This window comes from Astatotilapia calliptera, chromosome 5 (assembly GCF_900246225.1).
Source record: "Astatotilapia calliptera chromosome 5, fAstCal1.2, whole genome shotgun sequence".
Classification (NCBI taxonomy): Eukaryota; Metazoa; Chordata; class Actinopteri; order Cichliformes; family Cichlidae; genus Astatotilapia; species Astatotilapia calliptera.
Genome location: NC_039306.1, coordinates 13,641,903 through 13,930,260, shown reverse-complemented (window position 1 = coordinate 13,930,260; position 288,358 = coordinate 13,641,903). Strand labels below are relative to the sequence as shown.

The 288,358-nt window shown below is 39.2% G+C and overlaps 2 protein-coding genes across 6 annotated transcripts; one reads left to right on the top strand and one right to left on the bottom strand.

Annotated features, from left to right (window-relative positions):
* The first annotated feature begins 110,118 nt into the window (after positions 1–110,118).
* On the top strand, positions 110,119–240,394 carry raly (RALY heterogeneous nuclear ribonucleoprotein). Of its 5 annotated transcripts, none has more exons than XM_026167343.1 (9): positions 159,474–159,508; positions 189,045–189,129; positions 189,209–189,373; positions 194,436–194,505; positions 195,607–195,654; positions 206,920–207,083; positions 212,296–212,412; positions 215,054–215,229; positions 236,099–240,394. In XM_026167343.1, exons 1-9 carry the CDS (start codon positions 159,491–159,493, stop codon positions 236,225–236,227), a joined length of 972 nt encoding a protein of 323 aa, XP_026023128.1. In that variant the 5' UTR covers positions 159,474–159,490; the 3' UTR covers positions 236,228–240,394. The 5 variants fall into 5 exon arrangements, with proteins under 5 accessions (XP_026023129.1, XP_026023128.1, XP_026023126.1 ...); XM_026167341.1 differs by having other exon boundaries at positions 212,293–212,412; XM_026167344.1 differs by lacking the exon at positions 159,474–159,508 and adding an exon at positions 110,119–110,245 and having other exon boundaries at positions 189,045–189,373; positions 212,293–212,412.
* A 16,134-nt stretch (positions 240,395–256,528) lies between these two features.
* Positions 256,529–274,481, bottom strand: asip1 (agouti signaling protein 1). Its single transcript, XM_026167327.1, has 4 exons — positions 274,106–274,481; positions 258,632–258,801; positions 258,484–258,533; positions 256,529–257,392 (listed from the first exon to the last, which is right to left on the bottom strand). The coding sequence occupies exons 2-4, from the start codon at positions 258,795–258,797 to the stop codon at positions 257,228–257,230; spliced, it is 381 nt and encodes a 126-aa protein (XP_026023112.1). The 5' UTR covers positions 258,798–258,801; positions 274,106–274,481; the 3' UTR covers positions 256,529–257,227.
* Positions 274,482–288,358: the final 13,877 nt, after the last annotated feature.

The window sequence follows — 288,358 nt, the reverse complement described above, 5'->3', positions numbered from 1 at the left end:
TCTATCAATCACGCTCATTGATTCCACTTTCACTTGACAATCAGATGATTTCAGTTTGTGTGCGGGAGGAAGACTTTTATTTAATTTTACTTTTATTTCTATACCATCGCACTCTCGTCCTTTTAAAGCGCAAACTGTGTCCAGGACAGAAACAATTATGCTGCTCACACAACTTTGGAGCTTTACAAGAATGCTAACGCTACGTTAGCCAAGAGCCCAGAGTGAAAGGTGAATGAATGTCGTCCCTGACCCAACAACCAGACCCTGAACTTTGTAAGAATATATTTTTATCGTTAAAGCTATATACCTCATAATTTTCACCACACATCTGTTTTATCCTTTACTTCACACAAATAAGTATTGTTAATAGTTTTGGATGTAGACTGTGTAGATTGGTCTGATACTAACAGACACAAGACCATGACCACCTCTCAGGAATGTGGGTGGTGGTTGTGATGCCTACAAGAACACAGGGCCATAAATTGTGGTGTTAGGGAATGCTCTTTTGCCCCTTCTCTAACTCTACAGGCCTGAACGGAGGACAAGAGGTGGTTGTCATGGTGATGGAAGTGTTGCCTGCAAAAGTGTCATCTACACATAAGGAGATGCCCAGAAAGGTTCAGAATAAGAAACGTTAAATAAGGGAAATTGTCGCTTCCCTCCAACTTTTGACCAATCATGTTATCATGTCTGTTTCTGTGACCCACAGTAAAAGTGTTTACTGCCTGGGTGTGGCAGTGTTACGGCCGAGAGGGCCAGGCTGTTTGTGTGGACTCAAATGCAGACACAGAGGGAGGCAAAACGGGCGTGAACACGGTGCTTTATTTACAGTGCCTAGTTAAATTACAAAGCAGGAAACTGTGAAAGCTATGAACTGAGAACTATGAGGCCAGACTATGAACATGAAACTCAGACTGCGTGCTTTCAGATGACCAGATGCAAGATTTCATAGACGGGTCCTGGGGAGGGAAAAAGGGGCAGCGGCTTCGAGGTACACGGAGTCAGCGTTGCAGGTGAAAGTGTCATGCGAGGAGGGGGGTGTCCAGGGGGTCCGGGTGAGGAGTGTCCAGAGAGGGGCCAGAATATACTGGGAGCAACAGACAGGGAGGCAGGCAGGTGAAGTCTTACGATGAAAAAGGAGCAACATGATAACAGAGAACCAGCGTCCAGACAGAGATGCGTGTAGTCCAGCTTGTGATGCGTGACGGCCAGGGGTTCCTATGACAAAGAGAAAACACGGTGAGGAGAAATGCAATTGTTAAGGGGCTCTCACAAGAGCTTGGCGGCCTAGCACTAATGTGAGTTAGCAGTAGATCTGGCAGAGGTCTTCTTCTTCTTCTTCTTCTTCTTTATAGGGTTTATTGGCGGTTTGCAAACAGCAAAATGGTGCATAACCGCCACCAACTGATGTGGAGTGTGGACCGAAATGACAAAAAAAAAAAAAAAAAAAATTCAAATCCTCCCGAACAAATGGGTCTGCCTTAAAAACCAAAATACAGCCTGATAACTTTCACTTATAGAGTTCATGCGAAATAAATCAAGAAAGTCCAACTTCACTCTCATATTGTCCAGCTTTTTGATCAGTTGTTTCCTTTCAATATCATACTTCTGACAAAGCAATAAACGTGTTCTATTGTTTCCTGTCCCCTACTGCAGTCACACTCCCCTGTATAGTGTTTTCCTATTAAAAATAATGTGCTATTCAAACCAGTGTGTCCGAATCTAAGTCGAGATATAACCATCTCCTCTCTCCTGTTTCGTCCTGTACTTCTCATTTTCCCCACTTTCCTTTGGATTTTGTAAAACCATCGCCCTTTCCTCTCTTCCTCCCATTGCTTTTGCCACCTTTCCTTCATTTTCTATCGTATTCTACTCTTGAGCTCCGTCCTACTAACACTAATAACCATATCTACCATCGGTCTCCTTGTTGCTTCTTTTGCTGTCCTATCTGCCGTTTCATTTCCTTTAACTCCATGATGCGCTGGTACCCATAAGAATGTGACCATAAGCCCCATCATAATAATTCTGAATAATGTTTGCTGGATCTCTATCAGAATGTCAGGTCTGCATTCTGAGTGACTGTCTTGCAGACTGGCCAGTGATGAGCTCGAGTCTGAACATATCACAGATCTTAGTGGCTTTATTTCTTCAATCCACTGGACTGCTAACAATATTGAAACCATTTCTCCTGTGTACACTGATAAATCGGCACTGATCCTTTTCCCTACCGTGATATTAAACTCAGGAACAATAAATTCTATCCCACTTTGGTTGGCTGTATTCTTTGTATCTGTGTAGATTTTGACATAACTATAATACTGATTAATATATTCCTGCGCTGTATGTGAATTTTAGATAAAACCCCTCTCCTTGTTCTTTTTGTTTAACAATGTGAAATCTACTACTGCATCAGGGAGCATCCATGGTGGTATTGTACGCAATGGTACTATTTGACTTATGTTGATCTTGTCCAGATTAAGTTCAGCTGCTTTCTGTCCCACTGTCCACCCAAAGCTCTTCAGTTCACCTTTCTCTTTATCCCAGCACGGTTGGAAAACAGTTTTTGTCGGATGATCTTGACCATGTCCTTGTAAACTTGCCCAGTAATTCAATGCCAGTTGCTCTATTCTTATTTGTAATGGCATTTCCCCCATTTCTACCTGTACTGCTGCTGCAGATGTTGTTTTGAATGCACCTGAGCAAAGTCTTAACGCTTGATATTGGATACTATCTAACTTACGAAGACTTGTTCCGGCAGCAGAATTATATACTATACACTTCGATCAACCCGCTGGTGGGCAGCTCTGAACACCACATCCAGAACACCCTGGATTTTGTTGAGAAGGTGAGAGATGTCATTATGGAGGCAGATGAAACCATGGTCTCATACGACGTTACATCTCTCTTCACTTGCATCCCAGTCACGGAAGCGTTGGAGGTAAAAGAGATTACTGGATGACAACAGCCTCAGCAACAGGACCACTCTCAGCATTGACCAAGTGTGTTTGCTTTTGGAACTGTGTCTTCTTTCCACCTACTTCACATACAAGGGTCAGTTCTACAGGCAGAAACATGGGTGTGCCATGGGCTCCCCAGTTTCACCCATCGTGGCCAATTTGTACATGGAAGAAGTGGAAAAGAGGGCTTTGCTATCCTACTCTGGAACACCACCAAGCCATTGGTTCAGATTTGTGGATGATGCCTGGGAGAAAATCAAATCTCAGGACGTACCACAATTCATGGATCACATTAACTCGGTGGACCGACACATCAAATTTACCAGGGAGGATATGAAAAGTGGCAGGTTAGCCTTCTTAGACTGTGAGATTTCCATCAGTAATGGGAGACATCTAAAAGCTGACGTGTACCGTAAACCTTCACATACGGATCAGTATTTAAGGTTTGACTCTCATCATCCACTGGAGCACAAACTGGGTGTCATCAGGATGCTGCAACACAGAGCGAACACCATCCCCACTGACACAGCGGCCAGGGAGGCAGAAGAACAGCACATCAAGAAGGCCCTGAGTAAATGTGGTTATCCCACCTGGACTTTTGTCAAAGCTGGAAAGGCACTTAAAGAAAGCTCCAGCCGATCCAGGAGAGAAGGACAACCGCTGCCCAAGTGAAAACCTGTAGTGATCCCATATGTGTCAGGAGTATCGGAGCAGTTGAGACGGATCGGGTCCCCTGACACAAACAGAGTAACATAGTGTATGCTGTTAAGTGCCAGGAGGATTGCCAGGATTTATACATCGGGGAAACCAAACAACCTCTGCCGAAGCGGATGGCACAACACAGAAGAGTTACCTCGTCAGGCCAGGACTTTGCAGTCTATTTACACCTACAGGCCAGTGGACACTCTTTCAAGGATGAGGATGTACACATCCTGGATAGGGAAGAACGCTGGTTTGAGCACGGAGTCAAGGAGGCCATTTACGTGAAAAGGGAAAGACCATCTCTGAATCGAGGAGGGGGCCTAAGGGTAGGGATGGGTATTGATAAGATTTTCACGATTCAGATTCCATTTTACGATTAGATTCTTTATCGATTAGATTCTTTATCGATTAGATTCTTTATCAATTCTCTTATTGATTCTTTTTAAAAAAGGAGAACACTAAGGTCGATTAGCTTAGAACTTTGTTTTATATCTTCTCTTTGAACAAGATAGAAATTTAGGAGTAACATGGCCTTACAAACCCAACAGTGAGATCTTTAAGAGATCCAGCCTACGGCTCTTCAATGGGGTGTCACAGGGTCCCCAGGAAAAAAATTGTAAATGTAAAATAATAAAATATATTCTTCTGTAGCAATAACAAAGTTTAACATAAATTATTCTGTAGCAATTACACAAGAATATCCAGTAATGTCCCTGCCTACAATTAAACACATTCACTTACCGAAAATCGGGGGCATCTGCTGTGGCAAATGGGTTCAAGCCTTTTACCACAAACTTAGTCACTGCTCGGTGACATTCATCTATCCTGGCCTGAAAGGAGACGCTACCGGACTGCAGCGAGAACTGCCAGCATCTGAGCCAGCCAGACTCTGTCTGTCTCTCTCATCATGGTCACCTAAATGCACAGTAATGGCAGGTTTTGTAATAAGGCAGATCGTGCTAGCATAATATGCACTGTTAGTTGATTATTTACCTGCCACATTAACGGGAGAGGACGTGCAAATGTTATTGCTGCTGATGGGTTGATATTCACTAGTCCGGAGCGGAATTAAAACACGACATTCATTTAAGGTTATTGCGTGTTTTGTGAGCAAATGCTTTTGCATATTCGTAGTGTTTCCTCCCTTAAATGAAATATCTACTTTGCAAGTATTGCAAGTTGCCCTGTTGTCATCCGTTCTCGTAAAGTATAATCAAACTTTTGAGCATTTAAGCCGCCATGTTTCCTGCCATGATGCTCCGCAACGTGGTGACGTCATTCGGGGCGACTGGAATCGATAAGGGAATCGTTTGCAAAAATGGCAAACAATTCCAAGGAATTGAAACAGTGGGAACCGGTTCTCAGCAAGAACCGGGTTTCGATACCCATCCCTACCTAAGGGTACATCTGTCGCCATCTTACAATGCTGTGATTGCAGCCATTCTCCAACTACCTGTGAATGGTACTCATGGCCATTGATCAGTGGTCTTTGATCAGTGGTCTTTGATCAGTGGTTGTTGATCAGTGGTCATGAGAATTTGCATAATTAAGATTAAGGAACTGACCTCCCAGCCCATTGTTCCTTCAGTCTGCTGGTTTCAGTCATTATGCAAATGTACTGTTTATAAGATTGGGGAAACCTGCAGTCACTTGGATGAGTGACGAAAGGTTTCTCCCACAAAACGCTACGTCCAGATGAACAGAATCAACTTTTGGGGATTATTATGCAGTTCTAATAAAATGTCTTTAGCTGAGTCTCTCAAGTGACTTATCATTGTGTAACATGGCAGAGGGCTGTTGTGAGCGCTGGTCTTATATGCTGGTGACTTGATTGGAATCAGGTGTGAAGGCTGATTGGAGTCCCCGCCTGAAGGTGGAGCCCAGCAGAGTGGAAAAACCCAGCACTCACCCGGCCCATGACAGGCAGCCTTTGTCTCTGAGCCAGAGAGATGGAGGTCCATGGCGTCATGTAAAACTAATGTGAAATGCTAACCATTTGATAATAAATTGTGAAAATGTATAATTTGAGCATATTTGTCTTCTCTCTCGTTAAAAAAAACCAAAAAACTGAAAACTTCAACATGTTTCTACAGGATAATTACTGTAGCGATCGCTTTGAAGTCTCTCTGTGCTGGTTTTCATCTTTGCTTTTTGCTGTCGGCTTTGTGTTCATACCTAAATAATAGGAGAAAGATAATATGTGTGTCCTCATTTAGATATGGATTTGTGTTGACGTGTGGGAGTGTACATTTTAGGTTTATACTGTTAACTGGTAATCAATGACAATGGCTTTCAGGTAATTTTACACAGAAACGCAAAAATAATATAGTGATTAGTAAAATGAATTACTTTTCTTCTTGAAGTAATTAAGTAACATTTTACATTACTTGTTCTGTTCTGTGTAATACATTACTTTTTTGGGGGTAATGACCCCAATACTAATCACAATAAAGAGGGTAAATACCTCCAGTATAAACATATGACCACCCAGCATGCAATAACTTTGTATGAATGTAAAGTCTCTAAAATGCTGCTTAGCAACAGTGGCTATCTTCTCTCCTCGTGTCCCTCGTCTTTGTCTCGTTCTTTTGTCCCTGTTGTGTATGCGTGTGTGTTAGCAGCTCCTCCTGGTTCCTACACTTTCCTGCTGGCTGTTTACCTGTCGCAGATCAGCTGACCAGACTCACCTGCAGATCGTTGGATAATAAGGCTGCCGACTTACCTGTAAGGCTGGATCAGCCACTCAGCCATAAGTAGGTAACATACTTGGCCTCAGTCTTGTTGTGCTTTTCAGTCCGTCCTTGCCTTGGAATAATCTGTTTCTATTCAGACCTTTCTGTGTTTTCTGAGCTCCGTGAGCAATTACGATAGGGTGTGTGTATGTGTGGCCTCGGACAAACCTGAAATACCTTTGCCATCTCACCTGGATCTCAATGCATCACTGCATTATTTCTGTATCCTCTAACTACCCTGCAAATAAACTTGTTAAACTTCCTCCTGTGCTCTTTTTGTCAGTTCATGACAAAATCTCTGTCGTGTTTTTTTTTCCCAAAGAACTTTCCTTTTTCTGTATGTAAAAATCCCAACAATACATGCAAAACCATGCATGTAAGGTAAGTTCTTACTATTCTGCATCAACAATCTACAATTATTGATTTTAACTATAAAGGTAGTTGGATAAGGTAGTTATTAGAAACTAGCTAATTCAGCTGGACTGCTAAATGTTGAATAAAAGTTTTCAAAGGCCTTTTTGAAGTTGAAAAGTGCAACTCAACAGGAACAACAGTTCCTCTCTGGTTTAATCAAAAGGCATTACTCAGCAGGTGGCTGCTCCCTTTGTGAGTGTCCTTTCACGAAATGTTACTCCGACTCTCTCCTCCCTAGTAAGGAATTTTTTTTTTCTTCCTGCAGAGCTTTACAGCCAGACTGGAGTGAAGCCACCAAATCCTTCCTCCAACAATTCTTCCACCTGCCACCTTCCTGACTCCCCAGCAGCTTTCTCTGCATGAAGAGGAGGGGGTGGATTTGGATCAATATGACTCATTCTCTTGTTTCCTTTATCTAAGGCATTTCTCCTTTTTAAATTTCTTACCTTGTTCCAACTTCCCATCATCCTGTCCTCCCTTTATTATCTACTGTTTCTGTTCTTCACTTTTTTCTACTCTGTACTCTGTATTTAACAGCTTGTCATTCGACCCTCTATTTTTCAGACCATTCTTTCACTTTTCACCTTACCTTTCACCCTTCTCAACTCTAACTTTTCCTTGAATATTTTTATCATCGTATTTTCTCACTTGCACTGCCTTTTTTCACCTTCTACTTTTCCTTCTATAAATTAATGATTTCTAGTCATTACTTTTCTGCTCAAACTATCCACTCATTTATACATTTCTTTTACATATTTCTTCTTTAAAGATAGCCACAATATTTCCTGTGTAATTTTTTGTCTCATTGTAATTATACCATCAATTTTACCTGTACATGTCACATAAAATTTTACAAGACATGTAAAAATAACATGCAAAAACCCAATTCTTTTCAAATATAAACATTCACAGAAATTTTAATGGTTTTAAAAAAAAAACAAAAAGTAAAGATGATAGTGGTATGATGTTATCATTACTCTAGTAATGCAAGAACTAATGCTTTATCCTGTTACAGACAATACATTTTGAATATGTATTGTGACTCACTGTGGCACTCAGAGTTATTGCATTGCTGTGATGTGTAGTTACATTTCTGGGGAGAAGCACAGGTTGTGAATTTGGCTATATAATAACTGTCTGTTTCTATTACCAGATATGGTTAAAATTTACATTAACTTTGAAAAATATGTCTCATGTTGTTAAAATTTTCAATACTTTTCCCTTAATATCAGGAACACTGAAGATACAAATTCTATGATTGTATTATTTGTAATTGAACTCATAATTAGGGGGAAAAGAAGTGAGACAATACTAACCAGGACAAAATGGATCATTGCAAAATAACCACACGGCATGTTTATACTTGCCACATCAATATTATAGCAACACAGTCATTTCTTGGTATATGTATGATATGATTTGGATCATACATATATCAAGAAATATCACATATATGGCTACATCAGGATGTTTTCAAGCAATAATTTCTGAAGATTATAGACTGCTTGACAAAAAAGCCTCATGTAAATATTAATAGATTAATGAAAACATATTTTACAATGTCTGCAAGTTCACGTAAAGATGGATGTTATACAGCCTCCAACATTTTCCCAGTATCTTCAGAGACTTTGGGGGAACAGATTAAGGATGCAGGAAACATTGACTTTACAGGAAATATCAAAGGCTAGTGTGAACAAAGTTCATGCAAATGCCAAAAACAAGTCAAAGCTGTTAATTTTTAGACAGCCAAACATCACTTTCTCCGTTTCCTGACACACACAGTAGATGTTTAAATTAATTCAGGGCATCTCCACATTCCTCTCAACTTCTCTATCCCCTAGATTTCAGTGGGGAGATTTAGTTCCCTGTCTACTAGAATAGGATAGAATAGCTTTTTATTGTCACTGTTACAAGAACAATGAAAGGCAGTTTGGCATCTCCCCATGTGTGTGAAGTACACAATAGCATACAGTGGGGCAAAAAAGTATTTAGTCAGCCACCGATTGTGCAAGTTCCCCCACTTAAAATGATGACAGAGGTCAGTAATTTGCACCAGAGGTACACTTCAACTGTGAGAGACAGAATGTGAAAAAAAATCCATGAATCCACATGGTAGGATTTGTAAAGAATTTATTCGTAAATCAGGGTGGAAAATAAGTATTTGGTCAATAACAAAAATACAACTCAATACTTTGTAACATAACCTTTGTTGGCAATAACAGAGGTCAAACGTTTACTATAGGTCTTTACCAGGTTTGCACACACAGTAGCTGGTATTTTGGCCCATTCCTCCATGCAGATCTTCTCCAGAGCAGTGATGTTTTGGGGCTGTCGCCGAGCAACACGGACTTTCAACTCCCGCCACAGATTTTCTATGGGGTTGAGGTCTGGAGACTGGCTAGGCCACTCCAGGACTTTTAAATGCTTCTTACGGAGCCACTCCTTTGTTGCCCGGGCGGTGTGTTTTGGATCATTGTCATGTTGGAAGACCCAGCCTCGTTTCATCTTCAAAGTTCTCACTGCTGGAAGGAGGTTTTGGCTCAAAATCTCACGATACATGGCCCCATTCATTCTGTCCTTAACACGGATCAGTCGTCCTGTCCCCTTGGCAGAAAAACAGCCCCATAGCATGATGTTTCCACCCCCATGCTTCACAGTAGGTATGGTGTTCTTGGGATGCAACTCAGTATTCTTCTTCCTCCAAACACGACGAGTTGAGTTTATACCAAAAAGTTCTACTTTGGTTTCATCTGACCACATGACATTCTCCCAATCCTCTGCTGTATCATCCACGTGCTCTCTGGCAAACTTCAGACGGGCCTGGACATGCACTGGCTTCAGCAGCGGAACACGTCTGGCACTGCGGGATTTGATTCCCTGCCGTTGTAGTGTGTTACTGATGGTGACCTTTGTTACTTTGGTCCCAGCTCTCTGCAGGTCATTCACCAGGTCCCCCCGTGTGGTTCTGGGATCTTTGCTCACCGTTCTCATGATCATTTTGACCCCACGGGATGAGATCTTGCGTGGAGCCCCAGATCGAGGGAGATTATCAGTGGTCTTGTATGTCTTCCATTTTCTGATGATTGCTCCCACAGTTGATTTTTTCACACCAAGCTGCTTGCCTATTGTAGATTCACTCTTCCCAGTCTGGTGCAGGTCTACAATACTTTTCCTGGTGTCCTTCGAAAGCTCTTTGGTCTTGGCCATGGCAGAGTTTGGAGTCTGACTGTTTGAGGCTGTGGACAGGTGTCTTTTATACAGATGATGAGTTCAAACAGGTGCCATTCATACAGGTAAAGAGTGGGGGACAGAAAAGCTTCTTACAGAGGACGTCACAGGTCTGTGAGAGCCAGAGATTTTCCTTGTTTGAGGTGACCAAATACTTATTTTCCACCCTAATTTACAAATAAATTCTTTACAAATCCTACCATGTGAATTCATGGATTTTTTTTTCACATTCTGTCTCTCACAGTTGAAGTGTACCTCTGGTGCAAATTACTGACCTCTGTCATCATTTTAAGTGGGGGAACTTGCACAATCGGTGGCTGACTAAATACTTTTTTGCCCCAATGTAGGTGTTACTACTGTCCAGGTGTGTGAGGACTGTGTGAAGAGCTGTTATTATGGCATCCTCTGTCGACCTGTTTGCCCTGTATGTAAACTGGTGTGGATCGAGGTCTGCAGGGATGGCAGCTTTAATGTGTGGCATGATGAGCTGTTCAAAACATTTGGCAATTATGGGTGTTAAAGCAACTAGACGATAGTCATTCAAGCAGCTCACTGTCTTCTTCTTGGGCACTGGAACGATGGTGGCTGACTTAAGGCAGGATGGTACTACAGACTGTAGCAGTGAGAGGTTGAAGATGGTGGTGAAAGCCTCTGCTAGTTGGTCTGCACATGCTTTAAGCACTCTACCGGCTACACCATCAGGACCAGCTGCTTTCCTCGCGTTGACTCTGCACAGTGTGGCTCTGACCTGATGTTTCTCAAGCTGGATGGGAGCGTCGTCCCTCTCTGTAACGGCAGGATGGGTGATGGTGTCCCTGTTTTCTTGGTCAAAGCGGGCGAAGAAATGGTTTAGGGTGTCAGGTACTATCATTGTGGCATGTTGGTTTATATTCTCTTATCAGGTTCTGACACTTTTCCTCTCTGAACTTTTCACCTCAGGTGTTTAATAACACTTAGCTAAACCTTTCTGCTCACTTTTCATCTGTTTTCATCTGTAGAACCTCACCTATTGTCCTTTTGGACCACATAAATTCATAATGAGCACAGATTGCAACATTTTGGGGAAAAATCAAAATGGCACCAAATGCTAAAACTGACAAATTGATTGTTTTTGTTATTTATTTAAGAAACAAACTAAGATAAAGAAACACTGTTAGCTTCTCTGAGCCAACATTTGTGATATATGGGGGTACATGGGTAGCCTGCACATCTGGGAAGACCTAATTAATACTGAACAATACCTACGGATTTTGCTGCCATCCTGACAATGTTTGTTTTGTTTATTTATTTATTTTATCAGAAATATGTCAACAAGACAGTGCCAAGTCACTTCATGTGTATATGTCAAAAGCTTGCCTCTCTAATAAGAGTGTGGATGCCTACTTGCAAGTCTGGAAAATATTCAAATTGAGAAGAGTAGGCCGTAAACTCTAAGCAGCAACAATGGGAACAAGTTTGGCTTCTAAAAGTGTTGTTAAAGAGAAGAGTTTACCCAATTTTCTAAAATGTTTTTGCAAAAAACAAATTTAAAATGAACATATTAAAAAATAAAAAATAAATCGTTTGTTGTCGTTTGTTTGTTAAGCGAAGGGTTTACATGAATTGCCATGTGTTTTTTTTACACTTTACATAGTCAGCCAACATTTTATTTTGAGTCGTGATTCTCAGAGTTTTAAAAAGTCCACACTTTATTTTATGTCTTCATCGCTCATATTCTTCATTTTTCTCACTTTAGCTCCAATTTTGTAAAATATTAAGTTGTCACTTCTTTGGAATTCCTTTCTTTGCTTCCAGGTTTTAAAAGAAGCATCATTTTAACAAATCACATTCTTTACAAACAGCACCAACATACATATATATGAATAAACATCACGGTGATCACCACATACACACAACCTTGGAAGCCTCTGGGTGCCATGGCTACCTTCCAGTGAGCAGATTAAACTGAATAGACAGTAAGCCAGGGTTTTAATTAGTGCGTGAGTGTGTGTGAGACTGCTAAAGAGACACACCTGTCGCCTGGCGGGAACACATTGTACCAACCAGATGCCTGACAAATGCCAGCTTCTCATAGACAAACACACACACGTACTCATGCTTGATTCGTACCCATATCCAGAGCCTGGGGATCAATTTGGGTGTAGTCCCATAAAACAAACACCATGAAAGTGCCCCTTTAATTTATTTCCATTTTTTTGCATTTTCCTAATATGATTTCTTCAAACCCTTGTAGGACATTTAATTAGTATAAGAAAACAGCAGATCCAAAATACACCTTTAAGTCAGTTTATACAAGGAGACATGTATAAAAAAAATGAAATGTCAAAAATGCTGTTGAAATGATGTCCAAACAGTTGTTTTTTGTCACATGTAGCTCACAGCAGGATGCTGTAGACTATAAGTTTACGGGACACATGCCCTGTCTATTTTCACTTTGTAGCAGGGAGGTAAAAGAAATGTTAATATATGAGGAGGTGTTGAAAAGTTCAGGTCTGCAAAACAATTTTAGCTTAAAACTATTGAGGAGTGTTAGATGAGTATTGAGGAGCTGTTGACAGTATGGTGGAGCTTGTCTATGTCAGAAAGAATAAATGATTTAACTACTGATAAACCAGCCTTTTATGAACTAACCAAGTTTAGGTATTTATTGGGCAAGCAAATAATTCACCAGCCTACCTTTGTAACCTAGGTGGCCTTGCTAGTCATTAAAGTCACAATTCTAGCAGTAATATCCTTTACATAGTCATTAGCATCTCCAGGTTAGTGATTAGCATTCTTAGACTAGTCAGTATTCTAGCCAGTAACTCTTTTCAGCTCCTCATTTTGTATGTCTGTGTAAGATTATTTTATTGTATTCATTCAATTGCACAATGTACACTGTGTGCTCATTTTATCAATGAAACATCATCATGTATTGCTGTATGAATTTATGACATGATGAAAAATAGGTTACGAGGTTACATGCAAAATACTACTCAGTAGGATCAATACATACTGGGATTTCTGTCCATTTTTTATAGTGAGTTAGATCCTGTAAACTGTTTTCAATTTTCTGTGTTCAGTATCAATTTGTTTCAATTTAAAGCTAGCACCTCTGTGACTCAAGATGGAAGTTTAAACAGGGCGCTAACATGGTTCTCTTGTGCAATAATTAAGTGGAAAAAAAATTGGCCCTTGCTTTTCAGAGAGGAATTCGAAGGCACACATCCTGATTAGTTGGCATCTTCCAGCTGCTATTGTCATCTGTGTTGCCTGTTATTTCCACAAACATGAGCAGATGAGACCAACAAATTGTATTTGTGAACATAACATGCAAATTAGCCTCATATTCCCTAAATTCCCCCACCAGAGACCACCTCCAGACCTGGATGCTGCCCCAGTCTCTGTCCAATTTAGTCTAGAATAGGATTTTCACCTTGCCAGAGTGCCTGTTAATGTGGGTATGTATCCTAAGAACAGTGAGTATAACATGGTAAACAAATACGTAAACGACATAGTAGCTGTTGCTCAAGGACTATAGAAAAAATGGCAGTGCCATTTGTTATGTTATTCAAAGTTCTCAGATTTTTAAAAGCCAGCTTTGTTGAGCAAAAAAAATGAAGCTGTAGTTGAGATAAACAGAAGTGAGGTAAAGGATTTTCCATTCAACAGCCTAAAAAGAAAATTAAAAAATATCTTTAAGCTACTTTAAAAAAGTTATTTTATTTAATTTTAATCTAAGATTGTGACAAATGTCTGTCTTCATATACTATCAGTGAATGTTTATGTCAGATATCTCCCACTATGTGTTATTATGAAAGAAAAGTCTGGACTAAAAGAATCAGTTGAATGTTTATTTACATGTCTGGTACTTTGAAATAAAGCAAAAGAAATTCCCAATGAGTTTGAAATGAAGGGTTGGTAATAAAATAATGTTGAATGTACTGGAATGTAATCTTAAAATAACGGCTGGTTTTTATGTCAATCCAATCTTAAAGGACCAGTAAACCATGTATGTTGTTATGACAACATTAGGTAGGGAAAGGATTTAAGTTTTCCAAACCAATCACTGAAGACCACCACGTTTTGTTTTCACAATTGTTCATGTGTCCTGATATTCACAGGTTACACAAACATGACTTAAACTCCCTGAAAAAATAGGTTGGTTACTGTAATTTCTCATTTGACTCAAAGGTAATGTACTACTTCATGTTGTATTGTCCTATATGTGAAGTTGAAAATAAAAAACACTGAAATTTCTAGAAGCTCTCTGTGAAGTTACTTATAACAGGGTGAAGTTGGTGAAAGGTGATTCTCAGTCTTGTAACCCTTGGATGACCCACAATTTTCCCTGCTGGGTGTAACGTTTGCACTGAGGGACGACAAAAGTGAAAGGTTAACCTGCAGGTTTCCCCCTGATGACACCTCTCCAGCTTTCTTTACAAAGTTAGAATTTTGAAAAGTGCCCTTCCAGCAGTGAAAACTAGAATCAATACAAATGAGTGATGGTGTCTCAATATGTGGGATGAAGGACAAGGCTTAAAAATTCAGCCATGCTTAAAGTGGGACCCCTGGTCACCCAAGATGGAAGGTATTATAGGTACCAACTAGTTTCAAATAACACTGATTTATACTGATTTAATACACATTCAAGGAACATGTCAGCTGCTGTCTTTGTTTTAAGGTTAAGGTTCAACTAGTCGCAATAGGTCGTGTATATCTTTAGTCGTTTTGCCTTGTCTAAACAGAGACATCTGCAACAAATTACCTAAGAAACACAGCAGACATTCTGCATAGCTCTCTCCCATATCTTCTGGTCTACATATTTGTAGGTATGAGTCACTCTGCAGTGGAATGATACATAGATCAAAGGTTTTCTTAATGTTATTTGACAACCAAAGAAGTCTGACAGTCGAGGACTTTCATCCACAATTACCTGGTTCCCTGAACCTTTACAGACGACTTTGGAACATTGACAGATCAAAACATGGGTCATCAGGTTTGAATAAAGTGAATACAGACTCATACTGGTTTTATTAAATCAAAAGTGGGAAAATAAGTACTGAGATATTCTGACATCCATGACCATTTTCATATGTTTAACTTGACTCAAACTGTTAAGTTGAATCATCATCAAAAAGAAATAAAGTTGTTGTTTTATTGTGTTTTTTTTCTTGAGGGAAAAGAACAGGGACTCTTGATTGTAGTTTCTCAGACTCTACTTTGCCCCTCTAATTGCTGCATAAAATCCATATGATGTTTCTTTTTGCATTCCTTTATGTCAAATTATTTGATGGCATTGAACTAACTGCCACCTCCTGCTCCACATTCTTTTTTATGCAGTGAATATCTCTGTCACTATGCTGCCCTCACAAGCTGCAGTTCTCTGCCCGACTGTTTCTTCGAGCTCACTTCAAAAGAAAGGCTGCGGTGCTAATTACTCCCACAAGTGGAACCCTGCTGTTGAGTACAAAGCATGAAGCATAGATTTTCAGCTCTCTTTTCATCTGAAACTCAGAATGGCTCCTCACTCCTTCAACTCACTTGACCTTCTCCCTTGAAGTCATACATCCCTGTACTCCACTTTCACATTGCACCATGTACACCTCTGCAGGAATTAGGCAGTGATCTGCCTCCAACAGTCTCAGCCCAGAAGATCCGCTGTCTCCTTCAGACTCTTTACCAGCTCTGTGATCAGACAAAAAGGAGGGAACTTCTTCAAAGAGAAAGACGAGCATGGTTGTTGTGTTTATACAGTGTTACCCTCAGCAGGTTTCCCTTAATGAGCTTATCCTTCATCTGTTGTACTGCATAGAACAGAGGATCAAGCATTCCTATATTAGCACTCTATACTCTTTAGTGAACTTTGTTTTTACCCCATTGTGAAGCGCAATACCTAAACAATCTCACTAATATTCTTGATATTCACAAAATGCTTTGCAGAAGTTTGGACAAACAAATTAGCCACAACAAATCTACAGTAACATCTTTGTAAAGTTTGAAAAACCGCAGCTGCCATGTCTCACAATTTTGGAGCCCTTTCTTAGTTTACTTGCCAGGTCAGTTTACTTACCAGAAGGGGTAGAGTGACATTTGATGTAGACATTTATCATACAGTCCCAATTGAAAATACACTGAGGATTGCTTGATATATATTTTTTTGAGCTTGATCCCATTACTTTGTACTTTTTTTCTTCTGCCCCTCTCAAATCTTTCACTTATTTTAAAAGGTGGAGCTGTCAGTTTTATGGAACAGTTAGAGGAGTGGAAGTTAACTTCAAGAACAGCAGCACAAACTGTCTGATTTATTAAGATGTGCTGTAGAAGCACAATCAAGAGAAAGATTTAGTATATTTTAGTAAAAGTCACCCTATAGTCCATTATTAGCTGTTCACGCCTGTGACAAAGTGGTTAGGCATGAACTCATTTACCATTTGTCCCTTAACCATTGCATCACTGGGTGTAACCAAATGAAGGGTTTTTCATTTTGTATAGCATTGTTTATTTTCTTTAAAGTAGCCTTTTGAGTTGTACTGTATGCAGTGTTTTACTTTTCAAAGCATTTAGCTGAGTAAATGAGTTTGTCAATTTCATGCATAAGCTTATTCCTGTTCTTTGTTTAGAATTGCATTGTTTGGTCTGACCTATTTGTTTCAATGGTAGAGACTAACGAGGTGAGGGTGAGGGTAAAGTCCTGTATAAAGCAAGTGGGATTTTTGCCAACCAGGTGGATTGTTTTATGGTAGAATGGAGATGCCAGAAATAAAGTATACGCAAAAGAAACTTAAATAGTCTGCTGATGCTGTTTACTTATCACCTTCCTTGCTGCTTACGTTATGCTACCTCACAACGCACTACCTTTGTCCACCCATCAAAGACGGCCTCTCAAAGTATGTTAACAACAAAACTATGGGAAAATTCTAACAAAGATGCCAAACATTTCCCTCACCTAGCCAATAAGGACAGATTTCAACTGTATGTTGGCAGATATGTCCACACACATATGGTAGAAGGTAAAGATGTAGGTAAGTATACTTTGAACTTTCTTGACTTACTCAAGCAATAATCTAAATTTTTGCATGCAATTTGTTAAAATGCTCTGGTGGGAAGAGCCAAGTGTGCTGGTGAAGTAGCCATTCTAGACTGACTCAGTGATGCGTAATGTTGTTGTAACTTTAAGCATGTGGTAGGAGGTAATGTGCAGGAGAAAGGATTAAGTTCGGGCAAAGTCATCCAACATCTGAAGTTTTTATTTTTTTAATCAGCGGTAACTATTGAAAATAAAGTTATGTCTTTCTATTTAAATATGTCCTTTGATCCTTTCCTAGTACATTAGTCAAAAATCACAGCTTTAAGGTGTCACCAACATGGCTGCCGACTGGAGAGTCCAGCAGTGCAATACCAAATCACTGCAATGCCACTTACAGCATTTTTTTTTGCACTGTCTCCTTGACTAAACTTCCAGTCTAAAACTTTCCACTTCTAAAACTTCAAAATGCTTCCTAAAACGTGTCATTATTGTTAAAGAAAACTATTTGGTTGGGTAACTGTATTGGATTCTTTTACATAATGTAAAATGTTGAAATTAACTATGACTTACCTGATGAACTGGACTCTGTCCTATACATTTTACAATAAGTCTGAGCTTCTATCTCTATACTGCTGGATTTAAATCGCCAATATTTTATATATAATTGCAATTCCTTTTTTTTTTTTTTATAGCCATCAATGATTTAGATGTAGGTTAATGAAACATTTACATTTCCTCTTGCCACTCACTCCTCCTATTCTCTCTCTCTGTGTGTCGTCCTCAGTGCCAACAGTCTTATAATTTGGTCACCAAAATGCATCAACAGGTGGTTATCTGCTCTGACATTTGACTATCTTCAAGAAGCTGTGGTGTAACTCTGTGAGGCAGTTACAGGGCTTTATCTGTATGTTGTGAGTTGGAGTAGAGTGTCCGGCTCTGCTTGGCATTTTATTTCAGTCAGACACCAAAACGTTGGTGGATGCAAGTTCAGCAGTGGAACCTGTTCCTCTGGGCAGAGAGCCACACTTATCACACAGAGGCTTATTAAGTCCCAGAGGGGGAGCACACAGATGCACAGACACATGCGCACACACACAGACACACACACTCAGTGGGACAGAGAAATGCAGATACATGGACCGACATAAGAAATACACACAGACATGCAGAGATTAAAGGACATACTTGCACAAGTGTGTACACCATAGGCACATGTGCTCTGACATCAGGAAAGGACACACACCTGCACAAATTAGAGGTCAATGCAAAGTGAATTCTGTCAGTATCTTGCTCAGGGGAAGTGTTGAACTTTAACATTTATTCATTCTGAGTCATTTTCACTTCTGCTGCTCTGCACTTTAGCTCTCACTGTGTCTAATTCGCTCTTTGTTCACTGTCACCTTACTATCCTACCCTCCTCACAAGGGCACTGGGTTAGACTCAAATGAAGAGGGACACAACGAACTAATAGAGTACATAAACACAACCAATGTTATTCTAATATACTGTTGTGAGAAACTATTTCTGGTGTATTTGGTTTGTAATTAGTTAATATGAATTTTAGCTGTTGATGCTTAGATTCCTTCAATAAATTCCACCTTCATACCAATAGTGACAGTATTAACCAGGGCTGTCAAACATCGGGCTCAAAATCAGCCCTGCAGACGCCAACACTAATCCAGCCCACTGGGTGGCTTTGGAAAATGTGAAGGAAACAGAAAGTTTGGATTTTTTAATTGTTTTTTCATAAGTTTTACAGCTTTTCTTACTTATGACTTCCCATGTGGTCATTCATACTACACCAAAGTAATTAGTTTATAGATTTATGTAATTTTACACATTTACTTACTATAATTTTACATTTACTAGGAAAGTGAGACATACTGTTGAATTAGCACTTTTACATATTTAGCTATCACAGGGATTACATTAAACATCCGCACATTGACCATAATGGCAGTTTCACTGGTCTGGCTCATATGAGATCAAAAATGGGCCCACAATGTAAAATGTGTTTGATATCTCTGACATAAGTAGTATACTGTCAGTGAAGTGGATGGAAATCGGCCAGCAGAGCTCATAAAAGTGAGATCAGTTTTGTAAATCTACAAAGAGCAAAAAAACCCAGAGCAGCAGCATCACTGCCTGCACACAAACAAAACCTAAAGGGTCTCACAATAGAAACTATATTAAGTTGTGATTCTTTTTCTGAAGCTAAGACTCTACAACCAATATTAGGGCTTCCTCCACCTGCTCACTGCCACTTTAACCCCTGACTGTGGTCATTTTCCCGTTTAGATGTGTGGGCAAAGTCTCCCTCTATGTAGGCAACAATGTAATGTAGGTTTTTCTTAGTGGCAACGTGTTCTTAATTTACAGTATTTACAGTCTCCCCTTTGGTGCCACAAACCACACCCCTGAATCACACAGACATCATGGGTTGAAATTTTAGACTACACAGGGTGGCCAAAGCCCTGACACACACACACACACACACACACACACACACACACACACACACACACACACACACACACACACACACACACACACACACACACACACACACACACACAGGTAGCAGCTGGCATCATCTGGGATAGGATGAAGCATGTGATCAAAGCTGTTTGTTGCCAATCAGGTCTGTCTTTGATGTGAGCTCCTTCAGGTTAAGACTGAGTCCTCTGAGGGTCCTTCAGCAAGATCCCCCAGCCAGAGAGAGGTAGAGTATGATAATATTTATATTCCTAGAATCCCTCTAGAAGCATGTTTTGTCACTCCAGCCCTCTCAGCTATGCCCTCCTGACATTTCTTGCAGTTATTTTTACAATCTAGTTATAAATAAAAGTGAGTTTTCCATAATTTTAATTTCAGTGGGCACGGGGATGTAAAATTGCAAATAAGTAAACCAAACAAAACAACAGAAAGTGTTTAATAAATTTACCCCAAAATGAGGTTTATAAAAGCTTTCCTCAGAAAATTACATTTCTACTGGGCTTGAATTCTTTAGAACTGGAACTGTAGAGCCTCATTAACAATGTGTGATCAATATCTGTGGTCATACAATGAACATCGGAACACTGAACATCTACAAATGCGCACTTTGTACCTCTGACCACATTGCAAGAGTCTCTTGAATCTATATCATGCTGGTGAGATTTCTATGAATGACCTCACATATAAGCTGTCTTCCTACAGATACTTTTTCAAATTCCACCTGAAGACAAAAAAACAAAACAAAACAAAAAACTTAGTCTACTGTGAATACCAAAATAGCAAGTATGCATTCTGGGCATATCTTGGTACTCATGGCCATTGATCAGTGGTCTTTGATCAGTGGGTTTTGGTCAGTGGTTGTTGGTCAATGGTCATGAGAATTTGCATAATTAAGATTAAGGAACTGACCTCCCAGCCAATTGTTCCTTCAGTGGGCTGGTTTCAGTCATTATGCAAATGTACTGCTTATAAGATTGGGGAAACCTGCAGTCAGTGAGACTGAAGAAGCCACTTGGATGAGTGACAAAACGTTTCTCCCACAAAATGCTACGTCCAGATGAACAGAATCAACTTTTTGGAGACATGCTGGGCATAATTTATGCAATAGTGTATGGTAAACTGGCATAATGTAGAGTCAGCTGAGGACATAGAGACATGAGATTTACGGTGTCATTTTGGTAAAGTGTACTTTTGGGTTGCTTTATTTACAAACCCACTAGATTTAAAAAAAAATCAAGAAAAATGAAAAAAATTGAAATACACACTCTTGGGTAAGAGAAAGTCCTTACGGGCAAAAATATCTCTGCACAGAAGAATGGAGGAAAATAAGTCTACAAAGACAAAAGAGAATTGGAAAAAAGGACCCACATGACATCAAAACACAGCTCAGATTGAGTCTGGTACACAAGTAAATAATGAATGAAGGAGATAAAGTAGCTTTGATGCAGATACTGACAACCAGAGAAGGATAGCAGATATGACCTGCAGAAAAATGTGTTGCACATTCCACATAAGGTTTCTGTGGATGAGGTTTTTCAGATAACTTACCATTCCCCAGTACCAGTTACTCTGCCCACGTCTGCCAAAGCAGGGCCCAGCCATAGCCTGCTTTTACATCTGTATCTATCCAGGGCCTGCTATCGGGTCCCCACCAGTGACTGCTGCTCTGCCTGAGCCGCCAGATTCTTCAGTAGATTCTGTTTCTGAGTGTCCTGCCACAGTCACCTGATTCCATCCCATCCAAGAGTGCCTCGTCTCCTCTGGCAGCCTAGCACCCTGAAGGCTCTTGTCTTCTATTAAAATACCGGCCGCCAGCAAAGCCTCTGGAAAAATTCGGTCTCCTTGTTGGTTAAGTCCTTGTCGACACTGGCTTCCTGCTAATCCTTCGCCAGGAGCTCCATCTCCTCCACAAGAAACAAAGCCAGCCACCTGAACTGCTCCGTTTCCACTCCCAGTCCTCTGGCTGGCCCGCTGATCTGTTTTGCCTCTTCTGCTGTTTTTCCAGGCTGTTCTCCTGAATCAGTCTAGGTTTTGACACTGGCCTCCAGCCTGGTTCCCAGAACTGCTCCATTGCCTTATACTTTTCCCCGTTTTGACTTAATCTGGTGTTTAACTTTTGCTTCATTATTTTTCCAATTTTTTTTATTGGATAAAAAAATGCATTAACTCAAGATAAAGCATACACCGACTAATTATATTGCATGGTTAGGGCTGGATCCTCCAGATCCTGAATCTTCCCTTAGTTACACTGCAATAGGTCTAGGCTGTTAAGGGTTTCCCATGATGCACCAAGTGCTTCTTCTTCACTTGCCTGCTTCACTCACTATGTGTTTATACACTACTCTGCATGTATTCATTAGTTATTATTCATCTCTGGCTCTCTTTCACAGTGTGTTTTTGTTCTGTCTTCCTCTCCTCACCCCAACCAGTCATGGCAAATGGTGCCTCTCCTTGAGCCTGGTTCTGCTGGAGGTTTCTTCCTGTTAAAAGGGAGTTTTTCCTTCCCACTGTTTCCAAATTGGTTGGACGTAATAATGTGATTATTTCTAAGTTATTATCATCACTTAATTACCAAACTAGAGTAATATTAATTACTATTACTTACAATATTAATTAGTAATATTCACATATTAGAATTTCAATTGTAATAACCTCATAATAATAAAGTAATACTGGCTGATGTTTTAGCATATTTGGATAGTATTCTATATTATAATGCTTGAATGAATCATACCTTAGTTTCTCAGCTTTCTCTTTTGCTTAAAAGCAATGATGTAAATATAATGTTGAGTGCTCATTATGTTTTTCACAACTGTAAGGAAAATGTATTACAATTGCCCTAATATAAATTAATTTAATCTATTTTCATAATAAACCAAAATAACTGGTGCACTTTTTTTTACTGCTGTGAAAGCAGAGTGAATTGTGGGACTACTGACTGAAAGACCTTTAATCTTCCCATTTAACGTTAGGCAATGCTGGAAAGAGCCGCCTGCCAGTAGGTGGCAGACTGCTGGCTGGTTTACTATAATATCTATAATAAAATATCCCTCACTGTTATTGCTGTTGGATGTTATTGTTGACTCAGTATGTTCATATTCTGCACTAACATTTCTTGGATGGTTGTGACTGAAGCTTCTGCTATACCTGTGTGCTCTAACTAGGGATGGGTACCGGTGTCCGGTGCCATGATGGCACCGGTTCTGACATAAACGGTAGTAACCAGACCGAAAAGCAGCGCACATTTCAGTGCTTTATTTCGGTGCTTTTTTTTCCTGAGCTGTGATACACTTCTAGCCAATCATTTTACGTTTCCGAGGATAGTGTGTGAGTGTGTGTGAATGGGTGGATGACTGGATATGTAAAGCGCTTTGGGGTCCTTAGGGACTAGTAAAGCGCTATATAAATACAGGCCATTTACCATTTAGTAGGCGGGCCCAGGTACGTACGTTCTTTTAGAGCAGAGCTACAGATTAAAAATGTCCAAGGCGAAGCGGTCAAAAGTCTGGCTGTACTTCACAGCAAAATATGCAAACTCAGCAGCCTGCAACAAGTGCTTTAAGCTGATACTGTGATACTGTCAAAGGAGGTAACACCTCAAATCCGATGAAACACCTGGCGACGCATAGCGTTTTTTTTAAAAGCCCAGAAATGCGCCGTATTTGATAGCTTGCTGTGAGACCTCACACCGAGCACATCTACTGCGGGTGGGTTGCCTGTTATGCAACATCCCACAAAAACAAGAAGAGGAGAGTCCTGGCCCCTAGCCCTGCCAGTGTAGCAGAAATGATAACTGATGATGATGCAGCAGCAGCCGTTCTTTTCTGCGTGAGTAGCTTAATGTTGTTCGTGTGTAATTTACGTTGAGTAGGCTAACCACGTTATTACATTAATGCATGTAAGGTGAACTAGCAAACATCATCATAGCTACATGCTGCTGTCTTCTTGTTTGATGGCAGATACTCCCTTCACCCTGGCCAAAAAGGCTAAAATGACCAAAGAAAAAGTGGAAAACAGTTAAACATGAGAGGTTTAGGACAAAGTTTGTGTTTCTTCCATTGTTTAAGCACTGCTTCCAGCCAAGAGTGATACCATATATGCCCCATAGCTGCAGAAAAGGCTAACATTGTTATCTTTTTACAAAAAACAGCTGAACATGAGAGGTTTTTGGACCAATTTTGTGTTCTCCATTCTTTAAGCACCGGTTTGAGCACCGTTTGAGCACCGGCACCGTTTCAAAAGTACCGATTTGGCACCGGTATCGGATAAAACCTAAACGATACCCATCCCTAGCTCTAACGATCTTCAAAGTCACTTCCCTTTTGCAAATTGGCCACAAAATACAAATTAGTAGTCACTATTCAGAATTTCTGTACATGTTAAAGTGCCTACTTTCAGTTCAGTATGAATACAGTATAGATGCTGCAAACAGTTTATTGTAAACTGACCAATGAATGACCAATAAAACCTAAAAAAGTGCATTATAAATATGGAAAAATGAAATATAATCGTTGTTTCCTGACATAAACCTAATGCATATACAAATCCCCTCATGTACAGCTCTGCTTAAAAACACAGTCTCAGCCGTCAGTCCATTACATGCCATAAAACTTTTAAAAGCACAGTCTGCCTCATGTGTGTATATGACACTAAATAACATTAGCACACACCCAATTCATTGATAATTTATTGGAAATGTTAAAACCACCAATCCACTCACTGCAAGTGATTTTCCCGTTCAACTCTCTTTTCCTCCTTTTTCTTCTTTGTCCATCAGCCCTGCACAGGGATAGAGGGATGTTAGATTCCACGGAGAAGATGTGTTGGGATGAACAAAAGCTCTGCTCCTGGGAGAAGCAGAGCAAACATGGTTGGACTGGACCTACTGGGATAGCTGATAGAGAGGCAAAGCAGCGGTGAAGTGTTTTGATGCTGGGAAACCTACCTGGATAAAAGGAGTATATGCTCTTACTGTATATGCAAGAGTATATACATCTGCTGTTGTGGTTGGAGGACTGGGCTGATGTAAAATTACACAGTACAATAATAGTCAAAGTCAAATTTATTTATATAGCACATTTAAAACAACCACTGTTGACCAAGGTGCTGTACATTTAATCCGCTGGACGGATCAATCGGTGGCCGCGTTACAGGACGCACTCGATGACGCAGACTGGGGCATGTTCAGAAACAGCTCCGATGATGATGTCAACGTGTTTACGGAAGCGGTTGTGGGATTCATCGGGAAACTAGCGGATGATACCGTGGAGACAAAGACTATCACAACGTTTCCCAACCAGAAGCCGTGGGTGGATAAAACCATCTGCGACGCTCTGAGATCCCGCACCGCTGCCTACAACACGGGACTCATGACGGGGGACATGGACCCGTACAAAGCCGCGTCATATAACGTGCAGAGGGCGGTGAAAGAGGCGAAGCAGCGCTACGGGAGGAAACTAGAGTCACAACTCCAACAGAGTGACTCTAGGAGCCTGTGGCGGGGACTAAGGACAATAACGGACTATAAAGCACCAACAACCGGTATGACGAACGCGGCCGTGACTCTGGCAGACGAGCTGAACACTTTCTATGCTCGCTTCGAGGCTGCAGCTAAGGACTCCAACAATGCTAGTGTTAGCGGCGCTAACGGCTGCAGACAGGAAGATACTGCCAGCACCGGAAACGTGCTCGTCATCTCCGAGCATGAAGTAAGGAGAGCCTTCAAGAGAGTGAACACCAGGAAAGCAGCAGGACCAGACTGCATCCCAGGTCGTATCCTCAGAGACTGCGCATACCAGCTAGCTCCTGTGTTCACTGAGATATTCAACATCTCTCTATCTCAGTCGGTGATCCCCACATGCTTCAAAGAGTCCATCATTGTTCCTGTCCCGAAGAAACCCCACCCTGCTTCTCTCAATGACTATCGCCCTGTAGCCCTCACCTCAGTAGTGATGAAGTGCTTTGAACGCCTGGTCAGAGACTTCATCATTTCTTCACTACCAGACACACTGGACCCACTACAGTTCGCTTACCGTCCAAATCGTTCCACAGACGATGCCATCTCTCATCTCCTCCACACATCACTCACTCACTTGGACACTAGAAGGGGGAATTATGTTAAAATGCTCTTCATAGACTACAGCTCTGCATTTAACACCATAATTCCCTCCACACTCACCACCAAGCTGGAGCATCTGGGACTCAGCTCATCTATGTGTCAGTGGATCTCCAACTTCCTAACTGGCAGACCACAGGCAGTAAGGATGGGCGGACATGTCTCAGCCTCCACCACTCTCAGCACTGGAGCCCCCCAGGGGTGTGTTCTGAGCCCCCTGCTGTACTCTTTGTACACATATGACTGCGTGGCCACTACCAGCTCCACCACCATCATCAAGTTTGCTGACGACACCGTCGTGGTGGGCCTGATCTCTGATAACAACGAGACGGCCTACCTGAAGGAGATTAAGAATCTGGAGAACTGGTGCCAGAGGAACAACCTCCTTCTAAACGTCAGTAAGACAAAGGAGCTGATAGTGGACTTCAGCACTAAGCAGGAGAGGAACTACCAGACCCCTGTCATCAACGAGTGCCCAGTGGAGAGAGTGGACAGCTTCAAATACCTCGGAGTTCACATCACGCAGGACCTGTCATGGTCCTGTCACATCAACACTGTGGTGAAAAAGGCCCGACAGCGTCTCTACCACCTCAGAAGCTTGAGAGACTTCCAACTGCCCTCCAAGGTGCTCAGGAACTTTTACTCCTGCACCATAGAGAGCATCCTGACGGGAAACATCTTAACCTGGTTCGGGAACAGCACCATGCAGGACAGACGAGCTCTACAGAGGGTTGTGCGGTCAGCTGAGCGCACCATCCGCTCCGAGCTCCCTGACCTGCACTCAATCTACAGCAGGCGGTGCTGGACCAAGGCCAGGAAGATCGTGAAGGACCTCAGCCATCCCAACAACAGACTGTTCTCTCTGTTGAGGTCAGGAAAGCGATTCCGCTCCCTGAAGACCAACACAGAGAGACTGAGGAGGAGCTTCTTCCCGCAGGCGATACGGTCTCTCAATCACACCACCACACAGTACTGACCCACACATATGGTTCTTACACACACACTGGACTTTCTGGACTTTGTTTTCACTTCATTACTTAAATCACGCTGCTGTTATTGTGTATATGCTGCTGTTATTGTGTATATATTTATTTATATTTCTTCATACATTCTTATATAGTTCTATATTGTGTATTTTGTTGTACAGTTATTTTATTTTCAACTTTAATTTATATATTTATCTTTATCTTATTCTCCCAGTTAAATTTACCCTTCATTCTAATTTGTGTTGTACAGTTATTTCATTTTTAACCTTAATTTATATTTTATTCCTTCCTAGTTACATTTACCCTTTTTAATTTTTCATATTTATTTCCTATCTTATTCATAGCCTTTCCTTTTTTGTTTTCTTTAGGTCACGAGCAGTTGTCCAAGCATTTCACTACATATCGTACTGTGTATGACTGTGTACGTGACAAATAAAATTTGAATTTGAATTTGAATTATTAAAAGTAATCATTGTTTTTATTTTTTGTTGTTGAAGTTACATTTATATGCTGGGTTATTAGGAAGTGTTGGGGTGAATAGTTGAGAAACTACAAAGGGAAAAACTGTCAGACCGCAGCTCACATACTGAGTCTTTTGTTTGAGTTTAGTCAACTATTAAACCAGCCAATTAAATAAGATAAGATAAGATAACCTTTATTAGTCCCACACGTGGGAAATTTGTTTTGTCACAGCAGGAAGTGGACAGTGCAAAAGTTATGAGGCAAAAATTAGAATACAATAAGAATAAATACAGTACACAACTGTACAGAATAGAATAAAATACTATATACAGTAGAATACAATAAAATAAATATACAATAAGATAAAAATAGAATACAAATACAAATACTATATACAACTGAGTAAAAATACAACGATGACAGAAAGGATTATTGCACTTAGTATTATTGCATATGTATGGATGTGTGTGCTTGATCAGTTAAAGTCTTTATTATGGAGTCTGACAGCAGTGGGGAGGAAAGACCTGCGAAATCTCTCCGTCCCACACCGTGGGTGCCGCAGTCTCCCACTGAAGGAGCTGCTCAGTGCTGTCACAGTCTGCTGCATGGGGTGGGAGATGTTGTCCAACAGGGATGACAGCTTAGCCGCCGTTCTCCTGTCACTCACCACCTCCACTGGGTCCAGAGGGCATCCTAGAACAGAGCTGGCCCTTCGGATCACCCTGTTCAGTCTCTTCCTGTCCCCAGCAGAGATGCTGCCGCCCCAGCAGACCACACCATAAAAGATAGCAGAAGCCACAACAGAGTCATAGAAGGTCTTCAGGAGTGGGCCCTCCACTCCAAACGACCTGAGTCTCCGCAGCAGGTACAGCCTGCTCTGCCCTTTCCTGTAGAGGGCGTCTGAGTTATGAGTCCAGTCCAGTCTATTGTTCAGATGAACACCAAGGTACCTGTAGCTGTCCACAGCCTCAATGTCCATACCCTGGATGTTCAGTGGTTGCAGTGGAGAATGCTTGTGCCTGCGGAAGTCTACCACCAGTTCCTTGGTTTTACTGGCGTTGATCTGGAGGTAGTTCAGCTGGCACCAGTCCACAAAGTCTTGGGTCAGACCTCTGTACTCCTTGTCGTTCCCATCAGTGATGAGGCCGACTATTGCAGAGTCATCAGAGAACTTCTGCAGGAAGCACTGGGTGGAATTGTGGGAGAACTCTGCAGTGTAGATGGTGAAGAGGAACGGAGCCAGAACCGTTCCCTGTGGGGCCCCCGTACTGCAGACGACCCTGTCCGACACACAGCCCTGAGTCCTCACATACTGTGGTCTGTCGGTGAGGTAGTCCAGGATCCAGGTAGTGAGGTGATGGTCCACTCCAGAGTTCACCAGCTTGTCCTTTAGAACCGAGGGAAGAATAGTGTTGAAGGCACTGGAGAAATCAAAGAACATGATTCTCACAGTGCTTCCAGCGGTCTCCAGGTGAGCGAGGGAACGATGTAGGAGGTGAATGACGGCATCATCCGCTCCAATGCCAGGCTGGTAGGCAAACTGAAGTGGGTCCAGTGATGAGCTTATTAGGCGCCGAAGCTGAGCCAGGACCAACCGCTCCAGGGTCTTCATCAGGTGGGATGTCAGAGCCACCGGCCTGTAGCTGTTGAGGTCCTTGGGGCGTGAAGTCTTTGGCACTGGTACAACACAGGAGGTTTTCCAGAGCTGTGGGACTCTTCCCAACCTCAGGCTCAGGTTGAAGAGGTGCTCCATCACCCCACACAGTTGGTCCGCGCAGGACCTGACGACCCTCGAGCTGATGCCATCTGGACCCGCTGCCTTCTTGCCATTAATCCTCCTCAGTTCCCTCCTAACCTGGGTGGTTGAGAGAGACAGGCTGGAGCCTTGTGTTGAGTGTGTATTGGATGCTGCAGTTGGGGGTGGGGGGGAGTGAGCAGGGTGAATAGAGGAGGTGTGAAGTGTCTGAGGTGGAACAGCAGCAGTGGGGGTGGGTGAGTCTGCAGCCGATGTTGTAGACTGCCTCATGGCTGAATCAAATCTGTTGAAGAAATGATTCAGTTCATTTGCCCACCTCACATCCCTCCCAGGCAGAGAGTTCTGCTGTTTGTGGCCCGAGATGGTTCTGAGGCCTCTCCAGACTTCACCAACGTTGTTTTGTTGAAGCTGGTTCTCCATCTTCTGCCTGTAGCTCTCCTTCCCATTCCTTATCAGTCCCCTCAGCTCTCTCTGCACCCTTTTCAACTCCTCTTTGTCTCTGGATTTGAAGGCCCTCCTCTTCTGCTTGAGGACGATTTTAATTTCTGGGGTAATCCAAGGTTTGTTGTTGGAGAAACACCGTACAGTCCTAGTAGGTACAGTGTTATCCACACAGAAGTTTATATAGTCAGTAATGCATGTAGTAAGGCTGTCGATGTCCTCTCCGTGGTCATCACAAATCACCTCCCACACAGTCGACTCAAAACAATCCTTAAGAGCCTCCTCGCTCTCCTCTGACCATCTCTGTACTGTGCGGGTGGCTGGTGGCTCCCTGCGCACTAAGGGCTCATACACAGGGACAAGGTGCACCAGGTTGTGATCAGATCTGCCCAGGGGAGGGAGAGGTGATGAACTGTATGCCTCTTCTGCATTGGCATACAGTAAGTCCAGTGTTTTATTGACTCTGGTTGGGCAGGTCACATACTGGGTGAAGGTGGGCAGTGTGGAGTCCAGTGTATGATTGAAGTCAATGGTGTTTTGTTAACCTCAGTCAAGTGCTATGAATAGCCAATTATAACCATATAAAACAACAAGACAACAAGACAACAACAAGACAACATTTTTAGTAATGGCCTTTTACAGATTGTTTTACTAACAATAATTTTGATTTTGTTAAAACCTCAATTTCAAATGTTTTTAAGAACAACACTTTAAAAGTGCTTAAAACAAAGAAACCCCTCCCAGCAACTAATCAATTACTAAACTTTGGTTAAACATTAGTTTCAGTAAACAATATTTCATTAGTGAAATACTGAACAAAAACAGGAACCACTAGAGTTCAATATAAGGAGATAGTTCTGGGCGATGGCATGGGGCTAGACGGAGGAGGTGCAGCAGTTCGAGAGAGCACCTCGGTCACAGCGGAAGGTCTAGTGCCAGAGGCCAGGCCAGAAACAGATAATTATCTCACTCTTGAAGCAAGGAAACTGCTCCTCCAAGATGATGTCTGCTGGGTAGCAAGCAGGTTGTAGGTCCAAATACAGAACTCAGGATTGGAAGTGGAACACACTGGAAATCTTGTGAAACATGGAGCATGGAGCACAGGAGGAGGATGTGACATTGAACAAAGAGTGATGCAGACAATAAATACTCCGAAGATAATGAGGGGAGTGGAAACAGGTGAGCTAAGACTCATAGGGGAAAACTAAACAAGGGAAGATATGTCTGTGTAGGTTCTCAATCATCCAGGTTATGGTATTCTAAGGAGCTTTGAAAGAAAGTGAGTAAACTTCTTTCAGTTTTGTGAAAATGTTTCACTTCTTATCCAAGAGGATTCTTCAGTTCTAAAACCAAATGTTGGAGAACCCCGGGTATTCCAGGTTTCAGAAGCCACTCAGATGAAAGGTGAAATATCTTCACAAAACTTTAAGAAGTCCAGTCACTTTCATTGCAAGCTCCTTAGAAAACAAGGGAAGCAAAACTAAGAGCGCACAAGTTGAAGGAATAAAGAAAATAAAACAGAAGGTAACTAAACACAAAACCACAGAAAGACAAAAACTTGACAGGACATGGGAACACAAACAAAGGATGATGGATGATTGGGATAGAATACAAAACAGACCTAACCTTAATAAAAGGAAAACTAAGGACATCAGGAACAAAGGACAAAACAACAGAGGAATTACACCCAATGTGACATAAAAGGAGAGCATAGCTCCCCCCGAAGGGCAAGAGCTTTGGTTGTAGGGTGTCATATTGAAAAAAAAGTGTGCTGCACCACTATCTCCATGTCCTTTCATATGATACATATTTCAGTGGTATGGTCCTCGTCTGTGGAACAACCTGCCGGAGGAGCTCAGGGCTGCAGAGAACGTACATGTTTTTAAGAACAGGCTCAATACCCACCTTTTTAATTTAGCTTTTACCTAACGTTTATTTATTTTATGCTTATTTATTATATCCTGTTATTCTATTTACATTATTAATTTAGGTTTTACCTAATATTTATTGATTTTATTCTTATTCTTCTTTTTTTTAACTTCTTACACTATTTATATTTATATTGTATCCCATTCTTATTTATTTTATCTTTTTATCCTGTATATATTCTTATTGGGTCATATCTCCAGTGTTTCCTCGGAAGGGGCTCTCTGCACCGGGGCTGTGATCAACCGTGGCTGCTGGGGCTCTGCCGGTCTTCTCAGCCTGGCTGGGGGGCTTCTTTGCTTCCCTCCTGCTGTGTGCCCAGCCTGGTGGCTGCGGTCTGTGACCGGCTCCCGGTGCAGACGGCTCCCTGTGATAGTGTTTCCTTACCTGGCTCATGTGTGCCCAGCCCAATATACTCTTTAGGTGTGTGTGTGTGTGTGTGTGTGGGGGGGGGGGGGGGTATGTATTCACGATCATTTATGCTGATGAGAGTGTGGGGAGTGAGTTGGAGGGCGGAGTGGGGTGGGCTGCTTTTAACCATGCAAAGCACTTTGTGCTACATTTTTGTATGAAAAGTGCCTTATGAATAAAGATTGATCGATTGATTGATATGTACATACATATATTTGATGCAATTTCTTGAAATTTTTTTAAGGTCAGCTTTGACTTTGGGCACTAATAATAAAGGTAAAGGACAAATGTTTACCCAACCTAGGTACTCGTTTTCCCCAAGGCCTAGCATATTCTTATGAAGGTTGAGAAGATCCATCAAAATGTGGAATATATAAATTTTGGAGTGACTTTTTCACCAAAAATAAATCATCTCGAACTATTGTCAGTATCTAGCATCACACAAAATTTGAAAATGATATCTTAAAAACGGTATACTAGACTGCTAGCAAACAGATAGGCAGGCAGACAAACAAACAGAAACATTTACTTACTTACTCTCTTCAGGGGCAGAAAAATACCTGTGTGTGTGCGCAGCCATAGATTATTATATCCAAACTAATCGGTTTATTAATTCGGAACTCTATTTTGTGAAGTATCTACATGGTGTATTAATGTGTATGAATGTAAATCAAAGCACAACTGCTTGAAATTAAACTTCAACAAGTCTAACCAAAACTATGGGACAGGTGAAATGTGTTTTCACTTTGGTGAACTGAGAAAATTTTAACTACAAAAAACTGAAAGTTAAACAAAGAAAGTCAGTGAGGGAATTAGCAAAATGGAGGAAGAAAAGATTTATGAAGGGAAAAGACAGAAACATAAAATACTGACAGGCAAGAGGGACTGATACACAGCATCAGACCAAGCAAAACAACAGATGGATGATTGAATAATAGATAGGACCAAGTCAGACAGACAGATGAAAGACACAAACAGCAGGCCATTGCAATTGACAAAAAGGTCAGATGATTTAAGAGCCATGAACCAATAAATCAAACTGAAATACATTCACTGAGAGACAGGAAGCAAACAGAAGTAATATATAACGGATGATGGAGAGACATTTGTTAGAGGAGATGATGGAGAAAGTAGATGATTAATGTGTGTTTTTTTTCTCTAAGCCAGCTCATCCCGGCACTCAGTAGATACCAGTGATGGGAATTCCAGCTGTTTTTACAGAACCGGCTCTTTAGGCTCGGCTCACCAAAAAGAGTTGTCTCTTTCTTCAGGTTGTTTTGTTTCTTTAATTAATTCATTATCAACAACAATATAAAATTATGCACAAAATGAATTACTAATGTAAAAAAAAACAGTGTTTCTTATTTACATATGTTTATTATATAAATCTGCTTTTATTTATTCACTCCACATAAAATGTAAAATAAAATAAAATAAAACAACTACAATTCATCTTCCCGCAAAAACTGTCTCATAGAGCTCTGGGTTGGGTTTAGGTGGTTGTGGTGGTATACTGCATGATGCTGTAGATACTGCAGCAGCAACACGTGCAGTAGACACACTGGCACCTTCATTAATATCACACTCAACTGTGTTTAATCTTCCCATTGCACTGATGGGTGGACAGTTCTCAGGTGCCTGTGCAGGTTGTCTGTATTCTTTTCTGGCAGACTCTACACTCTGCCTTTGTATTGTGAATAAAATTGAAATGGTTCCAGATTTTGCTTATTGGTGTCACTCATTTTCTTTACTATAGCTTTCTAATGTGTCAATGTTGTCTCTTGTTGTTGCTCTATTTCTCTCTCTACCTCCTGCGCTGTTCGTGTGCTACTGCTGCTGTAAGTGTAACTACCGCCCCTCCCCTCGCTGCTCAGCGTAAAAAAAGTGAGAGCAAGAGAGTGAGGGTGAAAGAAAGAAGAGGAAGAAACAACAAACAAACCACGGCTCCCAATAAGGAGCTATTACAGTTAGGTCTGTAAGTTCAATTTGCCTCTGAATGTCACCACAGTCAATTTAAAAACAAACAAGATTTAATTCAGAGGGATTGACATAAATATTGTATTAACTGTTATTGTTGAAAAAGTTATTGACATTTTGATCCATAGACTCAAATTTTCAGAAAAAACAAAACCTAATTCAAGATCCTAAGAATTATCTTAATATTTAGTAATAATACTAATTCTAATCTGGCCTTCCTGTACTAAACCAGTGGTTTGCACCTTGTTGCAAATGCTCTGTATTTACACTGGATAACATATTGTGAATGCTAATGAACAGCTATCAAGTAATTTATTTCAAGTTCATTTTATCTACCTAGCCATGGAATAATGCGGGGATATGTCTTACTTAGCTATACAAATCCTTGTCAGTCAATTATACTGAAGTCTGGACTTCGTTCAAAACTTGACTGTTTGATTTTTGATTTGATTCTTACACACACAAAATTGTTACTGAAGTTTCTTTTTAATTTCCTAAAGTGTTTTCCATTTCACTAAGGTCACTACAATTATGGCTACAACCGAGACTTAACTTAGCCATTTTGGAAAATGTTTCCTGAAGAATTTCACCATCTAAAATGAGACCTTGAACAGCTGGAGCAGGGGACACTGACTGCAGGATGTTAGATGGTAGGTTAGGAAATCCTTTCATGCTTAATTTCATGATGTAGAGTCAGATTCTGGTATAATACTAAATGTTGACTGAGCAGTAAAATCAGAACAAATTCTTGTTTATCTGAGTCTAGATATGTCTTTCAAATGTTCTTATTCTAAGTAAATCTCATATAAAGAATATAGTGGTTGAAATTATATTCCTCCACCATAGAACTGCCTTTTAAAAACATATTGTGGATTACTTTGACTCAGTCTTACATAAAGTTTCTGGAAACAAATTCATCTTTATCTATTTTGACCACACCGAAAAGTGCACGTAGATTAGAAATAGACAGAATACATGTCAGGAACTTCAGAAGCAGATCCCTGTGCAGAAACCCACAGACTTAATGATTCAAAAGTATGTGAGGTGCACATAAAGTCACACAGTCACATGAAGCAATGTTTAACAGAAAGTATGGCTGGGCAGCAGTAGATGAACATAAACCAGCCATCTGACAAATCAGGAAAGGAAAGTAAATAACAACAAGTATAAACAATTGAGATAATCAGATTGAAGGAAAAAGTAAAACAAGACACCAAAGGAAACTAGCAAAGTAAAACAGGAAACAACAAGAAAAGAAACAGTGAACAGAGACAATGGAACATAGACCAGGAAACACTGAGGTGGCTAAAATAAAGAAACAGAATTTAAACAAAAACTAAAGACATGAACTAAATCTGTTCATAAAACAAGATTCTAAAACTTGGAAACCTAACTAAACCTTGTGACCATGGCACAAAATAGTGAGAGATGGTTTGGGAGAATGCTTCTTTTTTCAGGTGATTTACTGACTGCAGAAAATACAGAATAATGGTACCAAGCAACAGTTCTTACAGGCTGAGATGCTGTTTTCTAAAAGCATCTCCAGGGTAAGATACATGCAAATTCCATCTAAGCACTGTCATTAGTTTTCATAAGGGGAGCTTAGGTAGCTTTCACTGAACGTGAAAAAAAAAAAAGAACAATCACTTGTGCAATTACTGATTGAGGGAACTAATAGCACTGCATATAAAGGCTGCAAAAAGCGTCATAGACAGAATCTCATATTAAAACAGTTCCCCATCAGACCGATGCATTATTTTTTATCTGAAGGCCGAATTAGAAAAAATTCTGCTAACATGGAGAAATATGATCTGAGGGAATCTTGTTGTTTTTACCGGTTTTGAGTTAGCATGGTATTTTGAAGATGCTAACGGTGATCAGTAAGACAGATACCAGTTTGATGTAGCACATGAAACTCATTTTCAGCCTCCATGCAGTTGTTTACCCATGACTGAAGAGGAACAACATTCACTTTCCTGTAGACAACTAATCATAACTAGCACTTGTCTAATCTGCGCCCAAAACCTTACATTACCATTAACTAAAATGTTATTCTTACTATAAAGTGTTTCTTCACGTTTCTTTTTGTCCCTATAAGAAAGATAAGTCCCTTCAAGTCCCCACAACATTAGTAGTATCTAGTCCACACACGCACACACACACACACACACGCACACACACACACACACACACACACACACACACGGAGTCAAAAGTTAGCCAGCAGGCATGCATGTATTACGAGACTTTCACACCCACTATTTGATCACACACAGTGCACAGAGATATACACACACACTCTCCTCCCTTGACCAGAGGGAGAGGGAAGCAGCACCGATTAGCAGAACAGAGGTTTTTACTCTGCGGGGGAAGCAAAACTCGTTTAGCAATCATATTACTCTGCATAATGCTCCATTAATGACATGCTAATCATATGTAAATTAGATGCTAATTGAGCAAGATTCAATTCCAAACCAACAGATGGTTCCCATACTGCTGTAATGGAGCCTCTGGTGGCTGTTAGAGTGAGTGTTTGTGTGTGTGTGTATGTGTAGGCAGGTATATCTGTTGGATGGTTGTGAACATCTACAGAAAAGAAAGAAAGAAGGCTGGGGAATGCTGGGTGAAAGTGGCTGCCGCTGAGCGCTGCACCACTTGTTATTGCTTTGGTCGCTAGCACATGCTACTGTGGCCTGTACTTTTCATGGAAGAAGACAACTTGTCTGTAAACACTTGTCATCAGTGGTAGTGAAATTTGAGAAAGTGAGACTTAAATAGTTGCAAAAGGCTGCAAACGTTCACCATCAAGGTAACAGTTATGCCTTGGTCCAATCAGTGTGCTTCAAGAGGTGAAATTTTCACTTTGAACGCAAATGGCATCTAATTCCAGTATTCCTTTGCCTGTATCTTAATGTGAGTATCTTAATGAGTCGTCTTGTATCCATGTTTGATCTTCACTTGTGTCTTGTTCACTCATCCCTACATATTCTACAATATGCTCCAGTCTTCCTTGTGTCCTTTGTCATGGCGTTTAGTCAGTGTGCCTCTATATTTCCTGGTATCATACTGGTCTTTTAAATTTGGTTCTGAACTTTTTGTATTTAGTTCAGGACTTTGATGACCTGCAATAAAGGCTTATCTTTATTTAGAATTTAGTCTGCAGTATTGTGAAATATTAAAAAATAAAAAAAATTAGTGAATTGATAAGCTGAAGAGAAAACAAAACAAAGCAAATAAGTCACATTTTTAGAAATATATATTTGATGATTCTAATGTATACAACATACATTTTATGATTACAACGTTCTTGGGTTTTTCCAGTGTCAATTTATCATGAGATGAATTTAAGAAAAAATATGAACAATTATTCAGACAGAGCAGCTGTCCAAGTCCATGAGTATACACAGATATACTGGAAATATACAGGGGAAAGGCAAGTTGGAACACAACATGACACCACACTGAACACCAGCAAAATGAAAGTTTAAATACACACATGCGGTCATTAGGAAGACGGTGGTGATGAGACACAGCTGAAATGAATTAACTCAATGAGAGAGGAGAAGTAAAAACTAGAGACAATGCACAAGAGATGAGTTAAAGACAAGGTAAAACAGGAAGTAGCTAAGTGCAGACGGCAGACACACATGGCAGATTAACTCAGGAATACTGGTGGAGGCTAAGGAAATAAAACAAAACTATGAACTTCCGATGAAGAAACAACATAAGCCAGGGACCAGGGCCCTGTGCTTCGTACGTCGCTTACTACATCCAAGATCAAATGAAACATCCAAGACCAAACCATCGCGCTAACCGTGAGCGCGCTAATCCGGTTCCCCGAACACACCTGCTGTTGACGATTAGTACAGCTGGACGCAGTAATGTGACATCACTGGGTGTCGTAAAAGGGGCTACGCATCGATAGTAGAAACATTGATCGGCAACCCTCTGATTGGTCGGCGAAAATGTCGACGGAGCGCGTTCGGCTCGGTATTTTTCGGCAGCAGAGCAAGAACTCTTGAGTGAGGGATTTCAGGAGTTTCAGAGTTTAATCAGAACGCAAGGGAACACTGCAAAGGCTGCAAAAGCAAGGAGCGAGGGCTGGCAGGAAGTTGCTGACAAATTAAACTCGTAAGTAATTTAATAATAACAATAATAATGGAGTGGATTGATATAGCGCTTTTCAAGGCACCCAAAGCGCTTTACAATGCCACTATTCAGTCACTCTCACATTCACACACTGGTGGAGGCAGCTACAGTTGTAGCCACAGCTGCCCTGGGGCAGACTGACAGAAGCCAGGCTGCCATATCGCGCCATCGGCCCCTCTGGCCAACACCAGTAGGCGGTAGGGTAGATTTATTATATTACACTATATTATCCAATATTATATTACATTATATTATAATATGTTATATTTTATCCTCTTTCACATTAGAGCCACAACAGGACCCACTAGAACATGGGAACAGGTAAAAGTGAAATATAAGAATATTCTACAGAATGGTAATATTTATCACTTATATTGCTTTTAGTCTCTTGGAAAGAGACCCTGGAATAATCTGTTTGTTTATAACAGCAACCAAGAAAAGGGCAGAGCAACAAAAGACAGGTGGTGGTCCTGCACCCCCTCGTCAACAAGTTGGTTAAGTAAATAATACCCTCACGGGAAAATCGATATCTCTCTATGAGCACACTGTCGCGCTGAGCTAAAGGATCCTGTCTGTCCCGCAATATACGCTGAATTCTGAGGACTCTCCTTATCAATCTTGCACCTTCCGCAATGGGTTGCTCGCGTATACGGACAGGACATGGCTGCGACAGGCTTCCCAAATCCACCTTCGCTTTTATAGCCGTGGTCTCTCAACTTGATTACACGAAGTAATTTACAATTGCTACTCTGAAATATGAATTAAATCTGTAATAATCACATACATGTAATAGAATGTTAATAGTACATTTCCCTTTTTTAGGAAATGACCTGTGTGAAATCAATAAATGGATCAGGTGCTGCATTGTCTTTAGTTACATTGATGTTATTTATTTATGGTGAAACAGTGGTGGAATATCGCTGTTGCTTTCGTATGAATGACGCGGGCATACCTGCGTGGCCGCGATCTAATCCTGTTTACATAAAGTAAACCTGCTCCCCAGCAGGTTTACGCTTACGGCTCTGTTGCTATGACAGCAAGTCCCGGATGGGCTTCGGGGAACCGAACGATCCAGGATCACGCGAAATCGTCAACAATCTAATCCGGCTAACTCACTTAGCGAGGTACGAAGAACAGGCCCCAGGATGGGGTGTATAATTGCTTACATGTGTTTCAAAATAAACACATGTAAGCAATATATGTGTATGTATGTATATATTTTTTTTTTTCTAGATTTTGGCCAAATATACCAGTGAAAAAGTAATTGAAATAACACTAGAACATGTCCATTTGCATTGTAATTTATAATGAGTAGTGTGACCCGCACACCTACAGTAAAGTCATAGTGTACGTTAAATGTTTTCCATTTTTATATAAATCAAACCCACCATACACATTCATTCTGTCCATTGATGTGTTGCTTGTGTCTAGGATCTGTTCACTGCTACAGGATGTAAAAATTATATTCATTCATATTAAAGATAAATATTAATGATATTAATATTCTTCTATAGTTAGTTATCATTAAGTCTACTATAAAATTAAAAGACATATGAAAACTTTATTCTTGGCTGCTGCTCTTCATGACACCTAGTTATAAGAACAAGGTCCAGAGGACTGAAACAGGCGAGCTCTGTCAAGAGATCAAAGCACAAATAAGTGAGGAAATAAATCCGCTGTTATGTATTCATGAATTTGTTTCATAATATCTACAGCTGCTGTTTTGCACTGTTACAATTATTAATGTATGTTCCAGTCGGGAGTTGAACCCTCCCTCCCTCTACAATCCATCATCCAAAGAGATCGCAGCCCTCTTCAAAGCCCTCTTTAATTACTTTTATTTTTTAAAGCTTGTTGTGGAAAATCAGAAATATAACACTTGTCTATTGGATTGAAAGTTTTACAAAGGTCCATATGTGCTGAGTTGGCAGTGACATGCCTGTCTTAGTAATAGCATTGGATCCCCTTGGAATGAGCAGACAGGAAGACTTCTATGGTCAAAACAATACTAGGCATGCTTCCATGGTTGTAAGAGATGTCAGTAAAAATAATATGATTTCAAGTACAGTTAATAAGCTCAAGGCAGGGTGCTACTTAACTGCAGGAAAGCAGTTTTTTTTAACACATGCAACCTGCAAAAATTCTGGCTTTAAAAATCCTTGTCAGGTCATTTGACTTTGTGGGTTAGATGAGAGACTTTTTTTCTCCCTGATGTGTGCAAGAGAAGTGTGGCTGGAAAATAATGGGACCAACCAGAAAGACTGTCAGTTCTCACTAGCTGCCTGGGGGAGGCAAATCACCCAGTACAGTGAGACTAGCACCATTCTGAGATCGGGTTTAATCATTAATTAGCTACACGATGAGGAAAATGGCTCCAAGAAAAGCGGAAAGACTGGCAGTCTGACATCTAGCTATTTTCTGTTTTGTGCAGATTCACCAAGGTGCCAATCTCACACATATTCACTATTAAATTTAAGCTTGAGTCTGTTTTCTGCTTCTTAGTAAGCACCCAAAGCAGGAATTTGTGAGTCAGTAAATTTAGTTTTAAAACATGGAGTACAGCTCTGAACTTTACTGGACAATATCTGAAGGAGATACATGTAAGGATGCAACTAATAAAGTGATTGTACTGAATTGTACTGTTGTGAGTGTAGCACAGATAATAGCCTGTTGGATTCACAGCAAGGGAGAGATTGTCCTGCATCCCACTACTTAAGCAGCAGCTCTGCCAAACCAGAGAATCTCCATTAATGCTGAACATGGCCAACGAAAACTCACACATATTGTGTGCATGTGAGAAAAGATCACGTTGGACAATATCCAGGCCTTATTTTTGCAACATTTTCCACAGATGTATGAAAAGAAAGAGTTTTTCAAATTTGAGCAATTTAAAGAAAACAAGTATTTTGATATCTTGTTATAAATACACTATTCAGCTCCTCGCTGAAATTACAGGGAGTGCAGAATTATTAGGTAAATGAGTATTTTGTCCACATCATCCTCTTCATGCATGTTGTCTTACTCCAAGCTGTATAGGCTCGAAAGCCTACTACCAATTAAGCATATTAGGTTATGTGCATCTCTGGCTCAGGCTCAGAAAAGTCAAAAATAGTGAGATATCTTGCAGAGGGATGCAGCAGTCTCAAAATTGCAAGGCTTCTGAAGCGTGATCATCGAACAATCAAGCGTTTCATTCAAAATAGTCAACAGGGTCGCAAGAAGCGTGTGGAAAAACCAAGGCGCAAAATAACTGCCCATGAACTGAGAAAAGTCAAGCGTGCAGCTGCCAAGATGCCACTTGCCACCAGTTTGGCCATATTTCAGAGCTGCAACATCACTGGAGTGCCCAAAAGCACAAGGTGTGCAATACTCAGAGACATGGCCAAGGTAAGAAAGGCTGAAAGACGACCACCACTGAACAAGACACACAAGCTGAAATGTCAAGACTGGGCCAAGAAATATCTCAAGACTGATTTTTCTAAGGTTTTATGGACTGATGAAATGAGAGTGAGTCTTGGTGGGCCAGATGGATGGGCCCGTGGCTGGATTGGTAAAGGGCAGAGAGCTCCAGTCCGACTCAGACGCCAGCAAGGTGGAGGTGGAGTACTGGTTTGGGCTGGTATCATCAAAGATGAGCTTGTGGGGCCTTTTCGGGTTGAGGATGGAGTCAAGCTCAACTCCCAGTCCTACTGCCAGTTTCTGGAAGACACCTTCTTCAAGCAGTGGTACAGGAAGAAGTCTGCATCCTTCAAGAAAAACATGATTTTCATGCAGGACAATGCTCCATCACACACGTCCAAGTACTCCACAGCGTGGCTGGCAAGAAAGGGTATAAAAGAAGAAAAACTAATGACATGGCCTCCTTGTTCACCTGATTTGAACCCCATTGAGAACCTGTGGTCCATCATCAAATGTGAGATTTACAAGGAGGGAAAACAGTACACCTCTCTGAACAGTGTCTGGGAGGCTGTGGTTGCTGCTGCAAGCAATGTTGATGGTGAACAGATCAAAACACTGACAGAATCCATGGATGGCAGGCTTTTGAGTGTCCTTGCAAAGAAAGGTGGCTATATTGGTCGCTGATTTGTTTTTGTTTTGTTTTGAATGTCAGAAATGTATATTTGTGAATGTGGAGATGTTATATTGGTTTCACTGGTAAAAATAAATAATTGAAATGGGTATATATTTGTTTTTTGTTAAGTTGCCTAATAATTATGCACAGTAATAGTCACCTGCACACACAGATATCCCCCTAAAATAGCTAAAACTAAAAACAAACTAAAAACTACTTCCAAAAACATTCAGCTTTGATATTAATGAGTTTTTTGGGTTCATTGAGAACATGGTTGTTGTTCAATAATAAAATTATTCCTCAAAAATACAACTTGCCTAATAATTCTGCACTCCCTGTAAGCTCAGTCAACAATCAAAAAACGTCTTTCATGCTCATTCACGTTGCTTTTTCTTAGCCCCCTTTGTGTGTTGTATGTAGCTGGTAATGTGAATGCTTTGCAATACATTCAGCCTTGGAACCCAGAGGAAGAGTTAAAATGTCAGTAGGTCTCGATTTGACAACCTGACAGAGCGACTTTTAGAGGGGAAAAACAACTCAAGGTTCTTTCTTCAATGCAACACTGACATGTAAAATTGCCAGAGAATTTCCAGTGAAATGCATTTATTTGTGATGGATGTTTGCGTGTTTGTGAGTCTGCAGCAACATGAAACGCAACATGCCCACAAAAATAAAAGGTGCAAAGCCTAGTTTCAACAGAAACTGACTGATTGAAAGAAAATGGTTTCCTGAGTTTTGCGTTTTTCTGTGTTTCTCTTTCTCACTTCACACCCACATGTAACAGCAAACAGATTAGCAAGGAACAAAAGGGCAAGGAAGAGGTTCACTGTGGTGAAGAGACCGTGTGAGTAATATGGGGGCGACTGAGAGAGAACCACCACAAAACCCTTTCTGATGCAACTTTTAAAAAAGATCACATAAGATAGCATTTTTTTCCTTTATAAAAGTGCATTACTACTTTAAAACATATTTAATTACACAATGAAAAAGTACTTCAGAGGGCATATTTTATTATTCAAACGCCAGTAATTATTTTTTGTTTGTTTTATGTAGATGAAGAAAACCTTACTTTTTCAAACACACTGTCCTTTGCAAAATGCCAACTTTTCTAACTTCCTAAGTGCCCATTTACCCATTTTCATGCCATTTTTCACCTAAGTATTTTGCCTTTATTTTCGATAATTATGTTTAAAAACAGTAATCTATTTTCAAACCCACTGCTCCCCACCGATCTGGTTTCATTCATATCAGTAATTGTGTAATGTTAGGTTAAGAAAATGTAGATGAGATGGAAACATTGTTAAAGGTTTATATATTAGATTGGATCTGTTTTAGTTTTCTTCCCTAAAAAATGTTAGACCTCTTTAGAATTTTTGTTGTTGTTGTTTTGTTTATTTTTTGGCAGGAAAAAAAATGTTAAAGCCACTTTACTGTATTTCCTACTTGTAAGGAAACATGATATAAAAGAGACTTGTTCTGTAAAACCCAGGTTTCGAGTATAAGTGTAAATATTTGTCATGACTGAAATACGAGCAGTTTAGGTTATGAAATGATCAGAGTTAACTTCCTCGGTGTCTACATTGATGGTTCTTTTAAATTGAATAAGCAGGTGAGTGCAGTAGTTCAGTCCTGCTTCCTTCAGTTAAGACAGCTAGCCAAGGTAAAGCCATACCTCCTGGCTAACGTCTTTGAACGTGTTATTCACCTTTTCCTTACTTGCAGATTGGACTACTGCAATTCATTGTATTATGGTCTAGACCAGGCCACCATCCATCGTCTTCAGATGGTCCAAAATACAGCTGCCCGCCTGCTAACTGGTACCAGACGGAGAGAGCATATAACCCCAGTTTTAGCTTCTTTACACTGACTTCCTGTCTTCTACAGGATCCAATTTAAACTTTTACTTTTTGTTTTTAAGTCACTTAATGCCCGAGCCCCTCCTTACCTGTCTGAGCTCCTCTCTGCTTATGCTCCAGGAAAAACCATGAGGTCTAGCTCAAAATTAATGCTGCCCATCCCATGGACTTATCTCAAATCTCGTGGTGCTAGAGCCTTCTCTGTCGCAGGTCCCAGACTTTGGAATAGTCTCCCCCTAAATATTAGATCTGCACAAACACTTGAGCAATTTAAATCACTACTAAAGACACATTTTTATGCCCTGGCTTTTAACACACTATGACCCAAGCATTCTGGTCTTATTTTAAATAATTTTAGTTATTGTTTTAATTCTTTTATTATCCTATTATTGTTTTATATTGTTATTACTGTATTACATTGTTGCTTTTTAATGCCATTTTTATATTGTTAAGCACTTTGTGCAGCATCGGCTGTTTGAAATGTGCTATATAAATGAACTTGACCTTGACTTGACCTTATAGCTGCGTAAAATGGGCAGAAAAACACACTCTGCAGTTACATTACCCTGTAGATCCTGTGTTACTTTTCACACAGAAGTAGTAGATGCATTATATTCCCTCTCAGCTTTTAACTGTTTCATGTTAAATGACTGCAACATATGCAATGCATGAATAAACTGTCAGGTATAGAGATGCAGCATTTATACAGTAGATCTCTCAGATTTATTTAAAAAAAAGAAAACTTCAGTTATATATTGTGCTTTCTCCTTATCTTTTGTGCATTTAAGAAAATGAAAGATCCTTCAAAACAATTTCCAGGTGATAAGAGAAGGAAGGAACAAGTATAATGAAAAGCACTCAATGTCACTTCAATATGTCCTTTGCTCTAGTAAGTGTTACTATGGCAACTAAAAGATGCTATCACAATAAAAATGGTAGTCTGAGGGTCATTTACGCAATCAGCTTATTAAGACCCAGTCTTGCCCTACAGTGGTTGTAGTAGTAAATTATGCTGTTGAAGATCACGTTTGCATGCATGGGTGTGAAAAGACCAGTGTTGGGTAAGTTACTTTAAATTAGTAACTTAGTTACATTACTAGTTACTTCTATCAAAAATAACTCAGGTACTTTAAGTTACTCATTACTTTCAAAGTAACTAGTTACTAGGGAAAGTAACTTTCGTTTTACTCAGAATTCTCTTGTTAATGTGTTGCTTCCCTAACTGGATGCCCAGCAAGATTGCCAGTCTTCTAGCTTACTTACATGTTAGCACTGAGCTACTGCCACCCACGCCTGGACCGTCGTCAACTGCTGCCATGATTCTAGCCTACATCACAGCGTCACGTGGGCTTTTTTAAACCCAGTGGGAGTATCCCCCCAAAGGACCTCGGGTCTCTTCTCCTCCTCCTGCCTCCCCTTTCCCTCATCCACCTGCTGGCCTCCACCACTTGATAATGTTACTGAATCTGTGGAAGCTCCGCGATGCCACCACCAAACAATTGAGCTATTTTTTACACATCTGCCAGCATCTGGCCAATCCACCACCTTTCATTGTTTATACCGTTACGGAAAAAACCAAAACCAAAAAAACATCGGCACATCAAGTGCCGAGTCCAGCTGTGGCTGCATATGTTTTAGTAGTAATTTCTTTTTGAGGGCATTGCCATATTGGAATCCCAACTTCTCTGACAAGGCTAACCAGAACGCCGTTTACTCGAGTGTGACATCCTTCTTAGGTCCATGTACCGATTTCCGAGGTAAGTCGAACGCAACAGACGAAGTAATGAATAACGACCCTATCTAAATCCCAGTAATGATTAATGTGTTACTGATTTTGGCATAATAACTAGTTACCGTGCTCATTACCACAATAATAACGTGGTTACTTAATAACGCGTTAGTCCCTACACTGGAAAAGACAGACTGCTGGTTTGCATGATTCTCCCTACAGTTGTTCTGGTTTGGTCCTGAATAATTGCTGATGTCTGCTTCTCATTAATACCAAAGCTCAGTGGTTCTCATGAAATATGTCAGCATGAACACACTCACTGACATAACACATGCCCTTGCCCATCATTAAGAGCTTCATGTCTAACCCAATCGTTATACTCACTTTAACTTAAACATACTTCTAATATTAACATTTAAGCCATGTGTTTCAGCCAGCCTCTTGAGGAAAAAAACTCTCCTTATGGAGAAAACCTTTGAAAAGTATATATGTTTTCAAGTGAAAATGTGACTGTTTCCCAGAAGGTTATTTCTCCAAAAAGTGCCCATTTTCCAAAAAGGTATGAAAACCCACTTTTCATTAACCTATAAATAAAACAGCACGTGTATGAAATCATCCATATTAAAAATATGCGTTCTTTCTTACATGCTGTAACATTTTATCATAAGTATAGAAGAAGCACACGCGTGATGTTATGAGGAGCATTCCACCTCTCCCTGCTTGGTAAGATTATTGATGGCAAGCTGAGCAATTTGTCTTTTAAACGAGACGCAAAAATATCTTTTTACTCTGAGGACGCTCACATTGCAATTACGGGCAGCTTATTAATTAATGATGCTCAGATGTGGAGAGAGAATTTCTGCTTTCGTTTATTCATCACACATGACTTTTTCTCCCACAGAGGAATCACTGCTGGCACAAATGGACCAGTCACAGTTTATTCATTCACAGAGCACACATTTTTTTCACTTTAAAAGCCAGAGTCAGTGAAAAAGGATGAGTGGTTAAAAGGTTCTGATAACAAAGGAACCCATTTGCTTCGGTTACCTACAAATTTTCACAAACAACATGTAAGCTCAGCTGTTATTTTACTGTAAAACACACTAATAGGATCAAGTTGGGATTTTTTGTGCCACATATTTTTGTTGTCTACATTATCGATCCACTCATTGTAGATCAGATCAATTAATTTGCACTTAACTAATTTTATATCAGACAAATAAATATTTTAGTCACTATTTTTTTCTTTCAATTTGATAATAAACCTTCGGACAGTCTAAATTAAGGTTTTATACTGTAAAAGTATACAGCTGTCGCTTTATTCACAAAATGTTTGCTAAACAAAACCACAAACTTATCAACATACTTGGGGAAAATTAATTTGTATTACATAAGCACAGCTTCTGCGAGGGGGGTCCTCTTGTGGCCTCCAAATCGAGGCAAACGAAGGCTACATTTAGATGAGCTTTAGAACTGGGACTGGCCCCGCCGGCCTGTAATGATGCATTCAGCCTTGAAATGCAGACTTCAGCCTTGAAATGCAGACTTTGGCTTCGGCTCTGAATTGTGATGAAGCATGTGTATGCATGCACACCTGGAAAGTTTGATGCTCTTACTTGAGAAATAGGCAGCAGCAAAAACAGTGAGATAATCTGGATATTCTGTCCACATGTATACACCATCGGGCAGGCTGAACTGTGATTGATTGGCTAATAGCAGCTGGCTTTTGCAGGATCCTTGTCTGAGTAATAGGCGTTTCTACTGTTATGAACTCTATATGTCCAATAGCTTAATAAACTGTCACTTGATACAGTATGCCATTGCACGTTTCCATTTATTTATATCAATAACTAAAATTTTACTCAAATCATTTTAAACAATAGGTCATATTGTTTGATTCACATTTTAATGTGCACTCTGTAGAAATGTAGTTGAAACTTTCAGATCAAATAATTTATTATTCATATTAAAAGATTTTTACTATTTTGCATTAGTATGTCTTACTTTGATCCTGGTATATATTGCACTTGGCTGGTTTATCAGGTGCAACTGTTCAACTGCACATTAACACAAATATTTAATTACCCAATCATAGCAGCGGCTCAATTTATTGAGGCATCTAGGTGTGGTCTAGACAACTTACTGAGGATTAAAATGGATGAAGGACGGTAATTTAAATGACTATCAATTTGGCATCTTTGTTGGTGCCACACAAGCTGGTCTGAGTACTTCATGAACTGATGATGTTTGGACTTTCACAACCAGCCACCTTTATGGTGCAAAAAAGAGAAAAGATTCAGTGAGCAGCAACAAAATACCTTGTTGATGCCAGACATCAGAAGAGAATGGCCAGACTTTGGGGAAGAAAAAAATTAAGGTTAATTACAACCAATTTATGCAAGAAGAACATCTCTGAATGCACAATATGCAGCAGATGAGGTGCAGCACCAGAAAACCCCATCTGGTGTTTTTCGTGGACTCGTCAAAATTAAGCAATAGAAGATTGGAAAAATGCATCCTGATCTGATGAGTTTGCATTTCTGCTGTGCCAGTCATGTGGCAGAGAGAGAATTTGGCCTAAAAAACATGGAAGCATGGACCCATTCCACCTTGCTGGTGGTGATGGTGTACTGGGGAACAGTGTTGGGAAGGTTACTTTTAAAATGTATTACAGAATACATGCCCCAAAATGTATTTTGTAACGTATTCCGTTACATTACTCAATGAGAGTAACGTATTCTGAATACTTTGGATTTCTTAAGAAATGCAGCATATCAGAGTATTGTGGGCGCCATGTCCATCCCTGTATGACCACAGCATACCCACCATCTGATGGCTGCTTCTATGAATAACATGCCACAACATAAAACTCAAATGTTTCCTAATATAAAATAAACAAATCCTTCCAAAAAAATGTTTGGATCCAGATCTTGATCTTGCTATGTTTGGTTCCAGGATTTTTACCTTAGAGTTTTTGGTTGCTTTCTGTATGTTTTATTGTTTGTTTGTTTGTTTGTTTGTTTGTTTGTTTTTTTTAAAGAAATCTTATTTTTTGGTTATTGCTAGGTTGTGGTTTGATTCCTGTTTTTTCCATTATTCCAGTAATGGGATGGGTAAAGTTATTTGTGAAATAGAAATACAAGAGGCCTGCACTACAAAGCAGGATTTGGCCTTATTCAGGTAACTTCAGGGTTAATCCTGGGTTATCTGTAGAGAAGGCAGATCACTGTTTACCAGGGTATGCTATGGTAATTAATACTGCAGACCTCTATTGGAGGAGGTTTTGTTAGAGATAAGATATCAACAGTTAGTACCTTCCAGATAACTGATCAGTAAATGGTGATTTCCTGTCACCATTTCTCGAAGAGCCCTTTGACCTCTGTGCACTAATAGCAGGAGGGTGTAAAAGTTTATCAACAGCATCTAAAGTCTGTATTTCCTTTTGAGCATCAGTAATAAATATGGATTGTTAGACACAACTTTCTTTCTTTCTCCTGTTGGCTTCAAACAATTTTACAACTGTTTTATTCAATAAGCATTATGAGGCCACTGGGGCTCCAGTTGAAAGAATAAAACCTAAAAGTGTCTTACACACATTTAAAGGTTTATTTAATGGAATACTCAAGTTATAATCTGTCAGATTTTCCTGTGTCTTAATGAGAGAAATGTGATATTTATAAGTCAACTTATACACTGAGCATTTTTGTCAGCTTTCTTTCCTGGCATCACATCACTGCTTTGTCTGCAGCAGCTGTTTGTATTATTTATTTAACCTCCTAATATTTTATACCTCTTCAAATCAGCCGCTCTGCTGCCAGTACACTTTCATATTTCCATATTTGTGATTGATGATATGCTGCCAATACCACATCTTTCATGTGAACACACGCATGGCTAGACCAGGAAACCCTGGGTTTAATAATTGAGATGATAACCACGTTTGTGTGACCTCGAAGCCTGACTGGTGATGTTATGACATGTGAAGCAAAATAACTCCTTGGTTATGCTGAACTACAGGGTTGGTTTATTTATGTTTAGTTCCTTTGGTTTTTATGTATTTTTAAAAGATTATTCTCACTCCTCAGTATCCCTAGTCTTGTGTTCAGTGTGATTTAGCTTGTTTCTGTGTTTATTTTAGTTCTCCTGTTATGTTTAAAGATGACGCCAGTGTACATGGCTTGCCATCCTTGGCTGTACCTGGTATGCTGCTTTTTACCCCCTCTACCTTTTTTTATGGACCTTGGCATTGTATTTTTTTTATCCTTTTAGTTGTATGCTCATCTAGTGGCTGTGCACTGATTACGTAAGACAGGCAAACACTTAAATCTTCGACTCTCCCATTCGTCTCGGGCTGATCCTTGCTGGAATCTGGGCAACGCCACCCCGCCACAACTGGACCCTCCAACCAGCTTCTTCCACCTACCCCTTCCTTGGGGTAGGTGTCTTGGGGTGACTGTGCGTTTGCTCTGGCTGCCCCGGGACTGTGGAATAACCTCCCTCTCACTATCCGCGCCTCTGATTCTGTTGCATTGTTTAAATCACGACTAAAGACCCACTTGTTCAATCTTTCCTTTCCTTCTAGTTAACATTTGACTTAGGATTTTACATTATGTACTTTTATGCTTATTTTAATTCTTTGTTTGATATGTATCTGCTGCTTCTCCTATGTATCAGTGACAGTGATCTGCTTGCATACCTAGTACTTGCTTTGGTCCCATTTCTTTTACCTTTCTTTTATTCTATACATTTACTTGTTAAGCACCTTGGTATACCCTTGGTTTTTAAGTGTGCTTTATAAAAAAAGATTATTATCATTATTATTAGATTACTTTTTACAAACTTTTGGATTTTTTTGTTGATGAAGTTTTGTGATTGGTTTGGACTTTGTGCCTTGGACTGCAGAGATGGGCAGTAACGCGTTACTTGTACTGACCTTACTTTGAGTTTGATTCCATAAAAAGTGACAAAAACATTAGCGTCCATCGTGCGTGGGAAGAAAACTTCTTTTTACAGCGAAAAAAACCCCCTAAACTTCCAAGCAAGCACCGAGTGCGCAATGACGTAATGGGAAACTCACAGAGAAACTCGCGGATTCTTCAACTGACCGTGGCACACCTGCACCAGGGTAAACCTCCGCCTACCGCATTTCTGCTTTACAGGTGAAAATAGAGCAACAGGACCGCTGAGTCTTTGACTTTATTTATTTTCTGCTGTGTTTTACTTGCATCTATTTGAAAGTCAGAGAATGTTGCATATAATTAAATTTTTGCTTGATGCATAAAGTTAAAAGATTAAAACTGATAAAACAAGTTTTAAAAAGGGACCTCTCCATTTGATTACATTTTGTATGATGGATTATGTAGAAAAAGTAGAATTGGGCTGAAAGATCTATCGCTTTATCACCTCTTCAGGTTGTAAATCGTGTTTTTAAAAAGTAACTAAGTAACTAAGTAATTAATTACTTTTGAAAATAAGTAATCAGTAAAGTAACGGGATTACTTTTTGGGGAAGTAATCAGTAATTAGTTACTGATTACTTTTTTCAAGTAACTTGACCAACACTGTTGGACTGTGCAACTCAATCTAATAAAAGTTTCTTTGGCTACGTTCACACTGCAGGCGAAAGCGCATCAAATCAGATTTTTTTTTTGACCCTATGCGACCCATATCCGATCATGCTATGACAGTGTGAACAGCACAAATCCGATATTTTCAAATCCGATCTGGGTCACTTTTGTATGTGGTACTGAATCCGATACATATCCGATGTTTCAGAAAGCGACTGCTGTTTGAATGGTCTAGTCGCATTAAATCCGTCTTTTACGTCACTGACACAAGACAGACGCCAATTATCAGCACTGGAGAAGACATCACGAACGCTTCCTGGCCATCCCGTGTAGATGTCAGTGAAACTGTTGGGAAGACAACGTTGGAGAAACGTGAACATTTTATTTGTACTGTATAATCTGCAGATTGTGACAGAAATCTGCAACTATCCTTTGAAGCACCGCTCATCTCTAAAACAGCAATAAGGATAATTATTAGTTTATCTACATTATTATGTAAATAACAAAATAACTTAAAGCAAAAATTGGGAAACGTGAAGTCCGAAGTCTTTATATTAAGGGCCATCAGTCAAACAATACTGTTTGCTCTGGGTCTAAACAGAGCGCGTTGTGTGACATCTTCTTTTGCGCATGCGGGCCGCTTTGAGCGTTCACACTAGAGCGCGTTTGCTGTCGCATTTTATTTGTAGTGTGAACGAGCAGACAAAAAAATCGGATTTGATCAAAAAATCGGAATTGAGCATCAAGACCTGCAGTGTGAACGTAGCCTTTGTTTGTTACTATCTTCTGCTTTGGGTCTTGCACTCTTAAACCATCATCAACAAATCTATCACCTTTAAGTTGGTCCAGACATATCGTAGTGTAAAAGTTGGATTCAAATATGTCCCTAACTTTTTCAACAATACTTCTACAGTGCAAAAAGACAAACCGAGCGCATTACTTGATCGCCTAAACTGAAGTGATAGATGTACATATTTGAAATTACGATAATAGATAGATAGATATCCTGATTCCATTCAGGCAATAATGTCATCAGGGTGTGGCTCGTCGAAAAGTTTATTTCAAAAGACTCAATTAAAATGTGTTATACCCTGAATAGCAGCGGGTTTTATGAGAGCACAGACAGCAGAAGCACCAAGCAATGAGGCGTTAATTTGAGGTTGGGGCACAGAACGTATTGGCCAAGTTAAATTCAAGACATTGTTTGTATCAGTACTGCAAGGTCGTGTTTCAACACTTAATTAAAATGGTGTAAAGATAAAAATAATATTTGATATAATACCAGTAAATGATTGTGTTCACATGTGATGTATCTAATATCTAAATATTTTAAACAATATAAACCAATTTGCCAGGAAACTGTCCCACTGGTGAGGTAGCAATACCTGTGAGGCACAAGCAAAATTTTCACTACACAATTATTTGTTCAGCAGCAGGATATCTTCAGAACACCATATTGTCGGTCTGTTTGACCTGTCTGCTGTATCTCAACTGTCTGTCTCGATGAGAGCATGAGATACTGGCCACTGTCAAGACATTAAGAAGTTTGATTTCAATGTTTAAATAAATTAGACACGAACACCATGACACTGGAAAAATAAATCAGCATAAGGGAACAGGAAAGTGACACTACTAAAAGAAACAAGAGCAAGAGCCCATATGGATAAATGTTTTCTGATAGATTTGCATTTTATTTTACTCGATTCACCTTACAGTTCTAAGCACAAGTTCATGCAAGTTCTTTTTTCCCCCCTGCAGCTATTCCTGTATTAATTTTTAGCATTCCTTTTTCGATGTGTACCAGCTGCCTTTCAATTTATTAGGAAAGTGGGACCTGCAGCTCAGCCTGGAGTGACAAGAAGATTAGATTTGTGGAATTTGTTTCACTTCACTGCTGTTGTTGTGGCTTTATTTTTCAGCTCCATTAGTAATGGTATTGTCTTAACAAGCAGTCCATTGTCATACTGATTATCTTATTGTTTGCAGCTGCTGGGATGAACTCAGGGTGTATATACAGAGAGACATCACTGCTGATATTTCATGGAGACGGAACGATTAAGGGGGTTTCCAGGTTGTGCTAGAGGCTGTTGTACATATCCCTTTTTTTTCTTAATGATAAGTCCAGTTGTTTACGGTGGTATGCTATTGCTATTCCTGTGGTGTTTTTTAACAAAGCCCTGCTTCTGAAATAGTGTGCTCCCTTCAAATGCTTTTTTCTTAATAACTTGTCTCGGTTATACTTTAATCCATACAGTGATAGTAACCACAGTATTCACCAAATCACTCCCACTTTTGCACACACTGGGGGCTCTGCCACGTGCCGGGTGGTTGTTGGGCACCTGGGACACTGGGTCCTTTGTCTGTGGTTTCTCTGGGGGTTCCTGCCCTTTGACTTTAGGTGCTCTACCTGGGCCTCCCTCTTCCTTCTGCTGGGGTGTGCACGTGGTTAACACCAAAATGTGTGACCCTAGGTCTTCAGTACTCTTGGGAGGCTGTGAGGATGAGCTGCAACTCCTGGACCTTTCTCTTTCTGCCTCTGGTTTCTGGGGGGCATTGCTTCAGTCCCTCATCCTCATTACAAGGAAGAGTTTTTCTAATATTATAGCTGATTAATTTTTTGTAAAATCAGCTGCTGGTACAAGAAATCAGTGTGATTGGTCTGCTATTGCCAACCTCAACCCTTTTCTTTGAATGTGCTCGTATCTAGATCAGGAAACCATGGGTTACCTTAGAGGGTTACCACTTGTTCCGGTCGCCTGTGTTAGGGTAAGTGAATCCAGATAACAGAAAGACACTCTGGTGATGTTGAACTGACGTCATAGTACGGCGCCCAGATTGCATTCCCAGGTGTGTGGCTGCACTGAGCAGGGGTTTTCATCTCATAGCTGAGAGGTTTGCTAGGATGAAAACTGGAAAGTCTGGTTGCTCTTAACTGCATCCTTATTTGGCTGTTTCGGGGACTGACTTCTTCCCAGACAAGTGGGAAGAAGTCAGTCAGATGAGGTCCAGCATTTGTTGCTGACCAAAATACCTTAACCAAAGCCACTCATTGTCTGAAGACATGGTGAGGGCCTCTTCACCTTTTTAATGCAGCTGCTTATGCTCTTCCAACACATTTCAATAGAAAATGTAATGACAGTATGATACAGAACTCATTTCTGCTGATAGAAAAGCTCCCCAGAGTCATATTAACTGCATGAGAAATAATCTGTGATCCTCTCAAACCACTGGGGAATGTCTTTAGCTGTTCTGACACCTCATTAGCTTAATCTAGTGCGTTCAACTTTTCAAGAACTGGAAGGCATCAACTCTTCATCACCTCCAAACCTTTGCTTTTTCTAATAAGATGTGTGCACAGCTGGTGGAGAATAAACTGTAGAATATAAGGGTGACTGTGGATCCAAGAAAAGTATCTTGGCAACCACTGGTTTCTTTGGAGTGCCTGGCTCTGCTCTCCCAGTTCACTTTAGTTCATTTTAGTGGCTCTTTAGATGTGTATAGATTAGAGATGGACCGATCCGATATTACGTATCGGTATCGGTCCGATACTGACCTAAATTACTGGATCGGATATCGGAGAAAAATAAAAAATGTAATCCGATCCATTAAATATCAGGAAAGCACCTCACAAAACTTGCAACACGCCGTAACTCACCTCAGAACGTTAGCACGTTGGAGCAGTATGCATCACGTGATAGAGCGGCTGTGGCATGCGGGACCTGTCGGTGGTCTAGATAGCATGTGGAGCTTCGCTAGCAACCCGGCATTTCATCTCCGACAAAGTTATCCCCGAGAGAAGTAAAGCAAGTGTGAGTCCATCTCTGGATGTTTGTAAAGCATTCCTGCGTTAAGCTTAACGAGCGACTGCCTCTTGCTCTCCTGCTGCTACTTCAATCATGAAACTGCTTAACGATCAGCTGATCGGCTTTTCTGTCGTGAGTCCGTGTCTCTAGTTTGTTTTTGGCCCACTTTGCACCAGACAGAGGAAACCAGCGGCTGAACAACAGCAGCACGTTTAAGCTTGATCAGCTGTTGTTAGAATGTCTTTAATATTACTTTCTACTCGAGGATCTTTTTCTACGTAGCTGACGCTGGTAACTGTGCAGGGGCGGATCTAGCAAAGTTTAGCCAGGGGGGCCGATAGGGCATGAACAGGGAAAAGGGGGCACAAAGACATACTTTTCTTTCTTATTCTCATTTAAAATGTCTAGCTTTTAATTATTTAATATTTATCCGAATCTTACACCCAAAGTTTTAATCTGATGTAAAATGTATAGAAGTCCATTATTGTATATACCCTAGTAAGCTATAGTACTTTTTCCTTTGGGAAGGTACCATCTGTGCAGTCTGCAATTTTGTTGAAGATGTTGAATCTATTTAATATTTCTTGAAAAATAATTGATTTCTGTGCATTTATTTTTTCACACTGCATCAAATTAAGGTTGATTACGTCGATTAAGCATCATGAGGTGGAGCGTGAGGGGTGGTTCCCTATTTTTTATTTATTTATTTTTGTTGTTGCTGGGAGTTGGAACCCTGTTAGTTAGGTTGCTTAATATTTACGCTAAGTACTCTTTAAAATACCAGAATAGGGAGGATGGTGTAGGTCTAAGTTTATTAGATTGATCAGTATTGCTGAACTATGAAATTTTTTTTGCATATAGGTATAACAGAATAGCTTTAGTGTAGTTGTTGTTTTAAACTTGAGTATGAACATATACAAAATGCAGCAAGATATTGAAAAAAAAACAGTTTTGTTGATTAAAAAACACTATATCGGATTCATATCGGTATCGGCAGATATCCAAATTTATGATATCGGTATCGGTATCGGACATAAAAAAGTGGTATCGTATCATCTCTAGTATAGATGAAGGAGTTGATCAAACCAGTCCTGTAATTGGATGCAGTTTATACTCACAACATGCCCTGCTTTCGGAAAAGGATTTTACGCAATTGAGGATGTATTCCACCTTCAGGAACCAATCTTAAAATTCAACATTATGATCCAGGGGACCAGTCCTCTTGGCTTCCAATTGATAAATGATATGCTCTGCCACCAGGGCCATAGCTGCCCAGTCCTAATGGTTACTGTTCAACTTACTGTTCAACAGTAAGAAGTAGTGTTCTACATTTAGGATTGCATTTAAAAATGTGCATGTAAGTACATTTCCAGATGCTATGTATAATTATTAAAGAAAGAAATCTAACTTGTTGGGACTCTGTAAATTGATGATTTGGGCATTGAATTGAGTAACTCATTATGGATGGAAAATTTCTTAATATGTTATATAATTATTCATTATAAGACATTATTTCTTGCTTAATTTGATTAACAGGCTGTCATTTTTCTGGAAGTATTTCAGATGTTTAATGTAAAAACACAACAGAAACATACTTTTTACATTAGCGCCATGAATGTGAACTATTTCCAAAAACGTAGTGGCAGGCATGCGAATCTGATCTAACAAAATGACACATGCATACCTACTTTCACTCTGTGTATGGAGAGAAGACAGACAGACTGAGTCAGCCAGGCTGGAGGTGACTGGATTGAGAATGAGCAGACTTGTATTGCGCTCTGGTGATTCTTCCCCTCTTCAAGGCTGAGTGAAGGAGTCAACACCACTGCCAGCTGCTGAATAGCCTTTCTTTGTATGAAGAGATGTTTTTGGTTTGTCTTCAAGGACAACTGTGAACAGAGTCATAAACAAGCCAAGAAAACTTTTCTTCTTGCTCCAAAATGTAAAGGGGTAGGTTAACACAAAGATAAAACTTAATGGCAGCGAGAGAAATGAGGCTTGCAATGAATCACAATACCGACCTTACGATCATTACATCATACCTCATATGCGTCAAACTTCAATAGAAAGAATGCATGATATGCTGAACTTTTATCATCCTTACACACAGTACACTTTCTGTTGATGTTATGCCTCCCTGTCAATGCAATTCTATCCTGCCAATGCATACATCAGGGCAAGGATGCAATTTTCATTTCAAATTCAGGAAAAGCCACCACAGAAAATTGACAGAGCTAACACTAAGAACCCAGCTAACATGACATCCAGGCCTGAATAGTGTTTGAAAAGTTTCATCAGAGATGTAATTCTGATGTACACAAAGTGGGGGGAAAAGTTAGATGCATCAGTATATTTATATATAAATGTTAAAATAAGCTGAAATTTAATGGCAACTTGAGATGTTAAAATGGTTGCAAAAAGTGAGCCGCCAAGTTTGGTAATGTGCCCACTGAAAAAGGAAACGTCACTCTGGAAAACCCCTTTCAAACGCAGCAGTGAACAACCTGTAATTGCCTTTTACTGCACTGATGTAGCAGAGTGGCAAAATGTTTTGATACACTGAAAAGTGGCCGTAGGTAAAAGCAAAACAGACAATTATGTTGGCCTTTGGTAAACAAAATAATGATTATTTTTAACCTTATATAACAGCATGATGTGGCAAAGAGGGAGGTGGCAAAGGCAACAAAGGGCACATAATGAGTTTCAAGTGAGATGCTGAGAAATGAGAGAAAGACTTGTAAGGCAAGACAATGGATGTGATGAAAACTAAAAAGTAAGGCAAGTGTGTAAAGATGGACGGAGTACTTTGAGGAGCTGATGACTGACGAAAATGAGATAGATGGAGGAAAGTCATTGAATGGAATTTTTTGGCTGTCCATGCTGCCAACTGCCTGCCAGCTCGGCAGGGTGACAACTATACGCCATCAGCGTGTTACAGCTGAGGGCTACAAAGTATTAAGCTAAATAAATGTCCTCCTATGGTGGATTACTATATATCAACTTAGAAAATGATGGACTTTTTTTCCTGCAAGATGTCACAGACAGTATCACGATGCAAAGCTGTAATTCAGCAAAATGAAAGAAAAAGCTGCACAACTAACCTCTGTAGGGAATTGTGATGTCAGCTATCAGGGAGTCTCCCAATACTTTGAATTGGTTCACTGCTTTTTATTCTGTAACATAACACAATGCTGTTTGGATTAATGAAAAACTGGAACAGAATGGATTACTGTCACATGGAGAGTTGTGAGTACTGTAATAGGATGAGTGTCAGGAGTGCTGAACATCAGTATCAGATTTAAATGATGTTCATGCTGTGGGCTGTTTCAAGATGCAACGGTAAATATCAAAGGGAGAGAAATTTTTTTTATCCCTACCAGAGATGATTTTTTTTTTTTTTTTACCAGGGGCAGGCATGTGTAGACAAAATGGGGGGATTTTTCCCTGGGTGAATAGCGCCCTGGTTGCAAGTGTTAGACAATGTCAGAGTCTAGTGCCTTCAAGTCCACATGCAACTCTAACCACACCACAATAACAATTCCTAGGTGCGTATGTGTCAGTGTGTTTAAGACCTATCCATCATGTGTCCCACTAGATGTGGTTATCTATCATGTAATATGGTGTTAAAGAGAGAAAAATGTTCACCCTTTTGCTACATTCTTCTTTCCCCCAAGGCAGCCAAAACACACACACACACACACACACACACACACACACACACACACACACACACACACACACACACACACACACACACACACACACTTTTACTCTCACTCACTAAATCGCCTCCTGAAATGAATCATGGGATGTCAAATGAGACCCACCACAATCAGTCAACCTGCTTAACAACCCAGAGGGAGCACAGGGAAGGTGGGCTTCTAGTAACAGAAATGCACACAAACTGACACACTTTCATGATACACATAATATTGACAATGTTGCCACACACTTTAAAACACGCCCACATGCAGACAAGCAGTATCATTTACATAGTCACTATGTTCCCTTTAACACACAATTATTCACTTTCATCTCATTGTCTTGGTCTCTTTTCTATTTTCTCTTGATCTCTCTTCCAGCACACACACAGTTTGTGTATCTGACGGCAGTAGAGGTTTCAGCAAGTTTTCTCTGCTGCAGATGCTGAGATGAGTTCCCTGCTCTAATTGAATAATAAGGAAGCAGCTCAGGAGGGAAATCATAGCAAACAACAGGAAGTGCAGACAGAAGTATGGTGTGTGTTTATGAATATCTACAGAGCATCCTCTTTTATTTTGCATTTAAACAAAATGCAGTCCATGTTATAGCCTATAAATTATATTATTAGAGAGGACACCTGGAATTTTTTACTTGCATTTGCTTTTTGGAACACCATGACACGCTCAACATAACAGGCTTTACCATTAGTTATGTTGCCCTTGTAGGTATTTGTGCCCAGTCTGAGACTTGCATATTAAGTAAATGCTGGGATGGTTTGATCTGATTCTTACATTTTTGTTTTTTTTTACATTTATTCCTTTTTTTCCTGGAAAACACTGAAAAATCCCTGATAACATGAAATGATCATAGAATATCTGAACTTATAACCTGTAGTAGCTGAAAACCTCAATAGCAATAATAACTCAAATTTCTCAGATATTCAGATTTTTCTTGAAGGTAGAAGTTAAAACTTTATTAATTCCCTAAAAGAAATCTATTTTTTACACTTTACCTATCCTAAGTATTATGAGGGGTGGACAGCCTTGCATGGCACCTGGGAACCAACTCTAGTTCTAAGCCTTTGCTTTGGTCAAAGACGCTTTGAAGGATAATTAACCTATCATATTTTTGATGGTGGGAGAAACCATAGCTCCCAGCAGAGCCTGTGAGGCAACAGTATAATCTATTGAACCACTGTGCGGTTTCTGCCACTCTGATATAACAATCAAGGCTTAAAGGGGAGACTGTGCTTCTAGAGCACTGGTTATCTGGGAAGGTTCTCAGTCATCCAGGTCATCGTAGTCTAAGGAGCTTGAAAAGAAAAGCGTCTGGACTTCTTTAAGTTGCTTGAAGATGTTTCACCTCTCATCCGAGAAGCTTCTTCAGTTCTAGGGTCAAATGGTGGAGAGTCCCAGATTTAAACCCTGTGGGAGTATCCCCCCAAATAGGGACAAAGGACCAGGTAAAGGGTCATCAGGGGGTTCTTTGTTTATTTCCTTTACAGTGGCCACTTCAATCACTGAAAAGCACTTTGGAATGAAAGTTTGGAGCACTGTATTATCACAATTTTCTTTTGTGTTTAGAAAATAGCTGACCTGACTGGATACCTCCCTGGACTTTTTAGGGGGAGGTAACAATGTTTAAAACGATAACAATAATATTTATATTTATAACAAGGTGCAATAATAATTAATGTGCAATAATAACAGTGTGCAATACACATACACTTATTCTTCTTTTTTATACTAAGTTAATATACTGTGTTGTGTTGTTTGTTACGTTGTGATGTGTCATATCGTGTCGTGTTGTGTTATATGTAGTGCCGACGTAGGACAGTTTTTCCAATTTCATTGTACTACTGTACTATGTATGACTGTGCAATGACAATAAAGAGTTATCTTATCTTATCTTATCTTAAAAGTATATGAAGCTTTCATTATATTTACTGTGTTTTCTCTAAAATCAATACATTTTTTTTCTCATGCCTACCTCATCTTTGCATTTTCCTTTTCTCTTACTTATTCTTTTTCTTCTTCTGTTCTCTCTCCTTCACTGTACTTCATATAGTCTGCTCAAATAAATTACAGGAACTCTTTTTAATCAGAGTATAGGATCAAGTCAATTAAACTCCTGTGCTATTGATCTAGTCAAGTAAATAGTGTAAGGGGTTGTTAAATCAGTTTCTGCTTGGTGTTAATGAAATCAGCAACAGGGTCACTAGAGGAGCAACAATGAGATAACCCCGGAAACAGGAATGATTTTGCAGGTGGAGGATATTGACAATTTTTATTTCCGGGGTTGCCAGTTCACAATTTTGCATTTGGCTAAGGTCAGAGTCTCTGCTGGTAACTTAAGGTAATACATGGACCCAACAGAGGAAGCCCAACTCTACTAGGATGGCACATCAATATGTGCCATTGCCAGAAGGTTTGCTGTGCCTCCCAGCACAGCCTCAAAAGCATGGAGGAGATTCCATGAGACAGTTACTCTAGGACAGAGCTGGACAGGGCTGTAGAAGTGGAGGCCCTTAGCCCATGAGCAGGACTAGTATCTGATCCTTTGTGAAAGGAGGAACAGGAACACTGCCAGAGCTTAAAAAAAAAAAGACCTCCAGTAGGCCACTGCTGTAAATGTCTCTGACCAAGCAATCAGAAAATCAGACTTCTTGGTGACCTGAGGGCCCAACATCCTCTATTGCCCCCTGTACTCACTGCCTGGCACCATGGAGCCCAACAGTATCATAGGGTACTAACATTGGCAGGTCCACCCCTGGTGCCCTGTACGTTTCATAGGTGACATCAGGTTCACTTGAGAACATGTGACAGACATGAAAGGGTCTGCAGAAGCCTTCAAGAATGTTATACTGCCATAACATTGTTCAGCATGACTGGTTTGGTGGTGGGTCAGTGCTGGTCTGGGGAGGCATATCCAAGTCCGGATGCAGAGACCTCTACAGGCTACAGCACAATGACTGTCATTAAGTATTGGGATTAAATCTTTGGACCCAACGTCAGACTGGCACAGTGGGTTCTGGGTTTCTCCTGGTCCACAACAATGCCTGGCCTCATGTAGCCCGAGTATGCATCAGTTCTGGAGGATGAAGGAATTGATACCATTGACTGGCCCTACACTCGCCTGACCCTAAAGCCAATAGAACTCCTCTGATACATTATGTTTTGGTCCATTTGACGCCATCAGGTTGGACCTCTGACTGTCGAGAAGTCCAGTGATGCCCTGATGTTCTTAGGCATGTGTACACATGAGGGCCAAACACGCTACTGAGTACCATTTTGAGTTGCTGCAATGAAATTTCAGCAATTTCACCTTGATTTTTGTGGTATATATTGTATATATTGTATATATATATATTGTATATATTGTGGTATATTGTACATATATTTATTAGTTTCAGATGTAGCCATTCTTGTATTTTGCTTGTTTACATTATTGTATTTTGCACAACTCTGTTGCTTGTGAAGCTCGCACACAAGAATTCCACTCACATGTGCTGTACCAATGTACCTGCACATGTGATGTGACAATAAAAGTGATTTGATTTGATTTGGTTTCTGAATAGGGCTGGGCGATATGGCCTAAAATTTATATCGCGATATAATTTGAAGCACATGCGGTAACGATATATATCGCGATATATTAAAACTGACTCGCATGCCAGATACATTCCCGAATAATACACGCATTTCAAAAAAGTACAGAATGCCATTTTAAAGAACATTTATTGTCAAAACTTTTATAAAATATTTTATAAATTACAAAACTTTTCAACTTTACAAAATTCTTAAATAACAAATAAAAATGACACTAAATGTGCAAACATTTTTGAATAATAAATGGAAGTAAAATATCAGTAAAACACAAAATTCTAAATTGTGCAAAATGTTAATAAATAAACATTAAATTTCTCCCTGCTGTCCTGATCACGTATTTATATTGCACAAAAAACAAAGATGCACATATCTGAACTGAAAACCCTTCAAGTTTTTTTTTTTTGTTTGTTTGTTTTTTTAACTTTTATTGCCAAAAATAACAAGGCAATTCACATCGACAACATGACCTGAGACCAAATCTGCTGCATATAATGGTGGGGGTTATTCAAAAACTTAATTTAAAAGAAAAAAAAACATATATACACATACAGTGGGGCAAAAAAGTATTTAGTCAGCCACCGATAGGATTTGTAAAGAATTTATTCGTAAATCAGGGTGGAAAATAAGTATTTGGTCAATAACAAAAATACGACTCAATACTTTGTAACATAACCTTTGTTGGCAATAACAGAGGTCAAACGTTTACTATAGGTCTTTACCAGGTTTGCACACACAGTAGCTGGTATTTTGGCCCATTCCTCCATGCAGATCTTCTCGAGAGCAGTGATGTTTTGGGGCTGTCGCCGAGCAACACGGACTTTCAACTCCCGCCACAGATTCTCTATGGGGTTGAGGTCTGGAGACTGGCTAGGCCACTCCAGGACTTTCAAATGCTTCTTATGGAGCCACTCCTTTGTTGCCCGGGCGGTGTGTTTTGGATCATTGTCATGTTGGAAGACCCAGCCTCGTTTCATCTTCAAAGTTCTCACTGCTGGAAGGAGGTTTTGGCTCAAAATCTCACGATACATGGCCCCATTCATTCTGTCCTTAACACGGATCAGTCGTCCTGTCCCCTTGGCAGACAAACAGCCCCATAGCATGATGTTTCCACCCCCATGCTTCACAGTAGGTATGGTGTTCTTGGGATGCAACTCAGTATTCTTCTTCCTCCAAACACGACGAGTTGAGTTTATACCAAAAAGTTCTACTTTGGTTTCATCTGACCACATGACATTCTCCCAATCCTCTGCTGTATCATCCATGTGCTCTCTGGCAAACTTCAGACGGGCCTGGACATGCACTGGCTTCAGCAGCGGAACACGTCTGGCACTGCGGGATTTGATTCCCTGCCGTTGTAGTGTGTTACTGATGGTGACCTTTGTTACTTTGGTCCCAGCTCTCTGCAGGTCATTCACCAGGTCCCCCCATGTGGCTCTGGGATCTTTGCTCACCGTTCTCATGATCATTTTGACCCCACGGGATGAGATCTTGCGTGGAGCCCCAGATCGAGGGAGATTATCAGTGGTCTTGTATGTCTTCCATTTTCTGATGATTGCTCCCACAGTTGATTTTTTCACACCAAGCTGCTTGCCTATTGTAGATTCACTCTTCCCAGTCTGGTGCAGGTCTACAAGACTTTTCCTGGTGTCCTTCGAAAGCTCTTTGGTCTTGGCCATGGCGGAGTTTGGAGTCTGACTGTTTGAGGCTGTGGACAGGTGTCTTTTATACAGATGATGAGTTCAAACAGGTGCCATTCATACAGGTAACGAGTGGGGGACAGAAAAGCTTCTTACAGAAGACGTTACAGGTCTGTGAGAGCCAAAGATTTTCCATGTTTGAGGTGACCAAATACTTATTTTCCACCCTAATTTACGAATAAATTCTTTACAAATCCTACCATGTGAATTCATGGATTTTTTTTTCACATTCTGTCTCTCACAGTTGAAGTGTACCTCTGGTGCAAATTACTGACCTCTGTCATCATTTTAGGTGGGGGAACTTGCACAATCGGTGGCTGACTAAATACTTTTTTGCCCCACTGTATACATACATACATACCAATACCTAAGCACAGATGTAACAATGTTAAGGCTTGAATGTCCTTTCAAGATATTTTATAATTAGTCTCCATTTTTTCTCAAAGGTTGGCACTTTTAGTTGTAGTTGAGCTGTTATCCGTTCCATCGTATAGACATGTCTAGTTTTCAGAAGCCACTGGGCAACTGTGGGTGTTTCTGGTTTGAGCCAGTGAATTGTTATCATTTTTCTTGCAGTCATGAGGAGGAGATGCAGGAGAAAGTGCTGAAAACCCTTCAAGTTTAACAGGTTTCTTTTCTGTTAAATATAGAACAACAAATTTCAAACTTACAATGTGTATTGGATATACAACACAACATCAGTATTTATGGTTCTTGCATGCAGGACCATAAACTAACTTTCTTGCACATTAGAGGTTGTTCGCCAGGAACACAAGTTTGTCAACCGTCTCTGGCTTTAGTGCAGATCGGTGGCATGTTACTATGTTGCCACTGGTGCTGAATGCCCTTTCTGAGGGGGCACTCGTGGCAGGAATGCAGAAGTATTTCCTGGCTAGGCTTGCCACCCTGGGAAAATTAGCCTGGTGCAGCCTCCACCAATCCAGTGGGTCAGCTTCTCCGTCAACATCCAGTGCCTGCAAGTAACTCTTAAGCTCAATTTCAATCACTTCTCTGTCAGTGAGGGCAGTTGGGCCAGGCTGAGAAGATGCCTTTTTGAAAAAGTTGCCCAGACTTCTTTTACTCCTCTTGGGTTCTTTTTGGGCTTCTCCAGCAGTGCTTGTGTGTGATGGTGGTGACTCAGACACAGCTTGCATCTTTAGCAGTGACTGAATGTCATGATCCTGGGTCTGTTGACCCAGCGTTTTGAGTTTTAGTTTATGTAAGCCCTTCAGGTTTCCTAAGTTCATTTGTTATCATGCCTAGGTGTTTCTAGTTCTTATTATTTCCCCCTCGTGTTTCCAACTATGTTAAATCTCCCCTGCTCTTCATGCGTTTCATGTCTGTGTCTTACGTTGTCAAGTTCGGGTTGTCATGTCTATGTCTCATTATGTTTCCTGTTTTATTGTGAAGAGGTCTGGTGTCTCTGTGTTCATCATGTTCAGTTTTACTCTCCTACTGTGACGTCATTATGTTCATGTGTGCCAGCTGTTTCCCCATGTGTTCCCACTTCCCTCATCATCCTCCTGTGTGTATTTAGTCCGTGTGCTTTCAGTCATTTGTTGTCAGGTCGTCTGCTCATCCATGTCTCATCTCCAGGTACCCATGTCAGTTCACTATGGTTAAGGTTTTTCATGTTTTGTTATTAGTTCACCCAGTTTAGGTTATTGTTTAGTTTTCACCGATGCCCTATTATTTTGTACCCTCGTTGCTAGTCTCAATAAACGGCTTGTTTTGTTAATCCACACCACGTTTTGGTCTGCGTTTGAGTCCTCCTCTGCAACACATACGGTCTGCCCCAGCCAGACCGTGACAGCGAATTTCTGCTGTTGCTTTTGTTAAAATGAACTCTCTTCGGTTATCAGCTCTATATGATGATTGTTACGCCCTTAGTCTAGGCGTGTAGGGACGCACATAAGGTTGGAGGAGAGAGAGACAAATCCCCGCCTTGGTTCCCAAGCCAAACATCCAAACCAGTTGTGAGTAAAAAGGTGATTTTATTTAAGGAAAAGAAGCATAGCTCCAGGGTGAGCCCAGGCCAAAATAATAAACAAAACCAACTAAGTCCCACCAAAGAAAACTAACTAAACCCTAGGAAAGAAACAGAACAAACAAATGACAGCACTATCCCTCGCTCCCTAACCCGGAAAACAGGAGAAAACGATTCCAAAAGAAAAGGCGGCTCACCCCTTCCGCTTCAGCCCACGAGTGCCTAAGCTCTCAGCTAATGCACCAGGAGCGGCTCCAGCAGTACACGCTCACACAAATACACAATAAAAGTACAGGCTGGGAAAACCAGGGTCAGGGCCGCGTCGGCTGTCAAGCTACTCGCTCGCTCCACTCTCTCTCCCCCTCTCTGTGGAGCTGTCAGAGCGGCTTTTTGAAGGTAGTCACCCGCTCCATGGTCCAATCAGCTGCTCACTACTCTTCATTAGGGGAGGGACCTGGAAAGAGTCTTAAGCACAGTACAGAAACACAGAAAGAAAACAGCCCACACAGGGTCCTCATGGCCACAGCCGTAACAATGATCTGGGTCGACAAAGGAGACCATATCCAGGAGGTCATCAATTGCAGGGTCTGAGTATTTCTCATTTAAATACTTGAGGATGGCACTCTTCATGCCCTTCGTCAGTTCTGTGTCTTCATCAGCTAGAGGAAGAACTGTGTAATTTAGGTGGAGCACAGGTTTGACATACGAAACACTAACATATTCTTCTCCAGACAGAGCATCTGTGAACTCAGAACAGATAACAACTGTGAACAGATTCTAACACGTCAATGTCCTGCCAAGTTGGTACCAGGTGCCTGGTTTTTCTATCTGCCTTCAGGACCTGTGATATGGCCTTCTCCTGTTCAAGTACCCGCTGAATCATCTGTTGTCGAGACCCCCATCTTGTTGGCGTTTCAGTGAGGAGGCAGTGAGGAGGCAGGTTTAGCTCAGCCTGGGCATTAGCCATTTCTCTCTTCCTTTTCCAAGTGTAAGAAAAGGCACTCACTATTTTCTTGCACTTGCCAATTGCACGTTCAACACAGGTGTCTTTCATGCTTCTCTCCAAGGATAAAATTGGAAGATATTATTATTAGTCCCGTTACACTTGCACAAGATAACAAAACATCAAATCAAATCAAATCAAATCAAATCACTTTTATTGTCACATCACATGTGCAGGCACACTGGCACAGCACATGCGAGTGAAATTCTTGTGTGCGAGCCCCACAAGCAACAGAGATGTGCAAACACAACAACACAAACGAGCAAAATACAAGAATGGCCAACCTGAAACGAATAAATATATGTACAATATATAATAGTGTATGCATTTCTGGATGTGTATACTAAATATTTTCCTACGTGTGTGTGTGTGTGTGTGTGTGTGTGTGTGTATACACATTTTTACAAATTAAATAGTAAAAAAAAAAAAATAAAAAAATAAAAAAAAAAATAATAATAATAATAATAATAAAATATATAAAATATACAGAGTTGAATATGTGCAAAACAAGTGGCATTTATATACAGTGTGGAGTGCATAATGTTGAAGTTCCAGTAGTGAAGCTGAGGTGTCTATGACGTGTTCAGCAGTCTGATGGCCTGATGGAATCTGTTTGTACATCTGTACAAACACATCAACAACATATACAAATACCGGCGCTGGTGCCCTACCCTCAATTTTAAATGCATATAGACACTAAGGGTTTTCGGGAGGAGCCGTGCTGCCCTCTGAGAGGAAGCTAGTACCATGCTCTCCTGTGTTTTAAATGCACTTTAGAACAGCACACAGCAACACTACATATGAGCGGGCGTAGGGAGGTTTGGGGTCTTCACTCACCCCGGTTCTGTTAGCCGTCAGGGCTGGGGGGCTGGGAGGAGGTGCTGGCCGTCAGATTGGGGTCTGGGATGCGGGGCCTCACTGCCACTGCAGATAAGGAGGTGGTCCGCTTGCCTCCACCACAGAGAGAAGGGTTACATCTCCTGGGTTTAGGTGCGGCTTGCCCCTCTGGGGGTGGGAGTACCTGGACCTGGGATATAGAGTATGTTTGGGGAGTGTGACTGTCTGTGCAATGTCTATTTGTGTCTGTCTACACGTTGGGTGAGTGCCGAGTATTTGGTTGTGTATATGGAGTGGGAATGCACGTTTGTGTCCGCGTGCGCCTGCTCGTCTGTGTCTATATGTCAGCTTGGGTCTTGGACTCAACCTCTCTGGGTACATCTCAGGCCCTCCAAAGTATGGAGGCCTATCTCCCCTCACCACACTCCCTGCCGGTGGCTGATGCCCTCAGACGCTGGTGTGTTGGTGGTCCTTGTCGACTGGGTCTGGGCGCTCATGTATGTACCGGCTGACTCCTGGTTGGCGGGGCCTGGCGCCTGCGGCCCGGCTGGGCCCCTTCTGGGGGATGGGGTGCCCTCAGGCCTCTGGCCTCTGGGCCTGAAGCTCGGTCCTCTCTGGCACAGCTGGCTGCCGGCAGAGCCCGTGGGCACGCCACTGCAACCCCCTCTGGCCTCTTCTCCATAGCTGCTGGGTGACCTCTCGTTTGGGGCTCTCCTCAGCTCTTCCCAGGAGGGTGGCACGGTTCCCCCCCTTTTGGTGGTCCTCCTCGGGTCCTCGTACTCTGGGGCCTCTGGATATCTGGGGCCTGGATCTCCTCCATACCTGCTTCATGCCCTGGGGGACGGGGCTATGGCTCCCCACACTCCCTAGCAGATTGTTACATGGAGAAACCTTTGGAATACAAGCATGCTGATCCACACAGGTATGCACACAGGTGTGCACACGGGTATTCACAGACGCGGACTACAGCTTTCTTGGCTGCTGCCTCAAAGCACATTGTGCGCTGTCTATCTTGCGTGCTGCACAATATCGTTTAATATTTAGTATCTACTGTTATCTACTGCTAGCTAGTTTATTGTGATGGTGCTGTTTTTTATTATGTTGCTCTTTTTTTGTTTGCTTTCTCTTCTGTTTTTTTTTCTCCATACAGGTGATCCAGGTGTTTTGTTTGTTTTTCTTTCTTTCTTCCCCCCTTTCTCACCGTCTCTTCTCCCCTCTGGTTTTCTTTCTCTCCCTCTCTTTCTTTCATTCTTTCTCCCTGTCCTATCCCCCAGTCATGTCTGTCCCGTCTGTAGCAACCGAAAATAAAATAAATACATAATTATAATAAAGGTCAATCAAGTGGACCAATATGGCAAGGCCATGATGATCCACTTGGTAAAATAAATCCGCTTGGCATCTTTCATGGCCTTAAGACAACAATTCTGATGGCTAAAGATCCAAACGGGACACACAAAAAAAAAACATATACAAATACTACTGGTATTTATCTAATCCTAGATAAGACTGAACTAATTATTTTATTTGATGATTAAAAACACCACACCATACTTAGTCATTAATATGTAGTATTACTAATATAGAATGTTAAAAGTAATTATACACTGTATAATGATGTAATAATAACACACACATTGTATGTGTGCGCATGTTTGAGAAACCCTGTGATGGGTCACATATAATCAGGGGTTGTTTTTTTTGCTTTAGAACTCTAATGAGTACCTACATTGGTACGACATTATAATTGGTACGCACCAAAATTAAAAATGTTTTATGTATTTCGGACATGTTGGAAAGTGCGCACCGGGCTCGTGGTCTCAGTCGTAAATTAGGTACGCATTTGCACAGTAAAGCCTGAAAATTGGTGTGCATTTTGCACATCACTTATGCGCATATTATTGAACTAGGACTAAAAGAAACGTTTAACTTACCAATGGCGAGGTGGAGCCTGTGGCCGAAGCACTGCAGTCTTGTCCAACCGCTCAATTCCACTGCTTTCACAATATTTGCGCCATTGTCGGTGGTTATGCAGACTTGAAATTCATGACTCCAGTGCTTCCTTTAATCCCTGAGATATCTGTTCACCCGTGTGATCCTCGGGGAAATAAGATGTCTGTAGGTCATGTGCTGCACAACTTCCACTCTTCGTTGATGAAGTGGACTGTGAGACTAATGTAAGGCTCCATTGTGCGACTCAACCACAAGTCCGTAGTAGTTGCATAGTGTTTTATGCTCCGGAGTTCTTTCTTCACTTGCTCGCGGACTTGGTCAAACAGTTGGGGCATTTCAGTTTGGCTAAAACGTTTCCCGTCAGGTACCTCGTAATGTGGATCAAGTGTTTTAACCATGTCCTTAAAGCCGCTTTTCTCCACTGTGAGAAACGGCACCATGTCCTTGCACAAGTACACTGTTATGGCATTTGTGATGTCAATCCACCGCTGACTTGTTTTGGCATACGGAGTGCCTTTGGAAAAGGCTTGGAAAATATTGGTCTGCTGGCGTCTAAGGTCACCTTTTTTATTTCCACTCGACTGATTGGGCGTTTGTGCAGTGCGCAGTTTTTGGCTTTCCTGGTACTCCAAAATGTGCTTAGTCTTGAGATGATAAAACAAATTACCGGTATTTCCTGTCTTTGAAATCACTGTCGCTTGGCATACTTTGCAGATTATATTTTTCTGCTCAGTATCTGACTGCCTAAAACCAAACCAGTTCCATATGACCGACGTCACACCGGTCTTTTTTACGAGCACCTCGTCCTCCTCCTCACGTGTATGCTCCATGCTTGCAGCCGCTGCCATGTTTTCGCCCAAAACAGGCGCAGCTTGATGACATCATCAACATGTGCTATTGTGATAGAGCGGTATAGTCAAAATCTCTATTGTTGGCCAAATTTATATTGTTTTTATCGTATATCGTTTATATCGCCCACCCCTATTTTTGAATGCATTCTTCTGTAGGGTGATCATTTTGATTTCCATAAAACTATGGCACCCACACACATTAGCCAGTTCATATCAGTATAGATATCCAGTATTACTTTTTTCCCTTTGAGATCTGATGTGTTTTCTAAGTGTTCATTTAATGTTTTTAAGCAGTGCACTTAGAGAGCATGGTCTGTGGCCTATAATTTGAATCCAATTACTTGTCAGCATGGCTAGAAGCAAGATCCCGGAACTGAAGAAAGCTTAACATGATCACTTGAAGTTATAAGTTATAAGATTTTGATTTTGTTTTGGGCTATATGGTAAGATTTCTTAATATTTCTTTTTTTGGTTTGCTTTTCATTTCCCTACTTTTCCTGCTCTTTAAAGTCTTTACTCTTTAAAATAAATTAACCAGAGACATTTCAGACAAAATATAATTGGTGCGAGCTTGCCCAGAGGTTTCTGAGATATTTGTCTTGGTGGTATTCATGTCTTGTAAATTTTATCTGTACCTCATACAAAATCTGATCATCACTTTTAATGTTTTTTTAACACATGTATCCATTTTTCATAGTCTTAAGGAAAAACTGGGGTAAATAGATAGCAATTTACTATTATTTTGTATCACAACAGGTAATGTCTTTTACTTTTCTTAACATTTATCTATTCTGTTTCCCTCCTTTGTCTTTCAGTTTTCTCCTCCTCCATGCTTCAGCTTGTTCCTCCCTCCTAGGAGAAGCTGGAAGCAACATTCATAATGTATACAGCCTCCAACACCAAAGCAGATTTTTCATGCGGTGTTTCTAAGACCAAGGTGGAGCTAAGAAAGAGAAATGCTGTGTGAAGGGTGCATGAAGTATAAACTCAGTGTTCTGGGGATTCACATGTGGGGGAAAAAAAGGTAGTTACAGTAGACTTAATGTATACAGTCCCGATCAAAAATTTAAGACCACTTGAAAAATGGCAACAAAAAAAAATCATATTTATCATATATACACACATATGTATGTATATATATATATATATATATATATATATATATATATATATATATATATATACATACATACACACACAGTGTTGGGAAGGTTACTTTTAAAATGTAATTCCACTACAGATTATAGAATACATGTCATGGTCCTGGGCCATGTGGGCCCAGTATTCTTAGTTTCTTGTATTTTTGTATTTCGTTCCTTATTTAGGCCATGTTTCCTAAGTTGTCCTGTTGTGTTGTTCCTTATTTGACTTCCCCTTGTGACTTTTATCCCCTGTGTGCCCCTCTATGTATCTGTGAGCCCTCATCTCCCCTCCTTGTGTTTCCTTCCATGTTTCCCCAGCCCACTATGCCTGTGCTCTCTCTCTCCTCCTGTTTGCACCTCTGTGTACTTCCTGTTTTACTTTGACAGTCTCCCGTCAGTGTTGTTTACTCCTGCCATGTCTTGTTATGTTTATCTGTGTCAGCTGTGTTCCCATGTGTGGCCACTTCCCCTGATCATCCCTCTTGTGTATTTAGTCTCTGTGTTTCATGTAGTCTGTGTCGCGTCGTCTGTGTTCTCACCCCCATGTTTTCACGATCAGTCTTTTGTGATCATCTTCGTCTCAGAGTTCTCTTAGTTTGTCACAGTATTAGTTTTCCCAGTTTAGTTATAGTTTAGCCACGCTATCCCTGCTGTGTTTGTATTCCTGGTCTTCAGTCATATTAAAGGCTCGCTTTCTGTTAAACTCACTTCCGTCTACTCACTTGTGTACGCTCCTGGGTCCATTACACACACCACCGCACGGCCTGCCTCTGCAGACCGTGACAATACATGCCCCAAAATGTATTTTGTAACGTATTACATTACGTTACTCAATGAGAGTAACGTATTCTGAATACTTTGGATTACTTAATATATTATCATGCTTTTTACAATTACATGAATGTACTGTTGCTGTGTGATTTATTACTATTACGAAAAATAGCCTTACTTTGTTGTCTGGGTCTGGGACTCGAGCTTGAAGGATAGACCACCTGCAGGGGCAAGAGGGATATTTTTATATATAGTATAATTTATATAAATATAATAAAATGTATATAATTTATATTTTTGCTATTGTCTGAACTTTATTTTCTTTATGGGCCAGTAAGTTGCCTACATATGTAGTTGCCCTATTAATTAATTGTTAATTTAATACCAACAATGGGGGCTAGTTGGACTTTGGGTAAATGGTAAATGGTCTGTACTTGCATAGCGCTTTACTTGGTCCTAGGGACCCCAAAGCGCTTTACACTATACACAATCATCCACCCATTCACACACTGGTGATGGCAAGCTACAATGTAGCCACAGCCGCCGGACAGAGGCGAGGCTGCCGGACACTGGCGCCACCGGGCTCTCTGACCACCACCAGTAGGCAACGGGTGAAGTGTCTTGCCCAAGGACACAACGACTGAGACTGTCCAAGCCGGGGCTCGAACCGGCAACCTTCCGATTACAAGACGAACGCCCAACTCTTGAACCACGATCGCCCCAATCGTATTTAGTTGGGTAACTAAATACTGTCTGAGCTTCTTTTCTATTTATTTTGCAACAGCAACCAGCAGTTACTAATGCAAGGTCTTACGCTGGTCCATTATTTTCTTGTAATCCTGTATGAGTCTCTTTATTTTTCATCTAAATGTCTTTGGTGTCTTGTGGATGCCTAGCAACAACTTGAGGGGAATTGTGGATCTTAATATTATACTTTTGTGAATAAAAATCAATAGTCCCCACTTCTTGCAATACAGAGAACAGAGAAAAAAAGGGTACTGCTTTCAACAGTTATTATGCAAAACTTATTTCAGAATGCCCATGTACATTAAATATTCATCACTTTTTCCCCCACACCTTAGAAATCAAAGGCTTCATTTTTTTTTCATCATGAATCTTTTTTCTTAAAAAAATCTGCTAGTTATTTTTCCACACAAACCATGTTTTCCTAAACATCCTTACTTAGGTTACTGAGCTTGAGAGAGAACCTAAGAAAACTTTCTACTTCAAGAACAAAGTACTAAGAATGTACCTACTGCAAAATGTGACTATGTATTACTAAAGTCTTTCTTGAAAACACTGCAAACTGCAAGCCCAAAAAAGCATGAGGACTTCTATGATAGCAACCCTACTGAAAATTGGGTTGTCATAGTCCTGGGTCTCCAGACCAATATTTTCAGCCTGTTTTGGACTTTTTTAGTTCTTTGGAATTATGTTCAAATTCTCCCCCCTCAGTTTTGTTACTTATATTTCTAGTTCTTGTTTGTCTATGTTTGTGTCTAGTGTGTTCTACTTTCGTATCTGTGCTTCATATTTCCTGTATGAAGTCAGTCGTGTCTCTGTCTCCACAGTTGTGTGCCCAGTTGGGTCTGTTTGGTCACCCAGTAGGGTTGGCCGATATGTAAAGATTTTCCAACCGACAACTGTCAGTCCAATAATCAACGAAGGGCGATATATTTGCGCATGCACAGACCTTTTGATGGGAGGAGCAATGTAATCATGGACAGACCGATTTGTGCATTTACAACACAGAAGAAGTCCAAGCATTAGTGATGTGCGGATCGATCCTGAAATATCGATTCCTCCGATACCAATCATTTATGTTCTAGAATCAATTCTCACATTAAAATATCGATATTTTAGTACTTTAGGGTAAATGTGTAGTTTATCATTAACAGGAACACAGTGGAAAGAAACTACATCATTCGGATTGTCTACATTCAAAGGAACTACTTACTCTTCTGCCTTTCATACTTATGTGCGAAATACGCTGTATAAATGTCTCGCAGCCACTGGCGTGCACTCACAACAATGGCTGAGCATAATTGGAGTCATGTGTGGACGTATTTTACCTCCACAAACAGCTGACACATGGTTGTCTCATGTGGCAAAAAAGTGAGGTGTTGTGGCCATACATGCCAACCTTGAGACCTCAGAATTAGGGAGATATTCAAAAGGGCTGTTGCTCCTTGCTATCTAAAATATAACCGGGCGCTGACTTAAACTCTCGACCGTCTCACACTTCTGTTTAATCAGTTTTCTGTTTGACGTTTATTCAGCTGTGTGAAAACCCCGGAGGAACCCACCCGATGGATTAATAAAATTTAATTTCATTTAATCTAATCACTTTAATCTCAGCCAAACCGATTTACCCACGAACAAATAAAACACTGAAAAAGCCAAACAATAACATTTTTAAGTTATCAAAGTGACTTATACATCATGTTTAACCCGAGTAGCGAAAGACCGCGGGGGTTTGAAGACGATGTGTCGGTCGGCTCAGATATTTGAAGTTTACACAGCTACATTCTCACCTGAAAATATGTTAAAGGTTTTTTTGCGACCAAGAAAGAGAACTAAGAGTAATATTAAAACTAAGTAGCTGCCGTCATTGTTGGAAACTGGAATTGGCTGGGCCGCGCTATGAATTCTGCAATATGGTTTTTCAATTTTGTTGTCCTGGTGGAAAATCGGGAGAAATTCAGGAGAATGGTGGCTCCGGGAGATTTTTGGGAGGGGCGCTGAAATTCGGGATTCTCCTGGAAAAATCGGGAGGGTTGGCATGTATGGTTGTGGCAACATCACTAACCTTGTCAAACACCTCAGAGTAAATCATATCACAGAATATGAGGAGCGTATGTTGAGGCGAACTGAAGAGGAGGAGAGGGACAGGCGCTGCTAGGGCGAGACAGACGTCTCTCACTGAATCCTTTAGTGCTGCAGGCAGGCAAGGTGTTCAAATAGCGCACAACTTCAGTTTTTTTTTTATTTCTATGTGATGAACTCTGCATTGTTAAGTGATAAGAACAAGTAATCTGATGTCCTGTAATCATTATGACACTATAATTTGAGATACAATAAATAAAATAAGTTTTTGTACAAAGTATCGGTATCGGATCAGTATCGTCGATACCACCCTGAATATTACTTGGTATTGGATCGGAAAGGAAATCAGTGGTATCGCACATCACTACCAAGCATGGACAAACGAATCCCCCCCCCAAAAAAATAAAAATAAAAATAATTAGAGCTACCAGCGTTAACACGATTAAAATTTTAATCAACCCATCTGGAGTGCAGATTGAACAAACTTTGGACAATCTGCCCGAAATGCATTAACAGAGACATTTCAGGGATTTTTACTTTATTTGAGTCTGTGCTCCAGATGGGTTATTGTTAATTGTGTTAGTTATTGTTAATTGTGTGACAGCACTAAAAGAAATACAGTGGGGCAAAAAAGTATTTAGTCAGCCACCGATTGTGCAAGTTCCCCCACCTAAAATGATGACCCCACAGGATGAGATCTTGCGTGGCGCCCCAGATCGAGGGAGATTATCAGTGGTCTTGTATGGCTTCCATTTTCTGATGATTGCTCCCACAGTTGATTTTTTCACACCAAGCTGCTTGCCTATTGTAGATTCACTCTTCCCAGTCTGGTGCAGGTCTACAATACTTTTCCTGGTGTCCTTCGAAAGCTCTTTGGTCTTGGCCATGGCGGCGTTTGGAGTCTGACTGTTTGAGGCTGTGGACAGGTGTCTTTTATACAGATGATGAGTTCAAACAGGTGCCATTCATACAGGTAAAGAGTGGGGGACAGAAAAGCTTCTTACAGAGGACGTTACAGGTCTGTGAGAGCCAGAGATTTTCCTTGTTTGAGGTGACCAAATACTTATTTTCCACCCTGATTTACGAATAAATTCTTTACAAATCCTACCATGTGGATTCATGGATTTTTTTTTTCACATTCTGTCTCTCACAGTTGAAGTGTACCTCTGGTGCAAATTACTGACCTCTGTCATCATTTTAAGTGGGGGAACTTGCACAATCGGTGGCTGACTAAATACTTTTTTGCCCCACTGTATAAAGTCGCCAATTTGGGATTTCTTTGGCTTTAAACCAGATGAAAGAGGTAAACCTAAGGATGTAACCAAAGCGGTGTGCCACTTGTGCAGACGTATAGTGCGAGCAAAGTACTCAGACATGACTAACTTGCATAAGCAAGTACATGTCTACCAACAGTCTTCCCCGTTTGTTCTGTTAAGTTTGTATGTCTTAATTTTGGTCTTGATGTTAGTCAGCTATTGTTTAAATTTTTAAACCCCCTCGTCACATGTGCATCATGTTCTGCTTTGCTATGTATGTCCCGTCAGTCAGACTCTGTTCAGCCATGCTCCCAGGTGTGTTCACTCTTCTCTAATTCCTTCCTGTGTATATATAGTGCCTTGTCGCTCTCTGTTCTTTAGTGTGTTCTCACTCATGGTGTGTTTTGCCTCCGTCAGTCTGGGCCTACCTTGCCTAGTTATTGTATTTGCCCTTTGTTTTGCTTTTGTGCCAGTAATATGGCGGTGATTTTGAGTTTTACATCTGTCTGCTGAGTGCAGCAGTGTTAGTCCACTCCATGCTAGCGACATGCCCACTTAACATGAACTGCAGTTTTGCTCCATCTATGTCACATCTACACCAGTGTAGACAGGCCCACAGTTGGAGAACCACAGGTTAAGGGGAAGGGTCCACATATATGGTAGTGTGTCAGTAGTTTTTGTAAGAGAGACAGTTTGTGAGCAGGGTTTTTTCAAGGTTACGACTTAATTTGGGATTAAGGTTTGAATTAAGTTTTGGTAAGGGTTAAGCTAAAAGTTGAAAAAGATTGTCTAGTTGTGATCAGTAAGGTTAGAGTAAAAGCTAGGGACTGCTTTATGTTAGAGATGGCACAATACCACTTTTTTATGTCCGATACCGATATCATACATTTGGATATGTGTCAATACCGATATGAATCCGATATATTCGGATGCATTTTTTAATCAATAAAACTGTTTTTTTTTTTTTTACTATTTTTCTGCATTTTGTATAAGTTCATACTCAAGTTTAACCCTTTAAGACCTACCATAGAACCAAGTCCGCCAGAGCTTATATTTTTGCATGTTTTAGTGCCATTTTTGGGAGCATTTCAAGTTGATATACATCAATACAACCATTATAGCCCAAATTTTAATAATGTGTATGCATTAAGTGCATAGTAATTACATAAATTGCAAAAAAAGTGCAAGAAACTACAAAAAAATTAAAATTGTTTTTTTTTTTTTTTAACATATGTTTCTAGTTAGAGAAATTTAAGAGGCTTATCCCTCAAAACTGTAAATACAAAAAGTTGCACAAAATAGTTTCCCACCACAGGAAATTTATTTTAAGTGTCTTCATAGTTTTATTTTCATATACTGCAGGAAAAACGAAAATAAATATTATTCATAAATTTGCAAAAAAACAGCATATGCATCAAAATAAACTATTTCCAGCAGTGCAATATGAGTCCTAAGCATCCCAGAAACGACACAGAAAGTCATAAAGTCAAACATAACTTTTAAAAACACAAGTATAGGCTCATAAGGCCCTGATGGTAAAAAACTACATTTCTGCAAAATGACACAACTTCTGGTTTTGGGCAGGTCATGGCGGACATTTGATAGTTTGCGCTGATGGATGTAGGAAGTGTTACAAACAGCTGATCGGATCGGCAAAGCATGTTTCTGGAATATCATTTTTGTTGCTGAAAGTGCTTTTTTATGCAGTTTTTGCAAAGCTATATGTGGAATGAAACTGTGACCTAGGACAAGCTGATGGCATAAGATGTAAGTACAACTCCTCAGGTTTCATATGCAAAAAAAATTTATTGCGCTAGCTTACGTGGTTTCAGTGCTACCGGGATTTAAAAATAGTTACGCAAAACGGAACGTGTCCGCTCCGACCGGCTTTAAAGGGTTAAAAAACAACAACAACAAAACACTAAAGCTATTCTGTTATACCTGTATGCAAAAAATACACTGCACCCAAAATATTTCATAGTTCAGCAATACTGATCAATCTAATAAACTTAAGCCTACACCATCCTTCCTATTCTGGTATTTTAAAGAGTACTTAGCAGAAATATTAAACAACCTAACTAATAGGGTTGCCAAATCCGAGCAAAAATAATAGGAAACCATCCCCCACCCTCCACCTCGCGATGCTTAATTGACGTAATCAACTTTAATTTAATTAAAACTTTGGATGTAAGATTTAGATAATTATTTATTAAACGCTAGACATTTTAAATGAGAATAAGAAAGAAAAGTATGTCTTCCTACCCCCCTTTCCCTGTTAACGCCCTACCTGCCCCCTTGGCTAAACTTTGCTAGACCCGCCCCTGCACAGTTACCAGCCGTCAGCTACTTAGAAAAGGATCCTGGTGTAGAAAGTAATATTAAATAAATTCTGTTAACAGCTTATCAAGCTTAAACGTACTGCTGTTGTTCAGCCGCTGGTTTCCTCTTTCTGGTGCAAAGTGGGCCAAAACAAACAAGAGAGACGGGAAGTTTCATGATTGAAGTAGCAACAAGCGAGGGAGGGGGAGAGAATGAGAGGCAATTGGTTGTTAAGCTTAATGTGGGAGTGCTTTACAAACATTCAGAGATGAACTTACACACTTGCTTTACTTCTTTCTGGGATAACTTTCTTGGAGATGAAATGCCGGTTTGGTAGCGAGGCTCCAAATGCTCAACCAGACCGCCGAGAGGTCTCGCACGCCACAGCCGCTCTATTGATACCGATACGTAATATCGGTCCATCTCTACTTTATGTCAGTGAGTACTAACTCAAAGACAGATGTAAGTGTGTGTGTGTGTGTGTGTGTGTGTGTGTGTGTGTGTGTGTGTGTGTGTGTGTGTGTGTGTGTGTGTGTGTGTGTGTGTGTGCTAACCTAAGTAATTCTCCAACGGAGCAGGAACTGGGGTAGCCCAATAGCCTACAGTGATGTGAACCTCGTTAATTACCCCTCTGTCTTTGATCTCAGCCTAATGAGCAGAAAACGAGGTGATAACGAGCCTAGATGAGCTTTTTGAGACTTTCAGCTACTAATCACTCCATGGGAAAAAGCTGCTATTTGTGTGCGTGCATGTGAGTCTGTGTGGTGTGATAGTGTACTATGTAGAAAGGTACTGGGAAGGTAACGGTGGTAAATTGAAAGTGGTTTGCAACTGCTCCTGAATGTGTGGAATAATTCTCCAAATATCCCAGAAAGGTTCTTTTCAGGTTTTCAATGTTTATAGACTGATCCTTGAAAATGTAACGGTTTGCATACAGAGTGCTGACTGCTAAAGTTGTCTGAAAGTTCTTTAGAAGAGGTGAGATTAAGGCTTTAAGCAAACGGTGGTCTGCCAGAGACTTTGGATAAGGTTATTGCAGTCATAGTCTTGGAAATTTTCCTATATGTGATGTAAGAATGGAAAACAACAGTCTGCTTTCTCTTGATAGCTTCTCAATTGGTTATACAGCACCAGAACTGCATTAATCTACAAAAAAGGGGGTTATGAAAATAATTAAAAACTGACCAGTAAAGAGCAACATACAGTTACTTTAATGTGCATTACTGATTAATTTCTGTGTGAGAACCTTTAGTAGTGGCTATTTGGCAGCAAGTGAGCTGTAGAATTCATTGGACGCTGATGCTTTTGTCTTTTTGTTGTTGTTGTTGTTGTTGTTGTTGTTGTTGTTGTTGTTGTTGTTGTAGTAATTGTTCAATGGCATCACATAAAACATACATCTTTGGCCCTTTGGCACTTATTAGTTAACACTTACTATGTATTCACAGCTTAGCATGGTTCTATATTCCATTCACTGAAATTGTCTTTCTTTAATCAGTTGACACAATAATCAACAATAATAAGAATGAAATCGAAAGTGAATCGTAAGTAGTGTAAAATCACTTGAGGCCCATGCATAGTTACTAAATGTTATGCATCTCTTGGATATCCTTTTTTACTTAAAGATCAAATTTCACGTTTTTTTTTTTTTGTTTTTTTTTTAAAAGAAGGTTGTTCTCTTCTTACTAACCAAAACACCTTTTATATTTAATTTTTATAGGAGTTTGAAAAAATCTAATGAGTGAATCCTCAAGAAGTCTGTGCAGCAGAATAAAATTGTGTTTGCTGAGATGGGATGGTTTTTATGTAGTGGCGTGCCCAACAAGAAAAAGTGTAACTTCTTCTTTATCCCTCCCTCTCACTTATACATTAACAGCAGATAAACCAAGAGAAGGGAAAGGCAAAGGATCTGAAAATACTGACCTCATCTTTTTCACACAAACCTTTCAGGCTTACATGAATAAGAATTCTGCAGCAGTTTATTCATTTCCCTTTCCATATTTTTACCTTTATTGCTCTACATGCACAGCCAAGTGCCACACCATGAAAATATTTGAAGTCAATTCAGTGTTGTGAGTGGTTGTTTGTTCTGTCTGTTTGTTATTGTAGGTTTGTTTAGTTTTTTTCCTCTTTGTAAGACTATTTTGAACCTCAGTTATAACAACTTTTTGTCATCATCAACTTTTCTTTTTGTCATAATTTTCTTTGTGGTTCTTTGCTTATTTACACCTTTTTGATTTCTCACCCTTTCACCTGTGCCTTGTTTTCAGATTTGTTTTTTATTATTAGGACAGTAAGTGACTTTGTTGGTTCTCTGTCCATCTGTTTTACTCATTTACCTTCTTGTTCAACCATCTTCTTTCCCTGCAAAGCTCCTTCTGTTAGCGTCTTACCTTCTGTGGTTTTGCTCTGGCTCTTATTGCTTTAATCTGTCAGTGGTCTCCATCATATTTCGTTCTCCAGTAAATTCCATTAGAATTTCTCTGATTTCTTGATATACTTCACTCATGCAAAAACGCACCTTCTCTTTCACCTTCTAAGTTTTTCCATATAAGCACATAATAAATCAACAGGTGATAGCAGGTGTTAAAATTAATTAAATAAAACCCTGGATGACATTGACAGGCTGAGGCTATACCATGTCAAAACTAATAAATATAGTCTCTTATAATCTCTTTCTGAATATTATGCATATTTCACTGTGGACTGAGTGTTTGATACTTTCACAGAATTAATATGGCAACATGTAGTGCTTCATAATAAGAAACAAATATTCACAGAAATTTCTAGAACTTGAGCTTCACATATCCTTAAAAATTTCCCTTTATTAGATGCGGCTTTGTTTAAAGTAAACAAATCTAGAACCAAACATCTTCATTGGCAATTGATGAACAGAAGGGAAAATGCCTATCGTGAGTTGTCTGACAAACCTGGCCTAGATTTTTCGCTACAGCTCTGACACTAATCAGCCAATGAGGGAATTCAAATAGTGTTTAAACAAACAAAAAAAGACAAACTACATCAAAGATGTTCAACTGTCAGGCAGATTTCTGGTTGAAGGTATCGCTCCATGCTTGCCTTCAGGGACTTCGATATTGTGGGATTTTTTTTATTTTTATTTTTTTTAAAGAAGTGGCAGAAGAAAGCAAACTTTAGTAAGCAGTTTTCACAGTAAAACAATATAAGTAAGCAATACTGTTTCTTGCCAAGTGAAGCAGAAATCTCTCGTGGCTTGAAACTATAGAACTTTTTGAACTAATGACAATATATATATACAGCATGCTAAAGTGCAAATCTGACAGTTTCTTTTTTGTTTTTGTAGCTCGTTAGTTTACATTCACCAGTTTAGCATTTTAATATTTAATATCTGATCACTGGGCTTCTTGAAGAAATATTTGTCTTTCTTCCTCTTACCTGGGTACATTAGTCATGAATAACCTTGAAAGTATTATTCCATCTTTTTATGATTATATGAATATTCATCAGTTGACCAGTTATAGAAAACTAATAACGCAGAACTCAATCATAAGTATACATAAAGAAGCAGGAGTAAAGATCATTGACATGCGTTTTTTTTCCTCCGTTTTTTTTTTTTAAGAATTCCTGTTGCATTTTCAGCTTGCCTTTCAGTTCGCTGGAAGTTTGTTTTATGGTGGGTGAGCCACAGTTCTTTCACTTGTCAAATAATCTGAGATTCAAATATTTATATACCTGTGAAGCCCTGTCTGATCAGTTTTTGAGCCTGTGGTGGATTGTGAGCAGAGTATAGCCCTGCTGTTTCCTACCATTCTCTAAGAAACTGTACAATAACACTCTTTTCTATGACAGGTGAACACACCTGTCAGGCATAAGATTCCACACACATATATCTGTATAATACCTTCTTACAGCTGCTTCTTAGTGTTATAGTGTACATATAGTTTATTATATAATTTTGCACTACTCTATTGCACATCTCAGTGTTACTTCAGTTTAATTCAACCATGTTAACAATCTTTGACAGATAATGCAGTACACTATGCTTCATATAATGAGCTCATTCTGGTACTTCTGGTACAAGCTAATTTCTTCACATATTCTTTCCAGAAGTAGGTAGTTTGTTTTTTTTTTTAAAGATGTGTTAAGGAAAACTCTTATCTGGCGTTCTGGTTCTTGACAAGTGTCCTTGACTTGGTTAGATATTAGATATTGTAGAGGCTTCCTTTTTTGGAGAGATTTCTGAGCTGTCCACTGCAATCTTTCTTTTTAAGAATGTTTCAGATTGTTGATTTGGCCACTCAAAAAGTTGTGTTTCTTTGCCAAGTTTATTTTGGTTTTTAGCCTAATGATGGTTGACTTCATTTGCAATGATATCATTGGACCCTATAGTGTGAGTTTGAGTAAACAGCTACCAAATACAAGTTCACTACTTGGAATCAACACAAGATCTTTTATCTACTAAATTTCCGATAGACTACAGAGGGAAAAGGTCACAATTGGCTATGAAACTGCTCGTCAGGCAATTGTCCAATTATGTAGTATTTACAAAAATGACTAATTCCTTAGCAGATGATGCAGTACTTTTGGTAAAAGCCTTGAATTAAAGTTGTTCTGGTAGGATATAGAGTCAATCATTAAAAAATAATTACAACGTCCAAATACTTGCCCCAAACTATAACTTTAACCTGTGTGATTAGTAGGGATGGGTACCGGTACCCGGTGCAATTATGGCACCGGTTCTGACATAAACGCTAGTAACCAGTAGTGATGTGCGATACCACTGATTTCCTTTCCGATCCAATACCAAGTAATATTCAGGGTGGTATTGACGATACTGATCCGATACCGATACTTTGTACAAAAACTTATTTTATTTATTGTATCTCAAATTATAGTCAAAGGAGCTTGCAAAGAAAAGCGGCTGGACTTCTTTAAGTTACTTGAAGACGTTTCACCTCTCATCCGAGAAGCTTCTTCAGTAGCTTCTCGGATTGAGAGGACAGATGGTTTGAAAGAGGAGTGAAAGAAGCCATCTATGTCCACTGTGAGCGACCATCTTTGAACAGGCGGTGGTTTACGACACCAACTGTCTGCCATCTATAATCCAGTTTTGAGATCCCTTCCCAGACGCCTTAACGCCCACTCACATCCTGGGCCATCTGACCTTAGGAATTTGCATGATAAGGTGGGGCCAGGTTTCACAATGAACACACCCGAAACTCTGGCTGATTGGGACCCACACCCAGTTTCACACCTTGGCTCAGGCGATTAGAGGATCATCAGGGGGTCCGTTTGTCCCTCTGTGGGGGGAAACTCCCACTAGGTTTATATCTGGGACTCTCCACCATTTGACCTTAGAACTGAAGAAGCTTCTCGGATGAGAGGTGAAACGTCTTCAAGTAACTTAAAGAAGTCCAGACGCTTTTCTTTGCAAGCTCCTTTGACTACGATGACCTGGATGACTGAGAACCTTCACAGACATCTCAAGTGTCATAATGATTACAGGACATCAGATTACTTGTTCTTATCACTTAACAATGCAGAGTTCATCACATAGAAATAAAAAAAAAAACTGAAGTTGTGCGCTATTTGAACACCTTGCCTGCCTGCAGCACTAAAGGATTCAGTGAGAAACGTCTGTCTCGCCCTAGCAGCGCCTGTCCCTCTCCTCCTCTTCAGTTCGCCTCAACATACGCTCCTCATATTCTGTGATATGATTTACTCTGAGGTGTTTGACAAGGTTAGTGATGTTGCCACAACCATACATGCCAACCCTCCCGATTTTTCCAGGAGAATCCCGAATTTCAGTGCCCCTCCCAAAAATCTCCCGGAGCCACCATTCTCCCGAATTTCTCCCGATTTTCCACCAGGACAACAAAATTGAAAAACCATATTGCAGAATTCATAGCGCGGCCCAGCCAATTCCAGTTTCCAACAATGACGGCAGCTACTTAGTTTTAATATTACTCTTAGTTCTCTTTCTTGGTCGCAAAAAAACCTTTAACATATTTTCAGGTGAGAATGTAGCTGTGTAAACTTCAAATATCTGAGCCGACGACACATCGTCTTCAAACCCCCGCGGTCTTTCGCTACTCGGGTTAAACATGATGTATAAGTCACTTTGATAACTTAAAAATGTTATTGTTTGGCTTTTTCAGTGTTTTATTTGTTCGTGAGTAAATCGGTTTGGCTGAGATTAAAGTGATTAGATTAAATGAAATTAAATTTTATTAATCCATCGGGTGGGTTCCTCCGGGGTTTTCACACAGCTGAATAAACGTCAAACAGAAAACTGATTAAACAGAAGTGTGAGACGGTCGAGAGTTTAAGTCAGCGCCCGGTTATATTTTAGATAGCAAGGAGCAACAGCCCTTTTGAATATCTCCCTAATTCTGAGGTCTCAAGGTTGGCATGTATGGCCACAACACCTCACTTTTTTGCCACATGAGACAACCATGTGTCAGCTGTTTGTGGAGGTAAAATACGTCCACACATGACTCCAATTATGCTCAGCCATTGTTGTGAGTGCACGCCAGTGGCAGCGTATTTCGCACACATAAGTATGAAAGGCGGAAGAGGAAGTAGTTCCTTTGAATGTAGACAATCCGAATGATGTAGTTTCTTTCCACTGTGTTCCTGTTAATGATAAACTACACATTTACCCTAAAGTACTAAAATATCGATATTTTAATGTGAGAATTGATTCTAGAACATAAATGATTGGTATCGGAGGAATCGATATTTCAGGATCGATCCGCACATCACTAGTAACCTGACCGAAAAGCAGCGCACATTTCGGTGCTTTTTTTTTCCTGAAATGTCATACACTTTGGATTCTAGCCAATCATTTTACCTTTGCAAGCGTAGTAGGCGGGCCCAGGTATGTACGTTCTTTTGGAGCAGAGCTACAGATTAAAAATGCCCAAGGTGAAGCGGTCAAAGTCTGGCTGTACTTCACAGCAAAAGATGCAAACTCAGCAGCCTGCAACAAGTGCTTTAAGGCAGCGGTTCCCAACCCCCGGGCCTCGGACCGGTACCGGTCCGTGAGTCGTTTGGTACCGGGCCGCGAGAGTTGAGGCTCAGGTGTGAAATGTATAGTTTTCAGGGTTTTTATCGGTTTTCAGCGTTATTTTGTTATCGTTTTTATCGTTTACTCGGTTTTCCTGGGTCCTTTCATGTGTGTTATGAATAAATCTTCTTTTTTTCGGTACTGGTACTAGTTTTATTTTGTTGTATTTATCCGCGACACCTTAAAGGCCGGTCCGTGAAAATATTGTCGGGCATAAACCGGTCCGTGGCGCAAAAAAGGTTGGGGACCGCTGCTTTAAGGTGATACTGTGCAAAGGAGGTAACTCCTTGAATCTGATGAAACACCTGGCGACACAGCATTTTGTTAAAGCCGAGAAATGCGCCGTATTTGATAGCTTGCTGAGAGACCTCACACCAGGCACATCTACTGCGGGTGTGGTGCCTGTTATCTGACCCGGAGTTAGCAACATTCCCCAAAAACCCAAAGACGAGAGTCCTGGCCCCTAGCCCTGCCAGTGTAGCAGAAATGATGACGGATGATGATGGCAGCAGCAGCCGTTCTTCTCTGCGTGAGTAGCTTAATGTTGTTCATGTGTAATTTACGTTGAGTAGGCTAACCACGTTATTACATTAATGCATGTAAAGTGAACTAGCAAACACCATCGTAGTTACATGAGGCTGTCTTCCTGTTTGATGGCAGATACTCCCTTCGCCCTGGCCAAAAAGGCTAAAATGACCAAAGAAAAAGTGGAAAACAGTTAAACATGAGAGGTTTTTGGACAAAGTTTGTGTTTTTTTTCCATTGTTTAAGCACTGCTTCCAGCCAAGAGTGATGCCATAAATCCCCTATAGCTGCAGAAAAGGCTAACATTGTTATCTATTTACATAAAACAGCTGAACATGAGAGGTTTTTGGACCAATTTTGTGTTCTCCATTCTTTAAGCACTGGTTTGAGCACCGTTTAAGCACCGGCACCGTTTCAAAAGTACCGGTTTGGTACTGGTATCGGATTAAACCTAAACGATACCCATCCCTAGTGATTAACTAATTTCACTACACAAACGGCAGTTGCAGTTACCACAGAAACAGCCACAGAGATACAGCACGAATGGGACATTTTCAGTAAAAAAAACCCCCAGATAAATAAGAAAAGTTTTCAGCATCATTATCTTTAGAGAATCTGGTTGTTTATCTTTGCCTAAAGGTTGTCAGTTCAATCAAACACCTCCACCTGCTCAACATTTATGAACAGCCTGTTTTATTTTAATGTGTTGTCTGACATCTGCCAGGATTTAACCACCGATCTTTTGTTTGACATTCACTGGAGATGAGGGTTGGATCATCTTTATCTACCAGGTCCTAATTAGTATCATCATCTTAAGCATTACCAAAAATGCATATAATTATAGCACTATTTGGCTATATTGATACTGGTACATTTAACAAGTCTAACCTTGAATTACATTCATTAGCCATGGCCATGAGGTGCAGCAATTTCATCCTCTGCTGATTGATTACCCGTCACGTTTCTCTCATAGTGCAGGTTTACAAAAGTAGAATGGGAGGTAGAGCCTTCATCTATCAGGGCCCTCTCCTGTGGAATCAGCTCTCAGTTTAGATTCAGAAGACAAAAACCCTCCCAACGTTTAAGAATCAAAGTTTGGCTGCAATAGCTGTATTTGATCTCAAATCATGTTTCCCTAAACCTAACAAAATAGATTTTTTTTTAGCGAAAGTAAAAAGGCTATAGATAAGAAACAGTAACAGGAGCACACTTTCAAAGATTGAATACATATTAGAATTGCAGAAAAAATGAGACTCACTCATAATAAGACCTTTAAAATCTTTCCATATCTTCTATTTGCATTTCTTATTCTTTAAAACTCTTCAATAAATTCCGGTGTACCAGACGGGGCTTGTTAATAAATTCTTGTCATCACTGCCATGATAATGTTTATCTTCACAGTGTTGTATTTATCTTGATCCAGCTTTCTATGCCTAGTCTATTTAAATAGACTTCTCATCTCAGCAGGATAGTTAACGAACAACACATAAACCTTCAGAAAGCTTTAAGATCAAACTCAGATTTCAGTACATTTCCCAGGGCAAAAAAAGGTTAAAAGAAACTGTTGCTCTATCATCTAGTTCCTACCCCTGATAGATTATTACTGGACATTTACCACAAAAAACCCCAATTCTTTAAATTAAATTAAAAGCAGCCTGGATTAGTGCTACTTATGTGGTGTTGTGCAGCCATATATGTTTTTGAATTCAATTAAGGTGAAATTAAAGAATTAATAAAGTATTTAATCTTTTTAACACCATGCTGTCAAGTTCTGAAAGTATGGTGTTATGTTGGATGTGATGAATGGGAGATAGTCTCATTCAACAAGACATATTTTCTAAGTGTATTTAGATAGTATTCAGTGAAATTCATAGGAGGTGAACACTGTAGAGAACTGAAGGATAACAAGAAATTCTGATTACCGGTAATAACTTAAATAAACCAGACCTCACAGTCTTATGTGATGCATTGAACTGCACATCTGTTAATCAGGTGGTTATGGGATATCAGAAGTGTGATCCCGTTCAAACATATTGAACAACAAAAGTGCAACGCACCTGGTCTGAAAGCAGAATGTGTCTCCGCAGAAAATCACACCAAAGAGCTCTAATTTATGTATCAAATGTGGTCAAAGTACACTGAAAAAAAAAGTTCTTTCAATTTACTTGATTTTATTGTGTACATCGGTCCCACATAATATGAATAAGTATGACTGACTTAATTTTCCACTTTCCCTCAAGTAATTAATGCTTGTCAAATCAAAGTATTTTATTTACGTCAGATTACTTAAAAAAATAATGTTTGATGTACTAATATTAATCTGTTATCATAATATCAATGTATTGCATAATGTCAATATATTTTAATGTTTAACACCAACTTATTTTTATTTGCCAGTGGTATGCAATGATATTATGTAATGTAAACACATTGCAATTATGTTCCTGCAACCCAACTTTTGGCTTTAAATTCTACTTAATTTTTTCAATTGAAATATTAACTGATCATTATTGACAAAAAAAGGCAAAGACTGTGAGTGCTACTGAACAATTCACCTTTATTAAACTGTAACAGCAGTGAAAGCAGCAATTCTGCCATGAACAAGTCCAAAATCACATCCATATAAACTTGTTAACACATTTTTAAAGATAGCCTGCAGAAATAACTGAAAGAAAAAGTTAGTTTGAGAATATATTTGCAAATATTTCACAAAAAACTGACCTTAGCAGCAAATAAAAGAAATTGCTTATAGATGATCCTGTCATCTCTTACATATAACATTTGTATTAATTACACAATTGAAAATGTAAACTAAATTAAGACTACCTAAAAAAAAGCAACACGCTTTTATGAATAAACAGATTTACACAAATATAACTTGTGTACTATTTGACAACAGTTTCAGCTTCTGTACAAGTATTTACCTGTATAAGATTTCAACTAAGTTGAGCCTTAAATGACATTGTTACATAACTAATACCAAACACCTACATGAATTTTAATCTTCATTTTAAACATGTAAGCAGGACATTAAGGTTGACTTAGAACATATTGCTAAAAATCGTCAGTAGAAATTTCTTACAACATGATACCAAAAGGAAAAATCATCCTGCATTGCAGTCACATGAGGGGAAAGCAATAAAAACATAAGCAGTATAACGTTACTGAACACAAAATGAAAAACTGCAAAGAATTGCAGAAGTGCAGTCTCTGACTTCTCAATGAAACAGATGGTTTTTGAAAGCAAGAACTTTAGAGAGTTTAGCTCCATCCAGTTCCATGAAAACCTTCTGGAAAACATCAAAGTTGTAGCAAAGGTCCGCAGGGTAGGCAAGGTTTAATGTATACATTAGTCCAAATAGCATTATCACAGCAAATGCTACATTATCCAAATTCTTCGCCACCCTGATGCTTGCAAGGACAACTTTTGTTCATCTGCTGAAGCTTGATCTTTAAGAAGATAAATTCAAACAGTGGTGTCTTCAACAGTCTCACTGATGGCATGTTCTTCCATGCCCTGTAAAAAAGAAGCCATGTTAGTCATTTCATGCCAAGTAAATAATATGACACTGTGGAAAGTCCGGAAAAAAAAGAAAAAAAAAAAAGTACATACCACATACTCCCGGATAAGCATGCCAGGGTCTTCACCCATGTAGATACACACTCCCTTGACACACTCACGTTCAGCATCAACATCTTCACACTGAAATGAAATGTATGTAATTAGCATCTTCATTCAGCTCTTGTCCTTCATTTAAGTTTTAATAGTGTACTTTGCATGAATGTTTTTAAAGTAAAGGCACACAAATTAATAATAGGTTTACTGGCAATTAATAATAAGTTGACAAAGTGAAGGTTAAAAAAACAAGCAGATGTAAAAATACAATATGAGAGAATTTATCATGGAAAACATTTGAAATCTTCCACAATTGTAAAGTTTCATCCAAAGAGGATCATGTTAAGTGAATGTTGAGGCTTAATCACTTACATTATCCACACAATTCTTTTCAGTATTAGTCCAAGCTCTCCTCTTGTGTTGACCAACTTCACCAGGTTGTCCAAGTGGAGATCCAGCTGAGCCAGGAACTTTGTCTGAGGGGGGATGGTGGCAATTCTCTTCAACTCAGCGTTGATCTGAAAACATGAGCACAGAGGAATGAGCTTTAAAGGTTTAATACCTGGAAGAAGGCTGCAATCACTCATGCTGAAGAAATGGGCTGTCAAATAACAACTGTGCCTTAACCATTTAGGCTAATACCACAAGAACACCGTGTATGAGGCAAACCTTACCTCATGGAAATCAATTAGAGCAGGCCATCTTGCCATGAAAGCCTCCACCATTGGTGCATCACGAACACCTTCATGTCTTCTGTATGAAAAAGTCTTTCCCATCTTGAGTTTCACCAACTCTGTTACTCTTTTTTATGTCCAAGTCTGAAACTGCCCTGAAGACAACACTGTCTCTTGACTTCAACGATGAGATCCTCAGTTGATTCAGGTGCTCCATTAGAGAGTGAGCCTTCGACAGGTTCCGTCAGCCAAAACAGTCTTTAGGACCATAGGACTCCCCATAGGACTCTGTAGGCAAAAAAGAATTACATATTCAGAAAGAATCCTTTCAGTTTAGTTTTCATAAAGCTATCCATACCCAATAGTCAAAGTTATAAAGATCAGACATAAAAAAAGAAGAATTTATCTAATGAAATACATGCGACTGAACCTATTACACTTATATGAACACCTTTTATTTCTATATGCCTTTTTAAAGTCACAATGTGGACTGATCCAATCTCATAGTTAACTAATGGATAAGTATCAAGGAGTTCACAGAGTGAAATGAGAGTGAATAATCTTGTGGATACTGGGCTGAGCTCAAAAGCTGTCGTGCTCTCTGTACCAGCCACCAAGCTCTCTGACAATGTAGAATATGCTGTGGTACAATGCAGATATGGTTTTTCAGTATTCTGCCAATCCACCTGCTGCCCTTTGGGCCAGTACCATTCCATTTCTATAAGTTATGCCCTTTAATGTCACACACTGTGCAAGGTTGACCTCTAGAATGTCAGGGAATATGTACCTAATGACTTAAGGTATCTCCTCTTTAAGTCTTTAAGTCCACCAGAAAGGCCGATACAGCTGAGCCCTCTAATTCAGAATTGCCAAGAGATGGGGAGTTTAGATGGTAAGCTATCATCATCTGATGTTTTGACTTCTGTAATCATAAAGGTAAAAATTCCACCATCACAAAAAACATTAATTTTAATTGAAAAAAGGTATTCCAGTCCAGAAGAGCATCAATGGTTTCTTTAAAGTACCAATCTTTCCCTCATTTATATATAATGTTTTGAGAAGCAGCTCACATATGTTCTACACAAAGTAGAAAAAAAAAAGGGGGGGGCTCCTAATTTTTGTTAGGACGATGTTGGAAAATTTACAATACATCACTTAATAAGACATAGTCTGTTGAACAAACTTATCTCCTTGTAGATATCTGCTGTATTATTTGGGCTTGACCAATAGAATAGTCAAGTAAGTGACACTTCACCTAAAACAATGACTAAATGGAAAAATGATTTGGCATTTATGGGCACAGGTTCTTAAACCCACGTCTAAGGTGGCAGGATCCTTATTATAACTTGAGTGCGTGTCAGCAGCAAGAATTAAGGTATGGCACTGTGGGGCTCCCAGCTTCTTAAACTCTGACGGTTACAGCCGGACTAATTAGCCACTGTAGCCATAACTAGCACGAGTAACACAAACACTATTGCACTCTCTCAGTGACGTTTTAACTTGCTAAGCCATCAAAAACGTCAGTGCTCTCTGTCACATGCATAAATTCCATATCTGACCGACAACAGCTGCTTTCTCCCGACTATGTGCAATTTGTTAATATTTTTCAGCTTTAGCCACAAAGCTAATACCAACTTTAGCTAGCACTGTAAAAACAACATGGAGATGCATTACAGATTACTTTTCATATAGCATGCACTACAACAATTCTGTGAAAACGTACCCAACTAAAACAAATGTATTTAAATTACTTACCTTCTCACTATGCCTGACTCAGTGCCAAAGGTTGCATGTGGCTGAACAGTCTTCCAGAATCTGGCGGTCAATTGCGCTCTCCTTAAATTATGTTGTTGTCTTATTGGATAAGACTCTAGGTCTTATTATCCAATCATATTTAGTTGTTGTCTTTGAATATATTGCATCATTTCCGGTTGTGGTCAAACATGATTACAATGGTTTTAGTATTCTAATTTAGTCACTTTAAATCAATGCAAGAAAAATTAGTAGTCTCAGTATTGTTTATAATCAAGTAAATGGTACTTTATTTAATAATGTAAATAAGAGAAACATGAAAAGCTAGTGTAGCATTAACTAAATTCATTTGTGCAAATTCAAAAGCCTGCCAATTCCCATTTTTTCAGTGTACTGCTTGATGATGTGGTGCTTTTCTCCCCTGCATGTGTGTTAAATTTATTGTTTCTAACAGTCAGTAGTTCCTCAGTATTCTGCAAATCAATACACTGTAATTCAGCAACAAAGGCAAATGAAAAGCGTACCTGACAGGAACTTTGACCACTATTGAAGACTAAAAAGCACCCAACTTATCTATTAGACAACACTATATTGTAACACAGTTTTAGAGCCATCTCTCTTACTGAGATCTGGGAGCATGGTGAACATGGTGACATTCTTAAATGTAATAAAATGAGTATCAGTAAGAATTTCACCTGGAGGTAAAACAGTAATTTAAAAAAAGCTATGCAAAAGTATAAATTATATTTTATATTTGGATTCAGTCTTCTGCAGTCATCTGAGTTAAATGTAATTATTTTGATACTAAAAACCGTAGTTGAAGAGTTTATCCCTAAAACATTCAATTGTATGTATTCTGAGGAAATTCTGGGATAAAAGGAGATGATCTAAAGCCATTTTAAAGGCTGTCTGGGGTGATTTAGTGTCATTACTGAAGCTGGATCTATTACACTAAAGATAATGAAAGTCATAATAGCTTTTCACCGTGTGTGTGTTATCAATCGATCACTCTGTCATCTGGTTCGCTTTTTAAAGTGAATTGTCAGTGAAAGTGATGAAAAAGTGGACCAAGAACACATTTAAGTGGCAAGTGCAGGAGTCAATCAATCAGCTGAATATTCTTTTTAATTATACACTAACATTTTCCACAATTTTGAGTGTTTCATAAGATCTTAAGCAAACAAGAACATGACAGAAGGCTGTCTCACACAGCGTTTGGCTGCAAGTGTCCTGTCCCGATCATGCATTTACTAACAGGTCATCAGAATTAAAATGGCAATGTACAACTCCACTCTCCTGCAACACCTCATTTAGAGCAAAATTCTGTAAATGCGTACTTCTCCCAAGGCTGAGCATTCCCCTGACACCATGAAAAAATTCAGTCCCTAGTTCTTGAATTATCTGGATCTTTGACAGCTGGCAAATTACTTCAATTTAATTTGTATGACATGACATAAAATGCCCAGTGATACTGTATCTCTCAGTGGTCAAGAGTATTTAGAGAAATTCCTAAATCCATCGGCAGAATGATTCCAAAAATGAATGCCATCTAACTTGGGCCAAATCCCATCTTTAGTAAAACTTTCATACAATTCACCCCATATTTTGAGTGATTCAGGTAGAACAGCGGCCCCAACCCCCAGGCCATGGACAGTCAGTGAGTCGTTTGGTACAGGGCCGCGAGTGTTGAGGCTCGGGTGTGAAACTGATGGTTTTCAGGGTTTTTATTGGTTTGTAGCGTTATTTTTTTATCTTTTTTATCGTTAACTCGGTTTCCCTGGGTCTTTTCTCGTGGCAAGACAAAGTGAACAACCACATAACCTTGTAGGCAGACTCCACTAATGATAAAGCAAAGCAAATATAGACTTTGTAGCAGCCTTCCAGATCCACACATACTGTAAAACACTGGATACATTAGTTCTATTTGTAAGCACACATTTAGAATCAGAATCAGAAACTTTATTGTCATTGTCACAAGAACAACGAAATTAAGAATGGTCCCCAATCATTGCATCATCCCTAGCAATATCAAAATATAAATTTAGTTTACTTATGCATTCATACCAGTTCATTACCTTGTTTGATTTTTGACTAAGCGTTGTTTCTTTTACTTGCGTCTTACCTGCCATGATCCCTGGGAGTTGCAGGACAAAAGGTGGTGGCCAGGGTTTGAAGCCATTAAATACAAAGAGGGATAACTGGACCGCACCACCACTTCCTGCTAAAGGGGGAGAATGTGTATTTTCTTTAATTAAAAAAAAAAAAGCTTTTGTATTTGATTGGATATTTGAGTTTAGGGTTCAGTGGTTTTGATTTTCTTCTTTGGTGTTTATTTTATTAACAAACTAGACTGTAATGCATCATTTTTGTGGTTTATGATTGTGTTTTGTTTCTGATCAGCCATTATCTATACCCTTCTTGTGTGTCGTTTCCTGTTTGGGTCAGTTATATTTGTTTGGGCAGTTGTTTGGTTTGTTAAGTTTGTAGTTCTTTGTCTGAGTTCAGTTTTGTTTCTTTGACCTCTTTTATAAGCTCGACATTTATTACTTTTGTAAATATAATTTTTGGGGGTTAAATAAATGAAAACTCTGACTCCTGCAGTTTACTTTTGTGTGTGTTTGTGTGTGTGTGTGGATTTGTTGTTGTTGTTGTTGTGCCTGTCCCGTTTGGATCTTTAGCCATCAGAATTATTGTCTGAAGGCCAAGAAAGATGCCAAGAGGATTTACTTTACCAAGTGGATCATCATGGCCTTGCCATATTGGTCCATTTGATTGACCTTTATTATAATTATGTATTTATTTGATTTGATTTTCGGTTGTTACAGACGGGACAGACATGACTGGGGGATAGCTAGCAGTAGATTCTAAATATTACATGTTCTTGTGCAGCACGCAAGATTGACAGCGCACAATGTGCTTTGAGGTAGCAGCCAAGAAAGGTGTAGTTTGTGTCTGTGAACACCTGTGTGCACACCTGTGTGGATCAGCACGCTTGAATTCCAAAGGATCTGCTAGGGAGTGTGGGGAGCCATAGCCCCATCCCCCAGGGCATGAAGCAGGTATGGAGGAGATCCAGATATCCAGAGGCCCCAGAGTACGAGGACCCGAGGAGACACAGACAAACAGGCGCATGCAGACACAAACGTGCATTCCCACCCCCATATACACAAACAAATACTCAGCACTCACCCAACGTGGAGACAGACACAAATAGACACTATACACACATTCACACTCCCCAAACATACTCTATATCCCAGGTCCGGGTACTCCTGCCCCCAGACGGGCAAACCGTACCTGGACCCAGGAGATGTAAGCCTTCTCTCTTTGGTGGAGGAAAGAAGACTGCCTTCTTATTTGCAGTAGCAGGGAGGCCCCGCATCCCAGACCCCAATCTAACGGCCAGCACCTCCTCTCAGCCCCTCAGCCCCGACGGTTAATAGAACGGGGGTGAGTGAAGACCCCAAACCTCCCTCCGCCCGCTCATATGTAATGTTGCTGCGTGTTGTTCTGAAGTGCATTTAAAATACAGGAGGGCATGGTGCTTCCTGCCAGAGAGCAGCACAGCTCCTCCTTGTGTGTGTGTTTTTTAAGGCATCTTAACACATGTAAACACTGATGGACAGCATGTTAAAAAAAAAAACAGAAAAACAATCTCTATCTTTGTGAGCGCTTGTGCTGCAGAGTCGCTCACACATTTTAATACACAGGCAAAGTTTCATACATTCCATAAATGTTCCATTCGTACTGGTCAAGTCTTCTCCAAGGTTTTTGTCATAAATAGCACTGACATTTGGTTTTAAAAAGAGCTTTAATGTTTGAGTGAGGGCTAGTATTTAAATCTTAGTGCAGGCTGCATGGAAATTTAAACCTGACATTTTTTTTTTAATCAAGCACTGATATTTTGGCAGATCCTCAGTTCTTCAGTTTACTGTACTTTCTGGAAAGTCACTTCAGAAAGTACAGTCATAAACATATTCCATATCCTTTGCAGCTTTGAGACATCTGCCGTCAATGCAATATGTAAAGCAGTGTGTGTGTTGACAGCAGTGTGTTTTTCAGTTAAATTCTCCACAAAGCTGGTAAAAGGTTGTGACTGAACCTGCTTTTTATTGAAAATAAATAAAATGTTCTGTATGTAATTAAAAACATAAAGTCTTGGCTGTGTCACTGATACATTCTTTTATTTGTCATTCAACACTGTCATATGTTTGATTCAAAGTGCTGGTGCCTTGGATTTGAAAATCTGATCCAATCCTTATGGTTTCCCACAGTGAGGTAGTTATTAAATAAACATGTTTACACTTTGCCTGACACGGGGTGCTATATTCAACAAATGTCTCTATGCCTCACCTGATTTAAGTCAATAAACTTGACCTGACTAATACAGCATCCTATCATTAGTGATAACTGATAACTTTGCACTCCACTTCCACTTCAAGTTCAATAAGGAAGATCTGTAATCACTCATCTGGCTGCTTTCCTTGGTTTTCAGCTGCTACGCTGTTCTTTACATCACTTCAACTTTCCCACGCTGTCAAACTCATGACTGACATCATTAAACTAATCCAATCATCTTCTTGCCCACCTACTATGAGTCAGTCAGCCTCCTCACTGTGTTCTTTAAATTTCAGTGTTTTTCCGCCGTTCTCCCTTTTAGTCTCTGATTCACTCTCCATCTCTCCATCACAGCTCCACCCAAGCCTCCATCTTCATCCATTCTTCCATGATGATTTTCAGACTCTAACCGCCAAATAATTGATCTCAATGAGTCAAGTTCTGTTCTTCTATATGATCTGTACTTATTTAAAATTCCACGTTTTGTGTTTTAAAAAGGTAAATGTAAAAACTAATATGGTGTATAGTGGTTTGCACACACACATGACAAAGATATACCATACCAACTCCACAATCATTCAGTCTTTTTTTTCCTTTCCTTTTCTTTTTTTTATCATCAGTGTCTGTAAATGAAATGGTTGCTGTGTGAAGCATTTCTGCATGACATTGATTTTTATTGGTGTTTTGCAAGGTTACCTGACTGTGACGAAGATAGACTAAAAGCTGTGAATAGGGCTGGGGAATGTATGTGGGCTTTAGATGATGATGAGATGAGATAGCCTTTATTTGTCAGTTGCAGGTCTTTTGCCCACAACCGAGATGACAGATCTTGCCGACCGTACATACAATACAAACATCACATTGGGGAGACAGGTCAGGCTAGGTAGCGAGGAAAAGAACATCGAAATGTGTAACACAAAAGGATAATACAGGAATGCACAGATAACAACACACCATAGCACAATAAACACAGACAAGCAACATGGGAAAGAGTTCCAGTGTGTACATCTGATCTGGGACCGCTGCAATCTTTCGACTGCGCCTCCAGCTGACCCGATGTCCACATCAGAGGGGAGGTAAGAGTTGGAGGTGGCGTTGGATCCGGGGTAGGGAGGGTGATGCGTCAGTGAGTGCTTATCAGCATCAGTATATGTATGTGTTTGTGTGTCCATAGTTCAGGTGTGACAGTGTCCTTCGCCCTGCCAGGCTAAGTAAACAGTCTTCCAGCCAACCCAGGTGGCCTTGTAGGGAATGGGAAGGAACAGACTCAACACAGTCGTTATCAGGGAGTTTTTGTTCAGCTCCAGCCTTGAGCTCCGGCCTTGAGCCCACAACTGGCGCTGAAGGGGTAGCCGCATTATGATGGTAATTTTTCTTTTGCAACAACTCATGAGAATTTCAAAGCTGTTCTTTAACACTCCGACACTGGTCTCTCAATCTCCCGTTGGAGAACCGCGAGCTTCCGCATGATGGTATCAAACTTGCACTCCGTGGTCTTGTCATTCCTTTGCTCAGAGAGCCGATTCTGAGAACTCACGACTGCAGTGAACTGTTCCACAATGTAATACAACTTTCGCTCAAAGGTATTCTGAGCAGGCCTCTCCTTGATGTAACTCAGTATAAGCTCAGAGGTGTTATTCTGAGTATTCACGGCAGCTGTAAGCGTCTCCAAGGTCTTAACCATGCTGCTTTCGATGAGCCCGTTCTAAGAAGTCGCGCCTCGTCCCATCGTTTCAATCCCAGCGGGCAGCCTTGGGGGGGTTTGAACAGCCGGTTCCGCTTTCTTAATTCTCCAATAAGCCAGGGCCAAGCCAGCTCCGATCAGCAAGAACCCTGTTATCATGGTTCCGAATAGGTAGATATCTTCAGCGTCCTCGATCGACAGTCTCGCCAGGCACACGACCCTCCATTTCTGCCACCCATCCATCGTGTATCCAGCGGAGAAAGTCCCTCCAGGGCACTCGGGCTCTCCCGAGCCCAGACTTCTCGTTGAGAAAAGGGTGTCAATAGCATTCAGAGACCAGTTGATCAAATCCATAATTCTCTTTAGGTTTTAGAAACAGACTGTGAGAGAGTGTTCCAGGGAAAGTAATACAAAAAAACACGAGACTAGACAAGGACATAAGAACTAAGCAGGGGAGATAAGGGAGAGGAGAGGAGAAAAAGTGCGTCCGCCTCCTCCGAGAGCCAAAAGTGCCTGAACATATCAGTGAATGTGTTGTATCAGATGGTCAGATGGAGAAAATTAAACTGTCATGTTCCTGGAGACGGCTACATGCCGGCACAATGCACACCTTGTTCATGTGCACTGCAGGCTGACATAAATGCAGTATATTGTGAGAAACAGCATGTGCATGATGATTTTTTAAAATCATTTTTAAAAGCAAAAGAATAATAATACACTTAAATATAACCGCACATGTGTTTAATCCCACTGACCTTTATTTGGTATCATGGAGATGCAGCTATGCTTACATTCCATTGTCAGACATTAATTTCAGTCTGGGAGCTTAGAGAATATGATGGTCATTTGAGTGGTTAGTTACAGAATTTTTGGCCTATCAGGCACGGTTTAGGGATTTCAAAGAAGCAACCAAAAGATATTTGTATAAGAAGTGGGAGCAATCAGCTCCTTCACAAAGCTAAATAACCAACGTACAATAATAAAAGTTGAGAAAAATTAACAAAAATAGAAAATAAGAATCAAACTAAACTGAAAATTATCAAAGTGAAAAATTATAAAGCGTCACATTCAAAAACAATTAATAATAAATACAAATATTCAAAACCTAAAAGAGGCTATACTTATATTTTAAACTTAATTCTTTATATTTATCCCACTCTTCTCCAATATAGGATCCTAGCTGCTCAGCGGTGACATTCTTTTATGTTGCATTTTTCATTTTGTGATGTAACAAATGTTTTTAGTTGTTCTGGTCTCCAGGCTGGCCAGTTCAACATGCAGACTCTTCTACTACGAAGCCGTTATAACAGATGGTTTAATCTTGCTGAGATATGCAAGACCTTCCCGAAAAAGATGTCATCTGGCTGGGAGCATAAGTGTTGCTCATATTCACATATGGCTTCTTCTTTAACTTGTGTTTGTGAATGGCACTGTGAACTGTACTCACAGACAATGTTTATGTTCTAGAAGTGTTCTTCAACCCACACAGTGATTTGCATGACAGAATCATGCCTGGTTTAAATGAAGGGCATCCAGAAGGCCCCAAATCATATCCATACAATATTGATTTTTGGCCTTATTCCTTGCACATATAGATTTCTCAAGATTGTTGGACTGTTTTTAGGATATTAGGGACATAATACTATATTTGAAGACAAAGACTTGTTACCACTTAACCCAATTAATTGCAACATATTGCTTGAGCTTTCTTTTAAGTACTCCTTAATTTTCCAGCATTTTATTTCCTCAGGTCGTAATTTTTGAGACATGTTGCTGCTGTCAAATTCAAAATACTTTTTGCGAAATAGGAACATGTCTCAGTTTAACATGTTTCTATGTTCTGTTGAAAATAAATTTTGGTTTATGACATTATTGCATTTGGCTTTTATTTACATTAATTTTAACAGTCAACAGGGCAAAACTCAAAGAGATTTCTAACCGTGTGGAAGTTTGTGGGAAAGTTAGTTTCCCTATGACCTCAATAAACACTATCTTGATGAGTTATGGGCTTGAAAGCTTGTTTCAAGTTTTACTGATTACAAAATGATATTGATTTTGTAAATAATGGCCTTCATTACAGTCAGAATTGACGATTAACAGGGGTATGATGAATAATTTCACTTAATTTCACAGTCAGACATGTGCTTGTTTTCTCTGACTGACTAAACAAGAAGAAGATGATGAAAAGAAGTTTGTGACTATGGAAACACTTAGCTTCAGGCTGCACAGGCTTTGACTAACCAGTGGCTATTTTGCACATTGTACAAAATATACCTTCATATGGTGGTGGTGGAGCAATCAGCAGCCCATAATATGTTGATTGCCAAGGTTACACTACATGATTCACATCATTTCCTACTAATAGAGACAGCTCAGTGACTCTTTATGGCTTATGGATGGGCCCATTGTCATCCTGGAAGAAGGTACTTCTGTCAGGATATAAATATCTATCTATCTATCTATCTATCTATCTATCTATCTATCTATCTATCTATCTATCTATCTATCTATCTATCTATCTATCTATCTATCTATCTATCTATCTATCTATCTATCGAGTGTGTGGTCTAATCACATCATATGCACTGGCTGTCTCGGACAGCTAAAAATGTACCATACTGTACAATGTAATAGTATAGGATTGTTTTTACATTCAGACAATAAATGATCAAAGTTGCTGTTCTTCACTCTCATAAGAACATGAATTCAATCTTAAAACCTCTGAAGGAAATATTTAAAATCCTGGATTAATTATTATTTAAGATTATTCAAGCTTTTCTATTTATTTATTTATTAACAAGAACTAAAATGGTATTACAGCTCAGGTCCTCTCTTAGCCATTTACTCTAAGTGGAGATTAGGTAGATGTTGTATAATGACTGACTTAACAGAGTTTTTTTTATTGACTTTGATGTTTAACTTTCTTTATGTATCAGGTATAAAGGGTTAAAAAATTAGCACTGAACATACTGTTCTGTATACTCAGCCTACACTTGGGTTTAATAATCTGCTCACAAGCCCACTTCTCTGGCCTGTATATGTGTTCCCATCAATTTATTTTCAGGATGTTTTTTATGCCTTAACAAGATACTCTTTGTTGTGTGTCTCACATCACAAATCAAACCAGGAGACATTATTAAAGTGAAGTTAAGCTTTATTCACACCAGGCAAAGCCCACTTGCTTACGTACAACTTCCTCAGCTCATTAGGCACCAAAGTTGCCATCCCAGACATATTTTTGGGAACACTAACTTGTTAGGAAGCTTTTAGGGGGGAAAACAAAGATGTAGAATTTCCTGTCTAATCTGTGTAAAAGTTTCTGTGTAACATCCTCTAATTGGGGCTAACTGAGGAGAGAATGTAATTATTGTCTTTTTTTATCTGTTTTGTTTTGATGGCAAGATCTTCTGTGTGGTGTTAAATAGGTAAACTATATATGGCAACTAAATAAAGCTGTTTAAAATTTGGTTTCATATGGCCGATTTGTCCAGCTGAAATTATATATTTCTGCAGTTATTTTACATAAAATTTCTTCATTAAAATAATTTTTTTTTTTTAAAAAAAGCATCAGCATTAGTATCAAAAAGAAGAAAATTCAAGACATTAAAGTTCATGCAATAAAGAATGAAATTGTGAAATGTGTTGCACCTAATTTTAAAAGATTGGTTGTGATTTCTGGGCTCGCCCTGCATTTCTGCATTTCTCACACTTGTGTATTTAGTTGTATATTGAGTTTTCCTTTTTTTAATTAGCTGTGTTGGTTTTTATAATGCTGTCAATGCGCCATCAAATGAGACAGTTCTTATTACCAGAGTGTCAAATAGTGCCATTCTGTCAAAGCAGTGACATTTCGCGAATGCAAACAAGCTGTCCTTTCACGCCTGTGCCAAGACCCACCAGGAGCCAGATGCATAGCACTGTGTGTACACATTATCATAGCTTATAACAAAGGAGAACAAAACAATCATAAGAAAGGCAAATGCAAACCCTGCAAAATTGTTTTTTACATTTAGTCCCACCTATCCCTATTTTTCCTGCTCCTTTTCCATCTGGTCTTATATTTCCATCCATATCAGGCTCGACTCTAGAAAAATGAGTGTATGCATCATCTGAATTATGTGTGCGGTCCACACTTTTTACTGCAGACACATTCTTTATAAATGGCCGTTTATGTCTGGGAAATGGTTGCGGTGATAGTGATATGGGTCTCAAGCTCCAAACACATAATATATGGACACTGGTAAAGGATGCCTTATGATTATGTTTAAACTGACTGAGAGTGGCTGGGAGTCATTATTCAATGTGATGTTTAGGGCACCCAAAACCTTTAAGTAAAACAAAATGACTTCCAATGAGGACTGTGGCTGGGGACCAACTTTGCCAAACAGGAGATCGCTGGTTGGCAAACTTGGACATAGTCATGTTTTTGTTTTTTGTTTTTTAAAGAGGATCTCCCGGCATCTAAAGCCAAAGATCATTTTGCACGAATGTTTGGAATTCCAGGCATATCTGACAGCATTTGGCACCTTACAAAAAAAGATGTTGGTGAAAATGGCAAAGGACATTTTTGCCTGTATGGATGTATCTTCTTTAGCTATAGTACTCTAGTCCAGCGGTCCCCAGCCGGTTTAATGTCATATTTCCATGGACCAGCCTTTAACGTGTCGCAGATAAATACAACAAAATAAAATGATACGACCAAGACAACAACTGTGGTAAATATAATAATAAACGCAAATTCACCGTATAATTGTGTAACTGTATCAGCAGCATCCTCCTGAAATGCGCCAACAACATTGAGAGTAACAGCCTCCTCTCTGCCCCTTAATGCTCTCTGGTCACTATTGTAATGCGTAAATATTACTTTCGAAATAAGACACATAACTACAACACGGGAAAACACCCAGGGAAACTGAATTAATGATAAAAACCCTGAGAACCATAAATTTCACACCCGAGCCTCAACTCTCGCAGCCGGTACCAAATGACTCATGGACTGGTACCGGTCCATGGCCCGGGGGTTGGAGACCGCTGCTCTAGTCTGTCAGTGTTATTGTATAAATTACTACAATCTTAAACCAAAGATGAAAATGTTACTTTCTAAAATTTCTTTTACTGTACATCTGCAGAAATCACACACTCCACTGACACCCACAGCTGTTAACACTGTTAAAGGTCTCCCTGGACTACAGCACACACCTGTCCCATCTGTTTTGTACAGTAAAATGTCACTTGGAGGACATAGAGGGACGTCTGCCCATAAGAAGGTCTATGTTTCTATAAAACTTTAATTCACATGTATTTTCTTATGTTTCTGGACCATCTGGAGGGCCAAAGATAAACTTGTCGAGCAAGGCAGGCATTTTTATATTGATAGCAGAAAGCAGGTCAAAATATTTTCACCAGAGCTTAGGGGACCTTATTGGAGCTTAATGACTTGTCCAGTCAGATTTCCTTTCATAAATATGTGACCAAATGTTGAGCAACTGGATTATTTACTTATATTATTTAACAGTAATATATATTAGGCCTAATGTATTTTGATGGATGGCTAAGAATGACAGACCATTAAAAGCAATTACATGGGTACATTTGGTCAAAGACTGTTGTGTAATGTTTTTATTTTGTTATAAATGTAAAAAAAAAATTGTTTAGGTTTTATTTGTCCTCGATTTAAAATGTCACAAATTTGTTGCTATGCTTGGGTTTCTTGTTTATTTGGGTTAGCAATTAATCAGACCTTCCAGAGCCTTCATATTGCTTTTCAAAGCAAACAGCTGTATTAAGAAGCTCTCTTTCTAACTCCTCCAGTCTTTTTTTGTCTGACAAAAAAGGGGAACAGCATTTGGATTCAGAGAACTTTGTTTCTTTTGTGCTTTGAAATCGGACTTCTCACTGAAGAAAATCACATAACTTGAAGAATCTCCTCAGCTCACTGTCTTTGTTGAGTGCAGCACCGAGTGAAGGAATATGAGACAATATATTCTGAGAGACTTTAATTAAAACATCCAGTGTGAAATCCCTCTGACTTATACCATAAAAGTGACTTTTAATCTCATATTTCAGTAATGCATATTTCATTTTTGTCTGCCTGCTGTTGTTGAGTTATTACAGTTTTTAAAAACTTAAAAGATACTTGTGATTCTGAGGTTTCTGCATTATATTTGCAGGTATAGTTTCTAAAAAAGCACACTGCCTGCTAAAATAAGTGGTGCCAGGAGCTTGTTGATTTTGCCTTTTAAGGTAAACACATTTCATTGTAATGTTGAGCCTTTGTTAAATTACATTCATTCATTCATTCTCATCTGCTTATCTTTATCAGGGTCCCAGTGGTGCTGGAGCCTGTCCCAGCTATCACAGGGTGAGAGGCGGGTATGTTGCAGGGCTAACACAGAGAGACAAACAACCATTCATACCTATGTGCAATTTAGAATTACCAATTAACCCAACCACTGTTAAATTACATATGACAAATAAAATTTAAATAAAACTGAAACTGAAATAGAGATGTAAACAAACCCTCCTGGTATTTCTTTTCTCATTTTGCAGTGTAGAATACAGCCAAAAGGTTTCAACACTGCCAATATGATGGTCTCAACCATTATACACTCTTTGTTCTCTCAAAGGTCAACACTGTCAAATCAAGCTTGCAGTTGGTCAGTAGCACATTCATGTAATAAAGTTTACCAGAGTTCATGCTTTCATTTACCTTTGGGACTAAGCCTGCTGACTGGGTTGATGCCACTTAAACAAATGTATTTTTTGGTATTGATGTAGTTCAAAGAGCTTCAAATCTTATCATAGAAGAAAAATAACATTGTCTTCACTACTCATACTGGAAAGTTATAGCCATCTTTTATATACAGTTCATGTGTTAAACATTAGCGTTCATTTAGTTGGCTTTCTCGACAAATTCCATTAAGGAGAGTAAATCTAGCTATAAAGCATCAGCTAGATTAACACAAAGGGGATTCCAGAGTGAATGAAGTTTTGTAGAAGGACTTTGTAGAAATTGACTGGTTCACTACTTAAAGACTAGTAGACTCTTATTTATATAAATGCATAAAGTATATGTCTTTCCATCAAGGTGAACAGGTCAGACAAAGCAGTATATTTTGTAACACCAACATTGGCTCATATTTTGACTTACTCAGTCAGTTACAACTGTCTGCTTGTATTTTCTTCATGAACGTGGCTGCTCAAAGAGCAGGGGATGTTCTCCTTCTCTGCATCTGTTTTTCATCCTCTCTGGCTGTCGGTATCTTTCACCGTCTCCGTCTGCTGATCTGCTTCTTCTTTCTTCCCCACTCACTCTCATTTTAACGGCTCCTCTTTTTGCCCTTGAATGAAAGAAAACAAAAAAAAAAAAAACCCAGAAACAAACAGCACAACACAATAAACAACCTTGCTCTTCCTGTCTTCGCATGCCTCTTCTCCTTGTCTCAGCTGAAATGTTTTCACAGATAACCGTGCTCGTGTGTATATGTGTTTTCAGGATTGCCCTTTGGCTTTTAAGACTTTGCAACTTCACTGATGTCAACAAAACAAACAGCTTAATGCTTCGCGTTCATAAAGTCTCCCTGGCACCTTTGCAGCAGCAGTACAGAGTAAACAAGAGTAGCAATACAAACAGGGAGACACTTACTGTACATAAGATAAGATAAGATAACCTTTATTAGTCCCACACGTGGGAAATTTGTTTTGTCACAGCAGGAAGTGGACAGTGCAAAAGTTATGACGCAAAAATTATAATACAGTAAGAATAAATACAGTACACAGCTGTACAGAATAGAATAAAATAATATACTATATACAGTAGAATAAAATAGAATAAAAATATACAATAAGATAAAAATAGAATACGAATGCTATATACAACTGAGTAAAAATACAACGATGACAGAAAAGATTATTGCACTTAGTGTTATTGCACATGTGTGGATGTGTGTGTTTGTTCAGTTAAAGTCTTTGTTGTGGAGTCTGACAGCAGTGGGGAGGAAAGACCTGCGAAATCTCTCCGTCCCACACTGTGGGTGCCGCAGTCTCCCACTGAAGGAGCTGCTCAGTGCTGTCACAGTCTGCTGCATGGGGTGGGAGACGTTGTCCAACAGGGATGACAGCTTAGCCGCCATTCTCCTGTCACTCACCACCTCCACTGGGTCCAGAGGGCATCCTAGAACAGAGCTGGCCCTTCGGATCACCCTGTTCAGTCTCTTCCTGTCCCCAGCAGAGATGCTGCCGCCCCAGCAGACCACACCATAAAAGATAGCAGAAGCCACCACAGAGTCATAGAAGGTCTTCAGGAGTGGGCCCTCCACCCCAAACGACCTGAGTCTCCGCAGCAGGTACAGCCTGCTCTGCCCTTTCCTGTAGAGGGCGTCTGAGTTATGAGTCCAGTCCAGTCTGTTGTTCAGATGAACACCAAGGTACCTGTAGCTGTCCACAGCCTCAATGTCCATACCCTGGATGTTCAGTGGTTGCAGTGGAGAATGCTTGTGCCTGCGGAAGTCTACCACCAGCTCCTTGGTTTTACTGGCGTTGATCTGGAGGTAGTTCAGCTGGCACCAGTCCACAAAGTCTTGAGTCAGTCCTCTGTACTCCTTGTCGTCCCCATCAGTGATGAGGCCGACTATTGCAGAGTCATCAGAGAACTTCTGCAGGAAGCACTGGGTGGAATTGTGGGAGAACTCTGCAGTGTAGATGGTGAAGAGGAACGGAGCCAGAACCGTTCCCTGTGGGGCCCCCGTACTGCAGACGACCCTGTCCGACACACAGCCCTGAGTCCTCACATACTGTGGTCGGTCGGTGAGGTAGTCCAAAATCCAGGTAGTGAGGTGATGGTCCACTCCAGAGTTCTCCAGCTTGTCCTTCAGAACCGAGGGAAGAATAGTGTTGAAGGCACTGGAGAAATCAAAGAACATGATTCTCACAGTGCTTCCAGCGGTCTCCAGGTGAGCGAGGGAACGATGTAGGAGGTGAATGACGGCATCATCCGCTCCAATGCCAGGCTGGTAGGCAAACTGAAGTGGGTCCAGTGATGAGCTTGTTAGGCGCCGAAGCTGAGCCAGGACCAACCGCTCCAGGGTCTTCATCAGGTGGGATGTCAGAGCCACCGGCCTGTAGCTGTTGAGGTCCTTGGGGCGTGAAGTCTTGACCTGTGCTTTGATGGGGTGAGAGTTAGGAGACGGGTTGCCAATCTATTCGAGGGCCAAAACAGAATGAGAGACAATCCTCACACTCATGCTTATGACTAATTTAGAATAGTTAATTATTTACTTAATTAATTAAGTATGTCTTTGGACTGTGGAAAGAAGAAAGTACATGGAGAGAACATGCAAACTCCACACTGGGAGGTGATAGTGCTAACCCCTCCATATTCTTTATAAATGTTTACCTTTCCCAGTTATAGAAATCATTTTTGCAGTAACCTTGTTTCATAGCAAACTGGGACAGAACAACGTAACCACTTTTTTAAAATAGTTTGATCTTTTATCATCTGTGGACTATCAAAACCCTAATCTTTGCTTACTAGTGTACACTGTGTAATTAACCACATCAATCTTTCCTTGTGCTGCAAAGCCAATTCTGCTCATATCCCTTTTCCAGCACACTATAGACTTTCTTGTTAAATGAGAATTGCAAAATCTCCCCTTCAGCATTGCATCACTTCAAAGAGTTCTAGATTTGATAGCTTATCAGACAGCTGCTCTGTTTGAATGGAAGAACAGGTCAACGGAGTTTATGGTGATGTCCAGAGTAGGGTGCAACTAACAAACTATATCCCCTTGTTGAAACACCAAATTAGAGGTGATTCTAGGATCAAAGCTTCAGGTGGGCTAAGCACCCAGTCACAATGTCATGCATACAGTGCTTTGTAATTAATATTAATAGAATAAGGTATTTGCAAACAAACTGGATCCTTTTTACTGTTACATATCTAAAATTAACTGGGCACATATTACTCTTACCTTTAAAAGGAATCTAATTGGTTGGATGATCTTTTCTAATGTTGAAGAAATGATTCTGAATGAATAATCATAGTTCTAATATAATACACCAGTTTTAGGGTTATCATATCTGAGCCCAGGGGGTCAGTTGTGTTGATTAAATGTAGTAAATTAACAAACAATTTGTAGCAAATTAGATTCACAGCATTGTTTCAGTCTCTCAAACACATAACTGCAGTCTATTTTACTTTTCATGCTTTTACATTAAAGTTTTTGAATTTATACAAACCCTTCTTTTATATTACACAATAAAGACACGATCCCAGGTACCTAGCTCTGTGGAGGATAGATTAGCAGTGTCTCACTCAAATCTATTAGCAGCCATCCTGTTCAAGCCATGTTCAGAGTGATATGAATCCAAATCAGTGATCATCAATGAATGTGGGTGAAACAGAGGATACCTCAGCTTTATAACTTTTGATGACTCTGACTAGTCCACTCCTATCTGTTTCTTTTTGCGCTCTTGCCTTTTTGCTGTCTTCATCTAGCCCCCTCTCTCTGTTCACCCTCTCTATCCTCTTTTCTCAATCTTCATGCTGTCATCCAATAAAGAAGCATTTTTACATAACTAAATTCGCTAGGAATTGGCTGCTGGCCATTGACACATAAGATCTTTCTGACTTGCACTCTGAGGCTCTGCAATCAGTAAACAAACAATGAAGCCCAATTCGGCCAAACTAGAAAACTTTATTGAACTAATAAAATAAAACACACCAGCTCACTGGCTGGCAACTTGTATTATGGTAGCAGATTTATAGCTTATAAGCTAAAGTTATCTAAAAAGCTCTACTGCATTACCAAATGTTTTGACGCTATTTAGAGAACAAATATACATAATCAGCTCTTTCTGTAACCAAATGCAGGGTCATTGCTGTGACCCCCCAGAACCACTTGCACTTCTGCTTGTTGAAGTTTCAGGTAAAGTGTACTTTGAATAATCTCTTCATTTTCTTTTAACAGCAATAACCTTGTCGTGTTTATTACTAAGAAGCCACAGCGTGTGAGAGCTATGTAACATCATGACATCAAGAACAAAGAACATTTGACCTTGTTTTCGTTGTAACTTAAGCTGACAAAATAGACCATTAGAAGATGATGTCAGAAAATACTAGTAAAATACGTTATTATTGTTACTATAGTGTTTTTGAGAGGCTCTATAATGAAATTAAGGGATGCTTGAGCACCCATTAAAAAAAGGTCTAAATTCGCCAATGCACTAAACCAGGGGTGTCCAGTATAAGGTGCAGAGGCTAGAGTCAGTCCGTCACAGACTCCAATCTGGACCATAAACTTTTGATTTTTGACTGTGTTCATAAACTCTACATCTTTATGCAGATGAAGACCACCCCCATGGCCATTCATAATACAGCAAAATAATTAAGTAATAGATCAACAATTACATGATATTTTTTCCCTATGTAAATGTATGATGTTGTATTTTTTTTAACAATGGGTCCACATTTTTTAAGCCTGTGTTCTGTGAATGAACAATGAACAATGCTTTATGATTACAGGAAAATCTGGGCAATTAGCTACCAGCAGCTATGGAAAATTAGACACATGCAGTAAATTTTCTTTCGTTTTTCCTTCTAAGTGAGTTTGTCGTGCGCTTTTTAATCCAAGTGCCAAATTACCCACAGAGCTCCCAGCAGCAGCAGCAGCAGCAGCTCCCCCTCCCTGCCCGTGATCAGTGGTTTGCTCCAGTCGACACGCTGCTGCTGTTTGTCGCAGCTCCAGCGGCTGCTCTGCCACTCAGAGCTTCAGCCCGTTTACCGAGCGCACTCCGGACGTCGTCCCCGAACGCTGTCAGCTCTTCTCACCTTCTCACCGTCAGCCTCTTTCAGCGTTTTTACCTCCTACGTTGGAAGGTCAGTTCTTCCCCTCCTCTTGTCTTCATTTTTTCTTTCTTTCAGGTTTGATATCCCTTCTTTTTCTTTTTTTTGTCTTCCTTTTTGTCCCCCTCATCCCCTTGTTTTTTAGCTGTTGGATTTCTCTGTTATCCTGCAAGTCTTTGCCGGAGCTCTTTACTCTCTGCTTTGTGTTGTTGTTGGAGGGAAAACCAGTTTTATACCCTTTCTTGTCTTTATTTTCAGTTTCTTTTTTTTTCGTTACGTTTTGTTCACTTTAAAAAAAAAAAGAAATCTGCTGTTTTTTTTAATCTCTTACAGAATTTATTTGGATTTTCATGAGTTTGGCTCTTCAGTTTGCCCACCCCATCGTAATCACACAACATCTTTTTTTTAATTCTTGTAAAGTCCAAAATGGATTTTTATGTATCTTATATTTGAATGCTGCGGGTGCAGCATGGCAGATGTGGGGATGCTGGTGCTGCTGATGATGGGCAGGTGTTTCATGGACCGATCAAATTCCACCGAACTGCTCGTGTCTCTGACGGGACTGCTTTTGCCCGAAGAGTGATCTCAGTTCTGTGAATACGTGTTTGCAGCTGCACACAGACAGAGACACAAACAGACACTAAAGTCTGTTTTACTGTCGGTCTTCGTGAAGCAGACCTGGAGCTGACAGGCTGGGTTTGTTACTCTGTCATGTCCTGTTCAGCGTTTCTGGTGTGTAATATCAGCAGACTGGCTGTTTGTTCCTGTTTTTGCAGATATGAGCTTCAGTGCATGCTGAGAGCTTTTTTTGCTCTTGTAAACCGTCACTTGGCTCCTTTAAGAGCTGTTTTGACATGCACACTTCATTCTCAGATCTATTAATTTGGTAGCAAATCTTGTATCTAGTTTAGTTTAATATTGGTAATATATTTCAAACTTACAACAACCAGTGTAGACTTTTGGAAGCTGTCTAACCTGAATACACCAACCTGCCGTTGTGTGTACTGGATTTTAAAATCAAACTTCTTTTTCTGAGCCAAAATTAAGTCAGTGAGAGTTTAAAACAAAGAAAAACATAAACATTTGCTAATATAAGAAGTAAGCGAAGGTGTAAATTTATATAAACAGTTTGGTGAGACATCCATCTCCTCAGCATACACAGAAAACTTTGTATCAAGCGCTTCGTAAGTGATTAAGATTTTTTTCTATTTCCCATTATTATAGGCAGCATTTTTTTATTCGTCTATGCTCTTGACAGTTCAGTTACTTATCAGATCAGTGAAGATTCAGGCTGCTGCAGCTGTGCTTGATTCTGCAAATGTGTTTCGTCATATTGCCAGAGAGCACTTGTAATAAATTTATGATTCTGGGTTAGTTTGTGTTTCTCAGTCTGTCTGTTCTTGATGAGAAATTGGATATATTTGGAATTATAATCATTACGTTTCAATTACTGACAGATTCTCAAAAACAATTTAATAATTTGGTAGCCACAATATTTAACATTTACTCTCACGTATCTGATACTCTAAAAGCTCCACTGATTAATACATTTGTGTATTTAAGTCTTGCAGGTGCTTTCAAGAACTGTTTGCTTAAGAGTGGTTGTGGCTCAGGAGGTAGAGCGGGTCCTCTAGTTTGTATGTCAAAGTATCCTGGGGCAAGTTACTGAATCCCAAGTGGCTCCTGATGCATCCTTCAAAATGTGTTCGTGAATGTTAGGCAAAGCGCTTAGCATGGAAAATACCCATATGGAAAAGATATATATAAATCTTATAAAGTTTTTATCTGTCTTGTATGAAACTTGTATGAAAAGCATACAAGAGTGAAAACACATATAAGATCCCTTGAAAAATTATATAATGAAACTTGTATGTTTTCTATACTTACTAAAAAATATATGAAAGTAATGAGAAAGTGGCCACTTTCATGAGTAAATCATATATGTTTTTACTATTTCTTTTCCATATGGGTATGCTTATATCAATGCACAGGTATGAGAACTGTGCTTGTAGTGATGACTGATGGACTATGCTGAGAATATTGTTGTAACCAGACAAAATTCTCTCTCTTTATACATTTCTGAGGTTTGCCTCTTTGCAGAGAAATCAATCAGTTTGCAGTTTGACACAAACACAAAACTCTGTATTGTCTGGAGGAGAGAGACTCGTTTCTTGGTAGAGAGCTACTGCTCACCTGTTTTATAGAATTAATTCCCTGCGGGGGAAAAGTATGGGTAAGGCTTGACATCTTGTTCGTCAGGATGTAATTATTAGAGCCAATGCGTGTCAGCTTTCTTGCGCATATAAAACGTTTCAAATTATTAATAAGTTTAAAAAAGTTCATTTACTTTTCAAAGTCAGTGAGGCAAATGCTGTGACTTAATGTTGTTTCGCCTGCTCGGATGATTATGATAACTATCACATACTACATCATTCTAGTATGTGAGTGAGGTTAACCAGGACTCGGTACCCTCTCACTGCCATAGACGACATCATTTTCTGTTCATCCTAGAAGCGAGGAAATAAACTCCCCGGTGTGTCTCACTCACCAGCAGCAGTGGCTGTTTCGATTTTGTTTATGTGTCACACTATGTATGATATATGGGTAGAATAGTGCTACCTTAACCCCAGCACACATATCTAATAGCAGTATAAGTGGTCACAAAATTATATCTTTGTTTAGTCCTGGTTCACTTGTCAGTGTTTAGTGCTTAGGCATGAGTCCTGGCAGGTGGTGTTTTCAGGTGAAAAGCTTTTATATGCAAAATGGAACTAAGGAACATATCCTGCTGAATAACAAAGCACGTTAGGTGTTAATTGCAAGGCTTTGAAGGCATTTTTGAGCCTTACTGTGCATTCAGATTAAGAAAGGCATTGTATTTAAAAATGCTTTATTGATGGGTGCATGACTGAAGCGCAAGAGAGCGGATGAATTGCAATTCAAATTCGCAGGTTTTAAGGGTTCTCTAATACCCAAACAGTGTTTAATAGTTTATAATGATATGAGGTATATTTTATAAAAAGCTTGCACGTATTTGATAGGCCGGTGGTGCCCATGTCACTGCACTGTACAAATGTACAGTGTATGTATTTATTGTTTACTCTATTTAATTTGTAAAATATGTGTACACACACACACACACGTAGAAAAATATTTAGTATACACATCCAGAAATGCATATACTATTATATATTGTACATATATTTATTAGTTTCAGATGTAGCCATTCTTGTATTTTGCTTGTTTACATTATTGTATTTTGCACAACTCTGTTGCTTGTGAAGCTCGCACACAAGAATTTCACTCACATGTGCTGTACCAATGTACCTGCACATGTGATGTGACAATAAAAGTGATTTGATTTGATTTGATTTGATTTGATGTAGAACTGTTTTTCTTTTTTAAACTGTTCAGTTCTCTCTGTTTCCTCAGACATCTCTGTGCAGACCTCTGCACTTATTTGCTGAAAGGTTTTTTAGTCCGTGAATAGCCTTTAGCATTTAAAAAAAAATCTCACCCCACAGAGTTGCATGCAAACCTTCAGATCAGTTAAAAGCAAAAAAAACCCAAAACAGGTGAGATGAAAGGTTCTGACAGCGACAATATTGCTCTTGAAATTAGCTCAGTGAACGCAGACTCACAGCTTAGTGACATAATAAAAACTGTCACAGTGAGAGCTACAGCACTGTGAAAATTAGATGCTCTTTCTCTTTTACACAGTGTTCTTGTTCAGCATTCAGACAGCTGTATTGATAGAAAAAGAGAAAAATGAAAACATGGATGAATAAATAATGATTCTGAATTATTAGAATGGTTTTGTTAATTATTCAGTACCTCTGAGCTGATGATAAATAGATGTTACTGCATTTTGGCTCCATATGTAGAAACTCATTAGTGTTTGTGGATGGTAGCATAATTAGTGATTTTTTCCTTTCTGGGGTTTAGCTATGTATATATATATTTACACAGTGGAATGATCCAGTATTGTTAAGCATGTATACACCAAGTTAGAGAGAAATCATTTTTATGTCACATTTTTTTGTTAAATATTGTTCCATATTTATAGCTTCTTTTTTTTTTTTTTTTTTAGAAATGTTGTGGCAAGGACCCAAGTCATATCAAAAGATCATGAATTAGCCAAATGAATTTTATTTGTATTTCTGGTAATCAATAGTAACCGAGGTTTATTTAAAAACATTTCATTTAAAACTGTGTATTAGAAATGTTACATGTAATAATGGATTGCATTTATATAGCGCTTTTCGGGACCCCTCAAAGCGCTTTACAATACCACTATTCATTCACTCTCACATTCACACACTGGTGGAGGCAGCTACAGTTGTAGCCACAGCTGCTCTGGGGCAGACTGACAGAGGCGAGGCTGCCATATCGCGCCATCGGCCCCTCTGGCCAACACCAGTAGGTGGTAGGTGAAGTGTCTTGCCCAAGGACACAACGACCAAGGCTGTCCGAGCCAGGGCTCGAACCGGCAACCTTCCGATTACAAGACGAACACCCAACTCTTGAGCCACGATCGCCCAGATGTACATAAACCATGTTCTACATTGATATTTTTGCTCAACTTATCAGCACCAGTGGAAAAAAATCTATTAGTCTTAATTACAATTTGACTTTTTTTTATTTTTTTTTATTTATTCCTCTGTTTAATTACTATAGGTCAAGCTAGCATTGTCACACTAGAGGTATATCATTTCAGTAAGGCAATAGAGTATGTTAATGCTGGTTTTGTTCACATTGACTGTGGATAAATAACAAAGTTTGCATGTTATGCCAGTTAATATAGTGGAATACTGTGGGGACGGCACTGGGTCAGGGATCAGCTCTGAACACCTTGCCGTTTGCTGTGGTGTTGAACAGGTTGATAGATGAGGTCAGGCAGGAGTCTCTGTGGACTATGATGATGGCAATTGTATGTAGTGAGAGTAGGGAGCAGGTTCCTGGAGAGCTGGAGGCATGCTCAGGAGAGAAATGTAGTTCAGTAACAGCAAGGCTGAATACTTGTGTGGAAATGAGAGAGAGGGTAGCAGTAGAGGTAGTGAGGGTGGTTGAGTTTAAATAGCTGGGGTCAACTATCAGAAGAAACATACACTGAATGAGTTAGGTGAAGAAGAGAGTGCAGGGAGGGTGGAGTGGGTGGAGACAACTCTCATGTGCGATTTGTTACAGAAGGATAGCAGCAACTTCAATGGCTGGATTCAAAATGAATGAAAAAGCATTCAATGTGAAAAGAAATACTTTCGAAATACAAGAAATTCTGGCTCTTTACAAGCAAAATATAAAGAAATGAGGGGTGGCTCAAGATGTTTGCACAGACATTCATACAGTACTGTTAAATATCTGTGGCAAGGTGTGGTTTGTGGCTCAGGAGGGGTGGAGGAGTGGGTTCAGGGTGTGGTGTCAGGGGAGGCTGATCGTGTCTCCCTTATAAAGGATGTGATGGGACCTGAGGTGGGGTGTTTTGTGTGTGGGTGGCAGCTGGAATGCTGCAGCCGAGTGTTGGAAGAAACACCAAACAATAAAACGTGTAGTAACGTGTAAGCTGTGTGTGCGGGTCCTCATTCATGTCACAGTATCCTTTGGTCCATAACTAGGATGCTGGATGTGCAGTTCCCAAGTAAGAGGAAAAGAGAAGACTGCAGAGGAGGTTAATTGATATAGGGAAGGAGGACAGGCAGACACTTGGTGTAAGAGAAGAGGATGCTAGGGATAAGATGAGATGGAAGAAGATGATCTGCCTTAAGGGGACAACTGAAATGAGAAAAAGACAGTTCTCAAGCCTACACATGCATTTTTTAAGCACAAATTAATAGTACAGGATAGAAAGTTTTGCCTAGGATTGGATAAGCAGAAGAAAATGGGTGGAAGGATACAAAAGGAGCCCGTCTCAAGTGTCAAGTGTCACTCTACTGGAGAAAGTACAGTTTTCACACTTAGATTGCATTAGATTTATTTTCCGGTTCCCGGAGCTGCCTTTTGGTTGCTCAATGGCACTTGGATTTCCATTTGGATTTACTGAAAGTTCACATATTATAGCAATGGCTATGATGTCAAATCAGTCATATTTGTTTCAGGAAATGATTTGTTGTTGCTTTGTGGCTTTAAATTATTGAAATGACTATAAAAGAAAGACGTACAGAAGGGTGAATGTTCACCATTTTGTCTCTAGTTCTCTGTGGCAGTAAAGCTGTGGGGTAAGTTCAGTTTTTTGGTCGAGCAGGCTACTTTTTTCTAGTGCAGGTGTCACTCCAGATGTTTTTCTCAGAACTGGATCCTATAACATAAATGTGAAACGTAAAACCTGCTCTCCTTTGTTTCTTGTTACCTTCCTGTCCTCTTTGGTAATGATGGTAATTTCCATGTAGAGATGGCAGCACATACACCAAGGTGCAGATATGTTTAAATCTAGAATCAAGGCAAGACTGAATCAAAAGTACACCAGTTTTGTTGATTGGAGTGTACACAAAACAGAAAATTTTTTGACACCTACACATTTTTCTTAATTGACCTTTTTAATGTGTTCTCAAAAACTCCTTTTGCTCTTAAAAACGATGAAGCTTTTTGTTTTGTTGTTGCAGTAATTCAGTGGATTCTGGTTTTTCCGAGAGCCATTATAGCTGCTTGCAGCTGTTTGATGACACATGAGAGAATACAAGGACTGAAGCCATCAACGTCTGCGATTGTAAAGACTGTCAGTGCTTCCCTCAAGCCTCAGCAGCTTATATTAATGCATGAAAGGGCTGGGAGTCAGAATGAGAGATGCCATTTGGATGAAAAAATGTTTCAAGAAGTGCAATATTAAAAACAGAGTTTAAAGTGGCAGCTAAAATTGGCAGGTGGACGATGTATGAATACAAAAAAAAAAGTGAAGCTGGCATTAAGGAAAAAACAAGTCAAAGGAGAGAAAAATCAAATAATGCGCAGGAGAGTGGAAACGATATGTGACAAAGTGGAACATGTGGTTAGATTGAAAATATGTAATTTGTCAAGTTAATGAGTTCTTAAAGTGAGGAAAACATAGATGTTTTTTTGCGAGCGCCTTGATATGCTGGATGGTTTAGGGACAATTTGGATTCATTAGCTTGCTCATAGACACTTTTACAAGTAATTAGCGGATGACTAGCACTATTCCCTAAACCAAAAACACCCAAAATGTAGTTCTACTAAGATCTGTTTAGTGGGAGGAAGAGAAGTAAGTTGCAAGATTGTGATCCAGGAGGCCATAGTTCAGGTCTCATTTTGGAGTTTTCACCTTTTTCCTCTTTCTCCTTCACTTATTGATTACATTTAGAAACTAAAAAAAAATATGTGGTGATGTTCAGTAAAACTTCAGTTTTGTTCTTTCACAATAGTAACACTCCATGTAGAACAATTATGCTTCCTGGGTGTGTTTATAGGTGATATCAAGGAGTGTTTTACAGGCGTTCACATGCATGGGGTAAGAGTTAAAGATCTGCCACATTAGTGCAATAAATATCACCAAAATATCAGAGTACAGTTTTTCTATCTGACAGAATGGCAGCATGTGACACCCTAGAAATGACATCATCTGCTAACAACAAACTTCCAGTGATTTTCAACTTGTTTCCCAAAAACATCACTTAAAAAAAAGAGCGCTTTTCCTAGACTTGTGCTTCGGGGAAAACTGCTTCAATGTTTACTGGATAACTAGAGCAGAAAGTGAGCAGAAAGCGGGGGGGAGGGGCACGAGATGAAATACGCATGCAAACAAGCCATATTAATGTTCTTCTCTGTTGCATGACCTTGACTTCAATTAGGCTTCTTTATTAAATACATTGGCACATATTTTAACTATGCATGTGATATGATTTATCCTTTTGTTCTATGGGAGATGTTAACTCTCTTTTATAGATTGCACACAGCTGAAACACATTCAACATTAAACACATACACTGACCCACTGAAGCTTACTTAGACACATCACATGCAAACAGACACCCACTCACACAGGTCTATCCTTTTCTCCCCTGGAGACACTCACACCTGCATGCAGACCGGATGCACTCTAGCACACTTAGCCAGCGGGCAGATAATGGTAGTGTGGCACGCAAACCTTTCTTTCTCACTGTGATAAGTAAACTTGGGTAATACGATGCATTCTGTGATATTCTACTGAGAAATGTTTTTATGTCCATTAAATGAGCTAGAATATTCAGCCTGTGGGCTTTTGACCTGATTCATTAATAGCTGTCAAGCTTTATTTTGGCAAATAGATTGTCTAAATATTTATATAAATTTCCACTTTTGCTTTTTGAGTTAATTGTTAAAAATGAGATTATAATGTTGCTGTAGTGTAGTGGTAGTGGCAGCCATCCACTGTGGCGAAGCAGTAAAGAAGCAGTAAGAATGGGATTATACTTGCGCAGTTTGCATGTCAGACGCTCAGATTGTGTTAGATTTCCTAGATTTTAGGTCACTTATTTTTGGTATAGTTTAAAAAACAGTTTGTAGAAACATAATCCAGTTAATTCATATGTCTAACACAGCTATCAATCATGATAATACTCCTGTGAAAGGGGGCTGTTCTGAAAACTCTGATGCGCTTCGCTGCAAGTTCGTTGTCAGCTACTCAGAAAAAAAATATGTTGTGCCCGAAACGACCGTGTTCACAAATTCCTGTTTTATAATGCGGTTGTTTTTCCTTTGTTTGTTTGTGTCTCTTGTGTTTGATTTTCTGACAATGGAGCTCATGAATATGCCTGTATGGTACACTGACTGGTGATGTTCTTGGCTGGCTGGTTGTTTACTGAATAGTCAACTGAGAGACTGCTTTCTCTCCTCTGTTTGCCGTCTTTGTAATCATCTTCCTTTTCTCTCGACTCTCTGGCTTTGCCAAAACTTTCAGTTTTAATGCCATTAATGCTCTGTAGCTTTGCTCTATGTACAGATACTGTGTGTGTGTGTGTGTGTGTGTGCGCGCGCGCGGTCAGGAGTCAAGAGGAGTCCTGACATTTAAGAACTCAGCCACCTTCGTGACTCAGCAGAAACAGATGGAGAGCTTTCTTCCTCCTCCTTCTCCTCCTCTCCATCATCTGCTTATTTCCTCTTTTATCTCTCATCCCCTTTCAGTGTCTCTTCTCACTCTGTGTACTCTTCTCCATCTGTACTGTCTCATTTGTCACATATTTCACCAGTTTTCTTTAAGTTGAACACTTCTGATAAGTGCAAATCCTAAATTTTGATGTTCTGACTCTATGAATTCTCCTCATCCAGTGGGAATGGTCTTGGTAGTTTTTAGTTTGCATGTGAGTTGCATGTGAGTTTACATCACTGTAAATGCCAAGGACATTTACAGTGATGTAAATGTCAATGGCCTCATAGTTCTATAGCCACTGCATTGTACAGTTTTCCTTTATAATGGAGAGTTAAACCAGCAAACGTGTCTACTAAAGCTATAGCTAAGTAAGTAGATGAGGTAATTTACTATAACACATAATACACAAAGTAGAATAAAAATACATATTATTTTACAATGCAAGACTTAAGTACAGCATTTAGACTAAATCAACTGAGTGGTTGATGAGACAGAGACTGAAATGTTAGCATGGTTGCCAAGTAGCCTGTTAACAACAACAATAACAAAATCTAACTTTAGCATTATAACATCTTGATCATTTATAACATTTACTGCTGTAAACATTTTAGCTGTGGGACATAGTACACGATGACTATGCGAGTTGTCTCATTTTGTTTTCCTTCACTGAACATAAAGTACAATAATTATAGTAGCACACACTCATTGTCAGCTGATTTAGGTTTGCCTGAACTCACATTTATTTCCTTATTGAGCTTTTAATTAATAAACTACCATATAACTTTTTTTTAAAAATTAACCATTAAATATTTACTTGCCACAAAAGCACAAAAATGGAAATACATTGCGCTTTTTTCCTATATCAGGAAAGATATACACATACAACATTTACTCTCTGACTCTTATGTGATGCTGGATGTAGAGAGGAATGACTAGGACAAACGCTGTGTAGTTTAACTTGTAAAGTGAAATGGAAAACAAGCTTGAACTAGAGCTGTCCAGTGAAGCAGATGATGGGAAAAGGAAAACAAAGAAGAGTGACAAGAGAAAAGGAGGGACAAAAAAGAAAATGATTACATTCAAAAAAGAGAGAGAAGATGTGGGAAATGGAAGGAAAGACGAGACAAAGGCAGAGCAAAGGAGAGTAGGAGAGATCAAAAGAGATACTAAGAAGAGAAAAAAAAAACAAAGAATGTAGTGGAAGGTAGATAAAAACTTGATAAAAGGCATAGAAAAGGAGGAGGAAAGAGTAAGCCTAATACTGAGTATGAGAACGCTCTGTGTACTTTCTGTGTATGTACGTCTAATGACTGATAAAGTGAGGCTGGTGTTGAATTATAGATGCATTTGAGATCAAATTTTTATGAAAATGTTACTAAGCCATTCAAAGATTAGCCAAACAACCTAAAACATGACCTGAAAGATAAGAGGGGTGAGGCAAGATAAAAAGGAGAGGTGGAAGAAATAATTGATAGTGGTAAAATAAAGAGATCGAGACGTATGGAGGCGATAACAGAAATGCTTTAGCTGAGAACAAAAACAGATGAACAAAACAAAAAATCCAAACACTTCTTTACTTTACTCTGGGTTGCACAAGTTTGCAGCTTTCTGCAGTCTGATGATTCTTAATGGGAACCTGGCATTAGGAGTATATCTCGCAGACACAGTTGCATTTCAATAGCATGAGAAAGAAAGATGGGCGAGCCAAGAAAGACTTGGAAGTGTTGTTAACGAGTCTGTTAAAAAGCATGTGTCAGAAGAAACACTGATTGGTTCAGGCTCATTTCCCAGTAGCTGTGGAACTGCAGCGGAGGACACAAATGCTCAGCTTCATTTCTTTCTGTGTTTTGACCTTATACAGTTAAACTGATAAGCAGCTAATTATTATGACCCTTGTCCAACACCCTGACTCCCAGCGCAGGCAGAATCCTTGAATAAATGGGGAATTTTGTGTGTATTTACGTGTGTATAGTCTAATTACACTCCCCAGGCATTATAGGTTATTTGCATTAATAACATCACTGTTGCTAATTTCCATTTAACAGACTCATTATCTGTTTAGCATGGTCTCTTTTATTGTTTCAAACTAATTTGCTGAAAACACTGCTGTTCCAAACAAAGCACTAACAATGAACACGGTGACAGTGAAATATACAGTATGTTATATTTCAACAAAAATATGTGAAGTAATAAAATATGCGGTCTCACCAAAACAAGATCATCTAATGTGCTTCCCCGTGTCTTCCTTTTCCAGTTTGCCGGCTGGTGTTAAAATAAAAATTACATTTAGCAATGGAACATGGATTTATACAAAATATAATATAGTTACCATCTAGCCTCAGGAAACAGTTTGAGCATGCTAGAAGGAAAAAACCTGTGCTTTCCGTTGATGTTTTACTCTATTACTCAGACACATACAATTTTAACGTTAATTTTCTTCTAATTTATAGAGTGCAGAGAGCAGAGCAGAATGCTCTATGCTTCTGCTGCTACCTAATGTGCTGTGTACATTAAGTCGTGGCGGACATCCAATCAAACATTCATTTGCATGGAGCAAGTACAGTGTGAACTGAAGAGGATCAAGTGGAGAAGCCTTGGGGGAAGCTGGAGGACATGGGAGCTGTTGGAGGAGATATGGTTATTGATGCTGATAACCTAATAAAATATTCCAGCGCACAAGCCTTTTCACAAGTTCATGAAAACACTTTTTCCAGTTGTTTCCACCAGTGGGGCTCTTCCACTCATAGTGCTCCACCAATGGAAAGTTTCCACCTACAGTGAGGATATTCTACCAGTGAAACTCTACCGGTAGCAGGAATTTCCAAAACCAGGGCAAATGCAGGATCCCAAATTAAATCAGCCAATTCCAGCCAATGTCAATCTAAATCAGTTTAACATACAGCAGCATCACATGGATCTGCAAAGGCAAATTAGTAAAATCCAAGTCAGGGTATTTGGTGGCTTTTAAATCCAAACAGCTTCTATTTGTTTGTTTAATATTGTGGGTGTCCTGGTAGTGACTAGTCATGGCGTAATTCATGTTAATTGTGTTTATATTTTTGTTATGCTAACCTATCCTGCAAATGTCTTTTTATCTACCAGTGTAAAATAATGTTATTCCACTCACAGGATCCTCTAATCTGTGGGCTCAACCATGTTAGCTGGGAGTCTGGTTGAAAATGCCTCAGACCAGTTTATCCTGTGAACACATGAACCTGATTAATGGTGATTTAAGGGAGATCTGGCTCATTATATCGCCACTCTCAATTTCCCCAATTCCATTTAGTTTATTTCTTTCATTTCTTCACCTCTGGACTGTATGTTATAAAATAATCTAAAGAATATTTTGTTGGTTTGAGGACATTTCATTATAGTAAGGTTTGTCCCAGTGTTTGGTTCTAGTGAACAGTTTCTGTAGGGTAGTCTTTCTCTGTCTGTGATCATCATTACAAATGTGATGTGGATAGTTTGGTGTATTATAGACATCATTAGTACAGTTGTAGCCGCTAATTAAATAAAAACAAACAAACTAGAAGAGAGACTCATTTAAATAATCCTAACTTGGTGATTTAACGAGCTGCCCATTCTAAAGGTTTTATCAAACCACTTTTTAAATGTCATTTTTGTCATAGTTCAGAAAGGCAGCATCATGTTTTGTTTTTTTAATGAGTATTTCTAAGTTAGTACTTGTTACTTGTGAGGGTAAGAATATTGTGCAGAGAATTATACTATTGTTAGCCTGTGCACTAAGTGACACCAGCCACCAACAGGCCTCACACCCACACAGTTTGACTGACAGCTGCTCCCTGCAAAATGGGGAGAAGCAATACAGAGGAAAAATGGATTTCTAGATATTTCTTTGACCTTTAGTTCATGCTAACTAACTAAGAGAGGTGTGATTGTTAATGATGATAATTATCAGCCAGCTTCATCATTTGTATTTTTTTCAGTGGCTGTCTGCACTTCTTTGCTTGGCTGCTTTAGAGATGCATCTTGTTCCATAAAGTATTGCCCTGTCATTCCCAGCAGCTCAGCTGCTGCCAACTGCTTTGGCTCCCATTTCCTCCATCCATCATTCAGTCATCCATCCTAAAACCTCGTCCTCTCATCCAGCCACCAACCACAGTCTATAGAAACCAATAGAGTTTATGTGCGTCTATCAGGTTAGTCACACTGATGTGAGTGTCTGTGTATTATTTATCCATGTCTGCCTGAAACATTTAGTCCAACTGCAATAACACTAACGATATATCAGATTTTACTGTGTCACTTTATCCTGAAAAGAAAGACTGTTGGCACTATTACTGGTGCGAACCCAGCTGGAGGTTTTCTGAATGTAACTTTTCTGTTGCAATTTAAAACAAATATAACACTAATATACTTGGGGAATTTCCCATTTGAACATGATAAAAGCTAAAGAAGTAATGTGTTAACATGCTTGGTTCATAATTCAGCAATGGCTAGAGGAACCACTCGTAATTTATTCTCCTGTGTGGGGAGATAATTGATTCCGATGAAATTGACTGCTGCACCACGTAGAGATAATTTGATCGAAAGTGCACTCTTTTATTTTGTGTGTTTGGTTAAATAATTCACAACATCAAACGTCATCTGCATCACTTAATCATTGTTAATGGAAAAAGAGATCATTTGTTTTGTGCATAAACTCTCATCAGCACATTCAGTATGTAACAGCAGTTGGGTGGCTGGCAATGTTGTGCAAGTTCACAATTTGCAAGAATTTGCTCAAAGCTCATGCCGTAAAGATTAAAGTCAACTAGCTCACCATTGTCATTCATAATTCAGAGATCAGTACTGAGTTCACAGTCCCAAAATTGAGCTGGTTCACTTTAATGTTCGCATATTCCTTCTATATGACCTGCTCTGTGCCAGCACAGCCTGGAATGATTGAGATTACTACTGTGGAGTCACAGATTCATGTTTTTTTATCACTTAAACAATGATGTATTTTAATGAAGTAGGACAAATCAAAATGGACCTACAAGTTGTCTGTTGTCTTAACTTTTGCTAATGATTTTTTTGTATGTTACAAGACCCAGCAAACACAATTTGCATTACAATGTGAGTTTTTTTCATGTCAGAAGTCTTCAATTATGCATGTATGTTCATATGACCCCTAGCTAACATTTCTCAAGTGCTAATGGTATGAAAGCAGTTATCTATTCTCCTGTTTAAGAAGCCGATTACTCAGTATAACAAAATTTGTCACTGGCCTTATAAGTGCATTAAATACTGACATATATAACATGTAATAACTGGTGTAAATGTCTATTTTAGATTAATTTTATTTATTAAATATGAAGACATTTTTGCATTCAAACGTCAAACTGGCATGATTTTTTTAAACCACTTAGGTAGTTTAGTTGCCTCTGAGCCTGCTGTGAGGAGAATAAATGTTTTTCACGAAATTAGACAAATACCCCAGGGGTATGATGATACTACATTCCTCAGATAATAAATTAACTGAAGAAGTATAACGTTTTAAAAAGATTGCCCTTCCAATCCCCATGGTGGAAATTTGCTGGTCAGCAAAACTTATGAGTAGTTCCCCCCTCTCTCTAAATATATATTTTCTCTGTGAAGGAATGAGTTATCCTTTTCCCCGAGGAGGCTGAGTGGACCACCATCCACCACAGGTTTTTTATTAGCAGCTTTGATGGATACAGTGAGGAGGCAGTAAAGTAGGAAAGAGTGCAAAGATAGAGGTGGAGTTTTTGTAGTTAACTGCAAACTTCCATCTCACAGTGATGTCCCACAATCTTATTAAGTCTTAATAAATAGTCATTTATTAAGATGTGTGTGCTTAATGGGCAAAATTAATGAATGAATCGCTGAATTTGCTGAAACTGTCTATTTTAGGAGTGATTGGGGAACTCTGTATATGGCACGAATTCTCATCAAAAAAGGATAAAGGCAATTATGCTTACTCTCTTTGGAGGGGGTTTCCAGTAAGCAACGCACTTCCATTATGGAACAGCATTACTTACTACACTTCTTGATGGGTTCATTCTTCAGAGCCTCCCTGTCTGGAAAATACCATTGCCTGTTAAAACCAACACCACCAGTTTGTTTTCCCATGGCCTTCCAGTTCCCACAAAATACCAGCGTACCCGAACTGCTTACACATTTTTAATTTGTATTCTTAGTATTACTTCACTGACTATACAATCAGCTTTATTTATTTACTGCATTAGTTATTGTGTAATGGTTATTAGTCAGACAACAGCGAGTCTTAAGATTATTTTGTTTTCAATAATTCTGACTGCCAAAATATTAAATTTAATCAGCTGTGTTTCTGGGTAAGAACTGCAGGGATGTGCCAACTATTCTCTCCCCTCTGTTTCCGCATTATCTTCAAACAGATGCCATCTCCCTGCAGTCTGTCTCCATGCTCCACTTGCCTCTGTACATTTATGAAGCAGATTCATAAAGCTCTGGAACAAGTGCAAGATTTTTTGCTTCAGCTGAAATACTTTCAACTCTGGTAAATTTGCAAATATTGTGACTTTCCATGCTTCTAATAAAATTAGTTTGACATCTGTCTGACCACGCAATGTGACCAAATAAGTCAAAATAAATTCCTTCACACTTCCTGACCAGTGCTCACTGAAATAAACTCCCCAGTCTAAATTCATCAAAGCTTTCCATCTATTTAACAGTATGCAGTACAAAATTTAGAAGACATTCTAGCTGTCTTAAAATATACTGTAAGTGATAGTATGTTGAAGGTTTGACCTTACTTTAATTATTCTCTTCTACTTTTCTTAATCAAAGACCATAAAAAGTGAACATAATCCGAATCCAGAAATAGAAAGGGCGTTGGGAAGAATGTTTCCGGAAAGTGCTCTTCATTCAGACCGAATCCTTTGTCCGTTTGCTCTGTCAGTTTGAATTAAAGAGTTTTAAAAAGTCCTGCAATTAAACCCAAATATTTTTGCCTTGGTTTCCAATATCCTCACTTTCAGTGAAGGAACAAATGAATGAATGCAGCAAAAATGTAATGAAATCATGAGAAATGAAATTATTTCGATTTTATATTACCACCACATAAAAAAATAAAAGGGTAAATAAAGGGAAGAAGGAACAGAAGGGAAAAAGAAACAATGGGGAAAATGATCTTGTGTCAAATTCAATTTGGAAAGTGAAGGAATGAAAACTGGGCAGCAGATCCAGAATGTCGATAATTATAGAATTAGTATTATGATCCAGGTGTTTCCCTCCTTTAACAAATGTATAGTAAACTAATAAATGCATACATTTCAAATTATTTGAATCTAGTACATAAAATGTTAAAAAAGTTAAGGTTCCATTAAAAAAAAAAGAAAATAAGAAGATAAAATAGAAAATAAAATAAGAAGTAAAATAAGGACTTATTTTACCTCTAAGATAGATGGCTTGATCACAGAAGAACAAGAACAAGTCCTAAACAACAGATTCATTCAGGCAGGAGGCTATCACACCTTTAGGCTGTGCAGAGGTGCCCCAGAGGCAGTCCAAAACCCAGTAGAATGAACAGGATGTAAGATGCAAGCAGGCACAGTGTACTCTAACTGGGATAATGGGCCTAGTGTAAGATTAAATGACCCCAAGTCCCAATGGGAGACAAGCTTGAAAGTGGTTGAGAGCAGCAGGACTAAGATCCTGGGGGAGTTTAAATTCCAGACAGACGAGCAGCTGCTGGGTAACCAACCAGACATCGTGGTGGTTGACAAAGAGCAGAAGGCAGCGGTTGTGGCAGTCCCAGATGATGGTAATATCATAAGGAAGGATGATGACGAAAACTGAGAAGTACCAGGGGCTAAAGAAACTATTGGAGCAGATGTGTAGGGTGAAAGTGGTCCCAGTAATAATAACAGCATAAGGGGTTGTAACCCCCAAATTGAGAGATTCCAGACACAAAAAAGGAGTTCTCTGTCCTGACGAGTACAGTTGTAATAACAGCTAGCATACTGGATAGAACCTTTATAGAGTCCGTATCTCCATTTTGGACGTGTTTGGGGGTTTTATTGTTTTAATGGGCAGCTGGGGCTGAGGTGATAAGCAAGTTGTGAAAACTGAATCTTAAATAGTTTGATACCTAGCTCCTCCATTCCATAAGTCGAAATGTCCTTGGGTAAGATACTGAACCAGAGATTGCCCCAGTGCATCTGTGAGTGTGGACACGATGTGTAAAAAGCTCCTAAAGACACCATGAATGTGTATGAATGGCTAAATCTTCAGTAACAGAAGAAAATGCTATATAAATACAAGTTCATTTACCATTGTTTAACATAGTACATGATGAGATTTAAAATTAACATAAAAGTGCTTAAAATGGGTTTCTGTGTAATACCAGAGGGGTTTAAATACTTTTAAATGTGTAACACATTTTGTTAGAAGCATACTGAGGTCTTAAAATTTGGGCTGAAAGGCAGCAGCTCATGTCCATTGACTCCTACTAAAGACTAATTTAGAGGTGGGTGCTAGGCAATCTCAGCCTATGACGCATCCCACTGCACACTCTGGCAACAAATTAAAAGGGAATGCATTAGCTTATAATCACCTGCTAAGTCTAGAGAGGTTTTTAATGTTTTATTCATCGATGAGTCATAAAATTGATACTGTTTAAAATAAAACGCTGAGGTTAGTCTAGGTACCTGAGCTACGTATACATGTGGGTGAACTGTAGTCTATGTGTGCGAGCCTCAAGTACACAGGCCAAAGAATACATTTAGTTTATCTCTGGATACTACATGCTTAGGACATGTGAACGTGCACATTTCATCAACTGGGGAAAGCAGGGAGCATACATGAATACAGGATAGTTTGAACTTTGAGATCATCAAATATAAAGCACCAAGCTTTTAATTTGAATCTTGTCTGCACTGGATTTTGGCTGCCATGATTTATGTATTCACTGTTACCCACACAAAGACTTTACTTGGGCAAGCTGCCCAGGTATATTGGTGGATGCCGGAGGATATTTTGCGATTTTTTTTTTGTCATCTGTTCGAGACAGCATGATCAATTTGCTCTTGGACAGTCGTTTTGAAGAAAGGAAACAAGGAAAGTAAGAATTAGTCGTCTAAATGAGTTTGCTTAGTTTAGCTGCACCAGCAGGTGTTTTCTTGCAGGTGTGTGCATGCCTCTGATGTGTGCACTTGCATATCTGTGTGCTGTGCTGTGCCATGCCTCAAGTGCTGAATTATAGTTCAATCTGGTTCTGCAGCCTCCTGCATTGAAAAGGGCCTCACAAATCATAGACTACATCCACACACGCACACACACATGGGGAGGATGGTAATGTAGGACCAGGATTTATGTGGCACCATTTATGTACAATAATGTGAATCAAGCTCAGACTCTTGTTTTGCCTATTTTCAACAAAGAACTTCAGACTCAAATAGAGGGGCTAAATGGGTTTTCTGATCTGTGCAGCTGATGATGATTTGCATTTTCTAAATTTGTGTGTTACAGTCAGGAGTGCTGTGGACATGCCACTACCACTGTTAGCGTATCACAGGGTGGAGTTTGCTCATTCATTTCATTGTGCTCACAGTGTTGGTTTACTTTGTAACACAACACAACAACATGTGGCAAAGCACATGTCAATCTAAAATGTTGCACATTTCTGTTTATGGTAATTGAATGAGTGCATTCTTGTTCTGTTTCTGGTCTTAACCTTACATCAGTGTTAACATATATCCAAATCTATCTAATACTTTGGTAGATAAAGTAGACTATTTCTGTAATGACAATGTATAATCAATATATGCTGTCAAAGTCTTACTCCCTAATTGAACTGCCTCTTTTTTTGTATTGTTGATATCAGGTTGAAATTTAACCTGAAAGTATTCTTTTTAATGTAATAACTTTTATCCAGGGTCCCATCATAAAAATCAGACTGACTGAAGAAACTTAGCAGCACAGTGGTACAAAGAATATTAAGGGTTGTTAATTTTTGGAGCTTCACATGCCGTTATAAAAACGTGTAATACTGTGTAACAGAACTTCTATGGCACCTATAGTGGACACTTCACTGAATTACCATTTGCTGAATGACCGTTTCCTTGAAATGGTCATTCAGCAAAGTAAATGACCATTTCCTTTAACTGCATTCGTTCAGATTTACGATGTTTCTCACTGGAAAAGGGAGGTCTGACTTTATTGGCCCCTAACCAGTCGCTAATGATGAATCCTTCATGTCATTTTCAGTTGACAAAGACTCAATGAGAGTGGTTGCTTGGAGCATTTAACATAATATTGTTCACTCTGATCGAAGAAGTATGCAAATCAAGACTTTCAGAAAGCCAACTTATCAGCATGCGGAGGTGTTTCTGTCTTATATTTAACCCCATTTTCAGGATACTTTGTAAGTTATTAAATTGTAAGCATAGCTGGGCATCAGTGTAAAAATATCTCTGTATTTTTAATCCTGAATGCTCTGATTGGTTTTTACAGCCAGAAGATGCTGCTGTCATATTCATAACACCCACCCCATTTGGATGTTATTCTTTTGACAGAAGAGTGGATATAAACCTTGAAGGAAATTATGTGCAACACACTATTTACCTTTATATCTTGGGTTACACTGAACATTGAAGCCTCTAGAGGCCTTTAGGAGGGATTTAGAATTTGAGTCTTGTATGCTTAGAGCCAGTGAAATAAAATGTTTCATGCTGAATGAAATTTGTCTTCAGTGTAATGTGTCAGTTTGAGCGTGGAGCAGTATGAATGTAAATTTGGTTCAAAGGATCAAACAACATGTATAAAAGATTTCAAATGCTAAGGCCATGGGGATGCTGTGTGTTTAATGTGCAAAATGAGTTTGAAATGCATGAGCTTGTGTAAATTTGTACATTTGTAAATTGCTCAAATACAGCTTGACACGTCCTTTTTATGCTGTTCTGTGTGTGGAACTTTCTATACTTGGGAAAATGAGCTCATTTTTCATGCTGAGCATGGTATGTGCAACTTAAGTTGCAGTACCAGCAGGGGGAGATAATATATATTTATATATTTAATATATGTAAAGCCAAGAAATCACTAGTGACCAAGGAAGGTATGAAGTGGATTGCAGGGTTCTTCTATGCCAGAAACGATTTAGCTAGGTGGCTAATATGTATTTACATGGAAATGTGTTAGTAATGTCTGTTTAAACACTTTCCTATGATTATTTTTAAGTTGGCTTGTAATTAAATTATCTCTGTCTGTCTGCTGGTACTGCGATTTACTGCGACTTAGTGTAACTTCTGCATGCGTGTACATTTCATGAATTAGAGCGTGACATGGACACAATGGACTGGTGTGTCTGAAATATGCTTTGCCTTGATACTGGGTAGGTATGACTTTTAACAGTGAATCTGTATCATTGTTGTTTAACCCCAAAATGGAAAATAATTTTTATTTTAGAAACATGAACTATTTTATTTTAACATCCACAGTTTTGTATAATTTTAATGATTTAGACATAACATTACAACCTATTGATTAGAGTAGCCATATCTGTCTTCATGCTTCAGAATTTTGCATCATTTTTCTGTCCTGGTGTAGACACAATTGTTCAGGTCTGAAAGTCAACCTGTGTGCTGTACAGCTACAGCGATTGCAACCACCGGGACTCTTTTTTTTTTTTTTTAACCAGAAGAGCCTTTAGTACTGAAGAAGAATGTTTATCCCCTCTCCTAACAAAGTAAGATTGTGTTTAATATAACCAGATATGAAACCTCAATCCTTGTTGTGACATTTCAGTTTAAGCCTGTGTGGTACACACGGCAGCACAAAGAAAAGGCGATGCTCTTTGATTAAAACTGTGACATTCTGGGAGGAAAACTGAAGACAAGGCTGTCAAAATTAAAAACGAGCGAACATACAAAGGGCGCTCTTCCTTTAACTTTAAAGCACTTATTGCATGAATAGTTAATATGGCATCAACACAATCCCTTCATTATATACACACAAGACCAAAACTGCCTTTTAATGAAGAAAGTTCCACAAATTGTTACATTAGCTTTGTTGTGAATGTTACTTTTTGGTGGGGCTAAGAAATCACCCAGACACTGCTTTAAGGAAAGGAAACAATATTCTTTACTTGTCCTCAGTGTCAGCTAATCCAATAAGACTAAAACCAACAGTGTGATTATTTCAGCACTGCATTGTCTGTTGCACTCAGCTCCAAGGCCTCTCTGAACTAGTGATTAGAAAATGACATCAACTGAGTGAATGATTGCGTGAAGCTAATGATTGGATATGATGTTAACGTAGCAGAAAGTAAACTGTGGAGTCATTCCACGTATTTATTCCAGCTAAATTTCCATATTAAAATGTAGGCCTTTGTAAAATGAAAAATCACAGACTTTAATAGGAATGGATCAGCCTCACAACACTACCAGATCCCTCTGCTACATCTCACTTTGCAGCACTTCACAAGTACTTGGCTGTGCTGAGAAGTTGAACTACGGCACCAATACTGAGTTTGAGAAGCAATTAATATATAACATATAAACGCCTAAATTGTCAACTTGTTTTTGCACCTTATCTTAAATCCTTTATTTACTTATAAATGCTTATCTGTTAAAATAATCACATCACTGTACAGTCGATTGCTGAGGTCTTCAAATATTTACTGACTCTGCCTGAAGGACAAATCCACAAATCCAAAGCAAGAAATTAAATTATACACATGAACACAAAACTGCACTTCCTGTGTTGCACTGTTGGCATCTAGTTCTGAAACTCATTAACAAGATTCGATTAGAACGAGAAAAAGGTCAAAACAGGGAACAGACGGTCCTGATGTTTTGAATGTGACACAAATCATGTCAAATGTTGTTCTGAAGAATTTGAATTAACAGGCTTTGTCACTCAGAAATAGAGATTGATGTGAAAACAAAGGGTACAGTTCTGCGAGAGCGAATGAGAAGGTGAGTGTGCCTGTGTGATTATATAGCCTCGCAGTTTTGAACAAAGTGAAACAATTCCTTGATAAAGATGCACTTCGTACTCTGTACTGTACCCTGGTTCTTCCATATCTTACATATTGTGTGGAAGTGTGGGGAAATACATATAAAAATACAATTAATCCATTAGTCACAGTACAGAAACGAGCACTGCGTATTATTCACAAGGCTGGTTATCTAGATCATACTCACAAATTCTTTCTTCAGGCAAAGTTACTTAAATTCCAGGATCTGGTTAATTACAATACATCCATAATTTTGTATAAAGCTTTTACTAAACTTTTACCGGCAAATTTACAAACTAGATTTGAAATTCGAGAAAAGGTTTATAATGTGAGAGGCTTTGGAGAATTCAAATTACCCAGAACTCGAACAACCCGTAAAGGCTTTTGTGTGTCTGTATGTGGTGTGAAAATCTGGAACAGTCTGAGTTTACAATTGAAACAATGCAAAAATATTCATAGATTTAAATTTCTCTACAAACAGTTGGTCTGGTCACAGTATACTCAATGATGGATTTTAGTGTGCTCTGTAATGTCTGTCCTCTTACCATTGCTGGTATGGATTCCAAAATAAAAAAATAAATAAATAAAGTGTGCGTATGTATGTACATATATGTACTTGTGTGTGTAGATATATATGTATGTATATGTATGTGTGTTTGTTACTTGTAGTTATTACTACCTGTTACCTGTGGTAATGCAATTTATAATTTATATATTCTGTATTCAGTTATGAAGGCTCTAATTGTTGGTTGCGAGCTGCCGCTTAGATGCTTGTATGTGCCCGGAGCTGTTGATGGGTCTGTATGCAATGATGGGCGTAGCTGCGGGAAGTTTATTGTTTTTTTTGTTGATGAGTGAGTATAGGGGTGGGATTTAATAAGTTTTCTTCGTCCCACTCCTTTTTCAGGCAATTTTTGTTTTTTGTTTTGTGTATTTTATGTTCAATATAGGTATTTGTTGTGCCTGAAAATGAATAAATAAATGAAATGAAAATGAAATGAATACTAATGAATGACAGCTACTTGTCAATTTCAGAGTGGCACATCTTCTTTGGTCATACTGAGAGTTTTGTTTTGGAAACAAAAATAGGCAATCGAGGGCTTTGGATTTATTAGTTGTACTCCAATAGATATATTATTTTCTATACTTAGTTGCTAAATGTATCAATCTTGTTTCTGACATAAAATGCCTCATAACAATTTGTGTAATTTACAGATAAAAATTTAAATGCCTACACTGAATGTTTTTGTCGGGGCAAGCCGTGTGAATTATTAAAGGACCCAAAATGCAGGTGGTTTCTGAGGTGAGCGAGCTTTTATTGTGACGATGATGTACAACACAAAAAAAAAGGGTGGCGAGAAACAGAACGGAAAACACTCTGAACTGGGAAAACTAAAACTTAAACAACAAAACTAGAACACGAATGAGAGTACCTTGCAGGGAGAATGTCCAGGAAGATGGAGGAAAATACACAGAATGACGGGAGGAATAACACAGACAAACCAGCAACTACTACGACAGAAGACACGACTTAAATACACTCAGAGAAACACAGGGAGATTACACACAGGTGGGGGACACAGCTGGGAGTGATTAATGTGAGGAGACCAGGGAGGCAAACTGAAAACACTCACAGGTCGTGTCCAAATTCATGGGCTGCATCCTCCTGAGGACCCGGTCTACGTGGGCCGGGTCCTCAGAAGGTCGGGTAGGCCGGAAGTAAACGGCCGCGAAATTGGACGGTCTAGCCTTCTGATTAGCGTCACCGCTGTCTCAGTGGAGTTTAATAAACTCGGTCGTCTGCTCCTTGCTATCTAAAATATAACAGGACACTGGCGTAAATTCTCGACTGTCTCATACTTCTGTTTAATCAGTTTTCTGTTTGACGTTTAGTCAGCTGTGTAAAAACCAAGGAGGAGGGGGATTAATAAAGTTTTATTTTATCTAATCTTATCTAATAACTTTAATCTCAGCCAAACCGATTTACTCACGAACAAACAAAACACTGAAAAAAGCCCAACAATAACATTTTTAGGTTGTCTAAGTGACTTATATATTACGTTTAACCCGAGCAGCGAAAGTCCGCGGTGATGTGAAAATGATGTGCCGGGAGTTGTGCCGTTCTCGGCCGCATCAGTAACCCTCGAGCTCCCGGCTAGCTATCGAGCTGGTGGGTAGCAGACGCCTTCGAAAATGTCGACGCACTTTTGCAAATATGCGATATCTTGATAAACCGAGCAGATATTTGATGTTTACACAACTACTTCCTCGCCTGAAAATATGTTAAAAGTTTATTTTGTGACCCAGAAAGATTAGTATGAGTAATTTTAAAACTTAGTAGCGGCCACCATTGTTGGAAACTGGAATTTGGCTGGGCCGCACTATGAATTCTGGGATATGGTAGGCCACGAAGGACACACCCGACCCATCCTTAAAATTCGGGGAAAAGGAGGACGCATTTGTCGGCTACATTCGGAGGAGTCTACGAATTTGGACAGCCTTCGGCGCGTCGCTGTGACGTAATCGGTCTACAAATGCGGCCTCAGGAGGATGCAGCCCATGAATTTGGACACGACCACATAAGACGCAGACCTTCACAATAAAACAGGAAACACATACACGTAATGACACAACACACAGACTTAACACAGACAGGGGGACACACAACATAGGAACATGAAATGGGAAAAAAGGAGACAGAAACCCATAATAATAATAATAATAAACTTAACCATAAACACTGAGCCACAGACTCCGAACCATGACAGTTTTATTACGATGCGTTTCCACTTTTGGTCTCACTAGCAAAAATACCTTTCTCAGTCATCCAGGTCATGGTAATCTAAGGAGCTTGGAAGGAAAAGCGACTGGACAAAAGAAGACCAGTCGCTTTTCTTTCCAAGCTCCTTAGATTACCCTTAACAGAGCGTTGGCCAAGAAACTTAAAGCTTCAATAGACATAAATCTAAATTGAGGGAGGGAGGGGTGCAGACTGAGGCAGACCTTCTCCTTTAGCTCTCTCCTCTCAGTTCTAAGCTTCTTGTGCGACCCAGTACTTGTGTTTCAGACTCAAAGAAATTTTCTTCTTTGATTATTGTTATTCATGGTTTCGGTTTTCTTTAGTTCTCACTGATCTTTGTTCTCCCTCCCTTAGTGTTTATCTCAGCCTGTGTTTAGTCTCTGTGTGTTCTCTGGGCTGTTCCTGTGTTCCTCGTTTCTTGTTGAGTCAGCCTTGTCTCTGTGTTCGTTCATCTCCTGTGTCTCCCCAGTCAGTCGTGTCTCCCTTCAAGTCCACGTCTCCATGCCTATCTCCTGTTTCCCATTTTATTTTGATCGTTCTTTGTCCTGTGACCAGTGTATTCAGTTTTGCTTCCTCCCTGGCAAATTATGTTACGTTATTTGGCCATGAGTAAGTTTGCTAAGAATGATGGAGCTAATAGAAGCAGTCAACAGGAAAAAAAAATGAATAGAGCTGTTTTAACAGCATCCTCTTTCATCTGCGAGCAAATGCACCCTCCTCAGACTGAGCCCAAATGCTTGTTGATGGAGCTGCAGAAGCTGGTGATAGCATAGCATACTCAGCCGGATGGTGGACACGTTCATGCTCATGTAAGTTAGTCGTGTTTGAGTACTTTGCTGGCACTATACGTGTGCACAAGTGGCACACCGCTTTGGCTACATACTTAGGTTTATCTCTTTCATCCCAACTTTAGATTTTTTTAGCGCTGTCAGCCTTAACGCGCTGTCATCACGACTAACGTGATTAACAATTAACCCATCTGGAGCACAGACAGAGTCAAAAGTTTGTTCATTCTGCGCTCCAGATGGGGTGAGCGCGTTAAAATTTTTAATCATGATTACCGCGTTATCGCTGACAGCCCTAATATTTTTGGGAAATTAGTTCGTCCATGTTTGGACTTCTGTGTCGTAAATGCGCAAATCAGTCCGTGCATGCTTATATTTCTCCGCCCATCAAAAAGTCTGCGCATGCAAGAATGTATCGCCCATCGTCGATTATTGGACTGACGATTCTCGGTTGGAAAATTTACATATCCCCCAACCTTAGTATATGAACAAATATTGTTTATGTTACAATAACATAATATTGTTTTGTCAAGTTTGACTTCATGAATGGTAGACCTCTGCTTTACCTTGTAAAACCTTACCTGCAACTGCACCACCATCTCTTACTCCCCATTGTGAACTTTCTCGCCAGACATCAGGTGTGAATAAGCGTTGCTACTCTTCTGCAACTGGCTAGATTTTCTGAAACTTTTGAAAACAAAACCCAGAGGACATGCAGCAGACTATGTCTCTCTCAGATGACATGAATTAAAAAGAAATTAATAAAACAGAAACAAACAGACAAAAAAAGGCTGATTGTTGTCTTCAAAAAATGTTGGCTACCCTAGTTTTGAGCAGACCTGAACAGTTTCCATTGTAAAATATTTGAAAGGTACAACTGGGACTTGCTCTAAAATAATTTGTATGATCGACCTGAAATTTCAAATTACTTGGCCTTATCTAAAAAGTTTTTCTTTATAGTTTCAATACCGAGTTGGCAGCAAATGGTAACAAGTTAGCAAGTAGCTTAAATGTGTTGTTACACATGGCTCTTTGAGTACTTGGTAAGATAAGAAAGTCACTAGATAAATACTACTGTATCTCTTATTTATGCTCCTTTTCCTAGTGTACTAGTGGTAAATGTCTAGTGGTACATCTAGGGTAAGACAAGCTAAGAAATAAATGCATCTTCAGATTTCATCAACAGAAGGACTGTAATCTGAGATCTCAGTTATATTTATTATTATTTTGGTTTTCAGCAGTAGAAGTAAAACTTTTATGAAACTTTCTTTTGCTTTTTTAATGTTTCTCTTCTTTCTTCTGTCCAGCTTATAATTTGTTTGTGTGTATGTTGTGTAAGTCCTGAGCACATTTCAATCATCGTGTGTTTTAGAGATAATGAATTATTTAAGATACCACTCGACAGGGTAGCTAGGCAGGGGCTAGAGAAATTTTCTTAGGGTGGCAAGAGGGTGGCAAAGAAATCAAATGGGGTGGCAAAATCAAGGCCTTTTTTATTCAAACACATATGCAGGGTTACATATGGTTAAAATGATTCAAATGCAGTAAGTATACACGTTTTTCATGTAAATATAGTCTATAACTTAATTATTGTCTATAACCCACATAATTAAACACTTTAGTTGCATAAAACATGTGACTTTTGATGTTATGTACTGTATAATCTGTATAATAAATAAATATGTAGCCCAATAAGTATAAAATCCAGAACGCTACACAACATGGGGCGGTTGATTTACAAACACAAGTCTAACTTAAGTTTCACACTTTTTTTGTTAGTAAAAAATCTAATTGTTACATGTTTAAATTACACAAAATGTCAGAAATCTGCACTGTCATTAACACAAATTTAAACCAAATTTTTCATGATTTGTTGGATTAACCCTCTGAGGTCCGAAATACAACCGGCTATTTTTGACTCCTTTTGAGTTTACGTTTGTATTTCACCCTCAAATTGTTTCAATTAATTTTTTTCCCATTGCCTTGTTTGCCATCATTCTTTTCAGCTTAACCTCACGTGTCTGAATTAAGTTGTTTTTTCACTAACATACTGCATTAGTATTACTGAGCTGAAATCACACAAAGAACTTTGTGTCCTAGAACAAAGAACTTAAAATCCTAGTAGTAGTTTTTATTTTACTGTAAAGAAAAACACAGACGTGTTGAGTAAATTATTTTTATAACTTGAAATGCAAATATAAATTGTACATTTTGAAAACTTATGCACACATTTTGTAAACATATACAACTATTTATCTAAAAATGCAGCCAATACACCTGCCGAGGTTTTTTTTTTTGTACAACCATTTAAAAATATTACTAAAACTAAAATGAGAGAACAATCAGGTGTCGCAATAAGATGCCCCACAAATGATGTGTGCCAGTAAAACAAATTGTTTGTCCACCAAAAGACAGAGGAGAACAGCACAGGGACAAACTTGCAGGCCTGGCAACAGGAGGTGTATCACTTTGCTGGTTTTACTTGGTGACAGTATTTACACTGCAATCTGCCTTTGTGACATTCATTAGTGCCCTCACTGACATGCAAAACAAAACAACGACTACACAACAGAACTACTGCACAAGACAACACAACACACTAACGATACACTCCACGCTAAACGTCACAAATCTCCTACATCTAAAAACTCTCTCTCTCTCACTCGGTCTTTCACTCGCTCACTCTGTCTTGCTGCCTCCCAAAACTTTCCCGTCTTCCTAAACAACCGAATCCCACGTGACTTAAAAAAAAAAGAAAAGGTCGAGATGGTACAATTTCCCACCGATAGGAAAGAAGTGATTTTTTTTCTTTCTTTACTGTTTTCGAGCTGTCCTTAGAAAATGCTTAAAAGAATTTTAAAACACACACACACACAAAACGTAACAACAGTATTTAGAAAAAAGCATGGCTTATATATATATTTTATCATAACTCTGGATTTACTGGCCTGTAATTGCAATTTAAAAGCCGATGTATACTTTGAAGTCCGGACTTTGGGAAAAGCGCGATGACGTGTGTTTGCGGGTCCCACGAAAATTCAGAAGCAGATTTGCGTCGTGAAAACTCGTCAAACGCGCGTCAAAGTAGCGCGTCTGGTGCGTTTGACGCGCAAATAAAAATACGCGCGTCAGTTTTTGTGTTGCATTTTGTGCATTCACGTGTATCGCGTCTACCGCTCGAGTTGGAAAAATCTGAACTCCAGCATCAATTCGCGCCGCGACAACCAATCAGTTAGCCTGGTGATGTGGCTCTGACCTAGGTCAAAGGGGCAGGTCCAGCCAAAGCCCATCATACTTCATTCAATATGGAGGAAAGGCTAATAAGCGTGGTTGCAAACCACCCGGAGCTGTACGACACCCACTGCTTTCTGTACCGAGACAGGAATAAAAAGGACCGAGCTTGGAGGAAGATATGTGAAGCTGGCAACCTGGTAAGTTCATTCATTTCTCTTTTGAAATTTTTGACTGACCCGGGGAAGCACTTTGAGAATCAACTTGTGAGAACTGTGAGTAATATTCATGTGTTTGTGTGAAAAAAAGTGTATAAAGTGCGTGGCGAGGGGCTAGTTATTCTGAGAACCCCTGCTGCAATAAATGAGGGACCACTGTATATACTTTCTCTATGATTATTGTTTTCAACCTGTTAACATTTAATATTGTCCTGACAGAGCCATATGATTCTGCAGCAGAGCCATCACCTGTTGCTTCTCCTGGCTCCCCAGTCCCTGGTCCCTCCACTCCTGCTGCTGCAACCACAGGTATGAGATTGTAGCAACAGATGTACAGCAGCACTGATAACTTTTTACTCTGTTAAATTCCCTTGTGATTGATTACCTTCACTAAATATCTACAACCAATCTGTTTATATCCTGTTTTTTTCATTGTTGAAAATGAAAATCTAGGTCCTTTTTATTCCTGTCTCTCTGTAAATGGTTCTATTTTATATATTTATGTTTAATGTTTTTCTGTTTGAGAATTTTAATATTATTTGAAATAAATTTTTGTAATGACTAATGTCTCAGTTCTATTACACAGCAAATATTGGCACACAGAATTAATTTCATATTATACTAATGAAAAAATATACTACTATATAGGAACATAGTGAAGATCAATTATTTAAGAGAATAAAGAGAGGTTAGTTTATTTTGGAGTAGACCTCCATTTATTAAGAAAATTTTTAAAAGGCAGGGTTGTGGGGAAGTCAGTGGGTCTTCAAACAGGCTATTCTTTTGACTGCCAAGACACTGCTCCCTCTGCCGAGAAGTGGGCCATGAACTTCTTCTTGACCAGGACAGCCTCTCTGTAGGAGTTGTTGGCTGCTACACGACCCAGAACTTTTTTGAAAAATTAACCTGTGATAAGACAGCATATCAAGACAGAATTGTTATTATAATTCACGTTGGACACGCGTCTAGGTGCAAATTTGCATGCGTCAAGTTAGGGGCGTCTGGCACGTTTTGGTCGCGTCTATCGCGTTTGGTGTGAACACACCGTAAGCATCCCTTGCTACTGAAAAAAAGAAAAAAAAAAACGGTTTGCGCTATGGGCTGAACCATTTGTTAATATTGGAGGGGGGTAAAACTATGCAATATATTCAGTTTTAGCATTTATATTCACTGTTAACTGTAACTACGCTCAAAGTGTTAATGCTGTCTTTTTTTAAAATAGACAACACTGTCATATGCAAAACCAGGGTGGCACTTGGGGTGGCAAGAGATCATTTAAGGGTGGCACTTGCCACCCCATGCCACCCTTCTACATCCACCCCTGTAGCTAGGTAGCAACATTGTTTCAATTTAAGATGAGGATTTACTCAAGAGGATGCGAAACACATTTCTCTCTTGAGTGTAGACAGTTTATCAAAGAAACTGTGAGTTTTCTTTTAGGTGTACAGAAATTCTGGAGATTGCTTGATACAAAATAACCTATACCTTTATTATAACATGTAACTACACCTACGTTGTTACACAGTCTGTAACTAAATTTACAAGCTGCTGTTGTGGTTTTTCGTTTTTTAATTGTGTCGATGTAAAACTCCTGCAAGTTATGACAAAACAGTGAACAATGTATGAAAATATGATTAAATATTGATATGACTGGTAATAAATATATATTGGTGTGCAATGGCTATTTGACTACCATGTCTTTTTGTTTATTAAGGACACTGCTGGAATAGTGTGTAGCAATTGAATACACATGTATTTATATTATTTATTCATCAAGGTCAAATGTTAGCATCCTGCATGTAAACAAAGTTTCTCCCCTTTTCATTGTATTTCAGCAGCACTCCAGCTTGTATTATCTTAATGACAGAGTTTTGACTCTGATTGTGTGAACATGCAGAAACAAAATCTATTATCAAGCTGTGAGTAATGAATAGACATAAATGTGTGGGTCATAATAATGGTGTGTGTTGTTAATATGGATTACTCAATCATATGCGTTTGGGAGTGAGGTTATTGAATTTGATCCACAGAGTAATGTGTTCAGGCAGTGAAAGACTCCTCATTGAAATGGGAAAGCCTTGACCTTTGTGGATGCATCTGATTACTGTCGGCTTCACTTTATCACGTTTGCGTGTGTGTGTGATATGCAAGGGCATAGTTTTGGCTTTTAAAGGTGAAGAGACAGTGAAATTAGGGTTTTATAATCTGATATTATATCTTATCTATCTCAGATGGATAATACAAGATACATCTTTGTTATATCGTATCTTCTATATCTTATAATATCATAATGTTATGATGAGACTGAAGAAGTCACTTGGATGAGTGACAAAATGTTTCTCCCAGTGAAAACGTTATATCCAGATAAGCAAAATCACCTTTTGGGTTTGAGGCATTTTATTAGTTTTGAAACAATTTAGATAATTCATTACAGACTGTAAAGATAATATATATTTATAATACACTAATAAACAAATGGCACAACAACGCAATACCCAATACATGTAATACATGTGGTGGTTTTACATTAAATTCTATGGGTTCAAAATGGTGCACTTGTTGGTTCTAGGTACAAATGGTCTTTTTTTTTTTTCTTTTATCCTACACTCCCTGAATTTCAGCATCTGATGACTAAACCCATTTTAAGAAAAGTTATGAAATATTAGATGATGGGATTTTAATTTAACACAGTTATGGGATTTTTTTTTAAAGCCCAGGGGTTTAATGACCTAGTTGGCAATTCTAGTGTTAGCATACACTAGAACACAGTGATAGAACATAAAACACAAATCACACTACATAAAACATGTTTAGATGAAAAAAATAAGCATCACGATCTTTGTGATAACGATAAATAGATGATTGCCGTAAAGGTTCTTTTTCAAGCTTCTTTTGTTACATGTCACAATTCCTGCATGTATCACAATATTTCTGACTCTCTAATCAGTTGAACAGCATATGTTCTTCTATTCAAGATTTTCCCTTATTAAGCAGGGTTCTTAACAAGGCTCCATAATGAGCAGTTTCTGCCTTAGCGTTGTCAGTGTCGGTCTATTGACTTAGCAGGCTGTTGCCCTCACAATGGTGCTGACAGCCCCATGTCTGCCTGGATGGTGCCCAGATGTCAGCAGGGGGAGCTCAGCTTGGAGCTGGAAGTTATTTCTGCTTCTGAAATATAATAATTTTATTTACAAAGGGTACCATGGTGGTGCTGTGGTTAACACTGTTACAGCAAGGAGGTTCTCACTTAGAACCTATTGGTCAGCTCAGGTTTTTCTGTGTGGAGTTTGTGTCATGTCCCTGGCCTGCGAGTTTCCTCCAGCACTAGCCTTTCATATATACATTAGACTGATATCTCTCTCTGAGGTCTATGATGATCTAGTGTCCTGGCCAGGGTAAACCACACCATTAACCCTTGGTTGGATAACTGGTTAAAAAAATGGGTGAATGGTACCTTCATTAACTTGAACTGATTGCAACCTGACCTGTTGCTGTTGTGTTATTACTTGTGTGTTCATGAAATGAATGAATTGCAAAAATAAGCTTACATTAACATTGCCACCCTCTATTTTAAATTATTCACTAATGCTGCTTGGCTCAGGCTTTACAAAAAAGATTGATTTCATATCACGGTAAATCTTTTGCCTCTAAAAGACTAAATTCAACTAATTGTAACAATATTTATTTGATTAACGCTGAGCAAAGTTGCAGAATCCCATTGCTCACCGTTGGAGTGGAGCCACTGTGAGTCACTTGAGAGTCTGGACTTATATAAATACTTGAGCTTTTATGAACCATAAAAACATAGAGCACTTTGTTGCATTTGTGGAGTATGTGTGTATGAGTTACTTGAGTGATTCATAATTAACCGAGGAACATAAATTGCTATTTGCAAAGTTAGGTTATAGTGGCTCTTTGTTTTCGTGCATTAGTTTTCAAGAATTTGTGACACTGTACAACTCATACAAAACGTCAAAGGTTTGCTTCACAATAGTTAGTAATCTCTCACTCCATCTTCAGTTTATTTTCACTGACATTTTCAAGTGCATTAATTCTGAAAGGTAACATGCAATAAAAAGGCACCTCATAAGAGTACTTTACCGCTCTATTTTCAGTGTTAGTTCACTGTTAGTGTGCAACAGCTGTCTATGAAAAGAGTTCAGCAGCTGTGTCCAAACCTGTTTTATTATATTATATGTTATACTGCCTAAATTTAACCAGCAACTGAAAGTTAAAAAAATTTTTTTTAAATTGTGTTAGCATCTACAAACGCAATTTTAAGTTGTTGTTTTTTTCTTTGAGCTCTTTGATTTGTCACCTTATAAGCCTAATGCTGTGAAACAAGGGCAGTCTGACTCAAATGCTATTATTATTATTATAAGTAGTAGTAATAATAAGTATCTTAAAGCCTGTGACACAAAGATTTAAATATTGCTGTCAGTTTAGTTATCACGTGACAACAATGCACCATACTTCAGTCCTGATAGAAAATGTATGCGAATCTGTACACGGAGACTTGTTTATTTCCTAGCCATTGCGTTGCCTTTACCTCGTTGTTCAGTAATAGTCCTTCCATAACCTTATCTTCCTGTTTAATATTACAAAACAAAGAAACTGCTTCTTTTAATTCAAACCATTTTTTTCTACACTTATCAACAAGAACATTCAGTGACAACACAATCTGTCCCGTTGGAGTAGTGGCGTGCATCAGCCTGAGCCTTTTCTGGTGAAAAACACAGGAAGTTACCGTGTGATTGTTGTCTTTTTTTCCCTGTTATTTATATTATGTACTCAGTATGTTGTCTTAACACTGGCATTTAATGCTTCAGTTTGAAAATAGTAATTATATTGCTTGTATATAAGATGAGTTTTTCCAAACAAATATGTAAATGAAACGCTTTTCATCAGTGTCATTGTGCTAATACTTCTATATGAACTAAATGGAACACAAGGCCGAACCAAAGTTAATTTGCCAAATGAACGTGAAGAAGCAAATGAAAATAAATCAAGAAACCTTGAGATTCATTCGTCACTGTATCGTGTCTCAAAAGGAAAAGAGGAAGAAACACAGCTGTGTGTCTTCACTGACGTCATTGGCTACCACCAATTATATGGCCAATATCAAGCTGAAAGGTTCTTCCATGAGGAGGAAGTTTGTCCCTTCCAAGAAAATTTTTTTCTCACAAGGATGCAAGGAGCTCGGGTAGAAAAAAAGCTACTGTAAATAGAAAAGGTTTTTGAACAACTTGACTGTAATTAAGGGTGGGGCTAGATCGTTTAAGATGATTTAGAAGTTAGAGATTTGTGAGTTTAAATATATTTGCCAGCCTTTGTGGTGCCAGCTGTCCTGTCCATTTTAAGTGCTTGTAGTAGATGCTGACTCCGTCCATCGAGTATTTATGTGTATACATTGCCAGGAAACACAAGTGACTGAATACCAAGTGAGTTACACACACACACACACACACACACACACACACACACACACACACACACACACACACACACACACACACACACACACACACACACACTATTTATTTGTTATTGGCTACAGTAATGAGACGAGAAATACACAAGTAGCTCTCATCTCATCGCTGTGTATGTTTGTGTGTTTTCTTGCAATTACAAAGGACAAATAGCCAATACCAGCATTTTATTATGTGAAAGAGAGAATGCATCACAGAAAGCCATTTTTTTTGGTGTTTGGATGAGTTTGATTCAGACTAACAACCTTCTGAGAAACAATCATTGTTCTTTGCTTTTCCCTATCCTCTCTGTTATGCCTCTTATTCAGAGCTGCAGGTCACAGGCAGGATTCAATTTAAATCACTAAAGCGCTCAGGGACATTTGGTTTGCACACAGGGGTTGCAGTGGCAGCACAAAACACAGACATAGAAATAGAAATTAAAAACACAACCACCATAACGACACACAGAAGTGATGAGAGCTGACAGGGAGGTAGGCTGGATGTAATGAAACAAAAGGTTTGCATATCTGTTGCATATCATGAGTGTGAGCTATGAACACTTGCATTGTTCCTCTGGGCTTTTATTTAACAAATATAATTTATATATCCCAGTGGGACTTATTTCCTTTTTTGTGCTTTTACTTTGTGCTAATGTAGACTTCACTGTTTTGGGTGGCTCTTTCATCTTAATATGGTGATATTTTCTCTTAATGTCAACAACTTCTCATAAAACATTACAACTTATCATGTACTGACACTTGGCCAGCATCCCTATTGTACTGCAGCGAGTAGTGTTAAAGTGTAGTGTAAAACAGCATTTTGCATTGTGAAAAATAACAATTTACAACAGTGCTTTTAGTCGGCAACTAAGTCAGCAGAAGCACAAATCATTGGACCTTCAGTATTCAACATTTTTGACTTGTTTTCTGCCACTGAATACATGAAGTCGTGGGAGTATAGTTTCTAAGGAGAGATGTCAGACCCTTGGCCAGCTTGGAGAAACAAAGGTGGCTCCTCTAGTAACAAGATGTTACCAAGTCAGCTATGTCGACTTACACATATTCCCTTGAAATATCTATAGACATTACAGCTTTCGCCAGACTTGCATGCTTTAACCAAAACTTCTTCCTAAATGCTACTAATAATCTTATATTTATACACATGCTATTAATTCTGACACAAAATGTGTTCTTAATAAAAAATTGTTAAGCTATTTGCTAAAATGCTAGTGCCCCGGCAGTTAGCTGTAGCTGTAGCTGTGAAGTGACTCTTTGTTTTGCTGTCATACCTGTAACACAGCCCAAATTTATGTGTTCACATTCATGCACTGAGCTGCTGCACTTGACATCCACAATGTCTTTATGTCATCTCATCTTTAATAATATGTAAGAGTATAATAAAGATTAGACAGTAGTATCACGACATGGGAATGTACAGATGTGGAGAAAAGTATTAGCCCCACTATGAATTGTAATTTTTTTAGAAAGTATAAATTATTTTTATGCGCATGTAAATACAGAATTATTTCAGAAAAAACCCCATCAATTTTGAAAAACAAAACAAAACAACACAACAATGCGCTTTAACTCTGTAATGCTAAAAGCTTGTAAAGTCAAGTTAAACTGAGGGTCATCTTTCAGTTTTACACCATATAAAGAACTTCAGTAAGGGTTTGAGCTGTCACTTGAAAAACATTCACGTCATGAATGAAAAAAGAAAAACAGTTTAAACTAGAGAAAGAGAAACGTTGATTCTTCTGAGCGACAAAGAACTGGAATGAAAATGAGAAACAAGAAATTCAAAGAGAGCCACACAGTATGGTAGAGGTAAGTGAAAGATTTCAGTGACTGAGGAAAGAAAACTAGTAACAGATGTGTCAGAGCAAGAGACTGATTGCAAGTAGTTGCAGTGACCAACCACTCACCCAGAGGTTAATCGTGCAGGACCGACAACCTCTGGGCAACCACGTTTGTTTGGAAGACGACTGAACAGTTTGCCTGGTGGAAGGAAAACTGTCTCAGTCTGACTTAGAATAACTTCATTCACTCACAAACAGATTGGTAAAGATTTGCAATTAATCACCATATAATTTATGAACGCAGAGTGACTGACTTTTATTGGTTACAGTATGTTAGCAGTTTGCTCTGAGGAGTGCAATTCATCTGTTCCATAAAATAATGAAACACACAAAGGTTTGTGGGCACAGGTTTTACTGTAAATTGTGCTAAAAATCACGTTTTATTTTGCACCAGATATTCATGTAATAGTTGCCACTAGGAGTATTTATCTGGAATGGAGAAGGAGATGCTATCGGAGTACTGGAATAACTGGCACTGGTGTGTAGAACCAAAACTTTGACTCTGTCCTGTTGCTCTTTACTCACCAGAGTGTTTCTAGCTGAGCCACACAGAACAGCGTGAGAGTAAGGGAAGAGGAGAATCCAGATACAAGATGCATTCAAGGATATATCTAGTTTACCTTTTTCAGAAACCTTGGCATCATTTTGGACAGTGAGCTCAGTGTTGATGGTCGTTTTAAAAGGTCACCAGAACAGCTTTCTGTCACCAGAAAAATGTATTCAAAGTTAGAAAATTCTTAGCTTAAACTGACTCAGGTGGTCGCGGACACCCAACTTTGTGAACACAATAAGCTGGGAATGATACTACACCAGATTTTCATTTGCTGACACCAGATGTGCTTCTACTAAAAAGGTTTTTTGAAAATCTTGTGAATACAATCACTCGAGAAACATGTCAGCTAGGATTTTCAAACTGATACCATAGGTGCATCTACCAGGAGGCTGAGGAGTAGCACTGGTGACCGACAGTATTTTGTATTTGTATTAAGTTTAAATATAGTGAAATGTGCTATATAAATAAAACTGCCACTTTTACAGTGAGCATAGCACGTTCCAGTGTTTCCAGTATATCTACAGAGATCACCTCACAATGAAAACCTCTTTTCTCAGCCATGTACATGCATGGAGCGACATTCATGCTTCTTTTCTTACTTTCCTCGATATCAACAAGAATGTGTGTTAGTGTGTTAGATTAGTTTCTTTATATTACAGTATGTTACAATAATATGCAGAATATTCCCAGCCACAAACTTGCATCTTCAGACACAATTGCAGTCAGACTCAAGAATACACACAGTTTACGGTGCCAGAATTAAATCCCCTGTCAACTTAGTGCTTTGTCCAGCTGTACTACTTAACTTCAGTAGTTAACATGCAATGATGCCAGTTTAAAAAAAACAACATTTGTTTCTACTTTTCTGCAGCCCATCACCCTTTTTTAACCAAATCTCCATGCATGGAAGGAGGCAGCTTTAGGGTTGATCTTTTCACTCAGGAGCGTAGCTGTTCTTCTCGGTCTGCCCATGACGGTAGCTGCGTGTTACTTGCAAAGCCAACAAACCTTATGTGTACAATTTCCTCCTATATGTCCTCATAGCAAGGCTTTCTAAATACATCAGTACTGTCATTCTGACCCTATTAACACACCTGAAAAACAATTCAGCCAGAATAAAGAATGAAGCACCCTGATAACAGAAACCCATTGCAAGTAGGGAACTGGTCAGCAAATTGATTTGCCTTATTTCACCTGCAAGTACACAGTAATGCTGATTCAGAAATTACTATGACAAAAGTAACTCAACAATATACACAAATGGAAAATTCCCTGTAATATTACTGGTGGAACGACAGAAGCAATTTTGATTACCCAGAAAAACAGCAGTTTTCAAAATTAGTAGGAGAAACAGATGGGGAACACAAACACCTTCTGCTTATTTCTATGGGTATGTAACGGAAATAAACTTTATACATTTTAGAAACTGATATTCATAATATAAGATTGAGAGCAATGGCTAGACGTGAAGATTTGTTGATATGTGGTTTAAACAGGAGGTACAAGTAAACATAATCCGTTATTAACATGCTGTTGATCTGTGCAGTTAGGATTTCCCTGTACTGCCTATGCCTGCTGGATTTGATGTGGAGCATTTCAAAAGAGGGATGTTTTTCACTATTTCTTTACTGTAATGTTCTCAGCACTGGCCTGTCAATCAAACTGTGCTGGCGTACTTGGTACTTTTGATGGTGCCGCTTGAGTTTCGGTAGATGGCATTTGTTCTCAGACATGGTGGAGACCGCTGTGCACGCTAACTACACTGTGAGTCTTTGACTTTGTTCTGTCACAGAATCACTAGACTTACTTTTTTCAGTTTCACTACTTTTCTGTCATAATTTTGTATCCAGAACCTAAACCTTGACCTTCTTTCTTTCACACATATTCCCACTCTGTTAGTGCCTTATTCAGCAGTTGTCCCTAGCTCACACCCTGGCATACATCAATACACTTACATTTCCTTTTTTCCCTGTAATTTCCCTCTGTAACCTTTTTACCTCATACCAATACACAGAATCCATCAGGAAGAGGTCAGAGGGTCACATGACGCCCACACATCTCTCGCTTTCATCTCCAGGGAATCCTAAAGGGGTAAAAAAGGTGTCATTTTAGCACCAAAGTGAGCTGATCCCATTATTAATAACATTAGGTGAAGTTAATAGGCAGGCATAATTCTCCAGATGCGGATGACTTCATTGGAGAAATTGGCCTAGAAACATTTAATTTAAGTACAAATTACTGTGGAAGTTTCTCATTCTGCTAGCAATTTAACAGAAAATAACATAAAATGGCTGTGCAGGTTATGATGAAGCATACAAAGAGGGGGAAGTAATTGAAAAGTATTGTCCTTCAGGAAATATAAATGGGGTGAAAAAGACAAGAGAGAAGTATCGAGAAGGGAAGAGAAAGAAGGAGTGATGAAGAAAATAGAATAAAAGGACACGTTTCAGAAATAATAAATGGGCTAAAGCCAAAAATAAGATAAACAGCAGGAAAAAATTAGGAATAAAAAAAAGTAAGAGGGCAGGTGGCAAGAATGGAGAATGACTTTGATGATAGACAAAAGGGAAGGGGATGTAGAAGCTGAACACACAAGAGAGAGTGTCATTTTATATGTGTGTGTGAGGGAAAATTATATTAAAACGGACATACTGCTTAAAAGCACTTGAACTACCTTAAACATACATCTTCTAAAGTGACTTTCAGAGCTTCGCTTTTTGATCTGAGTGTGGTTACAACAAAAACAGCCCTTGTTGCACAAACCTGAATAATTCAACATCTTTAGTTCTTGCAAAGTGGAAGCTGCATGATGGCCACAACTGAACTAGACAGTGAGGGCACAGTTCCAGCTGTGCCTTCTGCTTTAGAAACTCTCACTTGAAGCATCTTTGATGTGTCGTGATCTCTCTGTAAAAGCACAACAATAAAAGTAAACAGCTTAGTTAATTAATTTTTGATGTTGTGTTTTTGTGTCTCCGCAGTCTTTGCTCATAGACACTTAAGTTGGGTCGAGGTTAGGGAGCTGGGAGAAAGAGGAGTGCTTTATTAAAATTTATGTCATGCATCCAACTTTCAAAAGGTCCCCAGAAGCCATTCATAGTTGCTGACTAGCAACATCTTGTGATCTTTGATGAACTTTTGTGTGCTTGCAAAGTAAGCTGTTAAGAAGTTAAACTGCATTATAACTGTGATTTTTGAAAGAATGCATTTGTAACATTGAATATTTCTATAATTGCAAGCCAAGTTTCTACCAGCATCTGATTATGATTATGCCTGTAGAATCATCTTTTTAGCTTAGGGTTTACTGCTGACTGTTTTTAGATTGTAAAAAGTGACCTCATCTTTCCTTCTTTCAGCAACTGCAACTGCAACTGCAAATATTGTTAGTCCAAAAAAAGTTGTAAAATAAGGTATATGGTATAAGGTATATTGCAGCATTTTGCAGCCTGTTTATTTGACTATGTACTCGTATTTGTGGGAGAAGACCCCATTTACAAGACTTAGTGGATTATATAGGAGTTATGGTAGTTAGTTGTTTAGGATTTCTGGTGACTCCCAAGGTCAGCTATAGGGAATGGTTACTTGCTTAGAATGCTATAACATGTTAAACATAAAATATATCTAATTAAAATCCAAGATACTGTATTTGTGCAAATGTTCTATTAATACTTTAGTTGTAAGTAATTATTTGTAATGCAAAAAGAAGAAAATTATCCCTTTTCGTGCTGTTACATTGCATTTCAATATACAGTGCCCATCTTGGTATAAAAGACATATCCAGATAATTACAGGAATAGTAAATGGTAAATGGCCTGCATTTGTATAGCGCTTTTCTAGTCCCTAAGGACCCCAAAGCGCTTCACACTACATTCAGTCATTCACCCATTCACACACTGGCGATGGCAAGCTACATTGTAGCCACAGCTGCCCTGGGGCGCACTGACAGAGGCGAGGCTGCCGGACACTGGCGCCACCGGGCCCTCTGACCACCACCAGTAGGCAAACATGGGGTTAGTATCTTGCCCAAGGATATTTGGCATGCAGCCAGGAGGCAGCCTGGGATCGAACCACCGACCTTCTGATTAGTGGCTGACCTGCTCTGCCACCTGAGCTACAGCCACCCCTAGTATTCTTTATTTGCATAAAAACCTGCATAGTTGCCTTTTAGCAAGTCTCTAAACTTCTCTAATGGAGTTGCGTACCTGACAAATAGACTGTGCTTGCAACAAGAGAGGTCAACTTCAGGTGTACATGTCCAGCAGCGCAATGGTACTGGGAACCAAAGACCTAGTGCTTAATAAATTATTGTGGGATAAATACGAATTAAATAAGTAATAAGGTTTGTACTGAAAGTTTAATACTGCAGTAATGTGGGTATTGGTGGTGAAAAAGGATCATTGGTTTCTAGCGGCGTTTGATCCATTAGTTCATAGCCAGTTCCCACCAGAGTACATTTACAACAGGCTGGAATGAGAAGATGAATTATTAAGCCCAAATAGAGACAAAAGAAAAAATCTTCTGACTGCTGCTATGGTGCTCAGCTTGCACTGCTCAGAGGAAAACAGCTTACTTTAATATGTATGGAAGAATGACATATACAAAGAAAGAATAAGTGAATGATGAGTGAAATGGAAGATCAAAACTAGTTGTTTGATAAAGGTTATGTGAAAGTCTGGACTGGGACCAAAAATCAGCCCTGGGATTTTTAGTTAAGTTGGCCTGTGATTGGTCAAAATAGCCCAAATGGTCCAATTAAATATGTCAAATCCTCAAAGCACTAGTAAAGCTACACGAGTAGTAGTACATGAAAAAAATATAAACAAAACAAACATAAAACAAATATATGCATATATGTTTGATACCAAAAGAGTTTGTCTTTTTGATCAGATTGGTACGGCTGTTGCACTGCAGTGCGGCATGTGACAATTAAAAGTTAAAATTAAGTCTTTATCAACCACACCTTCCACACTAAACTTGGTTCTATGAGGTGCATGAGCAGGGTAGGGGCCTGGAAAATGATCACCAGACCAGCCCTGGTTGTGTGCACATCCTGCAGCAAAGGTGGGTTTAAGACACTCGTCCCCACAAATTTGTGTTGTGAATGTCAAATACCCAGCTTGCTTTTCATCAGTTGCAATGGATCCATTGTATAGCAGCCTTTCAAGCCTCTGCTGTCTTATATTTTATATGTTAATCTTAATTTATTACATCTCCAAGAGCAATGACGCAGTTTGAACATATGGTTGAGCTGTGAAGGGTTTAACATTTTGGAGAAGTACTACAACAACCTCATTTTGGTTCCAATTGATTGCTTTTCATTTCCCATCTGTATTTGTATTCCTCTTCTCTCACTCCTTGGTGAATTGACCCTTTGTTTTGTTTAGTGATACAGAGATGAAGCTCAGTTTGAACCATAGTTTGATTTAAGAAAAGATGTTGTGTCCTAATCCCTTCAAACTCTGGTTGTGTTTGATAGTGATGTGACCTAACCCCTTCACTGGAGCACAACAGAGGTACTTTTTTATTTGCGTTGTTGTTTCATCATGCATTTATGAAAAACAGTATGTTTGCGTGTGTTACTGAGTGACATGCTACTTCTTCGCTTCAGTGCTTCGTGTGGCAACATGCATGCATTCCTCCCTTGAATAACTCTTGCTGTTCTTGTTTCTCTTCTTGTCTTGGTGAAATAAACAAGGTTGTTGGCATTAACTGTGACCACAAACCAAAGACGTTATTTACTTTGTGAACAGCGAGCATTGTTAGAAGGTAGGAATCATAATGATGAAGAAAAGGTTAAAAAGAGCTCTGAAAGTTTTACAGAAAAGAAGAAGAGCGAGATCAGAAGCAGCATACGGAAACAATAGATTTGCATTTACGTAGAGGTTGTTAGCGAGCACGCACAGAAGAGCCAATGTTAGAAACTCTTTTGTGTTTCTTATTACAATTTTGTAATGTTCTGCAAAGGATATTCATATTATATATTGTGAAGGATGAATAATTTAACTTTTTTAGTATGTCGCACAACATAAAATTAACTGTTATCTTAATCAGGTTCATGTTGTAAGGCAAAGATCTTACTATAGAGATAGAAACTCAATGATCCCTGTAATCAGAGATTTTTGGGTGGAAAAACTCATTGGGTACGGAGTAAAGGCAGTGAAAAACAAACAGGCCAAAACACAAACCATGCTTAGAAAACCGCCTTTTCCTGAAAGTCGTAAAAGCTTTATTCAACACAGCAGTTTAGTTTTCAGCATTCGAAAAACTAAAGGCTGAGAAAATCCTCAGAAAAATGGACCTGAAGAAGGAGCTGCTGACCGTCTTCTACCGCTGCTCCATTGAAAGTGTGCTGACATATTGCATCGGTGTGTGGTTCTCCAGCTGCACCACAGCACACAGAAAGGCACACCAGAGGGTCATCAATATGGCCCAAAAAATCATTGGACATCCTCTTCCCTCCCTGAAGGACCTGTACAGCACTCGCTGTCTCAAGAGGGCACGCAGCATCCTACGGGACTGCACACACCCAGGACACCGGGTGTTTAAGCTGCTGCCGTCTGGCAGGAGGTTCAGGCTGCTGAGGTCCCGAACAAATAGACTCAAGGACAGCTTTTACAACAGGGCAATAGCCCTGATCAATGTAAATAGCTGACCTGACTGGATACCTCCCTGGACTTTTTAGGGGGAGGTAACAATGTTTAAAACGATAACAATAATATTTATATTTATAACAAGGTGCAATAATAATTAATGTGCAATAATAACAGTGTGCAATACACATACACTTATTCTTCTTTTTTATACTAAGTTAATATACTGTGTTGTGTTGTTTGTTACGTTGTGATGTGTCATATCGTGTCGTGTTGTGTTATATGTAGTGCCGACGTAGGACAGTTTTTCCAATTTCATTGTACTACTGTACTATGTATGACTGTGCAATGACAATAAAGAGTTATCTTATCTTATCTTATCTTATCTTATCTTATCTTATCAAAAGTTTTTGTCTTTGCACCTGGGTAAAATACTGGAAGCATGCCAGACTTGATAAATGTTTTGAAACAGTAGTGAGGAAGCACGTTAGGAGGAAGATAGGTTAGTGGATGATGCAATCACCAGACCTCCAACCAAGAGACAAGAATGCGAGTCTTCTGTGGGATCTTCACTTTGTTCTTCGAGTCTCTCTTTGTGGGATTCCGCTTCTCATTTTTCCTTTTTCTGATCAATGATGTGCCACACTTTTAGTAATTGGTCTGAAATTTGCAACTGTCCAAAAAGCATTTTCACACTGAAAAATGAACAGAAGCCTATTTCACATTAACAATGCTGCCTTTTTTAAACCAATGTTTTTTTTTCTCTCTGCTGTAGTGTGGGGAAGGTTTCTCACCTGTACTTTGGTTCAGCATCAAGCTGAAAAGTGTAAAGGATCTGGAGCAAAAAGCACCCACATAAACTGTGTTTCTCCTGAAATTAATTTTCAGTTCATTTTAATCACAGTTTTTTCAGTTTCACTTAAAACATAATAATAAAGTATTTTAAGTGTTAGTATTACATTTTTACATTCATATTAGTCTTACATTTGCACACATTAGTATTTAATGAACAAACGGAGCTGTAAACACTGTGGGTTTTTTCATTCGTTTATGTCTGTTTAATTAAATCATTTATATACTTTATAAATGATGGATTAACATTTCTAAATAGAGTATTTTGTCAAGTGCAAATCAGTTATTTAATGGGTAATATTGTCAATTAGCAAATTATTGAGATGCACAGATCAAATGGGGGTGAGCGTTCAATTTATTGAAAACAATCACGGTGAGGAAGCTACTCATTACTGAGTTCATGTTGGGAACTTCTTGGGGATTCCTGTTCTTGGGGATTTAAATGTTGTTTTCAACTGCATCTACAAAAAAATGTTTTGTCTCACTCCCATTTCTTCCTGTTGCATTTTCAAGCTCTACTTGGAACCTTGTTAAGATCCAACCATGAAAAATATAATTTTTTGCTATTTTTCAAATGGTTTTAAACTTTTGATCAGGACTACTAGACCATGGGAACATGAGTGCCTGTTTTGGCTAAGCATTTGACCTTGACCTTTAATGTTAGTGACCAAGGTCAAAGATCTTGAAAAACAATTAAAACATATTGAGTATAATATATCATATCAAAGGGCATGGAGAGAGCTGCACAACACACTTCTAATTTTTTCTATAGAATGCCCTTCAACATCGCAATGAGGCCAGAAAGTTTGGCAAAATTGCACACTGCATAAAAACATCTTAAAAAAGCAGGTTTTTACATCTTATAGAAGCCAAATATTTCAGACAGTTCTGCTCCAATCATAGGGAAAAATATAATAAAGCACACTATTTTCATATGTCATGCTTGAAGGTCATAGGTCAAAGGCCAAGGTCACACAAGCCAGGATCATCTCCAAAATTTAAAGCAATACATTAGTCATTCTGGGACATAAGCACTTTCTTTGTTTGAGCTATTTTTTCAATATATTGTTTCACTTCAGAATGACATAAAAATATATACTAGACCTGATTTCCAAATTACCAATGCTGACATTAGCTACTCCCTCCTGTTCCCTTAGGTCCTCATCCACCGCTCACCTTATGGTTCCCCTTGCCCGTTTCTCCACTATGAGCAACAGAGCTTTCAGCCGCTCTGCTCCCCAGCTCTGGAATTCACTTTCTCCTGATATTAGAAATACCAGCTCTCTTCCCTTTCAAGTCAAAACTCAAAACCCATCTCTTCAAACTGGCTTACTCTCTTTATAATTAGTCTTAGTCTCCCATAATTTCACTGTACATGTACAGTGACAATAAAGGGCTATTCTATTCCATTCTATTCTATTTAAACATTGCCTCCAATTATTGTCTAATGTTGTTTTTATCCTTTTTACTGTTTGTCTTCTATGCTTTGTACAGTGACCTTGGTTTTTAGAAACAAAATGTAATATTATTATTACCATAAATGATCTATAAAAACTGCTGATGCCATCAGGCTGATGTCAGCATGTTGCAATAAAAACATGATAAAACATCAATATTTTAGTAAATTAAATAAAAATGTATTCAAAAGAAGCACTTTTTAATGATTAAGAAATTGGCTCATTTGCGACTATTGGTGATTCAAATTTGTCTTGAAATGTAATATAAACAATTCTGCTGGTGTCACTCTCTGAACAAAGAGTGTATAACCACACAGTGATGCTCCATGTCCTGTATTATTGGGGGTAATGTTGTGCTGAAGTGCTTAATATTATATTGAGAAAAAAACCCTAAGTCCCATGGAAATACAGACCTATCAGTCACAGATTTGTCCTTCAGCATTATAATGTGATCCAAAACCTTGAAAGAAAAAGCTTCAAATATCGGAAGAGCAGCATAATTTCCAGACATAAATCCTATCAAAATCAAAGTGTCAAACCAAAGCAGTAGCTACATTTGTGGGAACTTCAGCAACAGTTTTGGAATGAACTTTGCATTGTAGAAAGGATTCCACAGGGATGTGTTCAGCTGCTGAATGAGAAAAGCCTTTTACAGTTACTGGAGTATATTTATGCATACACAGTACATATTTCTACATCACAGGAAAACTTTCAGGGTAAGAATGGCAAAGAGACAAATGTGTTGGTTTTGCTTCATAAAGATATTAACATATAAAAACCTATAGCTATTATTCAAACAAGTCAGTTCTATTTATTTGCACAGACACAGTGGATTCCTCTAATAAAGTCCTCCCCTTTTTGCACTCCTGCTGCCTTTAAATATAAACCGTTTTCTTAAATACCACCACACACTCATACAGAAAATCTTGATCATAAAACAGCTGTGGTTTTATATAGATTAAAGTAATTGTACATAAAGGAACTGAATATAAAATGTATGCACAAACAATGAATGTATTCTGAACCTAATTACATGCTGTTTGATTGGTTTTACAAGAGTAAAAGAATGTAACACCAGTGAAGGAAGGAGCATAAGCAAACATCTGAGAAGTCTAAAGCTCATTTTTGCGAGTGTTTTAATAGAGAAGCTCCTGAATCATCACATAAAAAAAAACAGAAAGGTTTTTCTAGCTTAAAGACTCAAAGACCGAATCTGCTCCTTCTATCACAAGAAAAAACATCCTCCCAAGAACAAAATAATCCTTATTTACATTACTTTAATTGCTCCTAGTGTAATTCATTTATGTCTGTTGCTTATTGGCCCTGGCTGTAAAGTGCCAAACATCCACTGGAGCAAATCTCAAACCCAACCCCAGTTTTTCTCATTCTAAACTCACTGTACATAGACTAGGTTGGACTTCGAGCTTTTGTATTTTGTTTATGACTGAGCAACAGTAATAATGATTATGGTAATTAATCTTGTTGTTACAATATTGGTATAACTTGTCTCATTCTCCTCTCTGTATAACTTGCCTCTTGGTTGCCTTGGCAATGCCAACTGAACACCCATCGAATGCCAGTCACTCAGTTTCACCGTACGTAATGAACGCTTCCTGACTTTCAGTCTCCCTCTCCTGTCTCTTCACATTCATTTACTACTTCCCATGTTCTTCGCTGTCTTTCGCCTTTGCCTTGTTTGCCCTCTTCCCTTTTCTATGCTGGTTTGCTCTTTGCATTTTAAGCCATCACTCTTTGTTCTTTTTGGTTGTTTTCCACACCCACTTTTATTCTTCTTGCTCCGTTTTAAGACACTTCAGGGTGTATCTGTATGTGTGCAACCACTCAGTGTATTTACTTGCATTTAAATGTTTATAATATAAACAGGATTTATAAATGTTTTTTCAAGGAAGTGTGCATACATAAGCAGTTTGCAGTATATGTGGGTTGCCACACATAGAGGAAAAGCGCCATGACTTTGCATCCAGTTGCCTCATTATGGTATTTAGTCAGGCTTATGTTTAAGCATAAGGCTGCGGGATGGTATGGATCTAATCCTGTTTAAACACATCCTGTGCTTGTGTGTTATTTGAGGCTTAGTTGTGTGTCAGAAAGTAACTTGTGTTTGAGTCAAAAACTGAAACAAAGATAGAGACAGAGAAAGATCAAGGATATAAAAATAACAGGGTTAGAGGCCACAGAATCGGTGCACATATCTCAAGCACTTTGTGAACCTATTTTTGAGAAGCAAACTATAAATAAATGTAATATTATTTATTATCTTTTAAAAAAATTGATTTAGTTCCAATGTGAACTCTTTATGTGGTGATCTTGTGATCCACAACGAGCCTGTGCGTGGTTCACACCCAGATTGTTAAAGGCAGTGTGAGTGCAACCCATCAGTGTAATAAGGCAAGACAACCGTACCTCATTTGAGTTAACCCTTGGCCTCTGTCACATTATTGTAGGGCTTTCAACATAGTCACTATCTGGACCAAGACTTCCTATTTTGCTCACTGGTCTATGACTGTAGATAAATTCAAAAAGTGAACAAAAAGCTCACTTGTAGTTGGATGATAGCCAGTAGTTTCAAGATGGAGTTTTAGCAAAGACAGACTCTTGTTCTACCACACAGATTGGTTATATTGCACCCAAATCCTGCTTAAAGTGAATGATCAATTAAACTTGGCCACAAATGGAAACCAAATTAGTTCCAGCCACCAATCCAGCGCCTGGGGACCAGTGTGTAGGGATGGTACTTTGCTCAGGGGTACCTCAGGGTAGCTGTTCGGTGAACGCCGACCTTTTGATCATGGGGCGAACGCTCTACCTGCTGAGCTATCTCCTCCCTTACTTAAATATTAAAGTAGTTATTTGGTGAGATTAAAAAAGAATTTGGTGGCACTTGTTTATCTTGATGCAAGATAACTCTTTGTGTTCTTTAAATAATACCAAATGACTAATGCTGCAGCTTCTAAATTCTCTTACTACAATAGCGAAAAATAATAAAGGCAAAAAAAAAACACATTTGAATTGAGGTTTTGCTTTTGAAATAAATACAAACTATCCTGAGCAGCAAACTAACCTTTAAATTTTATACACGGTCATGTTTCAGCAGGACGATGCTGTTACAAATGAATGCCATTTCACCTGGATGAGGGATTAGTATCTAAATCAGAAAGAACAGATTTGTGGTGTTGATTATTTAATATTTGTGCTGTTTCTGTTGCAATGCTATATGGAATGGCCTTCATACCCACTAAAAAGTTTCCTCTCATCTAATCTTACTCCCAGAAAAAAAAAGAAAAAGAATGAAGGCTGGTGATTTTGGAGAAAAAGAGAATGTGGAACTGAGGTCAAATGGGCCCCACACCTTGTTTCTTACTTGACTGAACATTCAGCATTCTTCACCCCAGGGCTCTGTCCACCATGTCCATCTCTCTGCAGGTGTGTGTGTGTGTGTGTGTGTGTGTGTGTGTGTGTGTGTGTGTGTGTGTGTGTGTGTGTGTGTGTGTGTGTGTGAACACAAAAAACAAATACTGTCATGGTCCTGGGCCATGTTGGCCCAGTGTTCTTAGTTTTCTTGTATGTTTGTATTTTGTTCCCTGTTTAGGCTCTGTTTCCTGACTTGCCCTGTTGTGTTGTTCCCTGAGTGCTTTCCCTTTGTGACTCTCACCCCCTGTGTGCCCCTCTGTGTATTCATGAGCCCTCGTCCCCTTTCGTGTTTATTCCGTGTCTCCCCTGCCCGTTATGTTGGTGTTCTCCCCATGCTCTCTCTCCTCCTGTCTGAACCTCTGTACTTCCTGTTTCACCTCTACCGTCAGTGTTGTGTTCACTCCTGCCATGTCCCGTGATTATTATCAGTGTCACCTGTGTTCCCCGTGTGCTCCCACTTCCCTCGTTAACCCTCTGTGTATTTATGTCTGCGTCTCCCTCAGTTCTGTGTCGCGTTCTCCCTCATGTTGTGTGTGTTCCTCCCTGTGTTTCTTGGCGAGCTTTGTATTTAGTTTTCCCAGTTTAGTTTTGTATTTCCTACGTTCTGCCTCTCCAGCATTAAAGCTGTAATTTTTGAGTTCATCCCCGTGTCTGTGAGTTTTGCATTTTGGGTCCTCCTCCTGCCTGCCACACAGCGATCCATGACAAATACTGAAAGGAAAAAGGACAGAAAGGAGCATAAGAATAGGACAAATAAAGCAGAAGTTGAAGGACAAATTTTAGATGATGCTCGACAGAGTTTGCGATTGCCCAAATAATACTTGCACATGTAACAGGGTTAAGATGAGGTGACGAGATACACTTGGTTGAGAGTAGTGAGGTTGAATATTTTAAGAAATTTAAAAAAAGGGGATTGTTAAGGAAGATGCAATGCAAACTTGAGTTGTACCCTGTGGCTACAGTGAACGCATATTTTCAGCATCTTTATGTGCAACACACTGTGGCTGTGAGTCACAGGCAAAACAAGACAGTGAGCTTTAGTATGTGGACCCAGCATTGCACTGTGAAGTTTTTCCACTGAGTTTATGTAGCAAAGTTAAATTACCGTGTACAGACTGCAGTAAACTATATGTGTGTAAAGTTACTAAGCAACTGCCAGTTAGTACGAACAACAAATCCTGGAGACATTTCCCATATTCTCATAGTATCATTTAGTCAAACACTATATGATTCATATGTGTGTAAAAAGGGATGTGCACACCTCATGTAAAAAAATAATGACTGGCCTATTTTTACTCTTGAGAAGAACATTCCTGAAGTGCATATGTACCACTTACACTCTGGTATAGCCTCTTTCATTGATTATCAATGTTACAGCATCTGCAGACGCTACATGCACAGGGTTACTTTAAAGATTAAACTCATATCCAATCCACCCCCACATCCCCAATCCGGTATCTACTACCTTACCACCTCGCACTGCATAATATCATTGTACTTCCTGCATTAGTAGTAGGGAACGTGGGCATTTGTTAATGTAAAACCTGTCCTGTAGGATCATCCAGTATGAAGAGTTGTCCTTGGGAGATGGGGAAATGAGTAAACACAGGAGTGGTTATGAATTTGTGTTCAAATTTTCCTTCAAGGTGCCCCATAGCATTTTCTTGATTACATTCAGTTTTACTCACCAGAAGGCTTTGTATTTATTTATTTTGTTCTTTTTTTGTTGAAACCTATCAAAAAAGTTCTGCCAGTGGTTTGCAAAGTTGCTTTGCTGTTTTTGTGTATTGCTTACCAATATGAATTATTTTCTAAAGTGTAATGTGAATATATTTTATGCAAAATCTGCATCTGCAAAGTGGCAAGCAACTTGAGGAAAAAGTGAAAAAAGAATCCCACTCAGGAAGTGTTAAAATTATTTAAAGTGGCGTGTGCTTAACAAATATGTTTAAGCACATGCTAACAAACACTGGACTGAGCATCTTCACCTAGGGTGACTGCTTTTGAGACACAGATATACAAACCTTCAGCCAACAAGGGAGACCCAACGATCATAAACGGCATTAGTTTTCAACTTTCTCATCACTCAATCCAAACCTGAAACAAAGAGGCCACAAGACAGAATCTAATGACTTTAAACTGACAGATAACTGGACTTGACAGATTTTTTTTTTTCAAGAATTAATCATTCAGACACACACGGTACAATTGTAGCCTGTGGTAATATAGATAAAAATGCAACAACACTGAGATGTCCATTTTAATGATTTTGAAATGTCTGCATGAAAAATACAGACATAAATGCTAAAAGTGCCCATCAATTACACACACACACACACACACACACACACACACACACACACACACACACACACACACACACACACACACAGAGTCAAGACTGTGATTTTATCCCCGGGCTGTGGTTCCCATTAACATCCTGTATCTGCTGCAGTGTTAACCGCCCGCAGTGCCAATCAACTGGAATGCCAATTTATAGCCAGTGGCAGGAGCCGCAGTTGTTGTATCTTACTATCGTAGTGGTTTTTTTCTTCCTGTTTCCTGCAGGGAGAAAGATGGAGAGAAGCACACAGACAATCAGAGGATTGTAGAGGGAAAGATAAAGAGAGGACATGGGCAGAAAGAAGTGGTGACACATTTAAAAGAAAAAATACACATTTGTGGTGGATTGTTGATTTCATATAAAGTAAGTTATTCTGCGCCAGTGGAGAGGAAGCACAAGGAATAGTTTCCTGCAACACAGGAAAAAGTTCCTCTGGCACTGCAGGAAACTGTAACTTGGAAAAAAAAACATGCACAAAAACTAAACTAAATTTTATTTTCCTCCATTGTATTAGGTAGAAACAAAAGTTTAGAAATAGACCAACTAAGGAGTTACAGTGGTCCCTCGCTATGACGCGGTTCACCTTTCACGGCCTCGCTGTTTCGTGGATTATTTTTGTGTGCAATTTTGCATGCTTTTTTTTACTTTTTTACACAGTGCATTGGGTTCTGCATCCTGATCAGCTGTAAACCACAGTCAATCAATCTCCTCCGTGCCGTGTCACCAGTACAGTACAGAATGCGTTCAAGATTGTCAAATTTACATAAATCTTCAATCGCTAGCAGTGTGACTCTGAAGTGCTGTACTGTATGTTTGTAAGTTTTCTCCTCAACAAAACACAACAATGTCGACGAAACATTTTGCACCATCAAAGGCAACCGTAGTAGCACCTGAAAGGCAGAAGAAGATGCTAACCATCGCACAAAATGTTGGACTTCTGGACATGCTATAGGAGGGTAGAAGTTACCGTATTTTTTGGATTATAAGGCACATTAAGTGAAACAAAACAGTCAGATAAGTCAAACTTTACGCAACTCATTCTTTTTGCTTCTTCTACTTCCGTACCATTGATTCATTAACCCTTTAAAGCCGGTCAGAGCGGGCACGCTCCGTTTTGCGTAACTATTTTTAAATCCCTGTAAAACCGGAACCATGTAAGCTAGCGCAATAATGTTTTTTGCATATGAAACCAGAGGAGTTGTACTTACATCTTATGCCATCAGCTTGTCCTAGGTCACGGTTTCCTTCCACATATGGCTTTGCAAAAACTGCAGAAAAAGCACTTGTAGCAACAAAAACATAATATTCCAGAAACACGCTTTGCCGATCCGATCAGCTGTTCATAACACTTCCTACGTTAGAATAGACATCAGCGCGAACTATCGCATGTCCGCCATTACCTGCCTGAAACCGGAAGTGACATAATTTCGCAGAAAATGTAGTTTTTTACCTTCGGGGCCTTATAAGCCTATACTGGTGTTTTTAAAAATTATGTTTGACTTCATGCTTTTCTGAATAGTTTCTGGAATGCGTAGAACTCAAATTGCACTGCTGGAAATAGTTTATTTTTATGCAAATGCTTTTTGTTTGCAAATTTGCATTATAATATTTATTTTCGTTTTTCCTGCAGGACATAAAAATTGGTGTATCTCAAAATTAAAACTATGAATACACTCAAAATACATTTATTGTTTTTGGAAACTATTTTGTGCAACTTTTTTGTATTTACAGTTTTGAGGGATAAGCCTCTTAAATTTCTCTAACTAGAAATTTATATAAAATTTATGTAAAAAAATTAATTTATGTAAAAAAAAAAAAAATTGTAGTTTATTGCACTTTTTTGCAATTTATGTAGTTATTATGGACTTAATGCAGACATATTATTACAATTTGGGCTATAACTGTTGTATTGATGTATAACAACTTGAAATGCTCCCAAAAATGGCACTACAGCATGTAAAAATATAAAGATAAGCTCTGGCGTACTTGGTTCTATGGTAGGTCTTAAAGGGTTAATGTTGAATTCTCTGGCAGCTGCTCTATTCCCATGTTCTGGACCTGAAAACAGGGTTTGATCTTTGGTTTTATTCTATAATACTGGACCTTTCTACGAAGGTTTGAACTTTGAGGGTGTTTAAACAAGAGAGAAAAGTGTGAAAATGTTCATCCCTGTCTGAGAAAAGTGTATAAAGTGTGTAGTTAGGGGTTTTACAGCCTTAAAACATCTATAATAATTGTAAAAAATAAAGTTGGCTACTTCGCAGATTTCACCTATCGCGGGTTATTTGTAGAATGTAACTCCAGCAAAAACCAAGTAACCAACAGTAACCTACATTTTTACATTGTTACCCTTCTTCCCATGTTAATGAATACTGTGTCACAGGCTGGGTCTGTGACCTAGCATTTTGAGTTTATTTTGTATTTTTGATTTCTTATGTTATATTGGAAATATGTTAAGTTCTCATGTTGCTGTTAGAAGTTAGGATGTAGTTGATTTCATTCTAGTTTTTGTTCTTCTATTACTCTATGTAGTCTGTCTTGTCCTCAGTGTTTTATTGTTAGTTATGCCCGTGCTCTCATCTCCCTTATCTGTTCTCATGTGTCTCTCCTTGTGTTTTATGTCTGTTCCATATTGTCAGGCTTGTGTTGCAGTGTCTACATCTCTCAATGTTTCCTGTTTTATTTTGAAGAGTCGGGTGTTTCCATGTTGTATGTGTTTTGCTATACTTCCCCTGTGGCGTGTTTCCACTTCCCCTGAGGAGCTCTTGTGTGTTTTTAGTCTGTGTGTTTTCATTCAGTCTTTGTCAGGTCGTCTGTCTATCTCCCTCCATGTCATGTCAGGTTAAAGTATTTCATGACTCTGTTGAGGTCATGTTCATGTAACTTTGTCAAAATTGTCATAGTCTAGATTTTTCCAGTTTAGGTTTTAGTTTAGGTTTTGCCTCCCGCTGTGACACAACGGGGCTGTTAATTAACAAAAAAAATAATCTAATTTGGAAATAAAACAGAACTAAAGTTGCCTCATAACTCAGTGTGATTGAGTGTTTTCTATTTATTATCTGTGAAATCTCCTTTATCTTTTATTATGACACTGAGAATTTCCAGGAAAAAAACAAAAGGCCATTAAATGAGCACTGAGTTCCCATCAGCCCCCCTGTCAGCTGAGTTTGCCTGTTATTTGTTTGTTTGGTTCTAATTGGTGCAACATCCAGCCTCAGCTTTGGGCTGCGATTGTGAGAGACTGATCACAAAGAGGCTGCAGTATAAGCAATATGCCAACTACACTGTTTAATGATGAGTGCCAGGAGCGTGTGCTGTGCAGTCTCTCTCTTTCTCTCTCTCTCCATATGTGTGTTTGTTTAGAGTGAAGCTATGCATGTTTGTTAAGAAAAATAATGAATATCGTGGTTCTACATAATAATGAAGCAATAAATAATAAATGTCTCAAAAGACTGGAATCTTACTCTTACATCATTCTTATATCATTCAGTTCTGCTGTTATTTGTTTCAGAAGTCACTTTTCATATCGATAGTTTTATTAACTCTAAATAAGCAAAAAGAAAAAATTAATTTTTTTGACTGCTGTTAACTTCAGAAGTAAAAATGATCAAATTAACTTCATGAGTTTATATTCAGCAACTTGTATAGTCTGATTCCATCACAATCAACTGACAACAGAAATACTTTGTAAAGTGTCTCTATGCACACTCATATTTTAGATGAAACTTTCATATCAGACGTCATTTTTAGAAATAAATCAGTTGTTCCTCTGAGGGAGTATGGTTTATGGTTATAATAAATATCAGAGAGAAACTCAGATGTGGTTCAGTTTTCTACAGGGGCTCTACTATTCATTCTTTTGAAACCCATGGTTTTTATCACATGTTTGGCTCTCTCATCAACCAACCTCCATCCGCAGTTCCCCAGCAAGCAACACACTGCATTCTAACATCACCAAGGTTAGCTATGAAATAGATTGAGCACTTTAGAGAATAAGGAATTATATATTTTTTGGGTTATTTTAAGACAAAATCAGAGCTATCACTGCAGTCAGACATGAACATGTGCCTTGTACCATACCAATAAAAAAGATGAATGTCTGATTTAGACAAGTGCTTCTCAACCTATTCCTTGCATGTCCTACTTCATAAGCAGAGAAAGGTTCACAGGCCACACTCTAAAATTTCTATTAACAATAAAAATAACTAAATAAATAAATAAAAGGAATCTTATACTCAGCTTAGCTTCACCACACGTTCTCATCTTGGTTACTCTTCTGTGATTTTTCCCAACATGCCAAAGAAGAGTTAGGTTAGTCATTATGAAAGTTGTTATGAAACTTTTTTGGGGTTCAATTTGGTGTTGATGTAATGTGCATGTAATGGATACATAGTGGTGATTGTGTCTATGGAGTTAGGTTTTCTTTTGAGCACTAAAGTAGCTAGCTTAAATGGCATTGGTCAACTGTTTCTATCAAAAATAAGTTTATTATTTATTTATTTATTTATTTATCGTGATTTTGGGGACTTATTTCAACTTTGTATTGAGGCTGAGAGAAACAAGGAAACAAGGACTGCCTTCCATTCCAAAAAGACACATTGGACCAGATTACAGCATGCTGTCTTTATCCTTTCATGTATGCTCACAGTCTCCAGCATCCTTCTGCATTCTGCCTGGATGTCCTCACATTTCTGCACTTTTCCTGGGTGAAACATTGTATTATTGTTTTTGAGCTGAATACCAAATATCTGTGTATGATTTGCAGCAAAATAGTAAAAGTAGTCATTTTTGTTATTAATATTACACTGGAAAAATGTTTTCCATCATTGTTATTAGGTTTGTATAAATATGACTGCTAAACATATTTACAAAAAGGCTTTTTTAAACTGTTTGATATTTGATATGAAGACATCAAAAATATACAAACTAGAGATATAGAATATCTTTAATTTTAACATATTTTGATGAGAAATATCTTAAATCATGGTGATTTTAAAAAATGTCTAAGAATTATATTAATATAAAAATAACAAAAGCATGTCTTCTTCAATTATGGGGTCCATCTTTTGTGGGATTTATATTTCTCCTATATAAGTATCATAACCCCAAATCAGGATAGATCCTGATCTGAGCATTACCTCACAGGATGTAGCACAAGTTTATTCTCAAGAATCCCAAATACATTATAATCCTGCCTATACCTCAGGCCTCAGTATTCCAGATGAAAAACAAGCTAAAATTAGAAAATAATTGAGATGTGTGCTGCGCATGGGCTGATGTCAGGTCAGAAGCAGCTGATGAGCCCAGCATTGCAAGTCCATCTCAGTTTGTTTTGATTGGAGTGGACTGCAAATGGCTTGGTTAGGAGAGACAGAAAGGAATCAGCTGCCAATGACAATTGACTTAGACCGGCACTGATCCATGTGAAAGACAGAAAGCACTCAGCCTTCAGTATGAGTGTGTTTGTGAGGGATTCGGTTGAAATCAAGTAGCAATGGAGCATTTGTTTTTAAGAATGAGTGTGTTTTGGTGCGTCTAGGTGAGTAGGCTATGTTAAAATCCAAAGTATCCCCGTGTGGTAATCACGCATGTATGCACGGGTGTATGTTGATTATGTGTAAATGTAGTGTGATTGAGCAGGAATTATAATCAGAGCTTTCAAAGTTTCTCATTAGAATTCAAGGTTGCTGTAAAACATGTCCTTATACTAATGCATGAGAATATGTCCACTGACAGTGACTTTAAAAAAACAACACACTATATGTGAGGGAATGCAAAAAATAACACGACTCTTCCCACAATTTTACTGTTTTTAAGTGATGCGGTATGAATAACGACAAAGTCTGCATTTGTGCTAATGAAGCAAATCAAACACAAAATTCCTACTTTTCAGTTCATTTGTTTGATGGGAAGATTGTGATGCATCTTTAACCTGCAAAGCCCACACTCAGCTGTAGTGTCTTCTGTCAGTGCTTAGAAGAAACGCTTAAAAAAATGCACTCTGTCATGGAAATATGTTAAAACAGGTCACTACAGCATAAATTCCATCCCAATTGATGCAAGGTTTGGAGTACATGTTATTTTACCAGACAAATCCAGAGTGGACGGATTTTAACAGCTCAGTCTTTAATCTCCTCTAGGGTGCTGAATTAAGTGTTGATCCCATAATCCACAACTGCAAAGGTGAAGGTGGTGAAAAACAAGTAAAACACAAGAAAGAAATCAGTTTAGACAAGTCGTATGTATATAAGGTATTTATAACTGTACTTTTATTAATCAAGGACACAGACCTCGGCATATTCAGGTGTATTTCTGTGGCCATGTAAAATATTTCCGCTCACTTTGATGAAAGCACAGTAGTTACCACACAGACATGACCCTCAACGGCCATCACTATGGTAAAGCCACAAGACACACTCTTGACTTAAAACTAAAGCATTTTCAAAGCAATTTAATAATGTCTGATCACATCTAATTAATCAGTTCACTACTGCTTACATTTTTTACTAATGTTTATTATATGACTACCACAAAGCTACACGTGAAATAACAGGTTAATATGTTCAGCTCCTGTGCTCCCTTGAACAATGTCTAGTGAAAAGAAATTGAATTACAAAAAAAGAACCAGGGTTATTTTATTCAGCTATGAAGGTAACATGAACTGAGAGATAAGGGGTTCAATAAAAAGCTTACAGCTGACCAAAGGAGGCAAACTGGTTGCTAAGCTGCTAATTCAAGTTGATGAATGTAAAAAATTTTCATCTTAATTTGGCTCTAAAAGGAGTACACTGCAATTCTTAAACATTATGGTTAGACTGATTTTCATGTTAAACACTGCTCAGCTTGTGAGAATGGTGGTTGCTTAGAATTTATATGGGAGACCCTGCATTATGCACCGGAGGTGTGGCTCTTTGATGATATGGTTGTTTACCAAGCAGGAAGAGCAATGGATGTATTTATTTATTGGTCTGATGATTTAATTTTATCAATAGACAGACTGAAAAATGATGATGTTGTTGTGTCTCATTTCCTGGTGCCTCAGTTGTGAAGAATTATTATGCTTTTAGTCCTTCATTCTTCTGATGGACAAAGAAGAGCAACTTTAAATCAGGAGTGATTTCAAATGGTTTGTTGGCTTGCTGTGAAAAAGGGCCCTTTTTTTCATTATACGACCTAAGAGTAAGGTCTACTTTTTGAGGAATTTGGTACAAGTACAACTTGATATTAAATCAATAAAAACTGCACAACTGAACTCGTGCTTTTATTTACTTGACTATATTGTACAGCAGTTTGTATATTATGATTTGTCAACAGTCAATTTGTTGTACTCCACTCCAATGCTTTTACAATAAAACATTTTTGAAACAAAGCAAAGTGAAGAGCTGGAGGGATGAGGCAGGGAAGCCTTGATGGAGAGAAAAGGACTGAAGGTGGAGAAAGAGAGAGAGAAAGAGAGAGAGAGACAAAGAGAGGTAAGGCTGTAATGAAAGAGGTATTGATTTTCTATAGAGGCTCTTTAATCAGAAGCTGTACTGACACATCCTGCTGGAGGATATATACATGTGTGTGTGTTTGCATGTTTCTGTGCAGGGCCAAGTATATTCAAATACACTTCATTTCATTGTAGACACTTTCAGTTTGTGTCTGGGTTTCATGTTGGTTGTGTGTTCCAGTGTGCATGTTTTGTTTTTTTTTTTTATATATATATGTCGTGTGTGTGTGTGTGTGTGTGGGGGGGGGGGGGGGGGCAGGCAGTAGATAGATAGATGAGGCTGCCCAGTAGATGGATGAGTGGAACAACCACTCGTTCATCATCTGGAGAACAAGGAATTCAGGAAATGCTGTGAGAGAGAGGGGAGGGGATACAAGGGAGGGAGGAAGAGGAGGGATGATGATGAGGATAGAGGAGAAAGGGAAGGTGCAGAAGGAAGAAGAGTTGCGACAGTGTGAAAGAAATGAATGAAAAGAAGAGAATACGGGAGTAGGAAAGGGAAAATGGAGGAAGAGAGAATGAAATGCAATTAAAAAGTCATGAAAAGGGGAGACAGGGAAAATTGGTGGGTGAAAAGAGCAGAAGTTTAAAGGGTAGAAAATCAAATGGAGAGGGACAGAAGAAGGAGAGGGTTTTATGAAACAAGAACTCTAGGGAATGTTAGAAGAGAAAAAGGAGGGATAATAAGGAAGGAAAGGAAGAAAGAAGGGAAAGTCAGGGAGGGAACAGCAGACATGACAGGAAATGAAAAAGAAAAATAAGGTGAATCACAACATTATGAAGAATTATAAAGTTGGTAGATTAGTTAAAGATGACAAAAAAAATAGGATTTTGGTTTTTTTGCTGACTTTTTGTCATTTACATTTTAACTAGTATAGCTATTGGTATTGATTCACTTCTTCAGGGTATCAGAAAAATCAATTAGCAGCACCTTGATTATTGATGATGTGTGGGTCTGTATTGGTTTAGAAAATTATGTGCTGCATTGTGATAAAAAATGTAAAAGGTTCTCTAGAAAGACCTAAAATAGACAGTAATTCATTCAGTATTTATTGTTGATTTGAATGTGCAATATATGCTGATTCTCAAGCTTGTGCTTGAGCTACAAACTAACTGGAATTTTGCGTACACTTGTGCGTTTTTAAAAAGTATCATCATGAATGTTGGAACTGAAAAAAAGTGAAATGAGCAGATAAATGCAGCCCGAATAGGAAAGTTGGACTACAGCCATTCCACCTCTAGTCAGCTCAAAATGGAGGCGGATACATTCATTCTTGAGGATCTATAAATTTTTTATTTAATGAAATGTAGGTTGCCCTCTTATTAATTGCCTACCTGAGCTCATAGTGAACAGATGTTGAGTCTGCAGTGATTGCAAAGCAGAAAACAATGCAGTATTGATCCGTTCATTGGCTTCCCTGGTTCCAGGAACAACAGTTCATTAATGCAGTCTAAGAGGGACTATCTGTCTCTATTACTGCCTTGTTGGCCTGCATGGCAATGATTTATAGGCAACCTGTGGACGCAGTGGAGACAGCTAATGTTGCCCTGAGTGGGAATTGAGGACTTATCTGTGGTGAAGCCTGTGGTGAACGGTGGGCTGTCGAACATGTAACTATCACCATTAGAAGCTGTAATATCGTCAGAATCCTTTTCTCAGCCACTTACCAAACACATGCAGCTTCTATAACTTTTTTCTTTTATTTCATTCATTTCTTACTTGCCTTTCTGTCATGGTCCTGGGTCGGTGACCCAGCGCTTTTAGTTTGTTATCATTTTCCAGATGATGATTGTTTAAGTTCTGTGTTATTTTCGATCTGCCTCTGAGTCTGCGTCTGTATCTGTCTGTCTATGGTGTCTCCCCATCTGTTTGTGAATCTGTCTGTTTAGTTCAATGTCTTGTCTGGTTCCATGTATCTGAGTTTCCTGTTTTATTGTGAAGGTCCGTGTCGTATGTGAGTGTGATCAGTTTACGTTTCCCCTGTCCCGTCAGCCCAGATTCCTCCCAGCTGTGTTGCCCTCCTTTCTCTCATCCCCTGATTACTGGTGTGTGTATTTAAGCCCTGTGTGTTCTCCTGCCTGTTGCCGGTTCGTCTGTGTAACTCCGCGTCAGTCTGTGTTCCTCGGTGTCCTGCTCGTCTCTCTGCCTCTCTTCCCTTTTTTGTTTCATCTCAGGTTTGTCATTTAGCTTTCCCAGTTCAGGTCTTTAGTTTTGTCTTCCCTCTTGCCTGTTTTGCCTTCTCACCACTGTGTAAATAAACTCACTGGCATCTCATCCACTGCCTGCATCTTGGGTCCTTCTTCTAACTCCACACGGCTCGCCTCGGCAGCCGTGACAGTACGAACCGGCCAAATATGGACCCAGCGGCATTCGCACCTTCCAAGGAGCTTCGGGAGGAATTAACCGATTCAGTTTCCAGATGGACTAATCTGTGGCTAGAGCATGAGGGGGAGGAATTTCGTCATGCTCTGGAGGCCCGAATACAGCGGCTAGTTTCCAATCACCCCTGGTTGCTGGATTCACTTCACCCACTCCTACAGGACTTCATCCTCAACACGCTTCATCTTCACCCTCCAACTGTGACAGCTGACCTGCCTGGCTTACCGGAAGATTCTCTCCCCAGTCCACCAGAGGACTCTCTGCTGGACGCAATGCCGCCCGATCAGTCGGCTTCCCCCTCCTTCCGGGCAAAACGGCGGTCACGCCGCCGTCATCCTTCGCTTGCCAAACCAGCTCTCGGGGTCAGTGAGAGTGACGGTTTCATGTACATGCAGCCCCCCAGTGGCCAGCTCACACCAGCCCAGGCTTTTTACAAAGCACTGGGAATCATCCTCATTCCACCCAGCCCATCCACCTCACAGCAGGAGCAGCCACTTCAGAGCTGCCTCGCATCACCGTCCGCTTCCCCGGCCACTCTCGCCCCTTCTCCCAGGCGGAAGCGACGTCCGCACGGCCGTCAGTTACCGGCGGATTCCGTGAGTCAGGAGCGCAGTGTTTTTTCTGCTCCATCTGAGCGTGCATTCATGAACACTCTGTCAGTTTTTCCTGAATCTAGTAATCCAATACCAGTCAACTCAGGGTTATTCAAATTTGAAAAGAGTAATTCGGAAACTGTTAATTCTTTGTCTGATACTCCAAGGTCCGTTAACACTCGCTCTGAGGATCTAGAGGACTGCTTTCATTCTGCCTCTTCCGAGTCCTCTGTTATGCCAACCCGGACTTTCAAACCAAAATCTGGAAATAAGAAAGACTATCTACCAGAAGCTCAGTTAGCCGCCCGGCCAGAAGCTCAGTTAGCCGCCCGGCCAGAAGCTCAGTTAGCCGCCCGGCCAGAAGCTCAGTTAGCCGCCCGGCCAGAAGCTCAGTTAGCCGCCCGGCCAGAAGCTCAGTTAGCCGCCCGGCCCGAAGCTCAGTCGCCACCTCCACCACCGTTGTCATCACAACCATTATGTCAGTCACCCTTAGTCCAGCCTCCTGTTCAGCAGCCGCTAGCCCGGCATCCTGTACCAATTGCTCCACCTGTAAAACAATACAAGTCAATTCAACCCGAAAAACACCATTCCTCGCCCGTCCATTCCAAGCAGAGGGACACACCTAGTAATAATGTCAACACTCCTCAAAGGCTGGCCAGTTCTGAAACTGAGGTGCACTCCAGGGCCTCCCCAGAGGCTGGGTTTCAGCCCCCAGCAGACTCCGGACCCCTGGAGGTTAAGAAGCCAGCTGAGGGCCGCACCCGGCTGTCGCTGCCTGAGAAGCGTCTATGCTCTATGCAGCTGCAGCCTGCTATGTGTTTGCCAGAGGCCACCGTGCCTGCTGGTCCTGTCCTGTCCCTGCCAGAGGCCCGTGCGCCTGCTGGTTCTGTCCTGCCCCTGCCAGAGGCCCGTGCGCCTGCTGGTCCTGTCCTGTGCCTGCCAGAGGCCCGTGCGCCTGCTGGTCCTGTTCTGTGCCTGCCAGAGGCCCGTGTGCCTGCTGGTTCTGTCCTGTGTGTTCCAGGGGCCCCTGTGCCCACTGGTCCTGAGACTGTTCTCACTGGAGGGCCCGAGGAGCCCGTCCAGCCTTTTGCATCATCAGCTGGGGGGCCCGAGGAGCCCGTCCAGCCTCCTTCCTCGTCAGCTGGGGGGCCCGAGGAGCCCATCCAGCCTCCTTCCTCGTCAGCTGGGGGGCCCGAGGAGCCCGTCCAGCCTCCTTCCTCGTCAGCTGGAGGGCCCGAGGAGCCCGTCCAGCCTTTTGCATCATCAGCTGGGGGGCCCGAGGAGCCCATCCAGCCTCCTTCCTCGTCAGCTGGGGGGCCCGAGGAGCCCGTCCAGCCTCCTTCCTCGTCAGCTGGGGGGCCCGAGGAGCCCATCCAGCCACCAGCTGCTCCACCAGCAGCCTCATCCACGCTTGCAGCAGCAGTTTCATCCATGCCGCCACCTGCTTCAGCGCCTCCGTCTGCATCCTCCACGCCGTCGCCTGGTCCGGATTCAGCCTCCTCAGCGTCGCCTGGTCCAGCGCATGCTTCGGCTTCATCCGCTTCACCTGGTCCAGCCTCCGTGTCTTCATCCTCGCCTGGTCCAGCCTCCGTGTCTTCATCCTCGCCTGGTCCAGCTCCCGCATCACCTGCAGTGGCCTCCTCTTCAGCTTCAGTATCAGCTGCTTTGCCTGGTCCAGCTTCAGCATCCTCATCAGCTACTTTGCCTGGTCCAGCTTCAGCATCCTCATCAGCTGCTTTGCCTGGTCCAGCTTCAGCATCCTCATCAGCTGCTGCCTCGCCTGGTCCGGCCTCTGCTTCTGCTTCAGCCTCGCCTGGTCCGGCCTCTGCTTCTGCTTCAGCCTCGCCTGGTCCGGCCTCCGCATCCTCATCAGCCTCGCCTGGTCCGGCCTCAGCTTCCTCATCATCCTCATCAGCCTCGTCTGGTCCAGCCTCAGCTTCCTCGTCATCCTCATCAGCCTTGTCTGGTCCAGCCTCAGCTTCCGCCTTGTCTGGTCCAGCCCCAGCTTGCGCCTCGCCTGGGGCTGCAGGGGCCACGCAGCCTTCAGGTCCCCTACTACCACCTCCACATCTTCGGTCATCTGCCAGGCCGCTTGTTGGGCATCTCCGCCACCGTGGACGCCCTCCTGAACGCCCTCCTGAACGCCGCCACTGCCTTCCGTGTGGCCGGCCTCCGGACTTGTTTCCACGCCGCCGTTGCCGTCCACACGGTCGGCCCCCAGAACTGTTTCCACGCCGCCGTTGCCGTCTGCACGGTCTGCCCCAGAACTGTTTCCACGCCGCCGTTGCCGTCCGCACAGTCGGCCCCCAGAACTGTTTCCACGCCACTGCCTACTGCGTGGCCGGCATCCGGACCTGCCCCGTTGCCATTCGCATGGTCGGCCTCCTGAACTTGACCATCTGGGCCTTTTTGGACTCTGTCCCTCCGTCCTGGGCCCCCTCCGCCCGCCCTGGTCGGGTTGTTTTCTGTTTTGTTTTGGTCCGTTTTTTTCGTTTCTGCTGGGCTGTCTGGTGCCAGCCCTTGAGGGGGCGGTACTGTCATGGTCCTGGGTCGGTGACCCAGCGCTTTTAGTTTGTTATCATTTTCTAGATGATGATTGTTTAAGTTCTGGGTTATTTTCGATCTGCCTCTGAGTCTGCGTCTGTATCTGTCTGTCTATGGTGTCTCCCCATCTGTTTGTGAATCTGTCTGTTTAGTTCAATGTCTTGTCTGGTTCCATGTATCTGAGTTTCCTGTTTTATTGTGAAGATCCGTGTCGTATGTGAGTGTGATCAGTTTACGTTTCCCCTGTCCCGTCAGCCCAGATTCCTCCCAGCTGTGTTGCCCTCCTGTCTCTCATCCCCTGATTACTGGTGTGTGTATTTAAGCCCTGTGTGTTCTCCTGCCTGTTGCCGGTTCGTCTGTGTAACTCCGCGTCAGTCTGTGTTCCTCGGTGTCCTGCTCGTCTCTCTGCCTCTCTTCCCTTTTTTGTTTCATCTCAGGTTTGTCATTTAGCTTTCCCAGTTCAGGTCTTTAGTTTTGTCTTCCCTCTTGCCTGTTTTGCCTTCTCACCACTGTGTAAATAAACTCACTGGCATCTCATCCACTGCCTGCATCTTGGGTCCTTCTTCTAACTCCACACGGCTCGCCTCGGCAGCCGTGACACTTTCTTATTTAGTGTTTTGCAGAATTTAAAAAAAAAAAAAAAAATGGGACAGTAAATAATAGCTCTTCTTGCAAAGGGTGCTGGACATCAAATAATTGCCATTGTGCCAAAGGTCACACAGTGGTAAGTAGAGTTTGCAGGTAGTTAGTGTAAACTTGAAGCTAGTGTTGTTGTAACTTTATTTGTTGCAACAGTTAATTGTGCCTCAGCAATAAGTCTCTTTACACTTCTGTGATACTGTATATCTGAAGGAACTTACCTTTTTTCTTGTTCTGTTTTCCTTGACCGTTGTATTGTTTTGCTCGAGGCCTGACTGGACTTAGACTGTCCATTTCTTCTCTAAAATTGTGGGGAGTTTATTTTATATTAATTTAAGTCAAAGAAACTTGGACTTAAAAGACTTTTGTGTGACAATATGTTCATGGTTGTAAGGGAAATCTTTTTAAACCTATTGCAGGATTGGACCAAGTGCATCCCAATGAATATGGTGAGGAAATTTAATCAAATGACAACAGTAAGGATAAAAGCAATGCATTCATTTAATCCCTGCACTCACACACTTACATGTTTAATACATCTCAAATTGTTCTATACAAAGACAGCATGCTCCAGTGGCCAGTATTTAGTGGTATATTAACTCATTCACTGCCAGCCATTGGCAGTGAATGAGTTAAACCCATTGACTCATTCACTGCCATTGACGGCTATAGACGTCAATGGCAGTGAATGAGTTAAATGGCTTACTCAGTGAGACCTCAGCACTGGGATTTATAGCAGTTTGCTGGTGTTTTACTTCTTCTAATTAACCACATTTTATGCCAGAAAATCGTTCTAAATTTTTTACATCGAATTTCAAATAACATCAGATAAATAGCAAATAACAATGCCGTGCTCTTGCAAGTAATGGTGTTTATTTCTAGGAAGTTCAATTTGGTTGGACACTGTAAAATGAGAACTATCTATACTTTGGAAACTATTGAAATATGGTGCCCAAAACCCTGAAGCTGCTTTTAAAATATTAAACATACATCATCGCAGTCTGATGTTCAAAGCACTCCAGAAATTATTTTATGATGAAAGGCTGTAATGTGCTTATTGTGGTCCCTGTTGCCTGAAGAAAACAAACCACCAAACAACAAAATGAGGCCAGAAATGAAAGGTACCCTGCCACCGAGTTTAGAGTGGTGTTAGAGTAGTGTTTTCCCTTACTATGAAAGTCACAAAAAACAAACAAACAGAGTAAGACTGGAGGAAAGGCAGCAAGAGTTTTCTGGTAATTGTTAAATTATCCATTTTGTTTATTTTCCTTTAAGAAATTAAAGGATCACACTCATTTTCCAAAATACATCTATTATTCATTGCAGCTCTCTCGCTCCACAAAATTCGCTGGCGAGTCCTGAATCAAAAGTTGATATACAAACAAGTCGTGCATCATCAGACTGTATTACTGATGGCAATTCTCACAATAAGAATTACAGTCTATACCACGTGTTCTCAAGCCTTTCATTTAGTGCTGAATCACAACAGCTGGATACAGTTAATGTATTTTGTAAAAGTTCTTCAGTCATTTTGGTCAAATCAATCCGCAATTAGAATAGTATAATTATTCAGACAGGGATGACTACATGACAAGTGTTTTTATTGTAACACCTTATGTGATTTTAAAATCTAATAAAAGCTTCAATGAAAGTAAAAATTTTTTTTTAAATGAAATCTAAACAGAAATGAGAGAACTTAGAAATCACCCAAAGACTCTAAATAAAAATAAAAACTGATGCTAATTACAAATGTCACAATCTTTCTTTTTTCCTTTTTCCATTTTGATATTTAGTTTATACCTTTCTGATTTAGTGTTCAGGCTTTTGCACTTCGTGGTGTAAATAATTGATTTCTTGTGTTTTTGTTTATTCTTCACTCACCTATACTTTCTTATCTCTTAATGTCAAATTGTCATCTCTGTGTTCAGTATTTCATTTAGTTATTTCCAGTTGTACTTGCATAGTCCTCCGTCTTCTGTGCCTTGTTGTTAGTTTTATTTCCTTTGTGTCATTTGTATTGATTAGATTAAGCTGTTCCTCATTTCCCACTTGTATCCTCGTTTGCTCTGATTACCCTCAGTGTCTCTGTATGTATATATAGCCCTGCTCTTGTGTTTATTTGCTGTGTGTGCTTGTTGTGTTAGCCTGCACTGGTTGTTACTGCTTCATTGTCTCATGCCTGTTTGAGTTTTGTGTACTATCTGCAGCCAACCTTAATAAAGGCTAGTTTTTGTGTTCTTTTAGCTTTTGTTTTGAGTCTCTTGTTTGGGTCAAATTCCTGCAAACCATGACAGCTATATTAACCCAGCTTGTAGTTCTGATGAGTACCTCCCTTAAACTAATTTTTGAGCCACTTTTTTAGTTATTAACACATTCATACTGAAGATGAAGGTAATTAAATTATAATTTGTATGACATATTTAGAATCAGAATACTTTATTGATCCCTGGGGGAAATTTTTTTTGTTTTGTTACAGCGCTCCATTATAAACCAACATTAAGACAAGACAGACAATGCGCTAACTAAGAGTATTAAGCTATACTGGGTGGCAGATTAACAAACCTAAAGAAGCCTCCTTCAACTCATCAGCATATAATTCCTTTAACTTGCCTTTAAAGAAATGTGTAGCACAGCCAAATGCTATATGCATCCATTCACTGAACCTCACCCAATACCCCCAATTTATGCTATACAACAGGGGTGGGCAGCTCAAGGACCGGTGCCCTGTAGGGTTTAGATGAGTCCTTGATCCAACACATGTGATTTAAATGGCTAAATTACCTCCTCAACATGTCTTGAAGTTCTCCAGACACCTGGTAATGAACTAATCATATGATTCAGGTGTGTTAACCCAGGGTGCTAGCTAAAACCTGCAGGACACCAGCCCTTGAAGCCTGCAGTTGTCCACCTCTGCTATACATGCTTTCAAACATTAATTCATTCATGCATTGCATTCAATTCTTTAATTGTGTACTATTTTTTTTTCAGTCATTTTTTAATTTTTTTTTTTTTTTTGTTCACTTTTCCTGACAATGTTTGACAAGCAATAGATACTGTCTTCTTCCAGTTAGAGTAGAAAAGGCAACAGTGGCACTTTTATTGCACGAAGAAAACCATCAGGTGGGCGGCTGCATTCTTTCTCTAACAAAATGGATTGTGATATGAACTTCACTATACCCTCACTGGAAGACTCAGAGGCCAGTAATGGGTTGTTGTGATCAACTCGACTTGTATGTGGTTTTTGGATGACTGCTGTAAATGTTTAAGATTCTAACTGCAGTGAAGTGTAATGAATCTTGAATGGACTTCATATTCATAGTATATTTATCATCCTCAGGTTATAGTCTAACGAGATACTGTTTCTATAGTAACAGATAAATGGGCTCTCCCTGTTTTCCTTTCTTGCTCTGGACTCCAAAGCCACATTTCTCTGCACAGTTCACCAAATCTCAGTGATTCTACATGAATGCAGCTCGTAGGCTGCTGGGACTTGAAGTGGCATCAGTCACATGGCTCTGTGCTGATCTGTTGGTAAAACAATGGGGGGGGGGAGGTGGCGTTAGGAGAAGGAATGACAAACAAACAGGGCTAAAGAAAGAGACGAAAAAAATGCAAAAGGGTACAGGTGGAGATGGATGGCTTAAATAGAAAGTGTTGTTTTTATCCTTCACTTCTCAAACTGAAAACTTGAGCTTAACTTACAGTGTTTGGTAAAAAAAAGTTATGAGAATTTTAACTTTGTTTTCATTTAAGACTCCATGGTGATTCAAAATTAGAACGTGAAATGTTACATTTTAACCGTGTGAATGAGTGATGTTTGGCCAGTTCTTCCTTCAAAAAGACTTTTAAAGGCTGTTTTTTAGGGTTAAAATTACACTTGGGTCAAATTAGGTTAAGGTAAGGTAGGGCTAGGCATTTAGCTGTAACGGCAAAGTTCAAAATAAACCAGGTGAGATTAAACATGTATCAAGTACAAAGATGTGAGTTTTTGTTTTATTGTCATTTTTAATAAGCTATTTGCATTTCTTTGAGTTAGGCTCTTAACATGTAATTTTTATGATTTGTTTGAATTTCCAGTCTTAATTCCATGCAGATTTGTGTGAAGTGTGAACTGGTGTGTATGTGCAAGTGTGTGTTTTAGCCCAGCCTCTAGCCTCGCTCGGGGGTGCAGCTTGACTCTTCAGTTATACATCAAGCCAAAAACCCAAGTGAAAGTATATGTCTCTGTGCCTTTCAAGGATCTGAGTTTATCCTCACATCCAGCCACAGCTGTTACCTCAAGCAACAATTCTGTGTACATTTGGGGCTGCATGAGTACTTGTGTCACAAGGTCTTGGGCTTTAAGAATGGACTGGGTAGGGAAAAAAACATCTCCAATGAAGGAATTTCAACTAGCTACCAAGGTGGTTTTTTGTGTCAAAGTTTAACGTGTGGTTCTGCATATGCATCACTACAAATGCACTTGTTTATATTTGAGCTCATGCACTCATCAAATATTACATTCACCAGATTTAGCTAATCTACTGAAAACATAGTGTGTGTGTGTGTGTGTGTGTGTGTGTGTGTGTGTGTGTGTGTTATATATGTTAGAGAGTGAACGAGAGGGAGAGAGTGATGGAAATATTCCTTATGCCTGTGGAACACATCATCTATTCAAGTCCAAACATATATGCGTCCAAGAGAGCGCAAGGTAAGAAAATAATTGCCAGCCTCTGCTGGAAGGTCAAATGTTCAACATATTCAACATGGGTTGTGGCTAATAAATAATGAGCCTAACACTGGTTCGACTTAAATAAACCTTTTCCTGTTATTTAATGGGCACATCTCATACACACCATGACAGTGTATCACCCTGTGTGTGTGTAGGGGGAGTCTTCATTTTACCACATTAGTCCAGTTTTGCCTTGTTATCTCTGACAAACACCCATGTTTCCTTTCCCTTTCCCTCTTTCTCTTTTTCTCACACACTCACACGCACAGAGCAACAAATGCACAAAATAGCTGTATTCACTAAAAAGGGTTAAGACACTGTCCTTGGCAGTTCAAAAAGTTCAGATCCTTCTTTCATACATACCCAATGAGTTGAATACCAGCTCCACCTCAAGTCTTCCCACTGCTGTTTGATAATCATTAACTGTCTAAATCTGTACCATGCTCCTTCGTGGGATGCACTGTATATATGTTTAACTACTGTCTCAGAAATTAGCATAGAATCTGTCATACCGACATACAGCAGACTCATGTGTGCAATCTTACACCCACCAACTGTATAGGTGGTTAGCTACTAAACAGAAACTTTAAAAAAATAGGACTAATGTGATTAGAGGTGATTTAGATGTCTTGAGTTTGCAATCCTCAGTTACCCAGAAATGAGCTCAACAGCTGTGAGGCATTAACTGCAAATATGCTGGTCACCCTTTATCTTAAACTCTGCCCGAGGGCCTTTCCCTACAGTCTGGCATTATAGCATTATATCCTGGAGTCATTACACGGATGGGTAAGTACTGAAGACAGATGAGAGCAGGAGCGATACTGAAATGGGCAATATGAATTGTATTTAAGTTACTTGCAGTATTGTTGTGCATGGCTGTCAAAAACAGATTATACTTTGGTCAAATAATCTATCACTTCCTGTGCAATTATTACTTATTCTCACTGATTTCATTATCCTATTTCTTCCCTTTCTTCAATGTTTTATGCTGCTATCTGTGATTTACTCTTAGGTTTAAGGTTAATATTAGTTTGATAACTGAGACAAAATTGTAACAGTCTTGGGTTTAGTACCTCCTGCTACTGTATCAGCCAGTGGCATCATGAAGAGTTTGATGGTCATTGCAGAACTTCTTGCAACGCAAAAGTCATACACGATTCGTTTTCTGTATACATTATTCTATACATATTTGTACTCATATAATCTTTTGTTAAATGAATCCTTTAAAAGGAGGAGAGCTAAGCTAATCTGCAAGCCTGGCAACTCCAAAGCCCAGATCAGCCGATGGCTAAACTGATGTTCTTCCAAACAACCGATTGGCAGATCTTCTCGAGGGCCGCTGTGTAAACTGCTTTAAACTGCTTTAAACTGCCCATAGTTGCTTCAAACCCAAAAGCCCCTTTGCAGCCTCCGCTTTTTTATGCTATATCTGAATCATGTCATGTCTGTCATTATGATGTCTTATTCTACTGTATGGGGGCCTCAATGCCTCAGGCTCTCTTCTTCTATTCTTGAAATTTACTTGGAAAGGTGTAAAGTGATCTCTTGGGAACTGTTTGGACAAAGCTATATCACCAAATAGAAGTTGCTAAATACGGAAATAACAATCCTTTTTGCTTGTTTTCCAGTACTTTTTTTTTCATAACCATCATGACAAGTCTCTCTCTTTTATAGAGAAAGAGAGACCTGTTTTCTCTATAATGCAAAGCTCTTGAGATGCAGAAGCCATCTTTATAGTTTTAAAGGTCAATAATGTTTGTGAACGTATCTGAGCTTGAGCCATGGGGCTGACTGTGAGAGTATTGACTGTAAGCCCATAGTGATTCTTTCTATCACAGCATTACCACCTTGGGTTGTGAGCACAGTTTGTCGAAGTAACTCTAATCCCAAATGTGCTGCTGTCTCATCTATTTATCATTATGAAGTGTTTCTCCCTGCTGCCTCCCCTGGTGGTGAAATGACCTTTCCTCACTGTGGGCAGAATCACCCGTCATCTTCCAGACTGAAATTCAACTTTTTATGATATAATTCACATTGTGGTCTCCCTTCCGAGTCACAATTTCTTTCAATTCAAACACACTTCTCTGGCTGATCTTCCTGAAAGCACATCTCTTCCCTTTTTCGGGCGCTTCACATGATCAATATTTGTAAGGCAAGGATTTTGAAACATAACATAATGAACTGGTGATCATTTAGACTGATTTTAAAATTGCATCTAAAGAAGTGTAGGCCTCATTCATCTAAGTTAAAGTCAGTTTTTATGATGCAACAACAAGAAAGAGACTGGCATCCATGGGAGGATTCTAAGGTGAAAAACAACTGCAGAACAAAAAGAACATTTTTTACTAAGCTCGTGTCACATTTGCCAAAAAAACATCTTGATGATCATCGAGACGCAGACTTCTTGCTGTTGCCTCACAACAAGAAGGTCCTAAGTTTGACTCCACCACCAGGCCGGGGCTTTTCTGTTTGGATGTTCTCCCGGTGTTTGCGTGGGCTCTCTGGCTTCCTCCCACAGTCCATGACATGCAGTTAATGGGGTTAAGTTAATCAGTGATTCTAAATTACCCATAGGTGTGAATGTAAGTGCAAATGTCTCTCTGTGTTAGCCATGTTTCAGGCTGATGACCTGTCCAGAGTGTACTCCATGTCTCGCGGTAGCTGGCATAGATATCAGCCCTGTTGTGACCCTGAGAAGGATAAGCAGAAGAGAATACATGGATCCAAAGAGGACTGGACCAAAATCCCTCCCCAGCAGTATGAAAGAGTCAATTATCAAATAAATACTTGAATGCAGTTCTTACTGGGTGGCACAAGTAGTTATTAGAATTTATTCTATGGGCTTTTTCACATAGGGCCTGTTAAAAAATGAAATCATTATTTAAAAAGTGCATTTTGTGTATACTCTATCTAATATTCAAATTTGTTTGATGTAAATGTGATAAATATGCAAAAAAAAAAAGAGGAAAATACTTTTTCACAGCACTGTATCTACAAAAGTAACATGAATTAAACATGGGTACGCTGAACGAAGCCAAGATCAGCAAACAGGAAATTACATAATGTAGGATGGCCGTGGTGAAATATATGAAATCACGCCATGGATCATACTGTGTATCACTGAGGCCCAAGGGTGACTGCCTTAAAAAACCTAATCTTTCAACAGTATTTAACTTGTCAGCTTGTCTCAGACATTTGCCTTGTTATGTTTTATTTGCAGTGGATTTTTTTTCTCATCCATTCCCATACGTTTCCAGTTGTGTCAGAACTATGCTTAATGGTAAAAAAATAATCATTGATATCAGCATCAAGATTTTGATGCATGCAAATTGTGTGTGTGTGTGTGTGTGTGTGTGTGTGTGTGCGCGCGTGCTAAAATCCTAATTATGATATTTCCAACAGTGCCTGGAGATCGCATTTGTTCCATCATTATAATCACAGCCAATTACCGTATGGTGTTAGCTTTAATTGCTAATCCTGCACACATGGGATCACTGAGAGAAACTGTGTGATTTTTTAATTTTTTAATTTTTTTACAGTTATGTGCGTGCACATGTCCAACTTTGGTATAATTAAACACTCAGGAAATAAAGCTAATTTTAGTGTAAAGCTGGGCTTTTCTCTTGCAAGACTCAGAAGGTGGACATTTTAATGAATGCGCATCGTTGAACCTGGGGAGCTTATCTGCATGTTAATCCTGCACACACAGAGCAGGGAGTAAGTCCATTTCATATTACTGTGGGGTGATTTGACTTCATTGATCTGCACTGGACTTGGCACAAGGTCAGCTTAATCTCGCAGTGTCTGTATCGTTTGCTTTAGAGCACCTACCATGGATGCTTGTTTTTTCTTGAGGTTTTGGGCACTAGGTCAAGCCATGACATGAGTTTTCAGGGAAATAAACAGTGTGTCAAATGTGGTTAATGTCTTATTTCTACAAGATGAAAGGAGTAAAAATTCCAAATATTAATGACAAATAAAAATTTAAATTAACACATTACTTTTTTTAAATAAATAAGCAGTATGTGTATGTGTGTCATTGACATCATTGACACATCATTGAAACAATTGTATTGTTTTGGTCTAAGGTTTATTTGTCTTTTTGATAGCAAGTATGACGCTCTTTTGAAGACTTTTGTGTGCAGAGGAACACAAACTGGCAACAGTGGCAACACTGTGACATCCTTAGAAAATGTAAAATATTCATTTTTGAGAATCTAAATCTGTATTCAAATATTTCTCTTGTTTTTATTACAGTTCGTAATACTGCGCCTCTGCCATTAAAAATGTTATACAATAAAGGAGTTTTGGGAAGAAGTTGGAGCAATGATAAAGGAGATTTTGTCAATTAAACTTGTGATGGATCCCAAACTTTTCCTACTGGGATTATATCCTGTAGGGTGTAACATAGATCATTTTGAAAAAATCTTCATAAACATGGGAATACTACAAGCAAAGAGAGTGATAGCTCTAACGTGGAGGAGTCTTGGCAAACCAAGTATTTCACATTGGTTCAAAGAATTGTCTTTATGTTTACCATTAGAGAAAATTACATATACTCTAAAGATAAACAAGAAATTTTCCAGAAAATTTGGGGGCGCTACATCCAGTATATTTGGAATAAAGATCTATCTGGTTTACTGTGTGAGACAGGGACAGCCTAGCTATTCCCTGTACAGGACCACAACCATATGCTGCAATCTGAAAATTATTCTTTAAAATCTGTCAGAGGTCTCATGGACTCAAGTGCTTTCATTGAATGTACCTTGTGTTTCGTTTATTGTGTAAATTTGTTTGTGCATGTACTTTATATATGTATATATGTAAAACTTTAATAAACATAATGTTGAAAAAAAATGTTATACAACTTAGCTCCATACAGATGTGCTTTGAGCTTTGAGGTTGATTGCTCTGGTCACAAGATTTTCAGAAAACTTGCTTTGACCTTGAGGTCGAAATAACTAAGATTCAAACGGACTTTTACGGCTGAGTGGCAAAGATGCATCCCTGACATGTTATCTTCAGACGTGATCTTAAAAGAACTTTGTTTTCAGAATCACTGCAATAATTAAGGTTGTGATCCAAACTGTTTAAAAAAAACCCCAACTATGCCTTGAAGCTCATTTTAGCTTAAAAGCTATTATTGATATTAAAATTAGAGTCAGTTCTCAGATTCATTGGATGCATGTGTCATTGAGCCAAAAAACTCAAACAGAGGATGTTAATTTGCTTAATGAACTTGAGGATAAGCAGAGACATATAATGTGTTTGCATTTTGTTGTTTAATGCTTGATAATGTTGATCCTATGACCCTCATCCAAGTACAGTGAGAGCCTCTTCATAGTGCATTGTGTACATTTTGTATAACCTTTTATGCTAATAAGATGTGTACCAGCACAGGAACACTTGTTATGTACCAGAAAGCTATTTCAGGAATTCTAGGCTATTTCAGTATCTACATACACTGTCAATCAATTATTTTTTTCATCTTCCTTTTGCTGAAAATATACTGTATGACTATAATTATGTTGTTTGTATGCTTTCATGCTGTAGTATGAACTTATTACCAGTTAAATGCCTTGCTAATGGTATTGTGGGATGGATAAGACTATAAACATATTTCTAGTGCCTAAAATTTTTTGTAGTAATTTACATCTGTGGGATGTTGATAAGTTCCTGCAATAGAGTGCAGTAATGCTATATTAATGGCAAACAAAATAAATAAATAAAATCCCAACCTTCACTTCAATTCAGTTCAGTGCAATTTGGCTTTATTTATATTGCGTCAATTCACAACAACAGTTGCCTCTAGGTGCTTTATATTGTTAGGACCTTAACCTTGTTATGTATGCGCAATTCAAAACAGGTCAAAACCTGTTTACATTTACCAAAGTCGTCATTCATTTTTCTTAATGCATTTACCACCCCCCACACACACCCATACACATAAACACACTGGATGTGCTGGATCAACACTATTCTGTTGTCCACTAATTGTGGACCTCTAAAACAAACAAACACACATACACACACATGCACACACAGCCATAAACACACACAGGTCCTCAAGGCCAAGCTCAATTTGATTTATTAGAGTTTCACCAATCAGTTTTAAGACAGCTCTGTCACTGGGAAGGTCAGTGGAGAAAGGACGAGAGATCATCAATGCACACACACACGCGCACATGTACACAAAGGAAGTTGGTTTTACCTGACTTTTTAACCTTTTAACTTTTCTCGAGTTGCAGGTCTGAAACTAAAAAATTGGTTTAATACTCACAAACATGCCCCCCCCAAACTCACACACACACACACACACACACTCAACAGTGCTGAATCATAAAAAAAATCTTGCTTCCTAGAACTCTAACTCATTGCTGGATATTTCTACTGATAGAGAGGAAAGGAGAAGATATACCATGACCAAAGTTATAATTACAGAAAAGTGTACACCAACATATTTATCAGAATTACCTTGTTTTTTTTAATCACTTGTGCCTCTTTGTGTATTATACAATATGCAGTGGGTGAGGGGTCATTGTTCTAACCAGTATTCCAATGTCCATACAGAAGGTCTAAGATAACTCAAAAGTTTTAAAATCAGGATCCGCGCAGTTTTTTCTAACCTTGATAATTGATGAGTCTGACAAAGCTTTGAATATTTGTATTGTTCTGGTGTTTGGCACGATTTCCAGCCCCCACAGAATTCGTTGAGCTCCTTCGTCTATTATACTTAGCGCTGTTTTCTGTGTACCAAAGTTCTTCTGTTTCATGTCATTGCTGACAGAACAACAAGTTACATTTTTCCATCTCCTGTCTGCTGACTCATCTGTCAGTTTTCACTCCCACTACTCTGCTATCAGTAGTTTACATAAATCACTCACTCATTTGCATGATTCCCTTGGCTTTTTGTAAATGCCAAGTTTATATCTGAATGTCAAGTACAATGAAGCCATGATGAATCAAATTTCAAGTGAGCAATGATCTCCTGGAGCTTTACAGCGGTTTGTGATAGAAGTAGTTAAAAGTTCTTCAATGGTGGATAAGTTACCTGAGATCTCCTCACTTAGGGCTTTGTTTAGGGCTTAAACTCTAACACTGGTTTTGGACACTTTTAACTGGTATGAATCAAATATCAGCAGTTCCTGTTTGCAAAGCAATCATGGGTGTGGAGGACAGTAGAAGTATCAGTACTTTGACTCTAAAGAAAGATTAAAGTGTTCCTAAACTTTTGATTAAGTTTGTTTGGTTTCACATCCTTCCGTGCATGTGCAGTATTTGGACGGGCGGGGGGCATGCACCCCCAAGTTTGTAAATGTGATAAGTCAAGAACAAGGTGACATAAGACTTTCAAACTGATACCATAGGTGAATCCCTGTGGCCTTGAACCCAAGTTTAAGGTCAGAAGTCACATTTCCTGAAAATCCTGTGAACTCAATAAATTGAAAAAATGAATTTAATTTGATACCACAGCTGCATCTAGTTCAAATCCCATGGCCTTGGCCTCAAGATCAGCTTTTCTGAAAATCCACTAGGATTTTCAAAACGCAGGTGCATCTACTAGGAGGCTGAGGGATAACACTGGGAGCTGCCAGTACTTTTATTTTTGCCATCAGCATTTCTCTTCTCTCCCCTTCTTTGTTTTGATGCTTCACTGTCCACACACCTGTTCTGTTTTTCCTCGTTCTTCTTCTGTTACTGATTGATAGTGTTTTTTCTTTGACCCTTTTAATCTTCTTTTATGTTTTAAATGTTTTTTACTTTCCTTATTTATCATTTTTTCCCATCTTTCATGTTACTCATTTATCCAGCTGTTATTAACACAGATAAAAGGAGGAGATCACTTTGTGGAGAGGGTGGTGATTGCTACGTGATGCTTGTTATATTAGTTTTCAAATTCTGCTCTGTCATCGATTTTGGTTGTCTCGTGATAAAACAGCTGCATTTTGGGCCACCATAACTTATTGGATCAGATCAACATTGTTGCTTGTTATCATTGTTTTTCTAGATATTCAGATTAGACTGTAGCTGTTCTTTCCTTTTCACTTATGGAAGTGGTTAGTAATTACATATAATTATAAGTAAATACAATTTTAGTCCCTGTTTTGTGAAAGACTTTATTAGAGGAATGAGAAGAGCTTAGTTACTGCAGTTATTGCTGATCGGCTGTTCTTTCAGTATTTGTTGTATTTATTCTCTTTAATTAATGAATCTATAGGAGAAGAAGAAGACTGAGTGGATTATAGAAAGTGGTTTGAACCTAAAGCAGCATAACTAACAAATGGTTTAGGATCATCTGATCCCGAAATAAAAACAGGCTTCATCAAAGAAGAAATGTTTATACATGTAGATGAATTTTTGCAAAAAAGAACTTTGAATTTTAGAAAATAACCTTTCAAATCCTTGTAATGAGTCATATCATGTGCACCGATGTCTTTAAATCTGTATGAATAATGATCGAGTGCCTGTTTATTCAACAAAGAAAACTAATTTTCTTTCAGTCTAAAATTAAAGGCCCAATTTTTATGACTAATGAAGTAGAAAAGAAGTGGGAGGAGAGGGAAAAAACTTAAGAAGAATTCAGAAAATAATCAGCATAACTAGAGTAATTGGTTGCTATTGTGTGGAGAAATACATACATATACAGCTGTTGTCTGTGTTTTTGATGGGACATCAGTCTACCCTGATTTTAGTGTGTTGAAAAGGAAGAATGTTGGTAAAGAAATAAGCATTTACCTCTTTGCTCAGTTATGAGAATAATTCTTAAATGTCTGTCAGTGAGACTCCTGCAGCTGTCCTCTATTATCTGTCACTGAAACTGAAAATGTATCTTCTCTCTCTCCAGATACTTGTCTGTCTACATTGCTGCCTTCCAATCCATCCATTTGGCACTTACCTCCATCGCCATTCTCTCCAGGATGTCACTGAAGGTACAGACCAGTAATGTGACCAACAAGACAGACCCAAAGTCCATCAATTCACGGGTGTTTATTGGCAACCTGAATACAGCGGTGGTCAAGAAGTCTGATGTTGAGAGCATCTTTTCCAAGTATGGCCGTGTGCTCGGCTGTTCTGTGCACAAGGGCTATGCCTTTGTCCAGTACGCCAGTGAGAGGCATGCCAGGGGAGCTGTGATTGGGGAGAACGGCAGGGTGCTGGCAGGACAAACACTCGGTGAGTTGATGTGAAACAGCATGTGAATTGTAGTTTTACTTAATAAAAAAAGATGAATAAAACTTGACTTTTAGGACTTCCACATTGCGAAAAGACACTGTTGGTCTTTTGGATTAGATATTCAGCTGAAGCTTGTAACCCACAAAAGGACTGATAGATTAATGGCATCAGAATCTACAGTTTTGTTATAATAAAACTAACATCCAGCAGCTCTGACTACAACAAAACTCTCTAACCTGTGACAACCCTTAAGCATCATTACATTCAATTTCCTCTTTAGTCTGTCTGTCTCTCTCTCATATTTTTTTGTTTTTGCTATTGCGGAGGAAAAAACCATATCAGAGGAGCAAAAACAGTTAAGCGGAGTGTGCCTTTAAGCTGCTGGAGTGATTTTCTCCCCCTGCCTGCTCCCCTGGCGAAGCAGGAAGAGACGAACTGTCAGTGAGCTGGTGTGAAGAACTCGACTGGTTTATGCTCAGTCACTGCAGGGCTTCAAGCACATTTCTTTAATAGCTTCTCTCAGTGCGGCGTGTGCGAGAACGAGAATGTACGTGAATGAGTGCAACTGAAAGAAGCATTTCTCTGTGTGTGTGTGTGTGTGTGTGTGTGTGTGTGTGTGTGTGTGTGTGTGTGTGTGTGTGTGTGTGTGTGTGTGTGTGTGTGTGTGTGTGTTTATGTGTAATGGAGGATAAAGCTGTGACAGCTAAGGGGTCTCTAAGTGATGCTCTCTGCACCTCTGCAGCTTTTGTGTAGGTGTGCGTGTGTTGCTCTAGAAATCATATAAAAGCCATCTTCTTTTTCTGTACCAAATATCTTTTCATTCTCTTATCCTGTCTGTTTCCCCCTCTCTGAGACACTTTTTAAACATGGCCACTACCTTAGGGATTCAGTTTCCTTTTTAACAGAAGACTCAAACAATGCATCCAATGACATGAAGACAGTTTATTTTGAAACTGTCAAAAGACAAACTCTGCTAACAGACTGCTTGAAAAAATAGTCATAAAAAAGCAAAAAAATGTGCAATACAGCAGAAAAAAGAAAATCATCATAAGAAGAATCATGCAATTTTCAGACACAGTAAAATTAACAGTTCACCTGTAATACGACCACTCACTAGAATGGGTTTCAGGAGACTTGGGCAGCCTGAGGTCTACAAAACAAGCTGTAGTCCTCGAATTCTTAAATCATATGAATTTCCAAATATTTTCCAAATATGACAATATTCCTGAATCATGGTCAGTAACATCACAAAATCAGTTATGCAGCAATTAAAAATGCCCCATGATGTTTGCTTTTGTACATTTTAACACACGTGCAACATGTTTGTCAGTTATCAAAACCATTCGTATTTAAATTCATGGGGAACATACGTATATACATATACATGTTATATACCTATGTGGTATGTGACTTTTGTTGCTATGATGCCAGGTCTCTCTTGGAAATGAGATTTTTAATCTCAATGAGATTTTTTACCTGGATAAATAAAGGATTAATAAAAACATGAAGTATATTGCACTCAACCTGTTTGTTTCCAACTATTTAAATGTTAAATTAAAAAAAGTAAATCAATAAGCAGAATATAGAATTTGGCTGATATATGTAGCTGCCATAACTTTGCTTATAGCTAACTTTATCTGCACAGTATTAGTTAGTTTGTAAGAATTAAAAACAAATTATAATAAATAAACTCTATAAAAATAATCAGCATGGATTACTTCACATATGCAGGCATAACCACATATTATTATTACAAGAATTTATGTATAATTATGTCGTCCGAAAGTGTTTTCATAAAATCTGGTGTCACCTTTCTCTTCTCAGTCTAGTCCAGCGAGGTAGGGAGGAATCAGTAAGCTGGTTTAATACTCACCTAAGGCACAAAGAGTACTGTACAAGGTATTTGCCTCAGTGTTGTCCTCAAACTTCTGTAAACACTGTAAAACATGAGAAAAAACCCAGCATGTTGTGTCATCAAACTAATATTTTGACCTTTTGCTTTAGATAAAAAGACAAAGTTAGTGCTCCACCCAACGTTATCATATCAGCTGAGAGTAGTATTGATTCATAAACCACTATTCTAACAAACTACTAATTTTAATGCGCTGATCAGCTGACATGAGGTGTTTTTACAGACTGAAATGACTTGCTCCTCAAAGGGGCATTGTGTGTGTGTGTGTGTGTGTGTGTGTGTGTGTGTGTGTGTGTGTGTGTGTGTGTGTGTGTGTGTGTGTGTGTGTGTGTGTGTGTGTGTGTGTGTGTGTGTGTGTGTGCTTGTGTTTCCCTTACAGGCTTCCTCTTTAAATAGCAGGACCTACAGGTAAAGTCAGTGAGGCATATGGAGCAGCAGGTAAACTGTGTGTGTGCGTGCGTGTGTGCGTGCTTGCACAGTTTTTCACTAGGTCATAGAGGGGAGGGTATGTGTGTTTGTGTGTTTCCTGCAAACCAATGGACTCCAACCATTTTCACACCTGGCTGGAGTCACAGTTCTGGATCACTGCCTCAAACTCACACACACACTCACACACACACACACAGGCACGTGCACACTCTCCTTCACGGTGAAGTTAAAAGGCTTGAATCTGTAGCCTCTGGTTGCTGAAAACTCACTTTCCGTCCTCATCCTCGCTCCATCCTGTTATTATCCTCAGTGGATGCTTTTTCTTCATCTTTCTTCATCTCTGTCTTCATCTTTCAACATTTCTAAGCTAAAAACAATTGTCTGCGAAATTTAGTAACTCCGTGTTTTCCATCACTGTAAAATGTACAGGTTTGTTTTAGGCGATAAGACCTCATGTAAGTTCAGAAATGTTACATCTGCCTTCGTAGTATTTGCTACAATTTGCTTATCCGTCAACTTCAAATCCTTTTATATACTTTTCAACTTGTGGTGATGTCTTTATGCTTCAAGTGCTGCCTGCACTACATAAAATTTAACAAGACAGGAGCATCACCTTATATTCAAGCAGAGGAGGATTTAAGGGGGGCTGGTATTGGATGACTAGCATCAGCTGCTTTTTTTAGTAGCTCACAGGCACTGGCTCATTAGCAGTTTGTTGATTAACAATCATACTCAAACAGATGAACAGAACGGCCAGTATGAGCTTAGACTGTTTGCTCTCCTAAAATGCTCGTGTCACCAGCGTTTCCGGTTGCTTCCTCTGTAACCAGCCCAAACAGCTCTCCATGTAACATTTTGTTTCTGCCTTAACTCACACTGCATTACAATAATGTTATTAAAACTACAATATTATTACATATTGTTTTATCTGATTCTTTATTTAATATTTCTGATTTTAGCAACGTGCTATGTATCCTCTCCTTGTAGTCAAATACGATCACAAACTAGTGCTAGTAGTTTTGCAGAACTGAGATCACAATATTATTGATTTATTACTAATTTAGCTTAAGCAACAGCAATTTTAAACTAGCCGGTTTTCAGCAACTTTTAATTTATTTTATATTTGAGTGTATTTTACTGCTTTACTGCATTTGTCTGAATTTTTACTTCAGTAAACTTTACAATCTAAAGATACTTTGGAGAGTGAAAAAACCCACGTGAACACTGCACATCAAACCTGAAGAGGTATTTTCCCAAGTTGCCAGTAATTTTTGCTTGGAAATATCTAAATATCTCACTAATTTGTGAGAGGCTGCAGTATCAGTGCTTGATTCCGAGTTCTGGGTTCCAGTCTGATACAAATCTGCTGAACCTTTTTCGTCTGTATGGAGTTTGTTTCCTCCAGTTTTGTAAGGCTTTCATAGAGATGCTCTGGTTTACTCCTACAACTAGAAAGTAAATGCTGTTCTGTGATAGACTGGTGAGCTGTGGTGCTCCGTGACCCACTGCATGCTGGAATTGACTCTGGTGCTCTGGTGACCTTGAACCATGAAGTGATTTAGAAATGGATGGATGGTGATTCATCAGTGCAAGTTCTGTTTTCCCCCTCTGTTAGCAGACTAGCCATTAACCATCTACCCATGCTGGGTGGAACTAAAGCAAATGAGCTCTAATATTCTGTTAAATTTAAGACCACAACGTAGGAATCAGCTCATGACATTTTCATCATTCATAATGACAGATCCTTTGTTTTCCTTTCACTGTGTAATTAACAACACAAATTTGAACCAAAAAAAAGAAAACCTTCTCAACAAACTGTCTTTAATAATCTTACAGTGAGGACGCTTTGTTCTTAGTTTCTCTACTATTTCCCCCCCCAATTCATTCAAATCATTTTGCCTCCTGAAAACATACATATTCCATTAATCCTAACTTGGTGTAATTAAGTTTTCATACTTTAGTTGATCATAATTACTATTGCAGTATTTACAAAACATTAGAAGAACACAACAATTATTTCAGGACTTGAGGGGAGAAAAGTGATTTACAGATTATAGTTGTTGCCTCAAAGGAAGATGATACTGGGTTAAAACATGCTTTCCAAGGTTTGTTTGGTTGTCAGTCTGTCTTTGTTAGACCTATGGTTGACAGACAACCTCTTCAGGGTATAGCCTGCTTTTATCCCAGTCAGCTGAAATCAGGCCCTCCACGTCTTTAACTGGATGTCTGATTCAGAAAGTTTGCTGACAGTTTCTTTCTTTTTTCATTTTCTTTCATTTTATTTGGCCTACAAAGCAGCTACATATATTTTTAATTGCTTCTACAACCATGTAATTATTGTAGAGCATGTACTTTGGATGTACTGTTATATTCCTTTTTGACATAAGAGAATGAGCGAAGTAACAAACACAGCTGAGGGGTTAGTTTCTTGTTTTTTTTCCCCTCCCCTTCTGCACAGTAAGGGGAACTGACCTAACAGCTGGCACTGTTATTGTTGTAAAATAGCTCAACAGCTACCTCTAGTGGAAGTTACAAGATAACACAGGAACTGTCTTAGATCTAAGTTAAAGGCACAGTTAAAGGTACAGATAGGGTTACTGTTTTGTGATCTAGCTACAATACTTTTTAATGATCGATTAATATAATTTTATTTGGTAGTTAACAGAGTGTTTGTTCTTTTTTATATATATAAATATATATATATATATATATATATTCCAGATATCAACATGGCGGGAGAGCCAAAGCCCAGACCCAAAGGCCTGAAACGATCAGCAGCTTCTCTCTACAGGTACACACTGCTATTTATCAGACTTATTGATTATTTGATTAATGTGTCACTCAAATTCCTAAGCAGCTCTTTGAGTGTTTCGGGAACTTGCTAAAAAGCTTCTTTTTAAGGCCAAGGGATTGATTAGGAAGCCTGGCAGAGAGTAATGTGACCACAAACGGTATTACTACATAAACAAATGCACACACACACACACACACACACACACAAGGAAAGTTGTAGTATAGCATCAAAACCACCTACAATGCATAACAACAATTTTCCTTGTGGGATCAATAAAGTTTCTATCTATCAATTTGTAATAAACCCACAGCAGACCTCAGGCCTTTCAGCACTTTATTCACAGTTGCTTGTTTACACACTGGCTGCAGCTGTTCAGCTCACAGCCACATACTCCAACAACAACAACACTCAGGACCCAGCACAGCCTCACAGCCTTTTAATACAGGTGCGGCGTGATAACTAATGGCGCTCAGGTGTGTCCGCCTCACCGCAGAATATCAACCGACCACGCCCTGCCGCACTATCTACAAAGAAGTAATGAGGACTAAGAAATCCTTATTAAAGTCTGTTCTGAATGATTTTATTTTATAGTCTTTTCTTTATATTTAAATTGGTGCAGAGTCATGTTGTACGTCACTCTACCATTTAAACCTGTCATTGTCTGAATACTAATGTAGGCTCATAGCTACCAACTGTCATACTGTGACGCTGGTCATTTTTAGTGATAAAAGGAACAGGTTTATTTTTCGACCTGCTGCTCTTCACTCTGCTTCTCAGGACATGCTAACAGACTGTGGATGCTAACAGTAATTTTAAAATATGTGTCATAAATGCACTCTTGGCCTCTAGCAGTCTGTTTGAAGATCTATTGTCTCTTGTTTTATCTCTGGTTTGAGTACCTTTTGTCTGTTTTTCTGGTTTCTTTCCCACACAGATTGTAACTATTTTATACACTCTTATTTTTCATTTGTATTTTTAACTATAAACTGCATTGAAAACCTTTTTTTTGTCATATTATTGTGCTTTATATGCAGTTTCATGCTCGTGTAATGAAAAATACTCTATGACTCTATGTTGTGCTGTGCTTTTTCTACCCAGCGGCTATGAGTTTGATTATGACTACTACAGAGAAGACTTCTATGACAGGTAACACATGGACTGTTTTCAGCTGTCAGCAACAGGTTAATCATGATAACCCATTTAGGTAACACATGGACATCTCTATCCAGCAGTAACAGAGAAAGTATGGTTTTTAGGCCTTTTATTGGTTTCCAGTTGCAGATATATATATATATATATATATATATATATATATATATATATATATATATATATATATATATATATATATATATAATAAAAGAAATTTGTAAAGGTGAAACTATTGGGTTGGATATTTTGATCTATAAAAAAAATGCCATAAATTTGAAAAAGTTACAGTATATCACTTGTTTCATTATTTTACAGTTCCCAGTTTCTTCCCAATAACCGTGACCACCCTTTACTTATCCAATAACACAGTCCCACCCCCCCACCCCCCATCTATTAACCACCACTTTGCAATACCAAATTCTATGTGTCATAACCCAAATTGTATATACATAACACTATTATTTACATATTTACTTTTTAACAGCGGATTGTATATTTGCACATTTTATATATTTTTTCTGTTAATACTGTTGATACGTATATACTGCTGCAGAATTGTGCTTCAATAAATTATTTCTAAAAATTTGATTTCACATATGTCAGCCTAACAATTTAAGAACCATAAGGTGTGATCTAAAGTTTTTGACTTTAACGTAACTGATTTAAATCAGCTTTCCCATTAAGATTTTCCAGTTATACACTACTTTCAACTATTTTTAGCTATTGTTATTTTTAGATCATTCCCTTCATGACCGCTTGCTCTTCCGTGTCTGCAATTTCACTCTGGACAAACATCAACTTCTGTTTCAAATGAACACAAATTACGTGTGGAGGATCTTTCTGATGATGATAGTTCGGTTTCTGGCTTTGACCCAGATGTTTTCAGCAGATTTTATTATTGGAGGCCTCCAGGCTGAGACTGTCAAAGCAGAGTTCTAATACTCAGCAGAAATGACCTGTGTGCCAGCACATTGAAAATTCAGGACTTTTTTCACCATACCGTTTGCTCATCATCTGTCTTACATACCAGTTTTTGCATCCCAGAGAGTTCTCCTTGTCCCTAAAATAAAAAGTCAAAGCTAAAGTCTTGATGTTGGAATTTCATATAAAAGAACCAGAACATCTCCTAATGACGAGCCACTACTGAAAATGCAAAAATGCACGCCTTACTTCACATCACAGAGTCCAAATGCTGTGATAATGGTTAAACAAGGTCTTTTCTCACTGTTTCATGTGCTGGGTCAGATCTCATTTAGTGGGAACAGTGGGGACTTTTATACTTACTGATGAACTGCAGCTTTTTTGAAGAGACTGATTTATATTACGGTGCCCACTGTGGAGGCTGTCACAAATCCTTACAGCAGCAAGATTCTATGAGCTGATATTTATGACAGCAAAACTTGACAGTTGATCAGATTTAATACTAACACAGCAGGAAGACTAACAGTATCTTTCATCATAGTGATAAGATCTACAAGATTTCAGACAGAATCTTTCAACACAATATTTTCCTCCTTAAGAGCATTTTTTTCTTTTTCTTTTTTTTTGTACCTTTCTTTCAATAAGTCTTATCAGAGAAACATCTGGTTGAATTTAGACAATTTGAATTGACCTCTGCAGTCATGTCACAGTGTGGTAACTATTACTGCTCTGGCAAGACCAGGTGAAAGTCATCATCAAAGGCATTGCAGTTGTGGTTAAAAGAAAAATAACTTCATCTGTACACCAGGAATTCCTCAGACTCTAAGCTAATTGTTGTTCCAGTCATGTATGTCTGAAATGATTTTATTCATTAGTGTTAAGGCCTTCAAAATAAAATTTTTACATATTTTTGTTTGGTTTTGCTGCTTTTTTCTTGTTGAAAAGAATAAATAAAGTTTTAGGGGGAAAAAATAAAATTTGGAATAGGCAAGATAAGTCACAAAAAAAAAAAACTGGAACCTTTTTTCATTTTATTGAAGAGTCTGAGCAATCACTTTCAGTCCACCCTGGAAAAAAGTGAATGTAAGTGATAACAACCTCTTTAAAAGTTATTTGGAGGCAGGTATTCCATTTAAGGAAATAAAATTTAAAGTGTGGGTTGTAGAGATGGCCCTTGATGTGTCTGCTGTATTTGATCTGGTGTGAACCATCCCCAATCTCAATTTCCAAAGGACATTAAAGGAAGAATTGTTCTTGACATGCAAGAAATTTAATACTGTTATTATTCTCCTACTTACATCAAAAGCACAATAAATAATCCTAAAAGACATGAGAAACAGCTAAAATTAAAAAAATTAAAAAGCAGAAACCTCTACAATTTGCAAAAAAACCCCAACTTCTTTCTTGTTTTTGTGTTTTTTAAGCTTTAAAATAAAGGATACCATGAGTGAAAGATATATCAGTTTTACAAAGACTAAAGGTTCCACAACACTTCAAGACAAAAATAAAAAAATGAAGTGCACACCATTAACGAAACTTCATTGGAGCTGTTGTACTTCATTTGCTACCTCAAGGCTTCCACGCCATATAATGGCTGAAGGTGGTGATGGTGAAGCTGTTTGTGACCTGACGTTTGGGATAGTTTCATGATGCACCAAGACAGAAAAAGAAAGAAAGAAAAACAAAGCACACAGGAAAAAAGAAGAAAAATTGATCTGTTGATGATCTGACTCCAGATATGTCCTAGAGAGGAAAGCTTTAAAAGGATATGCCAGAAATAGTGATGAATTGAAATACTTTTTTGGAAGGGAAATGGTCTAAAATTCCTTCTTGTCATTTTTCAAGGTTCTGCAAACAGCATCAGGAAAAATCCTTTGAAAGTCCTTTGAAAGTGGTGGCTGCTAAACTAGGTTCTGTTCTACGAATCACTAAATTGAAGGGTTCATATAATTTTTTCCAGACTTTACTGAGTGATGACGAAACTGCATTAAAAGGCACGAAAATTACAGCCGTTCGCGTGTAATGACACTGTATTTACATATAATTGTGACAATATGAGATCAGACCATATTAAGCATATTCACTAATCTTAGTAACTCAGCAAGCAGGGAGGCTTTTCCTCTTTCAACTTTCAACAACTACATGTGTGAGCAGAACAGAAAACAGAAGTTGCTTGGTGAGAAGAATCTATGATAATGCATCCAGATGACACTAGATGTTAAAATAGTATCTGTATCCAATCTTTGCATTTACCCAGAGGAAAGAAAATCACTAAAACAACAGGGGGTTATTCGGTGTCATTATATGTTGAGGTTTTTGAAGCTTGTGGTACCAAGCATTCGTGTTTCAAGATGGTCATGCTAACAGTTTGAAATACAAAAGTCTAATGGAGTGAAGTGGGGGTAATTGAGGTTTCTCCGTCTCCCAGAGAAGAAGACCAGTTGCGTTTATTAATCCTCTTATACATCACAATTCCACTAAAGTTTACCTCTAAACAAAGAGTGAACTGAGAATTTTGCTCTCAGGGGTGTTTGAACACATGGCTAAAATGTGGGCTAGTGTGGGATGCTTGCCTTGGGATGCTTCCTGTAACCCATGCAAACCCTTTCTTTCACTATTTGGGTGACAGAAAAAGATATGTTTGCCTTTCTGTAAAAGTTACCGCACACCACTGCTGTTTAGTGTCAGATTATCCCAATAGAGCAATTCGCTCTTAGAGTACATGCTTACTTGTGGTTCTTGGAGCTGCTAGAAGCATAATGGAAAGTATAGCCTACAGCTATTATAATTTTCTTTCTTTAAAAGGCAAGCCTGAAAGCCTGTGGAGCAGTTCATAATTTGGGTTCAGATACCAGACACCTTCCGCGTTAAACTTTGTTTTTTTATTAAAGCTTATGGTTAGGTCAGCTAGCCCTGAGCCATCCCATAGTTATGCTGCTATAGGCTTTGGCTCCTGGTGGACTTGATCCATGATGCACTAAGCATTTCTTCCCCTCTTGCCTGTATATACTTGCATTACATTTATATGTTATGGCTGCATGTCATGTCACAGCAGATGGCTGGGTTAGGGCCCTGTCTGTGACTGTTGGAGGTCACTTTCTGTGAGAAGGGAGATCTTCTTTGCCAGTATTGCCAAGTGCATGCTCATAAGGACTTTTCAGATAGTTTCCATCTAACGTTGTGGGATCTTTACATTGTGATTTGAAATGCCTTAACACAGCTGTTATTGTGAATTGGTGCTACATTATATATTGGCATGTATTCCTTTATCCATACAATTTCCACTTCTAATAATCACCCACACAGTTTCAAATTTGTCAAGTAATATCAAATTTCCACCCCTTCAAAGGCTGACTGCTTTCACCCCATCTCCAGTTTAGAGAATCGAAATCAGCTAAGACAGCTTGTGAAGCATTGGGTTTGAATTCATTTGTGTAAAACTATAAAGAAGGTAAACCTCAAAGCAGCACGAGTCAGCTGATTAAAGCTTGTACACTGGAACTGTCAATGGAAATTATCGCCACTACAACCAATCTTTGTGTTCCCCTACCTGCTGAATCCCACTTTAACTCCTGACTGTACTCTTTTTCCTGTTTAACTGTGGAGGCAAAATCAACTCTATAATGTAGGCAACAGAAAATTAAGGTATTTTTAAATTGTTTTTCACTGTGTCCTACATAACAGATTTAAACTGAGTACATTCATGAAAATTAGAATTTAGATTGGAATAACTTTCATATTCATTTTATATTATTGTGTACTGAATTAATATAGCACATGACAAAAATAGCTGGTAGAATTGTCCTTTAAAGTGCTCCTTTTTATTTTCATACTTGGAGTACATTTCCGAGTCTGTACTTTTTATTATTTATTACTTTAAGTTAAGAAGTTGATTGAGTACTTCAGCTTTTAATTTTTTCAAAAATGTTCTTTTACTTAAGTATCTCTACTTTTGCCACCTCTGAAGTTATTTTGTTTCTAGTCCAGGGTGGTATGATTGTACAGCAGACATCTTTAATGACATTAGAAAACAAGAACTGGGTGAACAAGTTTGAAATGTCAGTAAGTACATGACTTTTGACCACAACTGTTTGCTACAGTATACGTAAATATAACTGAAGTAATGTTGCTTTGTAATGTGTTACACCCAACACTGGTTATGCCATATGCACACTCAAAATCGCAGAGTTACAAGGAGAGCGTTCTAACCTGCAGGGCAACTAACAATATTTGGAGAATATTTAATATCACAAGTATATAAAAATTAACTCAGAAGAGGTAGCAGAGAAAATAAGCATCTTTCTACCATCTTATTCTTTCACCAAATTATTAGGAGTGTAAATATGTTTTATGAAAAGATAAAATTCCTATATATTGGAAAGACTAAACTGTAAGCTCATAGTAGGTTGATTTGATGTCACAAGGACGGAATGAACTGAGGTGCAGACCAGCGGGGTTAGAAAGAAAAGTCACAATTTTATTTACACAATCACCAGGTGAAACTATATTCAGTGCGAAGGGTTATGGATTTCCAGGGAAGGAAGGGAAACAGGTCCAATAAACACACTCCACGCTCTCGCTCTCCACTCCTTTGTCCGTTGTCGCGTTTCCACACCACACCACATTGCCAGACTTCAGGGAAAACAGGTCAGGAAGCAGGTCCAGGGAATTGAGGTTACTCAGCAATCCAGCAAAGAAGCCCACTGAACCACCATCTTAAATAGTGGCTTGGGCAAAGAATGCAATCAGACAGATCCGTGGCAAGTGGTTGATTACACCAGGTGCGTGGGCCAAGGGCGGGAGCCCAGGTGAGCTCAACCCACGCAGACAGAGGAAAGACAGGAGAAAGAGAGACAAAAACAACATGTGGCCTGAAAACTAGGTCAGACATGGAGACTATGACTCTAACCCCCTTTCTGTTGGAAGACTAGCTGAGGTAAATATTGTATGTGCTCACAAAGAAACTGGAACATACATCTAACCTAGAACTGTCACTAACCAGTTTGGTAGATAATAGTTATTATTTATTTCTTGTCATGTTCCAATATACTGTCACTTGCGAAAAAGTGTCTAAATTTATTTCATTCAGCATGCCATAAAGGATTAATGGCATTTGTGTGGATAGCATATGCAATCCTGTGAACCCAGCGTAAACCAGTTTCTGTGGTTTGGACTTGAAAGATCATTTATACGCACCATCAGTTTGAAATTAAATAAGCACCTCATCCAAGGATTACCACAGCATGACTCTCACATTGCCAACTTATTTAAAAGACAAGTATATCAGAATTGTAGAACGAAGTGGTTGCTTCCTACAACTTATTTAATACTTGTATATACTATTAGGACAATATTTAAAGAACACACATATTTAATGACTTCCCAATTGTAGACCCTATACATGTTTAAAGCTAATCAGAAAGAAACCGATTCGTGTATTTACACCCACAGCAAAGTCAGTGAAGTGTATGCTCACACTTACTACGCATGCACAAGTCATGGTCTTAACAATAAACAAACGAAAAAAAACTTCTCTGTACATCTCTGCCACACCAGCTGTGAGCCTCACGCAGTGTAGATATCTTCTGTCAACAGATATCCTCTTTTAAAATTAAAAACTAAATTTAAAAAAACAAAACAAAACAAAAGACAGCCTCACTCTAATTAATTGTGGCTTTCTTTGCTAAAAATCAGAGCATAGGAACAACAGAGAATTTATGGCCAAAGGTTTGTGAACACCCTTGTGTGGCTGGTGAAGATGTTAAAGCTACATTCATAGGACATTCATATGCTGTGATAATAATTCATTGCTCTGGAAAAGATTAGCACAAGATTTTGAAACCTTTCTGCAGTAATGTGCTTTCATTTAGCTACAAGATCATTTCAAAAGTTGGGAACAGGCTCACAGCCTTATCCCAAATAATGTTTGATGGGGATTGATGTGAGCCAAGTTATTCCAGGCCAAACTGGCAAAAACATTGCTTCATGAACCTGGCCTTGTTTACTGTTACAAGTTTAGGATCATTGCACACACAACAACTTGATTGTATTGTGTATTTACAAATAAAGCATTACATCAGTGAGTTTTTTTGTCTAATATTGGCAATGTGCAATATTCCATCTATTACTTCTTTTATGTGACACTTGCTCCAGACTGGATTGTCGTGTTGGCAGACTTGGGAAAGGGCGGGTAAGATGCGCCTCCACACGGAGGCATCCGTGTCCCATTCTTAATCAGGTATCTGAATCAGCCACCTTAACTGGCTTATTTCCAAAGCTTTCCAAAGAACAGCACTGCTACGCAGAATTCCTTCCAGATGTTTACAGTCGTATTCCCAGTGTTCAACCACCCTGCGAAGAAAACAAATCAATAGCTTGCACCCACTCACCTTTTGTCCACAATTTGGGTTCTCAAACCCATTTCGGTCCCTCCAGCTTCAAAACCATAGTTGTAGATTTTTTTCTGAGCTCAAGTGGGCAGACACATTTTGTTAACAGTTGGTGAAACATGCTGACCAGCTGGGCCACAGACCTCAGCACTGATTTACACCCATCCCATGTGTCAATCTCACTTTTTCACTCACATTTTTAAATGTAAAAATATTACAAATAGTCCAGGCTATAAGTATTTTTATAGCTTAAGAGTGTTCAGGCTGAGGCTGTGCACATGTGAAATAAAATACGATGACCCTAAAATTGAAAAATCTGAGTTAAGTGGATCTACTTCTATATCAAAAATGGACTCTATGAGAGAGAATGCTTCTGCTGTTGTCTTTTTCCCCCATTCTTTTTACTGTATCTTATTTATTTTGAAACTCATGACCCTACATCACCTGAGCTGGGATCAAAGTTTATCCACCTCCTAAAGTATGATCTTTACAGTAAATCAGGGGATCAGGGACTTTTTCTGCTGGGGTTTGCGTGGCCCAGCAGAATAGCTTTGTTTAATGGTGGTATTATGTTTTCATATTACACAATATGATTTACCATTTCATGGTTTTTATTAAGTTAGTGGAGGAAATCGCCATGCCATCTGGACAAATTATGTGCGATGACTATCAGCTCTTTGACTTTACAGTTTTATTGCTATCTGCAAAAATCTCAGTTTATCTAATATCTGAACAACTTCCAGGAGTGTGTAAATCTAGAAGTTATGGACTTTGTTTGGGCGTATTACTGAAAACAGACCAAAAAATGATGTTGCTTGTCCAAAAAGTTTCAAACTGCAGGCTTAGCAGGACATCCTGTGCAGGATAGCACATAATGTAGTAAAACCAAATGGAGTTCATTGTTCCCAGAGTGGTTGAATTAAATCACCATAATCCAGAAGGTTTCTAAAAAATGTCATTATTTTTCATGACCCGAATTGAATAACCAACACATGACATGTTTTCTCCTGGGTGTAAATAAAGATTTTGATTTAAGCAGTTAACTTTTTAACTGTGAGGTTCCTGGAACCCTTTTTCAGACTTGGGACGTTAAATTGTAGTAGTTCATTGCTCTCCCACAAACAGAAGAAATGGCCACATTCTTACCATTTAAAGTAAATCAGTGTGTTACGCAGAATGGGATTATGTTGTTGAGATTGCATTATAGAAATCTGCATAGTTTTATAAATTTATTACTCTTTAAATTATTCATTCTTCTCAGCGTTTAATACATTAAACAAGCAACTGTTGAGTTCCTGCTTTTTATTCAGCTACAGAGATCATTAGAGCTGGCAGTCACATCTTTTGCTTTTAATCTCGGGTTCTTTGGGATGGGAGTAAAATAAATACAAATATATTTAAAAACAGTAAAATAAATGTATGTAATAGATTATTTATCTGTTTCTCCTAATCAATGCACTTAATAAGGGCTGGCCTTTTCCTCATTATAATTTGTAAAGCTGCCTAAGGTTGTGGACTACACCTGAACCCACAAAACGAGTTCAACATGGCCAGGGTTTCTTACCATTAGCTAGCGCAACAAAATTTAAAACCTCAGTAAGAGATGATGGCTCTCAAGCAGATATAGAAAATATGTAAATGTTTACCTTTTTATGCGATAAAAGACTCACTGGCTTTAAATAGCCTGTATTTGTATAGCGCTTTACGAGTCCCTAAGGACCCCAAAGCGCTTTACACATTCAGTCATCCACCCATTCACACACTGAATGACGGCAAGCTACATTGTAGCCACAGCCACGCTGGGGCGCACTGACAGAAGCGAGGCTGCCGGACACTGACGCCACCGGGCCCTCTGACCACCACCAGTAGGCAACGGGTGAAGTGTCTTGCCCAAGGACACAACGACCGAGACTGTCCAAGCCGGAGCTCAAACCGGCAACCTTCCGATTACAAGGCGAACTCCCAACTCTTGAGCCACCATCGTCCATTTAACTGACATTCTGTCCCTACATTAGCCTGGTTGTTGCTAATCTTTGCCAAATAAATAACCAGTGGCAGATATTGCTAAATGAAGTTATTTCAAAACTATTTTACAATTCATAATTAAGAATCAACTTGTTTGGGCCGTCGTAATTCATTTCTGCTCCTCAGCTTATTCTGCTTATTCCAATTTGTTTAAAGACATTTGATGTTTATTGAATTGCCTCAGCAGTTTCACAGCATGAGCTCATGTTTCTTTTATTTGCAGCAACATGTTCAAACACAACTGAGATTTAAAATTGAAAATGTTTCAAAAGGTTTAATTTATTACAGATTTATGTTTGGCTGAACTGTAATGTAACCCAATTGTATTACTTTGGCAACATAACTTTGCATATATTTTTTAAACTTGTGAAACATGAAGTTCATAAATTTATTTAAGCCATCAGCAGACTGTCATCAGGGTGTACCACAAGAAAATGAGGCTCATATGTTGGATTTCAAAAAAGACATTTTTCCTCTGGCTCTTTCTGTGGACTCTTTCATAAAATGATAAAATGATGCCTGCGTAAATTATTTTGCCTTGGAATTTCTAAACCACTTTTATTTAGATGTCATGCTCAATAAAACACAAATGCCAAGCTTTGAAATTACTAAAGGCTCAAAACATTACTAAATCACTGTGTTAAAGCCACAGGGGTAACAAACTACCAGAAGTTCCACAAAGAAAGATCAAAAATATTGTTTTTCCACAATAGTAATAAAGTCTTTTTTCAAAGTGTTTATCCTCATAAAATCCAAGTAAACCATTTGCAACAGATGTTTTTCCCAAAAGCTCTGCTGAGAAGTTACAAGGCTAATAGAATACCTTAATAGTTGTTGTTGATTCTTTGCTGAGCAGTTGCCAATGGAAGTACTAAAAAAGCCAGGAACCTAATAAATGTGGCCATTAAATCTTGGTATTGTTTGGGTGATTTTTACGTATAGCTGTGAGCAGCACAGTCACAAAGCCAGACATTCTCAGCTTTACTGTCAGTTTTTGTTTTTTTTTTTGCATAAATTATTTACTTGAATGTACTTTTTTTCCCGCTTTTTTTAAGCAAGTTTCCAGACACATCCATATATCCAATCTCACACTGCTTCAGTAAGGCTGTCGAGGTCAAGGCTCTGGGGAGGCCAGTCCATGACAGATGTTGTGTATTTTTCTATCCAGGTATACTTGTACTGTACTGCAGCGTATTTGGGATCATTGTCATATTAAAAATTGAAGCTGTTGTCAATCTAATGTTTCCCAGATGGTGGATACAAATATGATCATACTTTTCTGAATTTGTAATTCCATCAATTTTGACAAGCTTCCCCACACCACTAGGTGAAATGAAGCCATAAACCATGATAGAGCCTCCACTGCATTGTACAGATAGCTATCTGTCAGATAGTTTATTTTAGGCTCCCAGTACATTCTAAGGCAAATTTTTATTCATAAAGCACATTTAAAACAATAAATTTGACCAAAGTTCAGCACATGAAATAAAGGATACAAGATACAACACACACACACATACACCAATAAATATCTAAAAAAAAAAATCAAAAGAATATAAGCGATAATACAACATCTAAAGCTTCCATCTTCTTTTTTTATCTTCCACGTCCAGTTTTCTCAAATTTTTCCGTGACACTCAACACACAGTAGCGAGGTATCCCAGGTTTTATGCAAAATACTATTTTATGCTGTCAAACTGTTTCATCTTTGGCATTTTTCATAGATTCAGCTAAAGATAAATGTAGTTTTTTTTTTAGCACAACGTCATTTTCAAAACATTGCCTCCTTATTTGACCTCTATTCTCCTATCTCAACATTTCCTCTTGTTTCCCTCCTTTTCAACCCTCCTTTCTATCTTTCTTTACTTTGATGCCCCTGCTTCCTTCTCATTCTTTCTGTCTCCCCTCACCTTCCTCTTCGCAGGTTGTTTGAGTACCGTGGCAGAGTGTCTCCTGTTCCACGTGTGGTGCCAGTCAAACGCCCGAGAGTGGCTGTACCCCTCGTACGACGGGTCAAGTCTCTGCCTGTCAAACTGCTGGCGTGTAACGCCTCCATCCTCCCAACCAGCAATGGCAACAAACAAAGATGTGAGTTTCAACGTGTACAAATGAACCATCAGCCAGTTTTGCTTTACAAGAAGCTGTTGTAAAGCATTGCAGTACCTACACCACATTAATCCACCATTAAAGTCTGATGTGTTGACTTTAGTTTGTCACTGTTTACTTTTCCAAGTAGAAGTAAAAATAAATATCAACATTTTAAGAAAGTAAATATGCACGTACATATATTGATATACAATTCTGTACATATAACTTGTTAAATTCTCAAATTGTCAGTGATATTGATTTTAGGAAAAACACACAGCTCTGTCACCAAACATTTTCCTTCTGACTACATATATTTCTTGCTTTTCTCTTATTCATTATCTCTTCTGGTTAAATTTCTAACCAGCTCCACCCTGTCTCAAACCTCCTCTTCATCTATCTTTCAAGCCCTGCTTTTACATGACATTGGAAGGCCAAAACATCAGGTTAATCCTTGTCTCTCTCTTGTTTTTTCTCTTGTTTTTTTTCTTTCCTTTTTTTTTACCAGTTGCCCATCACATGAATTGAAAGCATATTCAGATTCTAAACAAATTATGCAAAGGCCCTGTCAGCTCCCTGAATTTTTCAGTCTACGTAGAGCTCACAAAGCAATTTACATGTCACAGATTTAAGTGTCTTTCTGTGTATTCATTAAACTTACATTGCAAATTGTTTTAAAGAGAATAAACAAAAGCCTTTTTTAACTGCAGATTTTTTGGGGATATCAGAACAGGTTTTTTTGGCCTAATGCTCGCTGATATGAACTAAGTTTTGCTTGCAGTTACACAGGACATCCTTAAACAACTGGACCTATGGTCAACGGTATGACATTTTTATATTTCACATGATTTTAATTTGACTATTAATATTTACTACCGCTATTACCGCTCGTTTTCATACTCCCATATAGAAAAAGCCATTCATGCTTTTATTTGCTTTGGAGACTACATCTACTACCTCTTTTCTGGGCTAAATATGAAAAAATTATCTTTCTTGCCTCCAATTCAGAATGAAGTTAGAATGAGTAGAATAACCAGTCCTGGCTTCTCTACAGTGTTCCTATGTACTGTATATTTTGGGATTTATTTTTGTTTTATTTTGCTGATGACTTTCGTAACTTATCTGGGTCTGGCCCCGAGCTACATAGGAGAAATGTTTGCAGCCTTAGAGCTTGAGCTGGGGGCTCTTCTGTCTGTTCCAAATCAAGACTTAAATCTAAAGATGATCCTGCTTCACCGTCAAGGGACCTCAGCTTTAACACAACCCACATGAGGACATAAGCATATTGAGTGTAATGAAATACACTACATAAATAAAATTGCCTTAATAAAACTTTTTTTTTTTACTTTTTTTACTTTTGAATATTTCTTTTTTAAAATTGTTAATAAAGGATAATTAAATAATTATCTAGTAACGGCCCAGCTTTTAGATTTGTATTTACATGATGTGTATTCTTTTCTTTAAAACAATAAATCTTGGTTTTCTTGCTTTTTTACTTTAGATTTGTGTATCCTGTTTTGCATTCTATGCATTAAGTAAGTAAATTTTTATTTATATAGCAGTTTTCAAGACAGAGATCATGAAGTGCTTCACGACAAAAAAGATACCAGAGCAGTAAAGCAGTTAATGTTAATCAAACTCCAAAAAGATGAGTTTTAGTTGTTTTAGTGAATACTTTAACCATTATTACTCACTTCCATAACAATTTAGCACATTTCATGTAATCTTTAAAGATTTTTTTGAAGAATTGAAGATTTTACCTTTCAAGCTGCGATAAGCTTTTGTGAAAAGGCATCTATGTATACGCCGAATAAGACCAAAATAATAATTTAAGCTCTATCAATCATTTCCAAAAACTAATACATGGAAAGGGTTTTTTTTGTTTTTTTTTAATATTAAAACTATCATAGACAAAGCATAAGCATGGTCACATCCATCACAGCGCTGCCTTGAAGATACTTCCCTCCAGCATGGAAATGGGAAACAGATGACATTTTAACAAACCTTGGATTAAGTTAGGAACTTAGTTGTAGATAGAAGTGATATGAACTTCAGCGACTTCTGTGTCCAAAGAACTTTACTAACCCCCCCCCCCATTTTTTTAAATAAAGAAGTTCTCATCGGTTTTAAATGGTAGTATCTTTTGTTTTCCTGCTCGCTGTTGACCCCCTTCAAGAATATTGTCTGTGCATTTAAATTCAAAAGAATAGTCAAAATTAGTTTATTGCATCAAATACAATAGATGCCAGTATCACATTTAAAATATATATAGTCATGTAGCTTCATACAAAAATTATTTTGTTCTATGAAATAAATAAAAAAATGCTGTTACATACAGCTACATGTGGCCTTTTTCTTTTTTCTTTTATAGTATTCAGTTTATTTCTGTTTCCTGCGGCTTTAAGAGAATACTTAAATAAATAATAATACACTCATATTATTAAGTTATCACTGTAACTATAAAAAAACAGTTCTTCTTTTATTAACATAATGTTTTGTGAGGATAATAACACATAATGTTTTATTTTCAGTTCCGCCATGTTACAGTACCATGTTAGAATACCCAATTCTCGTGCAGCCTTAAGGGTTAGCGGGTTTATATGAGCAAAATGCTACAGGAAACTAATTAAATCAAATTCAAATTTCAGCGGGTCTTTGTCATAGAAAGGAATGGTACATCATTACCTTCGTGGTACAGTCATGAATTGGATCCAGAGTTGTTTTTTTGGTTCTGGTTCTTCTCACACAGCTGTCCAAAGAGGTGACACTCTCCAGAATTCAGCAGGCGCCAGGCGTGGGTTGAACAATGCGGATTAGCTGAATGTTGGCTTGAGCTGACGTCACAGTGTGTGGGCTGGGAGATATTAAAGGCAGATTCTGGGTCCCTTTTGTTTGAAGTCAAATAACTCTAATAAATTCATTAATCAAAATTAGACTCTTTAAGTGTGAAAGGAATCTCATGTGCTGGACAACAAAATAACAATTCTCCAGATAGGGCAGCAATAATGTAGCAGAAACTGCGTTGCTCGGGTCGATTCTTTGTATTGAATTGAGCTTGTGCTTATTCGAGCTTAAAGATCAAAAAGGTATACATAAGTTAGTCAGAGAGAAAAAGTCAGAGTTTTAGTGATTGTTCATAAAGTCTTCAGTAGAATAAATGTAAGACCAAAATAAAAGCGTCAGACACCAGTGTCTAATACCAGAGATGGAATAAGGCAAAAAGCCATGGCAGCACAAGCAGGCAACGGAAGACTGCCAGGTCTTTTATCGCCTGGGGTCTAGAGTCAGAGCAACCTTCTAAAAGAGCCTGTGTGATAAGGCTTCGGGTTGTGCCTGCATGTATAACTTGTAATGAACAGACAAGCCGTAAAAGGCGGGGGGGATTCTTGGGTTTGTGTGCGAGGGAGAAGGGTGGAAAGAGTGAAGACATGAAGTCCTGGTAACAATTTAATTTCATTAATCCAATCATCGATTTCTGCACGACAAGCCATCTTGTCTACTTAAAAGAAAAAGTGTCTTTTTCCCCAGTCCTTACAGCAACATACACAGCTTGAGTGCAGCTTGCGTCCAGTTGCTTCTGGTGAAATCTTTACAATCTTAACAGCCATCAAAGGCAAAACACCCATTAGATCTGAAAACTTTTATCTTGGTGATTCTGTATGCTGTAAAAAACAGATCTTCCCTAGAGGTCGTGATAAGTGGTAAAGAGAAACTAATGCCAAGTCACTGCAGCGATGTGTCGATTTATTACTAGCTTCTGGCAGACCTCTTATCTCAAGGTTTGTCTTTGTGTGTGAGGCTGTGTGTGTGTGTGTAAGATCACTGAAAGGTCATCAAAGGGTTCAGCTGTCTTATTTTTATGTCAAACAGAGATGCATCTTTTGGATTTTTGGATCTGTTCCATTGCCTTTGATATCTTTATTGTAGGAATAATAAAGGGAGCATTTTTCCAGACAAAGAGTCTGTCGAAATTCAAAGTTGAAAACAAAAATTTAATTGCCCCATAGGTTTAATAGGATTAAACAAAGAGGGTGAGGTTGTCACTACTACATTACAATAACAATAAACTTTGGCTGAGAGAACCAAATTGTCTGCATTTAACCTTATTCAGGGAGGCATGGCTCAGCAAGGTAATGCAAGCAAGGAAAGAAAAAATGATCTATTTATACAGTATTTTTCACAAACAAGAGTCACAAAGTGCTTTAAAAAAGAGGCACACAAAACTAGAATTTTAATACAATGTAATACAAATACAAATACAATGTAAAACTAAAAGAAAATTTGGACAACGGAGTAAAAGACCAGAAAAGAAGGACGGGGGCAGAAGTGAGGACACAAGAGGTACGCTGGTAGAGTTAAAGGGGGAAAATGGAAGGCTAAATAGAAATAGTATAAAACTTGAGTAGATTTCCTCACATTTCTATCTTCAAAACACAGACAAGCTTTCATCCATTTGATCAGAAAAATCTATTACGTTTCAGAGAAATACATCAGAATACTTTGATTAAAGAAAAAGATGAAAAAGTTTAACATTTACTGAATAAGACTGTAATTCATCACTTTGATCCACAGCAGGATATTTGTCTGTAATGTCATAAAATCTGGCACAGATGCTCATGAATCCCAACACACGACTCCAGATGTTCTTGGTGATCCCCTGACTTTATCTCCGGTGCTGCTAACACATCAAGTTTTTGACTAGCACATGATGAAGATCAAAATATATTTACGGATTTCCATCAAAGCGATCAGAAGAGGGACCTGATGTAGCCAGGGCCATAACTTTGGAGACAGTGACACATTTCTTGTACAGTTTTGTCGTTGTACATCACCGCCATGGATTTTAAATCAAACGATCAGGATGTGATTAAAGTGCAGACGTCCAGCTTTCATTAAAGGAGCTTAGCAAAAGTTTTGTATTGCCTGCTTAGAAATATGAGATATGAGATCAAATCAAAGAGAATCTAAATGTTTAGGGGGGGGGGGCACTTTTTTAAAGGAAAAAAGGCGCAAATGAAGCTTCAAAATAGGATCAAAAATGAAAGACATGTTACTGTCATAAAAGGAAAAAAGATAATTTAAACAATAGAGAATGTTTAAAAGTGTGTGGATCCACTGCTTTCTTTGCAGGCTTATCAATCAGGACATGGACACTTACATCCCCTCTCACCTCCCTCCCCTCTGTCTATGTTTGTCTGTGTCTCTCTATCAGCAGTGAAAGGCACAGAGCTTCAGGCGATAAAGTCAGAGTTGACTCAGATTAAAGCCAACATCGAGGCTTTGCTGGGCAGACTGGAGCAGATCACAGAAGACCCACACATAGCTGCCACAGGTGACACCCCCACCCCACACACATACATACCTTACATTATAAATGAAATCATTCAAGGAATTGGAACTCTACAAAACCAGTGCACACTCTGATTATGCTAATCAGAGTTAAACAGTAGTAAAATAGTAATGGTCAACTAAACAAATGCAAACAATTACCTCATTTTCAAGGGGCCTTGACTTTGTCCCTGCGATTTTGCACTAGCTGAGTAAAATCAGTCATTGAACTGTATAGGTCTTCCTTGAACCTTGGAAACCATTATTTGTATCTGTTATTTTTCTTCTTTCTTTTGTGTCTTAGTGCAGCCTTTTCTCTTATATCAACATTGTTTCCACTTCACCTCCAAGCAAACTTGTTTCTTGTATAGAGCAAAGGGGGTCTAGCTGGTAAACAAATAGTATGCAGACTGGAGACAGCGAGCATGAGCCTTCTGATTTAAAATGAGTCTTATTTACTAACATACACATGGCGGTAAGACAAAAATTGGCCGGTGTGCACGTGTCATAAAACTGAGCAATTTTGCATGCAGACTCTTTTTTTTTTCCACATCATAAGAACATTTCCATACACATATTATATGAGGGGCCATTAAATTTAGTAATATTTGTGTGCTTACTGAGAAAGCTGCTCAAGATCACCAGTATCAAGGTTAGAGCACAGTTTGTTTGTTTGTTTGCTTTTTGGTGTTTCCAACCAACCTTGGAGTCTGTCCTCTTCAGGAATCAGAATTAGTAAAACAAATAAAAATATTTTCCTGGCAGCCACAGTTTGTAAAGGGAGCAATGGTGGAAGTCAGATGTAATGGGACTTTTTCTACTTCCAGAGTAATCACAGCATTTGAATCGTTCCTCTTTTGCATAAAGCTTATGGTTAGGACTGGATCCCTCTAACTAACCCTCGCTTAGTTAAGCTTAAATAGGCCTAGATTACAGGGAGCTCCACACAACGCATGGCCCCAGTTTGTTTGTGTTTGTTTTCCTCACTCACCTCTTTCCACCTTCTCGTTTTTCTGCGTTTGGTCATTTTTCGTTTGTATTGTGAAGTGCTGTCCATTTCAGTTTTCCAGCGTTTGGCTGGATTTGAGTTGAGCGTATAGCCTTGTACACTTCAGAATTCATCCTGTTACTCCAATCATAAAATCTAGTGATTCACTTCCAGAAAACTGTATCCTCCATGCTTATGATCATGAGATGTTTTTTTCCCTTCTCCATACTTTTTTCTTCCCATGATTCTTGGTTTCATCTGTCCAAACATGTTTTTTTTGTTTGGTTTTGTCTCTGGGGTGTGAAGGCTTTTTCTTCTGCATAACCAGCAGTTTGCAGCTTGTTGTAAACCCTCTGTATTTAAAGCTGAATTCTCATTGGAGACAACAATGCCTTCACCCTCAAGACTGTTTTTGACTTGACTAGGTGTTGTGAAGGTTTTTTCTTAACCGAGGAAAGAGGAAAGGGAAAGGAAATTCTTTGATCATCCACTTCAGTTGTCTTCTGTGGTCTTTCAGGCTTTCTGGTCTCACTGAGCTGGCCAGTGAATTATTTCTCCTTTAAAATGTATCACATTGTTAATCTGGCCAAATGTAAAGTTTTTTGCTATCTTCCTGATAGTCCATTTTGTGTTTTCAGCCTAAGAATTGGCTCCTTCCCTGGCATCAACCTCTCCTTGGACTTCATATTGAGAATTTCAGTGGATAGCCAACAAACACAAGTTGAATGCTTTGAATCAACATCATGTGTTATTTTCAAATAACCTCACTAGGCCATGCATACAGTATAAATCAAAGCCTTATAAACGATTTTCTACTTCACCGCTCAACTAAACAAAGTAATGGTAAGTGTTGATAAAATAACCATCGGCCTTTATATTGGAAAAATTTAGAGAGAAAAAAACATGAACAAAGAATCGTTAAAAGGACCGAATTGGTCAAAAGGACTAATCACTGCAGTAAAAACTGTACCAAAATGTGATTACAATACTGACTATAAAAAAAAAAAATAATAATAATAATAATAAAAACGTAAGAAATGCAACGGCACAAGCAAGCAAGTCCAAGATGAGAAGAAATCAGAAACAGTTGACTTGTATCCGTACGAGGAGTCTGGGATGCAGCTTTAGAAACACAAAAATGTTAGTGTCTGTGTTGCCTGATTCCAGATTTCTGAATGGCAGCCCACCTTTGAAACTTTGCCAAACAATTCTGAAGCCTGCTTTTGCTCTTTTCCATAGATTCGGCCTATGCACAAGAGGAAAGTTGCTAAGGATGGCTGGAACCATAATCCATTTCTTTTAACAAGATTACTGATGCTTACTCACTTTCTGTACTTACATGAAGATGTCTCTTGATTTGATTTACTGCAAGAGGGGTAGTAACAATAGCACTTGCCTGACTAAGACCATTGAACTGTTATCCTGCAAAAAAGCAAAGCAAACAAAAATTACTCCTTCATTCTGGATTGAATTTCCATTCTTTCTTTATTATCCCATGAGGCCTATTTTCAAATCAGATTACCCCGTGAGGACGGCCGTGTTTTCTTTCCTCAAAGACATGGATCATCAGCATTTGTAAAATCTGATCTACAGTTTTCGCAGTTGCGACATGTCCATCTCACGTTTGGGTTTCTTGTGTGTGTTCGCGTTCATGCAGATTTGATCAATACAGAGGAGTGCAAGAGTGAGGAGGCATGGCAGGGAGGGGAGGAATCAAGTTCAGAGCTTGAAGATGAGGATGAGCAGAGACAGAACAGCGAAGCTGAAGAGGAGGAGGAAGATGAAGAAGAGGAGGAGGGAGAGCACACACAGGATGACACCCACAACCATATGGTGAGTTAATGTGACAAACAGTAGTGTGACTTCTTATTCACACAAAGATGATTTTAGTGCAGGATTCAACCATTTGAGCCCTAATTAGTTCATTTTCATCAACATAATTCAGTTATATTTAAACAGTATCAGTTTATAATAACAGTCATTACAAGATGCCTTATATATAGGTAAATATCCTCCAATATTACAGACAGAACTGCAATCATCAGAGTATCTTCTATCATTTTCCCTGCATTACATGCATCTTATTATTTTACACTGATACTACATACATTTAGAGCTTCTGTTGGAACTGCAGGATTTTAAACACATTTAAACTGAATGACAAAAAAATAATAAATAGAACAAAATTACAGTCCATCCCACTATATATATGTATATATATATATATAGAGAGAGAGAGTCATGGGTGGTTTGGATTCATAGGAGTTGTTCAAGGAGAAAAGGAAGCACTGACCCTTTCCTTCTGTCTTATTATCTCATAGTCAGGCATACAGTGGCTTGCAAAAGTATTCGGCCCCCTTGAACTTTTACACATTTTGTCACATTACAGCCACAAACATGAATCAATTTTATTGGAATTCCACGTGAAAGACCAACACAAAGTGGTGTACACGTGAGAAGTGGAACGAAAATCATACATGATTCCAAACATTTTTTACAAATAAATAACTGCAAAGTGGGGTGTGCATAATTATTCAATACTTTGTAGAACCACCTTTTGCTGCAATTACAGCTGCCAGTCTTTTAGGGTCTGTCTCTACCAGCTTTGCGCATCTAGAGACTGAAATCCTTGCCCATTCTTCTTTGCAAAACAGCTCCAGCTCAGTCAGATTAGATGGACAGCGCTTGTGAACAGCAGTTTTCAGATCTTGCTACAGATTCTCGATTGGACTTTGACTGGGCCATTCTAACACATGGATATGTTTTGTTTTAAACCATTCCATTGTTGCCCTGGCTTCATGTTTAGGGTCGTTGTCCTGCTGGAAGGTGAACCTCCACCCCAGTCTCAAGTCTTTTGTAGACTCCAAGAGGTTTTCTTCCAAGACTGCCCTGTATTTGGCTCCTTCCATCTTCCCATCAACTCTGACCAGCTTCCCTGTCCCTGCTGAAGAGAAGCACCCCCAGAGCATGATGCTGCCACCACCATATTTGACAGTGGGGATGGTGTGTTCAGAGTGATGTGCAGTGTTAGTTTTCCACCACACATAGCGTTTTGCATTTTGGTCTCAACTCCTATGTGCTCTGGTCTCATCTGACCAGAGCACCTTCTTCCACATGTTTGCTGTGTCCCCCACATGGCTTGTGGCAAACTGCAAACTTCTTATGGTTTTCTGTTAACAATGGCTTTCTTCTTGCCACTCTTCCATAAAGGCCAACTTTGTGCAGTGCACGACTAATAGTTGTCCTATGGTCAGATTCCCCCACCTGAGCTGTAGATCTCTGCAGCTCGTCCACAGTCACCATGGGCCTCTTGGCTGCATTTCTGATCAGCACTCTCCTTGTTTGGCCTGTGAGTTTAGGTGGACGGCCTTGTCTTGGTAGGTTTACAGTTGTGCCATACTCCTTCCATTTCTGGATGATTGCTTGAACAGTGCTCCGTGGGATGTTCAAGGCTTGGGAAATCTTTTTGTAGCCTAAGCCTGCTTTAAATTTCTCAATATCTTTATCCCTGACCTGTCTGGGACTTCATGGTGTTGTTGCTCCCAATATTCTCTTAGACAACCTCTGAGGCCGTCACAGAGCTGCTGTATTTGTACTGACATTAGATTACACACAGGTGCACTCTATTTAGTCATTAGCACTCATCAGGGAATGCCTATAGGCAACTGACTGCACTCAGATCAAAGGGGGCTGAATAATTACGCACACCCCACTTTGCAGTTACCGTATTTTCACGACCATAAGGCGCACTTAAAAGTCTTAGATTTTCTTCAAAAAGTACGGCGCGCCCTATAGCGCAGTGCGCCCTGTGTGTTGTAAGGAGGACGTAGTAGAGAACACCATGAGAACGCTAAAGGGTGAAGTGTGGGCGCAACCCTGAAAATGGCAAAGAGACACGCTTACGAAGCACAGTTTAAACTGAAGGCCATCAGCTACGCGGAGGAACATGGAAATCAAGCAGCGGCGAGAGAATTTAAGATTAACGAATCGATGGTTCGCAAATGGAGGAAGCTAGAAAACAAGCTCCGGCAGGTCAAGAAAACGCAGCTGAGTTTCCGCGGACATAAGGCGAGGTGGCCCGAGTTGGAGGAAAGACTCGAGCGGTGGATCATCGAGCAAAGAACGAGCGGGAGAAGCGTTTCGACGGTCACCATTCGGCTAAAAGCAGTTTCACTTTCACTTTTTATGAAACGGTGCCATTTTTCCATCTGGACCAGGACTACGGTAGCGCAGCAACTTCCAGCGGATTATAAGGAAAAGCTGGCCATCTTCCGCTCCTACTGCAGCAAACACATCGGCGACAAACACATCCAGCCCAGCCACATCACTAACATGGACAAGGTCCCGCTCACTTTTGACATCCCGGTGAGTCACACTGTGGAGAAGAAGGGGACCAGCACGGTAGCGATACGCACAACGGGGCACGAAAAATCTTCTTTCACTGTTGTGTTTGGCTGCCATGCTAATGGACAGAAACTGCCGCCTATGGTGATTTTTAAGCGACAGACTTTGCCTAAAGAGAAGTTTCCAGCAGGAATCATCATTAAGGCAAATGAAAAGGGCTGGATGGATGAGGAAATGATGAAAGAGTGGCTGAGGGAGGTGTATGTAAGGAGACCAGGTGGTTTTTTTTCCACGCATCACCATCGCTCTTAATCTGTGACTCTATGCGTGCCCATCTCACAGCCGATGTGAAAAAACTAGTGAAACAAATGAACTGTGAGCTTGCTGTCATTCCGGGAGGCCTGACAAAGGAACTCCAACCGCTGGACATCGGTGTGAACCGCCCGTTCAAAGTAAGGCTGCGAGCGGCCTGGGAGCGATGGATAACCGATGGGGACCACAGTTTCACCAAGAGTGGAAGGCAGCACCGGGCGAGTTACGCCACAATTTGCCAATGGATTGTAGATGCTTGGGCTAACATGTCTGCTGGCACTGTTGTTCGAGCTTTCGCAAAAGCCGGCATCATTTCCGAGGAGCTGCACGGCACGGAAAGTGACTCTGACAGTGAAGAAAGTGAACCTGGCATGTTTGATGGAGATTTAGCGCAGCTGTTCAATTCAGACACAGAGGATGAGGACTTCCATGGGTTTGATGATAAAAATGTGAGTACCAAACTTCGTTTTGCTCCTGCTTTATTTTTAAATACGCACACTTGTATGCTTGTGTGTTGTTGATGATGACGATTACTGTTAATAAAAATGTGAGTAAGGTACCGAACTCAGGTTTGCTCCCGCTTTATTTTTAAATACGCATACGGTACTTGTATGCGCCCTATAATCCAGTGCGCCTTATGTGTGTGTTAAATACAGTAATGGCACACATAACTGAGACTGCACCTTTTAGTACAGTGCGTCTTATGGTCGTGAAAATACGGTATTTATTTGTAAAAAATGTTTGGAATCATGTATGATTTACGTTCCACTTCTCACGTGTACACCACTTTGTGTTGGTCTTTCACGTGGAATTCCAATAAAATTGATTCATGTTTGTGGCTGTAATGTGACAAAATGTGTAAAAGTTCAAGGGGGCCAAATACTTTTGCAAGCTACTGTATGTAACAGGCAGCTGACAGAGCAAGCTGCAATCCAATACTCTCTCAGCCCATACACATCGCTTATGCTGCTTGTTAAGGACACGTTAGTGTAATTTCTCATTATGCACAGTAAAATCTTGTCAAAAGAAGTAGTATAAAAATGAACAAATGTCCAAACGAGGAACTCAGTGGAGTTTGTGGTATAAAATCCAAACCCAGAAGGCATCCTTGTGTCTAAAACTTTGTTTTTAATTATCTAGTTTTGTTTTGATTTTACTTTTCGTAGTCTACTCTTGTAGTTATGTTAAGGTACAAAAACTGAGAAAGGCTTAGGAAAAGGTCATTCTTTGAGTTAAAATATACCCTTTCTGAACTTTTACTGTGTCAGAAGGCAAACGTTTTTCACATGCAACAGACTTCTCCTACATTGTTTTTTTTTTTAACTTTAAAAGTGCTAGAACAGTGGCATCGTGAGTGGAAGAAATGTGTCCAAGGTCTCACTGTGTTGATTTAGGATGTAGAGGGTTTTCTGCTGCACTCTGTGAGATATGCTGAAAAATGTTATACCCGCAACATACTCGTTAAGTAATTCAGTGGGATCCCTATTATGCATCAGTATGTGACAACTGGACCAAAATGTATCTGATATACTATACTTATTCCAAAATGTAATGCCTTTTAAGCTGTGGAGCTTAAATGCTAGTAATTTCCCAAACATAATTTAGCTACAGATGACACAATTTGTAATAAAGAATAAGAAAAATCTATCATGTGAAATGCTAATTATATTCACGTTTTCAGTTCCTTATTTTGTCCTAAAATTTTCCATAATAACAAAAACTTGAACACATGTAATCAGTATTGTGTGTGTTTTGACTCTTGGTTGATATTCTGTTCTTTCTTTAATGTATTACGTTTGTGTTCCATTCAGTAAAAAAATAAAAAAAAAACGATAAAAATGTACCAGCAAAGTCATACTTAAGAGTTTAGTTCATTATTGGATGAGCAAATTGCTAAGCCACAAAGATTTGTTTAAAGAAAAAAATTTAAAGTTCAGTATTTTTGTAGATTTGTGTTGCATTATTGTGATTCTCAATTGTGTACAATGAGGATTCGTGCAAAACATGGCAGACACATTCAGTTCCCATTTATCAAACAACTTTGAAATAACCTGGGGGTAGCGAATCATGTTTGGAACAAACAATTCCAGTCACTACCAGATTTTCAGTTCTAAAGATTGAGTGTTTTAAGACTCGGAGGCAAAATGTCTGAAATGCTTTGAAGAGGCAAGTCATAGTCAGTCTGGACTTCATCTAGTTCAACCAGATGAACTTACTAGAAATTACCAAACAAAAGCTTTGCACTAGTCATGTAAAATTCCATAAATGTCACTGAGAACTAGGCTTTTGATTCAGAAATAGTTTGATCAGATTCACTGGGAGCTCCGCTGAGTAAACTCACCCACCTCAACAAGTGTTGCTTTTGAACTCGCCAGTCCAGTCCAGTCCAGTAAATGAATGATGATATTAAGTTAAAGGGCCAATGGCATTTTAAAAGCACCTTAAATGTGACAGTGGTCAAAGTATATAAAAGGAGTCAGAAATAATATTAAAAAGATGGAAAATCTGAACAATGTGAAACTGTTTTCTCATAAGAGCGGAGGAAATTTGCAATTTGTGCAGGCTTAGGGCAAGAAGTTATGAAAATAACACATAGCACTGTTCAAATGTACACACACACTCATACACACAGCACAGTCTCTTGCGTGCCTTCGTAAATATACGAGTGACTGAAAACATCCATGGTTAACAACATAAATTTAAAGCTGTGGATTTGAATAAGCCCAGGTCCTTATAATGTTACATGGTTTAATCCCCAATTTCTGCAGCCTGCACTGACTATGTGTAGTTACACAGACATTACTGTATATTGTTGTATATGAGGGAAACAGTGTGGCACTCTATGCTATTTATTTTTCTGTCTTTCTTTTGATTTACCTGCACATTATCTACCACATCATAACATATATGACCAGCTGTAACTGTATATTTAGATTCATGTGTGGTTTTGGAGCCAGTATACAGACATGTTCCTCTACATGAGTACTGCTTTGGTGAGAACACAGTGTACAGTATATCTGTATAACATTATTCCAGGCATTTTCTTACACTTACCCAATTAAGGGTTACCTATCTCCAGTGTTGGGGAGTAACGGAATACATGTACCGCCGTTACGTATTTAGAATACAAAATATGAGTAACTGTATTCCGTTACAGTTACCGTTTAAAAAGGTGGTATTCAGAATACAGTTACTTTGTTGAAATAAATGGATTACACTGCGGTACTTTCCTGTTTCATTTTGTCGCGGGTCAGGACTGTTTGGGTTTTGTTTGACAGCTAAGTTCTTTTGTTCCAGGCGGCAGCGTTACGGTTGCCATGGTTACAGGGCGACGCTCTCTCTCTCTGCGACTGTGTGTTTCCTGGGTGAGAGAGCGCCTTTTCGTTGTTGTTGTTGTTGTGCTAAGCTAACAGGCAGAATGCTACAAGCATAGCTCTAAAGAATGTAGCATCATGTTCAGTGTAGTCCGTGCTGCTGGGAGAATGGACTGCCATACACGTTATGTGTCTGTGAGCGCTAGGAGGGAGAAAAAGGGGAGTGGAAAGGTACGAGCAGTCATCGAACAAAAACGGGAGCTGGAAGCATGTAAATATAATAATAACCACTGCAGCCAAGAAGAGTGCCCTGCAGAGGGTTGTGCGCACAGCTGAACGCACTATGGGAACATCTCTACCAGCACTGCAGGACATCTATGCTGAAAGGTGCAGATCCAGGGCCATCAGGATCATTAGGGATTCTAGCCATCCCGCCCACAAACTGTTCAGGCCACTGAGGTCAGGGAAGCGCCTCTGTAGCCTGAAAACAAGAACAGAAAGGTTCAGGAGGAGTTTTTACCCACAAACTGTGAGACTCCTCAACCAAAACACAAACCGGACAACATGATGGACAATCTCACACACAGTACATAATTTGCACTTTATCTTTCTTCTCTGAACCTTATCCGTACCTTATTATATACATCTGTACTATGTAAATATGTATATTTTTATAGTCTTCTCATTCAACTCATTACAGTGCAATATCTTGCACGTCATGGATATATATTTATAAGCACAAACATATGGACTTTTACATTGTTTTTTTATATATTTTTTTACTTTTAACTTTTGTTTCTTTTCCTTTTTTTCTTAGCTTATGTAAAATCCTTTTTAGCATGTTTGCACAGTCGGGGGGAGTACTTTTTTAGCCAGAAAAAACATTTCACTGTATGTTGTACCAGCTATAACTACATGTGACAAATAAATAAAGAATTGAATTGAATTTTTTTTTTTGCCTGACGAGCCCAGTTGTAAGTAAGCTATTAAGACTCGACTGTACACTGTGTTCGTGTTTTCCTCCGAAAACAACAAGTTCCGTTGGAGCAGCCTTTCAACGCCTCTCTCTGTCTGTCGCAAGAAAAGTTGACCCACACAACAAAGTAGAGCTATTTTTCGGCTACAAGCCGTATTATGCTGGGCTTACACTGTGCGATTTTTTCAGTCGCGCGATTCAGCTCCTGCTCAAACTGTACGATTGACTCGCAGGGGTTAGAAGTTCATAGGTCACGATGCAGGGTCTCACACTATACGGCCCGATGCTCTGATGCGACCTGAGTGCTCACACTGTGCGTCCATAAAAATGAAGGTTATAACAGAAATTCTGTCGCTCGCTCTCCCTCTCCGTCTTTCACTCACACAGACACACCACCACCATCAACTTTGCTAAATTGCTAATGAAAAACATTGGTCAGGCAGAGCTCTGTGATTGAGCAGCAGTGTCGATCCAACTATTTTCACGGTTGTTGTGGTCGTGATAATTTTGTGAGGCCACATTGAAAGGGCTCGGATGGTTCTACAGGTTGTGCCTCCATCGCTTGTGTCCAGATCACACGCTGCACTGCCGTGCTACGCCATCTTTTTCGCTGACATTTGTGTTTGCGCGTGCGCAGTGTGGCAAACTGCGGTGACACCCTCACGACCAAGCGATTGATGATCGGGAGCTGGTCGTGAGGTGTCAATCGCTTCTCGTTACCCCACGTATACTACACGATGCACGACGCACGATGAAGGCCAAAATCGGGCCGATCGCCAAAACGATCGCACGACTCAAAAATCGGCTCAAAATGGGCCAAAAATCGCACAGTGTGAGCCCAGCATTAGTCAGAGGTCCCTTTACTACAGTTCGGAGTCGCGGACCTTCAGTAATAGTAATAAATCACACAGCAATAGTACATTCACGTTGTTGTAAAAAGCATGATAATATTGTAGCGGGTCAGGGCTGTTCGGGGTTCTGCTTGTACAGTTATGTTTTGTGTATGTTGCCATGGTGACGGGTGACGCCCTCTCGCTGCGACGGTGTGTCCTTCCGGGGTCAGAGGGCGCCCTATGTGTGTTGTGGTTGCCGCGCTGAGCAGTTAGCTAGTGGCAGTGTGTTCTTCTGCAAATGTAATAAACGGCTGTGCTCCCTGGCTAGCTCACGGGAAGCAAGACCAAACGATACCTCCGTCTCCTCCTTGTCTGAACTCGCCACAATATATTAAGTAATCCAAAGTATTCAGAATACGTTACTGTCATTGAGTAACGTAACGGAATAGGTTACAGAATACATTTTGGGGCATGTATTCTGTATTCTGTAATGGAATACATTTTAAAAGTAACCTTCCCAACACTGCCTATCTCAACAGCCAAACGGGTACAACCATGGACAGGTCACCAATCTGTCACAGGGGTAACACATCGAGAGGCATTCACTGTACACATTCACATCTACGGGCAATTTGGACTCTCCAACTGACCTAACACTATGCATGTTTTTGGGCTGTGGGAAGCTGCAGTACACAGAGCGAACCCATGCAGACACAGCAAGAACATTCAAAATCCACACAGAAAGGCTGCAGCCAGATTGAACCCAGGATCTTTTTGCTGTGGGGCAGGAGGGCTAACCACCACTCCACCTTATAACAATATTCAACATAATAAATATGAGAACAGTGTTTACACTGTGTAGTGATCCCCATACAGTCCCACAGTTCAGACCAATAATATTGTCCTGTCCACTCATCACAGCCGGCCGCTCTCAAATCCCTAGGTCCGACTGTGGTGAGGAGCGTCGACGGCGTGAGCGCCATTTCCCTCTTGAAGGCTGGGTTGACGGGCCAGGCAGAACATCCTCCGTTGGGCCGGGCAGTGAAGCATGAGTTTCAGGGTGGATGGTAGCAGCCGGGGGTTGAAGACGAAGCTCGTTCAGGATGAAATTCTCTGCGAGTGGGTGGAGTGAGCTGAGTAACCAGGGGAGACCATAAACCAAGCACTGTAGCCGATTAGCTATGGCTTGGCGAAACCCTCTCACCTCGTGCTCCAGCCATATGTTAATTAATTTATCCACCGAGTAAATAATATCCTCCCGGAGCTCCTCGGGCAGGTTGAATGCTGCTGGGTCCATTGTGGCCGGTTCGTACTGTCACGGCTGCCGAGACAAATAACTAAAGAAACCTAAACTGGGAAAACTAAATAACAAACCTGAGCTGATACTAAACGGGGTGAGAGGCAGAGCGCCGCACACAAGGAACAGGACACCGTGGAACACAGACGAACAAGCAACAGGCAGGAGAACACACAGGGCTTAAATACACACAGCAGTAATCAGGGGATGAGAGACAGGAGGGCAACACACCTGGGAGAAATCAGAGCTGACGGGACAGGGGAAACATAATTTGAACACACTCACAGACAGTGTGACAGCATAGACAGACAGAACACAGGGACCAGGGCAGGCACAAAACAGAAACCTAACAAATGGCAAATCATAACAGAATACATACTCAGAATAAACAAAAGCATAAAGAAACACAAAACACAGAGTCGGCAGACTCAGGACCATGACAACGTAAGAGTTTAGTTTATTATTGAGCACTGAGCATCGGCTCCCCACAGGGCTGTGTGCTGAGCCCCCTCTTGTATTCTCTCTACACCCACGACTGCAGTTCGACCCACAACAACACTCTCGTTATCAAGTTTGCTGATGACACCACGGTAGTCGGACTCATCTCGAAGGGAGACGAGGCAGAGTACAGAGAGGAAGTCCTGAAGCTGGCAGCATGGTGTTCAGAAAACAACCTGGCACTGAACACTAAGAAAACTAAAGAGCTCATTGTTGACTTCAGGAGACACAGCACCGACTTGGCCCCCCTCTACATCAACGGGGAGTGTGTGGAGAGGGTCCACACTTTCCGGTTCCTTGGTGTCCTCATCTCTGCTGACATCTCCTGGACAGACAACATCTCAGCGGTCATCAAGAAGGCCCAACAGCGGCTGCACTTCCTGAGAGTCCTCAGGAAGTACAAGCTGAACTCCAACCTGCTGCTGACCTTCTACCGCTCCTCCATTGAGAGCCTGCTAACCTACTGCATCACGGTATGGTACGGCAGCTGCACCAAGGCGGATAGAGTGAGGCTTCAGAGTGTGGTCAAGACAGCACAGAAGATCATCGGCTGCCCTCTCCCCTCCCTGATGGACATCTATTCCTCCCGCTGCCTCACCAGAGCAGCAAACATTATCAAGGACAGCTCCCACCCTGGCTTCAACATGTTCAGCCTGCTTCCCTCAGGGAAGCGCTACAGGTGCATCAACACAAAAACCCACAGACTCAAAAACAGTTTCTTCCCCCAAAGCGATAACCACCCTGAACTCACACATGCACAGATAACACAGCCCCCCACTTCCCACTTCCTCTATGGACCATCACTGTGCAATACCAATTCTATGTGCAACAACTGAACTGTATATACATAACACTATTTATACCAATTCCATGTGCAATAACTCAACTGTATATAAATAACACTATTTATTACATATTACTTGCGGCTTGTATATTGTACATTTTATATATATATATGTTTTTCCCTATGTTAATACTGTCCATATGTACATAGCGCTGCAGAACTGTACCCCCCCCTCCCCCCCAGCATGTTTACACTGAGTAGGAGATGCTCTGTATCTCATTGTACAACTGTATAGTGACAATAAAGGCATTCTATTCTATTCTATTCTATTGGATAAACAAATTGCTAAGCCACAAAGATTTGTTTAAAGAAAAAAATTTAAAGTTCAGTATTTTTGTAGATTTGTGTTGCATTATTGTGATTCTCAATTGTGTACAATGAGGATTCGTGCAAAACATGGCAGACACATTCAGTTCCCATTTATCAAACAACTTTGAAATAACCTGGGGGTAGCTAATCATGTTTGGAACAAACAATTCAAGTCACTACCAGATTTTCAGTTCTAAAGATTGAGTGTTTTAAGACTCGGAGGCAAAATGTCTGAAATGCTTTGAAGAGGCAAGTCATAGTCAGTCTGGACTTCATCTAGTTCAACCAGATGAACTTACTAGAAATTACCAAACAAAAGCTTTGCACTAGTCATGTAAAATTCCATAAATGTCACTGAGAACTAGGCTTTTGATTCAGAAATAGTTTGATCAGATTCACTGGGAGCTCCGCTGAGTAAACTCACCCACCTCAACAAGTGTTGCTTTTGAACTCGCCAGTCCAGTCCAGTAAATGAATGATCTACGGTAGGCCATTTTCTTACTTTAATCCATCGCAGTCTTGTAGTACCAATCCGGGTATTTTAACATCCCACACCAAAACTTTATTTATGACTTGTTTTCTGCTGAATTAACTTCTTTAGTGGAGTTTTACAAGTAAGTCTTCTGAAACAAATGAGTTTATTCAGCTGATATTAAGTTAAAGGGCCGATGGCATTTTAAAAGCATCTTAAATGTGACAGTGGTCAAAGTATATAAAAGGAGTCAGAAATAATATTAAAAAGATGGAAAATCTGAACAATGTGAAACTGTTTTCTCATAAGAGCGGAGGGAATTTGCAATTTGTGCAGGCTTAGGGCAAGAAGTTATGAAAATAACACATAGCACTGTTCAAATGTACACACACACTCATACACACAGCACAGTCTCTTGCGTGCCTTCGTAAATATACGAGTGACTGAAAACATCCATGGTTAACAACATAAATTTAAAGCTGTGGATTTGAATAAGCCCAGGTCCTTATAATGTTACATGGTTTAATCCCCAATTTCTGCAGCCTGCACTGACTATGTGTAGTTACACAGACATTACTGTATATTGTTGTATATGAGGGAAACAGTGTGGCACTCTATGCTATTTATTTTTCTGTCTTTCTTTTGATTTACCTGCACATTATCTACCACATCATAACATATATGACCAGCTGTAACTGTATATTTAGATTCATGTGTGGTTTTGGAGCCAGTATACAGACATGTTCCTCTACATGAGTACTGCTTTGGTGAGAACACAGTGTACAGTATATCTGTATAACATTATTCCAGGCATTTTCTTACACTTACCCAATTAAGGGTTACCTATCTCAACAGCCAAACGGGTACAACCATGGACAGGTCACCAATCTGTCACAGGGGTAACACATCGAGAGGGATTCACTGTACACATTCACATCTACGGGCAATTTGGACTCTCCAACTGACCTAACACTATGCATGTTTTTGGGCTGTGGGAAGCTGCAGTACACAGAGCGAACCCATGCAGACACAGCAAGAACATTCAAAATCCACACAGAAAGGCTGCAGCCAGATTGAACCCAGGATCTTTTTGCTGTGGGGCAGGAGGGCTAACCACCACTCCACCTTATAACAATATTCAACATAATAAATATGAGAACAGTGTTTACACCGTGTAGTGATCCTCATACTTGTATTCCTGCGAGAGTAGCGTTTTTGTCATCTTAGAAATTCTTACATCTGGATCCGAGTGTTGACACAGCATGCAAAGCCCTCCCCCGCGCCCCATTCGGCCAATCAGATCACCGCTCCATCCTGCTCCTGCCCGCCTACAGGCAGAAGCTGAAACAGGAAGCTCCAACCCGGAGGGCGGTGCACTGTTGGACAGACCAATCGGAGTCTGCGCTGCGGGACTGTTTTGATCACGCGGACTGGGAAATGTTTCACGTGGCTGCTAGGGACATTGATGAGTACACAGACTCAGTCTGCGGATTTATCAGGAAATGCGTGGAAGATGTCGTCCCATCCAGAACAGTTAAATCCTTCCCAAATCAAAAACCCTGGATCAACGGAGATGTTCGCGCGGCACGGAGCACCGCCTTTGCCTCCGCGAACACATCGGACTACAAACACGCACATTACCAACTCCAGAAGACGATCAAAGCAGCCAAACGTGAGTACAGGGACAGGGTGGAGCAACAGTTTGACAACCCTCGGAGTATGTGGCAGGGACTAAACACGATCACAGACTTTAGAGGGAAAACCAGCACACCGCAGACCACGGCCTCTCTGTGTGAGGATCTAAACGTATTCTACGCTAGATTCGACACAGCGAACACCATGAGACCGGACAGTGTGCGCACCGCGGATGACGTCAGTGCGCACACTGTGTCTGAGGAGGATGTGCGGAAGTGCTTCAGGAAGGTGAACGCACACAAAGCTACTGGTCCGGACGAGATTCCCAGCCGCGTCCTCAAGTCATGCGCGGCTCAGCTGGCTGGAGTGTTCACGCACATCTTCAACCTTTCCCTCTCTCTGTCTGTAGTCCCAGCCTGCTTCAAAATGGCCACCATCGTCCCTGTACCCAAATCCTCCACCATCTCCTCATTGAACGACTGGCGACCTGTAGCCCTGACCCCCATCGTAAGCAAATGCTTCGAGAAGCTGGTCAGGGACTTCATCTGCTCTGCACTACCCGACTCACTGGACCCTCTACAGTTCGCATACCGCCACAACAGGTCCACTGATGATGCCATAGCCCTGACACTACATACTGCCCTGTCACACCTGGAGAAGAGAGACACCTATGTGAGAATGCTGTTTGTAGATTACAGCTCAGCATTCAATACCATCGTTCCCTCGAAGCTGGACAGGAAACTGCAGGATCTAGGACTGAGCAGCTCCCTCTGCAGCTGGATCCTTAGCTTCCTGTCTGACAGACGCCAAGTGGTCAGACTGGGCAGCATCACCTCATCCCCCATCACACTGAACACTGGTGCTCCACAGGGGTGTGTACTGAGCCCTCTCCTGTACTCACTCTACACCTACGACTGCACAGCCACTAACAACTCCAACATCATTGTGAAGTTTGCGGACGACACTACAGTGGTGGGTCTTATCACCAATGGTGATGAGACGGCTTACAGGCAGGAGGTCAGCGCCCTGACCCACTGGTGTCAAGACAACCATCTCACCCTCAACGTCGCAAAGACAAAGGAGTTGATAGTGGACTTCCGGAGGTGCAGAGAAGTACACACCCCCATCACCATCAACGGCGCTGCTGTGGAGAGAGTGAGCAGCTTCCGGTTCCTTGGTGTACATCTGGCTGAGGATCTTACGTGGTCAGTACACACAAACAAAACAGTGAAGAAGGCGCAGCAGCGCCTCTTCTTTCTCAGGAGACTGAAAAGATTCGGCATGAGCCCTCGCATCCTCAGGACCTTCTATCAAATATAAATATAATGGTTTCATTATATTTACAAAAATCTTTAAAAAGAGAGCATCCTCACTGGATGCATCACCACCTGGTATGGCAACAGCACCGCCTACAACTGCAAAGCTCTCCAGCAAGTAGTGCGGTGCTCTGAATGGATAATTGGAGGTGAGCTTCCCTCCCTCCAAGACATCTACAGGAAGCGGTGCCTGAGGAAAGCGGGGAGGATCATCAAGGACTCCAGTCACCCCAGCCATAAACTGTTCAGACTACTTCCATCAGGAAGGAGGTTCTGCAGCATCCGGTCCCGTACCAGCAGACTGAGAGACAGCTTCTTCCACCAGGCCATCAGACTGCTGAACACGTCATAGACACCTCAGCTTCACTACTGGAACTTTAACATTATGCACTCCATACTGTACAGTAATGCCACTGTTTTGCACATGTCTCAACTCTGTATATTTTATATTTTTATTTATTGTTTACTCTATTTAATTTGTAAAATATGTGTACACACACACACACACACGTAGAAAAATATTTAGTATACACATCCAGAAATGCATATACTATTATATATTGTACATATATTTATTAGTTTCAGATGTAGCCATTCTTGTATTTTGCTTGTTTACATTATTGTATTTTGCACAACTCTGTTGCTTGTGAAGCTCGCACACAAGAATTTCACTCACATGTACTGTACCAATGTACCTGCACATGTGATGTGACAATAAAAGTGATTTGATTTGATGAGTTTGTGTTGATGAGGTCCGCCCCGAGTTCCTGAAGGCTCTGGACGTTGTAGGGCTGTCCTGGTTGACACGCCTCTGCAATGTTGCGTGGAGATCAGGGGCAGTACCTGTGGACTGGCAGACCGGGGTGGTGGTCCCCATCTTTAAGAAAGGGGACCGGAGGGTGTGTTCCAACTACAGGGGGATCACACTCCTCAGCCTCCCTGGGAAAGTCTATGCCAGGGTGCTGGAAAGGAGAGTTCGTCCGTTAGTCGAACCTCGGATACAGGAGGAACAATGCGGTTTTCGTCCTGGTCGCGGAACACTGGACCAGCTCTTTATCCTCTCCAGGATACTTGAGGGTGCATGGGAGTTTGCCCAACCAGTCTACATGTGTTTTGTGGACTTGGAGAAGGCATTCGACCGTGTCCCTCGGGGTGTCCTATGGGAGGTGTTGCGGGAATATGGGGTGTCTGGCCCATTGCTACGGGCCATTCGATCCCTATACAACCGTTGCAAGAGCTTGGTTCGCATTGCCGGCAATAAGTCGGACTCGTTCCTGGTGGGTGATGGGCTCCGCCAGGGCTGCCCTTTGTCTCCGGTTCTGTTCATAATTTTTATGGACAGGATTTCTAGGCGCAGCCAAGTGGCGGAGGGCTTTCGCTTTGGTGGCCTCAGAATCTCATCTCTGATTTTTGCAGATGATGTGGTTCTGTTGGCTTCATCGGGTGAGGGCCTCCAGCTCGCACTGGAACGGTTCGCAGCCGAGTGTGAAGCAGCGGGAATGAGCATCAGCACCTCCAAATCTGAGGCCATGGTTCTCAGCCGGAAAAGGGTGGAGTGCCCACTCCGGGTTGGGGATGAGTTCCTGCCCCAAGTGGAGGAGTTCAAGTATCTCGGGGTCTTGTTCGTGATGGGAGAAGGGAGCCGGAGATCGACAGACGGATTGGGGCTGCAGCTGCAGTAATGCGGACGCTGCACCGGTCCGTCGTGGTGAAGAGGGAGCTGAGTGTAAAAGCGAAGCTCTCAATTTACCGGTCGATCTACGTCCCTACCCTCACCTATGGCCACGAGCTGTGGGTAGTGACCGAAAGAACGAGATCGCGGATACAAGCGGCAGAAATGAGCTTCCTCCGAAGGGTGGCTGGCCTCTCCCTTAGAGATAGGGTGAGAAGTTCGGCCATCCGGGAGGGGCTCAGAGTAGAGCAGCTGCTGCTCCACATCGAAAGGAGCCAGCTGAGGTGGTTCGGGCATCTGACAAGGATGCCCCCTGGGCGCCTCCTGGGTGAGGTGTTCCAGGCATGTCCCACCGGGAGGAGGCCCCGGGACAGACCCAGGACACGCTGGAGAGATTATATCTCTCGGCTGGCCTGGGAACGCCTTGGTATTCCCCCGGATAAGCTGGAGGAGGTGGCTGGGGAGAGGGAGGTCTGGGCCTCTTTGCTTAGGCTGCTGCCCCCGCGACCCGGCCCCGGACAAAGCGGATGAAGATGGATGGATGGATGGATGGATGGATTTGATTTGATTTGAATTCCCTGAAATTGTTTGGAGACACTACTAAATAAATCCTGATACATGCCTTTGCATAATATATGAAACATGAGCACATATGTATATATTTTTAACTGTCTCTTTCAGCTTATACTTGATTAGTTCTACAGATCTCAGTAAAAAGAGAGCTTACAGAATCTTACTTGAGCAAATCTGACTGTCTACACCAGGGATAGGCAACCTTTCTGATGGCGAGTGCCATTTAAAATTTCCTCAGAAGTCAGTGTGCCATATGATTGCATTAGCAATAAATTTAATAACGCTCTATATGAACAGTTACACAATATATAGAACCACTTTATAGAATTATATTTGTTCGCAGATGTTGGCAGCTATCAGTGAATAGTTATCAGCTATTTTGAAACAAAAAAAGACACTTTTTATCCATAACAAGAACTCCATAACAGCAAATGAACTGTACAACAGAAAATACAAATGCTATTTGGGGTCTCCTCACAACAATGATAAGAAAAATAAACTAAGCCAATATGGCATGTCTGTTAATACACATTAACACACATGTTATGTGATCTCTGGTCTCCCACTCAGAGACACAGGTCTCAGAGTGTCCAGCATTCAGACGGCTACCTGAGGACACTCATGTGAGAGAAAATCTGCTCACACAGACATGTAGAGCCAAATACTGTCAATAAGGCCTCTGCAATGTTCTGAAGACAGTTAAACTTGTCAGGTAGTGATGTCCAGCAGGTGAAAATGCAAGCTCCATGAACACGCACAGCTGTGGATTTCAGCTGCTTCGATGTTGTATTAACTAGCATTAACTCAGCCAGTTAATGCGAGACAAATCTAGCTGCTCATTAAAGATTTCTGGTTTGTTCAGAAAATAAAACATTGGTCCATACACCTGAATGTCCCAAAAATGCATTGTGTCTCGAGTCTACGGATGTATCCGTGTATTTCCGCGTGCTGATGCTGTGCTGAGCGAACAGCTCCTGAAGCTTTTGAAGTGTCGGAGTGTGGAAAGCTAACAACATCCCTCTTACCAGTAGGCTAAGTTATTTTTAGCCAATTACAAGTTGAATCTGGTAGTTGGGGTTATTAGCTAAGATACCGTCATTAAGAAGCGGCACAACTAATGTGTCTATGCGAGCTGATTTGCGATGTGCACCGCTGGCGCGGCCATTTGTTTTTTGATGCACCTTCTCAGATTAATTCACTGCGTGTCGTGCCCAGGGCTGGACTGGGACAAAAAAAAAGACAGGCATTTTGACTAGAGATCGGCCCACCAGGTATTAAAGCCATTAAGCCTTTGAATGAAAACAAACGCTGTTGTGACAGTGATGTACAGTCTTGTTGGTATATGTATGATTTCCATACATTTTATGTCAGATAAAAACTTTGGTTGTAAGATTCAGATAATTATTTAATAACAGCCCGACATTTTAAATGAAAATAAGAAAATATTTCTTTGTGCCCCCCTTTCCTTGTTAATGCCCCACCTGGCCCCCCTGGCAACACTTTGCTACACCCGCCCCTGCACAGTTACCAGCTGTCAGGTACTTAGAAAAGGATCCTGGTGTTATTTGTCTCTCAGAAACAGTTCATAACTTCCCTTCAACTCACTCATGTCACCTAAAAAGGTAAACCTGTTTCTCCATCACTTGTTCAGCTCTGATGATTCAGTAAGGACATCTCCTGGTTTCATCTTCATGTTTCCCTCTCACCAGATATACAAACCGACATCATGACCAGCAGCTTTTACAGCTGTGGCTCCAGCAAACATCAGCTGATACTAGAAATTAATATTAAATACATTCTAGCAACAGCTCATCAAGCTTAAATGTGCTGCTGTTTAGCGCGACAACCAGCGGTTTCCTCTTTCTGGCGCAAAGTGGGCGATAAACAAACAAGAGAGAAAAGCCGATCAGCTGATCATTGATCAGTTTCATGATCAAAGTAGCAACAGGAGAGGGAGATAATGCGAGAAGAAGAGGCAGCTGTGCTGCGTAACGACACAATAGATCCACCTTTGTGTCTTTTTCTATCCTAGACAAACTGCGTCCCTTCTCAGTTCAACACGAAACGCGCAATAATTTCTCTGAATGCGGGACGATTCCGTCTTTTTACGGGACGGTTGGCAACTCCACTAACTAACCTTATGAATAAAATAAAGTTCACTATCAGTAACATCATAGCACCCACCCAGCTGTATAGAAACTCTGTCATGCTAGCTAGTACGCAGTATGAGTTATTGTAACTGACTGTAAAAAGGCAGCACAACGAAAATAAACTAAACTTGGTTTATATCTGACCCAGATAGATTGCAGGTCATAACTTCTTACCTGAAGTTCAGTTCACCTGACACTCGGACCAGCGGCTGCCTTGGGTCTCTCCTCCTCCTGCCTCCCCTCTCCCTCATCCACCTGCTGGCCTCCACCACTTGTTAATTTTACTGAACCTGTGGAAGCTCCGCCATAGCCACCATCAAACAACTGAGTTATTTTTACACATGGCCAGCATCTGGCCAATCCACCACCTTTCATTGTTTATATTGTTACAAAAAAAAAAAAAAATCATCGGCCCACCGAGCAAATGCCCGATGGCCAGTCACGCTATGGTTGCGCCATCAGTTAACTCTAGGCACGCGTGCCATGAAGTGAAATTATTCTATGTTCAGCATTGTTCTATATAATCAGGGAGGAGTTATAATATTTTTTATTTTATAATATTAAACGGAACACCATTGATTTCGTTATGTTACAACATTTTTTGTTTTGTTTATTAATTTATTTGACAATTAAAGTTCACATGACAGAGCAGTCCATCATAGATTTGCTAACTTTGGGGAAAAAAAACATTAAAAGACAGATGGATTATTTTACCTTTAGTCAAATCAGCATTTTCTTTTCCAAAATGCAAACAACTTATGATGCAGATGTTTAGTTAGTATATTGAGGCATTCACATTACATTTTTTTTACATTCTTTTATGTTTTTTTTAACCTTTTCTTCTCATTCTCTCCTTTAATAGTTTTAAATGTTGTACTTTCATATCGTATCAGTGTTTTAGTGTCTTATTTAACAACAGCAATTTCACTGCAGTCGTGCTGATTAATGTACATTGTCACTAGCAAAAGGTTACACTTCCTTGTGCACCACACAAGAAAGACAACTGCCTTGTTATCAGCAGACAAGACAGCAGTTCACAAATCACTAATAGTTTTATGTGCATGTAAGCAGCGCTGATGACCTTCAGTACTTTTCTGCATTAGCCTTACATTGTTCAGCTTCTTCAATTTCTCCACACTCCCACATCAAAGCCTTTGTACACACAGGGTACCTCGCACCCTGCGCAGATGTAGCACTTCACTTCACGTCATATTTTATGCATCGTGTCCATCATGCTGTTCACATATGGGCTCCAATGTACGCATCAGCATGAAAATAAGCAACTGTGTAATGAAAAAAACAAAACACAACTGAAATTTCAGCATGACAGACAACTATTTTACTATTTATTTATATATTTTTTTAGGTATCACTGTTTTAGAAGCAAACCTTTAGATATTGACCAGAACAGGAGATATGTTCAAGATAATATAAAAATAATCAGTAATAATAATCATCATCAAATTTGTCCCCTATAAGACTTAAGCCATGTTATAGTGTTCTGTGGCACTGTCGTTAGTATGTGGTATTGTAATTTGTCTTTGTCCTATATTTAGAATAACACCATATTAACTACTATTTCTCCTTTGTAAATAGAGGAGAATAAATAACTGAAAGCTAGTAAGCCTGTCACAAATAGATTAAAATATTTTATATCCAGCAAGTCTGATTTACACACCTGATCTTTCCACCATCAATCATGTCCACGGGAAAATTATACTTCTGACATGGATTCCCTGAATTTTTGATACTATTTCAGCTCTGTTTCTAAGTTTCCCAGACTCAACACAACACAACACAGTCATTGTTGTGACAGAGTTTGGTTATTAATTAGTTTTATTTGTGACACTGATATGATTTTGTTTCTATAATTTGGGACATCTTTTCAGTGGAAATTACTAATAGCAGTAATTATGAAGATGCATTATTTTTTACTTTCGTCAACCAAGCTTATACTGGACTATACATTAATGCAACATCCACTGACTATAAATCAGAATCAGAAATACTTTATTTATCCCCAAGGGGCAATAGCATTACTCCCTGCTTAGTTTCTGAATGTTTTGATGAATTTGCATGCACTTTTTCTGAGATAATGATGTTTGCGATGCTTGTTTTGTACCACTTTTGTGAACTATTCTTCCCTCTTTGTCTTAGGTATTAGGAACTGTGGAAGGAGAGACAGAGGGAGAGAGAGAAAAGCGCTCTGGACAGACAGAACTAGAGAACAGAAAAGGAAGACCATCAAACAGCAGGGATCATGAGACTCACAAGCTCACTCACTAACACAGACAAAACTGTAAAAACACAGCAAAGAGATATACTTGACACTTTGTCCAAGCCACAGGAAGATAATAAAACAGCAGGTTACTGCCTGAGTGCATAAAATGAATTACACACACTAGCACACAAACACACACATTGATATAAAGAAGACAAAAAAAAACCCCAAAAAACTTAGTGATGGAGCCAGATTCACTGTGTCAGAGCAACAGGGGGATAGTAAAGACAGCAGGCTGTTGTCAAAACACATCTTAAACTGACAGGTTCATTCACTCACAGAAGAGCTCTCTTTGGGAAAGCTGGAGCTTGTCAGACCGTCTGCTGCTTTATAGGCCATAAAATATGACTGAATGGACAACATATAGAGATTGTTATTTTTAGTATAGATTCTTTAATATCAAGGTAAAAAAAATCCCGGGGGCTATTATTGTTGCAGAATTATTTGCAAGAGTTGAGCAGAGAGTTGCATACCTCAATCAGTGTGCGAGTAATCAGATTTGTAAACATGTAAAAAAAATCTTCAAATATGTACTGAGATTTGTTCATGTCTACATCAGTCATGTATTCAATCTGTGTATGTTTGTAATGACATTTGTAATCAAATCCCAGCACGCGTAGATTATCTGTCACATTTTGCAAATCTAAGCATGCACACCAGGACTTTTCTAATCGTTCTGTTACAATTACAGCCTCATAAAATCCCAAATATCAAGTGACAGTGTTCTGCCAAAATTACAAGGGAAATAGGATGGTAAATGCCGAACATCATGCAATGAACTAAAAAACAACATAAAAAGATGCTGATGAGCAAATATTTCACATGTGCATGTATTCACTGTCGCTTGGTAGTATAGGCTCTACACAAATAAACCAACATGTAAAATTAACCAGACAAGTACACAAAGCAGCAACATTTTACTTGACAGTTTCTGATGGATGGAGTGCTGAAGGGCGTATATATGCTTGGCGATTCATGCTCACACATGTGTGAACATGCATACATACATGCCTCCATGATTGAAAGACTGTAATAGCCACATTTTATTTATCGCAACAAGACACCAACAAGAATGTCGGTTCACATCCTGTTTCTTTACCTGTTGATGAAATTGAAGTCAGCTCTACGTTTTTGCTGTGTCCCAAAGGATGTGGAGACAACTCACTGGATTACTTCAAGTCTAATTTTTAATGTAATTAAAAAAATAATTATACTATCAAAATGCATACTTTCATTCTTTCAGTCCCGGTTTTGTTTGGTTTCATAATAATAAGATAAGTACGATAAGTACTGTGTAATGTACAACAGAGTAATGTGACAGAGTGGGGATGCAAAAGAACTTAAAGTGGGAGTGAATATCTGTCCATGTGAAATCATTATTTGGCAATTTTTGGCACATTTTACACAAATATGACATCATTAAGTAGCATCATTGATACAATTACAGTGACTTATTTAAAATAACACAAGCCAGAGTCTTTTAATCAGTAAACAGTAGCTCAGGGGAACATGAAAAATTGGAAAACATCTACAGTCAATCATTTTTCAGTAGATTATAATTTTTACTGTAAATGGAAGTATTACAGCTAACACTTCAAATTCAGCTTCTATTTTAAAATGAATAAAAAAATAAATAATGAATTCAATGTCCCATTACAAACTGAGGCTGATGCCCTGAAAATACTAGCTATTAGGAAAAACCCTTTCAAACTTCAGGTTTTTAGCCTCCAACTAATATAAAAGTCTTTGAAACAAATTGGTTTTAATCAACATGTATGATTTTACAAAGAAATTTGCTCAGAGGATTATGGGAAGTATGCTTACAGAAAGACAAACCCCTGAAATACACTGGACTTATCTGTGTCACATTCCAGCTCCTATGCAGCCACCTGTGTTGATTAAACCATCCAAGACATTGCTTGCAATTCCACAAGACATACACCAGTGAATCCCAAAGCATCCCAGAACAGACTTGCAGCTCTACATCACTTAAAATTGTGCCGGCTTTAGTTTTTACAGAGGCCACATCAAGCTGCACAAAGCTGATAAGGAGGCCAGGAGGCTGGGCACAGAAACAGCATGGAGAATCCAGTCAATTAAACAAAAATACATGCAGAGTACACTTTGCTTCTAAAAGGCTACTGATGTAGTCTGAAGCTGGGCAACGAAGGCTTTAAGTAACACCGGATGCCTTTTGAAGTCGACAGTTTAGTCACAAGGTGGTCTTTTATATTTTTAAAACTGACCAGATTTTCTATGCCATCCCTGTGTCTGACGTTATGCCCTCCTCGCCAGCTTCTTGGATGCTTCTGAAATGCGCTGTGGTGGGTCCTGGGATGTTGTCTTAAAGCTGTAATGAAACAGAGCTTCATCTAGCGTATTCCCAGGTTAATGGTCATAAAAATCTAATTGAATAAATGGAATGTCAGAAAAAATCATTAGAAAACTGACAACATGTACATTCCTCTCTTATGCATTAGGCCACCATAAACCCTTCTATTTAAAGTGAATACATATTTATTCATACTGAGTAATGACATAGTGTACAATATTAAAACTTGACATTTATGGAATAAAACAACTATTTTAATCACATTGCTCAGTTGATATAAATTTGTTATTAATACTGAGTGAATTTATACTACAAATAAAGTAATAATCCCACTGTAGAAGTTGGATGGTGACGTCATTTAAACCAAGAGGTTGGAGGCCCAGAATGAGTCCTTAACAACCGGACACTGCAGCAATAAACTGGTCTCAGACAACAGTTGATATAATCTTAAACGTTATTGTCTATTATACTATATACACTATAAGATTGTTTTTGATCCTGTCTATTAACTAGTAATTAATTGGTCATAAAATAGTAATTACATAAAATGATTTTTGGTGAAAAATGCCAAGATTGGAAAGTACAGTGCACATTGTCTCTACCAACGGGAAACAGTCAGGAAAAACATCATTTATTACCCAGAAACAAGAAAAAAAAGTTTGATTACATAGTTTTATTAAAGGATTTATTGTTTTTATAACATGTATTTGAGTGCACTGAGAATATTTTTGCTGCTCTGTGTTTTGTTTAAAAGAAGCAACATTCATTTACACAATTACTGAAAAACCTGTTTTTTTGTGTGTTTATGGTAAGTCATTCATTTTGGACCAGTTTCAGGAATAACCCTAACTAAAATGATGTGGGGACGCAGTCATGCATTGCTGTAACTGTTCAAGAACTTGGTCATTTTTGCTTTGAGAAGCTCCATTGTGGAAGTGTATTACTGTTGCCTGGTAGCAAAGAAATCTTGAAAGTTTAAAGTATTTGGGATGTTTTGTCTGTGTCTATAGTAAAGGGAAAAATAAGGAAAGAGGTCATAAAAAGGTGGAATATTGATTTTTTTTTTCACTCTTTATTGGTGGTGTAAATTTGTCTCTGAATGACTGTACTGCCTCATCACTGTACTTTCACTTTCTGAACCTTTATGATGGCTTTTTTAATCTTTTTTATCTTCTGTTCAATTCTTTTTTATTACTTACTTTCAGATTTCCAAATCTATTGTAAATATTTATCTGTTACTTTTAATTTAATTTGTTACCTTTCCCCTCTTTTCTTGTTGGACATTCTACTATTTTTTTTTCTTTTTCCATTCTGAATCACCACCATGTTCTTTAAATGTCATGTATGAAGAGACAGTATTTATTTTAAGTAACAATATTATTTATATCCCCTTCATTGTGTAAATTAGGAAGCCAGTTAATGTTTGATCCGTATTGATTGTTAAGGTGTAAGGTTGTGTAAGGTTTTTATGGTTATTAAACACCCTTGAATAATCAGGCCTTACTGCAGATTTTTACCCATCACGTCATGTAAAATTGAGCTATGTTTGACTATACAATGATCTCTGTCTTTACTTCTCATCCTAGAATGAAAACTGAATATGAATTGAAAGTGTTTTAAATTGTATATGGCTCTTGTTTCAGGCTCTCTTCTCTTCTCCCCCATTTTCCCCACCCCTACCTGCCCCTAAAGTCAAGTCCATCCCAGTCTGCTTTTTACATGCTGATGTTGGCTTTACTGTTATTTTTAATGACTTGTGTATGATACTGAATACTCCGTCAGCACTGAGGGTGCTGGAGGCCTTTACAACACATGTAAATAAAAGGGTTGGAACTTGTGATTGTTGTCTGAGGACTTTTGGGATCAGAGTCTTATAAACTGAAGTTAACATTCTTAACATTGCTTAAGCAGTGCTTTTTTTCCTCAGTGCTATTCTCTCCATTCTCTCTCACACTTTGCATCTGTTCTTCACATAACTTGACAACCAATTTCGGAAATCATTGCATGCATGTGATGCATTTAGAGAAAATGTCGATTGTACATTTGAAAAAAAAAAACAATTAAATAAATAATTCAGAGTTTAATCTCACAATTCTGAAAAAAAGATGTCCCCACTTTTTTCCCATGGTCCTAATCCTCTTCTGTATATATATAATTCAAATAATTAATCATAAAGGAAAATGTGCTGTGTTATAAACTGAATGTATACCAATCAAAATTCTATTTGACCAGACTCCCTTAAACATAATATTTCACACCGTACTTATCCATCAAAGTTATTAAAAACAAATACTCATTGTTCACATCTGAAACAGATTTTTGTTGGGAAAATGTTAGCCAGTGGGCCCACACTGCTTTTTAGGCGAGAATAAAGCTAAAGCAAATAATTCATTAATTTTAAAAGCATGAATGGGCACTCAAAAAGTTACAGTAATAGATTGCTTCTTGATGGAATTATTGATTTCCAAAGCCACAATCAATGCAGTAGGGTTATATATGTGTATATATATATATATATATATATATATATATATATATATGTGTGTGTGTGTGTGTACACATATATACATATATATATTAGGGGTGCAACGATACACAAAATTCACAGTTCGGTTCGGCTTGATACTTTGGTGTCACGGTTCGATATTTTTTCGATACAAAAAAATGTTCATGCTTTTTTAATTTGTCATTTATTAAATTTATAAATATATATTTTAACTCAAAAGTACAGTTTTTAAATTTAATGTTGCTGAAACAACAAAGTAATAAAAAAATAAATCTGTCTGATCGAGAAATCACTCATCTTTGGAAAAGAGAGTTTATTACAGAGAAATGGCTCTTTCCAAAATAAAAGCTATACTATCCGCTTCTTCTGGGCTATATTCTCAGCAGCATATTAAACATATCAGGTCCCCATAAGGAGAATCATGTGCTAACGGCTGTCTAAATGACTCAGGTAAAGTTTGTAGCATGCGTGCTTGTTGTTTTTGTCTGCTTCCACTTGTCTTTGCACTAGGATGCTGTCGGAGTAAATCTGAAGTCATATTCATTGTGTTCCCACTAGTGCTGTCAGCGTTAATCTGAAATGACGTTAACGCCACAACACGGCAAATCTCCGTTAACGAGCTACCGCGGATCGCCCCGTGCGTGGGGCTGGACAGCGTCAACACGTTTACGAGCAAACTGCGCTAACACAGTAGTTCCCACCAATGTAATTTTGCATTGCGTGGCACATCCGACATACTGTTTTACTTTAGTCCATGACGCACTTACCTTCAGGGTCATACTTCACATGAAGACCAAAATAGTTCCAAAGGCCGGATCTGAATGAGGGTGGGGGAGGTTCAATTTGCCATGTTACAAGGAGAGCTTAGCTTCTGTCTTGCTAGCTTGCGCTGCGCTCAGTGGATCTGCGCTCGACAGTGCAGCCTAGGCGGAGTAGGCGAACGCAGATCCACTGAGCGCTCAACACAGACAGCATCGTCAGAAGAAAAGTTGATAAAATAAATTAAAAATTTTGTATTGTTCGATACATATGCGTACTGAACCGAAAGCACTGTATCGAACGGATCAATATCGATATGAGTATCGTTGCACCCCTAATATATATATATATATATATATAAAAACACCCAGCACGCCCCTGTGGGCGGTTTATCCTTCAAGCTCGGGTCCTCTACCAGAGGCCTGGGAGCTTGAGGGTCCTGCGCAGTATCTTAGCTGTTCCCAGGACTGCACTCTTCTGGACAGAGATCTCCGATGTTGTTCCCGGGATCTGCTGGAGCCACTCGCCTAGCTTGGGAGTCACCGCACCTAGTGCTCCGATTACCACGGGGACCACCGTTACCTTCACCCTCCACATCCTCTCGAGCTCTTCTCTGAGCCCTTGGTATTTCTCCAGCTTCTCGTGTTCCTTCTTCCTGATATTGCTGTCATTCGGAACCGCTACATCGATCACTACGGCCGTCTTCTTCTGTTTGTCTACCACCACTATGTCCGGTTGGTTAGCCACCACCATTTTGTCCGTCTGTATCTGGAAGTCCCACAGGATCTTAGCTTGGTCATTCTCCACCACCCTTGGGGGCATCTCCCATTTTGACCTCGGGACTTCCAGGTTATACTCGGCACAGATGTTCCTGTACACTATGCCGGCCACTTGGTTATGGCGTTCCATGTATGCCTTGCCTGCTAGCATCTTGCACCCTGCTGTTATGTGCTGGATTGTCTCTGGGGCATCTTTACACAGCCTGCACCTGGGGTCTTGCCTGGTGTGATAGACCCCAGCCTCTATGGATCTTGTGCTCAGAGCTTGTTCTTGTGCTGCCACGATTAGTGCCTCTGTGCTGTCTTTCAGTCCAGCTTTGTCCAGCCACTGGTAGGATTTCTGGATATCAGCCACCTCCTCTATCTGCTGGTGGTACATACTGTGCAGGGGCCTGTCCTTCCATGATGGTTCCTCGTCTCCCTCCTCTTTCTTGGGTTTCTGCTGCCTGAGGTATTCACTGAGCACTCGGTCAGTTGGGGCCATCTTCCCAATGTATTCTTGGATGTTCGTTGTCTCATCCTGGACTGTGGTGCTGACACTCACCAGTCCCCGGCCCCCTTCCTTCCGCTTAGCATACAGCCTCAGGGTGGTGGACTTGGGGTGAAACCCTCCATGCATGGTAAGGAGCTTTCTTGTCTTTATGTCAGTGGCTTCTATCTCCTCCTTTGGCCAGCCTATTACCCCAGCAGGGTACCTGATCACGGGCAGGGCGTACGTGTTGATGGCCCGGATCTTGTTCTTACCATTCAGCTGACTCCGCAGGACTTGCCTGACCCTCTGCAGGTACTTGGTGGTTGCAGCTTTTCTAGCGGCCTCTTCATGGTTCCCATTCGCCTGCGGGATCCCCAGGTACTTGTAACTGTCCTCTATGTCTGCAATGTTGCCTTCTGGTAGTTCAATCCCCTCAATTCTGACTACCTTCCCTCTCTTTGTTACCATCCGACTACACTTCTCCAGCCCGAACGACATTCCAATGTCATTGCTGTATAGCCTGGTAGTGTGGATCAGTTCACTCTTGGCATACAGCTTGATGTCATCCATGTACAGGAGGTGGCTGACAACTGCTCCGTTCCGTAGTCTGTATCCTTAGCCAGTCTTGTTAATGATCTCACTGAGGGGGTTCAGGCCTATGCAGAACAGCAGTGGGGACAGAGCATCTCCTTGGTAGATCCCGCACTTGATGGTGACTTGTGCTATGGGCTTGGAGTTGGCCTCTAGTGTTGTCTATATATATATATATATATATATATATGTGTGTGTGTGTGTGTGTGTGTGTGTGTGTGGTTTGTCTGTGGCTGTCTGTGTTTCCCCCAAGGTGAGATTGTAAGTCATGTACAACCTTTGCACGTGTGAAACCTTTCTATGTTTCTAAATTACCTTCTCATGCTTTTAAAATAAATGATTTGCTGGCAGTTTTTGAGACTGTGCAGCACTTAAATAATTCAGGTTTTAATGACGCCATTTTAACAATTTGACATACTGTACTTGTTAGAGTATAGTGAGTGAAGGTTTTAATTGGCTTTTGGAAAACAGTTCAAATTGGAGGCAGGCTTTGAAGTCACAACCCTCACCATGTCTGATTTTCTAGGTGTTTTGGCCTTTTGACCCACTTAGAGAGTTTCACTTTAATCTGCATGCTGTCTTTACCTGAAACTGAAAAATGTTAATTTCATAACTTGATCTCATTACTTAACAACAAAGCCCTGGGGATTAACGGCTTAAGCCTAGTCTCTGTTATCCCTTGTCGCTCTGGCTGCCAGCTTACTCATTAAACAAAAACATTCAACGATGTAATATTTTGCGTCTCTATATCAGAGTGACACTTCATCCACCACAGCAAAAGCACCAACTTTTGTTACACAGTAGCAGACCAGAGATAGATCCCTTGAGAGAGAAAAAATTCCAAAGAATTTTGTATTTCTTGTGTCATGGAGAGTACATATAAACTGCTACTTGATACTGAAAAATAAAAACAAACCAAAGGAAGCTGAAGTGCAAGGTAGAAGTCCTGAAAAAACACAAAACAATGGCTGATAACTGACTCTATTCTCAGGTTTGTGCAAGGAGTCGACTGTCTACTCTGGAGTCATGGGTATGAAAATGTATCCCATGCCCCAACATTTACAGCAGTAAAAAAAATGTTCACAACTTTCAACTTTCAAGCAAAAATTCTACACGATGGTTAAATGTTGCTGCCCTTACTTATTATTACCATAAAGGAATTCATGCATAAGTTCAGTAAGGAAGATCTGTATCGAAACATCTCTGCTTCCCAAGTATTTGTGGCTAATCTAAGCTTTACATCACTTCCACTTTCCCACGCTGTCAAGCTCACTATCACGTCAATGCTGGCCTTCTTCAGGCCAATCAGCCGTCACACCACATACTTTAATTCTTCTGTAATTCTCCCTCACCTTTGTGAGACTCACATCCTCCCCACCACAGCCTCTCACTCGTCATTCAGGCTCCATTCAAGCTTCCATCTTCACCTCCACCACTAGCATCTAGACTCCAGGGGGGTCCTGCCCTAATCCTTATGACCACTGGGATTCCGTTCTGCTTTGATGGGCCATCAGAGTCTAAACGCTAAATACCCTAAACTGAATTCTGCACATCAATAAATCATGTTCGGTTTCTTCTGAGGATCTCTCCTTTTTGAAATACTATCCAGTTATACAACTTATTGTTCATTCATGAATGTACAATGTTGGACCTGATACTATTTATATAGTTCGTAGTTTGCAGTTTCCCATACGAAACACCTTGTGACCAGTGCAAATAAATTATATTGGTTGTGCCTGCAAACTGGCGGTTCTCTTATTGTACTGTGAAAGAGTTTGGCTTTGTAATGATCTTGAAACCAAAGATACCCTGGGATAATGACAGTTTCAGAAATTTATGACAGCTGTCTCAAAATGTATCTGCAGAATGCAGTCTTCTGGGTCTGATCCAGGGGTTGGAGTCTATCCCAGTTGTCATATGGTGAGCAGTAGGGTACATCCTGAACAACCTGCTAGTCTATAACAAGGAAACAGAGAGACAATCAATATAATCAGCATTTTTCTACCAATGATATCTTTCAGACAATTTAAACTCACAAACTGGATTCAAACCCAGGACCTTCTTGCTCTGAGGTGTGTGTGTGTGTGTTTTCCTTGGAAAATTGGCTGTACCCTATCATACTTATTATTGTTAAACTTGTATTGTCATTTCTAATATTTGTTTCGACCCACAGTAATATTTTTTAAACTTGAGAACATCTGTTGCTTGTTCATCTGCTTAACTCTTTGCACCTGCTGCTTCTCACAGCAAGAGTGTGACTCATTCCATCTCCAATGACACCACTCGTCAGATAATCTAAACTATGACAAAGATGTCACAGTCATGGCCTGACTATTGCAAGCTGTGTTGTAGTTCAGGTTGCGTTTCATGGACCAGAAACAACTTTGTGCAGCCGATCAGGAGGGATATATCTGTGACGACCTGACACGTGATGGTTGATCTGGAAAGAGTTTTCTCTGTAAGCTCCTCGTGTATTAGATTCTGAATTTTTACACATTTTCTAATTAAAGCCCAGTGGGAATAATTTGATCTCCATGCTTTGCTGAATCTGGCAAATTGTATTTGTATTTAGTTGCATTGTCAAATTATGTTTTCAGCTTGGTGATAATCAGGGCCCATGTTTTCAATGTACACAATCACAAAAGGTTAGCATCAGGGTGAATAGGCAGTGCTGCAGGATTTTAACAGGATGTTTTGGTTTGACTGCGCAAGGAAAAAGAAAGCAGTCGTTTTTGGATCGGTTTTCATGTTGATTTATTGTTAGTACAGTCATATATTCAAGGCTCTGACAAGAGCTCTAGACCAACATACTGGTTGTTATGTCTGACCTTTAATGCATTTCTAACTTGGCAAATTGTTCAAAATTGACTACCTGACATTACACCTAAATCCTGACAAAAGCCCACAAAGTATTTGAGAGCTAGTTTATTTCCAGTCCATCATCAATATGCTAGTTTAAGAAAGTAGTACATCTGTTATTGTCTTCCCTTTTGACATTATCTTTCAAATTGGCAATCACGTAATCTTCATGATTTTAATTTTATGCTCTGGTTCCGCTGGTATTTTGTGTGTGTGTGTGTGTGTGTGTGTGTGTGTGTGTGTGTGTGTGTGTGTGTGTGTGTGTGTGTGTGTGTGTGTGTGAGAGAGAGAGAGGGTGGGGGGGGAGAGAGAGAGAGAGAGAAAATGCAAATGAAAAACACATTGGAAATCCTTTTGCAGAACCACCATGGTTAAAATGTTAAAATGTAGACCATTTACCATTAAATCGGGGCAGTCAACAGTATGAAAGAAGGTTGTTCCTCCTGTTGCTGTAATCATGTTTTAATTGCTCAGTTATGTTTTAAATATACTCTGTAAAAAAGGTCCTGTATACTTAAAGGGCTGGTTTGAGTATCTCTTTTTTTTTTTTTTTTTTTTGCCTGTCCTGTTTGGCTCTTTTGCCATCAGAATTGTTGTCTAAAGGCAAAGAAAGATGCCCAATGGATTTACTTTACCAAATTGACCATCCCAGCCTTGCCATAATGGTCCATTTGATTCACCTTTTATTGTTTATTTTATTTTCACTTACTGAACATGGGACAGACTTGACTGGGGGAAAGAAGGGGAGAAAGAAAGAGGGAAAGAGAAACAGCTGAGAAGAGGGACGGGGGAGAAGGGCAAAAACCAAAAACCAACAGAATGAGCAGAAAAAGAAAAAAAAGAAGAAAAAAAGAAAAAAAAATGCATATATCAATCACCTGGGTCACCTGCTGAGAAAGAAAAAAGAAAACAAGCAGAAGAGAACAAGAGTAATAGAATAAACAACATCACAATGATATATGGGAATATGACAGTAAATACTAAATATTAAACATTATTGTGCAGCACATAAGATCAACAGAACACAGTGTGCTTTGAGGTAGGAGCCAAAAAGGGTGTAGTTTGTGGGTGTGATCACCCGTGTGTACACCTGTGAGCATGGACGCGCTTGTTTTTTTTGTTTTTTTTAAAAGGTTCCTTCATGTAATGATCTGCTAGAGGGTGTGGGGGGGCCACAGCCCCGTCCTCCAGGGCATGAAGCAGGTATGGAGGAGATCAAAACTCCAGACATCCAGAGGCCCCCAGAAGACAAATGGCCTGCATTTGTATAGCGCTTTTCTAGTCCATAGGACCCCAAAGCGCTTTACACTACATTCAGTCATTCACCCATTCACACACACACTGGCGATAGCAAGCTACATTGTAGCCACAGCTGCCCTGGGGCGCGCTGACAGAGGAGAGGCTGCCGGACACAGGCGCCACCGGGCCCTCTGACCACCACCAGTAGGCAAACATGGGGTTAGTATCTTGCCCAAGGATATTTGGCATGCAGCCAGGATGCAGCCTGGGATCGAACCACCGACCTTCTGATTAGTGGCTGACCTGCTCTGCCACCTGAGCTACAGCCACCCACAAGAGACCAAGGAAGACCAACAGAGGGGCAGCCGCGCCACTGGTTTGAGTATCTCTGACCAAACATCAAAAACAGACTTCATGAGGATGGTCTTAGGGCCAAAAGTCCTCTAGTGCAGCGGTCCCCAACCTTTTTTGCGCCACGGACCGGTTTATGCGCGACAATATACGGCCTTTAAGGTGTCGCGGATAAATACAACAAAATAAAACTACCAGTACCGAAAAAAAGAAGATTTATTCATAACACACGTGAAAAGACCCAGGAAAACCGAGTTAACGATAAAAACGATGACAAAATAACGCCGAAAACCGATAAAAACCCTGAAAACCATACATTTCACACCTGAGCCTCAACTCTCGCCGCCCGGCACCGCTGCTCTAGTGGGCCCTGTGCTCATCCTGGAGCCTGCACTCAAAAAAATAATTCATTGGATGAACGTAATTTTATCTTGCCACTTATATTCCATCTAAACAAATCATGTTATATTAATCCATCTTGATTGTGTTGTGTCAACACGATATATGTGTGTAGGTTTAACATAATATTAACATTAACATTCAATTAATTTGACTTTTGTTCAATCAACATGTTTGCACCACGTTAGTCTAATTAAATTTATTTAAATCCATCTTATATTGTTTAAACGCTTTGGCACATCAAAAATCAGTCTTGTTACATGAACTAGTAAAATATTTGTTTGTTACACCAATGATAATCTTGTTGAATGAATAAAATGTAACTTATATCTGTAGTACATGTTGTATTCATATTAAGTAATGTTCAACCAAAAAAAAAAAAAAATCAATGGATTTACAGCAACTTCCAATCCACCCATCTTCTTAGCCTTATCTGGGCTGCGGAAGTGATAGGGCAAGAGGGACAGGGTACATCCTGGACAGGTCGCCAGTCAATCATACAGAGACAAACAATCATTTGCACTTTAACACCTTTGGGCAATTTAGAATAACCAGTTACTCTTACAACTGCATGACTTTTAACTGTGGAGGAAACTAGAGTACGCAGAGAGAACCCACTGCAAACTTCGCCACATTGTGGATTTGAACCCAGGATCTTCTTGCTCTGAGGCAACAGCACGAACCACCATGGCATTAATGTGTCAATGCAGACTTAACAAAAGTAGGAAAGCTATGCTTGATGATGCTTTATGTTGTTGTTCTTGACAAGTTAAACCATAAGAAATAGTAACAGCATACACGTGGTGTGGTTGTCTTCCTCTTGTAACCCCACTGATTTTCCTGTGGTTTGACATCTAATGTGATCTTGTGAATTTCGTGAGTCGACCCCCAAAATGAAATTGGGTGGTTGTTACATGCATAAGATCCAAACTTGTAATTTGAACTAAATAATTCCATGTTTCTATGGTGAACGTAATTAAATCATGTAGCATCTGCATGAAATTCAGCAACTTAATTTGTTCTTGTTGAGATGACATCATACAATCTAGTAAGAGCGGTTAGTTGCCTGGATCCAGCCACATGGAATTATTTAGTTCAAATTACAAGTTTGGATCTTATGCGTGTATCAACCACCCAATTTCATTTTTTTGAGTGTGATTAAAATTTGCTATAGTATACCAAGTCCACCACTGGCACCTTGTGCTTTTCACAGATGAGTGTAGGTTCACTCTAAGCACATGTCACAGATGTGAAAGGGTCTGGAGAAGCCACGGAGAATGAGGCATATTGGTGGATGGACACCAAGACTTCAACAGACTCAGCAATCGCAACCTGACTGCCATTAGGTGTCAGTGCTAAATCCTTTGACCCACTGTCAATTGAATTAAGCTCAGCTTTATTTACTATATAGTGCCAAATTACATCAATCATCTCAAGGTTTTTGTCAGACCCTACACTGGTGCAGCGGGTCATGGGGTCCTGCTTGTCGTCAGCTACACAGAGCCTCATGTGGTGAGAGTATGAGGCATTTCCTGGAGTCTGAAGTAATTGATGACACTGACCAAAAAAAAAACATCTGGGAAATTATGTTTTGATTCATCTGATGCAACTCAGATTGTGCAGGAACTCGGTGCCCAGATCTGGGAGGAGATTCCCCCAGAACACCATTTGTTGTCTCATTTAGCGCTGATGTTGTCAGGAAAGCCTGGATCATACAAACTACTGATCATTGTGAGTTGGTGCAGTAGCTTGGTGCATCAGTTTTCACTTTGATTCTCTTCAAATTCTGCCCTCTGTAGATTGATCATGTTCATTTTGATCAAACTACTGTTCATCAAACTGTTGCATCCTTCCATTCCTCCACTGTGTTTGTGTGTGCAGCTGTGTTGGTGTTTGTGCATTAGCAGGACACACCCCAGATTTCCGCCTTTCGGTTTTCACACGCCATTTTTATGTAATCACGTGATTTTATTGAAGCTGCTTTTTAAGGACGTTAGCTAAACATCATTTTTTGCTAGATTGTTCGCAATAGTTAATGTTTCCCGGCTCCTTGCCTCAGCATATGTTTTCCTTTATCTACAAAAATGTTTCTTATCTTCTTTAACTTATGCTCAGGTTTTGTCTGGTAGACCTGTGGATAAGGAGCGACATGCAGTTATTGTTTGGAGTGAACATTTGGATTGGAGATTTTTTAGACTCTGAGGAAAGCCTGAAGGGAGACTGGGACCGTCATTACTGTTGATTGTTTTTTTATTCACTGTAATTAAATGCACTAAACTTTGACCTAGAGACTGCATTTGAGTCATGCTTATACCAAGAACCTTGACAAGCTCTTGTAAATTATTGATTTGAACTTAAACTTTGATATTTTTATGACCCTTTGCCACTGACAAAGTTAAACAAAGAAAGTGTAATAGACTGTAAAGTTGTTCAGTGGCTTGTATTTTATATAGAGGCAGCATTCAAAGTATTTGTAGCTATTCACAAACAATAGTGCAAATGAATGTGAAAAACATGGATGTCATAAAAAAATCTGGATACCTTCATGTCATATTAAAGTTTTCCATATGGTCACTTACAACAAAATTAAGACCTAATTGATTACCACAATCATCCTTAAATTTTTTCAGTCTAGTTAGCATTGCCATGAGCACAAGTCCAACGGTTAACAGTCCAGAGCAAACACTTGTGCTCAATGTGCTTTACCAAATCTGTTGTAATGAACTAAAACACATGAAAGGGGCCAAATCTTTTCATTATAATGCATTTTAGGGCGATCACCATCACTTACTATGACCTTAAAAATGAATATAAAATGGAAATATCACTTTTCTTTGGCGTGAACATAATGTTCATAACAGTAAAATTTATGGCACAGCTGTTAAATGGGTTTATGTTAAATTTCACAGGTGTACCTAATAACGTTCCCAGTCAGTTTGCTTTATGATGCTTTGTCAGCCTCTTTACGGAGGCTTTCCTACACAGACCAAGTTTTTTTTATTTTTTAAAGCATCTCTCTGCTGCTCAAAACATCCTTGTAAACCCGAAAATCACTAATCGTAATCATCATTTCATGTAAAATTACAAGTACATATTTTATTGAGTGCCACAGCATTTGGGTCATATTTAGCTAGATATTATTGCAGTGTCTCTTTACTGGCAACAAGAAATCAAAAGGTCTTGAATCATGAAGAGCTAATTTCTGTCACAATATTTTCCTTACATATCAGTTAAATATATCATATATCTTTACTTCAGCAAACAATCTAAACATTAAGCACTTCTCCTCTCATAAATCAAATTTTTATTCCTATGGCTAGGTTGCGAGTTGCTGGTGAAGCAACCCTCTGCCCTGTGTTGAATGCGTCACTGCACCGGTTGTATTTCATAGAACTTGTTACCTCAGACTCCTCTGACTATTTTTTAACACATGTTCAGTAATCAGGGTGCTATGCATCAACATGTTGTAAAGTGGAAGAATGAAAGTATTTCAAAATGACATTGTATTTAACACATTTACACATTTTCTAAAAATCCATTGCTTGTGTTTTCTTTCTCTCTCTGTAGCTCCTCTTGTCACAGGTCACAGATCAGTTTGGCCCACTATTCAGTGTGGACAAGATTCCTTTGACATTGCCCTGTGCTCATGTATAAAAATGTCTATATAGGGAATAACAGAAGCAGGAGTATGTATTTATTGGTATAGTATGTCTTTGATTTAATATGTGTTTTCTGAAATTAGCCTCATGCTATTTAATATAACTGGCCAAGCAGCAAATTAAATACTTTTTGACATACTAACTTCTTCATGCCTAAATGTTCTTTCTTCTTTTTTTTTTACTAAAGGTCACAAGAGGCAACAAGAAACACATTCGACACGCAAAGTCCTGATGTCACATTTAGTGGACTTCTGCTAACAGCTTTGAATAAAAGGATCCATAAAATAGCAAACTAAGAGGAATTTAGTGTGATCTGCTCTCTGTCAGTATTTCAGTATCTTTCGCCTGTCCCTTCAGAACTCAGAACTGCCTTCCAGCTGTCTGTGATAATCCTTCCTGCTCTATCCAACTTTTTTTTCCAAACCAGATGCCTTAACACACACTTTAGACTAGTGGAATGCTGCAAAAATATTCTGACCCAATAAAGTCAGTCTGAGTCAAGTAATGATGTGGGAAATTCTCCTTAATAGTAATTTTGACAACTAGAAATTAAAGTATCCATAAATAAATAATGTACATGTTTATATTTGTAGGAGATCAGAATTTATTCCTTCCTCAAAGTTTTTTCTCCTCATGTGAATTTTATTATTATTATTTATAGCAAACTTACTTGTTTGAATTCAGTGGTACAGATGTTGGACAAATATGTTGAGCAATCCTGTCAATGGGATTATTTATTTGAATGTATTTTTCCTCACTGTAAATTGCTTTTAGCTTTTTTAGATTTTCACAGCTTAACTACTAAAAAAAGAAAAGAAAGAAAGCTACTTGCTTAACCTGATAAAATGTTCAAGCTTACAAAATATTGCTTTACACATATGGCACAAATCACAATCATGCTAAAAGTACAATATAATTTACTTTTACCCTCTGAAGTATCTGGAAGTATCTAAAGTAGCTTTTTAGCTGTGTCCAATTTAATTAATTTCATTCAATTTATTTTTCACAGCTGTTTCAACAACAGCTGTCTCAAGGCGCTTATTTGCGTATTTATTGTAAAGTAAAGATCCTACAATATGAGCGAGAGCAAGAGACAGTGATGAGGCACTGAGTGATGGTGAGGAGGAAAAACGTCCTTTTAACTGGAAGAAACCGCTGCCTGAATCAGGTTCAGGAAAGGGCCCTGACCAACTCGGCTGAGGGGACAGAGAAGAGCACAGAGAGACAACGAACAGCAAACAGGCCAAAAACAAACAAAATGAAAGTAGAGACAAAAGTTAATGACTTGCAACTATGGCACAGTTTATATGGGTTTTTTTTCAAAGGCACTTTTAAAAAGTGGTTTAAAAAGAGTCATGACATTTAACCATAGAGGTGTACATGACTGGGACAATTTTTTCATCAAATGATTTTTTAAAGAAAAAAAAAATCCTAAAACCCATAGCTACGGTTAGACTGGACTTTTCTGGATTACAGCTCCATGTGCTTTATGAATAGCGCCAGATAAAGAATTGCTTTTCTATAAGCTTTAATTTACATCACAGAGGTCACATTAAAGAGTGGTTGTGCTTGTAATAATAATATAATAAGGGAGCGTAATGTGTGTGCACATTTATGTCTTTTTTGTGCACACAGTTTTAGTTATGAATCTGCATAGTTTTATGTATCTGGCTCTTTATCTAACTAGCCTAATATTAATCTAATATTAATGTGGAACATGAGCAGAGTCTATAAAGAAAGTGATATTACTGTGCCTTTGAAGAATTCAATTGACAATTCACTTCAAGTAAGTTAGAATGAGTTTCCCCTGAAGCATATGTATGAAGCATATGCAACTCTGTAACTGATTTGGCAAGTGAAACATTATTCCACAGAGAGAAGACAAGATAGAGAAGGAGCTGCAAGAGCACAACAGATGAAGGAATGAGGCAATGAAGATAGATATTATCAGACTGAGAGATCATAGAAAAGTTTTTTTTTTGTTTTTTTTTTGAAAGACTGAAGAATGCATATCAATATTAGTCTGTTATTGGCATCCAATAGCATTGGCCAATATGGAGCAATGAACATCAATGGCCGGATCCTATGGGATACTATAATTTCAAATATTGATTTCTGTATACTAACCAGTTAACTCAATGTTTAAAATAAACCTATCAAAAACTGGTTTGGTTCAAATTTGGCTGATTTATGCTGATTGCGTCCTTTGAATGACCAAAATAGGAGAGTTGAAAACAGGAGACCAGGGCAGAAAACATCAAGAATTAGAAAAGATAAAGAAAAATACCTCTTCTGAAAAAATGAAAAACAAAAAAACAAAAAACTTTGTACCATACAAGGTGATGGCCAGGAGCAGCTGTGGTCACCTTGGATTCATTGGAGGTTCAGGGAGGAGATGCTTTTTGTTCCCGTTTACTTCTTTGGGCCAGATTTTCCTTCCAGTGGAAATATATGATCATCCAGGCTGACACTCCCTTGTAATCAATCATCACACGACAGTAGTTATTACTAACATCTCAATATTCCTTATTAGTCATCTCCAAAGGGAATGTGAAAAGTCATGTGTTTATCATAATGTAGCAATTACTTGGAAATCACAACATAAAGGTCCCTGGAAATATCTTTAATTCTTGCTCAACAGGCGGTAATTTAAAACTGGGGAAGGACTCCACCACTGAATTTATTTCCCTCAGTAACAAAGCACAGATGATAATAAAACACTGATTAAACAATCAGTTTAGCATAATGATATGCTGGTGAAGAGAAAATGCTTCTGGAGAAACCTGGGTGTCATGGTCCTGGGTCGGTGACCCAGCGCTTTTAGGCTACGTTCACACTGCAGGTCTTAATGCTCAATTCCGATTTTTTGATCAAATCGATTTTTTTGTCTCCTCGTTCACACTACAAATAAAATGCGACAGCAAACGCTCTCTAGTGTGAACGCTCAAAGCGGCGCAAAAGAAGATGTCACACACAACGCGCTCTGTTTAGACCAAGAACAAACAGTATTGTTTGACTGATGGCCCTTAATATAAAGACTTCGGACTTTACGTTTCCCAATTTTTGCTTTAAGTTATTTTGTTATTTACATAATAATGTAAATAACCTAATAATGATCCTTATTGCCGTTTAAGAGAGGAGCGGTGCTTCAAAGGATAGCTGCAGATTTCTGTCAGAATCTGCAGATTATACAGTACAAATAAAATGTTTACGTTGTCTTCCCAACAGTTTCACTGACATCTACACTGGATGGCTAGGAAGCGTTCGCGATGTCTTCTCGGGCGCTGATAATTGGCTTCAGTCTTGTGTCGGTGACGTAAAAGGCGGATTTAATGCGACTTGACCGTTCAAACAGCAGTCGCTTTCTAAAACATCGGATATGTATCGGATTCAGTACCACATACGAAAGTGACCCAGATCGGATTTGAAAATATCGGATTTGCGCCGTTCACACTGTCATAGCATGATCGGATATGGGTCGCATAGGGTCAAAAAAATCGGATTTGATGCGCTTTCGCCTGCAGTGTGAACGTAGCCTTAGTTTGTTATCATTTTCCAGATGATGATGATGATTGTTTTAGTTCTGTGTTATATTCGGTCTGCCTCTGAGTCTGCATCTGTATCTGTCTGTCTATGGTGTCACCCCATCTGTTCGTGAAGCTGTCTGTTTAGATCTGTGTCTTGTTTGGTTCCCCGTGTCTGAGTTTCCTGTTTTATTGTGAAGGTCTCTGTCTGATGTGAGTGTGTTCAGTTTACATTTCCCCTGTCCCGTCAGTTCTGATTTCTCCCAGCTGTGTTGCCCTCCTGTCCCTCATCCCCTGATTACTGGTGTGTATTTAAGCCCTGTGTGTTCTCCTGCCTGTTGTCGGCTCGTCTGCATTCATCCGTCTACCTCTGCGTTCTATGGTGTTCCTGTCTCTGCGTCTCTCTGCCCCGCACCCCTTTTGTATGGTCTCAGGTTTGTCACTTAGTTTCTCCCAGTTTAGGTTTCCGTTTGTAAAGTACTCATACCTCGTTGCCTGTTTTTGTCACCACCACCTTTGTAAATAAAACATCACTCGTATCATCAGTTTGCTGCATCTTGGGTCCTCCTTTTCCTCCACACCACACGGCTCCCTCCGCCAGCCGTGACACTGGGCTTTGTTTTAAATAAGATTTAATTGAACTAAATATATATATATTTTTCAATTCATCACACAATTTTATTAAAAAAAGATTGTAGGGTTTTTACCATATACAACGCTTTGAGGTGACTTTTGTGATTTATTTATATATAAATAAAACTGAATTGAATTGAAGTGAACAGTAGGTTGAGATCATTGTACACACAGCTCAGTATAGTACATTTTTAAAAAATTTGATAATAAAACGTGTCCAACAACCAATATTGTCCTGTTTGCAAATAGACTTTTGAGCCCTTTTGAGTCAGTAAGAAAAAATGTAGACATTTCTGTTTAAGTAGAAACAATGTATGTCTATACACCCCAAAGACATGAACTCAAATAAATCAGATTTAGGATTTAGTCACTTTTTTATTAATTTACTTGTAAATGCAAATTCATACACCTTCATTTTAGAAAACAGGCATGATTTTGTAGACTGTGCGCTAAATAGAAAAGAAACAATACTTTTTTTTTCCAAATAATTGCTTTAACATTACAAACATTTAATCCGTAGAAAGCTTAGTAAAAAATACAACCATTTTTAAGTATACTGTTGCAGTCATGCATTCATGTGAAAAATAAATTGATTATTTATGGAGAATGTAAATTGTTTTTATGCATGCTGAAAGCTCAAAGTACAATAAAAACTTGCTTTATAACTTTTATTTGAGAGTTTCCTAGCAGTGCTGTAAGCATCACACCCTGTAAGAGTTTAGGAAAGTTCCCGGTGGTGCAATCCTCTGTGATAAAGTGCTTTCATGCAGTGAATTTTAGGGAAAATTATAAACCAAGGGGGAGGAGTGATTAACCTCTCATGGTGTTCATTGCAAGTGGTTTGCTGGAGCATAAACATTTGTTCTCTTAGCCTGGAACTGGGTTAGGCTGCCGGTGGCTATTCAGCAGCGAGGGTTACCCATTCGGCAGTAACAAACAGTTCTGAACAGTCGACACTGGCAGAAAGCACAATAATCACAGCACACGGTGCCTTGAGATTTACAGCTTCCCCACAGGGAAATACAGTTGGCAGGAGGAGGAGGCCGCTTCTTCACACCATATTTGTTCTGAAAGAAAAGGAGAGAGAGAGAAGAAGAAGAAGTTAGAACATAGAAAATCATATTTTTAAAACAGGTTGCTGTAAAAAATTAGAAACAATATGTTTATGGAGTTGCTGAACTGTGCAGCTTACCCCCTTTTTTCTACATGCCTGCACAGAGTAGGAGTTGCTCTGAGTGTCATTGCACATGTGCATAGTGACAATAAAAGGCATTCTATTCTATTCTATTACAAAAAAAAACAACAACAAGCACTATTAATGATGTTATGTTACTGAGTGTTTTGACTGAGAATTGTGGCATTTATTAAGTGTGTTTATAAAAGCCAGGCACAAGGACCTGAGGCAAGAGAAAAGAACGGCATCCTGACTGCCAACAGAAAACCACACAGGGTACATTTCTGCCCCTTGAGTGCACAGAAGAATGCATGAGAGGAAAAGCATCTTTGCCAGTAAGTTTTTTCCTTTCTCCTTTTCCACGAGCAAGAGGGTGTGATAAGAGTTCCCTTGCTCTTGTCCACCTTTGATTCTCTGGATGCGGGAAGTTCTCACTGTTCTTTCATATGATCAATTTAAATGGTCACTCTAAATACTGACATGCCTTGATTGGTTGTATGGTTTGATCACTGACACACTGATCACTGGTTGCAACATTCAGTCCAGCTTGTTCAGTTAATGATAGTAATCAAATCATGGTATATTATAAAACGTTTCATATGTAATATGTTGTTATAAATCTTTCTTTTAATTATTGAATTCTTTAATTTTAATTTGGTTGTTTTAACTGTATTCAAAATTGATTTGATCAACTAAATTACATAATTAAACATAGTTTCCATAGCAAGTTCACTTGTGTAGGGTAGACAGTTTTCATTTTCATTACTTCACTTTAAAAACTAGTATATTAAATGAAAAACTATAATATAATGACGCTATATGATAAAAGGTAATGGAACCCAGTATTATATCAATACCATGGTATTATTATTATTATTATTATTATTATTATTATTATTATTATTATTATTATTAATAATAATAATAATAATAATAATAATAATAATAATAATAATAATAATAACAATAATTTTTTGAAACAACCTTTTTCTGTTTCTTTGGTTTCTTGCTCTTCTTTGCAGATTTTGGTAACTCTGGAAGAGAAAATTAAGAATTGCAATTATTAGAAAATGTGTTAGAAAAGAAAAGTGTCATCAGCATAGATGATACATGATGATCCTTTCAAACTTACCTACAATAACCACAGGGGGTGAGTCTATTTCTAGATTTTGAGACAAAGCATTAGATGCAGAAACTCTGCTGGTGGAGAGTCTCTCATCTGGGATCATGTGGGCACAGCCGAGGAAGTAGTCTGTCGCAGCCAGAAGAAAGCAACTTAGCAGCAGTGAGATGTGCATCTTTCTGTGAAAACAAAAACGAGTAATGGATGTCTGTTAGATAAACAGCACATCAGGAACTCACTCTGCAGGAGGGGGAGATATAGGAGAGGTGGAGTAAGATCTCAGCCTGGGCGTCTATTTTCTTGTGTAGTCTGGAAGATGAGTGGATGACGAGGTGGGTGCAGTTTTATCTTTGGTGGGGTCGGGTGGACTGTCCTGGGCTCTGCGGGGCAAGGTGGCGCTGCCAAACTAGGCCCCAGTCCAATGGGACCTGCCCCCCCCCTTTCCCTGGCGGGTTGCAGAGTATCCCTCTTCCCGCTCCACCACAATCACCCACACATGCAGGGCCTTGGGGTAAAGATGTGTCACCAGGGTGCAGAGGAGGCATCCCCCCCCCCTCTGTCCCGTTCTGGCTGCCTGTGCCTCAATTTTATCCCACAACTTAGACATTCACATTACTCACACTCTCATAACACATACATATAGGATCTTGGGGGTGGGCACGCTACACGGTATCCAAAAGACCATCAGGGTGTACAACCTCACCCCTGGCATCGTTGCCCACCTCTCAATTTTAAATACATGAAGACACTGAGGGCTATCAGGAGGGGCTATGCGCTTACCTGCTGCTCTCTGGCAGGTAGCTCCATGCCCTCCTGGGTTTTAAATGCACCTTAGAACACACATGCATCAACACTACATATGAGCGGGCAGAGGGAGGTTTGGAGTCTTCTCTCACCCCCATTCTCTGCGGCCTGCTGGAGCGGGGGGCTAAGAGGAGGAGATGGCCGTCCGATTGGGGTCTGGAGTGTGGGGCCTCCCTGCTGCTGCGGAGCCAAGCCGGGGCAGTCTGCTTCTCCCCACCCCAGGGAAAAGGGTAACACTACCTGGGTCTGGGTGCAGTTTCCCCCTCCAGGGGCAAGGGTACCTAGACCTGGGGCTTAGAGTACGCTTGGGGAGTGTGATCGTGTGTACAGCGTCTCTTTATGTCTGTCTCCACGTTGGTTGTGTGGAGTAAGTGCATATGAGAGCATGAGGGTGGGAATGGATGTTTGTATCTGTGTGTGCCTGTATGTCTGTTTCTATATGTCAGGTTGGGTATCAGACGCCACCTCTCTAGGGACATCTCAGGTCCTCCAAGGTATGGAGGCCTATCTCCCCCCACCACTCCCCCTGCCAGTGGCGGACCCCCTCAGACATCGGTGCATTGGTGTTTTTTTGTGTCTGGGGATGGGCGTCCGGGTACACACCGGCTCACTCCTTGGTGGCTGCTTGTCGGGGCCTGGAGCCTGGGGCTCGCTCGGGCCACTTCGGGGGTGGGGTGCCCTCAGCCTCTCGGCCTGGGGCTCGGTCAGGCGGAGCTCACGGGCGCGTCACTGCAACTCCCCCTGGCTTCTGCTCCGCGGCTGCTGAGTGAGCCCTCATCTGGGACTCTCCTCAGCTCCTTCTGGGATAGTGGCGCGGCTGCCCCTCTGTTGGTCTTCCTTGGTCTCTTGTGTTCTGGGGGCCTCTGGATGTCTGGAGTCTTGATCTCCCCCATACCTGCTTCATGCCCTGGAGGACGGGGCTGTGGCCCACCACACCCTCTAGCAGATCATTACATGCATCTTTCTTCGCCTTCAGACAATAATTCTAATGGCAAAAGGGCCAAATCCGGACAGGCAAAAAAAAAAGAAAAAAAAAAAAGATAAACAGCACATCTGTTTATCTGTAATTTGAAAACAATAACTACATTTTAAAAACATCACTAGAAAAACAGTAAATTGGCCTGATGAGAAGTGTTTTAACTTCAAATAAGCTTTCTCATCATATTTGTTAATGAAAGATATTTATATTTAAGATATTATATTTAATACATGTTTTACTGTGATAAATCTGTTTACTTTATTCTCTGCTTTATCAGTTTGTCTGCACACAAAGTAAAAACAGACAGCAAAGAAAAATTAAATGAAAGTAGCTCAAAAATGATGCTGTTCTTTGAAGCACAAGGCAATCCGTATAAGCTCCTACAATGAAATGCAAATATTTCAAGCACAGTCAATGGGTTTTTTTCTCCTTCCATTTTTTAGAAAATAAACAATTGTGACAATGCTTCAGTGGTATTTTTAAAAAAATAAGTTATCCATCTAAATTTTATTAAAGCTTAAAACGTGCGTAAAAAAGTGAATGGTCTCTTTGACTCTCGGGTAGACTGTGCTTCAGTTTTGGTGACTGCTTTTAGTATTTTCTCCATCCTGTTGTTACTGAGCACTGAGTTGCACTCCACCTGGTCACTTTTGACATTTCAGCTGAGTGCAGTCAGGATAATCTACAGAGAACCAGTAATCAATTTTCTTATTTAGGATCGGGGGGATTTCAGCTATTCCAGCAACCACTGAATTTTTGGTCAAGCTGTCTGTCCAACACTAGACAGGTGAATTTCGAATCAGCAGTTAGCTTCAGAAGCATGTCTTTGGACTATGGGAAGTAACCAGATAACCTTAGGGAAAGCTACACAGGCTCAGCAAAAAAAAAAAAAAGGCTCCACACAGAAAGGCTTCAGCTGAGTAGGAGGTTTTTACTCTGTTATTGTATTTCAGTGTGTTTCAGATTAGCAACAAATACACATTTTACGTTCCAAAACAATGTTTTTCTGTCTGTACAAAAGGTTTTGCTGTATTTTTCATACTGATCAAATACTAATTAATATAAATAACATCATAGATACACTCTGCACAGAAAGCAACAGCTCTGGTGGGGAGTGTAATTTGAACTGTTGGGAAGGATTACTACTTTGAGGTCAGTGAGAAGGTTTAGGGCTCTATGTTTTCCTTTTACTTTTCATTGTGATCATTATCTGGACTTAAATATCACAGTTTGTTCATTTCTAAAGGTTTGGTGTGAGCAGTGTCTATTTTGTTTTCAGGGAAAGGCTGTAAAAATAACTTGCATGCAAATATTTGATGAGGAAAAAGGAAGAAACAAGGAAATTATGAATGTTAACAGTACTTTTACACAGTGCTTTAAAAGTATACATAAAATAAACCTAGACTGAATTTTGTTGTTTTGTTCATACTTATTTTTAAAGTTTTTGTACATCATAGTTGTATGTTACACCTTTTTCTGGCTTTTAATTTAGGATGACTAGAAATGTAAGAATGACCAGTGGTGCAATATGACATTATTATTATTATTGTTGTTGTTGTTGTTGTTGTTGTTGTTGTTGTTGTTGTTGTTATTATTATATCTAATCATATCAGTGTCACACAACCAAAACAAATCTAAATTGTGAAATCTATCCTCAAAAAATCCTAAATCCTAAACAGTCTCATGAATTTTATTTTATGCATGTTGTTCTTAATTTGAGATTGCCTTTCTATTTTTTTCTGCAAATGAAATCCATATCATAAATGGAAAACACCAACCAAATTCTGTGCACCATCCCAGTTACTCCTTCCTTTGGCAACTGAACAAGAAATTTCCATACCCTCACCACTGAAGTTCACCTCTGTGCTTTAAAAGACATGGCTCCTATAACATATGCTTGAAATATTGTTCAAGACTCTGGATAGTATTATTGTATCCAGCATCCTCAAAACCACACCCTCCTGTAGTATCAAAGCTGAGCCAACCAGTGAAAAATAAACTTTTGTAGAAGCTGAAACGCTAAGCTCAGCTAATAGTTTTATTCATCACAGACTCAAGAACTCTTCCAGCTGATTCTGCCTTGACTTAAATAGCCTAGGCTGTATAAATCCCATATGTTCAGAGACCAAACCAAAATAGTTTTAAAAACACAGTTTTATAGCAGTTTTTTTTTATAGGGGACTTGCCTTTAATATCAGGTTGTTTTTGTACTGACTGCTAGTAGTTTATTTCAATTTAATTCTCCATCACATGGTGGTTAACCTGATTTAAAAACCTGTTTTGAAAAGCATCATCATTTTTATTATTATTTAATATAAATTAAACAAGTTGGGGCATGTTTCCTATTTCCAATACAATTTCCAAATATAATTACAAAATTGATTGTAATTAACTATCACAGGATGGTTTTCCACCTTGCGTCAGTCCAGCTTAAAATAGTCCAGGCCCAGCTTATAACTTTTTTTTTTTGCATGGTAAAGGTTTAACTGACATATGTGGATGTGGTGACAAAATGTGTTCACTGACAATGGTTTTCACTACAGAATGGTGTCTGTTTTTAATGCTGTGCTTCGTGAGGGCCCCTAAATTCTTGGCAATTTTATGCTGAGAAATGTTATTCTTACATTATTGAACTATTTGACCACACAGTCTTTCACAGAGTGGCAAACCGCACCCCATCTTTACTTCTGAAACACTCTCTGAGATGCTCTTTTAATACCCATGTTTAATACTCATGTTACTGATTTGCCAGATTAGTTGGCAGATGTTCCACCAGATGTTCTCTGCATTGCACAACTTCTCCACTTTTAATTGCAATTAAATGCTGCTGGCGTCAAATTCACGACTCGGTAGACATGTTTTTAAAACACAAAAAAAATGTAAAAAATTGTCACTTATTAATATTTTACAGTGTGGTGACATTTTTGGAAACATTATTAAGCTCAAATAAAATAGGTGAAATCACTTTCCTTTGCTTCAATCCAGATAATCCATGCTTTTACCCACAAATGTGGATTTCTATTAGACATTGATGGCGCTAAATTTACCATCAGTATATATTAAGTTATGCTTTAAGAGGTCTTACAGTAAAGTGACTTGCATTCATTATCAAGAGGAGGTCTGCTAATGTTCATCCTAATCCTTTTCTTGCATTCCCTGCCCAAACAGCAGCTGCAAAATGATTTAATCTCTCAAAGGAGTAAGGGTTGAAAATCACGACCCTTGCAACTCAAATTCCTGAATACTCATTTTGTAACTAGCCAAAATATGTGGAATAAACAAACAACTAAATCAACTAAAACAATAAGATATACACAAGAATTTTTGACAAAGAAGATCTGAGTCATTCGCAACTCATGCCAAGTGGACTTGGCGTGAATTCAAAGGTGACCATAATCACCGTGATATAATAAAAACACATTTTAGCACCTTCTCCCACAGATCTGATAGAAATTAATTTTAAATTGAGTACAGCGTTAAGAGCTAAGCATTTCCTTTGAAAGCAGGGCAAACATAAAAGGAATGCCAAACACATACACTAAGTCAAAAAGCACCTAAAACCACCTTAATATGGCTCCTTTCCTGCATCTGGATAGACTTTAGCACGTCAGCTGAGGATCATGGATGCTGCTTCTCATGAGGTTTTGGAAACCACATTATAGTGCATTGAGACATTTCAAAGCGGAATGATTTAAAGAGGTGAAATGATGACAGTAAATGCAGAGGGAAGGTAAACAATCAACAAAAAATATGTACAGATGTGCAGGCAAAATATGAAGTGCAAAGTCTTTTTTCTCTCACGGCAGTATTTTGTTCTTAGAAAAAAATCCTAAAAGGTGATTTGTAGGCTAAGACAAGGGTGATACAAATTTCATAAAACTTTAGGAGCATATTTCAGTATGAAGTAGGTCTAATGACTTCTTAAGACATTTTGTTTATATATTTTGTTATCATCAAATCATCAAATAATTGTTTATTGCAAAGGTGATCATTTATGTGGAAAGAGATTTTTTTTCTTTTCCCGACTCAGCTCATCCAATTAAATTCAATTTTATTTATACACATGCCAAATCAAAACAACAATCGCCTCAAGGAGCTTATATTGTAAGGCAGGCCCTACAATAATACATACAGAGAAAATCCATGTCTAATGTTGTATTTCTCTTTCACCCACTCTCTTGCTCAACATCTGAAGAGTTAGAAAATAGAAAAGCTAAAAGTTACACCCCTGATCTTGTAAGGTTAAATGTGAGGTGAAAGCTACGTAATAATCCAATGATTATTCATGATCCAAGTCAAGACAAAAAGCCTCGAATTCCATAAATATACCAACAGAATACATCAACATTTTCAACTCCATGAACTACAAGGATTACTTGATGAAACACCTCTAGAGAGAACTCCTGAAATAAGTCATTCAAAAGTCATGTGTATTAAAAATAGAAAAAAAGGAGGTATGTTTACAGCCAAATTCAGCATGCAGTGGAAACACCACAAATCAACTAAAATTATCTTTAAGAGAGCTTTGTGAAAGTAGTTCACCTAAACACAGTCTAACTCTCTCTTATGACAAGCTCCACCAATTTAAAAAAGGCAATTATGATATATCCATAGGACACGAAAAAAAAATTTCTTGAAAAATGCATAAATACAAATCAGTGAATGAATTAATGAATGAACAGATAAACAAACAAATTAATGGGAAAGCTCCTTTAAAATGTACCTTTCATGTTGCAATATCATGTTGCAGAATGCCAAATCTTTATTACTGCTGTTTATGTAGTTTAGATTGTGGATTCTATTCCTAAGATGTTTTTAATAAAAACATATAAAAAATAATTATTATTATTTTTGAGAGTTCTGGATCAACCAGTCAACTGGTGCACGGGAATGGCAGCTTTACAACCTAAATTCTAATTTTAAAGAAATTTCTCAGCTTGAACATCTGTTTTGTAGAACAGCAGAGAAAAGCTGCTCTATTTGCTTTTCTCTACATTTTAACCTTTGGCTCTATTTCTAAACAGAAAAATAATCAGAGTCATGCATTAAATTGATATTTGGCAGGTGGGGGGTACTCTAGGATAAGATGTTGCTCTTGAGCATTGGGAAAAGAATTTAGATAAACTCATGAATAAATAAGAATAATTCCTATTGAAAGTGCCAGTAGATTTTCTTTGTATACACACTTTGAGCAGCTGACATGTCCTGCTGCTACTCCCATGTTTCCTGGTGGATTTTAATACAACTGAATTTATCAAATTATAAGCAGGCATTACATGATGACTGATTTCCCACCTTTAGGCACTACAAAGCTGTTATGAAGGTGGAATTCAGTAAGTAAATCACCTTAAATTTGATTTGATATGCATTGCTCTTGATGTCATTTAATTCCGACCATCAAATGTTACTGAGCAGTCCTCTCATTTTTTTGTCCTCTCTGAATGATGTTATCTCACTACCAGAAGGATTACAGTCCAAACAACACAGAAACAGTCTGTGTGTTTGCTCATATTTGTTGAGCTGAAATGAGCTGCTGCATTTGAAATTTCCTGCCATTTATAAAACAAAAAAAGCCTTTAAAAAAATACTGCTTCATTTTCCTCTTCCTCTTTTGTAGCTGTTAGCTTCTGTTATTGGTTCCTCCACTTAGGTTCAAATCTTGTGAAGACATGTACATGGAGTAAACTACAGATACCTGAAAATTCTACCTAAACACAGTAATGAATATTTGTACTTTGTTACTTCCCACCTCCTAAACGGACCTGTGTTTGAGTGAGTTTTCATTCAGCTGTGAGATGGTTTTCCATTTGGCTTTGCACACTTCTATTTATCTTCAAATTTTGTGGCACATGTCTATTTCAGGGACATAACATCTGTGTTAAAAGACACAGATGTCATAGCTGTCAAAACTGTCATACTAGACACTCAGAGAATCCAGGGTTTCCTACCTAGCCATAAACTAATTTGCTTACTCAGAGATCTACAAAGATTACCCCCACCTCAACAGGCTGATGCCCACTGTTTTCGCTCTCCTTTTGCCTCTTAAACACACGTGCACCTCATAATTGATGCCTTGTGTGCAGGACGAAGAAAGAATCATATCAGCACAGTATTCTACAAATCATCCCAGATGATTTGTAGCTTAAGGTAGAGTAACATATAACTAACGTTTCAATGGTATTTGACTGATTATATTACAGTAAAGTAGTCCTAACTATGTCAGTTCACTTTTGACTTGCACATCAGTCAACTAACAATTACTGTTATATTACTGTCATACCTTAATGTGGCTAGAAAAAAAAGTTTTTGTTTTTTGTTGATGCCTAAACTCAATTTTCTGCCTTAGATGGTCTTTTATAATTAAAAAAGCAAAGATTTTGGTTCATCTTTTGACCACATATGCACCAATACCACTTCATGATGAACATTTTTCAAAAAAAGATCCCAAATTCACACACCATGAGATGCACACATTCATACCTGGAGTAAGTTTTTTTTTCTTTTTTGTGTCATAGTTGGAGAAATTACAGCATTATAGTTGCTCAGAAAAACCCTCTTGACCTCGCTGCTGTGTCACATACTGAGCAAATTATGTAATTTACGTACCCCTAAGGTGACCCTTGAACACAAGATTATGCACCTTGACAAGAAACACATTTCTTCTGCCATCACGTTCCCTCTACACGATTAGACGTGTGTTTGTAAGTGCATGTTAAGACTGAAAGGCTTAGCTGCGTAGAAAAAAATGCACACTAAGAGAGGCACACAGGAATGGCTTATCTTATCAGTCGTACACCCTTCATGTTCTCTCAAATACACAAAAGAAGAGGTTTCTTTTACAATAATACCAACATATTATTATAAATAGCCAAAGAAAAAAGGGAATCTAAAACTAGAAAAACTGTGCATTAAGTTAATTGAGATAAAGAAAATATGAGGATAAAAATAAGGCAAGGTTCAGCTACACTTTGAATAAAACTGGACTCTCCAAGCTAATCCAATAATTTGAGGTTTTGGATAACGAGCTCAAATTATGTCATTATAACACTACAGTAACTATGTGTTTTTTAGAGGAAAATAAATGTCTTCTTCTTTCTGTTCTCCTCTGATAATCACATTTTCTGTGGTTCAGCTGCACTAGGTACACATGTAATGCGTGACATAAAGAACGTTTTCGCCCTACCACAGCTGAATCTCCCCCGTGGGAGCCTGAATTGGATAAGCAGAAAATAATAGATGGATGGATGGATATAAAGAAAGTAGGCAAACCAGGTGGTATCTTGTTCAGCTAATGTGCCCTTAAATAACTGGTTATTTCATGCAGGTGTAATAATCGTCGTTACAAATGAAAGAAAATGAAATGTAACCACGTAGAATCTGAATTGTAAGAAGTTGGATCTATTAGTGATAATATTCTCTATAAGATCCGCATGTGGTGGCACTTTTGCCTGTAAAAAAAAACAGTGAAAATCAACTTAATTTAACCAGACCATCAGCTCACGAACAGTTCTCACATCAAAGATGGTGAGATGTTTTTTTCTGCCCACACCAAAACATCTGACCTTCACCTCAGAGAAATCAGTTCAAGGATCCTTCTCTGAGAGTTGTCTGTTCAAACACACACACTCACACCTACACAGACTCACTCACTCATATTTTTTGAAGACACATGGTTAGGAAATTGTGGTGAAGCTGAGGGAAGAATAACAGCACAGTGTCCCAGTGGCCTGGTTCTCATTTTGAAATAATTTTCAGTAATTTCCATCACCATGGAAGTCAGCAATAAACTCACGGGGTTCCCTTTTAAATTGATCTGCTCTGTTGCAGAGGCTGTTGGCTCTGTTTTTCGCACACAGCCCTTTGTGCCTTTTTCCTTTTTCTTTTTTTTTTAAATAACTTTTTTTTTTTCAAACAAAAGGAACCAAACAGCAGGGAAGCATAAACAGAGTTTGTTTTTTTTCCTATTCAAAGAAATAAAGCTGACTTTTTCAGAAAACAAATATCCATTTATTTGTATTTTTTAATTAAACAAGTGTCAATACCATCAACGGCTAAATGGACAAAATCATTTGAATGTTTTCTTTTGCTTTAAAGAGAAAAGAAAATCCACCCAATATTTTTCTTATCCATTACAACACGTAGAGAGAAAGTTCACCCATTCAGTTTTAAAATGAAATATTAGCTTCAAATAACCCTAAAAAATGTCCTTTCAATGTGCCAATAAAAATCAAACTTTTAGCCTCAGTCTTAAACACAGACAAACGTTTATCATGTTTTAGGGATAAAGGAAGGTCAGTGCCTTCAAAAACAACTCTTTAAGGCCAGCAGCGTTTTGTGTGTGTGTTCTGTGACGTGTTTCTCATACTTTTCATAATCCTTATCCTTGAGTTTGATTTTTTACCAGATGGATTTGCTCTGACTGTCCAAGTGCCAGAATCCAAAAGAGAGATAATTTTAGATTAAAATGGTTTCTGCGCTTGTCTAAGTTGCCCTGAACTGCAACTGTTTTACTATTTTGTTTTGTTTTTCTTTTCTATTTTTACATTTTCTAGGAGCTCCAGCTTCTAAATATGTTTTTCAGGTTTCAAAATCTGAACGTTACTGGAATATAAAATATTTGTCTTTGGATTATCTGTCATCAACTATTAGGTTGCAAACAAATGCCACAGTATATAACATATGTCATTTTTATTTTTTGTTTATTTTTTGTATATTACCCTTACTTTAGGAAGCACATCACCAAGTTTATTTTATAGTGTTACCTTGAGATAAACTTATATTAGAAATAGACTTCCTCTTTGTTTTTGTACCAAAAACCTTTTTTGTCACTGCTCTTGTTAACGTTTACTCAGAAGAAAAAGTTATGTTGTCCAATGTTTTAAAAAAAAATTAGGGGAAAAAAAAGAAGTGCAAGCTTCCATGTTTTTTATTTATTTATTTTTAGAGCTTCTGTAGGCAGTCAAATAGGTCAATCATCTGTGTGTTTTTGTTACTGCGGGCACAGACTATGCAGAGGTCATAATAATATTTTCAAGTGTGAAGGGATAATGAGAACAAATATCCTTTTAAGTGGAATATTTTTAATGCTCATCAACTATAACCATGAAAAGAGGAATGCGTCTTGTGCCTTTATGAAGGGTGGAAAGTATACCTTTAATTATTGATTCCAACATCAAACCAGTTTTTCATCAAATCAACGAATCAAATGCTCAGAGAAACTTTCCAGCCCTTTCCTGCAGCATTCTTCACTTTCACACTGCCGGTTCGTATGTTCAGTCTGTTTCAAATTCTCACGTTCACTAAAATATGTGCATCAAACCTCCACAGCGTTCCCATTTTTACAAGCACAGTGGGCTCATTAAAGCCGAACAATGTTGTCTGATACAGCTGGAAACATGCTGATGAAAATCTGATTATACAGAAATGTTCTAATAACTCAATAATAATAATTTTTAAAAAAAACCATTTAAACAGCAATGACATGGAGTATTAATGAATGTGTCCATAAGAATGCTCCTGAGGTTTTCGGTGAGACACACCTCTGGGGAAGTCTGTGGGGAACTATTAAATGCCGTTTCACATTTCTGCTGATTTTCCAGTTGAAAATGAAAAGGTTATATTTGTTAGTACTAAAATCTGACAGCCTTTCATCAGAATCAAATACTGACAACACATAAAGGTGGGGCACCAAATGTGAAGTTCAGTTTATTTCGATTTTCAAAGCTGTGATGCAAAGAGTATTCAAAAGTAAGCTACTTCATTTTTGCAGCATGACTAATGCTGCAAATAATCAAATATGGATTAGATAAAATCATAAGGACTGTATCTGAAATTACTGTAAACTTCAAAAGCTGAATGTAAATGAAAATCACTAAATGCTGCAAAATCCTTTACTTTTTAAAAAGTGAATAAAATTCATTTAAATCCACAGTTTTATAGGTTTTACACTTACAGTATTTTGATTACCTGTCCCCCACACGTGGACATTGTAATACCTGAAAAGTTTTGTTTCTAGATATCACTTCTATAAAACATAGAAAAGAACAAGAGTAAAAGAAAAATCCCCAGCAGACCTCATAACAAAGTTCAGGCTCTCCTGTTCCAAGAAACAACTCTTAAAAAGGCCAAAGTTCAAAGGTCAGCTGCTGAATAATACTAGTGTGGCTCAACCTTTTGTTTGTGTTCGGACCCAGAAATCTGGGAACTGAGAGCGTTTTATCTCTCTCATCAGTGTGTGTGAGGCAGCTTTAAAAGAGAAGACGAGAGGCTTCTGGCAGATTTGGGGTATGACTTCAGGAGGATAAATCAGCCAGACAGTAGTTTTAATGTCTGTGTCTCATCTATCATCTACCATCTGGGGCTACTTTGCACTGCGTGCCTTTTATCTGTTAGTTGTTCCACAGGTAGATGTAAATTATTCTAAATGGCAAAGTGTTTGGAAAAGTGAACAACATTTTCTGATCTTCCTTTAGAATTTAAATATCTTAAAATGAAAATACTACAATATATCAGACCTTCAAGGATTTTTATAATAAGATCCTATTTTTTTTTTCCCATCATGAAATCCAGCATATTAAAGCACTGTAGCCAAGCCACTGTACTACAAACTGCTGATATTTCACGCTTCACATATCACATACCCGTGAGTTTAAAAAGCAACAGGAGTTTCATTTTACAAAGTAAATACCAACTTTATTACATTCCCACCATAGCATATTGACAGTAACTGCACGACTGCTAAATTAAGACCTAACATGTCTTGATTTCTGTTCTGTTACAGCATGCTTGAAGACATAGTTATGGAGCGAGAGAGAGAGAGAGAGAGAGAGAGAGAGAGAGAGAGAGAGAGAGAGAGAGAGAGAGAGAAAGTCACAAATTTGAAACAGAAAACTTAAAAATTTTAATATAAACTCGTTACCTGATGGTAAAGATTGAACTGATGTGCTGTTACATCGCACATTTTATACATGTTTTCATGTTCTGCAGCACACCGACTGAAAATAAATATTTCCAACATTATTGCCAGCTAATAATACTGTCTTAATTGTCAGGAAGATATCTAAGAAACCAGAAAACAGACACAGGTAGTATTTTTTTTCCATCTCCTGCTGCTCTATTAGGTCAAGGTATGTAAAGACACAGTAAGAGGAAGCAGACCAACCAGAAAACCATATCCAGCGAAAGCGTCTATGAGAAAATTCTGACGACTGCTTCTGTGTGCTTATTAAAACTAATCAGCAGCTATAAACCTGTTTGAAGATGGCTAATTATTCAAATGTGTGGCAGCACAAGAATGTACTCAACATTACTGAATGACTGTTGCTCCTGTTTTTTAAGTAAGACTAAGCTTAAAGAAAAGTCTGTCTTTAGCGACCGCCACTAAAATAGGAAGGAAAAATGTATTTATTGAGGAGTATATTAAGTGGTAGATTACAGCACTTTCTGGTAGCAGACCCACAAATAAAGTGTGTTTGATTTGTCATACATTTATAACAACCTGCCAACTTGTGCAAAACTGCAAAAGAGTTCCTAGACATGACAGAGACGAATAAGCGATTACGCTCTTCTCAGTTTTATTTGATCATAGTATAGAAACATTTAAATAAAGACAAAGTATAAATTTTATTCCTTGTAATTGTGTTAGGAAATCTTCTCCTATTGAAAGGCAACATTTGTTTTTCAACACTGACTTTGCATGAGATCTTTAATCCCTAACCTTGAAATAATCCTATTCTCCTGGGATTATACATGGACAACACAAAATGAGAGAGAGAAAAAAAAAGAAGCTTTTTCTTAATATTTTCAATTCATCTTTGTTTCTATAAGTGATATCTTTGCCTGTTGTGAAGTGTATGAATATTCACTATATTGGGAATGTCGCACCAGACAGCGTCCACTGTTGCTAGCGAGTGCTTAACAATCACTAGTCAATACTTTGTATCCAAAACAAAACTGAAACTCTTACAAAGTGTTTATTTTAAGTAAAAGAAACAAAGCATGCAATACGTCGGTCCATCACAATAAACATCATGTACTGTCACACAGGATCCCAGATGGCACTGGCTTTAACTTGCATTGATTGTTTATAGTTTTTTAACAACTAAGCTGTAGTGCCTCTTCACCTCACTGTGCAATACCTTTTGTGCAATACTTTTGTAAATAGTCAACGGTGCAATAGACTCAATACTTGAAATGTGCAATTCACTTGTATTTTTATTTTTATTCCTATTTATTCTATTTATCCCCTTCGTATATTTTATTTATATTGTCTCTGTATTTATATATATGTGTGTGTGTATAACTCTGTAACTTCTGTCGGTGCTGTGCTTTTTTGGAAATCGAATTTCCCAGAGGAACCCACCCGAGGGATTAATAAAGTTCTATCTTATCTGATCTTATCTTAATTATTAGGTGCCATTTCTTAATTAATATTTCTAATATGATTAACTCAAATAATAAATTATGTGTTTTTTTTTCTCTATTTAACAACCATAGAAATAAAGATAGGAGAAATTATGTTAAAAACATATGCAAGCGCTGAGACACACATATTTATATTCACTCTTTTAATGTTCTGAGGACGATCATCAGTTTCAGAATGTGTTCTTAAAATATTAGTACACTCTGCAGGTTGCAAAAATTCGGTTTAATATTTTGTAATAATAATATTAAATTTTTTAACATATAATCAAACATAATATAATAAATAATAATAATAATAAAAATATTTATATACATACAATGAAAAGACTGTATATTTCATTATACATGTGAACTGTTATGCATACATATTCTATAGGGCTATTAATGTAATGTATTTAAAAGGGGAAATGAACTGGAGAAATTGATCCTTTACGCTATCCCAGCAGCTCAGACTCAGACCCCTGTGCAGTTTTACATATTCAGTCAGCAATCTGCTGATGTGCTGTTCCTTTGGAGGTTCTACTGACATTTCAAGAAGACTTTTAATGTAAATACAAGAAGCATTGATTATTATTTATTTTTCTTATTATTCATTTCAGTGAATGTCTCGGAACGATGATACCTGACAGCTGCCAATAATGGAACAATACGGTATAGTCGATAGATGGAGCCCTGAGAACACTGGCGCTCTACCGGAAAACAATCGGGAAAACTGCTCTTGTTGTTTCAGTTATACTTCGCTACAGATCTTACTATGAACACGTGTGAAGATGTAATTCGGTCCTCAGTTACCAGTGACGACTTGATCAGCGTCAGTATTTTCGTAATAATTTAGCATTAGTGGTCCGAAACTCTAAGTCACATGACAAAATAAATCAAACACATTGACAACTGAGCTTGAACAATGACTAATTTGTTTCTCATTATTGGTTTAAGATTTTGATTTCAGCTATGTAACTGTGTTGTGCCCGTTGTATTTTACAGGCCACAGCTGGGGAAATCCTGCTAAAACAATTGGCACATGGGAGACAACATTTGAAGGATTTTTTAACAAGCTCATAAAGGATGACTACGGCCGAAATCTTGTTTGTGACTTAAAACAGGATTGAGGAAAAACGATCATAAAAAGCATTTTGAAATTTCTCATACATCAGTGATCCAGGTCTCTGAGCCTCAGATGTCTGTGTTATACTTTCGTTACCGTGTCTTTCCGGCGCTCAAACGATTTCATGGAACATTTCAAACAAAACAAGACAGGAAGAAACTATTTGTCTTACCTGTGTTTGCCAGGCCAGCTGTCTGATAGTATGTCACACTCAGTTTCTCGTTCTTTCTTGTTTCTCGTTTCTCTGCGCTCCTCTTTCCCCCCCCTTTTCCCTGTCTTGCTTCACGTCTTTATTTCTCTGCTACTTTTAAGCAAGTCACCACTCTCCTTTTCTCTCCTCCCTCTCTTTTCCCACACTTCACCTCTGATTTCGTCTTTTTTTTTTAGAATCCTTATTTTTTTTGCCTTGTTTAACTTCCCCCCCTTTAGCTGTCTTGTCCGCCTTCCTCTTTTTCGCTCTGTCTGTAAAAGTTTGCCTTTTTTTTCCAAAACGTCTTTTTATCCTGCCCTCCTCTGTTTCTTCTTTTATCTGTTCTTAAGGAGCAATACCTTGCTGTTGATAATGAAGACATACTGGGAGGTTTGTACTGGAGGCGGGACCAGTGCTGCAGTGCTTTGGGGGATGGGAAAGGTCATATTATGCAGAGAATAGACAGATAAATGTAAAACAGACCCTCCAGTGAAGTGCTCTTATGGTAGGCGCTGTCATTATAGCCCTCTTATGCTTAAAAAGCCAGTGTTTGGCCTTTTGTGAAAAATTTCCTTAAATAACTTTCATCTGTTTTATCTGTCTATGATGTCCAATTTAGGAAACTGGCAATCCCCCAGCCTGTCCAGTGTACTTTTGCTTCTGGATGTAATTTTTTGGCATTTAGCGTTCCAATCGGGTCATACAATATAACCTATATCCAGACAACACATTAAGTCTAACTGTAAGCAGGTACTGATTCTGCTGTGTGTTCATGCTGGAAAAGTGACAAACTCCTTTTCTCAATTCTGTCATCTCCCTCTCATCACCCCCGGCCAGTGAGGCAGAAGGTTGGTCCTCCTGATTCTTTCTTTAATATTTGCAGTCGTCACCTTATATAATATAAAGCTTGTGACTGTTGCTGTGAGCTGATGTTTTTTAATAAAATTGAATAAAATGACACCACTTGGCAGCCATCTTTTTAATATTTCATTTAAACTGTGTGTGTACTGAAACACCAGTCATGTCTGATTAAAGCTGCTTAAAATGATTGCTGATTTTGCCTCAAAATATATTTAAAAAAAAGCTTTGCTTGCCCAGTTCTCAGGGGGAAAAAAACACAAATGTTTTGAGATGGAAAGGGACATCTCATCAGAAGCATACCACATAAATTTTTCGAATATGGTGTAAGCAATGTTACAGCATGAGCATGAATGGGTGCCAGTGCAATCATGGTACAAAACTGATCAGATAGTGCTCCACAGTGCAAATGGATAACGATCCAAAGTATACTGGGAAAGCAATCCAAGAGTTTGTCAAGGCAAAGAAATGGGATAGTCTTCAATGGCCAAGTCAGCTTTCACTCAATATAGCATGCTTTTCAGTTAATGAAGTTAAAATTAAAACAGTTAAAATTGAAGGCAGAAAGATCAATAAACAAGAAGCAACTAAAGGAAACTGGCATAAAGGCCTGGCGGAGCATCTCAAGGGAGGAAAAAACAGTATTTGATGATGAATCCGAGACATCAGACAGTCATTTACTGCAAAGGATTTTCATTAAATTTCCATTTTTCATCAATTTTCTGATCAATTTTGAGCATCTGAAAACCATAGGATATGTTTAAAAGGGGCTGTAATTATTACATGATTTATGCAGCATTTCAATAAACCCCTAAATCAAAGCCAGAAATTGCTAATAAATTTAAATTCAGGACTGTTTAAGTGTCAGTTTTCTTTCTTATCTTGTTTTTCATAAATGAAAAGTAAAGTATCACTAAAGATAAAAAGGGGAAATATGACTGTAGCAAATCTTAATTTTTCACAACATGGTGCTAATTTATAAAGAAATCTTTGTATGTCTATGTTTTTTTTTCTTACACAACGTTTAACCTGATTTACTCCAATTAAAGTTGGTTTATTGCTTGGGACCCAAGTAAGGGCAGTGTCCAATTAAGACTAGTTTTATTTCTGGCATCTTCTTCACAGGTTGTCTAGTTAGGAAAAAGAGGGATTTCTGACTTCATCGTCAACATCACAAGTCTCTGTGACTTTGTGATGTAACCAGGTCATAGAACATATAACTTAGTTCATATAACATAGTTTATAAACTGCTGACTCTGATGACTGCTTGTGACAACGTGCACTCAACTTGCTAATGCTGGAAGATGAATTCAGGTCCAAACTTTGTGGGCACTAAATGGATCTACAGAATTGCTTGGCTCTTGGCTCTACTTCCTTGTGGACCAAAGTTTTGGAGAATCAGATGAACAACCAAAAGAGTCAATTTTTTTTAGGTTAATTTTGACAGTCACCATAGCCAGTGGAACCTGTAAAAAGTAGAATAAAGTACCTAAATAAAATTATTATTATTATTATTCTTTTTTTAAATACAGGCTATTCAGACCACAAAATAATATTAAAAATAAAAATAAAATTAGAACAGTAAGACAGAATATAGAAGTTACTGACTTAACATTAATTTGCACTGAATGGGCTCCTTTTTAAAAATAACACTTTTTTTGTCTTATTTTGTTTTTGTTATTATTTTTGTAATCTACCTGAATTTCATCCATCAAATGAAGAACCCCATATTAAAACGACAAAAATGTATCTGCCCCACTTGAAAAGACTGGTATAGTGATCAGTAAACATCACTGATCTCAAATCTTATGAGTTACTATAAATGACATTAGGAAAACACACGGAGAGGCTACATGTAAAGCAGCTGTGTGCACACACAACAAGGCTTCAAAGACACATATGGCACATACCATTGTTGAGATTAAAAAAAAAACAGAACAAAAAAACCTGACCCCTGCATGCCCACATTTTGGAAATTGGGAAAACTTTGCAACACAGATGGTTTCGCCTTGAACTGAAGCCAGATTTTAATCTCCTCAGATTCAATTTCACTCAGACCAGCAGTGTTGGGCCACCCTTTGTGCTTGTAAGACACTAATTATTTCTTTTAAAGGATAAAGATCAAATCAAACCTTACCAGTTCACATCTGTCTCTCATTTTTAACAAATTATTAAACCACTTTGCTGGTGCATTAACACATTCCCAAACTGTGAGAGGTAAGGGTTTGTCAAACATCAAGAATAACGCCAGGATAGATGAGGTGGGAGTTTGTGCATGTCTTTTCCCACTTATATCTTCATATGGGTTCATCACAGCCTCATTAATGGAAGGATTAATTATCATGTGTATCTCAAATAGTGACTGTAAATATCTAATACACCACATAGTTCCTGATATGAATTTGCTTGATCTTTTTGGTAGACGGTGGTGGTTATTGTTTTATAGATATTCAATGTAAATGTTTGGAAGTTACATAATACACACACATAACACACATCAAGAATACCTGTGTAATCAATAAAAGTTATTTCACTTTGATCTGCAAAAACATTTCATTTATTAGGCTTTGAGGCAGACAGATTTTATAATGTGCAGATGTCATGTTAAAATAATTAATTCAAATCAAAATATTTGTTATTCTGTGCTAAATTGATCAATTATCAATTTTCAGCAGCATTAATTTCCCGTTTTATTTGCAAAATTGTTGCATTGTACTGTTAATTTTTTTTAAATATAATTTTCTATCACAACTGTATCGTCATTTCTGATTGGAGTAGGCTGCACTCACACAGAATATTTTGGTGAAAGAAGAGTGATGTGATGCATGGAACACCCATTTATATGTCTGTGTGCACTGACTCCGACCTTGGCTACTGACCTAAATTCCTAAACAGTGAATATACAGTGAATAGCCTGTGTTTCAATTTTACTCTCAATGTGGACTTAAAATCATCCCAACGGACCCTCAGTTGCAATTAAATATGGTCCACAAGATTCTGCTAAACCTTCCTGTAACTTTCTACCAACAGCTCGTGCAGCTGCCATCTGAGATTTCACATTCTCCACAGGAACAACATTCAGATCAATATTTAACAGATTGTCCAGTTGTGGAAATGCGATTGATGGAGTGTTAGGATAGAAAAAAGTGATCCCACTGTGTGATTTATATTAGGAAATGTACATGCACCTGCATGCACACCGTTCTATGTCATTTATATCTATCAACTTTTGGTAAGGATCCCACACAAAGTCTTACCATAGAGGAGACGTCAGGTTTTGCTGGGCTACTCTCCAAAGATCGCAGTGAAAGGTTTAAAGTTTAGTTAAAAGATGGCTGGCTCGCTGATCGGAATTAGTCTCAGAAAGACAGGCTGATTTCTGGTCACTTGGGGGGCCACAAATTTATAAACTGACTTGCCAAAAACAGTTATTGTCTTCCACAGGCATGTTATGGGATAGAGTTCAGCTAAATTAAAAAAATAATAATAAAAAATTCAGATGAGGACACGGCACTGAACACAGATGTCACAGCAGCTGGAAGTTCCTCTCCAAAATTTGCAAAGTGTATAAAAAGGACATGGCCTCTTATAAATAAAATAATCAAATAAAATGATATAAAATAAACTAATCACAAGCTAAACAGGCAATGAAGCAACAAACTGTGAACAGGGCATCCACTGATACTGAGACCCTCTGATGTGTGCTCAGGCTGTAAGACCATATTTTAAAAAAAAAAAAAAAAAAAAAAAAAACCTCTTCATTAACTAAAACAGTTGGATCAATGTGATATGTCCACATTATTATAAAGAAAATGTAAACACTGATCTTAGATTTTTTTTGACACTATAGAAGATTAATCTGGTATCAAAATTTAGGTAGAAACCTACATGAGTCCTTATGAAATTACTCTTTTGACCAGACACGTATCCCTCAAAACTGTTTACTGAAAGTTTTCAAATCTCCATGGGTACTGAAATTGCAGCATATTTTTTCATGATCTCTGCATCTCCTGTGCAGTTTTGGTTCTGTGTCTCATTATGCGTTAGTGCTCACTGAAGATTCTGGAGGCATGGCCACCAGCTGGAACTGTGACCTCACTATGCACCAGTATCATCATTTCACATCTCCTTCAATACCAAAGGGCTGGTTCTTCCTAGCCAACATTGCATGCTTGTTTCGGCCGTCTCATTGGAAATCTCCACGTGTGTGTTTGTCCAACTTCCTCACAGACAGACCCCAATCAGTGAGGGTGGGAAAACAAGTCTCCCCCTCCATCACACTCAGCACTGGAGTGTCTCAGGGCTGTGTTTTAAGCCCCCTGCTGTACTCACTGTACACTTATGACTGTGTAGCCACATCCGACACCACCTCCATTGTCAAGTTTGCTGACGACACTGCTGTTGTGGGCCTGATCTCCGACAACATCGAGACGGCCTACCTGGAGGAGATTAGGAACCTGGAGACCTGGTGCCAGGAGAATAACCTCCTCCTAAACATCAGTAAGACTAAGGAGCTGATCGTGGACTTCACTACAAAGCAGGCGAGGAATTACAAACCCCTCATCATCAGTGGCACGCCAGTGGAGAGAGTGGACAGTTTCCGATACCTGGGTGTCCACATCACTCAGGACCTGTCATGGTCCTGTCACATCAATACCCTGGTTAAGAAAGCCCGTCAGCGTCTCTTCTTCCTCAGAAGACTTAGAGACTTCCATCTGCCACTGAAGGTGCTCAAGAACTTCTACTCCTGCACCATCGAGAGCGTCCTGACGGCAAACATCTGCACCTGGTTTGGGAACAGCACCAAGCAGGACAGACGAGATCTGCAAAGAGTGGTGCGCTCGGCCGAACGCATCATTCAATCAGAGCTCCCTGACCTGCTGTCCATCTACACCAAGCGGTGCAAGTCCAAAGCTAGGAAGATTATGATGGACCTCTCCCATCCCAACAATGGACTCTTCTCACTGTTGAGGTCTGGGAAGCGCTTCCGCTCCCTTAAAGCCAAAACAGAGAGAATGAGGAGGAGCTTCTTCCCCCAGGCTATTCGGGGCCTGAACCAGGTGTAGGACTGGACTCTCCCACACGTCACCACACGCACCACCACACATTTCCTATAATCCTATAATCCTATAATTCCTATAATTTATAATCCTTATCTTTATAATCTCTTCTGCTATTTGCACATTCTTTACTGTAAATTCCTAAGTTAATTTGTAAATTTTTGTAGTAAACTGTAAATTGTAAATATTGTAAAACTTTTCTTCTGTCATTTAATGGTCGGGCATTGTACAGCTACAAGCATTTCACCCCATGTCATACTGTGTATGGTTGTGTGTGTGTGACAAATAAAATTTGAATTTGAATTTGAATTTGTCTGGATCACTCCTCCATCTCTCCCACTAATACTAGATTAAGTCCGGGATCCTCAGACCTTTATCAGTCAGTGATCTCCCCTGTGAGAAAAAGCTGACTCAGTTTAGGAAGTTCAGTTTACACATCTGCCTGCTCACTCCTCAGGGGAACAATCAGCTGAAGGACAATTCCTTTGATGTCTCACTTGCCTGGTATAAAATCAATTAGGAATAAATCTTAACCTGTTCACTACTGACCTTAAGAAATGTACCTCACGCTTCCTTTTTCTGACTCTTTTGTTAACAAACTCTGTGTTAATAAATCTGTTAAACTTCTCTTGTTGGCTCTTTCTGTCTTATTGTTAAAATGTGATGGGAATAAAATCAGAATATAACATGGCCTAGCATTCCTATACTGTTTCTTTTCATTTGAGTTATTCTCACTATCCTTCATGTTAAAAATACCTAAATGCAAAATGACTTCATATTTTTGGAAATCCACACCCCACTCTAGGACTCTCTTTCTCTCTGACATGTGTGTGTGTGTGTGTGTGTGTGTGTGTGTGTGTGTGTGTGTGTGTGTGTGTGTGTGTGTGTGTGTGTGCTCACAAAGGTAGTTCAGTTACTGTAACAAGCTATAATGTCTAGATGTTAAACTTACTTTACATGCTGGGCCACGTAGAGCCCACTTTGATCTTAAGTGGGTCAGACCAGTATAACACTTTTCTGTCAATACATATTTAATTCCTGAGATAAGTTATATAAGAAAACGAAATGCAATCTTAACAGTGCATCCCAGTTTTTTTTTCTTCATGATAAACAACAATACTGTTGTCAGCAATACTCTTTGAGATTTGCAATAAATAAATAAATAAGTAATGAAGTAATGAGAGTTAAAACTATTTAAACAGTTAAAAGTCCAAAATTTATCCCTCCTTCACATTCTCTAAAACCGTCCAGGTTTGCATCTTTGCTCACTCTCATGTCTTACGATTGACATCCCTGGTCTAGCTAGAAATAGTAGTATTAGTTTTTAAAACACTGTAAACACTGTTGACTGCCTTAGAAAAGAAATATAACTGTCAGGCAATGTTCCAACTGTACTTTCTGTCAAAATGTCTTGTCAGACAAATAAAGACAAAAACTAACTTGTGTAAGTAATAATAAAATGAGTTTAGCATTCATGCAAGCAAGAACATTAAAGTAGACCTCCCACTATCCAAAGTGTTTATATTTCCTTTCTCAGATGTTAGGATTTAAGTGAAAATCCACAGGGGAGGTTAAAGCTGGAAAACTAAAAGAACTACTAAAGGCCACATGCAGAGTTTTATTCTGAAGAGGAATTATTCACGAGAGCACAGAAGCCCGCCAAAACTGTCGTAGCAAACTGCATCGTTATTAAATAAGGATTACAAAAGCTTGTAGTTAATGAAGAAAAAATGTATGATTACTGCGAATGATGTTGTTTATAGTTGGTCCATTCTCTGAAACCTGTGGATAGACAACACATTTGCTTCTATGTTAGTCGTTTAAATTAAAATTGAGAGAGAGAGAGAGAGAGAGAGAGAGAGAGAGAGAGAGAGAGAGAGAGAGAAACCATTAAAACCATTAAAAGTTACTAAAAGTAACAAGAATAATCCACTCCTTGCTTTTTAGACCTTGAATCCTTGTTCTTTTCAAGTTTAGATGACATGTATGCAGGTTAAAATCTTTCAATTTTTAAATTGTTCACATTTTCATCAAAAAAAAAAAAAAAACCGATGATGAACTTCATTTTGGGTTTTCTTTGTGAAGATACTACACTCTCGTAAATTTATGAAGAAAGAGAAGAAGCATGGCTTTACCCTGGACCTCACTTCAGTGCAATTTGGCCAAAGAGTAATGTGTTTTTAAGTAAAAACTCTGTAACCTGCACAGTGATTAAACCATCAGACCAAGACAATGCTTCTTAGTCCAAAAATGCCATGCCAAGTCCAAAAATCATGGCCATCTTTTCTAAAAAAAGCGGCCCTTGGCTCCCTCGCTCTCTGACCTCAGTAAACACTTTCTGATCAATTAAAGGCCTACATTGTTAGTTTAAGGTTTCAGTTAATTAAATATGATATTCATTTTGTAAACTATGCACCCCATTAATGTCAAAAAGAAGGATGCAGCAGAGTGTGCTTTAATTAGCCCACCCTTCACATTCTTAGTCATGTCTGTTTTTTAAAAGGCCAAGATGGAAACAACAAAAATGCTCAGCTTGAGGCTTTAGCAGTCCTCAGTAACTGGTGATGTCATTTTGGCTACATCAGTGTTCTAACACAGAGCTGATGGTTTCCTCATCGTATAAACTTTAGACCAATTAAATGCAGCTATGTAGGTAGTTTACCATTTCTTTGCTTTGCAGCATGTTGTGCTGGAGCCTCTCAAAATTGCAATCATTGCAAAGTGGTAAAGGTCAAACATTAAAAGTTTGAATTTTGCATGTTTTTTTTTCATATACAGAGTTAAAGAGCTAAATAAAACATTCATTGCATCAGGAATAACACATATACAATACTCATGAGGGACAATGAGAAGGAACATGTAGCCACTGAAGTCTCTGAAATGTAGTTGTGAATAAAGAAATAAACTATAAACTTTTACAGCTATCTAGCAAGGCTTTAAGGTTTAGATGGTTGATACTAAATATGTACGGGGCAGGTATAACGTTTTTCTTTCGTGGGACCGAACATCTGGGTGATCATAAAGTTGTCACATCTTTTGATACTTGTCTTTTTTCCATTGCCAGCTTTACTGTTGGAATTTTCCTTCAAAAGCATCTCACATCTCTCGCATTCTCCCGTTCACTGGTATACTGAGACTTTTGGCCCTTTATTATTCACTTTAAATCAGCTTTTAAAATACACGCTGGAACTGCTCTAACTGCAGATTTTTGCAGCGTTTTCATCTCCATGGGTCCATTTATTTAGCAGCTGAGCACATATGCATAAGCTGCAGTGGGTCAGTGGGGATTTTTCTTTTGCTTTCTTTAATATTTATATTTGTGTGTTAAGGTTGATACAGTTCATTATGATACTGCGTGCATTCTTCAGTCTTCGTATGGCATGCCAGGGTCATATTTACAGACAGAGACATCTAAAAGAAAAGTGGTTTATGCTTGCTTAGAGACCAAAACAGGATTAATATTTCATTTTTAACTTATTTATAACCATTGCAGCTGTTTGGCTTGACGTTACAGCACTTCTTTGTTGGCACGTCAAACTCAAACCAGTACCTTCTCAAGCATTTCAAACGAAAGAACTGCCAGCAGCAGATACTCACTCAAAGCCACGAGAGACTGAATGTGGTAGGAACCAGGCACTCTTTCCTGTGGCTTTGAGACATTTTAATTGCTGTTTATAGATTAATTTTGAAGAACTGTAGCACAACAAAGAAATTCAGCAACAGATGGTTTTGAACAAGCTGTCTGATAGGTTAGATAAGTCATGCCAGTGCTCTCATAAAGCATGCCATTTTGCTTTACTGGTTGTAGCGTCGTAAGTTTACTTTATGGTGCTGTCTGCATAGTTGCTCTGTGTCCAGTAGGATGGTTTGACTGAAGCCAATATAAGTGTGTGTGTGTGTGTGTGTTCAGTGAGCTGCAGGACTGCATCAGTCATTCAGTCTGAACTCAGACTAGATGAAAATCACTGTCTGTTGTTAGGTTGTTTTGGACTCTATCTTTAGTTGTTATCAGCTGTGCTATTTCTTTCAAAACACCAAACTAATAAAAGTTGAATTCGATTACTTAGCTGTAAGACAGCAATTGCACTTTGTTACCTCTGCTGCTCAGGTTCACCTTGGAATACTCAAATACAATTAACGCCATTCAGTGAGTCTGTTCTTCTAGCTGTCTTCTTAAAAAATAAATAATTGAACTAATAATGTGCATTTGTGTGTGTTTACTCAGCCTGAACAATCATATGGACTGTTTGATCCTTCTCTCTGAACAGCCTGTGCAAGCATTCCTAAAATAAACACAGTGTACGTTTCACCAGAAGCAGATGTGGCGTGGTGTTATGGGCTTTTGTGACAACCAAACAGTATGAATTATGAATGCATTATGAAACTGCACAAAAAATGTATAAGTGATATGTTGGTTTATTGTGTTTACTGTTGGAAACACACATCAAAGTGATCCCTAGTTTGTTTGCACAGTCACCGGATGGCGTCTGATTGACAGTGAGGAGGTTAATAAGGGGGAAAAGGGAAGACTTTCTACTGTGGAGAAAACCACAATTTACTCTCATTAGTGTGAGAGACCCACAAAACTAAAAAGACAAAAAAAAACCTGTTACTACATAGTACTGGCAGTGCTTAAGTGTCCTCTGGCTTCTGCTGGATTATGGATTTCACTTCTTACATCACTATTTTGTACAGATATGAATATTGGTGGACATTAATTCTTTTACTTCTCCTTTGGTTCATTTTGAGCAGCAAATGTCTGAAAACCATTGACTAAGAGGCTAGAGTTCAATTATAGTCTTCCTTTTAACTCAGTGTGTTAACACAGCTTTGGTGGTTTAGGCACCAAAGGGAAGTGTTGTGAAAAGATAATCAATTTCATCTAAAAATAAGCAATATTGAAGACATAATACAGTTATCTAGCTCGCTGTTCCCTATCTAAAACAAGCACATGTGTGCCCAGTCACAATCCATGAACAACAAAAGGGTTCATTCACGCTAAATCTCACTTGAAATGTACACAAATGTGGTAGCCGCAGCGCTCATGTCAGTGGGGGGGATCTGGGGTTTTCTCGTGCGTGATTTGAGGTTTAATTTTTCGCTGTAGAAATAAGTTTTCTTCCCACGCAAAGTGAACTGCGGATGCTAATGTTTTTGTCACTTTTAACATAATCTAACTCAAAGTAATGTCAGTGTTTTCAAGCTTTAAACACTTCATGGTCATCCTCTCTCCTGCACTCCATATTATCCATTGTTGATCTACACACGTCTGTTGCTTCCACGGACGCCGCACACTCGTACATCATTGTCATGAGACATTCTCACAAACAAAATCATGGTTTAGTAACGCAGTAACACAGCGTGCTTACGGGAAAGTAACAGTAATCTAATTATTTTTTTGCAATAGTAATCCCCTACTTTACCCGTTACTTGAAAAAAGTTATCGGATTACAGTAACACATTACTTTTAACGCGTTAATGCCCATCTCTGGTCTGCTGTAACAAATAGCTCGGTACATTTAATAAAGCAAAGAGCACTGTGTTGGACCAAAGTCGCCAACTGTTCCATAGCCAAAGACCTATGCTAAAAAGACTGGGACTCTTGTTTTCACCAGTACAACATGTCACCAGACAGATGAGATCAGCTCATATTTCTTCAGTTTAATATTTCCCTCTTTAGAGCTCTCGTGATCTAGCCATATCTTTTGTTTTCCTACCTTAAAATGGGCCTTATAAGCATGATCAGTCTTGTCTACAGCAAGGGGAAAGAGGCTGTGTTATTATACAGGAATCTATTTTTTGTCCTGTTAATTCTGACCATTAATTCATGAATATTGCGTCATCTTCATGAACATGACATTCCTGGTGTTGTCTTTTAAGAACACAGATGCATCACTGAGAAACAGTTGAGGAGGTCATGGAAGTATGTGTGGACCTGTGTGAATCACTTCTTCAGCCAGGAGTGTAACCTTAGATCATTCTCATCTGCTGGAAAAATAGTCTGCAGTTTGGCCTGGCCTCCTACAGAGGAGCAATTGCCACACGTACCACAGTGAGATCAGTGTTATCTATCTCAGTTTCTCTGATCAAACTATGCTTTCGCCCCAAAATGCCAAGAAAACTGGAGAAATGACAAACATGGTGTCTATACAATCATTAATATAGAGTAATGTACAGTCAGTGTTGGGAAGGTTACTTTTAAAATGTATTCCATTACACAATACAGAATACATGCCCCAAAATGTATTCTGTAACGTATTCCGTTACGTTACTCGATGACAGTAACGTATTCTGAATACTTTGGATTACTTAATATATTATCATGCTTTTTACAACAACGTGAATGTACTATTGCTGTGTGATTTATTACTATTACTGAAGGTCCGCGACTCCGAACTGTAGTAAAGGGACCTCTGACTAATACGGCGGGGTCCCTGTCGGCTTGTAGCCGAAAAATAGCTTTACTTTGTTGTGTGGGTCAACTTTTCTTGCGAGAGACAGAGAGAGGCATTGAAAGACGGCTCCAACGGAACTTATTGTTTTCGGAGGAAAACACGAACACGGTGTACAGTCGAGTCTTAATAGCTTACTTACAACTGGGCTCGTCAGGCACTCTTCTTGGCTGAAGTGGTTATTATTATATTTACATGCTTCCAGCTCCCGTTTTTGCTCGATGACAACTCGTACCTTTCCACTCCCCTTTTTCTCCCTCCTCGCGCTCACAGACCCATAACGTGTATGGCAGTCCATTCTCCCTGCAACACAGACTACACTGCCCATGATGCTACATTCTTTAGAGCTATGCTTGTAGCATTCTGCCTGTTAGCTTAGCACAACAACAACAACAACGAAAAGGCGCTCTCTCACCCAGGAAACACACAGTCGCAGAGAGAGAGAGAGAGCGTCGCCCTGTAACCATGGCAACCGTAACGCTGCCGCCTGGAACGAAAGAACGTAGCTGTCAAACAAAACCCAAACAGTCCTGACCCGCGACAAAATGAAACAGGAAAGTACCGCAGTGTAATCCATTTATTTCAACAAAGTAACTGTATTCTGAATACCACCTTTTTAAACGGTAACTGTAACGGAATACAGTTACTCATATTTTGTATTTTAAATACGTAATGGCGGTACATGTATTCCGTTACTCCCCAACACTGTGTACAGTGCTATAAATATGCAAGACTTCCAACCATCAAATGTTACTTATCTTTGGTCCTTGCTCAGTAACGTGTCTCATCTAATAAGAGCATAAAAAAGGCTTGTTTCTCATGTACTTTGCATATAGCTGTATAGAAACCTGTGCAATGACTGAGCATTTAAAGTAGTGTAGAATGACAGCTTCAGCCTGAGACTTCAGAATTATAGGCAAGGATCTGTTCAACGATGTCATCTTATGGAGACCAACCTACTGCAGAGACCTGTGAACCTGTGCAGGTGTCACTTGGAAATACTTCCCCCAGGCCACATGGCGGTACAGGAGTTGTAGCAGGATGCCCTGATGTTGTTTATCAAAGCAGGCATAAAATGTCTGTCTGAGTGGTTTGCTGAAGGGGTGGAAGAGTGTTTTTACTGTGGTTGTCTGTGACAGCTTGGAGTTCTTTCAACCAACTGTTAGTGTAGTTGTCAGAAAAGGAAAACGGATCCTCTTTGCTGCCCTGATCAATGTCAAAACAGCATAATTACTTGTATTTTGGAAAGCTATGCAGCCTTCTCTGATCTTAAGGGACCATTTTTCAGATTGAAGTTATTAGCCAGCTTCTAGTATTTCATCCCCATAATCCAATGTTGATGCTCTGATGACCACCTTCTAAGCTGTTGGCAGTGGATTTCTCAAATGTGAGGAAATAAATGTGTTGACAACAGCAATATATCTCAACTGTGAACTGTTTCCTAACTCATTTTTCAGGTCTCCATTTCTTTATTATCTTAACCACCTTAATCATGTTCAAAAGCTGAGAAACTGCTGTGAATCTGCATTGTGACTATAGGAAATTTAAAGGCTAAGTATTTGTTAATCTCCTGCCTTGTCCTCCTACAAATTCAGTTCATATTCCTCTACATTGGCAATTAAAGATATTTAATATTGGCCTTTAAAGATGCAGGAAGAGAGATGGATTGAATTCTACATCGGGTTGTTGCCACTATTACCACAAAACAATGAGTTGCAATAGCGGCAAAGATTTTCACTGCTTAGTAACATTTTCAATAGATTTTTTTCAATAAATTGGCTTTATGACAAAGTCTGGTTGGAGGCCTAGACTGAAAAATAATGTTTTGACAGATGAAGCAGTATGCTATGGTCTAATTATGAACA

Excerpts from the sequence above, each read along its gene's own strand:
- raly (XM_026167341.1), top strand. Across the intron at positions 195,655-206,919 it reads AGAGAAGACTTCTATGACAG|GTTGTTTGAGTACCGTGGCA; the intron begins GTAACACATGGA and ends TCCTCTTCGCAG. Across the intron at positions 207,084-212,292 it reads CAATGGCAACAAACAAAGAT|CAGTGAAAGGCACAGAGCTT; the intron begins GTGAGTTTCAAC and ends TCTCTCTATCAG.
- asip1 (XM_026167327.1), bottom strand. The coding sequence starts at position 258,797 with ATGCACATCTCACTGCTGCTAAGTTGCTTTCTTCTGGCTGCGACAGAC. Across the intron at positions 258,534-258,631 it reads ACCCCCTGTGGTTATTGTAG|AGTTACCAAAATCTGCAAAG; the intron begins GTAAGTTTGAAA and ends TTTCTCTTCCAG. Across the intron at positions 257,393-258,483 it reads AACCAAAGAAACAGAAAAAG|AACAAATATGGTGTGAAGAA; the intron begins GTTGTTTCAAAA and ends CTTTTCTTTCAG.